We start from the raw sequence: 288358 nt of genomic DNA, 5'->3' as shown, positions 1-288358 counted from the left end.
CCCTGTCTCCTATAACTCGCTGACAACACGTCAGATTATCTGCTACACCCACAAGCTTCAAACTGAACTTGAAAAATCATCTGTTCATTAATTACTATAACCATTAAATGACACCACCACGGTGCGGAGCTTCTGCCCAACCTACACCCCACCTACTGTCTACTCCACAAAATACTTTACAATGTAATCCCACAAGGGCTGAGTCCTTTGCCCTCTGTACCAGTCTGTCTATTGTTACTTGTATATGTATCCTGTATGTAACCCCCTTGTCATGTACAGCACCATGTAATCAATGGTGCTCTATAAATAAATGTTAATAATAATAATGATAATACTAATAATAAGAACTTCTTTGTCTGTACTCACTGGAGCTTTAGAGCAGACCTCTGATTCCCAGGCTACAGTGTGACTGAACGGCTCTGCAGACTCAACCATCTCTGTTACCCCTTATTCAGCAGTGCTGGTAGAAACTTGAGAGCAGTTATGAAGCAAGTGCGATTGGGTTTACACCACTGTGGAATGTAGTATTTGTGATATTGAACTTGTGGTGGAGGAGAGCCCACTTTATTGCGCACTTCACATCCATTGAAGCAGCTGCTGTTTGGGTGCCTCCTCTACTTTTGTTAACGATGGTTGTGTCCGTGAAAAAAAGATCATATCAGATTATCTACGGGAAGAAGTACACCTGTTATTTTAGCTGTTATTTGTTGTTACGAATTGGTGCCGCCGTAAACGCAAGCAACCTGCTGCGGTTCCAGTTGCGCCCAGGCGTCAGCTGCCATTTAGGGCTGTGCCTCGGGTTGTCCAGCTGGCTGCTTTCTCAACCACGTGTAAGTGTGGAGAGGCGACCAGTGCGCATGCGTGTGCCGATTTACCCCAGCCGCAGCCTAACTCCAGTGTTTCGCCTACTGAGTATGCTCAGCCTGACTGTGTCATTCCTAATGCAAAGTCTTAATTTTGGGCTTTCTGCGGCTCAACACACTTACACAGGGCCCTGGGGCTTGACTCACTCTCGGGAGGCCACTAAAACTAACTGCACCCAACATCAGCCACAGGTGTCCCCTTACACTGCAGTGGCGTTCCCCACTAACTGCAATGCCGAGAGTGGCGTCACTAGAATACATGTAAAGAGTCAACCTAAGTGTGACAAGACTCTTCCTCCACGTGGAGTCCCTGAAGGTAATGCACCAACACAACACCTGTTGGGCTTCACACTTACTGAGAAAAGCCTCTTTGCACAGGTACTTGCACTCCGTGCCGGGTCTAAGTCCTCTGTTGTGCCTAGACAGCATGCTGAAGCGGATAGTCTTTTTTTCAGAAACTGTATTTCATGTTACTGAGCATGCTCAGGCACTTACTACATCAGAGGCTAGGTCCGGTAATGAACTCTTTGGCCCTGCCCCTGAAGAAGATTTAACCCCTTCATCGAAACGTACGTCGGGCAGCCTTGGGGGCCTTGCCTCTGGACCAACCCTGCACTTTGGCACATGCCTCTTTGACTCTCGTGCTGACATTAAGGGTATGACTTATGCTTTGATAGGATCCTTTATGCTATGGACTTTAAAAAATCCTGGACTTGCCGCGATTTGCGGTCCCATAGTACTATGTATCACATTATGAGTTAAGTGCATAATCTGCATCCAAGCAGACCAGCCCTGATACTTGTTGTTTACTCTAGTCAATCATGGTTCTCTCTGTTGCATTGAATTAGTGTATGCTCCACTGTATGTAAATGCTATTATTGCTATTGTATGCATGACAGAGATGCCTAGAGAGATTCATTGATTATGTACATATTGTACTTTTGTTCTGGGCTTAATGTCTCATGTGCATGTAACATCTTGATTGGTCTGGGGTTTCTTTTTAACCATTCACAGTAACTCTTACAAGTTTTGTGTCACTACATTTCTAATAAATTATGTACATTTTACACTTTAAAAACTCTTATGTCCTCCTTTCCCTGAGATTCAAATTCCTGCGTGTTGGAACATCGCATTTCAGGCGTTTAACCGCCAGACCTTAAGACTTCAGGAGCGATGAAAGTTGTTGAGCTACTGGGTGCGAACGATGGAAGTGAGCACATAGCTAGCGTGCCCGCTGTACAAGGCCATGTAGGCCGGGATGTTGTTTTAAAAATTGATGGAGAATCAGATTAAACACATGAGCCATACAAGGCACGTGTGTCACATTGCCCTGACGAAGGCACGCTGCCATGTTTACATCATTGCCGCACACGGCTGTTAAGTCACCACCGGAGTCCGCTAAGTCAATTTGTACTCCTGTCGCAAGGTGACAACGTGTTCCTTTCGTGCATAGTGCTGATGATGGGAGAGGAGTCGACGCCAGCGGCGCAGGTGGACGCAGGTTATGCTCACCCACTGGGCTGCTTTACCTTGACATATGCAGAACCAATGGCTGAATGCAGGTGGTGAGTATCTCACAGATGAAGTACCATCATTCAGCTACAACCAATGGGAAGACACAACACCCCTTTTTAGGCCCCTCCTGTCTGAAGACCACTGCCAGACATAGCTATGAACCTCTAGTTATTGTTACCCCCAGTTCAGTTTTATGAGTTTGTGTGCTTGTTACCTGACTACTTCCTGCTTGCTGTTTATGTACCTCGTTGGTCAATTCGCATTTCACCTTTGCTTGTTTTCTGATTAAGTCCTGTCCCTCCCATTCTGTTCCTCTTCCTCAATTAATGTTTTGACCCTGCATGACTACTATTCTCTGGAACTGCAGCCTTCCACAGGTATTGATCAACTTGGGCCCTGTGTCATGCAAAATTACTGTATAGGGGTTAAAGGGTTTCAGGGTTCAGGGGGTCCAGCTTGGTGAGTGGCTTCCTTCTAGCCTAGCCTTTACAGCCTGTCTGAGTGTGTCGATCCAGGCAGGCGTTACACCGTGCCCTCGACAGAAGGACATGTAGGCCGGGATAGTGTTTTAAAAATTGCTGGAGATTCAGATTCAACACGTGAGCCATACAAGGCACGTGTGTCACAATGCCCTGAAGAAGGGCCGCAGACTGTTTTGCATCATTGTCGCACCCGGTATTCCCTGGCTTCTGTTTGAGTGGATACAACCATTGATGAAACTCGATCTCACTCTACAGAGCTAACCGTCCACAACTCCTCAGCGGTGTCTCACATTTCCCCTACATTTCAAAGTAAACATTTGACCGCCTGATGGCCTTGAGCTCTGCTGCCAGCATAGTAAGGAGGTGTGTTGGATTCCTTGGGCGCAGTTACAAGGAAGGGTGGCCTGACCACACAGGGTTTGGGCTGAGGTGCAGGAACAACATGAGGTTGATGAGGCAGAAGCAGTGGAGGAACTTTTACATACAGAGGAAGGATTGAAACACACAACTCGTGGGGACGGAAAGACTTGTACAGCAGACCCTTCTCCATCTCTCACCATAGTTACCCAGTGCCCAGTCAGCGACATGTAACGCCCCTGTCCATGCTTACTGCTCCAAGTATCTGTGGTGAAATGCACCCTGTCACACACAGAGTTTCTCAAGGAAGCGGTGATGTTGTGTGCGACCTGCTGTGGTAGCGCGGGCACCCCTTTCTTGGAGAAGGAGTGGCGAATGGCCATCGACTCCAAACCACCAACCTGTTAAGGGGAAGCTGCAGCTGGTTGCGGGCATTGTTCATCATCTCGTTTGGTTTACCAGAGACTCCAGTGTGTGGTATCATAGTGAGTACACCAGTGCCTTCGGGCTGCGCACTGCGCCGCACCGCATCAGCACCCAGCACGCATCCATCCCCTCGCCTCAGCACCTCCCTCCGGCCCCCGTGACCATCATCCCCCTACCCACGGAGGGGGTCAACACCAAGCTGCGCAACACCGTCCCTGGGAGCCTAGTCAACGGCAGCGGTGGTGTCCATCCATTCACCACAACCCATGGGTGGCGTCACAAACTCAAATCCCCTTACAAACAACCGCGGCTCTGGCCAGGGACCTCCCCACCGAAGTCCTTACGTGTAGCGCCAACCCCCTTTCAGAGCGACGTGACCCCGGGTCCGTGGAAGAGCTCGAGCCACCCACCGACAAGCACGGATCCGAGCGGCTATGCAGCCGGCCGAGCCCCGGGGCGGTACATTAGCATCCTCGCTAGTTATGTATGGTGCTGTCCTTTATTATACAGTTAGGTCCAGAAATATTTGGACAGTGACACAAGTTTTGTTATTTTAGCTGTTTACAAAAACATGTTCAGAAATACAATTATATATATAATATGGGCTGAAAGTGTACACTCCCAGCTGCAATTTGAGAGTTTTCACATCCAAATCGGAGAAAGGGTTTAGGAATCATAGCTCTGTAATGCATAGCCTCCTCTTTTTCAAGGGACCAAAAGTAATTGGACAAGGGACTCTAAGGGCTGCAATTAACTTTGAAGGCGTCTCCCTCGTTAACCTGTAATCAATGAAGTAGTTAAAAGGTCTGGGGTTGATTACAGGTGTGTGGTTTTGCATTTGGAAGCTGTTGCTGTGACCAGACAACATGCGGTCTAAGGAACTCTCAATTGAGGTGAAGCAGAACATCCTGAGGCTGAAAAAAAAGAAAAAATCCATCAGAGAGATAGCAGACATGCTTGGAGTAGCAAAATCAACAGTCGGGTACATTCTGAGAAAAAAGGAATTGACTGGTGAGCTTGGGAACTCAAAAAGGCCTGGGCGTCCACGGATGACAACAGTGGTGGATGATCGCCGCATACTTTCTTTGGTGAAGAAGAACCCGTTCACAACATCAACTGAAGTCCAGAACACTCTCAGTGAGTAGGTGTATCTGTCTCTAAGTTAACAGTAAAGAGAAGACTCCATGAAAGTAAATACAAAGGGTTCACATCTAGATGCAAACCAGTCATCAATTCCAAAAATAGACAGGCCAGAGTTAAATTTGCTGAAAAACACCTCATAAAGCCAGCTCAGTTCTGGAAAAGTATTCTATGGACAGATGAGACAAAGATCAACCTGTACCAGAATGATGGGAAGAAAAAAGTTTGGAGAAGAAAGGGAACGGCACATGATCCAAGGCACACCACATCCTCTGTAAAACATGGTGGAGGCAACGTGATGGCATGGGCATGCATGGCTTTCAATGGCACTGGGTCACTTGTGTTTATTGATGACATAACAGCAGACAAGAGTAGCCGGATGAATTCTGAAGTGTACCGGGATATACTTTCAGCCCAGATTCAGCCAAATGCCGCAAAGTTGATCGGACGGCGCTTCATAGTACAGATGGACAATGACCCCAAGCATACAGCCAAAGCTACCCAGGAGTTCATGAGTGCAAAAAAGTGGAACATTCTGCAATGGCCAAGTCAATCACCAGATCTTAACCCAATTGAGCATGCATTTCACTTGCTCAAATCCAGACTTAAGACGGAAAGACCCACAAACAAGCAAGACCTGAAGGCTGCGGCTGTAAAGGCCTGGCAAAGCATTAAGAAGGAGTAAACCCAGCGTTTGGTGATGTCCATGGGTTCCAGACTTAAGGCAGTGATTGCCTCCAAAGGATTCGCAACAAAATATTGAAAATAAAAATATTTTGTTTGGGTTTGGTTTATTTGTCCAATTACTTTTAACCTCCTAAAATGTGGAGTGTTTGTAAAGAAATGTGTACAATTCCTACAATTTCTATCAGATATTTTTGGTCAAACCTTCAAATTAAACGTTACAATCTGCACTTGAATTCTGTTGTAGAGGTTTCATTTCAAAACCAATGTGGTGGCATGCAGAGCCCAACTCGCGAAAATTGTGTCACTGTCCAAATATTTCTGGACCTAACTGTATATTGTCCTCTCTTTTTCTGTATAGCACCATCTCCTATATAGCATATTCTCGTTATTTGTGTTATTCACAGCTCCCTCTCTTTATTATATAATCCTCTCTTGTTCGATATAAAATGACTGCTGTCCGACAGAAAAGAAGCTTACTATGTTCCATCAAGTCATGTCATTTTATATCTAACAAGAGAGGAAGCTATGAAATAAAGACAGAGCTCTATAAATAACAAAAATGACAAGAGAATCCAATATGTAAGGAATTGTGCTGTACATAACAAAAAAGGACACTGTATTATACAGTGCTGGCCAAAAGTATTGGCACCCCTGCAATTCTGTCAGAGAATACTCAGTTACTTATTGAAAATAATTGCAATCACAAATTCTTTGGTATTATTATCTTCATTTAATTTGTCTTCAATGAAAACAAAAAAAATTGTCATAAAGCCAAATTGTATATAATTCCACACCAAACATAAAAAAGGGGGTGGCAAAAGTATTGGTACTGTTTGAAAAATCATGTGATGCTTCTCTAATTTGTGTAATTAACAGCACCTGTAACTTACCTGTGGCACATAACAGGTGTTGGCAATAACTAAATCACACTTGCAGCCAGTTGACATGGATTAAAGTTGACTCAACCTCTGTCCTGTGTCCTTGGGTGTACCACATTGAGCATGGAGAAAAGAAAGAAGACCAAAGAACTGTTTGAGGACTTGAGAATCCAAATTGTGAGGAAGCATGAGTAATCTCAAGGCTACAAGTCCATCTCCAAAGACCTGAAAGTTCCTATGTCTACGGTGCGCAGTGTCATCAAGACGTTTAAAGCCCATGGCACTGTGGCTAACCTCCCTAGATGTGGAAGGAAAAGAAAAAGTGACGAGAGATTTCAACGCAAGATTGTGCGGATGGTGGATAAAGAACCTCGACTAACATCCAAACAAGTTCAAGCTGTCCTGCAGTCTGAGGGTACAACCGTGTCAACCCGTACTATCCGTCGGCGTCTGAATGAAAAGGGACTGTATGGTCCGATACCCAGGAAGACCCCTCTTCTTACCCCGAGACATAAAAAAGCCAGGCTGGAGTTTGCCAAAACTTACCTGATAAAACCTAAAACGTTTTGGAAGAATGTTCTCTGGTCAGATGAGACAAAAGTAGAGCTTTTTGGGAAAAGCCATCAACATAGACTTTACAGGAAAAAAAAAGAGGCATTCAAAGAAAAGAACACGGTCCCTACAGTCAAACATGGTGGAGGTTCCCTGATGTTTTGGGGTTGCTTTGCTGCCTCTGGCACTGGACTGCTTGACCGTGTGCATGGCATTATGAAGTCTAAAGACTACCAACAAATCTTTCAGCATAATGCAGGGTCCAGTGTGAGAAAGCTGGGTCTTCCTCAGAGGTCATGGGGCTTCCAGCAGGACAATGACCCAAAACACACTTCAAAAAGCACTAGAAAATGGTTTGATAGAAAGCACTGGAGACTACTAAAGTGGCCAGCAATGAGTCCAGACCTGAATCCCATAGAGCACTTGTGGAGAGATCTCAAAATGGCAGTTTGGAGAAGGCACCCTTCAAATCTCAGGGACCTGGAGCAGTTTGCCAAAGAAGAATGGTCTAAAATTCCAGCAGAGTATTGTAAGAAACTCATTGATGGTTACCGGAAGCGGTTGTTCAGTTATTTTGGCTAAAGGTTGTGCAACCAAGTATTAGGCTAAGGGTGCCAATACTTTTGTCTGGCCCAATTTTGGAGTTTTGTATGAAATGATCAATGATTTGATTTTTGTTTCATTCTCTTTTGTGTTTTTTCATTGCAAGCAAAATAAATGAAGATAATACCAAAGAATTTGTGATTGCAATCATTGTCAAGAAGAAACTGAGTATTATCTGACAGAATTGCAGGGGTGCCAATACTTTTGGCCAGCACTGTATATGTGTTTTATATACATATAAATCTGCAGCTTTGTCACCGTAAAAAAAAAGGGAGGCCCAGGCACAATTTCTTGCACAGCTTTCAGTGTCCGCTCCTGTGCTGGAGGCAGGGGCAGAGCAGGGCTTAGCGTGCAGCAGTGTGATGAGGTCATCACAGTGCTGCAGGAAAGCAGAGCCGTGGAGGTGGCAAGGACTCGGCAATTCGATCTGTGAGCCGAAGACAGGTGCAGGACAATCGCTGGGGGTGTTGGAGGGGCCCGCCGACCCTGGTCCCCGCCTTGCTCCAGCTGTATGTGTGTTGGAGGGTGCATATCCAGCTGAAATGCATCGTGGCTCAGAGAGGACGCCGCGCGACTTGGGAGCCGGGGAGGGTGAGTAAAATATATATTAAATAAAATATATATATATATATTTTATGTTTTTCAAAGGGTAGTGGCAGACTGTGGAAAGTTTGCGGGGTGGAGGCAGAGCAGGGGTGGAGCCTGGGCAGAGTCTCAAGGAGGCCCCATAATTTTGCCAGTATGAGGCCCTGAAATTTCCTAGTGGCGGCCGGCCCTGTATGTACCAGCCTGTTCATAAAGCCTGTTACCACTGCTGCTTTAATGCAGCGGCCAGAGATGAACAGTCCAATGGTGGGCTGCCGCAACTTGAGGGCCACTGCTTTGTGATTGCCCCCCAGGCTAAATTGTGCCAGCCAGCCCCTGTTAAAGGTCATGGGCAGCTTTGCGAGAGTATCCTTCTAAGGCTGGATTCACACGATGGGGCATGAGAAGGCATTGTTTAAATAGTGGACAACACCTTTAAATTAATGAACAATCCCTGTTAGCAATTAGCGCAGGGATTGCATGATTACATTGAACCCAGAAGTATAGGTAGATGTTGATCCCTGTGTGAGGAGTTGGGGGTTAATGCTGTTTTTCTGCCCAGCAACGCAAGTGAGCCTTGGTAACCAATGGCTTCACTGCGCGCCTATTTTGAATCATCTGGATTGGTAGTTCAGGTTACTGAGCAGAGTTTGTTGTGTATATATAGGGGTGTTTATCAGCTGTGAGTCAGTCAGAGCTGATGAAGAAGAATTTTCCTCATGGAAGGCATCATCCAGCGGATCCTGAGGAGAGCCAGGGAAGAGGACAGAGAGGCCTGGCTGAAGAAATGTCTGAAGAGCTCGACATCGGGAGCGGCGATACCTGGCCCGGGAGCGACGCCTGGGACGGAGGGTCGGTTGGCGGTTCCTGAGCCAGCGGCGACGTCGGGGCAAAAAAGAAGACGGAAGGGGAGAGAGGTGTACTCACCGCCGGCGTCATCGAGGAAGTTGTCGCGGGGTCGGAAGAAGATGTTGGCAGCCCATGGCAGCAGAGGAGCAGGTGTCAGCGCTGAGAACCATCGCGTGTGGAGGCGGTCGGCACAAGAGGATGCTCCAGGACTTCTCGCGTGGCTTCGGTGTCATCGCGAGAGCTGCTGACGTCATCGAGACCCAGGAAGCCGCGTCATCCGGAGGTGTGCAGCCCGGTCTCAGTCCGCCTGGTTCCCCCATGCGACCGCGAGCACGTCCCGAGTGCGGTGCCGTCGGTCAGCGGGGATATGGCGCTGGGCTGTTATAGTCCGCCGCCGCCTCTTTTGCAAAAGAGCTCGCATGAGGCGGCGGTGGTATCGCAGGCGTGGGCTTCCGGGTGGGCCATCCTCTGAGGATGAGGCTGCGGCAGGCACTGAGGAGATGGCGGCGCGGAGGCAGTATTCCAGGCGCAACCAGCAGGATCGTTGTCCGGAAAAACATGTGGGTATGCAGAGGCATGGTGAGTAATCCCATTTCCCCTATTTTGGTGGGCAGGACTTTAATTTAGGACTGGTTAAAGATATGATTTATAATGTATGTAGAGAAGAATTAAAAAAAGAATGCAGGGTTATGCCAGTCCAGAATGCCCAGGGGGAGGGTATCCCGGGTACATTATTTAAGGAAGCTATGACTTGTCAATCCTCTCCACTGGGTTTCCACTTGAACATGGGGGTCAAGGAAAAAATATGGCGGGGATATTTTTTCCTTGCTCCCGCCAGGAAAGGAGCAGCTGCGTTCGGTAGGGCCTGAGGCTAAAAGTGATAGTGACCCTAAAAAAAAAAAAAAAAAAAAAGACATTTTTTTAAATCTTTCCACAATTGGCTGCAAGGTTTCTTTATTTTTGGAGCTGTGTTGGGGAAAAAATTTAATGAACATTGTAGTGGTTTATTCCAGCACATGGAATCTATTTTGGAGGCTTACAGGAATTTTGGCGGAACGGCTTGGCTCATTTATGACGAGTCGTTCCGCCAAAAGATGGCGGTTCACCCTTCTACGAAGTGGGGTGAAAAGGACGTGGGCCTGTGGCTTAATTTGATGGTACCACAGCGTAGTTACACAAATAGGCAAAACTGAAATGTGTAGTCCAAAAGGGGGTTTTGCTTCTCATTGAATGAAGGAGGACATCCATTATTTAAATGTTTCAAGAAACAGTTATCACAGGGTCAGCAGCTTACCAACACCAGGGAACATTTTTTCAAAGGCTCAGACGCCAGTGAGCTTATAAAAAAAAAAAAAAATGCTTCCCTGGCTAGACCAGTTTCTTGACGGACAGAAGGCTAAGTTGTTATTAATGGGTTCCGTTATGGATTTTTTGTGCACACTTTTAGAGGTCAGGGTTGTTTTTGTAGTTAATAACCTGGCCTCAGTTAATACGCATGAGAGTTTTATTGCAAAACACATTAGGAAGGAATTGGAGTTGGGGAGAATAGAGGGACCATTCTCTTCCCCTCCTTTTCAGGACTTTAGGATTTCCGCTTTGGGAGCCGTTCCCAAGGAGGATCCTGGCACGTTCAGAGTTATCCACTATTTATCATATCCAATGGGTTCTTCATTGAATGATGAGGTGGATACTGATTTAGCATCAGTGTATTACGCCTCTTTTGACCTGGCGGTGGATTTGTTGTGGTCATTCGGCGTTAGGGCATTTTTGGCGAAGATGGATATTAAATCAGCATTTAGAATCTTGCCGATGCATCCGGAAGGTTTTAACTCTTTAGGTTTTTATTTTTAATAGGGAGTTTTATTTTGATAAATGTTTACCCATGGGTTTTTCTTTGTCGTGTTTTTTTATTTTTAATGTTTTTCATCCTTTTTAGAGTGGGTTGTTTAGGAGAAGGTCCCGGGGGTAGGGGTCCTACATTATTTGGACGATTTTTTATTTATTGGCGGGTCTTCCGACATGTGTGATAGATTAATGGATAATTTTTTAGTTTTAACGCAGCATTTTGGGGTTCCTATTGCAAGGGAGAAAACAGTTTTCCCTTGTAATAGGTTGGAGTTCGTGGGTATCACATTGGATTCCGTTAAAATGGAATGTAGCTTACCAGAAGAGAAGGTAGTTTCATTGCAAGCGGCAATTGCTGGGATGTTGTTGAAAGAGAAAGTGACTCTACGGGAGATGCAATCATTGGGTTCCTTGAATTTTGCCCTTAGAATTATCCCTATGGCTAGGGGTTTTTTTGTAGATGCCTTTATGATGGTACAAAGGGGTTGAAGTCGCCGAATGCCCATTTAAGGTTATCAAGAGAGATGAAGGAAGATTTAGCAATTTGGCAACAATTTTTACAGAGTTTTGATGGTGTGTCCTGGTTACAGCAAATATTTTGTTTCTCAGATGAATTGTCTTTGTTTGTTTTTTCTGATAAGAGCTGGGGTTTTCGGGTTATGTTGAATTCCGACTGGTCTGGCGGTGCTTGGCCTGACACATGGCACGCTATGGGAGTAGTAAAGAAGGATGTGGTTCTGGAGCTATTTGCTATTTTAGTAGCATTTTCGATTTGGGGCCCTCTCTTGTCAAACAGACATATTAAGCTACGGTCTGGGAACAGCGGGGTAACCTTTTGCATTAATACACTTTCTTCCAAGTGCTTATGGGGAAGTAGGATACTTAAGCGTCTGGTTTTACAGTGTCTGTCCTTTAATATTTGGTTAAAGTGTTCTTTGGTGTCGGAGACAGGTGGTAAGACAACACTGTCTTTTTTACTGCAAAGCCGGATGGACAGTTTGCCAAGAAAGGTGTCTTTTACAAATGCGCTATGGGAAATAATTTTGATCTGTTCCCTGGTTTTATTCAAGGTTCACTGGCTCCTAGTACATGGGCGGCTTATACCGCTGCATGGGAGGATTGGAAAGAATTTTGTGCATGAAATCACGCTGCTTATGATAGTTCTAATGTGGGATTAGTTCTTCAGTACATTAATCTTGCTTTATACACTGGTAGGAGCTATGCATCACTTCACAAAAGTTTATCAGGAATATAATTTTTTGGGAAATTACAAGGGGGTATCACTTTTTTTCTTTTTTCCCGGTAAAACAGGTATTAAAGGGGTTTAAAAAAGTGAACTGTCATCCTGATTCTAGGCGCCCCCTGTCTGTGGAGTTGCTAGAAAAACTATGGGAAGTGTAAGGCTTTATTTGTTATGACGTAGTGGAAACTGCTTTGTTTCGCTGTGCCTTTATCGCGTTTTTTGCAGCACTCAGGATCGTCGAACTGGTCGCTCCTAGCAAGTCGAAGGTAGGTGGCTTGATGCTCAGTGATGTGAATTTATTTGGGTCATATTGTTTAATTTTTGTTACTAGATCTAAAACAGATCAGTACGGTAAGGGTGTGACTATTAAAGAAAATGCAGTTGAGGACTCTCGTGTTTGCCCTGTCAATAATTTGAGAATTGGGTTGGGGATGCGCCCTGGTGCGCCTGGTAATTTATTTATACACTCTAATGGGGAGCCTGCTACGAGATTTCAGTTTTGCAAATTAATGAGGCGTTTTTTACAGGAGCTGGGTTTGGGGGACTTTAGGTTCTAGTCCCATTCTTTTCGGATCGGGGCAGCGACCTCTGCTGCATGTTATGGTATTCAAGAAAATAAAATTAAAAGGATTGGGAGGTGGGGCTCTAATTGTTATAGGCATTATGTTAGGCCGGATATGCTTTTATAATTAATTTTCTTTGTTTTTAGGACCTTTATCCGTTTGGATAATTGGTCACTCTTTTGTACACTGGGTTCAGAAGAGGGCTTCTTTGCGGAGTTTCTCCGAGAATCTATCTTTCCCCGCTGAAGTGCTTAATGTTTTTGGTTCAGCTTTAGGGGAATGAAGTGGAATCAGTTACTCTCTGAGTTGAAGAAGAACTCTTCATATGCTCCAGCCCCTGATTTATTAATTATACATTTATCTGGTAACAATATTGGCTCCTTGAAAACATTAGATCTATTATTTTTCATGCGTCCTGATCTAGTTTTCATTAAAAAAAAATAAAAATTTTTCCAGGTGTTTCGGTGGTGTTTTCGGAGGTGATCCCGAGGTTAGTGTGGTGCGACAATGGTCTTGATTTTTTGGAGAAAATTAGGAAGAGTATTAATAGGTTGATGGAGAAATTTTTGTTTTCATTGGGTTATTTTTCATATAGGCATGTTGAGCTGGAGGGTTTTGTCCACGGTTCATATAGAAGGGATGGGGTACATATCTCGGATATAGGGCTAGGCATATTCAACCTTGGATTACAAAATATTATGGAAAGATGGCTGGGTTGTATGGGGGGGGGGCTCTAATTGTCATTAGTGCCCCCTGGTGGAAGAATCGCCCAGCCATTTGGGTGGATTTTGGTGATATTATGGTGTTTGGTGTATACTGGTTTTAAATGGATTTTACGGTATTTACGGTTTAATTAAAAAATGGTTTCATTTATTTATATATGAACCCTTAATAAACAACACGGCCATTTCTTTCCATAATATCTGTCTCTGGCGTTAGTTATTTTAGCATGAAAGATAGTATGAGAGGAGTGTGGGTCATGTGTCATCATGAACAATCCCTGCTAGCAATTAGCGCAGGGATTGCATGATTACACTGAACCCAGAAGTATAGGTAGATGTTGATCCCTGTGTGAGGAGTTGGGGGTTAATGCTGTTTTTCTGCCCAGCAACGCAAGTGAGCCTTGGTAACCAATGGCTTCACTGCGCGCCTATTTTGAATCATCTGGATTGGTAGTTCAGGTTACTGAGCAGGGTTTGTTGTGTATATATAGGGGTGTTTTATCAGCTGTGAGTCAGTCAGAGCTGATGAAGAAGAATTTTCCCCCGCCCACCCGCCCCTTATTTTGGTATTTTTCAATTGTTATTAATATATTTTATGTATTTTTCTTCCTTGTCGTGTTGTTTTATTAGGGAGGAAGAATCGCCCAGCCATTTGGGTGGATTTTGGTGATATTATGGTGTTTGGTGTATACTGGTTTTAAATGGATTTTACGGTATTTACGGTTTAATTAAAAAATGGTTTCATTTATTTATATGTGAACTCTTAATAAACAACACGGCCATTTCTTTCCATAATATCTGTCTCTGGCGTCAGTTATTTTAGCATGAAAGATAGTATGAGAGGAGTGTGGGTCGTGTCATCATGTACAAGTACACAAATACACTATGTTGGCAATATACAGATATAGACATACAACATAGTGCATGTGTGTGTTTGTAGGCCACATAACGTATTTAAGCTCCAGTGCTTTCATTTAATACTAAAAGTAAGCAGTCTCTTTTTAATTTATGTTCTTCTGTAGTATACATTGGGGGTCATCTGCACCCTCATCTGCACCCTCATCTGCACCCTCATCTGCACCCTCATCTGCACCCTCATCTGCACACTTTCCCAGACAAGGTGTTAACTACGTGCTATATCTGGTTTTCCTTTCACTCCAACTCAGTTGAGGTCTGGAGAGAGCTAAGACACAAGTTGTAAAGAGTCCATCCATATAAAAATTACACCTTAATGTGGTGGGAAGACTTTTGTACTTTTTGATCAAAAAAATAATATCTAAATACCTTACATTTTTTTATGTGTTCACCGTAAGAGTGAATCTCCAAGACAGGCATGAAAGATCTTTGCTGGGTAAAATGTCCTGCCTGTTTATCGTGACTGTTCTTCAGGCTTTTGAGGGCAGAGGGCAGTGTGGTATGGATAACTGCAGTGATCGGCTTCATTGCCTCAGCAGCCAGGGAACTACAAACATGTTTACACTGTTGAGATATCCTGAGTGTTTCTGCTGCTAGCTAACTCCCCTCTAACCTCCACAAGGCAGGAGGTCTGTGTGTCAGGGAAAGTCGGCACCATCTTGGCAACACTGTCAGAGAAGTGGTGTGCTGCTGACGGTCTCAACCCAGTATGCATAAGATACACAGTCCATACATTGGCTCTGACTCATATTTTGAACAGTGCCACTAATAAGGTTGGACAATTGAATTAACTCTAAAATACAGATGGGAGTATGGGATGACTAACAGTTTATAATCTACATGGTCAGATCCAACCAGAAATCAGTTAATTTGAAATGGACAACATTGAGAACTGTAGATGCGTTGGTTGATCAAGGCAACTTACTTCATGAAAGATGAAACATCATGCTAACTTCCCTTCAATATCAAAACATGTCTACAACCAGCAGCAACCAGTTGTACCTAGTTACACTCATCTAATGTTGTGAGAAGCCTGTCCAGAAGTGGTCTTCAAGGAATAATTGCTGCCAAAATGCCATACCTTTACCGTGGAAACAAGACCAAGGAACTCAATGATGGTGTAGCGCCTGGTTCCGGTGCGGCACCCCTGCACACTCCTGCTCTTAGGCTGCGGCGAGGGTCCCGCTCTCCTCACCTGCCTGCTGACCCATGCACCCCGCTCCTGCCCCAGGGTCCACCGCGGCCTCCTCCTGCTTCCAGGCTACACGCAGGCCTTCTTGGAGTGCCCATCGGGTGCGAGTATCACGCACCCTTTCTTAAAAGGCTTGTGTTCCATTACCTGGAAGTGATCCTTGAGGTCACCTATCAGCCTGAAGGTATTTAAGACTGCTTCCCATTAAGGGGAGGCAACTGAGCAACATTACCTATCTTTAGTGCATTGCTAGTTCTCAGGTCCCGTACCTGTCACTGTCTAGTCCTGCGTCTTGTGTTTTAGTACCAGTTACCTGTACCCGCTATCTGTGTCTCTTCCTAGAGTCTGCTACCACCACCTCCATGCTGCCACGTCTGGGCTACCAACACCTCCGTTCTGCCACATCTGAGCTATGACCACTTTCGTGCTGCCACGTCTGAGCTACCAACACCTCCACGCTGCCACATCTGAGCTACCAACAGCTCAGCTGCCCTGTCTGAGCTGCCACCACCTCCATATTACCACGTCTGAGCTTCTACCACCTTCAAGCTGCCACATCTGAGCTTCTACCACCTTCAAGCAGCCACATCTGTGCCACCACATCCATACTGGACTTCAGAGTCTCTCCCGTCTGTAAGAGCTGACTCCCATCTGTAAGAGCTGACACCATCAGTGCATTATGACCCTCGGGGGCTGCGCTCGACAATCCCTGTATAGTGGTTGGCTCATGGTTAGCTCCTCCAGGGGTTGGCCGATATACGGCCCAGTAGGTCCACTCCCGGACATTTGCTGCTCCTTAGTGACCGTAACATATGGCAGCAGATGATCTAGAGTCAAAATGTTAAATATTTGGCTGTGACAGAAGACAGTTGTTTTTTGTTTTTTATTTGGCTGAAGGGCTGGAGAGCAGCACATTAATAAGTGTCTCCATGCAACAGTGAAGCATAGTGGATGTTCCATGCAAGTTTAGGGCTGCATTAAGTTGGGGATTGGTCAGTTATAACACTGTGCCTAAAGTGGTATTCCCATCTCCAAGATCCTATCCCAATATGTAGTGGGTGTAATAATAATATTAATAATAATAATAATAATAATAATAATAATAATATTACCAAATACCTCCAATTGGCAATGCAGTATAATTTTCCTGATATAGCCATGTCTCTTACCTCATGTGCAGAATATTGCAGCATAGGTATCCATGGCTAGAACCATTCATAGTGACAGTTAGTTGCTTGTGGTTGTAACCATTGATACATAAGCTGCAATGCCCTGCACATGAGGTAAAGACCTAGCTATTCAGGAGAAATATACTACATTTCAAATTGGAGGCACTTGTTAGTTTTATTATAATTACTATGCCTACTACATATTGTGATAGGATCTTTGAGATGGGAACAACTCTTTAATATGGAGAAATGCTGGCAAATACTCATGCAATATCATCAGAGGTGCCTGATTGCCTTCACATTTATCCTGCAGCAGGACAACCACCCCAAACATATAGCCAATGTCACTAAGAACCATCTTCACTATGAAGAATAATAAGTGGTCATGGAATTGAGGAAAAGGTCCCCACAGAAGATCTGTGGATAGTTCTCCAAGATGTTTGGAACAACCTCCCCACCAAATACCTTCAGAAACTCTCAAGTGTAACTAGAAGAATGCTTTGAAGGCAAAGAGTGGTCACACCAAAGTTTGATTTGATTTAGATTTCCCTATGATTCTTTCACTTTCCATTTTATTAATTGATAAAAAATAAACTGAACATTTCTATTTGTGAAACCATTCTTACTTTGCAACATTCTTTCCACACCTCTCTTAATCTTTTGAAAAGTACTGTAGCTGGCTTATACCTCAGATATTTCCCCACTGTACACCCAGACACTTGACCAAATGAAGACTGCAAGTGTTTTCTCCGTGTTTTTCACTGGCTAGAACACATCTCCTTTATAGTCTGAGGCCTTTCACCTTTTTTTTTTTTTTGCAGATAAAGTGCTCGATTCATCAAGGTGTTTTCGACAGAATTCTGGTGTAAAACAGCTTGAAATGTCAGAAAAGGTTTGCATAACTCGAAATTCCACAAAATATTCCCAACTTTTGGTGTTTTTAATGCCACTTCCAGCCAGCTATCAACTTTTAAAGTAAGATGAGCTGTGGCATAATGTGATATAACTAAGTACATCTGACTAATTCAAATAATTTTCTTAAACCACTAAAAAAAAAAAACAAAAAAAAAACAACATACTTTTGAATCAAACTTGGCCATGTAAGTTAATGGGCCTGTGAAAATAACGGACAGAACACGGAAGCCTTATCTATGTAATCCAAATTTGTTTTTTTTTTTACTGGTAAATTAATCTTTGAAATCTTTTTTTATTTTTTTTTTTGCATCTGAGAAAAATGAATGAAACACTAATGCTAAAAACACAAATGTAGACCAAATACTGACAAAAAATCTGATCATGATGTACGTAGAGGTTTATGTTCTGATTTTTCAGTACTGGGTTATATTGATTCCCAAAACCTATCTATCTCTACAACCATGACTTATATAGGCAGACTGGGGAGCTAAGGATCCACCAGTGAACTGAATATAAGGGAAACTATACCATCTCACTCATGTTTGTCAGTCCTGGAAAGCCTGAGAATTTGTTATTGCACAGCATTAGTCAATGCTGAAGGAAAATGATGTTTGTCCAGCTCAATCATCCTTTTTTTTTATTTTTTAAATCCTCTTCTTGATTGACAAATGTTAAAATCTACTTTAGTGTGGCAACAAAAGAAAGTATTTCATCAACGAGCTTCTAACATTACATCGATCCTTATTTCTTGAAATATTATCATCTAACACTTTAGGGGGCTTTACATGGTAGCGATATCGCTAGCAATTTGTAGCGATAGCGAGCGTGTAAGTACCCGCCCCCGTCGCGCATGTGATTGTTTGTGATCGCTGCCGTAGTGAACATTATCGCTACAGCAGCGTCACACATACTTACCTGGTTGGCGGCGTCGCTGTGACTGCCGAACAATCCCTCCTTCAAGGGGGAGGGACGTTCGGCATCACAGTGACGTCACCGCAACGTCACTAAGCGGCCGGCCAATCAAAGCGGAGGGGCGGAGATGAGCAGGACGTAACATCCCGCCCACCTCCTTCCTTCCGCATTGTGGCCGGCGGCAGGTAAGGAGACGTTCCTCGCTCCTGCGGTGTCACACATAGCGATGTGTGCTGCCGCATGAGCGATGAACCACCTGGATAAACAACCCTTACAAATTTTTGAGTTTGGGACGACCTCTCCATGGTGAACGATTTTCACCATTTTTTAGGTCGCTTAAGGTCGCTGGTCAGTGTCACACGCTGCAATATCGTTAATGACGCCGGATGTGCGTCACTAACAACTTGACCCCGACGACAAAACATTAACGATATCGTAGCGTGTAAAGCCCCCTTTAGGGTTTGAAAAAAAAGTTGGCTGTGTTTGTTTGCAGCGATTACTCCACTAAATTAAATAGAGGATGCAGTTGGGGAGAAATTGGTGGACCCCCATCTACCTGATATGTGAGGATCCCAGAGGTGGCATTTATGGCATATTTTATATAAGCTAGGGGCACAACTAGTGGCCAATATGTGGACAAATATTTTCTATTCATGCAGTTTTACACATTATTTTACAGTTTTGTTTACTATTGGCTTCATTTTTGCAGTTAAACATCAGTTTTACACAAAAAAACAATGTGACAATTAACAATGAATCTGAAGTAAATTTGGCTGCTACATGCTATATGTAACTGGTGTAAATACCATAGCTTTCCTAAATCCGACTATATTTGTCTTTTGTTCTTAAGTCTCACCATCTTGGAGATATGGTCACCTCTTCCATAGATGTTAATCTAGTCTGGTTAGTGAATGGGGCATGGCCTCAACTCTTCCCTCTGGGCTTCTTCATGAAAATCATGCCCACTTGGCTAACAAGATTATATTTTAATACAGATAAGAGGGGCCATATTTCAAGTATAGAGGGGCACAGGAACAAAAAAAGAAACAACTTCATATTCACGAGAATATTGCATCTTTATGGCAAGTGATAGGTTCTTTTTAATGTACATGTACAGACATGCTCAAGCATAGAGAGGTCTCAGTAGCAGAATGCTCTTCAGCCACACAGTATACGCAGGCTATATTACCTAGGCAGCACCTGTGTTTAACCCCTTCACGACCGCGGGCAGTAAAATTACGTCCTATTTTAACGTGACTTAACGACCAGGGACGTAATTTTACGGCCTAAACTTCATTTGATTGCCGTGGCCATAGCAACGGCTTTCAAATGATGTCCCCTGCTGTTTCTTACAGCAGGGGACCTTTGCTTGACCCCAGGGGGGGTGGCATCGCCAACCCCCATCGACGATCGATGTGATTGGCTGTTCAAAGCTGAACCGCCAACCACATCATTCGCACTGATTTCGGCAAAAATAATGCCCGAATTAGTGCAATACTGTGAGATCCAGCTATGACATGCCGTAGCAGCTACAGCAGATCATAGGTGGATCTCAAACATGCAGCCCCCAGCCCCTGCAGCACTGATTGGAGCGATCGTGCTATGACGCGCAATCGCTCCAATCAGTGTGCAGTGGGGCGGTCTGATCTGCAGGTGGCCGCCCTCCCCAGGCCTGTGCTGGTCTGGGGAGCCTCCCCCAACATGTCTGCAGCGTGGAGTGGCTGGTACTTGTGGTACCACGCCACCGCTGCCGCCGCTAATGTCACCGTCTTCTTGCCTGCTCCACGTGAGTATTGCACTCTTCTTCCAGCCCGTGCGCGCTCCCGTTATGGCCCCTGTGCGCTCCCGTTATGGCCCCTGCACGCTCCCGTTATGGCCCCTGCCCGTGCCCCCCATGGTCTTCCCCCCCCCACGCCCCGATCTGCCCCCCGACATCCCGATCTGATCCCCCTGCGATCTGCCTGCCTCCTCTGTCATCTCTATTCTGCTTCCTTCCTTCTTTCCTTCTTTGCTTCTCCGGTATCCCCCTCTGCTCTCCCGCCCCCCCTCTGCTCTCCCGCACCCACCTCTGCTCTCCCCCTCCCCTCTCCCTTTGACATCCTCTTACCTGCCTTCACTGGGTCGTCCGATTTCTTCACTGGCCCGATCACATCTGCCTCCATCTCTGGGTCCTTCCTGGGTCTTCTGCTGATCTGTCCAACGTCCTGCCTGCTGCTCCTGTACAGATGTCTATCTCGCTTGCCTTCTGTTCCTCCTGCTACTCCTCTGGGTACTGTGAGTATAACTTTTTTTTTTTCCCTGTATCCTGTCCATTTTTACACCTCATCTGTCCGTGCGTCCCGCCGAGCACTGATGACGGATGCAGATAACGGATCTGCATCCGTGATCAATTTTTGCCGTGACTTTTTTTTCCGTATTCCCAACGCGTTTTGTATCGCATCTGTCCGTGCGTCCCGCCAATCGCTGATCAGGGATGCAGATAACGGATCTGCATCCGTGGTCAATTTTTGGCGTGACTTTTTTCCGTATCCGCAACGCTTTTTGTATCGCATCCATCCGTGCATCTCGCCGAGCGCTGATCAGGGATGCAGATAACGGATCTGCATCCCTGCTCAATTTTTGGCGTGACTTTTTTCCGTATCCCCGACGCTTTTTGTATCGCATTCATCTGTGCGTCCCGCCGAGCACTGATGACGGATGCAGATAACGGATCTGCATCCGTGGTCAATTTTTGCCGTGACTTTTTTCCGTATCCGCGACGCTTTTTGTATCGCATCCATCCGTGCGTCTCACCGAGCGCTGATCAGGCATGCACATAACGGATCGGCATCCCTGCTCAATTTTTGGCGTGACTTTTTTCCGTATCCCCGACGCTTTTTGTATCGCATCTGTCCGTGCGTCCTGCAGAGCGCTGATCAGGGATGCACATAACCGATCGGCATCCCTGCTCAATTTTTGGCGTGACTTTTTTCCGTATCCCCGACGCTTTTTGTATCGCATCCATCCATGCGTCTCGCCGAGCGCTGATCAGGGATGCAGATAACGGATCTGCATCCCTGCTCAATTTTTGGCGTGACTTTTTTCCGTATCCCCGACGCTTTTTGTATCGCATCTGTCCGTGCGTCCCGCCGAGCGCTGATCAGGGATGCACATAACGGATCGGCATCCCTGGTCAATTTTTGGCGTGACTTTTTCTTTTTTTCCGTATCACCGACGCTTTTTGTATTTCATCCGAATGTGCGTCCTGCAGCGGTCGATCAGTGCACCGCGTTTGTGCGTTTGAAAAGTCAAATTGCGTTCGTTCTCTTCTGAGCCCCACCATGCGCCCAAACAATTTATTTCCACCACATATGAGGTATCTGCGTACTCAGGAAAAATTGCACAATACGTTTTATGGTGCAGTTTTTCCTGATACTGTTGTAAAAAAAAAAAAAAAAAAAAAAAAAGCTACCTGGTTGATGCAAAAATGTTGTGGTAAAAAAATAAAAATTTCACGGTTCAATGTTATCAACTTCTATGGAGCCCCTGGGGGTGCAAGGGGCTCACCAAACATCTAGATAATTTCCTTGAGGGGATGGGGTCACTTGTGAGGGAGCTCCACTGTTTAGGCACCATAGGGGGTCTCCAAACATGACATGGCGTCCGCTAATGATTCCAACCAATTTTGCTGTCAAATGGTGCGCTTTCTCTTCTGAGCCCTGCCATGCGCCCAAACAATTACTTTCCACCACATATGAGGTATCGTCGTACTCAGGAGAAATTGCACAATACGTTTTATGGTACATTTTTTCCTGATACCCTTGTGAAAAAAAAAGCTACGTGGTTCAAGTAACAGTTTTGTGGTGAAAAAAAAAATTGTATTCATGGCTCAACATTATCAACTTGTGTGGAGCCCCTTGGGGCTCGCGAAACATCTAGATAAATTCCTTGAGGCGTCTAGTTTCCAAAATGGGGTCACTTGTGGGGGAGCTCCATTGTTTAGGCACCTCAGGGGGTCTCCAAATGCAACATTACGTCAGCTAATGATTCCAACCAATTTTGCTGTCAAATGGTGCTCTTTCTCTTCTGAGCCCCGCCATGCGCACAAACAATTACTTTCCACCACATATGAGGTATCTGCGTACTCAGGAAAAAATGCACAATACATTTTATGGTGCATTTTTTCCTGATACCCTTGTGAAAAAAAAAGCTACCTAGTTGAAGCAACAGTTTTGTGGTAAAAAAAATTTTTTTCTTTTCACGGCTCAACGTTATAAACTTCTGTGAAGCCCCCAGGGGTTCAAAGTGCTCACCAAACATCTAGAAAAATTATTTGAGGGCTCTAGTTGTCACTTGTGGGGTAGCTCCATTGTTTTAGGCACCTCAGGGGGTCTTCAAACCCGACATGGCGTCCGCTAATGAGTGCAGCTAATTTTGCAGTCAAAAATTCAAATGGCCCTCCTTGCCTTCCGAGCCCTGCCGTGTGCCCAAACATTTGATTTCCACCACATATGGGGTATCTGCGTACTCAGGAGAAAATGCACAATACATTTTATGTTGCATTTTTTCCTGATACCCTTGTGAAAAAAGCTACCTTGTTGAAGCAACAGTTTTGTGGTAAATTTTTTTTTTTTCTTTTCACGGCTCAACGTTATAAACTTCTGTGAAGCCCTCAGAGGTTCAAAGTGCTCACCAAACATCTAGAAAAATTATTTGAGGGCTCTAGTTTCCAAAATGGCGTCACTTGTGGGGGAGCTCCATTGTTTAGGCACCTCAGGGGGTCTTCAAACCCGACATGGCGTCTGCTAATGAGTGCAGCTAATTTTGTGTTCAAAAATTCAAATGGCGCTCCTTCCCTTTCGAACTCTGCCGTGCGCCCAAACAATTGATTTTTACCACATATGGGGTATCAGCGTACTCAGGAGAAAATGCACAATAAATTGTAGAGTGCACTTTCTCTTTTCTCCCTTGTGAAAATTAAAATTTTATGGCTAAAGTAACATTTTTGTGTTAAAAAGTAAAATTTTCATTTTTTCCTTCCACATTGCTTTGGTTGCTGTGAAGCACCTAAAGGGTTAATAAACTTCTTGGATGTGGTTTTGAGCAGAGTGAGGGGTGCAGATTTTAGAATGGGGTCACTTTTGGGTATTTTCTGTCACCTCGGCCTCTCAAAGTCACCTCAAATGTGATGTGGTCCCTAAAAAAAATTCTTTTGTAAATTTTGTTGGAAAAATGAGAAATTGCTGATTAACTTTGACCCCTTCTAACTTTCTAACGAAAAAAAATGTTGTTTCGAAAATTACGATGATGTAAAGTAGACAAGTGGGAAATGTTATTTAGTAACTATTTTGTATGACATATTTCTCAGATTTATAGGCATAAATTTTCAAAGTTTGAAAATTGCGAAATTTTAAAAATTTTTTGCAAAATTTCCTAAATTTTCACAAATAAACGCAAAAAATATCGGCCTAAATTTACCACTGTCAGGAAGTACAATATGTCATGAAAAAACAATCTCAGAATCGCCAGGATCCGTTGAAGCGTTCCAGAGTTATAACCTGTCAAAGTGACACTGGTCAGAATTGCAAAAAATGTCCCGGTCATTAGGGTGTTTTAGTGGCCGGGGGTGAAGGGGTTAAAGGGATTGTCCACTTCTTGGACACTCCTTTCTCAATTAGTATATTTTCCCTTCCCCCATGACAGGACCACGAGGGATAGAGGTCCGCCTATCCAGGACAGGAAATCCGATAAAATAAAAAGGCAGCATCTCTTCTTCGCATGAGTTCAGTTTCCAGTCGTAGATGGAGGACCTCATAGGGTGGCTGCTTAGAATGTCCAAGGGCTGAACCAATGCTTACCTGCTGCCCTGGAAGCACCTCCCCAGTCAGTGTGCCTCTGTGGTCGTGCGCGCAGGCATGGCAGGGTCTTATGAGATCCTCTGCCTGTCGTCACACCAGGCCTGTGTGCACCCAATTTCTAGAGTAAGGTAATTTTTCTCTGATGAGTCTAATTTTCAGTTTTGCCCAACACCTGGTCATCTAATGATTAGACGGAGACCTGGAGAGGTGTACAAGCCACAGTGTCTTGCACCCACTGTGAAATCTGGTGGAGGATTGGTGATAATCTGGGGATGCTTCAGCAAGCTTTGCAAAGGACGTCTGAATCAAGCCACATACAAGGTTGTCCTGGAAAAATCGTTGCTTCCTTCTGCTCAGGCAATGTACCCCAACTCTGAGGACTGTTTTTTCCAGTAGGACAATGCGCCATGCCACACAGCTAGGTCAATCCATGTATGGATGAAGGACCACCACATCAAAACCCTGTAATGGCCAGCCCAATCTCCAGACCTGAACCCCATTGAAAACCTCTGCAATGTAATCAAGAGGAAGATGGATAGTCACAAGCCATTAAAAAATGAATAACTGCTTACATTTTTGCACCAGGAAGTGGCATAAGGTCACCCAAAAGCAGTGTGAAAGACTGGTGGAAAGCATGCCAAGACACATGAAAGCTGTGATTAAAAATCATGGTTATTCCACAAAATATTGATTTCTGAACTATTCCTGAGGTAAAACATTATAGTATTGTTGTTTCTAAATGATTATGAACTTGTTTTCTTTGCATTATTTCAGGTCTGAAAGCAATGCATTTTTTGGCTATTTAGACCATTTCTCATTTTCAGAAAATAAATACTAAATTTATTGCTTGGAAATTCCGAGACATGTTGTCAGTAGTTTATAGAATAAAAGATTAATTTACATTTTACTCAAAAATATACCTATAAAGAGAAAAATCAAAAAAACTGAAAATTTTGCAGTGGTCTCTTAAATTTTGCCAGAGCTGTATATATACTGCTCAACAAAATAAAGGAAACACTTAAACAGCACAATGGTATTTTAGTGTTCCCTTTATTTTTTTGAGCAGTATATATACTCCTCTTTGGTGCAGCAGCCCCTGTTCCAACTGTGTTAGCACTACTATGATTTTATGTCACACGATCCCTGTGGCCAATCAGCTCACTATTTATTATCTCCTCTTTCGGACAAATCAGACATCCGGAGAAATAAGACTACAGCTGCAGCTCTGACTGATGTCAATTATGTCTGATGGCGGGGTCAGTGAAATGGCTGCTTATTGGCCACAGTGATGCGGTGACATAACAATGTCATGTAAGCCCCCAGCGAGCAACTTACACGTATTGGAATATTTTGGCACTAACCAAAATTTTCTTTTTACAAACTTCTGAACCACGTAAGAAAAAAAAAATATGCAAGTTTGATATATTTGTAATTCTTGGCAAATCATGGTGTCAGGTAATTTTTACCATACAATGAATATCGTAAAAGAACACGCCCAAAAAATGTCTAAACTCTCAGTTTTATCCTATTTGGAACTTATTTCCCCTTTTTTACATTATATGTGAAAATGAATTGTTTCATTTGTAACTACAACTTTTCCTGCAAAAACTCAAGCCCTCATACAGCTATGTCAACGGAAAAATAAATAAGTTATTGTTCTTGGAAGAAGGAGAGGAAAAAAATGACAGTTGGCTACAGAGGCAAGGGGATAATGGATAAAAAAAGTTCAGAGAGTATACCTCCTTTCAGTTTTTTTAAAAAAAAGGATAAGAAAGAAAAACAATTTATAAAAATGGGTGTAGACCCGATGCAAACATAAAACACATGAAAGAAAGTCTTGTTTTGGATGGTTGTAAGTATGAATGTGTGAATGTATCGGGGCCGGATTTACACATTTCTACGAACTACGCCAAAGCAGATAATTCTGCGCCCCTTGATGCTGGTGTCACTCAATGCTACTAACTCTGCCCCCTCATCACGACTTTGCCACTCACCTCTCATACAGTGTCTATCACAAACTCCAGTAAGCAACTGCAGTGCTGCCCCCTGTGACAGAGCAAGATCGTGCAAGCTGTAGAGATGGGCAACCTAAATGTACCACTTAATTTATTTAATGTACACTGGAGTTCAAAATTAGAGAACAATGTATGATCACTTGCTTTTTTCAGAAATAATGTAATCTACATTGATCAACATTTGGAGGTTTTTTTGTAAGGGGTACACCATGCCACTAGAACAGTGTTTTACAAAAGATCCACAGTTTATTATCAAAACCTTTATTTTGCCCAAAATGTGATTATCATAATTAGAGAACAGCAATGACTGTAGCACAGAGAGATTATAACTAAATTTTCTGCAGATAACAACAGTCACCAATCAGTAGGAAGTGTACAGGTCTCTGCTTTGACTAACTTCAGCACATGTGCGGTCACAGGACATCACTAGTTCCACACTGCTCTGGTGTGATTTTGGTCTACTCTTCTTCCAGTCTCTTCCTCAGTTCTTTGACTGTTGTGGATTTCTTGGCCATAACTTTGTCACCAAGGATTTTTGAGATGTTCTCTATCGGGTTTAGATCAGGACTCTGGGCTGGTCATTTCATTGTTTCAATGCTTTCTGTTTCGAGGAACTGCTTTACCCATTTTGCTGTGTGACAAGTGGCATTGTCCTGCATGAAAATTGCTTACTGATTGAGTGAGGAATGCAAGTAATGAACCACATGTTGTTGAAGAAGGTTGTGATCCACACTTGCATTCACTCTGCCATGTAGGTGTATGAGAGGTTCAACTCCTGCTGCAGAAAACATTCCCCAAACCATGACACTTCCTCCACCAACTTTCACTGACTTCTTAACACACTTTGGGTTCAGTCTTTCCCCAGTTTGTCAACAAACATAATGTTTCCCATCTGACCCAAAGACATTAAACTTGTTTTTATCACTAAAATTAACTGTGGAGCACTTCTTTTCTGTCCGCACAACATGCTCCTCACAAAAGGTGAGTCTAGCTTTTTGATTCTTTCTGCTAATGAGAATTTTGGTCACTGCAGAGTGGGCTTTCAGTCTGAATGCTCTTAAATGTTGTGACACTGTATGACAATATAGTTCCTTACCCTGTTCAGTGTTGACCTGGCGAGCAATTTCAGCTGCAGTGTTGAAACGAGATTCTCCACATTATCCTGTTCTCTCTTCCATTTGTTTTTCGGGAGCGACCAGCTTTCTTGGGGGACTTGAAAGAGTTTATGATGTTGTAAAGATGCAATATTCTCGACATCACAGACTTGGAATGACCAACTTCTCTGGCTATGGTTGATAGGGTCACCCTTATGGCCTTCATCTGGACAACCTGCTGCCGGAGGGGTTCAGTCACTATGTAACGGCACACTATTTTTGCAAAGTCAGTGCAAATTGGAAAGTTAGGCTACCAGTTAAATATGGTTTGTCAGATAATTAAGCAAATTATTAGCAGTTGCTAGATTAACACCAATAACTTGTAGGTATCTGGAAGTGTTCTCTAATTTTGATCAGTATTCTTTTTCATTTATCTCATTTACATTTTATTATGTGCTTATGAAAAAATTAAATCTACGAAATAAGTTTAAAATACTGCGACTTTACTCATGTTAGGCTATAATCACATAGGATTACACAATGACCGCAACGTTTTTGGAAATTGTGTGTTCTCTAATTTTGATCTTCACTACATATCAATGTAAATATAAAACAAAAGCATTCATGTAGCCTTTTTCCAAATAATACTGAAAATGTATACATAGTTGTTTTTTTTATTTCTTCTGTATATACGCCCCTCTGGCTGCTGCGCCCTAGGCCATGGCCTCGGTTGGCTTTATGGGAAATCCAGCCATAGAATGTACCTCTACTTGTTGATGCATTGCCATTATTTGCTGCAATGCTATCTAAGTGTTGGACAATGCTTGATAAATGTAGCTAATTTTTCACTTTTTACTTTAACCCCTTCATGACTGCGGGCAGTAAAGTTACGTCCTATTTTTATGTGACTTAACGACCAGGGACGTAACTTAACTGCCTAAAATTCATTTGATTGCCATGGCCATAGCAACGGCTTTCAAATTATGTCCCCTGCTGTGTCTTACAGCAGGAGACCTTTGCTTGACCCCAGGGGGTGTGGCATCGCCACCCCCATTGACGATCGTTGTGATTGGCTGTTCAAATCTGAACCACCAAACACATCGTTCGCACTGGTTTCGGCCTCCTGCTGCGATCTGGCCCCTGCCGCAATCTTCCCCCTGCCAATGTGCCCCCCTGCCGAGATCTGCCCCCTCCCAATGTGCCCCCCTCCTGCGATGTGCTCCCCTGCCGCGATCTGCCCCCTGCTGAGATCTGCCCCCCGCCGTGATCTCTATTCTGCTCCCATTCTGCCTCTGCTTCTCCGGTCTCCCCCTCCCCCTCTCCATCTACTCTCCCTCCGACGTCCCCTACCTGCCTCCACCGGGTCGTCCGAGGTCTTCACTGGCCCGATCACATCTGCCTCCATTGCTGGGTCCTTCCTGGGTCCTTCCGATGAGCTGTCCAACTTCATGCCTGCTGCTCTCCTGTATGAAGCTGTCCACTTTCTGCCTTGTATTCTTCCTGCAGTTCCCCTGGTCAGTGATCCTCCTGCAAATCTTCTGGGTACTGTGAGTATAATTTTTTATTGTATTTTTTTTTCTTTTTTTTATCCCCTGTCCGTTTTTACACCGCATCCGTCCGTGCGTCCCGCTGAGTGCTGATCAGTGATGCAGATAATGTATCTTCATCCGTGGTCAATTTTCGGCGGGATTTTTTTTTTTTTTGTCCGTATCTTGCGTCGTTTTTTGCATCTCATCGGTGTGTGCGTCCTGCAGCGGCCGAGCGCTGATCAGGGATGCACATAATGGATCCGTGGTCAATTTTCATCGGGACATTTTTTTTTTGCGTATCCCCAGTCGCTTTTTGTATCTCATCCGACCGTGCGGCCTGCAGCGGCCGATCAGTGCACGGTGTCTGTGTGTTTGCAAAGTCAAATGGTGCTCCTTTTCTTCCAAGCCCTGCTGTGCGCCCAAACAATTACTTTCCACCACATATAAGGTATCTGCATACTCAGGAAAGATTGCACCATAAATTTTATGGTGCATTTTTTCGTGATACCGTTGTAAAATGAAAAGCTACCTGGTTGAAGCAAAAATTTTGTGGTAATAAAAAAAAAAATTTTCACGGTTCAACGTTATCAACTTTTGTGGAGCCCCTGGCTCAAGGGGCTCACCAAACATCTAGATAATTTCCTTGAGGGGTCTAGTTCCAAAATGGGGTCATTTGTGGGGGAGCTCCACTGTTTAGGCACTATAGGGGGTCTCCAAACGTAACATGGCGTCCGCTAATGATTCCAACTTTGCTGTCAAATGGTGCTCCTTCTCTTCTGAGCCTCTTCTGAGCCTCGCCATGCACCCAAACAATTACTTTCTACCACATGTGAGGTATCGTCGTACTCAGCAAAAAATGCACGATAAATTTTATGGTGCATTTTTTCCCTAATACCCTTGTGAAAAAAAAGGTACCTGGTTCAAGTAACAGTTTTGTGGTAAAAATAAAATTGTATTCATGGCTCAACATCATCAACTTCTGTGGAGCCCCTTGGGGCTCGCTAAACAGCTAGATAAATTCCTTGAAAGGTCTCGTTTCCAAAATGAGGTCACTTGTGGGGGAGCTCCATTGTTTAGGCACCTCAGGGGGTCTCCAAATGCAACATTACGTCAGCTAATGATTCCAACCAATTTTGCTGTCAAATGGCGCTCCTTCTCTTCTGATCCCCGCCATGCGCCCAAACAACTACTTTCCACCGCATATGAGGTATCGTCGTACTCAGCAAAAAATGCACAATAAATTTTATGGTGCATTTTTTTCCTGATACCCTTGTAAAAAAAGCTACCTAGTTGAAGCAACAGTTTTGTGGTAAAAAAAAATGTTTTTTCTTTTCACAGCTCAACATTATAAACTTCTGTGAAGCCCCCAGGGGTTCAAAGTGTTCACCAAACATCTAGAAAAATTATTTGAGGGCTCTAGTTTCCAAAATGGGGTCACTTGTGGAGGAGCTCCATTGTTTAGGCACCTCAAGGGGTCTCCAAACCTGACATGGCGTCCGCTAAAGAGTCCGGCTAGTTTTGCACTCAAAAATTCAAATGGCGCTTCTTCCCTTCCGAGCTCTGCCGTGCGTCCAAACAATTGATTTTTACCACATATGAGGTATCAGCGTACTCAGGAGAAATTGCGCAATAAATTATATGGTGCACTTTCTCTTGTCTCCCTTTTGAAAATGCAAAATTTTATGGCTAAAGTAAACTTTTTGTGTTAAAAAGTTAAATTTTCATTTTTTCCTTCCACGTTGCTTTGGTTCCTGGGAAACACCTGATGGGTTAATAAACTTCTTGGATGTGGTTTTGAGCAGTGTGAGGGGTGCAGTTTTTAGAATGTGGTCACTTTTGGGTATTTTGTGTCACCTAGGTCTCTCAAAGTCACCTCAAAGGTGATGTGGTCCCTGAAAAAATGATTTTCTAAATTTTGTTGGAAAAATGATAAATTGCTGATAAACTTTGACCCCTTATAAGTTCCTAACGAAAAATTTTGAAAATTGGGCTGATGTAAACTAGACAAGTGGGAAATGTTATTTAGTAACTATTTTGTGTGACATCTCTCAGATTTATAGGCATAAATTTGCAAAGTTTGAAAATTGTGAAATTTTTGCAAAATTTTCACAATTAAACGCAATAATATCAGCCTAAATTTACCACTGACATGAAGTACAATATGTCACGAAAAAAACAATGTCAGAATCGCCGGGATCCGTTTAAGTGTTCCAGAGTTATAACCTGTCTAAGTGACACTGGTCCGAATTGCAAAAAATGGTCTGGGTGTTTTAGTGGCCGGGGGTGAAGGGGTTATTCCAACACACACACACACACACACACACACACACACACACACAACTGTGCCTTTTTTAAAATGCCCAATTTCATGAATGTGGCTTTAACCTTATTTACAGCCGTTTTAAAAAGTGTAGATTGCTGTGTGAAATAGCAAGTGTAAAGAATATGCACAAATATAGTGTGTAATAAGTTTTCTAATGTTTTAAATAAAAAAAAAAAAAAACTGTTGAAAATGTCATTCATTTCCCTTTTCTAGCTGGCATCTTGCAGGAATGGGAGGTGCTGAGTAACAGTGCGTGCCCACGTAAACCGTGACTGACGTGCAGCCAAGTGTTACGGCGGTGAGGGCTATATCCCTGCCAGAGAGTCCAGCACTACTTCAGCATGACCATTCTGATAGTTAGCCTTAAAGCGAACGCTTGACTTCTCATCCATGAGGCATCTACAGTATAATGGGAAAATTGGGCAACTTAGCACATGAGCTTAGAGAGCTAATCCACTAGTTTTACATTGATAGGCTATTGTTAAGGGCACTTTGCACACTATGACATCGCACATGCGATGTCGGAGGGGTCAAATCGAAAGTGACGCACATCCGGCATCGCACTCGACATCATAGTGTGTAAATCCTAGATGATACGATTAACGAGCGCAAAATCGTCGTAATCGTATCATTGGTGTAGTGTCTGGGAAATCCATAATTACGTTGCAGCGACATGTGCGATGTTGTTCCTCGTTCTTGCGGTAGCACACATCGCTGTGTGTGAAGCCGCATGAGCGAGGAACATCACCTTACCTGCGTCCCGGCTGCAATGAGAAGGAAGGAGGTGGGCGGGATGTTTACGTCCCACTCATCTCCGCCCCTCCGCTCCTATTGGTCGCCTGCCATGTGACGTCACAGTGACGCCGCACGACCCGCCCCCTTATGAAGGATTCGGTTCGCCGGCCAGTGCGACGTCGCAGGGCGGGTGAGTGCATGTGAAGCTGCCGTAGCGATAATGTTCGCTATGGCAGCAATCACATGATATCGCACCTGCGTCGGGGGTGGGGACCATCGCGCTCGGCATCGCAAGCATCGGCTTGCGATGTCGTTGTATGCAAAGTGCCCCTTAGGATTGGTCATCAATGTCTGATCGGCCGGAATCTGATGCCCTGCACCCCCACCGATCAGCTGTTCTGGGTGTCGGCAGAGGCAGCCAGAAATGCTCAGTTCTGGAGCTGCCCCGTCTTCTGATACAGGTTGCAGCCGGGTATGGCACATCCGCCTCCCATTCAATATTAATAGGAAATGGATGTGCATTACCCGTTTGTGGTCGCTATCTGAAGACAGGGCAGCTACGGAACTGAGCATTTCTGGGTCCCTGCTTCCTCCGCTGGCACTGATAACACCTGATCAGTGGGAGGCTGGGTGCCGCACACCGGCCGATCAAATATTGATTGCCTAATCTATGGATAGCCATCAATGTAAAAGTAGTGTATAACCTCTGTAATTACAAATCTCCTCTGGTTTTCTGTCTACAGCACTTATACTATTTCCATTATAAGAGACTAGAAGCAAACGCTCATCCAACAGTTATTCTGTTTACTCTTTTTCCTTTATTTCTTTCTAACATATATTAAGTACGAGCTCAGCAATTTGTATGGCACAGATAAATGGCAATATGACTGCAGGAACGGAGACTTATCATGACCATTCATTCGTATAAAAACTTACTGTCTCCTACCTATCCTCTAGCACTTCCTATTAGACGATGATTAACTGGACAGATTTGCTCTTTGGCCAGGTGTGTCTGTAGCTGCTGTGTTAATACTTATAGGAGCGTGGGCCTTATATGACCGCTCTGCACTTCCCTGCATAATCATTCTGTGTAAAGAATCCTCTGTTTGTGCTTAGCTCCTGTTCCAGGCATGATGAGTGCACCTAAAACTCTACCAAGAGGTATGTAGCCACCCTTATACCGTGCTCTAGTAACTCTACACATGACCCAGAATTTCCGTAAAGTGTGTGCAAAATTTACAATATGAGATTTATTGATACAATTACAACAGCTTTCTGGCATAATTCCTTTAGAAAATAAGTCATGCTTTCTGGCTGAACATTGCTTCATATTCTTATAGGGTACATATCAGAGACTTCCAAACCCCCAAATTGGAAGTGAATGTTGGTTTTCTTGCACTCCCGGCAAACATTTTGTTTGGCGCCCCTTCCTGTACATTGATTAAACAGTTTGAATCATGGGACCGATCATATGCGATGTGCATACCTACAGTCCTGTGCCGACTAGCTTATCTTCCTGATTCTCTCAATGGTCAGTAAAAACTACAGTATCACAAACACACATTTACATCTAAGTAAAACATTTTCTCTGATTGGAGACCAGGGCCGGCTCCAGATTTTTGTGGGTCCCTGGCAAAAGAGTGTGTGCCCCATGCACACGCACATACACTGATCCATACATATATAAGAATACATACATATTTGAAGACACATTTATAAAAATACATGGAAACAGACATAAATCTATACATAGTCATATACACAGACATAGATAGAGATACACATACATGCACAGACACATTCGAGATATTTTTATTATGGGGAAATTGGCATCTCTGTTAGTCTGCTTGCTCATTTAATCACATGTTGTGGGGAGACTTCTCACATCTGCTCCCCTTTTATTTATACTGTTGGCATTTTTCTTCCCATGCCAGCTATAGTTTATTCTGTGTTGGTCAACGAGGTGTGGTGTCCCAGACTCTATCTCTGGTGAAAGTTGTGCTTAGTTGTGCTTTTTGATTGGTGCGATTGTTTTATACTACCTTCCAGCTCTTGTTTTCCTCCTTAATCTCCTATTGTCTTATCTTGCGTGTGTGTTGTGTCATATTGTCTTATCTTGAGTCTGTGCTGAGTGACAGAGTTTTGTTTTTTCTCTTGTCTGAAGTTATCTCTAGTTTCAATACACTCCTGTTGTGTCTGGAAGGAGGGGGAGTTAGATCAGGACTGGTCAGAAGCAGGGCCAGGAAGGGGACACAAGCCTCTCCACCATTAGGAGTATCCCTGAGGTTAGGGATAGCGTGGGGTCCCTTAGCTTGAGGGACAGCTTAGGAGCCCTGGTTCCCCCCTATCCTAAAGTCATTGTGACACAAAGATGCGAGCTGAGTATCTCAGCCCTCAAAGTCAGGGAGCAAGCATATGATGTAACTGTATGTCATATATTGGTAATGGGATAAAGGGAAACAAAGATAATATAAATGATTTGGGGTTGTCTTGACAATTTTGACAGGATCACTTTAAGATTTGGGGTCCATTCATCTGAAGCCTTGCACCAACATTTAGAGTATACTCTACTACTTCATCCCTTTTCGTATCAGTTTTAGTGTTTCTTATTTTTATGTCACTGCATTCCAACAGCAATACCTTTTTTATTTTTAATAAGTCATATTTTGTAATAAAAAAGATTTTTGGATGGGAGAGAGAGTGGGGGAGGTCATTCTCGGCTGAGGAGCGGACCAAAATCCTTCTCTTTATTGGTAAAACTTCGCTGAATGTGATATCACAGGAGAGGTGCTACAAGATCCTATCTAGGTGGTATGGGTGTCCTGTGAGTATCCATGCTGCCTTTCCATCAGCCTCTGATGTGTGCTGGAGATGCCAAAAGGAGAGGGGAACCCTCACTCATATCTGGTGGTCATGTCCCCCAGTGAGATCATTCTGGGAGAGCATTTTCCAGTTACTCAATAAACTCTCCTTGAGGCAGATCCGGCCCACAAAAGAGTTAGCTCTCCTGTCCCTCGGGAATGTTTCTGCTTCAGGGTTTAGGAAAGGTTTATTAAGACATTTTTTAACAGCTGCCAGAAACCTAATTCCAAGATATTGGAAGCAAACTAGAATCCCATCACGGGATGAATTCATAGCAGAGTGCAACGAGATCTTCAGGATGGAGACCTTGATAGGTCAGACACTCGGCAACAAGGACAAAGTTGATGCTACGTGGGCCCCGTGGATCAAGTTCAGGGACTCACCGGATATGGGTCTATGGATTCACGGGGGGGCAGGTATGTAGGTAATTTTCCATTCTCTTATTTCTGTACCTATAAGGTTAGCCTTGAAAATGTGGTTTTGATGTAGGAGGGCGCGTCCACTCGGGTGGGAACTCTTTGTACCCTTCCCCTTTCATCTTACTTTCCCACGTTTCTGTTGTCTTTACTGTCTCTAAATTCTTCTTCCACCTCCTCTTCTTTAGCTCTTTTTTTTCAACTTGTTCTTCCTATTTCAAACACATACGAATTGTACTTGTTATTTTTGGTCGCCAGTGGCGCAGGTGTAGTCAAAGAACTGTTGTGTTTTTAGCAGCTAGCTTGGATATATACCCTCAGCCTGCGCGCTGTGCAATTGTTTGATTATCTTCTTCTATTCTAATAAACTTTGATTTGAACAAAAAAAAGATTTTTGGGAAAATGGATATTTTTTATTACACGTTAGAATGAGAATTTATATTTTGTATATGGAATTATAAGAGAAAAGTTACCATTGTTTATTATATTTTAGTTACATCATTTACAAAAAAACGAAAACAAGATTTAAAAAAAAAAAATAAATAAATATGAGCTGGAGCACATGTTGGTATAAGTGCAATGCATAGTTATTATTGCTATTTAGTCATTTACTTGCTTCAGGGTATTTGTGTGTGTGTGTATATATATATATATATTTTTTTTTTTTTTTTTTGCACACTAGCCATACAGTCAAAGTAGACTTGAAGGCCATTGATGGGCTACTGGCTGTCATTGCCACCTAAAGGCATCAAATTATCATGTCTGGTAGCTGATGGATGATAGAGGGTACCACTGAGATGCATTGACGATAACATCTAAAGGGTTAAACGTATCAAATTATGTCTAAAAGCCATGAAGAATTAGTACAACCTCACTTATGCCAAAACGTCCACAAAAAATTGCATGTATGTACGTGCAGATTTGGTCACAACTGTAATGTGTGAATATACACACACATTTATAATACATTTGAAGAAAAGCTTCTTCAGTACTTATTGCTATGACTAGGATCTTTTTAGGTATTTCAGTATAATAGGGTTATTTGGGAAAACAATATGTTTATGGAATGTGGTATATTGGTACAGTATATAGCACCAGGTTTGGAACCAGATTCTTTGAGTCTTGTAAGTCCCAAGTTAGGACCTCTATGTATCTGCCTTGTTTTTCCAATGCATTGAGATCTAGGAAATTTAGAGGACAAGTTAACAGCTTGAACTGTCTGTCATATTCCTCACAGCATTCCTGAATAACATTTGTAGTTTGTTGGGTGAATTACACTGAAAGATGCTACTGTCTTCAGGACAGTGTTCCCCAACTTCAGTCCTCAAGAGCTACCAATAGATCCTCTTTTCTAGATTTCCTTAATATTGCACAGGTGATGGAATTACTAAGGAAATCCTGAAAACATGATCGATTGGTGGCTCTTGAGGATCAAAGCTCAGTGACACTACTTTAAGGAATAGTGTTACCAACAGCAGATTAAAAGTAGCTCGGACCTTAGGCAGTTTGGAAGACAATGGGCTCCGCAGCACTTGATGTATCATTTGACATGCACATCATCCCAATGGAAGATCATACAATAGGTCACGTAATTAACATAATTTTTTTCCCCTTATGTACAGATCTATGCATAACAGCACAATACATAATAAAGCATGGGTGAGAAATTAATTTTCCCAAGGAGCCACATGAGAGAAAATGACTGTTGTGGAGGGCCAAACCAATAGGCTGAAAATAATTCAACTCAATATTAATAGTAATATATTAATAATAATTTTATATTAATATTAATTGCATTACATAAAGGAAACCTGTCAACAAGGTTTTTGCAATATAAAGTGCAGCCACCACCAGTAAGACCTTATATACAATTATAGTGAAATTATGTATTTTCCACTTCCGGATTATAGCCCCAACAGTACTCACTGGAACTTTCAGTGGTTTAACAATTCTTCTGTAAATGTCATCAGTATGTATGTCAACAAAAATGTTGCAAAGGTCTTGAGACAGCTCATTGGTTTTATTCATCATGAGATGTTTCTTGTATGGCACCTTGGTAATGAGACACCTAATTATAGACCATCAGTTGAACCAGCTGATATTATTTTTCATTAAGTGGCTGGATTGATTTCAGCTGGTCTCATGACTTTCCTTGGCTTTTGCACCTCTCTTTAATCACATGTTCAATACTTTATTTCCCTGTCATTTCTTATTATTACTACACATAACTTAATTTATGGATATCTATGGTTTTGATTGCTTTGCCTGTGTGAATTGGATTGGCTGTCACCAGCATCTGGTGAGAAATTCATGTCAATAGCATCTTTAGAAATATATTTATTTAGAAAATTGGAGATGTGTTCAATACTTATTTCACCCACTGTATATGATAAACTATAAATGTTTAAATGAAGAAAAGAAAAAAAAAAGAAAAACAGTCCAATTTAAAATATACCGTATTTTTCTGATTATAAGACGAACTTTTCCTCACAAACATTTGGGAGGAAAATGAGGGGTGCATCTTAAAATTCGAATATAGCTGACCGGATAGTGGAGAATTGGCAGGGGGCTGTCTGGACGGCTCTCTAAGCGGGCGTCCGGGTGCCTGTTGGTGCGTGCGGGCAGCTGCTTCTCTGTGCCGGTGGCCGGCTGGCTGGTGCAGACTGTGGTGGCTGTGCGGGCAGTGGTGGTGTCCCAGATGGTCTGTCCGCGGTCCGGGCTTCAAATGATGGATGGAGTCAGCGCATGTGCAGATGGAGCTCTTAGATGAGAGCTTCATATGCGCACGCGCCGCTCTAGGTGCCATTTCTTTGAAGCCCAGACCGCCGACAGAGTATCTGAGATACTCATAGCACCGGCCTGCTCCACCACACAACCACCGCAGCTTCCGCTGCCAGCAATGACCCGCCGCCGTCGCTGCCAGCACTGACTTGCTGCCGCCAGCACTCACCTGCCACCGCCAGCACAGACCCACCATCGCTGCCAATACAGCCTCTGCCTCCTGTGACCCCATTCCACCACCGCAGCCACCCCCTCCAGTAAGACAACAACGAAGTATAAGACGGACCTCATTTTTTTTTATTGTTACATTTTTATCTTTAAATTTGGGGTGCGTTTTATAATCCGGTAAGTCTTATAAAAAGGAAAATACGGTAAGTTGTTTAAAATTAAGGTTAAATGGTAAAAAAAAAAATGAAACTTCAGAACTGCTGTTTTTTTGTTGCCACACTTTACGTCATACATAAACCTAGAGAAACTATCTTAAGGTTCATGATGAGCCATCTGTAAGCAGCATGATGTAGGGACAAAGACCATGATTCAGTGGACTTTCACTTACTGCATTTCTTCCTGTACACTATGTGCACAGTTATTAGGCAAGTGAGTATTTGGACCATCTAATATATAAAGCTCAGTGTATGTGTGTGTGTGTGTGTATGTGTGTATGTCCGCTAAAGGAATCCGCAACGTCGCATGTACAATCACGAAATTTTGCACAGACACTCCATGTGTCTCAGGGAACGTCATACACTATGTTTGGGCGGGAAAATTTAACCCCGTGCTTTCCAGTTACTCTACAAAAATCCTGCAGCCATTAAACTGAATTGAGCTGGGAGCTCCAGGCTATAAATAGCAACTGTCAGTGGTTGCTATAGGAACAAAATAAACTGTTAGTATAACAAGCTTATGTGTGAGGTAAAAAGATGTTGGTGGTGAGACGGATAGAGAGAGACAGAGACACAGACTGGGAAGAGACAGACGGGGAAAGAGACAGCCCTGGAAAGAGACTTCCAGGCAAAGAGACTTCCGGGCAAAGAGACATCCGGGTAAAGAGACATCCGGGCAAAGAGACAGCCGGGCAAAGAGACAGACTGGGAAAGAGACAGACCAGGCAAAGAAACAGACCGGGCAAAGAGACAGCCCTGGAGAGAGACAGCCCTGGAAAGAGACAGACGGGAAAGAGGCAGACCAGGAAAGAGACAGACTTAGAAACAGACAGCCGGGCAAAAAGACAGCCGGGCAAAGAGACAGCCAGGCAAAGAGACAGCCGGGCAAAGAGACAGAGAGAGACAGACCGATACAGAGATTGAGACAGATAGACTGATGCAAATACAGACAGAGAGATAGAAACAGACAGACAAGGAAAGAGACAGACAGCGAGACAGACAGACAGCGACACACAGACAGAGACTGGGAGAGAGACAGAGAGACAGTTACTATCCCGGGCAACGCCCGGGTACTACAGCTAGTCTAATATATAAAGCTGAATGTGTGTGTGTGTGTGTGTGTGTGTTTATATGTATGTATGTCCGGGATTGTCATCTGCATCGTCACAGCTACAGCCACAAAATTTTGCACACTCACACGTCTGGACCCAGAGAGCATCATAGGCTATGTTGTGAGGTGAAATTTTAACCCTGCACGTTCCAATTTACCAATCAATTTTGCCCCTATCTACATAATGTGGAAAAAGTGAAACGAAAAGTGTATTCGCACTGTTGCATTTACAATCACGAAATTTTGCACAGACACCTCATGTGACCCAGGGAACATCGTAGACTATGTTTTGACAGGTAAATTTAACCCCGCGTTTTACAGTTACGCTCCAAAAAACATGCATCCATTAAAGTAAATGGAGCCTGAAACTACAGGTTATTAGTAGAAGCTGTGATTGGTTGCTATAGGAACAAAAGACATTCATAGTATAAGAAGCTTATATGTGAGGTAATAAGATGTCAGTGGGGAGACGGATAGAGAGAGACAGAGAGACAGACAGGAAAGAGACAGAGAGAGACAAACGGTGAAAGAGACAGACAGAGACAGACGGTGAAAGAGACAGGCAGAGACAGACCTGGAAAGAGACATGCAGACAGGGACAGAGACAGGCAGAAAGGGAAGGAGGAGACAGCCAGAGAGACAGACAAAGATAGATGGGGAAAGACACAGACCTTGATAGAGAAAGACGGGGAAAGAGACAGATAAATAGAGACAGACAAGGAAAGAGACAGACAGAGACAGGCAGACAGGGAAAGACACAGACAAAGAGACGGGGAGACAGACGGGGAAAGAGACAGACCAGGAAAGCGACAGACTGGGAAAGCGACAGACTGGGAAAGCGACAGACGGAGAAAGCAGAAAAACTAAAATGGGGAGACAAAAGGGCGCAATAGGGTCTTACCCGATATAACAAGTGATGTTAGGGAAGGAACAGTAACACTCACCTGGTGGGGTTGTGCCAGTCACAACTCCTTCAAAAGCATGTGAGTGTCCGCGTAGTTCAAGCAGCGGCCCCGTAAGCACAATATAAATATAATGGTAGACAGAGGAAAAACTGGTATATGCCGCGCTTAAAAACCACTGAGTTGGAAGTAATATAATATTTCTCTTTTATTCACAGCATTCCTATGCGTTTCAGAGACAAAAGACCGTCTCCTTCTTCAGGGAAAAAAAGAAATCGATTTCTTTTTTTCCCTGAAGAAAGAGACGGTCTTTTGTCTCTGAAACGCGTAGGAATGCTGTGAATAAAAGAGAAATATTATATTACTTCCAACTCAGTGGTTTTTAAGCGCGGTATATACCCGTTTTTCCTCTGTCTACCATTATATTTATATTATAGACGGAGAAAGCGACAGACGGGGAAAGCGACAGACGGGGAAAGCGACAGACGGGGAAAGCGACAGACGGGGAAAGCGACAGACGGGGAAAGCGACAGACGGGGAAAGCGACAGACGGGGAAAGCGTCAGACGGGGAAAGCGACAGACGGGGAAAGCGACAGACGGGGAAAGCGACAGACGGGGAAAGCGACAGACGGGGAAAGCGACAGACGGGGAAAGCGACAGACGGGGAAAGAGACAGACTGGGAAAGAGACAGACAAAGACAGATGGGGAAAGAGACAGACGGAGAAAGAGACAGACAAGGAAAGAGGCAGACCTGGAAAGAGACACCTGTAAAGAGACAGACAGGGAAAGAGGCAGACCTGGAAAGAGACACCTGAAAAGAAACAGACGGGGAAAGAGGCAGACCTGGAAAGAGACACCTGAATAGAGACAGACGGGGAAAGAGACAGACCTGGAAAGAGACAGACGGAGCACATTACTTGGCCAATTTAGTTAAATCTGTGTGGAATATCTGTGGTGTTGAAATATATGTTGTGAAATGCTTCTATTAGCTTAGTTTTTGCCTTTTAATAATTGCATTTCTATTTGTTTTGTGGTTTTTGTGTCCAGAATAAATTTTTGTTAATACATTCTATTTTGTTAACAGCAGTTATTAACCCGGGCGAGGCTGGGTAGTACAGCTAGTATCATCATATTTATGCAGATTTTTCAACTCCTAACTGTATAAACTTGAATGCTTATTGGATGAAGCATATCAAGTGATGTGTATTTGAGTAATAAGGGAGGGTGTGGCCTAAGGATATTAATTCTCTTTCCCAAGGATTGCAGAATTATTAGGCAGCTTGTAATTCTCAGGGAAAATGGTCCAAAAAGAGATTTAACCTTTTCACGACACATGATGTACTGGGTACCTCATGGATAGTGTCAGTTTAATGCCTGCCAGCTGCCGCTGGCAGCCGGCAGCGATCACTGCACATATCAGCCTCTTATCACAGCGCGATGTTATAGCAGGCCTCAGTAAGCATTCACTTACCCGGCCCCATCAGAAGTCACGTGATGTGATCACGAGGATCCAATGGTTGTCAATTAATTACCAATTAATCCGATCGGTAAACGGCGTAGCGGAAAAAAAATCCAATTACGTTTTTTGGTTGCTGTGAATTTTGCGCAAAATGCGATAACATGTGATCAAAATATAGCATCTGCGCAAATTGATACTGTTAAAAAACGTCAGTTCAAGACGCAAAAAATAAAGCATCACTGACCCATATATCGCGAAAAATGATAACACTACGGCTCATGAAACATGGCGCAAAAAGTGTGCCTTTCTTTGGGACAAACCTCTGAATTTTTTTTAACCCCTTAGATAAAAGTAAACCTATACATGTTTGGTGTCTATGAATTCGTACCAACCTGATGCATCACACTGAGACATCAGATATACCATATAGTGAACTCTGTGAATAAACTATCCCAAAAACAATCACGCAATCACACTTTTATTGCAAATTTTTTTTTAACTTGGAATTTTTTTGCCGTTTTCCCCGTACACTATATGGTAAAACCCATGGTTTCATTTAAAAGTAGAACTCGTCCCGCAAAAAATAAGCCCTTATATATAACAGAAAAATAAAACCGTTACGGCTCTCGGAAGAAGGGGAGCGAACCCCCCTCCCGGAAAAACGGAAAATCGCCTGGGGGTGAAGGGGTTAACTGACTCTGATAAGTAAAAAATTGTTACATCTTACAGAGGGATGCAGGACTCTTAAAATTGCTAAGGTATTGGGATGTAATCACAATAGCTTCAAAACGTTTGTTGCATATAGTCAACTAGGTCCAAAAAAAGTTGCTGAGAAAAAGACACACATTAAATGGGCTTTCCCATAAACAAAGTTCAATTTAATCAATATGTGACGCCCTGACAAATTCAGGTTGTCACAGGAGACTGCATCCATCTTCCAGATGCAGGATTCTCTCCTCCTTGGCCTCCCAACACAACCCCACACAGGTACATACACCAGCCACAAAAGCCTAGTCAACCCCCCCCCCGGGACAATAGGGACACACCAGTGGGCGGGGGCCAGGCAGATGGTGACGCCCACCTAGGGGTCCTGAGGTGTCAAGGGGAGGGAACAAGAGAGTTGAGTCAAAGAGAAAGAGGACAGTTAAGGTTGAACAGTGGAAGTGAGAGGAGTGAAGTTGTAGTCAGGGGTTGTAGCTCCCAGACTACCGGGCTACCTGAGCTGACTAGATGGCAGACGGCAGAGCAGGGCCACAGGCGACGGAGATCCGGTCGTGGGAGACCTTAAGTGGACCGGGGAAGGGTTGTAGCCTGCCATTGCCGACAGCGAGAATCCGGTCCAGAGGTCGTGCACAGTCGGGGTACCTGGACCCTAGGGCGAGGACAGCTGTAAGCACCTTTCCAATTAACCAGCAGGGGACAAGATTCTAAAGGTCCAGTCACACTAAGCAACTTACCAGCGATCCCAACAACGATAGGGATCGCTGGTAAGTTGCTAGGAGGTTGCTGGTGAGATGTCACACTGCGACGCTCCAGCGATCCCACCAGCAACCTGACCTGGCAGGGATCGCTGGAGCGTCGCTACACGAGTTGCTGGTGAACTCACCAGCAACCAGTGACCAGCCCCCAGCGCCGCGTGGAAGATGCTGCGCTTGGTAACTAAGGTAAATATCGGGAAACCAACCCGATATTTACCTTGGTTACCAGCTCACGCAGCTATATGTGCAGAGAGCAGGGAGCAGCGCACACTGAGCGCTGGCTCCCTGCTCTCCTAGTACAGCACACATGGGTTTAATTACCCGATGTGTGCTGCAGCTAAATGTGCACAGAGCAGGGAGCAGCGCACACTGAGCGCTGGCTCCTTGCTCTCCTAGCTACAGCACACATCGGGTTAATTAACCCGATGTGTCCTGCAGCTACATGTGCACAGAGCAGGAGCCGGCACTGACAGTGAGAGCGGCGGAGGCTGGTAACAAAGGTAAATATCGGGTAACCAAGGACAGGGCTTCTTGGTTACCCGATGTTTACATTGGTTACCAGCGTCTGCAGAAGCCGGCTCCCTGCTCACTGCACATTCAGTTGTTGCTCTCTCGCTGTCACACACAGCGATGTGTGCTTCACAGCGGAAGAGCAACAACAAAAAATGGTCCAGGACATTCAGCAACAACCAGCGACCTCACAGCAGGGGCCAGGTTGTTGCTGGATGTCGCACACAGCAACATCGCTAGCAACATCGCTGTTGCGTCACAAAAGTCGTGCCTCAGCAGCGATGTTGTTAGCGATGTTGCTTAGTGAGACGTGGCCTTTAGAAACTCGACTATCACTGAACAAGAGATACAAACAACAAAAAGTTGAAACGTTAAGGCTATGTGCGCACTGGGAAATAGAATTTTCTTGAGAAAATTCCGCATGCTCTCAAAGATTACCGCACCCGCGGTAAAAAACCGCGGGAAACCGCACCCGAAAACCGCATGCGGTTTGCCGCGGTTTGCTGCGGTTTTACCGCGGTATTATTCGCGGTATTGCCGCGGTTTTGCCGCTTGCGGGTTGGGATGTGCTTTATTGCATTCAATGCAATAAAGCACATTGAAAAAAAAAAAAAAAAAGTCATTTAATTCTGAGATAGTAGATAGACAGAAGAATAGATAGAGGGATAGATAGATAGACAGACAGAGGGATAGATAGATATATAGAGGACAGATCGCTGCATTTCCCACGGTCGGCAGCAAGTTCACATTACCAGCCGTGGGAAATGACCGGTAATTACCTCTGCTGTCTGCTGCTTTCATTCAGCGCTGTGTCTGTGACAGTCGCGGCTTGATGGAAGCAGCGCAGGACCTGTGGATTACGCCGGAGCTTTGGTGCGGGAGGGGTTAATAAAATGGTGAACGAGGCTTGTTTGTTTTATTTAAAATAAAGGATTTTTCGGTGTCTGTGTTTTTTTCACTTTACTTACGGGTTGATCATGTCAGCTGTCACATAGACGCTGCCATGATCAAGCCTGGAGTTAATGGCGGTGGTCCCCCATCATTAACCCCTTGTATTACCTTGCTGCCACTGCTACACGGTGGCAAGAAGAGCCGAGGACACACCGGTTCTGCCGCATAATGCATGCGACAGTCCCGGGGCAGCTGCGGCTGATATTCTCGGCTGCGGGAGGGGGAGTGAGGCGGGGGACATTAACCCTGCCCCTCTCCCTCCCCAGTCTGAGAATACCGGGCCGCCGCTGTGTGCTTACCTCGGCTGGAAGGTAAATATGCAGCGGAGCCCACGTTCTTTGTTTTCTATATTTCCGTTTTCTTTCTATGTGTGTTCTATGTGTCTGTGTTCTATATGTCTGTGTTCTATGTGTCTGTGAGGTGTGTGTGTCTGTGATCTTTGTGTGTTTACTCTCTGCTTTGCTTCCTCTTCCTGTAATGACATCACTTCCCTGCAAACCGCAGACAAGCGATGTACATTACCGGAGGTAAACCGCGAAATACCGCAGGGAATAACGCAGGAAAACGCAGTGAACCGCACAGAATTTGCTGCCTGCGTTATTCCCTGCGGGATTTCATGATTAACATTGGAGTCAATGAAATCCCGCAGCGATGTGCGGAAAAGAAGTGACATGCAATTGTTTTTGCTGCGGGAATCCCGCAGCAAAACATGCAGCTGTCAAATTCCGCCCAGTGCGCACAGGATTTTTTTTCTCCATAGGATTTGCTGGTGATTCACTGCAGAGATGTTATGAACATTTTCTGCAGCGAAACATGCAGCAAATCCGCGGAAAATCCGCAGCAAAATCCGGTAAGTGCGCACATAGCCTAAGACTGGGCCAAGAAATATCTGAAGACAGATTTTTCAAAGGTTTTTTGGACTGATCAGATGATAGTCACAGTTAACGAACCAGATGGATGGGACTGTGCCTGGATCAGTAACATGTACAGAGCTCCCATTTGACTCAGACACCATCAAGGTGGAGGTGGCATACAGCAATGGACTTGGGTTTTTTTAAGCTAAGCTGGATAGACCATTTTATGTTGAAGACTTAAAGACCATTTACACGCTGCGACATCGCTAACGATATATCGTCGGGGTCACGGTGTTTGTGATGCACATCCGGCGTCGTTAGCGACATCGCAGCGTGTGACAAGCTGGAGCAACCTAAAACGATCGCAAAAAAGACAAAAATCGTTTGTCTTGGAGAAGTCGTTTAATTACCAAATATCGTTGTCTGGACAGTAGCGATGTTGTTCCTCGTTCCTGCAGCAGCACACATCGCTATGTGTGACACTGAAGGAGTGACGAACATCTCCTTACCTCTGTCCACTGGCAATGAGGAAGGAAGGAGGTGGGCGGCATATTCCAGCCGCTCATCTCCGCCCCTCCTCTGCTAGTGGATGGCTGCCGTGTGACATCGCTGTGACGCCGTATGAACTGCCCCCTTAGAAAGGAGGCGGTTCACCGGCAACAGCGATGTCACAGGGAAGGCAAGTATGTGTGATGGGTGTAAGCGATGTTGTGCGCCCCGGGCAGCGATTTGCCCGTGACGCACAACCGACGGGGGCGCGTACGCTCGCTAGTGATATCGGTACCGATATCGCAGTGTGTAAAGTACCCATTACTCAAAATCAACTTCCAAACCTATTGCCAGTTTTAGAAGACACTTTCTTCAAGCAGAGATATAGGACAAATTCTGCATTTTTTAAGGAAACCATGATTTTTATCCGACACAATACTCCATCACATTCATCAAAGTATTCCACTGCAAATTTTACATTTTTCATTTAGTTGTTTACTAAATCTGCACGCTATAAGTTGCCTAATAATTCTTCACACATACCTATTCTCCTAAGAAAGACTAATATCTCACTTTTACTTTCTTAAATATTCAGGTGTGTTAACCTTTAGGATTCATTGTACTTGTTCAATAATAAAAATTATCATCATTTGTACAAACTGCCTAATAATTGTTTACACAGTACAGTTTTGATAGATCACTTATCTGTAGTAGCACTCTCACATTTTGTGACCTAAATTATAAAATCTGTTAATTCAATATTCGTTGTGCTCTTCGTTGAGCACTTTGTCAAGGCTTACGTCTAAATCCTCGAAAAACGGGATTAAGGCAAATGTATGCAGTATATTGGGGCAAACAAAGAAATTTAAGACCATGTTTGAACTATATTTCAACAGTGTCCATATGTTTAGGTGGTCATAAAATTCTAGTCTATCATGCTATTGTGTCCACCTAAAAAAAAAAAAAAAAAAAAAAAGACACAACCGGATTGGAGGCCAAATGCAGAGCAAAGTGCCAAAACAACTCCACTAGCGGTTTCATCTGATCTGAATCCATTTTTTTCAGGGTTTTAGACAGAAACCTCGATGTAAGTGCTAAAAGTTAATGCGAACTAGGCTGTATTGCAAGAATATGCTAGAATTGTATTTCATTGCTTTTTCATGTATTTCATTGCTACAGTAAATACTGGATCTTTTAGCTTGGTGGGTGACAGTGTTTCAGCAGACGTTGTTAGGTTGTAATATAAATACTGTACAGTGGAGCCTTGGATTAAGAGTAACTTGGTTTGAGAGCGTTTTGCAAAACAAGCAAAGCTTTTTAAATTGTAACTTGGTTTAAGAGCAATGCTTTGCAATAAGAGCAAATCCTCACCGTGCACACTTCCAGTTCTGTACTTTCACCACGCTCTCACCTGCTCTGTACGTAATTTTCTGTACATATGTACTGTATACAGTATACCATTGTACAGTACAGTATATACTATATAGCATGTCTATCAATTTGCATTTGTGGATACAGTATTGTACTTTGTTTCTGCTAACCAGTACAGCACATTGCTTGTACTGTAATCTGCCTATGCAGTATTCCTACCTCACATTTGGCTTAGGGTACTTTCACACTTGCGTTGAACGGTATCTGTTGCATTGCGTTGTGTAACGGATGCAACGGATGTGTTGCATATAGTGGCACAACGGATGCTGCAAAACAACGCAATTCGTTTTGATTTTTTTTTTATTTTTTTTACAGTTTTACCAGCGGCAGACTATTGTAAACGATCAGATGATCGCTCCCAGTAGCCGGCCGCCGGGTGATCAGCTGATCGCTCCCAGTAGCCGGCCGCCGGGTGATCAGCTGATCGCTCCCTGCAGCCGGCCGCCGGGTGATCAGCTGATCGCTCCCTGCAGCCGGCCGCCGGGTGATCAGCTGAGCGCTGTCACTTGCCGGCGCCCGGGCATGCCGGCGGGCGGGCGCTCAGCTGAGCGCTGTAACCTGCCGGCGGCCGGGCATGCCGGTGGCCGGTCGCTCAGCTGAGCGCTGTCGCTTGCCGACGGCCGGGCGCTCAGCTGAACGTTCGGCCACCGCGAGCCAAAATAAAGTTTGATTTAAAAAAAAAAAAAAAAAAAAAAAGAGCATGCGCAGTGGAATCCAGAGGATTCCGCTGCTCAAAATAACGTTACATGCTGTGTTCCTCCCGCTGGGCGGAAGCAACGCAGGTCCTTTTGGTACAATCCGTCACCCATACAAGTCTATGGGAAACAGCGGAATCCGTTAACGGATTCCGCTGTTTTCCAAAAGGGCGGATTGTAACGGAAGGAAATAAACGCAAGTACCCTTAGTTGTGCCCTTATTTTGAGGAGAATAGACTTGAGGTGTGTCTTTTTGTGTATTTTATCAGAAAAAGGTTGTCATATTTATACATAATTTTTTTTCTCTATATAGTTTACCTCCGCACACCAACAATTTCATTGTAAGCTAAAGTGCAGTTTAATTTGTTTTGTTTTTTACTTTACAGTATTTTGTATTAGTGTACTGTAATAATTTTATATGAATACAGATAAAAAAATTGTTTAAAAGAACTGAGAGTCCTCAGTGGTTAATACCTTTTAATGGCTAACTGAAAAGATAGTAATAATAGCAAGCTTTCGAGACTATGCAGGTCTCTTTTTCAGGCTCAATATAACACAAAATCTGAAGCGTCACATATTTATACACAACAGGACATAGAATGGGGCAGTAAATAAAACAAGTTATGGGAAGCAGAACTATCACTATGGCAAGAGAACAAACTGTTGTGGCCATAAATATTGCTGCAGTTCATAGATCAGCAGTGTGAAAGTTTTATTGTCCTCTGATTAGGGTCTGGTCCAGAGCTGGTATGCCGGGTCAAGAGGGACCCGGTTGTTTTCTTCTTTGGTTTTATAATGTAGGAGATGGTTTCTTGATATTCTGGTGGCTCTTGAAATTTGGTTTTCAATTGTTCTTGGGTGGTAGCCTTGATTCAGAAAGGTCTTTCTGAGGCCCTCAAGGTGATTGTCTCTATCTGTATGAATACAGTACATTATTTTGTATTACTATAAAAATACATTAAATATTTTTGGGTTGTGGAATGAATTGTCTGCGTTTCAATTATTTCCCATCTGCAAATTTGCTTTGATGTAAGAGTAACTTGGTTTAAGAGCACACTCCCGGAACAAATTATGCTTGTAATCCAAGGTTCCACTGTGTACAGTATAGTAGAGCAAATAAATAATCTATTGATGTTTCTTCCAGGTTAATTATATGTTTTTCATTGTCAAGGGGCAGACCACCATCTATGAACAGCAGAAATACTAGATTAATATACATTTTACAACTTGTCAAATATGGAATGACAGTTATAACTAACTGCTAATTCATTGGTGGAAAACAATAAAAGCTAAAAGTCCTAATATTTGATGGTTATAAAGGTCAGATGTAACAGACACCATGAAATAGAATAAGGATTGCTACACTGCAGAGAGATCAGGAGTTTGACGCCTGAGAAAATAGACAGGGACTTCACAGTTAGGGAATCTCCACTTCAGGGAAATCACCTAAATTGTGTTGCAATACTATATATTGTAAAAAAAAATGTATTGACATATCTATTGTAAGTTCATGATTAGTGTAAATGCCTTTGTATTTCACATAAGCACGGATCTGGGAAAGGTGCATAACACAAAACTTCAACAGCTACATACAAGACAATAACAATAAGCAAATTATGGTCAGGTTCAATAAGTTTCATCTCGGCTCAGCTATTCTTTGTCTAGCCCTAACTTTTCTACCACTTGGTGCTTCATACATTCTTTTCGACGAAAATAAAACTTCAGACTGACCTAGGGCTTCATATGTTGTAATTAATTAGGAATGTGGTCCAGTGTCCATGTGTACCAGGATCCTTAACTGTGAAAGTGCAAATAGAGTGGAAGGACCACTAACAAACTTAACCTTTCCTAATACCTTTTGCCTGATTAGAAGCAGGTTTGATTCCAGCTTTTCTGCCCCAAGAGATGATCATTTCGACTGCGCACCTTCCCGAAGTGCAATATAAACCTGCAGTGAATAAATGCAGTCCAGTCATTGGTTTTCAGTTCTGATTTTAAGGTATTAGTTCTCAGGGAAAAGTCACCTTGATTCTCCAGATCAATGCGATGTAAAGTTTACAAAACCTTCATAAATGTTATTTTTTTTGTTAGGAAAAAACAAAAAAATTTGGTTTGTGATGCCATTTTTGAAGACCTCCAAGATATTCATTATTCTGTCCATTGAGGTACATGAGGGTTTATTTTTTTGTGTGGTGAGCTGGCATTTTTATTGATACTAATTTGGGGTATATGCAACATTTTGATCCCTTTTTGCTGCATTTTTTTAGGGAGGTAAGGTAACCAAAAAAAGTAGTTCTGAATTATTTTTTTTTTCTTCTCACCATCTGGATTAATTAATTTATAGAATTTTGATAGACCAAAAATGTATGGATGTGGCCATACCAAATGTTTTATATTTTTTAATTTCTATATTATTTACAATTGAATATATCACCACAACCACCATCACTACTTGAGCACATGACCAGAACTACCATATCAATTCATGAATAAATCTCCAGTCATGCCAAAAGTGATAGAACAATGATCTCTGTAGTGAACAGTGATCTCTGCAGACTACTATCTTCTTTGATCCCTTGCAGCTCATCCCAAAAGTGCCCTTAAAATTCCCAGTGTCATTCTAATGTTCCTAGATAAAAAAATATCTGCCCAATGCTGAATAGATAATTGCCCCTCACTATGCTCCCTTGCACAAAATTTGACATCCATAATGCCCCTATGGTACCTGGACCCCATACTGTTATCTCCTATAAACTATTGCCTTCATACTGTCCCCCTTATGAACTATAACCACTACACTGTCTTCTCATGAACTATGTCCTCTACACTGTCCTCCCTTAAAGGGAATCTGTCACCAGGTTTTTTGCTACCCCATCTGAGAGCAGCATAATGTAGAGATAGAGATCCTGATTCCAGCGGTGTCACTTACTGAACTGATAGCGGTCATTGTTAAAAAATCAATATTTTCTCTCCTGCAGATCTAGTGGTTATACAGAGAGCAGGGTAAAAATGGGGGTGCATCTTATAATCCGGATATAGTTTACCGAAGCGATGGTTGTGGAGCGGGGTCACAGGAGGCAGAGTCGGAGATACTGAGGGCTCGGAGGAGGGGGTGTCACTGCAGTGGAGTGGCTTAGGAGGGTCACGGGACAGAGGGTCGGCGATGCAGTGGGTGTCATTGATCTGACAGCGGGCTGCGAGCTCCATTGAATTGCCCGCAGTTCACGCGATGGACTTCAAGAAAATTCAATCTCGTCAACCGTGGGTGATTCAATGGAGCTCTCAGTCCACCAGCAGATCATGCTGCTGCAACACCTCCGAGCCCGCAGTATTGCTGACCCTCCATCCACTGACCCTCCTGAGCCATGCCACTTCCCCCTACGAGTCCGCACCCTGCCTCCTGTGACCTTCCTGAGCCACTCCACCACTGCCGCTCCCCCTGGTCAGATATTATAAGATGCACTAGGATTATAAGATGGACCCTCATTTTAACATTAAAACATTTTTTATCCTGTTTTCCTCCTCTAAATTTGGAGAGCGTCTTATAATCCAGCGCGTCTTATAAAATGAAAAATACCATAAGTTGTTGATGAATCCATTTTTGATTGGATAAGGGGTTTAATGTAAGCTCTCTGGAAAATTATCAAAGCCATATGTGTGTAAGTACTAGTAGGAATGAACTTCCTTTAAGTTAATGTAGCTTTCAATAAATCTTCAATTTCGTGTTCTGGCATGACCTCCTTCCACTTATAAGGACTCCGTGTCCTTCCCTCCCAAGACTAAAAATATCAGCCAGCAGCTGCCCGGAATTGCCACATTCATTAGATGCGACAGTCCCGGGACTCTACCCGGCTCATCCCGATTGCCGTGATGCGGTGGCAATCGGGGTAATAAGGAGTTAATGGCAGCAGCCCATAGCTGCCACTAAGTCCAAGATGAGTAATGGCAGCGTCTATGACACGCCATCACTAAACTGTAGTGACAGTAAATAAACACACACACTGAAAAATCCTTTATTTGATAAAAAAACACAAAAAATCCCCCTCTTTCACCACTTTATTAAAATCCCCAAATACCCCTCCAGGTCCGACATAATCCACACAAGGTCCCACGATGCTTGCACACTGATCCAGCAACGTCTGAGAGCTAGTACTTAATGCAGCCTCATTCCGTGAACGAGGCTGCAGGGGTAACTCCAGGACATTTCTCATGGTCAGTGATGTCAACACATTACAGCTCGCGAGAACTTCAGGGCCTCACAAGCGGTAATAGAGTGACATCACCGACCGGCAGCAGTGACCCTGCGAGAACTCAGACCCAAGGTCCCGCAGGGTCACTGCTGTATCATAAATACTGTTGCGGGGGGAAACACATACATCAGAAATAAAAGCTGTAATATCTATCAACTTATTCATCATCTATCTATCTATCTAACTATTCATCATCTATTTATCTATCTATCCATCATCTATCTATCCCTCTATCTATCTATTTATCCCTCTTTTTTCTTTCTATCTATCTATCCATTATCTATCTCACCATCCATCTATCCATCCATCCATCTACAGTCATATGAAAAAGTTTGGGCACCCCTATTAATGTTAACCTTTTTTCTTCATAACAATTTGGGTTTTTGCAACAGCTATTTCAGTTTCATATATCTAATAACTGATGGACTCCGTAATATTTCTGGATTGAAATGAGGTTTATTGTACTAACAGAAAATGTGCAATCCGCATGTAAACAAAATTTGACCGGTGCAAAAGTATGGGCACCTCAACATAAAAGTGACATTAATATTTTGTAGATCCTCCTTTTGCAAAAATAACAGCCTCTAGTCGCTTCCTGTAGCTTTTAATGAGTTCCTGGATCCTGGATGAAGGTATATTTGACCATTCCTGTTTACAAAACAATTCCAGTTAAGTTTGATGGTCGCCGAGCATGGACAGCACGCTTCAAATCATCCCACAGATTTTCAATGATATTCAGGTCTGGGGACTGGGATGGCCATTCCAGAACATTGTAATTGTTCCTCTGCATGAATGCCTAAGTAGATTTGGAGTGGTGTTTTGGATCATTGTTTTGCTGAAATATCCATCCCCTGCATAACTTCAACTTCGTCACTGATTCTTGCACATTATTGTCAAGAATCTGCTGATACTGAGTTGAAACCATGCGACCCTCAACTTTAACAAGATTCCCGGTGCCAGCATTGGCCACACAGCCCCAAAGCATGATGGAACCTCCACCAAATTTTACTGTGGGTAGCAAGTACTTTTCTTGGAATCCCGTGTTTTTTTGCCTCCATGCATTTGTTTCATCAGTCCACATGACCTTCTTCCAAAATGTAACTGGCTTGTCCAAATGTGCTTTTGCATACCTCAGGCGACTCTGTTTGTGGCATGCTTGCAGAAACGGCTTCTTTCGCATCACTCTCCCATACAGCTTCTCCTTGTGCAAAGTGCACTGTATTGTTGACCGATGCACATTGACACCATCTGCAGCAAGATGATGCTGCAGGTCTTTGGAGGTGGTCTGTGGATTGTCCTTGACTGTTCTCACCATTCTTCTTCTCTACCTTTCTGATATTTTTCTTGGCCTGCCACGTCTGGGCGTAACAAGAACTGTACCTGTGTTATTCCATTTCCTTACTATGTTCCTCACAGTGGAAACTGACAGTTTAAATCTCTGAGACAACTTTTTGTATCCTTCCCCTGAACAACTATGTTGAATAATCTTTGTTTTCAGATCATTTGAGAGTTGTTTTGAGGAGCCCACGATGCCACACTTCATAGACTTTAGTAAGTCAGTAAAAAGTAGTTAGGAGTGTTCAAATCAAGAAATTGATAAGGGTGCCCATACTTTTGCACCAGTCAAATTTTGTCAAATAACCTAATTTCAATCCAGAAATATTACTGAGTCCATCAGTTATTAGATATATGAACCTGAAATAGCTGTTGCAAAAACCCAAATTGTTATAAAGAAAAAAGGTTAACATTAATAGGGGTGCCCAAACTTTTTCATATGACTGTATCTATCCATTATCTATATATCCCTCTATCTATCTATTCCTCTATCTATCCATTATCTATATAGCTATCATCCATTATCTATCTATCTATCCATCCATTATCTATCCATTATCTAACTATCTATTAACCTATCTATCTATGTATCAACCTATCTATCTATCTATCTATCTATCTATCTATCTATCCATCCATCCATTATCTACCTATATATCAACCTATCTATCTATCTATCTCTCTATCCATCAATCAAATCAAATCAAATCAAATAGGCTTTATTGGCAGGACCAAAAAACTATTAGCATTGTCAAAGCAAAAAAAGAAGTGTGACAAGGGAGTGGGTTAGGGTTGTGGGGATGGGGTGTTGGGGCCACAATTTGGGGAATGATGGTCCATTTGGAGGTCTTTAGTACCCCTCATCTATGTGATGACATATTGGGCGGCGATCTCCATCATTGATTCTTCTTCCCCCAGTAGGATGCGGAGTTTCCTCTCCTCGTCCATGAATGGAAAGTCCGGGATATGAGCAGTAAGTATCTGGAAGTGGGAGACCCTCACTGCTGAGTATTTGTCACAGTGCAGCAGGAAGTGCGCCTCGTCCTCCAGGGCCACCTGCTGGCAGGGCTGGCACAGTCTGTTCTCCTGCAGCTTGTATGTCTGTCGGTGCCGCCCTGTTTCCACCTCTAAATCAAAAAGAAGCTCTGTTATGTTTCAATAAAACTATATTCAGCACCATCCAAGTTCTTTTTCTTGAATTCTTTTTATGGTGTGCCGGAGCTTCTTTTTGATTTATTGGACATATATCTCCAGAGCACCCGACTATATAATTCAGCCAGGCTTACTCTATTACTGTTTCCACCTCTAGGCTGTGGGCACTCAGTCTGTACAGGCTCAGGGTCTGCATGTCTTTGGGGTGGCGTAACCTTTCCAGATATGGGGCCAGAGTGCAGTCGCTCTGCAGTGACCGGTAGATGGTGAGTTTCTGGGAGTTCTCTAATTCACTCTTCCAATCCTCGATGTATTGCAGGGGTCTCAAACTCGTCAGAGTAAGTGGGCCGCACATAAAAAAAATTTAGGGCAGAGGGCCGCATTCCTTTCAAATTTAATACAATACAATATAATTGTTAATCAAATATTTCAACTATTATAACAATGCTACATTAGTATGCGCTGAGAATCAAAAATACCATGAAGCGAAACGTCATTCTTTTTAATATTATTTATTTGTCAAAGAGAGTGGGCATCGGTGACTGGCATCAGCATCAAAATGTGTAAGCAGATTCCAGGTTATTCCAACAGCCAAGCACAGACCCTCATTCTCTGTCACAGCATCCGTGAGTGGCTGTTGGGTCTGTCACACATAGTAGTGTAAAAAGAAATACATACAAAAAAATGACATAGCGCTCCGCAGTATTTTTGATTCTCAGCGCAGATAAAGCGGACAGCTACGGGCTGCCACCCCCAGCTGCCTGGCTTTACCCTAGCTGGCAATCAAAATACAGGGAAGCCCAATTGATTTTTAATTAAATAATGAAAAAAAAATGTGTGGGCTTCCAACATATTTTGATCACCAGCCAGGTAAAACCGGACAGCTGAGGGCTGGGATTCTCAGCGTGGTAAGGCCCAAACATTTTGGGCCCCCCACGCTGAAAATCGCAGCCCACAACCGCCCCTGGAAATGGCGCATTCATCACAGCACCATTTCCAGGTGCTTTACCTGGCTCTTCCAGCGTCCCTGTTGGCAGTGGCACGCTGGGTAATAATGGGGTTAATACCAGCTTTGTATTCTCAGCTGGTAGTAAACCCGAAATTCATGGCGTCATGTCAAATTAGATGTGACCACCATGAATTTCTAGTAAACAGTAAAAAAACACAACACAGAGAAAAATATTTTTATTAGAAATTAAACAAAAAACACCGGTGCATCATTATTCTCCCACCTGTGCCTGCGCGGTGACGTCACTCCCGTGCGACTGCTGTGCTGAGTGCACAGAGCGCAGGACGGGAGGACACCGACCGCAGCATCGGGAGAACGAGGAGAGGGGAGAATGAGCAGCGTTGGAAGAGGAAAGCGGTGAGGACAGCAGCGGCTGGGGCACGAGGAGAGAGGTGAGGACAGCAGCGGGGGAAGGAAGAGAGAGGGTGAGTACTTGTTTTGTTTGTTTTTTGTTTTAAAATAAATTAGTGAGTACACGGTGGCTAGAGGCTTGGGAAGGCTGCATTATACATGGAGGTCTGGGGAGGCTGCATTATTATACATGGAGGCCTGGAGAGGCTGCATTATACATGGAGGCCTGGAGAGGTTGCATTATACATGGAGGTCTTGGGAGGCTGCATTATTATACATAGAGGCCTGGAGAGGCTGCATTATACATGGACGTCTGGGGAGGCTGCATTATACATGGAGGCCTGGAGAGGCTGCATTATACGTGGAGGTCTGGGGAGGCTGCATTATTATACATGGAGGCCTGGAAAGGCTGCATTATACATGGAGGCCTAGGGAGGCTGCATTATTATACATAGAGGCTGCATTATACATGGAGATCTGGGAAGGCTGCATTATTATACATGGAGGCCTGGAGAGGCTGCATTATACATGGAGATCTGGGGAGGCTGCATCATTACACATGGAGGCCTGGAGAGGCTGCATTATACATGGAGGTCTGGGGAGGCTGCATTATTATACATGGAGGCCTGGAAAGGCTGCATTATAGATGGAGGTCTGGGGAGGCTGCATTATTATACATGGAGGCCTGGAGAGGCTGAATTATACATGGAGGTCTGGGGAGGCTGCATTATTATGCATGGAGGCCTGGAGAGGCTGCATTATACATGGAGGTCTGGGGAGGCTGCATTATTATACATGAAGGCCTGGAGAGGCTGCATTATACATGGAGGCCCGGGGAGGCTGGCTGCTATATTCTACATGGAGGCCTGGAGAGGCTGACTGCTGTATTAAACATGGAGGCCTGGTGAGGCTGGCTGCTATATTATACATAGAGGCCTGGAGAGGCTGCATTATACATGGAGGCCTAGAGAGGCTGGCTGCTATATTATACATGGAGTCCTGGAGAGACTGGCTGTATTATACATGGAGGCCTGGAGAGACGGCATTATACATGGAGGCCTGGGGAGGCTGGCTGCTATATTATACATGGAGGTCTGGGGAGGCTGGATGCTATATTGCACATGGAGGCCTGGAGAGGATGGCTGCTATATTAAACATAGAGGCCTGGAGAGGCTGGCTGCTATAGTATAAATGGAGGCCTGGAGAGGCTGCTATATACGTGGAGGCCTTGGGAGGCTGCATTATACATGGAGGCCTGGGGAGACTGGCTGCTATATTATACATGGAGGCCTAGACAGGCTGGCTGCTATATTATACATGGAGGCCTGGAGAGGCTGGCTGGTATATTATAAATGGAAGCCTGGGGAGGCTGCATTATACATGGAGGCCTGGGGAGGCTGGCTGCTATGTTATACATGGAGGCCTAGACAGGCTGGCTGCTATATTATACATGGAGGCCTGGAGAGGCTGGCTGCTATATTATAAATGGAGGCCTGGGGAGGCTGCATTATACATGGAGGCCTGGAGAGGCTGGCTGCTATGTTATACATGGAGGCCTGGAAAGGCTGGCTGCTATATTATACCTGGAGGCCTGGAGAGGCTGGCTGCTATATTATACATGGCATGGAGGCGGCTTGGAGAGGCTGGCTGCTACATTATACATGGGGGCCAGGAGAGGCTGGCTGCTATATTATACATGGAGGCCTGGGGAGGCTGGCTGTATTACTATACATGGAGGCCTGGGGAAGCTGGATGCATTATTATACATGAACAACTGGCGAGGCTGGCTGCATTAATATAGATGGAGGTCTGGGGAGGCTGGCTGTATTATTATACATGGAGGTCTAGGGAGGCTGGCTGCATTATTATACATTGAGGCCTGGGGAGGCGAGCTGCATTATTATACATGGAGGACTGGAGAGGCTGGCTGCATTATTATACAGGGAGGCCTGGAGAGGCTGGCTGCTATTTTATACATGGACGCCTGGGGAGGCTGGCTGTATTATTATACATGGAGGACTGGGGAGGCTGGCTGCATTATTATAGATGGAGCTCTGGAGAGGCTGGCTGCTACATTATACATGGAGGCCTGGAGAGGCTGGCTGCATTTTTATACATGGAGGACGGGGGAGGTTGGCTGCATTATTATATACGGAGATCTGGGGGGGCTGCATAATACAAAATGAAGGACACCTTATACATTGAATATAGGGGTGCATTATGCATGGAGGAGTATGGGGCTGCATAATACAATATGAAGTTTTATGGGGTTACGTTATAATACATATAGGACTATGGGGGCTACATTATAATATATGGAGGACTATGGAGGCTACCTTATACATGGACTATGGGGGTGCATTATAAAACATTGGGGACTATGTGGTGCAGTATAATATATGAAGTACTATGGGGTGAATTATAATATATGGAGAACTATGAGAAATTCATTATAATAATTGGAGGGCTATGAGGGCCACTTTATACATGGAGGACTATAGGGCTGCATTATAATATATGGAGGACTATGTGGTGAAGTATAATATATGGAGAACTATGGGGTGAATTATAATACATGGAGAACTATGAGAAATTCATGATAATAACTGAAGGGCTACTTTATACATGGAGGATTATGGGGGTGCATTATAATATATGGAGGACTATGTGGTGCAGTATTATATATTGAGTACTATGGGGTGAATTATAATGCACGGAGAACTATGGGAAATGCATTATAATACATGGAGGACTGTGGAAGTGTATTCTAATATATGAAGGGTTATGTGGGACTGTTTATACTATTTGGAAGGCAATTTTGGGGCCATTATTGTATTTGGAGAACTATATACAAGGGGGGACAAAGATACAAGCAGGGGATGGGAATGTTTTGTGCTGAGGGAAAAAGGCTTTTTCCCTCAGCACCCAGCTTTCCCATGCTCTGCTATACATCTTCTCTCAGCACTGTGAGACTGTGACCGGGGTTATCTATGACGGCCGGTATGTCTCGCCCCGGTTGTGCTCACTCCATGATAGAAAGTAGATCCACTCTAGGGTTAATGCTGTTTCCCTACAGGCTTAAGGAAGGGTTAAAAGGAAACAGTAACGAGGGCAGGTGTGCCGGGTGTGAGGGAGTGAACACAACTCCCTGAGTCTCTGCTGGAGAAGCACATGTATTTTTGTTATGGACTTTTGTTTGGACATTAAAACCGTGTGCTGTGAACCTTAATGCCTGGATCCCGTGTCTTCTGCTGCACAGCCGACCGTGCTACCTCACATATGGTGGAGAATGTGGGCATGACAGCCGGTGAGGTGTAGCATCCATCCCTGGTGACCCAGCTGCGCATGTCCTGGATTCGAGCGGCTATACTACAGCCCAAACCCGGCGACGCCATGGAGGACATACTAAAGCATTTGGCTCAGGCTAATGCACAGCAGCAACAGACCAATGCACACCTGCTCCAATCCTTGCAAGTGCAGGAAAAAAAACTCCAAGAACAGATGGATCAAGCCAATGCACGTCAGCAGCAAGCCTTGCAATTGCAGGAAAAAAGGCACCAAGAACAGATGGTTCTCCTGGCCAAGTCGATCCGTGCCGGACCGGCAGCAACAACTCCGGGACCGGGTGACGACGGCAGCGTCCGGAAAGCGGTGAGACAAGCGTTGCAAAAGATGACCCCGGGTGATGATGTGGAAGCGTTCCTGGCGGTGCTTGAGCGGGTGGCCGAGCGGGAAAAGTTGCCGACCCCGCAGTGGGCTGAGGTATTGTCGCCCTATCTGACGGGGGAACCCCAAAAAGCGTACCTGGACCTCTGTACCGAGGACGCCATTGACTATGTGACCCTGAAAGCCGAAATACTGGCTCGGTTGGGGTTGAATACCTATGTACGGGCTCAGCGGGTAAATCAGTGGTTCTATGAGGAAGCCAAACCCGTACGCTCCCAGGCCTATGACTTGTTGCATCTTGTAAAAAAGTGGTTGCAGCCTGACACTCTGAGCCCGGTGCAAATGGTGGAAAGGGTAGTAGTGGATCGTTTTGTGCGCACTTTACCCGTCACCGTTCAACGGTGGGTCGGACAGGGTGACCCGAGTACCCTGGACCAATTAGTGTCCCTGGTAGAGCGGCATGTGGCTACGCAGGACTTGATACGGGACACTGAGACTTTGCGTACCGCCCGTCGGTCCGGCCCCTCCAAGCCTAGGGCCAAGGACCCACCGCTGACAACGGTGCAGGAGTCCCCTACCGTCCCGTCTGAGGCCGCGGCCGCCATTCCTGAGGTCCGGAAGGTTCTGTACCCTAAACGACAACCCGTCAAGGGGGTTTCCGTCCCCATTAGATGTTGGCGGTGCCAGCGGGTGGGACATATGGAAGCCCAGTGTCCACTCACCACGGAGCCCATGGATTGTGGGGTTACCCGGCGGGGTTCAATGTATGCTCAGGTGGTGTGTACCGCTGACCTGGTCCCCCCAGAGACGGAGCCCCACTTGTGCCAAATACAGGTGAATGGATGTCCGGTTACAGGATTGTTGGATTCCGGAAGCTTAGTGACCCTTGTGCGATCCACCTTGAGGGCTAAAGTAAAGGCCACAGGACGCACTGTGGGGGTGGTTTGCATACATGGGGACCGCCGCGATTATCCCACGGGGATTGTCACCATCACAGCACCTTGCGGTCAGGTGCAACATCAGGTGGGACTTCTTAACACTCTTCCTTATGACGTGATCCTAGGAAGGGATCTGCCCTATTTTTGGACTTTATGGAGGGGACCCCCTAAGTCCCCTCAGATATTGGTCGGTCCGGGACCTGAGCCCTACAATCCTGAATCCGGGACACCTGCCGTAGGGGTCACCATGATAGGGACAGAGTGTGAACCCGATAGGTCGCCCCTAGAGGTATTGGCAGGAGAGGCTGAGACGGTCGAGCCCATCCCGGAGTTGGAGGCGTCCCCGGATACGTTTGGGACAGCCCAACTCCAGGACCCTACGTTAATACATGCCCGGAGTCGGGTGACAGTGGTTGACGGGGTGGCACAGCTGCCCGGTGCCCAGGTAAGGTACCCCCATTTCGCTCTTAAGCAGGATTTACTCTACCGGGTAGATGAAATACGGGGTGTGGGGGTAGAACAGTTGGTGGTGCCCCAGCCGCATCGCCGGCGGGTCCTCGACTTGGCTCATAAACACCTGATGAGTGGCCACCTAGGGGTCAAGAAAACGCAGGAGCGAATATTGCAAAGGTTCTATTGGCCCGGGGTCTTTGGGGAGGTAAAATGGTTCTGCGAAACCTGCCCGGAGTGTCAGCTTACCGCACCCCTGGCCCATTTTCGCAGTCCGTTGGTACCGTTACCCATTATAGAAGTCCCTTTTGAACGGATAGGGATGGATCTAGTGGGGCCCCTCGTAAAGTCCGCTCGAGGGCACCAACACATCCTAGTGATCGTTGACTATGCCACCCGGTATCCCGAGGCGATACCTCTCAGACATACTGCAGCAAAGCTTATAGCTCGGGAGTTGTTTGCTGTGTTCTGCCGGGTGGGATTGCCCAAGGAGATCCTTACGGATCAGGGGACCCCATTCATGTCTAAAGTGACCAAAGAGCTATGCCGGCTACTCCAGATCAAGCAGTTGCGTACGTCTGTGTATCATCCTCAAACGGACGGTTTAGTCGAGCGTTTCAATAAAACCCTGAAAACCATGCTAAGGAGGGTGATTTCAAAAGACGGGAAAGACTGGGATATGATGCTTCCCTATTTGATGTTTGCCATACGAGAGGTGCCACAGGCATCCACGGGGTTTTCGCCTTTTGAATTGTTATACGGGCGACATCCCCGGGGATTGTTGGACCTGGCAAAGGAAACATGGGAACAAGAGCCCACCCCCCATAAAAGTGTGATTGAACACATTTTGGGTATGCAGAACCGCATAAGCGCGGTCATGCCAATTGTGAAGGAGCATTTACAGGAGGCTCAGGCCGCGCAAAGCGGCCGCTACAATAGACAAGCCACCGTGCGGACCTTTAAACCCGGGGATCGGGTGTTGGTATTAATCCCCACGGCGGAGAGTAAATTCCTGGCTCAGTGGCAAGGCCCCTACGAGATAAAGGAAAGAGTCGGGGTGGTTAACTATAAAGTATTGCAGCCCGGTAGGCGGAAACCTGAACAAATATACCATGTCAACCTATTAAAACCTTGGCAGGAACGGGAAAGCCTGATGGCTGTTTTTTCCCCACCTCCCTCCTCTTCGGGTCATTCACATCCGGCTCCAGCGACCTCCGGAGAGGACGAACCGGAAGTAAGGATTGGAGAAGCCCTCACCAAGCAACAGAGGCGAGAGGCCAGACGGTTGGTTCAGCAGAACCCCGATGTCTTCTCCGAGCTGCCCGGTAGGACCAGTCTGATCCGACATGATATTGTCACCGAGCCCCACCTGAAGGTACGCCTGAAGTCATACCGGGTACCGGAGGCTCGACGACAAGCCATATCGGAGGAAGTAAAGACAATGTTACGCCTGGGGGTCATCGAAAAATCCCGGAGTGAATGGGTTAGTCCGATTGTCCTAATACCAAAACCCGATGGCTCCTTAAGGTTCTGCAATGACTTTAGGAGATTGAACGAAATATCCAAGTTCGATCTCGACCCCATGCCCCGGGTGGATGAGCTGATTGATAGGCTGGGACAGGCGCGATATTTCACCACGCTCGACCTGACCAAGGGGTACTGGCAGGTGCCACTAATAGAGTCCGCCAAGGAGAAAACCGCTTTTGTTACGCCGGAGGGTCTCTTCCACTATGTTGTCTTGCCTTTTGGGTTACATGGCGCTCCGGCCACGTTCCAGAGGTTGATGGACTTAGTGCTGGAACCCCACCAGGCGTATGCATCAGCGTACCTGGATGACATCATTATTTACAGCTCCGATTGGCAGACCCACTTGGAACAGGTACAAACGGTGGTAGACGCGCTTCGAACAGCCGGATTGACAGCCAATCCCAAGAAATGTGCATTGGGACTTACGGAAGCCCGCTACTTGGGCTACGTGATAGGCCAAGGAGTGATTAAGCCCCAAATTAACAAGGTTGAGGCGATCCAGAAGTGGCCTAGACCCCTGACCACGAAGCAGGTTAGGGCCTTCCTGGGTATCGTGGGGTACTACAGGAGGTTTGTAAAGGATTTTGCGGGACTATCGGCCCCCTTGACGGACCTTCTCAAAGGCAAGACGTCCGTCATGGTGCGCTGGACTCCGCAGGCCGAGGACTCCTTCCGGGCCCTGAAGGAGGTCCTGTGCGGACAGCCCGTTCTTGTACACCCTGATTTCCGGAAGGAGTTCATAGTACAGACTGACGCCTCAGAGGTCGGCCTGGGGGCAGTGCTGTCTCAGGTGGTTCAGGGGGAGGAACACCCCGTCACCTTCTTAAGTAGGAAGCTCACCCCTCCCGAGCGGAATTATAGCGTAGTGGAGAAGGAGTGCCTGGCGATCAAGTGGGCCTTGGAGTCCCTACGCTATTACCTGCTGGGACGGCAGTTTCGCTTGGTGACGGATCACTCTCCACTGGTCTGGATGAGGTCCGCCAAGGAACGGAATGCCCGGGTTACCTGGTGGTTCCTTTCTCTGCAGAACTTCCGGTTTACGGTTGAACACCGGGCCGGTGGGTTGCAGGGCAACGCCGATGCCTTGTCCCGCGGCCCGTGTTTGATGGCAGGAGTTCAACCCCGCACGCTTGAACTGAGGGGGGGGGTATGTGAGACTGTGACCGGGGTTATCTATGACGGCCGGTATGTCTCGCCCCGGTTGTGCTCACTCCATGATAGAAAGTAGATCCACTCTAGGGTTAATGCTGTTTCCCTACAGGCTTAAGGAAGGGTTAAAAGGAAACAGTAACGAGGGCAGGTGTGCCGGGTGTGAGGGAGTGAACACAACTCCCTGAGTCTCTGCTGGAGAAGCACATGTATTTTTGTTATGGACTTTTGTTTGGACATTAAAACCGTGTGCTGTGAACCTTAATGCCTGGATCCCGTGTCTTCTGCTGCGCAGCCGACCGTGCTACCTCACAGCACCCAGCTTTCCCATGCTCTGCTATACATCTTCTCTCAGCACCCAGCTTTCCCATGCTCTGCTATACATCTTCTCTCAGCCCCCAGCTTTATCCCATGCTCTGATACGGGAAAGCTGGGTGCTGAGGGAAAGATGTATAGCAAAGCATGGGGAAGCTGGGTGCCGAGGACAAGATGGATATCAGAACATAGGAAAGCTGAGTGCTGATAGAGGGATTTCAGAACATGGGAAATCTGGGTGCTGTGGGTAAGAGCCAAGTGTCAGCGTCATTATCCCGTACCCCGAGTGTCAGTGTCGTTATCCCGTACCCCAAGTGTCGGTATACGTGGAGGGGGGGCCCAGGTCTGAACATTGCACCGGGGCCCATCAAACTCAAGTTAGGCCACTGGGGGTCCCTATATTGTTCTTGCACAGGGGTCCCTATATTGTTCTTGCACAGGTGCCCCTATCTTGTTCTTGCACAGGGGTCCCTATATTGTTCTTGCACAGGTGCCCCTATATTTTTGCACAGGTGCCCCTATATTTTTGCACAGGTGCCCCTATATTGATCTTGCACAGGTGCCCCTATATTGTTCTTGCACAGGGCCCCTATATTGTTCTTGCACAGGGCCCCCTATATTGTTCTTGCACAGGGCCCCCTATATTGTTCTTGCACAGGGGTCCCTATATTGTTCTTGTTCAGGGCCCCCTATATTGTTTTTGCACAGGGCCCCCTATATTGTTCTTGCACAGGGCCCCCTATATTGTTCTTGTATAGGGCCCCCTATATTGTTCTTGCACAAGGCCCCCTATATTGTTCTTGTACAGCTACCCCTATATTGTTCTTGTACAGGGCCCCCTATATTCTTCTTGTACAGGGCCCCCTATATTGTTCTTGCACAGGGCCACTATATTGTTCTTGTTCAGGGCCCCCTATATTGTTCTTGCACAGGGGTTCCCTATATTGATCTTGCACATGGCCCCCTATATTGTTTTTGCACAGGTGCCCCTATATTGTTCTTGCACAGGGCCCCCTATATTGTTCTTGCACAGGGGTCCCTATATTGTTTTTGCACAGGGCCCCCTATATTGTTTTTGCACAGGGCCCCCTATATTGTTTTTGCACAGGGCCCCCTATATTGTTCTTGCACAGGGCCCCCTATATTGTTCTTGCACAGGGGTCCCTATATTTTTTTTGCACTGGGCCCCCTATATTGTTCTTGCACTGGGCCCCCTATATTGTTTTTGCACAGGGCCCCCTATATTGTTCTTGCACTGGGCCCCCTATATTGTTCTTGCACAGGGTCCCTATATTGTTCTTGCACAGGGGTCCCTATATTGTTTTTGCACAGGGCCCCCTATATTGTTTTTGCACAGGGCCCCCTATATTGTTTTTGCACAGGGCCCCCTATATTGTTCTTGCACAGGGCCCCCTATATTGTTCTTGCACAGGGCCCCTATATTGTTTTTGCACAAGAGCCGTGTTGCTGACGTATGTAAAGCGCTGCGGAATATATTGGCGCTATATAAAAATAAAGATTGTATAATAAACCAGCCATAGAACGTTTCCCCTCACGGATGTTGCCTCGGGATTACACAGCAGTTATTGGGAACGACTGTTGCTACGAAGCCTGGTCAATGGTCCCTGCAGGAAATGCTCCATTGCTTGTGGCAGTCAGACATTAGTGGCCATGGAGAGCAGCACTTCACTCTGCTGCAAATTCTATCAGACACTTTGTCAGGCCTTATCATGTCAGGAGGAAACAGCCATTTTTATTTGGTCTCACAATAGCTTGTGCAGAAAAAGCTCTCACAGAAAGCAATGCTGCGCTATGGCCATGCTATATAACGTCTTGGTGCCCATGGCTGCCTGCCCGGTGGCTACACATTCCCCACATGCTGAGCCTCACGACTCCATTCTGCGCGGCTCCCCTCACCACACTGTTGCTTGCAGAGGAGGCGGAGCCTGCGCTACCAACTGTGCCCGGCTCCAGCGCGCACCGCTCGGGCACTCCGCTATCGCCCACACACACAGAGACCGCTGTCGGGAGCACGGACTGCCAGGCACCATGGCCGCCAGCAAATCGCCATTCAAAAAGAGAGCCAGCCTTCAAGCCCCGAGCGCAGCAGGCGAGTATGGTGGTGCCATGGGCTGAGAGCGAGCGAGTGAGGCTGTCTGTAGGCAGCACAGGCACGTAGTACTACGGCGGCCGGTGCATCACCTGTAGCAACCTGCAGCCCTCAGGGGAATAGGAGCAGAAAATGGCGCGGGAGGGTCACTGAGTGCCCGGGTCTGCCACCTCAGGGTGTGGAAAGGGGACATGGCGCTGATAAGAGGGGACAAATGGCTGACAATTCCTGGGAGACATTTCCAGGCTGTGCAGCAGGGATGGCACACTGGAGCAGCCATACTCCTGATACAACATACTGTGATGACAGCCATCCCTGTGTGAGGCAATATGGCAGCGTTATGTTTAACTCCGGACAGTTTTTGTTTTTCGTTTTCATTTTTTCCTCCCCTTATTCCAAGAGCCATAACTTTTTTCTTTTTCCGTCCATATAGCCATATGATGCTTGTTTTTTGCAGGACGAGTTGTACTTTTGAATGACACCATTCATTCTGCCATATATTGTGCTGGAAAATGGGGAAAAAATTCAAGTGCGGTGATATTGCAAAAAAAAGTGCAATTCCATGAGTGTTTTTTTTTAGTTTTTTTATTTGCCATGTTCACTATATATATGACCAGGCATTATGATTCCCCAGGCCAGTACAAGTTCATAGATACCAAACGAGTATAGCTACATTTTTATATAAGTGGTAAAAAAAGAATATCTGAAATTTGTAAAATAAAAATATAGCGCTTTTGTCGCCATTTTCAAAGACCTGTAGGACTCACATTGTATGGGATCTGGGGCTCATTGTATGGGATCTGGGGCTCATTGTATGGGATCTGGGACTCATTGTATGGGATCTGGGGCTCATTGTATGGGATCTGGGGCTCATTGTATGGGATCTGGGGCTCATTGTATGGGATCTGAGTCTCATTGTATGGGATCTGGGACTCATTGTATGGGATCTGGGGCTCATTGTATGGGATCTGGGGCTCATTGTATGGGATCTGGGGCACATTGTATGGGATCTGGGGCACATTGTATGGGATCTGGGGCACATTGTATGGGATCTGGGGCACATTGTATGGGATCTGGGGCACATTGTATGGGATCTGGGTCACATTGTATGGGATCTGGGGCACATTGTATGGGATCTGGAACACGTATGGGATCGGGGCTCATTGTATGGGATCTGGGGCACATTGTATGGGATCTTGGCTCATTGTATGGGATCTGGGGCACATTGTATGGGATCTGGGGCTCATTGTATGGGATCTGGGGCTCATTGTATGGGATCTGGGTCACATTGTATGGGATCTGGGTCACATTGTATGGAATCTGGGGCACATTGTATGGGATTTGGGGCACATTGTATGGGATCTGGGGCACATTGTATGGGATCTGGGGCACATTGTATGGGATCTGGGGCACATTGTATGGGATCTGGGGCACATTGTATGGGATCTGGGGCACATTGTATGGGTTCTGGGTCACATTGTATGGGAACTGGGGCACATTGTATGGGATCTGGGGCTCATTGTATGGGATCTTGGCTCATTGTATGGGATCTGGGGCACATTGTATGGGATCTTGGCTCATTGTATGGGATCTGGGGCTCATTGTATGGGATCTGGGGCTCATTGTATGGGATCTGGGTCACATTGTATGGGATCTGGGTCACATTGTATGGGATCTGGGTCACATTGTATGGAATCTGGGGCACATTGTATGGGATCTGGGGCACATTGTATGGGATCTGGGGCACATTGTATGGGATCTGGGGCACATTGTATGGGTTCTGGGTCACATTGTATGGGATCTGGGGCTCATTGTATGGGATCTGGGGCTCATTGTATGGGATCTGGGGCACATTGTATGGGATCTGGGGCACATTGTATGGGATCTGGGGCACATTGTATGGGATCTGGGGCACATTGTATGGGATCTGGGGCACATTGTATGGGATCTGGGGCACATTGTATGGGATCTGGGGCACATTGTATGGGATCTGGGTCACATTGTATGGGATCTGGGTCACATTGTATGGGAACTGGGGCACATTGTATGGTATCTGGGGCACATTGTATGGTATCTGGGGCACATTGTATGGGATCTGGGGCACATTGTATGGGATCTGGGGCTAATTGACGACTTATTTTTTTGCGTTTTGAACTGGCGTTTTTAATTATACCATGCGATGTTTGGTCGCCTGTTATTGCAATGTTGTAACGACCAAAAAACCCCGTAACTCTGGCATTTTGATTTTTTTCTCACTACACCCTTTACGATCAGGTGATAGATCTTATATTGTGATAGATCGGTCATTACTGAACACGGCAATACCAAGTATATGTATTTTTTTAGTGTTTTATTTTCAATGGGGCAAAAGTGGGGTGATTTAAACTTTTAGTTTTGTTTTTTCTTTTATATTTTTTTTTTTTACATTTGTTATTGATTTTACTCTCCAATCACTTCTGGTGTTTAAAGCAAGGCTTCAGCATCCCTCAGAAAAGCAGAAATGCTGATCTTGTGAATGCCGGCGGATATGCAGTACCAGGCTGCGGCCACTTTCCAGAATTGAGCATATCTGGCCCTCTGCTGCCGCCGCCATCACCAAGCACAGCTAATCGGGTTGTCGGGTGTCAGACCCCGGATGATCAGACATTAACAACCTATCGTAAGGATAGCCCATCAATATAAAAGTAGTGGACAACCTCTTTAAGGGTACGTGCCCACGATCAGGACATGCTGCATGCTATATGTGGCGCGTCTTACTGGGCCATTAGTCTCCTCAGCAGGAGACCACAGCTGCTCGTGCCCATGATCCAGGCTCGGGCAGTTGTGGTCTCACTTCTGTTCTCTCTGCGGAGGACGCTTGCGACTCCCCAGCAAACAATTGACATACTTGGAAAGCCGCTCCACAGGTCAGTGTTTGCTGCGGAACAAACAAGCATAGTGGGCACAGGATTTCTAGAAATCCCATCCACTGTGCTTGTACTGTACATCACAGCATTTTGGACTCAGCTAAAGCATGCTGCGTCCATAATGCCGTGCACACTGATCGTGGGCACGCAGCCTTACCATATTCCACATTGGAGGTAAAGGGCTAGTCTAAACCCTAGCACAGCCCCATACCTTTATCCCTTCACCATATTTTACAGTAAGCACCATCCATTCTTGTGAACAACGCTTTCCTGGCATCTGCACACTCAACCATCAGCCTGCCAGACATTGAGCAGTGATTCATCAATCCAGAGAACACACTCAGCTGACACTTGGCATTGCGCTGGTGCTCCAAGGTTTGTGTGCAGCTGCTCGTCCATGGAAAAGTATTTAATGAGGCTCACGACACACATTTCTTCTGATGCTGTCACTTCCAGAAGCGTTTGCTGCTTTATAATGACTGATGCATAGGTGATTTTAATCTTACCCCTAGATGCTTTCACTTCACAGTAATTGAATTTATAATTGACTGGAGCAGATCTAGTACAGCAGAAATCTTACAAACTGATAAGTAGCAATGATATAGGGGTACAGATTCTCTTTTTGGAGTTTGGCCTAGGGTGACTTTTAGGTCATGCAATGCTCCCTGAGAATATAAGTATGCAAATAGCTTCTTCTCAGAAAAAAACAGCAGGGTTTCTATTGCCACCCCTTAACCCCTTAACACAAAATCAGTACAGGTTTGTGATTGCGGGGGTAATTGCACGTGGAGAGTGTTCAGGAGCTCACTGTGTACACCCAGTGTCGGTTCACATGTCCAAAGGAGCTGGATATCATTGTGTAGGTGTGGGATTTCCTTGGACATCAGCATGACGTACGGGCTATCCAGGTCATTAATTAAAGTGAAGAGAGTGTGAAATGTTTCTGGAGAATCGTCATCATCGGAGCTGTATCTAACCCAATCCATTCGACTAGAAGCTAGGGAAGGAAGTAAACATGTGTTTTTTTTTAGAATTGTAGACACTGACAGGCTTCGGAATGACAACGTTAGGGATACATGTCCCATAGCCTATACGGCTTATATGCCACTGAGGGCATTTTAGTAGGTAGGGATAAATTACACCACAGGTTCCCTTTTAAAAGCATAGTTAAAGGGAACCTGTCAGCTGATACATGCTGACCAAATCGCAGGCAGCATGTATCAGCCACCAGCTGTACGATCACAGCCATGTATGTTTAACTCTGAAACTCTGCACTTTTAATAGCTGCCTGGGACCGAGCTATTGACTATAGTCGTACAGGCGGGTCCCGGAATGATCTCCTCACCCATTGAAAGTGACTTATAAGTCTCTGCCTGTATGTGCGTAGAGGCATAGACTTGTCTGTGGCTGTCAGTGAGAAGCCGCAGGAAACCCACCTGTATGGCTAGTCAATAGTGTGGCTCAATCCCCAGCAGTTATTAAAAGTAACGTATGTTTTTCTCTGAAATGTTACAGGGTTTCAGAGTAAGGGCGGCGTTACACTGGACGATATATTGTGCGATTGCATGAGCGATCGCACCGGCCCCCGTCGTTTGTGCGTCATGGGCAATTTGTTGCCCGTGGCGCACAAAGTCGTTTACCCCCAACACACGCACTTACCTCCTGAACGACCTCGCTGTGGGCGGCGAACATCCTCTTCCTGAAGGGGGGGGACGTTCTGCGTCACAGTGATGTCACACAGCGGCCGCCCAATAGAAGCAAAGGGGCGGAGATGAGCGGGACGTAACATCCCGCCCACCTTCTTCCTTCCGCATTGCCGGCGGCCCCAGGTAAGCTGTGTTCGTCGTTCCCGGGGTGTCACACGGAGTGATGCGTGCTGCCTTGGGAACGACGAACAACCGGCGCGCAGAAGGAGGAACGACTTTATGAAAATGAACGACGTGTCAACGAGCAGCGATAAGGTGAGTATTTGTGCTTGTTCACAGTCGTTCGTAGCTGTCACATGCTACGATATCTCTAACGATGCCGGATGTGCGTCACGGAATCCAAGACCCCGACGACATGTGGCCCAATATATCGTAACGTGTGACGCCGACCTTAAACATACATGGCTGTGATCATGCAGCCAGTGGCTGATACATGCTGCCCATGGTTTGAGCAGCATTTATCAGCTGACAGGTTCCCTTTAAGGCTGAGGACACACGGCGAGTAAAGCGGAACGAGTGGAATGCGATAAAAAAAAAAAATGTTACTCTATGGGGCAGCTCCCATGAGCGATTTTTTTTCTCAGCCCTAATCGGACAGAGAAAACAATGGCAGCATGCTGCAGGTGGAATCCGATTCATTTTCACTCTCACCCATACAAGTCCATGGGTGCGAGAGAAACATCACGTTGCACTTGCATACACCAGTGTAATGCGAGTGCAGTGCGAGAATTGCATCAGCTGATAATGGAGGAGATAGGGAGATTAATCCCTCCCCCTCCTCCGCAGCGCCTGCCCTGTCCTCCGCGGCTGTGTTGCGATCGCAGGATTGCATCATAGTGCATGACAGTCGCATGACACTAGGCTTAGGGCGGCTTTGCACACTACGACATCGCAAGTGCGATGTCGGTGGGGTCAAATCGAAAGTGACGCACATCCGGCGTCACTTGCGATGTCGTAGTGTGTAAATCCTAGATGATACGATGAACGAGCGCAAAAGCGTCGTTATCGTATCATCGCTGCAGCCTCCGACATTTCCATAATGCCGGGGGAGCGACAGGTACGATGTAGTTCCTCGTTCCTGCGGCCGCACACATCGCTGTGTGTGAAGCCGCAGGAGCGAGGAACTTCACCTACCTGCCTCCCGGCTGCAATGAGAAGGACGGAGGTGGGCGGGATGTTTACATCCTGCTCATCTCCGCCCCTCCACTTCAATTGGCCGCCTGCCGTGTGACGTCGCTGTGACGCCGCACGACTCGCCCCCTTAGGAAGGAGGCGGGTCGCCGGCCAGAGCGACGTCGCACGGCAGGTATGTGCGTGTGAAACTGCCGTAGCGATAATAATCGCTACAGCAGCTTTCACTAGATATTGCACGTGCGACGGGGGCGGGACTATCGCTGCAGCATCGGTAACACATTGTTACCGATGTCGCAGCGTGCAAAGCCCGCCTTACACTCCAGCTGAGGGGGTGCCGAGTGTCATGCGATTCACTCGTATTAATGACTGTGGCTCCAGCCTAACAGAAAAAAACATGGCATGGTGCCATATCATTGCTATGGTCGATGACAAGATGAGTTCTGTAAAGGGTTGGTCATGTTTCAGTTTTGTCAGGTAGTCATTGGCTTGAAATTGTATATTTACAGTCATGGCCAAAAGTGTTGGCACCTTTGAAATTGTTCTTCTCCCATAAAATGATTGCAATTACACGTTTTGTCATACACGTTTATTTCCTTTTGTGTGCATATGAACATCATAAAAAAACAAAAAACATAAAAAGGCAAATTGGACATAATTTCACAGGAAACATCAAAAATGGGCCAGACAAAATTTTTGGCACCGACCCTCAACTTAATATTTGGTTGCACCTTTGGAATAAATAACTGCAATCAATCACTTCCCATAAGCATCAACAACCTTCTTCCACCTCTCACCTGGAATTTTGGACCACTCTTCTTTTGTAAACTTCTTCAGGTCTCTCATATTTGAAGGTGCCTTATCTCAACAGCAATTTTTGAATCTCTCCACAAGTGTTCAATGGGATTTAGAGTCTTACTCATTGCTGGCCACTTCAGAACTTTCCGGCACTTTGTTTCCAGCCATTTTTGGGTGTTTCTTGAAATTTGTTTAGGTCCATTATCCTGCTAGAAGACCCATGGCCTTGGACGCAAACCCAGCTTTCTGACACTGGGCCACTACATTGTGGCTCAAAATCCTTTAGTAGTCTTTAGATTTCTTGATGCCCTGCACACAGAACCAAGTGCCAGAGGCAGCACAACAACACAAAACATCTTTGAACCGCCACCATATTTGACTGTAGGTACTACCCTACTGTATTCTTTTCTTTGTAAGCCTCATTCTATTTTCGGTAATCAGTAGGATGGTGTGGTTTACCAAAAAGCTCTGTTTTGGTTTCATCGGTCCACAAGACCCTTTTCCAGAAGTCTTACTTTTTCTTAAAGGAAATCTGTCCACAGGATTTTGCTATATTATCTGTAGACAGCATGCTGTAAGGGTTAAAACATAAAATTCAAATATGTCTCTCTTGTCAAGGATGGGGCTGTTGTTTTCCTGCAATATTTATTTTAGCTTCAGGACCTTATCATTCCTGCACTACATTGCCTCTTGCATGGCAGTCCAGCATGCCCCCTTCTGTGACGTAGCAGATTACTGTCCATGGATATTGTATAGAGTGCCTGGTGTGGGCGGTGGAAGCTCTCTCAGCTCTGCTGCATTGCTAAATATAAAAATTCTGATGGTGTCAGAACTACTGCATCCAGTAAACTAAGTGATACATAGTTGGATTCAGGATATCTTTGTCTCATTATGCTGCTCTCAGATGAGGTAGCAAAAACCCGCTGACAGATTTCTTTAATGACATCTGCTATATATTTGGAGTCATTGTCCAGCTACAGAATACATTTGGAACCAATCAGATGCGTCCTTGATGGTATTACATAATGGTTTAGCATCTGCCTGTATTTCTCAGAGTCTCTGGGATTGCATGAACAGTCAGAAGAATATGTACAGGCCTACATCCACAGAAGTTAGTTCTCCAAGATGTTTAGGACACCCTCCCTGATGAGCTCCATCAAAAACTGTCTACAAATGAGCCAAGGATAATTGATGATGATTTTAATGCAGCAAGGGGATCACACCAAATATTGTTTTGATTTAGATTTATTATTTTATTCATTTTGCATTTTGTTAGTTGATAAAAAATAAACTAATAACACTTCAGCTTTTTAAATCATTCTATGCTAAATGTTTTCCACAGCTGTCTAGAATGTTTGCACTGTACTGTGTATATATATGTGTGTGTGCGTAAGTAAATACATTACTGTATGTACCTACAATCATGGCCTAAAATGTTGGCACCCTTGAAATTGTTCCAGAAAAAGAAGTATTTTTGCAAGAAAATTTATTGCAATTACATATATTTTTTTATTCACATGTTTATTCCCTTTGTCTTTATTAGAACAACACACAAAAAAAAGCTTATTCGACATAATTTAACACAAAACTATAAAAATGCGCCGGACTTAATTGTTTGAAACTTTCCAAAATTTGGGGGTAAACAACTTTGTTTTAACCCCTTCACGACCATGGACGGATATATCCGTCATGGAGCGTGTCCCGTTAAGCCCCGCCCCCTGCCGCGGGTAGGCGGCGGCGGTCGGCACACATCAGCTGTTTTCAACAGCTGACATGTGTGCCTGCTAGCCGCGGGTGGAATCGCTTCCACCCGCGGCCATTAACCCCTTAAAGTCCCCAGACCCCAAAGTCTGGCAGCAAGATCGAAATGCGCGCGGCCATGTTTTTTACTTACCGCCGCCCCCACCGGAAGTCACGTGCGTGATCACGTGACTATCGGTGGTTGCCATCGTAGCACAGGGTCATGTGATGACGCCTGCAGCTATGATGTTTCACTTTCGTTTTCCCTCGGCACGGAGCAGAGGGAAAAAGAAAGTGACTGTATCTGCTGTTTACAGCTGTACAGCTGTGATCAGCAGATAGATATTAGCGATCGGATTGCTGATCGCTATAGCCCCCTAGGGGGACTAGTAAAATAAAATAAAAAAAGTAATAAAAAAAAGTTTTAAAAAATAAAAAAAAAACAAAAAACTTAAAAGTTCAAATCACCCCCCTTTCCCCCCATTGAAAATTAAAGGGTTAAAAAATAAATCAATATACACATATTTGGTATTGCTGCGTTCAGAAATGCCCGATCTATCAAAATATAAAATCAATTAATCTGATTGGTAAACGACGTAGTGGCAAAAAAATTCCAAACGCCAAAATTACGTTTTTTGGTTGCCGCAAGTTTTACGCAAAATGCAATAACAGGCGATCAAAACGTAGCATCTGCGCAAAAATGGTACCATTGGAAACGTCAGCTTGAGACGCAAAAAATAAGCCATCACTGAGCCATAGATCCCAAAAAATAAGAAAGCTACGTGTTTCGGAAAATGGCGCAAAACGTGCGCCACTTTTATTGGACAAATTTGTGAATTTTTTTAACCCCTTAGATACAAGTAAACCTATACATGTTTGGTGTCTACACCGACCTCAGGCATCATACCCACACATCAGTTTTCCCATATAGTGAACACCGTGAATAAAACATCCCAAAAACTATTGTAAAAACACCAAAAAACAAAAACTCCTAAAAACAGTATTTATTATATCTTAATATTAAAAATGCTCCAAACAGAGCACAATAACTCCTATATTATCAAGTAAACTGGTCAAGTGTGGTGGAAGGAAGGACAAAAGAGGTAAGAGCCAAAGTGACAGGAGGAGCGCTGATTATCTCGACACTCAAAGTAGAGCTCTAGGTAGCATAACTCCAATAATTTAATTTTTCAGATTGAATACCCTATTATTCTAGGGGGTGTGAAGAAGGGGATAGTCTAACCCTCCCTTTTATCTACCTACCAACGGAGGTGCACCATAAAGTGTTGGGTACCCCCCGCTCCTCGTCGGCTTTCCCTATTCTGTCCCTTTGACCCGCAAGTCGCAGGAACAACCACCACCAAGAATAGAGAGTGCACAATAGTCATAAGGTCATTATCAAGACTGGTTACCTGGATTGGCAACCCTGATGCAACTTATCCTTTATAATAAAAAGGAGAAAAGGAGATGATGCTTATTAGTGTATTTGCATCAAACTTGGAAATCCATAAACAATGTTTACTAAAGTTTGGTCATCATGGATGTGATAGCCAAACTATAGCTGTACATATATATGTTCCTGCACAGCTATACAGATGGAATTTGGTAATAGTATACCGATGATGTTTAATAGTAACATGTAAACCCAACAGGGAACTTATCTGTTAGGGTCACTGATAACAAATCCCAATCCCGACGCGTTTCCCCCCTATTTATGTCTTTAGGGGTTCATCAGGGGAAGAACCAAGGATTTCATCATATCCAAATCATCAGTTTCATAAATTTTCTTTCTTAGTTGGTTTGGCTTTCCTGGTGGTATCAGGCCGACATCAGTAGCCTTTAGTAGTGGCAAAACGTCTGGCATGTATTACCCGCTAGTGCTCCAGGTATAATGACCCCAAACACACCGGGCAGAAAAACCCCCCTAAAGACATAAATAGGGGGGAAACACGTCGGGATTGGGATTTGTTATCAGTGACCCTAACAGATAAGTTCCCTGTTGGGTTTACATGTTACTATTAAACATCATCGGTATACTATTACCAAATTCCATCTGTATAGCTGTGCAGGAACATATATATGTACAGCTATAGTTTGGCTATCACATCCATGATGACCAAACTTTAGTAAACATTGTTTATGGATTTCCAAGTTTGATGCAAATACACTAATAAGCATCATCTCCTTTTCTCCTTTTTATTATAAAGGATAAGTTGCATCAGGGTTGCCAATCCAGGTAACCAGTCTTGATAATGACCTTATGACTATTGTGCACTCTCTATTCTTGGTGGTGGTTGTTCCTGCGACTTGCGGGTCAAAGGGACAGAATAGGGAAAGCCGACGAGGAGCGGGGGGTACCCAACACTTTATGGTGCACCTCCGTTGGTAGGTAGATAAAAGGGAGGGTTAGACTATCCCCTTCTTCACACCCCCTAGAATAATAGGGTATTCAATCTGAAAAATTAAAGGGAACCTGTCATCAGAAATTTAGCTATAAAGCTAAAAGTTCCCCCCTCTGCAGCTCCTGGGCTGCATTCTAGGAAGCTTCCTATAGATTTTGTGTCACCTTTTATCCCAAAATAAACACTTTATAAACTGGTACCTTTTCGTATGTAAATTTCTTAATTTTCCATGTGGGAGGGCTGTCTGATGTACGTTGCTGTTCCTCCATCATATTGACGCCGCCCCCGAACGCTGAATTTGAAAGTTCAGGACACCGCCCCTGGGTGCCCGTGGTCCAGCGCATGCGCTGTTCCACTGTAGCGGTGCCGTGCACTGTGTGCACGTGCGACCGCTGTGACGCTTTGCGCGGGCACGAGGTTATGGGCGGCGCTGTTAGTGTCATCAGTAAGTGCCGCCCATAACCTCGTGACCGCACTTTCCCCTATTCCTCCAGCGTTATGCGCAAGCGCTGGAGGAATGATGCCCGGACGTCCCCTCCTTCCCATCATGCTCAGCACGAGGTTATGGGCGGCACTTACTGATGACACTAACAGCGCCGCCCATAACCTCGTGCCCGCGCAAAGCGTCACAGCGGTCGCACGTGCACACAGTGCACGGCACCGCTACAGTGGAACAGCGCATGCGCTGGACCACGGGCACCCAGGGGCGGTGTCCTGAACTTTCAAATTCAGCGTTCGGGGGCGGCGTCAATATGATGGAGGAACAGCAACGTACATCAGGCAGCCCGCCCACATGGAAAATTAAGAAATTTACATACGAAAAGGTACCAGTTTATAAAGTGTTTATTTTGGGATAAAAGGTGACACAAAATCTATAGGAAGCTTCCTAGAATGCACCCCAGGAGCTGCAGAGGGGGGAACTTTTAGCTTTATAGCTAAATTTCTGATGACAGGTTCCCTTTAAATTATTGGAGTTATGCTACCTAGAGCTCTACTTTGAGTGTCGAGATAAACAGCGCTCCTCCTGTCACTTTGGCTCTTACCTCTTTTGTCCTTCCTTCCACCACACTTGACCAGTTTACTTGATAATATAAGAGTTATTGTGCTCTGTTTGGAGCATTTTTAATATTATGATATAATAAATACTGTTTTTAGGAGTTTTTGTTTTTTGCACTAGTACTCCTAGTTTTTCATTTGTTTTGGTTTCAAACCAAAAACTATTGTGCCATCACACTTTTTTTGCAATTTTTCCGCATTTGGAATTTTTTTGCTGTTTTTCAGTACACCATATGGTAAACTTATGGTTTCATTTAAAAGTACAACTTGTCCCGCAAAAAACAAGCCCTCATATGGCAAGATTGACGGAAAAATAAAAAAGTTACGGCTCTCGGAAGAAGGGGAGCAAACAACAAAAACGCAAAAACGGAAAGTGCCCCGGGGCTGAAGGGGTTAAGCATGTGATGCTCATTCTAACTCACCCGTGGCAAATAACAGTTGTGGGCAATATGAAAATCACACCTTAAACTAGATAAGTAGGGGAGAAGTTGATTCAGTCTTTACATCGTGTGTCTGTGTGTGCCACACTAAGGGGTACTTTACACGCTGCGACATCGCTGCCGATATATCGTCGGGGTCACGTCGTTAGTGACGCACATCTGGCGCCGGTCGCGACATCGCAGCGTGTAACACTAATGAGCGACGATCAACGAGCGCAAAAACGTGCAAAATCGTTGCTCGTTGACACGTCGTTCATTTCCATAATATCGGTACTGCTGCAGGTACGATGTTGTTTGTCGTTCCTGCAGCAGCACACATCGCTATGTGTGACGCCGCTGGAACGACAAACATCTCTTTACCTCTGGAAAAGGAGGAAGGAAAGAGGTGGGCGGCATGTTCCGGCCGCTCATCTCCTCCCCTCCTTTTCTATTGGGCGCCGGTTCAGTGACGCTGTTGTGACGTTGCTGTGATGCTGAACAAACCGCCCCCTTAGAAAGGAGGCGGTTCGCCGGTCACAGTGACGTCGGTGCATAGGTATATGCGTGTGACGCTGCCGTAGCGATAATGTTCGCTACGCCAGCGATCACCACATATTGTGCCACCGACGAGGGCGGGTGCTATCGAATGCGACATCGCTAACAATCGCTAGCGATGTCGCAACGTGTAAAGCCCGCCTTAGTTTGGAGAACAAAAAGTGAAAAAGAGAACTGTTTGAGGCAGGGCTATGGAGTCGGAGTCCATTTTGTGGTTTCGGAGTCAGAGTTGGAGTCAATATAAAGTGGACTGACTCCTTAAATATATAATAAATTGGGTACAGTAGTTCAATGCAGCATGTGCTGAATATTTTTTTCATAAAAATTTGCGAAAGTTTTGGAATGTCCTATAAATGTCTGTTCTATTCTTAATCAAAGGATCTCTGCTTTTAGTTGAGATGAATCTGTGCTGCACTTTATGTACATAAGTAGTGACGCTCCTCTACAGATGAGGGTAAAAACATACTGGGAAGGAAGGAACGCCTGCACTCATCTCAGAATTGCTAGAACAGGTTATTGCTATTGTAATTGCCAATGCTTCAAACATGATAAGTAGAATTAAACTGATGAATGAGAATAATGAAGGTGAACAACAGCTAGAAGAAAATTTAGATTCAGTATGTGTGAGCTGGAGCCACAGTCCTGTTCCCGTAACTGAGGAACAATCAGATATTACTACAGCAAAATGATCCTTTAGAATGAGACGTTCTTGTTGAAGCTGCTTCACAACTCTTTCCTATATCACATGTGCTGTGTTATGCACATGCTGCAGCCGGCAATAGGAGATATTCTGCAAAAGGGACATGCTGGAACTCTGATTGGCAAAGTAAGGAAATTGGTTATTGCCGCCAGAACAAGTGGATTCCAGTGCTGAAAGAACCTGACCAAATAGACGCATATCTTACACCATGTATAAGGCCTAGGCCGAAGCGAGTTGTTTTTTGTCCTCCCCTAATGATTTGATGTCCTCATGTTTAACTACCTGGTGATTTTAACAGAGTAAATTAACGTGGTTTTTACCTTTTATGTTTATTTGGCCCTGTTCAACTAAAGGGGGCTTTACACGCAACAACGTCGTTGCATGTGAAACGTACGAACGTCCGCTAACGATCAAAATTACTCACCTAATCGTTGATCGTTGACATGTTGTTCTAATCCCAAATATCGTTGCTGTTGCAGGACGCAGGTTGTTCGTCGTTCCTGAGGCAGCACACATCGCTACGTGTGACACCCCAGGAACGAGGAACAGCACCTTACCTGCGTCCTCCGGCAACGAAGTGGGCGTCACTTTCTTTCGGCTGCTCTCCACCCCTCCGCTTCTAATGGACAGCTGCCGTGTGACGGGCAGCCCGTGACGCACAACCGATGGGGGCGGGTGCTTTCACCAGCGAAATCACTAGCGATGTTGTTGCGTGTAAAGCAGCCTTTAGTGTAGAGAGGTTGTTCTCTAGCCTTAAAATAGTTGAGTCAGATTTGAGGTCATCTATGAAGGGGGATCTGATGGAGGCGATACTATTTCTCAGAAAAAATTAATAGACTGCACAAATGTTATTCAGTATGTTTTTGTTGACAGGGCCTCTACACCAGAGGTCCCCAACCTTTTTTGCACCAGGGACCGGCTTTAACCCCTTCAGCCCCCAGCCTGTTTTCACCTTAAAGACCTGGCCATTTTTTACATTTCTGACCAGTGTCACTTTGACAGGTTATAACTCTGGAACGCTTCAACGGATCCTGGCGATTCTGAGATTGTTTTTTCGTGACATATTGTACTTCATGTCAATGGTAAATTTAGGCCGATATTTTTTGCGTTTATTTGTGAATATTTTGGAAATTTGGCGAAAATTTGGAAAATTTCGCAATTTTCAAAATTTGAAATTTTATGCCCATAAATCTGTGAGATATGTCACACAAAATAGTTACTATATAACATTTCCCACTTGTCTACTTTACACCAGCGCAATTTTTGAAACAAATTTTTTTTACGTTAGGAAGTTAGAGGGGTTCAAAGTTCATCAGCAATTTTTCATTTTTCCAACAAAATTTACAAAAAAACTTTTTTAGGTACCACATCACATTTGGAGTGACTTTGAGAGACCTAGGTGACAGAAAATACCCAAAAGTGACCCCATTCTAAAATCTGCACCCCTCACACTGCTCAAAACTACATCCAAAAAGTTTATTAACCCTTTAGGAGCTTTACAGCAACCAAAGCAATGTGGAAGGAAAAAAATGAAAATTTTACTTTTTTACACAAAAATGTTACTTTAGCCATTAAATTTAGCATTTTCACAAGGGTATCAGGAAAAGTGCACCATAAAATTAATTGTGCAATTTCTCCTGAGTACACCGATATCTCATATGTGGGGGAAATCAATTGTTTCGGCGCACGGCAAGGCTCGGAAGAGAAGGAGCATCATTTGAATTTTTGAAAGCAAAATTGTCTGGAATAATTAGCAGATGCGATGTTGTGTTTGGAGACCCCCTGAGGTGCCTAAACAATGGAGCTCCCCCACAAGTGACCCCATTTTGGAAACTAGACCCCTCATGGAATTTATCTAGATGTTTATTGAGCACTTTGAACCTCTGGGGGCTTCACAAAAGTTATTAACTTTGAGCCGTGAAAATAAAAAAAAAAAAATTAACACGAAATTGTTACTTCAACCAGGTAGCTTTTTTTTCCACAAGCGTATCAGGAAAAATTGCAACATAAAATGTATTGTGCATTTTCTCCTGAGTACACAGATACCTCATATGTGGTGGAAAGTAATTGTCTGGGCACACGGCGGGGCTCAGAAGAGAAGGAGCGCCATTTCACATCAAAATTGGTTGGAATTATTAGCGTACGCCATGTTGCGTATGGAGACCCGCTGAGGTGCCTAAACAATGGAGCTCTCCCACAAGTGACCTCATTTTGGAAACTAGACCCCCATGGCATAAATCTACATGGGTAATGAGCACTTTGAACCCTCACGTGCTTCATACATTGAGGCATAAAAACAAAAAAGTACTTTTTTTTTTTTCCACAAAAATGTTATTTTAGGCTCAATTTTTTAATTTTTACAGGGGTATCAGGATAACATGGACCGCAAAATTTGTTGGGCAATTTGTTCTGAGTACGCTGATACCTCATATGTGGCAGAAAACCACTGTTTGGGCGCACGGCAGAGCTCCAGAGGGAAGGAGCGTCATTTGACTTTTTAAATGGAAAATTAGCTGGAATTGTTAGCTGCACCATGTTGCGTTTGGAGATCCCCCTGATGTGCCCAAACAGTGGAGCTCCCCCACATGTGACCCCATGTTGGAAACTAGATCCCCCCCCATACAAAGAAATATTAGTTTGGCAAAATAAAAAATACAGACGTCAGTAAAAAAAAATAAAAAAAAAAATATATAATATATATATATATATATATATATATATATATATATATATATATATATATAAAATGAGCGCCTGCAACTGACACTAAAGCAAGTGCCACACGTGAGAGCAATGCACAAATCTCGCATCGCATCACCCGACACAGCCGCACACTCCTGTCTGGAAGAGAGCGACCGTGCCGGATGATGCGGAGTGAGGCTTGTGCATCGCTCTCACATGTGGCACTGGGCTGACCCTTACAATATTCAGTAAAAAATACTGTAATTGACGATTACTACAGTATAATTTTGCTGGCCCTACACTAAGTTTATTTGTATTTCTTTCTTAGTTTACATAAAAAAAATTAGGACGAATGCACGGATGTGCTGCAAAAAGGGGGGGGACTAGGTGGGATGGAAAAAAGATGGATGGAGGATAGAAGAGGGAGCAACGGATGCAAGAGCAGCGGAGGATGGGATAGGGGGCGCGGCGGAGGATGGGAGAGGGGGCGCGGTGGAGGATGGGAGAGGGCGCAGCAGATGGAGGAGCGGCGGAGGAAGGGGGGGCGAGGGGAAGGGTGGAATGGGAGTGGGAGGTGAGATTGGGGATAGCTACCTTACAGAATGGATCTAGGCAGCAGGATTGCAGCAGATCCGGGAGGGGGGAGAGGGGGCAGAGGATTAAGGGGATGGGAGAGAGCAGGCAGCAGATCAGGGAGGGGGCAGAGGCTGATGGGGGAGTGAGGTGGCAGATGCAGGGGCGACGAGGCTGATGGGGGAGTGAGGTGGCAGATGCAGGGGCGAAGCGGCAGATGCAGGGGCGCAGCGGCAGATGGGGAGAGTGCGGCGGCTGATGGGGAGAGTGCGGCGGCTGATGGAGAGAGTGCGGCGGCTGATGCAGGGGCGGTGGAGCGGCTGATGGGGAGAGTGCGGCGGCTGATGGGGAGAGTGCGGCGGCTGATGGGGAGAGTGCGGCGGCTGATGGGGAGAGTGCGGCGGCTGATGAGGAGAGTGCGGCGGCTGATGCAGGGGCGGTGGAGCGGCTGATGGGGAGAGTGCAGTGGCTGATGGGGAGAGTGCAGCGGCAGATGCAGGGGCGGTGGAGCGGCTGATGGGGAGAGTGCAGTGGCTAATGGGGAGAGTGCAGCGGCAGATGCAGGGGCGGTGGAACGGCTGATGGGGAGAGGGCAGTGGCTGATGGGGAGAGTGCAGTGGCTAATGGGGAGAGTGCAGCGGTAGATGCAGGGGCGGTGGAGCGACTGATGGGGAGAGTGCAGTGGCTAATGGGAACAGTGCAGCGGCAGATGCAGGGGCGGTGGAGCGGCAGATGCAGGGGCGGTGGAGCGACTGATGGGGAGAGTGCAGTGGCTAATGGGAACAGTGCAGCGGCAGATGCAGGGGCGGTGGAGCGGCAGATGCAGGGGCGGTGGAGCGGCAGATACAAGCAGGCAGCAGAAAGAAAGCAGTGGCGTCAGATGCAGGGGGGGGGCGCAGCGTGAGAGCAGTGGCGTCAGATGCCTCCATGCATCTGACGCCGCTGCGCCCCCCCTGCATCTGACGCCACTGCTTTCTTACTGCTGAGTAGCGGCGTAACATGCAGGGGCGCAGCCGGAAAGTAGCGGCGTCACATGCAGGGGGAGAGTAGCGGCGTCAGATGCAGGGGCGCAGCGGGAGAGCAGGGGCGAAGCACATGGAGCAGGGCAGCGGTGGATCGGGGGCTGTGACTCACAGATGGGCGCCCGCAAGGATCGCTCTCCTCAGATTCCACGGAGGGAGAAGCTAAGGAGAGCGATCTCCTACAGCGAGCTCACCCGGTCCCAGATGCACGGTACTGCTTGGAGAGATGGGTCACAAGGCCGATCTCTCCAATCAGAGCTTGGGGCGGGTGCAGTAAAGCACACTGAGCTCCAGCCAATGGCCAGTGCTGCAGCTGCACTGACATAGCTGGATTTCAATGCTTCAGCCATTTTCAATGGCTGAAACATAACACTGGCTGTGATTGGCTGAGCGGCGTTCGTCAGCCAATCACAGCCTCCGTAGGTCCGGGAAGGAGACACCACCCCTCCTGAGGTCAGGTACAAGTCCTCTCCTTCCCGAATCTACAGTTTTTTAAAACCGATGGCGGTGCCCGGTGCTCTGGTGCCGCGATTCCGCCATGACGGATGTATCCGTCATGGGTCTTTAAGTACCAGGGCACCATGACGGCTAGATCCGTCAAAGGTCGTGAAGGGGTTAAGCAAGACCAGTTTTCCATGGCCCGGTGGGACATGGGCGGAGCTTTGGTCATATGGGGGCGGGGTTATGGAGGGGTGGAGCTTAGTGCATACTTATATAATTACTACAATTACTACATTATAGCACTGCTATACGCACCAGACAGCGCTGTATGGGGAGGATGCTGGCAAGACCTCGGTGTACAGCGCTGCTAAGTAGCAGCACTGTACATTGAGCGTCAGTGTATACAGCACTGCTGCTTAGCAGCGCTACACACTGAACACCGGTACCGGGAGCCGCATCAATGAGGCCAGTCTGCTGCCCCGCCCCGACACGCCCCACATAACATGTTCTGCCGGGGGCGAGTCAGTGAGGAGAGCCTGCCGCCCCACCCCGTCAAGTACATACCATGCTGTGCTGGAGGGCCGTGTCACTAAGACCTGCCCGATGCCCCGCCCCGTCCCGTGCAACAGGTACCATGCTGTGCTGTGGAGGGCTGCGTCACAAAGACCTGCCCGATGCCCCGCCTTATCCTGCATAATGTTCTCTGCCGGGGGCTGCGAGCTGTCACGGCTGCGGCAGAGAACATTATCAATCCACACAGAGCGTGCTCTGACCAGGCGCAGGGCCGCAGAGCTAGCTGTCAGTGGCGCCGCGGACCCCCAACGGCCCGGTCCTGGTCCGCAGACCGGCGGTTGGGGACCTCTGCTCTACACCATTCCAAAAGACTGGGTCAGTGTAGAGCCAGTGATTCTCATACAAAGAAAAGAAATGTGTCAGAAGACACTTTTTGTTCGACAATCCAGGGACACTTATGGTGTAGTTGTCAGTTGTGGACTGCCTTTGTCAGCGCGGGAGTCTTTTTGGGACGCCAGGGCCTGTGCAATATTGGGCAACAATAGGGCATCAAGATCTCACCATGACAGATCATCTGATTGAGTAGTTGCAGCTGGGCTGATGAACCGATTCCATATAATCCTGGATCAACACAACTGGTGTGACCATTCTCATTATACTCTCACTGTGATTGGCATATTGTTTAGTGTAGTTATATACCGTATGAGCTCAGTTCCCTCATATAATAAGTACTGATTCACCATTGTGGTTGGTGCTGTGTACAGCATATACAGTATCTTCTGGAAGGAAGAAGGTTTTCGACCACTGTCCGGCTTGAATTTACATGTGTTGTTCTTTTTTAAGTATATATTTTCATCTTAACATTAAAGGCTAGATTTTATCAGTAGGTTCACTTTTGGTTTATTATTAATATTGGTGAGCTAGTATTTTAGTATTTTTCCTCTCACTATTTTCTATAAGTTTTTGTTGAAAACTGTTTTTTCCCCACTTACTGCATAGTGCATTTAATCCCATCACGACCGGCCGATTTTGTGCTTTCCGATTTTTTTTCGCCATTCTTCCGAGAGACATAACTTTTTTATTTTTCAGTCAATATAATCATGTGAGAGCTTGTTTTTTTGTGGAACGAGCTGTACTTTTAAATAAACCATGAGTTTTACCATATAGTGTACTGTAAAACGGTAAAAAAACTTCCAAATGCGGGAAAAATTGCAAAAAAAAGTGCGATTGAATGATTGTGAACACTGTGAATAAAATATATAATATATATAAAATATTTTATTCACTGTATTCACTATATGGTAAAACTGATGTGTCTCTGTGATGCCTCAGGTCGGTGCGAGTTCGTAGACATCAAACATGAATAGGTTTACTTTTATCTAAGGCACGGGTGGGGAACCTCCGGCCTGCGGGGCCGTATGTGGCCCCCGATTAATTTTTTTGCGGCCCCTGGGTACATTCCAGGGGACCGCAGTACTCAGGCGGCAGGTGCGGTCTTGTCGGCTGCCGGACCTTTAAATCCCTGTGTGGCGCTCATACCATTAGTTTCTCAGCACGCTGGCCTGGTCTGTGCCAGCGTGCTGAGGACGTATTTTGTGGGCGGGGTAAGCGTGAGTGCACTGCTCTCCTGTCCCACAGAAGAAGAGGAAGCATCAGGTTTACCGGACTCCCTTTTGTAGATGCCTCCCGCTGCTGTGAGCCTCCCGCGGTGCTGTGTGACTCTTGCCTCCAGCGGTGCTGTGAGCCTCCTGCCACCCGCTGTGCTGTGAGACTTCTACCACTCACAGTGTTGAGAGCCACCACCGGTGCTGTGAGCCTCTTGCCTCCTGCGGTGCTGTGAGCCTCCTGCCTCCCGTGGTGCTGTGAGCCTCCTGCGGTGCTGTGAGACTCCTGCCTCCATTGGTGTTGTGAGCCTCCTGCCACCCGCGCTGCTGTGAACCTCCTGCCACCCGCACTGCTGTGAACCTCCTGCCACCCACGCTGCTGTGAGCCCCCTGCCACTCGCGCTGCTGTGAGTCCCCTGCCACCTGCGCTGCTGTGAACCTCCTGCCACCCACGCTGCCTGGAACCTCCTGCCACCCACGCTGCCTGGTACCTCCTGCCACCCGCACTGCTGTGAGCCCTCCTGCCTCCCGTGGTGGTGTGAGCCTCCTGCCTCCCGCGGTGCTGTGAGCCTCCTGCCTTCCGTGGTGGTGTAAGCCTCATGCCTCCCGCGGTGCTGTGAGCCTCCTGCCTCCCGCATTCTCTGTGTCTCCTGCCTCCGCTGCTGTGCGTCTCCTGCCTACTGCTGCTGTGGGCCTCCTGCTGCTGTGACACCCTCCACCCAGTGCTGTGTACTCCCCTAGTACTGTGAACACCCACCAGTTCTATGTGCCCCCCTCCCAGTGCTTTGTGCCACCCCCACCCAGTGCTTTGTGCCTCCCCCCAGTGCTGTCTGTGCCCCCTTAGTCCTGTCTGTGTCCCCCAGTTCTATTTGTGCCCCTCTAGTGCTGTCCGTGCCACCACCAGTGCTGTCCGTGCTGCCACCAGTGCTGTACGTGCCTTGCAGTACTGTCTGTGCCCCCCAGTGATGTCTGAGCCCCAACCCCTCCTGTGATGTGTATATGCCCTCAGCCCCTCCTGTGATGTGTATCTGTCCCTATTCAATCCTGTGATGTATATATGTCTATAATCCCTTCTATGATGTACAGTATATATGCCCCCAGTCCCTCCTGTGATGTATATATGCCCCCAGCCCCTCCTGTGATGTATATATGCCCTCAGCCCCTCCTGTGATGTATATATGCACTCAGCCCCTCCTGTGATTAATATATACCCCCAAGCCTTGCTGTGATGTACTATATATATGCCTCCAACCCATTTTGTGATATATATATATATATGCCCCTAACCCCTCTTGTGATGTATATATGCCCCCAGCCTCTCCTGTGATGTATGTGCCTCCAGTGTCTATGTGATGTGTATGATTTACAAATCTGTTGACTGCGCTCCAGACCGAGACAAACTTGGAAAAGCAGTTGTGAGAAGCAGCATGAACAATATCACCGAACATCACAGCCGCATAAAAGAGAAGCAGCTGCAGCCACCATAATAGGGGTGTAAGGGTGAGTTAATTAACTTGACAAAATATATTAGGGTAATTTTTAAGCAAATAATTTAGTGCGGCCCCCGAAGGTTGGTAGAAATTTCCAAATGGCCCCCGGCAGAAAAAAGGTTCCCCACCGCTGTTCTAAGGGGTTAAAAAAAAAATCAGAAGTTTGTCCAAAAAAGTGGGGTACGTTTTGCTCCATTTTCCGCGACTCGTATCGTTCTCATTTTTTAGGATCTATGGCTCAGTTACAGCTTTTTTTTGCATCTTGAGCTGACGGTTTTAACGGTACCATTTTTGCGCAGATACTACATTTTGATCGCCTGTTATTGCATTTAGCGCAAAATTTGTGGCGACCAAAAAGTTTAATTTTGGCGTTTGGAATTTTTTTGCCGCTATGCCATTTACAATAATAGCAAAGTGAATGATAGAAATTACGCCTAAAAAATAACCTTTAATATTTCCAAATAGTAAAAAGGTCAGAAAAGGACCTGTATTAAAATGGACAAGACAAAAAACAAATACAAAAAATATTGCCAGAAACCATTTATCATGATCCTGAAAACAGACCAACTGGATTTTCCTGGTCTGGATGGAATTATTGTGCCATGTTGTGTGGGTCATTATTGTGACCAGAAATTTGGAGTTCTCTCCCCTGATGATATAAGAAACGCGTTGGGAGAAATATGCACACCACTGGATGTATGTTTGGAACCTGTGGGGATCCTGAGTCATACAGTTTAGGACCAGGTTATCTTGCCTTGGTAGCCAGAACCATCCAGCACCAGTGCTTTACCAACTAGGGAATAGGTTACACGGCAGATGGGGTAAGACCGTTCCTTTTCCTATAATCTCGTCATTGCCGTTTTTTTGCGGCATTTGTCACTATTGGATACAGTATTTACATCAATAATTATAAGGTGATTCAAGAAAAGCCAGTTGGTCTGTTTTCAGGATCATGATAAATGGTTCCTGGCAATATTTTTTGTATTTGTTTTTTGTCTTGTCCATTTTAATACAGGTCCTTTTCTGACCTTTTTACTATTTGGAAATATTAAAGGTTATTTTTTAGGCGTAATTTCTATCATTCACTTTGCTATTATTGTCCATTTTCTCAGTGAATTGTTACCCAGTAGCTATCTACTACCCGCTATGCCATTTACCAATCAGATTAATTGATTTTATATTGTGATAGATCGGGCATTTATGAATGTGGCGATACTAAATGTGTGTATATTTTTTATTTTTTTAACCCTTTAATTTTCAATGGGGTGAAAAGGGGGTGATTTGAACTTTTAGGGTTTTTTTATTTTTTCAAAACTTTTTTTTTTTAAACTTTTACTAGTTCCCCTAGGGGGCTATATGGATCAGCAATCTGATCGCTTATTCATTTGTTCTGATCAGAACAGCATCGCTCAGACCAAGAGGAATGATCATCTCTTGTAACAGCCAGTACTCGGCTGTTTTTTTTACAGGACCTTAGTCATGTGAGCACAGGAGTCATCACATGACCCTGTGCTACCATGACAACCACCGGATCCACATGATCACGTCACGTGACGTCCGGTGGAGGCCTTGTGAGTTAAGTTATAGCACGATCACTATCATAAAGGCGCTGCCACATATTGACAGCACCATTTAAGGGGTTAAAAGACACGGGCGGAACGCGATTCCGCTGGTGCCTGGCAGGAACACATGTCAGTTGTAGAAATAAGCTGAGATGTGTCGCCGATCATTAACACTATGACCGCTAGGATGTAAGATTACTGCCCGCAGTCATTAAGTGGTTAATAAAGTTTTTTGTGTTCTGAATTTGTATTCCAATAAATATCCTTTATGTTCTATCTAAACAGCTTGATTGTTGTATCATAATAATGATTAAAAGCCTGATGTTACCATTTTACTACAGTAAATGTATTACTTAAAGATGAGTTATGTATGAGGGAGTCGGAGTTTGAGTCTAATGCCGGCGTCACACAGTACGATATACAGTCATATGAAAAACTTTGGGCACCCCTATTAATGTTAACCTTTTTTCTTTATAACAATTTGGGTTTTGGCAACAGCTATTTCAGTTTCATATATCTAATAACTGATGGACTGAGTAATATTTCTGGATTGAAATGAGGTTTATTGTACTAACAGAAAATGTGCAATCCACATTTAAACAAAATTTGACCGATGCAAAAGTATGGGCACCTCAACATAAAAGTGACATTAATATTTTGTAGATCCTCCTTTTGCAAAAATCACAGCCTCTAGTCGCTTGCTGTAGCTTTTAATGAGTTCCTGGATCCTGGATGAAGGTATATTTGACAATTCCTGTTTACAAAACAATTCCAGTTCAGTTAAGTGTGATGGTCGCTGAGCATGGACAGCACGCTTCAAATCATCCCACAGATGTTCAATGATATTCAGGTCTGGGGACTGGGATGGCCATTCCAGAACATTGTAATTGTTCCTCTGCATGAATGCCTGAGTAGATTTGGAGTGGTGTTTTGGATCATTGTCTTGCTGAAATATCCATCCCCTGCGTAACTTCAACTTCGTCACTGATTCTTGCACATTATTTTCAAGAATCTGCTGATACTGAGTTGAATCCATGTGACCCTCAACTTTAACAAGATTCCCGGTGCCGGCATTGGCCACACAGCCCCAAAGCATGATGGAACCTCCACCAAATTTTACTGTGGGTAGCAAGTGCTTTTCTTCGAATGCCGTGTTTTTTTGCCTCCATGCATAACGCCTTTTTGTATGACCAAACAACTCAATCTTTGTTTCATCAGTCCACAGGACCTTCTTCCAAAATGTAACTGGCTTGTCCAAATGTGCTTTTGCATACCTCAGGCGACTCTGTTTGTGGCGTGCTTGCAGAAACGGCTTCTTTCGCATCACTCTCTCATACAGCTTCTCCTTGTGCAACGTGCGCTGTATTGTTGACCGATGCACATTGACACCATCTGCAGCAAGATGATGCTGCAGGTCTTTGGAAGTGGTCTGTGGATTGTCCTTGACTGTTCTCACCATTCTTCTTCTCTGCCTTTCTGATATTTTTCTTGGCCTGCCACTTCTGGGCTTAACAAGAACTGTACCTGTGTTCTTCCATTTCCTTACTATGTTCCTCACCGTGGAAACTGACAGTTTAAATCTCTGAGACAACTTTTTGTATCCTTCCCCTGAACAACTATGTTGAATAATCTTTGTTTTCAGATAATTTGAGAGTTGTTTTGAGGAGCCCATGATGCCACTCTTCATAGGAGATTCAAATAGGAAAACAACTTGCAAGTGGCCACCTTAAATACCTTTTATCATGATTGGATACACCTGCCTATGAAGTTCAAAGCTCAATGAGGTTACAAAACCAATTTAGTGCTTTAGTAAGTCAGTAAAAAGTAGTTAGGAGTGTTCAAATCAAGAAATTGATAAGGGTACCCATACTTTTGCACCGGTCAAATTTTGTTTAAATGCGGATTGCACATTTTCTGTTAGTACAATAAACCTCATTTCAATCCAGAAATATTACTCAGTCCATCAGTTATTAGATATAAGAAACTGAAATAGCTGTTGCAAAAATCCAAATTGTTATAAAGAAAAAAGGTTAACTTAACATTAATAGGGGTGCCCAAACTTTTTCATATGCCTGTATCGGGCGATATGTCGTCGGGGTCACGTCGTTAGTGACGCACATCCGGCATCGTAAGACATATTGTACCGTGTGACACCTCGGAATGACTGTGAACGAGCAAAAATACTCACCTTATCGTTGCTTGTTGACACGTCGTTCATTTTCAAAAAGTTGGTCCTCCTTCTGTGCTCCGGTTGTTCATCGTTCCCGTGCCAGCACACATCGCTCTGTGTGACACTACGGGAACGACGAACACCGCTTTCCTGCATCCCGCCGGCAATGCGGAAGAAATGAGATGGGCGGGCTGTTACGTCCCGCTCATCTCCGCCCCTCCTCTTCTATTGGCCGGCCGCAGTGTGACGTCGCTGTGACGCCGAGCGTCCCTCCCCCTTCAGGAAGAGGATGTTCGCCGCCCACAGCGAGGTCATCCAGGAGGTAAGTACGTGTGACGGGGGTTCACGACTTTGTGCGCCACGGGCAACTAATTGTCCCTGACGCACAAACGACGGGGGCGGGTACGATCGCTCGTGCGATCGCACGATAGATCGTCCCGTGTGACGCCGGCATTAGTTAGGGAAATTGAGAAGTCGGAGTCAGAGGTTTGGCTTTCTGACCCCACAGCCCTGGTTTGAGACTTGGGAACCAAAGTTATTTAAAACTATCAACAACCTCAAGGTTACAATTCCATCTCCTGAGATCTTGATGTTCCTTTGTCCACAGTCTGTAACATAATCAAGAAGTTTACAACACATGTCACTGTAGCTAATCTATCTGGATGTGGATGGCAGAGAAAAATGGATGAAAGATTGCAATGCAGGATAGTTTGGATGGTGGATAAGCAGCTCCATCAAGTTGAAAAGAAATTCAAGCTGTCCTACAGGCTCATATTGCATCAGTGTCAGCGCGAATTATCCAGCAACATTTGAATGAAATTAAACTCTATGAACCGCTATGTCAACAGACCTAGGAGGATCCCACTGTTGACACAAACATAAAAAAGCTAGATTGCCATTTACCAAAATGTAAATGAGTAAGCCAAAATTCTTCTGGTCTTCTGGGAAAGTGTCTTCTGAAAAGATGAGACCAATTTAGAGCTCTTTGGTAAAGCACATCATTCTACTGTATACCGAAAACTGAATGTGGCCTACAAAGAAAAGGACACAGTACCTGCAGTGAAATATAGTGGAGGTGCAAAATGTTTTAGGGTTGCTTTGCTGCCTCTGGCACTGGGTGCGTTGACTGTGTACAAGGCATTATGAAATCTGAAGATTACCAAAGGATTTTTGGTCTCAAGGTAGTGCCCAATTTCAGAAAGCTGGGTTTGCATCCTAGATCATGGGTCTTTCAGCAGGACAATGACCCCAAACATACTTCAAGATGCACCCAGAAATGCATGCAAATAAAGAGCTGGAGAGTTGAGAAGTGGCCAGCAATGAGTTTTTATCTAAATACCATTGAACACTTGTGGAGAGATCTTAAAATTGCTGTTGTGAGAAGGCGCCTTCAAATATGTGAGACCTGGAGCAGTTGGCAAAAGAAGAGTGATCCAAACTTCCAGTTGAGAGGTGTGAGAAGCTTGTTGATGGTTATAGGAAGCAGTGTCTATTTGATATGTACTTACCTGTTTTTTTCTGCTTTGTGGGTGGAGTTTAGTGATTCCAGATGTTTTTGTTTAACTCAGAAATTTGCAAAATTTGCAACTCTACTCCAGTCCCCTCTCTAGTGTATTTTTTAGTATGCTAGTGCAAAAACAGTTCAAGGTATAAGAAAAATATAATTTTTCACTTTGCTCCAAATTCATGAATCAAGTGCACCATTTTGAAGACTTTGAAATAAAGAATGGCAATTAATAACTCAAGATAAAAATGCAAAGTCACTTAAAATATGCAAATGATGAATCAGTGCAATAGTCTTCACATGTTTTAATTGTCTTGGATAAGTCAGTCAACTCAAGGACAGGTTTACAGACTGGAGTGCATGACTCCTTAGGAAAACAGAACCGCCCAGATGACTTTTCAATGGTAATTAACATAACAGCGCATGCCGTTTTTGAACTTAACTTAAAACAAACAATTTATACACAGCATCTTCTAATCTTGTGATGTACATGTTTGACTTTTGTCAATTGTATTGCCCAGGCTCAGGAGCTCAACCCTCTCCATTCATTTTAGGTCCAAGCTGTGAAACACAGAAAGTATTATATACAGTGGATAAGGAAAGTATTCAGACCCCTTGAAATTTTTCACTTTTTGTTTCATTGCAGACATTTGGTAAATTCCAAAAATTTCATTTTGTTTTTCTCATTAATGTACACTCTGCACCACATCTTGACAGAAGAAAACAGAAATGTAGACATTTTTGCAAATTTATTAAAGAAAAACTGAAATTTTACATGGTCATAAGTATTCAGACCCTTTGCTCAATATTGAGTAGAAGCACCCTTTTGAGCTAGTACAACCATTAGTCTTCTTGGGAATGATGCAACAGGTTTTTCACACCTGGGTTTGGAGATCCTCTGCCATTCTTCCTTGCAGAGTCTCTCCAGTTCCATCAGGTTGGATGGTGGACAGCCATTTTCAGGTCTCTCCAGAGATGCTCAATTGGGTTTAGCTCAGGGCTCTGGCTGGGCCAGTCAAGAATGGTCACATAGTTGTTCTGAAGCTACTCCTTTGTTATTTTATCTGTGTGCTTAGGGTCATTATCTTGTTGGAAGGTGAACCTTCGGCCAAGTCTGAGGTCCAGAGCACTCTGGAAGAGGTTTTCTTCCAGGATATCTCTAAACTTGGCCGCATTCATCTTTTCTTCAATTGCAAGCACTCATCCTGCCCCTGCAGCTGAAAAACACTCCCATACCATGATGCTGCTACCACCATGTTTCACTGTTGGGATTGTATTGGGCAGGTGATGAGCAGTGCCTGTTTTTTTTCCACACATACTGCTTAGAATTATCATCAAAAAGTTTTATATTCGTCTCATCAGACCAGAGAATCTTATTTCTCATAATCTGGGAGTCCTTTATGTGTTTTTTTGCAAACTCTTTGCAGGCTTTCATATATCTTACACTGAGAAGATGCTGCCGTCGGGACACTCTGCCATACAGGTTCGACTGGTGGAGGGCTGCAGTGATAATTAACTTTGTGGAACTTTCTCCCATCTCTCTACTGCATCTCTGGAGCTCAGCCACAGTAATATTGGGGTTCTTTTTACCTCTCTTACCAAGGCTCTTCTCCCACGATTGCTCACTTTGGCTGGACGGTCAGGTCTAGGAAGAGTTCTGGTGGTCCCAAACTTCTTCCATTTAAGGATTATGGAGGCCACTGTGCTCTTAGGAACCTTGAGTACTGCAGAAATTATTTTGTAACCTTGGCCAGATCTGTGCCTTGCCACAATTCTGTCTCTGATCTCCTTGGGCAGTTCCTTTGACCTCATGATTTTCATTTGGTCTGACATGCACTGTGAGCTAAGAGGTCTTATATAGACAGATGTGTGCCTTTCCAAATCAAGTACAATCAGTATAATTAAACACAGCTGGCCTCCAATGAAGGAGTAGAATGGTCTCAAGTAGGATCAGAAGGAAATGGATAGCATGTGACTTAAATATGAATGTCGGAGCAAAGGGTCTGAATATTTATGACCATGTGATAATTCAGTTGGTCTTGTTTAATAAATTTCCAAAAAATTTTATGTTTCTGTTTTTTTCTGTCAAGATAGGGGCAGAGTGTACATTAATGAGGAAAAAAATGAACTTTTTTGAATTTACCAAATGTCTGCAATGAAACAAACAGTGAAAAATGTAAAGGGGTCTGAATACTTTCTGTTCTCACTGTAATTGGTTAAATCCAGGATGTGGGATAAGTCACCCATCAGTTGCCAAAGTGTCGTAATCACAAGGTGCTGATGGTTTTGCCATGGCAGTCAGGGTCCGCTGAAGGCCCCTGTTGTCGCTACGTTTGCATTTTTATGTGGCTAGGCTTCAGGAGATTGTTAGTTTTCCAATATACTGCATTTGCTTGTTCAAGTTCCCTTGGGGGGGAACAAAGTTCAGTGGGGAAAAAAAGTATTTAGTTAGCCACCAATTGTGCAAGTTCTCCCACTTAAAAAGATGAGAGGCCTGTAATTGACATCATAGGTAGACCACAACTATGAGAGTCAATGAGAAAAAAAAAATCCAGAAAATCACCTTGTCTGATTTGGCAAGATTTTTTTTGTAAATTATGGTAGAAAATAAGTTTTTGGTCAATAACAAAAGTTCATCTCAATATTTTGTTATATATCCTTTGCTGGCAATGACAGAGGTCAAACGTTTTCTGTAAGTCTTCAAACGGTTGGCACACACTGTTGGTGATATGTTGACCCATTCCTCCATGCAGATCTACTCTAGAGCAGTGATGTTTTGGCTTGTCGCTGGGCAACATGGACTTTCAGCTCCCTCCAAAGGATTTCTATGAGATTGAGATCTGGAGACTGGCTAAGCCACTTTCATATGCTTCTTACAAAGCTACTCCTTCGTTGCCCTGGTGGTGTCCTTGGAATCATTATCATGCTGAAGGACCCAGCCACGTTTCATCTTCAATGCCCTTGCTGATGGAAGGAGGTTTGCACTCAAAATCTCACGATACATGGCCCCATTCATTCTTTCATGTACACGGATCAGTTGTCCTAGTCCCTTTGCAGAGAAATAGCCCCAAAGCATGATGTTGCCACCCCCATGCTTCACAGTAGGTATGATGTTCTTTGAATGCAACTCAGCATTCTGTCTCCTCCAAACACGATGTTTCTACCAAACAGTTCTACTTTGGTTTCATCAGACCATTTGACATTCTACCATCACTCTTCTGGATAATCCAAATGCTCTCTAGCAAACTTCAGATGGGCCCGGACATGTACTGGCTTAAGCAGGGGAACACGTTTGGCACTACAGGATCTGAGTCCCTGGCGGCGTAGTGTGATACTGATGGTAGCCCTTGTTACGGTGGTCCCAGCTCTATGCAGGTCATTCACAAGGTCCTGCCGTGTGGTTCTGGGATTTTTGCTCACCATTCTTGTGATCATTTTGACCCCACGGGGTGAGATCTTGCATGGAGCCCCAGATCGAAGGAGATTATCAGTGGTCTTGTATGTCTTCCATTTTCTTATTATTACTCCAACAGTTGATTTCATCACACCAAGCTGCTTGCATGTTGCAAATTCAGTCTTTCCAGCCTGGTGCAGGGCTACAATTTTGATTCTGGTGTCCTTCGACAGCTCTTTAGTCTTCACCATAGTGGAGTTTGGAGTGTGACTGTTTGAGATTGTGGACAGGTATCTTTTACACTGATAACAAGTTCAAACAGGTGCCATTAATACAGCTAATGAATGGAGGACAGAGGAGCCTCTTAAAGAAGAAGTTACAGGTCTGTGAGAGCCAGAAATCTTGCATGTTTTTAGATGACTACTTATTTTCCACCATAATTTGCAAAAACAAATCTTGCCAAATCGGACAAGGTGATTTTCTGGATTTGTTTTCTCACTTTGTCTCTCATAGTTGTGGTGTATGATGTCAATTACAGGCCTCTCTCATCCTTATAAGTAGGAGAACTTGCATAATTGGTGGCTAACTTAATACTTTTTCCCCCCACTGTATTTGTAAAATATTGTTAACCCCTTCACCCCCCCCAGCTTGTTTTCACCTTCATGACCAGGCCAGTTTTTTCAATTCTGTGTCACTTTGACAGACTATAACTCTGGAGCACTTGAACAGATCCCAGTGATTCTGAGATTTGTTATTTTTGTGACACATTGTATTTCATGATAGTGGTAAATTTAGGACAATATTTTTTGCGTTTTATTGTGAAAATATTGGAAATTTGTAGAAAATGTTCACAATTTTCAAACTTTTTAATTTTTATGCCGTTAAAGGGACTCTGTCAACAGGTTTTTGCTACCCCATCTGAGAGAAGCATAGTGTAGAGACAGAGACTAGAACGATTCCAACGATATATCACTTCTTGGGGTTCTTGCTGTCATTTTGATAAAATCAATGTTTTCACTGTTGCAGATCTAGCAGCTATTTTACTGTAAAGCAGGGTTATAGCAAGCTCATGCAGCTGCTGGACTACCTGGCAGCATGCCAAGTAGTCCACTAATGGTAATCGTCTGCTGCTTAAAGAGAACCTGTCATCAGGTTTTCCCCTTATGAGCTGCGGCCACCACCAGTGAGCCCTCATACAGCATTCCAGAATGCTGTATATAAGAACCCAGGCCGCTCTGTAGAACGTAAAAAAACACCTTTATTATACTCGCCTAGGATGCGGTCTAGTCCGATGGGCATCACTGTTCTCGGTCCGGCACCTCCTCCATCTTGTGCAATCCCTGTCTATCTTCCTAGCCCCGTTAGCATGGAGCATCCTGTGTCTTTCACACAAAGGCCTCAATTGCGCTCTTGCGCATGCGTACTTTGATCTGCCCGGCTGGCAGATCAGACTGGTCTGGTCACACTGCGCTCTGAATGACTTGGATGTCTTCTTTAGGCCCCTTTCAGACGTCCGTGTTTCAGGTACGTGTGACATCCGTTTTAACATGGATGCCATACGTATCCATGGTCTCTGGAGTTACTCACACGGCCTTGTTTTCACATGGACCGGGTGACCCCGCGTGGTCCCGCACACACACACAGAGACGTGTCCGTTTTTCCTGCGGCATCACAGATGTCACATGAATCACACACTAATTTGATCCATGTGACATCAGTGTGACACGTACTGGAGAAAACATGGTTTTCTCCAGTACGTGTCACACTGATGTCACATGTGTGATACACATGTGACACATGTATGACACACGTATGACCATACCGATGCGTGTGGCTTGTACCTGATCAAACACTGACATCTGAACGGGGCCTTACAATGGAAGTGTATGGAGTGTCAGAACAAGGCAAATTGACTTGTGGCTTATGCAAAGCGCATACAAAGAAACTGCTACAGTAGTAAGAAATGCAGTGACGTTATTGAGAAGAAAAGTCTGGCGCTTCACATCGGAGACAACAGCGGTAGGTCAGTATGTAATAGGCTGCAAACACATTAGCGTATGGCATCCGATGCGAGACCAACAGATGCGATATGCTAATGACCCTCGGCTCAGGCTCTGCTGCGAGCGTGAGCTGAGTGTCATGCGACTGTGACTGGATCTTGCAATCGGGTCACAGCTGTGAAGCTAAGGGCGGGCGCTGCGGAGGACAGGGAGGAGTTAATCCCCTCATCTCCTTTATTGTCAGCCTGTGCGTATATCGCACTGCACTGGGATAATGTCCGAGTGCAGTCCGATGTTTCTCTCTCACCCATTCACTTGAATGGGTGCGAGTGATTCGGCTCTCGCAGAAAATTGCAGCATGCAGCGATTTTTTTCCTCAGTCCGTTTAGGGCTGAGAAAAAAATCGCTGATCTGAGCTGCAGCATTGTCTAACATGGAGCAGAGAGCAATGGCAGATTTTCTCGCATTGCACTCGTCCAATTTATACGCTCGTGTTATCGTGCCCTTACACTCACACTACTTTGCGTGCATATATACATACATTTAAAGAAAAGAAGTTTGTGGTAGTGCTTCTTTAAGCAGCTGGCAGGGGCTCCACTACTACTCCTCTACTCTCCACTGTATGTTGGTTTTATATCCTTTGAACAATAATAAATAACATGTTAATGTTATGGTATACTGTAGGTTATCATGGATGCAGTAATACCAATTATGTAGCTTTTATTTCTAGTAATAAAGCTTTTTATAATGGAAACTATTTAATATATATACTATATATTTTTAACTTCTTTTTTTTTTTTAATAACTGAGATTAAAGCTAACTCCAAACATAAGATGCACATTACAGCCAATATCCACTATATTACAGCCCCTAAGTCCCCACCATCCCAAACCGGTAACAGTACGACATGTTTTGGGAACTTCCTACCCCTCATGTCTTGTGGTGTGAGAAGAGATTCATTTGATATTGTGAGAATAACTTGTTTTGTTTCATTAGCATTTTATTAGTGTCTTGCATCATTTCGGGAACATTTTCTTTATCACATTGCTTTACTATAATGATGTTCAGAAGTTGTTCCTTTATGTACACTTTTCTCAAGGCCTCATTCAGACGTCAGTGTTTTTCACGTGTGCACAAAATGGTATAATCACAGTACACTCTCTTTCTGGGTTGTCAATTCTCATCAGAGTCAGGGAGAGAGCACATATCACAGTGCACTGAGAAGAACAAAGCACAGTAACAAGAATCCACTGAGCATCCGTCGGAATTGACAACTGACACATGCTAATTAGAGCAGGCACTAGCCCAGCCCCTGAAATGGAGGTCACTGATGATGCTTTGTTTCAGGGATTGGCAGAAGACTGGCCCCCTGAGGACGTCTTGATTATCCCAGCATGCTCTTAGGTTCTCTCACGAAGTGTCATCAGAAAAGAAATAATAGAAAAAGTAAAGCAGTTAGAGTAGTGTGAGAAGGATAGGGAATTTTTAATTGAAGTATATTAAAAAAAAGTTTAGATTATCACATTAAATAGGGATTTAATATTAAAATAAAATTTGGTTTTGGACCACCTGTTAACGTGTGCACCTACATTTTTGGAGCACTGTGTGGAGAAGCGTCTGTCAACTTCTCTCATACTTGTCTTCTGAGACAAAGTCCCCTGCCTACTTTTTAAAGTATATCATCCCTGAAAAGAAACAGGGTCTCTTAGGCCACATGCACACTTCGAGGGTTTGGTGAGTTTTTTACCTCAATTTTTTTTTCAGTCAAAACTGGAATTGGAACAATCAGAGGAAAAGTATAATAGAAACACGAGCTTCTGCATTTTTTTTACCCACTCCTGGTTATGGCTTTTAAATAGGTGAAAAACTGACCAAATACTGACCAAGTGCACATGGCCTTAGTAAACCCTTACATGACTTCTCTATCACAGCAAGGCTCTGATTCATGCTGCCTGTGGATTGGCTACGAAATATGTCAATTTACATCATAAGTGACAGATCTCTGATCCCTGTAGACTCAATCCCCCGTGTCTCCTTACTGTTGTCATGATTCAGGTAAGTGGGATCATCACTTGCAGTGCTTAGTTATCTCTGTAAGTCCCATTGATATACCGTATTCACTTTATAAGACGCACCTGATTATAAGATGCACCCCCAAATTTGGTGAAGGAAAAGAGAATTATTGTTTATTTAATGTTAAATGTGGTCCATCTTATAATGCCAGTGTCCATCTAACTATATAGGGTATATGTCCCTCATAGCCACCCCATCCTAAAATTAGCCCCCTTAATCTGGATATGGACCCCTTATATTAAATATAGCCCCCTTGTGCTGGCACACGTCCCCCAGTGATGCCACATGTCCCCTATTGATGGCACATGTCCCCTATTGATGGCACACATCCCCTATTGCTGGCACACGTCCCCTATTGCTGGCACATGTCTCCTATTGATGGCACACATCCCCTATTTATGGCACACGTCCCCCTGTGCTGGCACACGTCCTTTATTGCTGGCACAAGTCTCCTATTGCTGGCACACATCCCCTACAGCTGGCACAGGTCTCCTATAGATGGCACACGTCTCCTACAGCTGGCACAGGTCTGCTATGGATAGCACACGTCCTCTTGTGCTGCCCATGGCCCCCTATGGATGGCACACGTCCCCCTGTGCTGCCCATGGCCCCCTATGGATGGCACACATCCCCTTGTGCTGCCCATGGCCCCCTATGGATGGCAGACGTCCCCCTGTGCTGCCCATAGCCCCCTATGGATGGCACACCTCCCCCTGTGTTTGATATGGCCTCCTATGGATGGCACACGTCCCCCTGTGATGCCCATGGCCCCCTATGGATGGCACACGTCCCCCAGTGATGCCACATGTCCCCTATTGATGGCACATGTCCCCTATTGATGGCACACATCCCCTATTGCTTGCACATGTCTCCTATTGATGGCACACATCCCCTATTTATGGCACATGTCCCCCTGTGCTGGCACACGTCCCCTATTGCTGGCACAAGTCTCCTATTGCTGGCACACATCCCCTATTGCTGACACACATCCCCTACAGCTGGCACAGGTCTCCTATAGATGGCACACGTCTCCTAAAGCTGGCACAGGTCTCCTATGGATAGCACACGTCCTCTTGTGCTGCCCATGGCCCCCTATGGATGGCACACATCCCCCTGTGCTGCCCATTGCTCCCTATGGATGGCACACATCCCCTTGTGCTGCCCATGGCTCCCTATGGATGGCACACGTCCCTCTGTGCTGCCCATGGCCCCCTATGGATGGCACACGTCTCCCTGTGCTGCCCATAGCCTCCTATGGATGGCACACCTCCCCCTGTGTTTGATATGGCCTCCTATGGATGGCACACGTCCCCCTGTGATGCCCATGGCCCCCTATGGATGGCACACGTCCCCCTGTGTTTGATATGGCCCTCATATTGCTGCCCATAGTAAAATAAAAAACTCTTTACTTACCTTCTCCAGCGCTGTCCTCCCTCTTGTCTCCCTCCGTGCTGCTGAGCTCCTGCACTTCCTAGTTTTCGGTGCCGGTCATGTGATCGGCACAGCAGAGTGACATCATCTCTGCGTGCCTGATCACAGTGGCAGCAGGGAGACCGGGGAGATCAGCGCTGGAGGAAGTAAGTAAAGAGTTTATTATTTTACTATGGGCAGCAGCATGGAGGCCATATCTAACACGGGGGGGGGCACGTGCCATCAAAGGAGGGCGCAGGCACATATATGTGCCGCTCCCCCAGCCCATCACCGAGGTGCGGTTTTAGCACCACGGTGATGGACAGCGGCAGTGCATATTATATGAGCGGGAGCAGGAGATCTCCCGCTGCCTCCTGCAGCCTTCACCAGCCTCCCTCAGCCCCCAGCACCGCTCCAGAGCTGCCCCCACCTCCCCTGGGCCCTGCAGTATATAATCCGTATATTCGGATTATAAGACGCACCCCCTACTTTCCCCCAAAATTTGGGGGAACAAAAGTGCATCTTATAAAGCGAAAAATACGGTAAGTGGTACAGCAGCAGTCATCTAGCCATCAATATTAGATTAGTGGGCATCCGACTCTTGGCAGCTGTTGTACTGCCTTGCATGGTCCTTTCTCTGTTCACCAATTAGTGCATTATATCAGAAATTAAAGGGTGTTTTCCAAGAACAATGTGAAGTTTAATCATTAGATCTTGAAATAATAAGTTCCACAATTACATCGTGTTACTTTTTTTTTTTTTTTTTCCTGTGGAGACATAATCTTATAAATGTCTCCCTGCTATGTACTATGCAATGGCTGTGTCTGACCGTACAGGGACATGGTCTGATCATACCACAGCTCCTGGGCCGGGGAGGAAGCAAAAGAGTATACAGACATTACAGCACTGGATCACAAATTATTCTGAGGTAAAACATTTTTTTAAAAATGGTCAGGGAAATGTTTTACCTCACAACAAAAAATAAAAATCAGCTATGATCCCATGCTGTAATGTCTGTATAGTTTCCTTTCCTTCCTCCCCTGCCCAGGATATGTGGTATAATCAGACCACGTCAGATTCGGCCATTACACAGTATATAGCAGGGCACATATAAGATTATCTCAGCACAGGAACATTATGTTTAAACACATCCAATTGTGGAACTTATTATTATTCCAAGATCTATTGATTAAAATTAACTTTAAAATTAACTTTGAGGGAAAACACCTTTAAGTAAGCTTGTGTTCAAATCACCAAGGCTAGAGGGGTTATCCAGCTTATTTTTTTTTTTTTTCTTGTCATTTCACAATTGGACTACATTGGGGCAGGTAAGTAGATAGTAACTACCTACCTGTCCTACTGTCAGCCCCTCTCCCCCAGCTCAGAGCGATCATGTGACCACTCCTGCCGGGATTTTGCTGCTTCCTGTGATGTCATGTCGACAGGGGCGGGAGCTTATGCTCGCATTGTAGATGGGCATCACAGCCGACGTCATGTAGCCGCCCTGCTGGGCAGGTACAGAGCGTGGCATCCACGCACCCTCCCACACATCCCATAGTGCAGTGGTCTCTCTGCTTGTACTCTGCATGCAGCCTCCGATGCTGCTTGCAGGCCCGTGGCCCCCTTGCTGAACACTGCCTGTGCAGGGGGCCGTGCTGTCAGCACTTTATAGCAGATGACTGATTCCCGGGCACTCTGCAGAGCCAAGCTCTGTATACAGCTATGATCAGCGACGGCCAATAAGATGCCAGCAGCAGATCACTGGAGAAGCTGTATACAGAGCGTGTCCCTGCACAGCGCCTATAAATCAGTCATCTGATATAAAGTGCTGTCAGCAGTAACCCCTGCATCGTCAGCGATCAGCAAGGGGGCTGCGGCCGCAAGAGGCAGGACACAGAGGGAACGAAGACAGGTGAGAAGGATTTGTGTTTGTTTTTTTGCGTGTGTGAAGACTGGCAGACTAAGGGGCAATTCTACAAGACAGAGCACTGCTACAAGAAGAGGAGCCCAAGGAACATTACTACAGGATGGGGCACATTACTATAAGATGGGCACATTACTATAAGATGGGCACATTACTATATTATGGGGACAGGGATGGGCAAATTACTATATTATGGGTACATTACTATAAGATGGGCACATTACTATCACATTATTATATTATGGGCACAAAGATGGGTACATTACTATAAGATGGGCACAATACTATATTATGGGCACAAGGATGGGCACATTACTACATTATATGTGCAGTGGATGTGAGGTGATTGTGCTGTCACAGATGAGAGAAGCAGGATCACTGCTCTGTATTTCCAATCATTAGAAATACAGAGCAGTGACATCTCATCTGTGACCGCACCTATAATGTAGTAATGTGCCCATCCCTGTCCCCATAATATAGTAATGTGCTCATCTTTCCTGAACAGATTAGCTTTAAAAAATGTTTGCTGTTTATGTCGGACAACTCCTTTAAATAAAAACTACAAAATGTAACCACTCATCTCATTTATTATTATTATTATTTTTTTTTTTTTAAAGTATGTGATTCAAACCACGTTCACATGCTATTGGTGTATTATTTAGTAATGCTTCATGGCAATTAACAATTAAGTCAATGGTTTGTGATTTTCGGCTATAACTGTGGCACATGAATATGTGCTCTTTGGAAAAATGCCTGAATATTGAAAATTGCTGTGTTTTTTAATTTATAGAAGTTGGTGAGGGGCACATGACATTTTTTAGCACACATTAGTATTGTTTACAACCTCAGCCTTTCTGTGGCAAAATCTGCTTCCTGCCGGCGGTGCTAAGAGCCGACTTGCAGCAATGAATGTGTGCAGTTCTAATCTGAAAGAGGTGTCTGTGGTGTGACAAGCCATTGAATGTTCATTCTGGTATAAGATCCTTTTTTACTTAAAAACTATTATATATTATATATATTATATATATATACTTTTTTTTTTTTCAATAGCTGAAAACTATAAAGTATTAATGTTTTAATGTTCTGCTTAAATTAAATTACTTGTTTTTAATTGAGAAAAATATAAAACAAAATTTAAAGTTTGATATTTTCCACTCTTAAACACTATGGGGAGCAGTTGCTGAAATCCGACTGTAGAAGTACTGTAGATCTCACATTACAGCTGCAGTAAAGTGGGCAGAATCTGCTCTCCTGTGTGTGATGTCACCCCCCCCTCCCAATCTGGGTGTTTCCAAAAGGATAAGAAAGCATGAAGTTTAGGATCACAGTGCGGAGCCATTTTGTTGGTGGCCACAGAGTGATCCTAATATGTCTAAAGTGTCACTAAGGCCAGCTGCATAGTGCTGCACTGTATCCCGCACCGCACTGTATCCCAATGCCCCCACACTGCCTGCTGACTTTCCCAATGCCCCCACACTGCCTGCTGACTGTTTCCCAATGCCCCACACTGCCTACTGACTGTTTCCCAATGCCCCCACACTGCCTGCTGACTTTCCCAATGCCCCCACACTGCCTGCTGACTGTTTTCCAATGCCCCACACTGCCTACTGACTGTTTCCCAATGCCTTGCTGACTGTATCCCAATACCACATGCACTCACCTAAGACCTGCGTACTCTGCAGCCTGTCCTGTCAGCGATCACAGTACATAGCAGGGAGCAGCGGAAGCCTGAGGTGAGCATATGCAGGGAGGGGGGTCCACGGTAGAGTGGGGGGGTCCACGGCAGACTGCGGGGGGGGTGTCTGCGGTGAGGTGGGGGGGTTGAACGGCAGAGTGGGGAGCAGCGTGCCAGGATTCGTTACGGTGCAATCACCCCATCCATCCCGGCAGGTGTTAGGGGAAGTGGAGCACACATCATACGCTGTGAGCTCTACCAACATTGCACCGATTTCCTTCCTCTTCTGTGATCTGGACAGCTCAGGGGGCGCGTCCAGGTCACAGCAGGGAGCTGTCCTGTATTAAGTATAGGGTCGGAGCCCGACAACCAGACCCAATGCACAGGGGGCTGCCTTAAAGGAGGTGAGTAATTGTTGTTACACACAGCAAATCCAAGATGGCAGCCCCAAGTGTTTCAGTAAAACTAGAATTAAATTAATTTAATTTTGTATTAAAAATACTTGATTTCACAATCACTATTATTAATACAAAAATAAAAAAACGCGACACCTTACCTTTAAAGGGAATCTGTCACCAGGTTTTCCCTACCTCATCTGAGAGCAGCATGATGTAGGCAAAGAGACCCTGAATCCAACAATTTATCATTTGGTTTACTGGAGCGGTTCTGACACAAAGTTTCTAGATTTAGCAAGGCAGCAGACTGAGAAAGCTTTCCCCACCTACACCCGGTTCTATATTGTACATAGACAACAAGGAACTAATCACAGCAGGGGCGTGTCAGAGTACTGCAATGTAGTCCAGCAATGATAAGCTCCTGTCTGGCATATGGTACATATATTTGGTACATATATAGTACATGTGGTATATGGTGCATATGGTATACGGCACATATATATATATATATATATATATATATATATATATATATGTGTGTATATATATATATATACAGTACCGACCAAAAGTTTGGACACACCTCATTCAAACAGTTTGCTTTAATTTCATGACTCTGAAAATTGTAGATTCACATTGAAGGCATCAAAACTATGAATTAACACACGTGGAATGAAATACTTAACAAAAAAGTGTGAAACAACTGAAAATATGTCTTATATTCTAGGTTCTTCAAAGTAGCCACCTTTTGCTTTGATTACTGCTTTGCACACTCTTGGCATTCTTTTGATGAGCTTCAAGAGGTAGTCACTGGAAATGGTTTTCACTTCACAGGTGTGCCCTGTCAGGTTTAATAAGTGGGATTTCTTGCCTTATAAACGGGGTTGGGACCATCAGTTGTGTTGTGCAGAAGTCTGGTGGATATACAGCTGATAGTCCTACTGAATAGACTGTTAGAATTTGTATTATGGCAAGAAAAAAGCAGCTAAGTAAAGAAAAAAGAGTGTCCATCATTACTTTAAGAAATGAAAGTCAGTCAGTTTGAAAAATTGGGAAAACTTTAAAAGTGTCCCCAAGTAGTGCAGTGGCAAAAACCATCAAACGCTACAAAGAAACTGGCTCACATGATGACCGCCCCAGGAAAGGAAGACCAAGAGTCACCTCTGCTGCGGAGGATAAGTTTATCCGAGTCACCAGCCTCAGAAATCGCAGGTTAACAGCAGCTCAGATTAGAGACCAGGTCAATGCCACACAGAGTTCTAGCAGCAGACACATCTCTAGAACAACTGTTAAGAGGAGACTTTGTGCAGCAGGCCTTCATGGCAAAATAGCTGCTAGGAAACCACTGCTAAGGACAGATAACAGGCAGAAGAGACTTATTTGGGCTAAACAACGCAAGGAATGGACATTAGACCAGTGGAAATCTGTGCTTTGGTCTGATGAGTCCAAATTTGAGATCTTTGGATCCAACCACCCTGTCTTTGTCCGACGCAGAAAAGGTGAATGGATGGACTCTACATGCCTGGTTCCTACCGTGAAGCATGGAGGAGGAGGTGTGACTGTGTGGGGGTGCTTTGCTGGTGACACTGTTGGGGATTTATTCAAAATTGAAGGCATACTGAACCAGCATGGCTACCACAGCATCTTGCAGCGGCTTACTATTCCATCCGGTTTGCGTTTAGTTGGACCATCATTTATTTTTAAACAGGACAATGACCCCAAACACACCTCCAGGCTGTGTAAGGGCTATTTTACTAAAAAGGAGAGTGACGGGGTGCTACGCCAGATGAGCTGGCCTTCACAGTCACCAGACCTAAACCAAATGGAGATGGTTTGGGGTGAGCTGGACCGCAGAGTGAAGGCAAAAGGACAACAAGTGCTAAGCATCTCTGGGAACTCCTTCAAGACTGTTGGAAGACCATTTCCGGTGACTACCTCTTGAAGCTCATCAAGAGAATGCCAAGAGTATGCAAAGCAGTAATCAAAGCAAAAAGGTGGCTACTTTGAAGAACCTAGAATATAAGACATATTTTCAGTTATTCCACACTTTAAGTATTTCATTCCACATGTGTTAATTCATAGTTTTGATGCCTTCAATGTGAATCTACAATTTTCAGAGTCATGAAAATAAAGAAAACTCTTTGAATGAGAACGTGTGTCCAAACCTTTGGTCAGTACTGTATATGGTACATATATTTGGTGCATATGGCATTTAGTACATATATATGGTATATACGGTGCATAGTTACTTAGGTTGAAAAAAGACCTAGGTCCATCTAGTTCAACCTTCTTCCACCAATTCTACATTTGGTCACTAAGTCATTTATAACCAACAATGTTTTGTGTACTGAGGAAATCATCCAGCCCTTTTTTAAAAGCCGTTATAGTATCTGCCATTACTACCTCTTGTGGTAGGGCATTCCACAGTCTGACCGCTCTAACTATAAAGAACCCTTTTCTATTTAGCTGTCGGAATCGCTTTTCTTCCACTCGCAGTGAGTGCCCCCTGGTCCTCAGTACTGTCTTTGGAAGAAATAAGTCATGTGCCAGTCCTTTATATTGACCACACATGTGTTTATACATATAAATGAGATCTCCTCTGAGACGTCTTTTTTCTAAGCTAAACATATCTAACTTTTTCAATCTGCCATCATATGTGAGGCCTTCCATTCCTTGTAATAGTCTAGTTGCCCGCCTTTGAACTGACTCTAACTTCAAAATGTCCTTTTTAAAATGTGGAGCCCAAAACTGAATCCCATATTCCAGATGTTGCCTTACAAGTGATTTATAGAGGGTATACAATACGTTGGGATCACGGGATCTAATCTCTCTTTTTATACACCCTAGAATCTTGTTTGCTTTAGCAGCTGCTGCTTGACATTGAGTGCTGCTGCTCAGCTTATTTGTAATGAGAATACCCAAGTCCTTCTCCTGTTCTGTAGTCCCGAGTTTACTTCCATTTAATGTATACGCAGCTATAGGATTACTCCGTCCTAGGTGCATTACTTTACATTTATCAACATTACATCTCATTTGCCAAGTATCTGCCCAGTCTGACATCTTATCCAGATCGTTTTGTAATATTGTACTATCAAGGTCAGTTTTTAATATCTGACTGACATATATTTGGTACATATGGTATATGGTACATATATTTGGTTCATATGGTACATCTATATGGTATATAGCATTCATATATTTGGTATATACGGTACATAAATTGGTACATATAATATATGATACATATATTTGGTACATATGGTAAATGGTACATATATTTGTTACATATGATATATGGTACGTATATATGGTATATAGGGTACATATATTTGGCACACATGGTATATGGTACATATATATTTGGGATATATAGTATATGAATACATGGTACATATATTTGATACATAAATTATCTGGTACATATGGTATAGATGTTACATATATATGGTACAAATGGTATATATGGTACATATACTTGGTACATATGGTATATGATACACTATAGGGTACATATATTTGGAATCTATGGTGGAAATATTTGGCACACATGCTATATGGTACATATATGGCACATGGTAAATGGTACATATATATGGTACATATGATATACAGTACATATATTTGGTACGTTATCTGGTACATATGGAATATGTTACATATATATGGTACAAATGATATATATATGTAGTATATCTATATGGTACATCTATTTGGCACATACGGTATACGGCACTTGTATATGGCACATATATGTGGCACTGGTGCTGTACCGCCTGGTCAGGCTGCCTAGAAGTCATGCAGGACCTCCATTTGAGCCGCCGTCAGGTGCTGCCCTCACCCCGCAGCTGGCACGTCCCATCCTCCATTATTCATGGCCATCCTGACCTTGTGTCTTATATAACATCCTCCTCATTGCTTCTCACGTGTATGCACAATCAGCAGCTGTGTCTCCCCGGCCGCAGCGTCATCCCCGCACAGTGGCGGACACGTCTCCCCGGTAAGCTTCCCTTTCACGTCCCCCCTGGCACATGCCCGTCCTCATCTCTGTCCCTTTCTGTGTGACAACTCCCCCTTCCTCCGTCACACAGCAGCTCTGCAGCTGATCTTCGGGTATGTAGCGGCTCCCCCTCTGTCTCCCCACATGGTACAGTCCGAGCCGCTTCTTCCTCTTACTCCTTCGGGACTGCGGCTAGGACAGTTCCATAGACTTCTAGAGCAGAGGGGAAAACAGCCGGCTCAATGCAGCAGTTCTGGAACAGCTGTACGGTCAGTTCTAAGTACTGGGGAGAGATGGGATTACGGGGCACAGGGCAGATGAGGGGCCGGTTAGAAGGGGAGGAGGGCGGTGGAGGCAGAGGACGGGGTGCAGACGCCCGGCAGTGACACTGGAGGAGGGTGATGGGGACATAAAGTGACTGGACCAGGGTGCTCTGACCAGTGCGTGGGCCCGCACATCAGGGTGGCCGGATGATGGCAGGACACAGGGCTTCTGTCCTAGCACTGGCCAGTGCACTGCAGATCAGTCATCTGTGGCTCCTGTCCTAGGTGATGGAAGCCTCTCCATCCAGTTACAATATATGATATAGATGGCAGGCGACAGTCAATAGAAGCTATACAAAGTCGTCCTAAACATCAGCACAGTTGAAATTTGTCAAAAATTGTAGAAACGTATGTTAATGATGTTAATGGAAAATGTAGCTGTTTACAGTGGTTTCAGTCCCTTACTTTATGGGCCCGTGTATAGCTGTTGCTTTATGCAGGGGCAGACAAGCTGTTTTCGCCTTGAATACTAAAGGGATTCAATGAGCGTAAGTAAATTCCATTTGTTTAGCACACTTTGTTTCATGGCTGTTCTCAGGAGTTGTCCTTGGAGACGGTAAAAGCCCGGTAAGATCACAATCCATTTTTCAATTAGAGTTAATGTAATAAAATGCCTGTGTGTACTACTCTGGATATTGCTGTGACAGGCTTGTGTTGGCGCCCCCTGGTGTCCATACCATTCCTTCCCAGACCTTTCACTAATGTGATCAGTGCTGGGAGATTTCTTATTGACTGGCCTGCACAGTGGCATGAATAATTCTGCCTTTTTGTGTACAAGACAATCTGGGTGGTAAGAACTTGTGACTGGGCATGTGTGGCCACCAGTGAAGGGCACATGAAGAGCTTAATCATAGGGGATCGAAGAACACCAGGGGGACATGGAACGGATGTAACAGCAGTACCTATGGACAGGAGCATCCTTTCTAAAAATCATTCCATCTCCTATGTTTCCATTACTCTTAGGCTTACTACACACTTTTTTTGCCAGTATTCATAAGCTCCATTTACTAGACTGAGACCAAAAGCGTGTCTCTGCTTTCATCTGGCTGGTATACTTTTTTTTTTCTGTATGGAATATCACAGTATGCAGAGGAGTCCAGTAAAAACATATAGTATGTTGCTTAACACAGGTAACAAATACATCAACATAAAATAAATAGCTTTGGCTCCCAGAATGAACGAAGTAAAAAACAATAAAATCCCTAAATCCTCAAGACCCCAAACAGCCAAGTCAATTATGGTCCTAAATGATTGTCTAGGAACATTTATTCTTTTTATTGTGCATTTTGTTTCCTGTGTAAGTCAACATATAGTGCTGGAGAAAAAGAAAGGAGTGAAAAAGGGGAACATATAATGCACCCATGACGTTTCACCAGTTTCTTTTTAAATTTCTCTCTGTTTTGGAGATATTAGCTTGTAAAGTTTTAGCACAGATTTGTCTCTTGGGGCGTGTACTTCTTCCTCTTCACAAATTTGACCAATCATAAACAGGTAACAACGCACAGGGGGGAAAAAGAACACGCCTCCTCTCCACTGATCTCTGCACCTAATGTGTAGGGAGACAGCAGAGCTGAGATATGTATTATTACAAACATTGCAGATCTCATCTAACAATGCTGTAATATCTGACTGTCGTGATATTATACATAACTCATCTGAGTCCTTACACAATAGCTGAAATGCAGCAGAAATAATAGGCTACATTCGCACTTTAAGGGAACATGGCCTTAAACTGAACATTTATGGTGAGCTACCTTACATTTCTATGTTATGCAACTGGTGTGAATGGTGACAATCTCTACACATTGCTGGATCTATAAAAGTAACAGAAAAAGGATGAAAGCGCAGGCACTGACAACATCACACCATCAAGACCACTGCCATGTACTGTTTATATATTTGTAAGACTTTTTATTACTTCCTTGGTCCCTTATCATTGATCTTATACTGTAACCTTTTTAAGTTGTAATCACAATTCACACTGTATATAATATAGCAATCACATAAAGATGTTATTTGACGTTTTTATTAATATAAAAGCACTTGTCTTTCAGATTTTCGGGGGTCTCCACTCCATCTACTACAGTCAGCCAAATCCTTCTCTGGCACCCCTCATAGTCTAAAGCAGTTGAGTCGAGAATTAAGAACATCCATGGAGGGAAAATACAAAGAAATAGCAGAGGTATTAAAAATGTCCCATGTTGCCTTATCAGAAAAATCCCTCTTTTAATGCCCCCACACACCACCTCCCCACAATTGATCACTGCTGGAGATGCACCTGAAGTCCTCAACACATTTCTCTTTTTGTTCAGGGAAGCTGCAGCAAGACAACTCACTTAATAACCTCATTATTTATTGTGGGTTTTTTTATTAAACAATTTTGTCATCTATCCCTCAGGAACTGTTCAGTCGTTCCCTCGCTGACAGTGATATGCGTTCTGCTCCATATGAGTTTCCAGAGGAAAGTCCGATTGAGAAGCTTGAGGAAAGGAGACAGCGTCTAGAGCGACAAATAAGTCAAGATATCAAGTAAGGCAACACAAAGTGAAAAAATAGAAATCTTTAACCCCTTAACGACCCATGACGTACTGGGTACGTCATGGATCGTGTGCCGGTAAGCGCCGCCCCCTGCCACCGGCAGGCGGCGGCGACGATCTGCGCACATATCAGCTGTTATCAACAGCTGACATGTGTGCCTGCTAGCCGCGGGTGGAATCGCTTCCACCCGCGGCCATTAACCCCTTACTCTGTGGAAAGAGCTGAAAACTACTGTTCACAAACGCTCTCCATCCAACCTCACTGAGCTCGAGCTGTTTACAAAGGAAGAATGGGCAAGAATTTCAGTCTCTCGATGTGCAAAACTGATAGAGACATACCCCAAGCGACTGCAGCTGTTATCGCAGCAAAAGGTGGCGCTACAAAGTATTAACTTAAAGGGGACGAATAATATTGCATGCCCCACTTTTCAGTTTTTTATTTTTTACAAAAATTTAAAAGAAGCAATAAATATTGTTCAACTTCACAATTGTGTCCCACTTGTTGTTGATTCTTTACCATAAAATTTAAAATTTTTTATCTTTATGTTTGAAGCCTGAAATGTGGGAAAAGGTTGAAAAATTCAAGGGGGCCGAATACTTTCGCAAGGCACTGTACAGAACAGAGCAGCTGATCTCAGCACTTTAAGAGCTTGTGTTTTTTCTGCACATGTTTTAATTGTAAAAGACGCTGCTCTTAACTTGTTGATACTGTAAATTGAAATATCATTCTGCTCTTTTTTTTTTTATTTGCGGATTTGAGCCATCAAAGCATTTTTCCAAATTTGCAGCCTGTCACTCCAGTCAGCATTTTTGCAGCATTTTTCACTTATTCAAATCAATGGGGAAAAAATGCAAGTAGAACCACATCAAAAAACATGCATATTTTACATCTTCTTTTCACCTGCCAGCACTCTGGGATTTGGTGCAGAAAAATGTGCTGTAAATACTCAACATGTACATATACCCTAACCCCTCAGATGCCGCTGTCAGTTATGAATTCAGTACCTGAGGAGTTTGACAAAGTGTGATCGCTACTTTGTCAGTCCATTAGGACCCCCGCAACACGATCGCAGGGTGCTGATGGGTTGAGGACAGGCAATCATGAAGCTTGTGGTTCTCAGAATATGGCAACCCAAACGCAAATTGTTTTTTTTTTTTTGTTTTTTTTCAAATAGTGTATCAATTGTGCAAAACTAATAAAACATAAAATATACACATTGTTTATCGCCATATTCGTACTGACCCACAGAATGAAGATAGCGTTTTATCTATGCACGAAGACGAACAGCATAACATTTTAAATGCAAGAAAATAGGGCTAGAATTGCGGCTTTGTTTATATTATTTCCCATAAAGTGTTAAAAAAAAGTTTATTAATAAAGATATAAGTACTCAAAAATTATACCATAAAAAAAAACAAGCCTCATATATGCCAAAATCTTAAAATAGTTACATCTCCTGGAATGTGACAACAGAAAAGTGGAAAACTGAAATGGTTTGGTATAAAAGCCAAAACTGGCTGTAATGCCAAGGGCTTAAAGGGGTTGTCCACTACTTTAATGGACAACCCCTTTAAGGAAGCCAAATATATTTGGCTAGAAAATATTTTTTTTCATTTGTTTATTTAACAGCCAAAGTATAACAGTTGCAAGTTAGAAATATAACCAACACATAATGATACAATAAGGAGGAATCATAGCATAGTCATGAATAACAGTAGAATCCAATAGCTAATCAATGCAAAGTAGCAATGTTCTTACCCAACATAAGTAGGCTGTACAAATGAAGTACCTGAAATATATAAAACTAACTAAAAGGAGAACTAGAATAACAAAGTAACCACTTCTGCCATCGGGTGCCAATTTTAACATATTTTTAAAGTATCCCAGACCATAAATAACAGATTACATCTCGTAGGTAAAAACTCCTTATAAGCACTACATTCAGGTGGATATTGACAGGGAGGAGTTCCACATTTCCCAGACCGTAACCAACTTTTCAGGGTATCCTCTGTTTTGGTATAGAGTACGTTCGAATAGAATTATTGTAGTGACTAACTCTATCCAAGCTCATGTTGGGTGGGAGTTGGACAAAGGTGACGCCGAAACGTGCGCGTTGGGGCTGACGTCACATGTGAGCACAGGTCTCCCTCTGCACAGGTAAAAATCTTCTACTTTACATCCACCATGTCTCTAGTTAAGCGTTTTTTACATACATCTGCTTTAGATACTCTTGCATAACAGGCCATGTAAACTAAACTTAGTACTGCTAATGTACACCGTTCCATAACATTTTCTTACATTGTACATTACAGCCATTACTACTATATATACCCATGTGAGTGTTGATTATAGCGAATATGGTTCTGGCCCTTTAATATTACTGATGATCGATATTATATGTGTCCATTATCACATATATAAAATAGACACCACAGGGTTAGGCCCTTTGTTCTTGCATGCCTGTTATAGACATTATACTTGTGAATATATGTGTTAATGTGATATGGTACCGTATATTTAAAATTTTTTCATAACTTTGTAACACCTGTGCAGTGATACCTGTCCTTGACCTCTTTATAATATTTGTACATGTGATGCTCCTTTTCTAGGCTCTCTGCCTGTTGGTATTCATTTTAAATAATAAAACTTGTTATACTTTTGACCAAATCGGTTTCTCTTAGAATTTTTGTTCTAAATTTCGGTGCCTAAAAGGGGAACTAGAATAACAAAGTAACCACTTCTGCCATCGGGTGCCAATTTTAAAATATTTTTAAAGTATCCCAGACCATAAATAACATTACATCTCGTAGGTAAAAACTCCTTATAAGCACTACATTCAGGTGGATATTGTCAGGGAGGAGTTCCACATTTCCCAGACCGTAACCAACTTTTCAGGGTATCCTCTGTTTTGGTATAGAGTATGTTCGAATAGAATTATTGTAGTGATTAACTCTATCCAAGCTCATGTTGTGTGGGAGTTGCCCATCCAATGTAGGGCTATAAGTTTCCTAGCCATAAAGAGAGTCTCCCGTAGGAAAATTTTGATGTGATGGGTCCAAGACCCCTCGTCTAGAACTCTGAAAAGACAGAGCAATGGGTCAAGGGGTATGGGGGAGCAGGCCAGGGAAGATAGAATCGAGACAACCTCTTGCCAAAAAGAGGCGATCACTGAACAACTCCAAATCATGTGGATAAAGTCTGAATCTTCAATATGACATCTTAGACATTCTGAGGTTGTCAGGTGGCGCATCTGAAATAATCTCAGTGAGGCTAAATATGCTTGGTGTACTATGTATAGTTGAGTCATTTTGTTATTGATTGAGGGGAAACCTTGTGCTAGAAAATATTAACTTAAAGAGAACCTGACAGCTGAGCAGCATGTATCTGGCACTGGTTGTATGATTTCATCCATTTTTTACTCTGAAAGCTGCGTATTTCAGAGAAAAACCTAGTTTAATAATTGCTGGTGACTGAGCTGCATTGGACAGGTAGGTACCGAGACAGCTTCTTCTGCCCGCCTCCTGGAGGGAGAGACCTGTCACCCCATCGCAGCAGGCGGAAGAAGCCGCCCGAGACCCACCTGTCCAATATAGTCTCCAGTGCGGCAATTCAATTGTTTTTCTCTGAAACACCGCAGTGTTTGAGTCAAAAATACCTGGCTGAGATTGTACAGCCAGCGCCTGATACATACTGCGCATGTATAATCTGTCAGGTTCCCAATAAAATAAGGAATCAACAAAGGTATAAAGAATGTCTGCCAATGCTAAAAACCACCCAGAACAAAACTAAATGAGTAGGATGATAAAGAAGAAACTATAGGGTACATTTAAGGAATTAAGTGGAAGCAATTACGGTAGATAAAGGAAGACTTAAACAATAGCGTTGTCTACTAGTATTATTACTAAATGATAATTGTATTTCTTTCACCTTCTTTCCTTGCCCTAATATGTTTCACATTGCCTTTGAGTTCTTTCTCATCCGTATTTCCAATCTGCTGTTGATTCTCCCCAGACTCGAGCCTGACATTTTACTTAGAGCAAAACAGGACTTTATGAAAATCGACAGCAGCTCAGACTTACAGTGAGTCACTCCTTTTATCTTCCTGACATTGTATTGTCTGCTTGTACGTATCATTTACCCTCTCTTCTGTTCACCTTGTCACATCCTCCTCTTGTCTCCTTACATTCTCTTGTGCTCTGTTTTCCTATCCCTTTTGGTTTCCCAGGGTATACAAAGAAGAACATGAAGATTTGGTGGATCATTTCTCTAAAGAGGCTTTTCTTGAAAGAGAATATCTCAGAGTGTCCATTGCAGGTGATGAAAAGTGTGGGGTAAGTGCTTCATTATTTAGATATTAGATCTTTAGACATACATATATTTTCCCCGTAAATCATCTGCAACGTATCACATTATATAAGCATGCAGTGCGATACGGTGCTAATTGTCTTACATTATTGTATAAAAAAAATGCACACATTACGATCTTTTTTTTTTTTTTCAATACTGTATACCATTGCATAAAATACTGTTGTTTACTAAGCCATTCCATACCTCTAAAAAAGTACTGCTGACACATGCTGGCCACTCTTTAGGTTTATGTTGGGAAAATGGAGACCCCTGAATTCCATAAGCTTTTCTGATTTCAAAAATAGGGTTAAATGTGATGAGTGAGTGATGAGAGGGTCTTAGTACAGTATCAAAGTAAAACTCCACCTTTAATTAAATTTGGCTAAAAATATATCAGATGGAAAGTCTGGACATGGCAGCCTCTGAGTGAGGAGGAATGGAGGATTAGTGAGCTTACCTTTAACTTCAATTGTTTTTATATACTAGAAGGTGGCCCGATTCTACGCATCGGGTATTCTAGAATTTACGTATTGTGTAGTTCATGTATGATTTTTGTTATATATATATAGATGTTGTTGTGTGTAGTTACCAAGTGTTTGTGTAGGGGCTGTACATGTTCTGGGTGTTGTCTGGGTGTGACGGGGGGTGAGAGCGGTGTTGTATGTGTGTTGTGTGTGTTGCGTTGTTTGTGGAGCGCTGTGTGTCTGTAGCGTTGTGTGTGTGTGTTGCGCGGTTTGTGTGGGTGTGGTGTGTTTTGGGGGAAGGTATGTTTTGTGCAATGTGTGTGTTGTGCAGTATGTGCGTATATTTATGTATGCCGCGGTGTTTGTGTGTTGGGTGCTGTGTGTGTGCGGCGTTGTCTGTGTGTGTGTGGGTGTCTGTGTATGGCGGTGTTTGTGGTTCCCAGTGTGTGTGTGTTGGGGGGAGGTGTGCACCTCCCATCGTGCTTCATCCCCCATGCTGCGCACCCCCCATCGTGCCCATCCCCCATGCTGCGCATTCCCCATCGTGCGCCATCCCCGATGCTGCGCACCCCCCATCGTGCTCCATCCCCCATGCTGCACACTCCCTATCGTGCTCCATCCCCCATGCTGCGCACTCCCCATCGTGCTCCATCCCCCATGCTGCGCACTCCCCATCGTGCTACATCCCCCATGCTGCGCACTCCCCATCGTGCTACATCCCCCATGCTGCGCACCCCATCGTGCTCATCCCCCATGCTATAATAGTTCTCCTATTATACTCAGAGGAGTATAATAGGAGGACTATAATAGGAGGAGTAGTCCTGGGGGGAGAGGAGTATAATGCCGGCTCCCTGCACATGTGTACCGGGAGCCGGTGTACGCTGGTAACTATGATACACATCGGGTAACTAAGGGACCTTAGTTACCCGATGTGTATAATGGTTACCAGCGTTCACCTGCTCCGTCACGATCCCAGCATCGCAAGGGTATGTCTGGCGCTGCTGGGATCGTGACGGAGCCGGTGTACACTGGTAACTATGATACATATCGGGTAACTAAGGGACCTTAGTTACCCGATGTGTATAATGTTTACCAGCGTTCACGGGCTCCGTCAAGATCCCAGCATCGCAAGGTTATGTCTGGCGATGCGTGCGGAGGGCCGGGGCGAGCGGCCAATCCATGCGGAGGGCGGGGCCAGGCCGAGGAGAGCGACCAATCCGTGGGGGGGCGAAGCCGAGGCGAGGCGAGCAGCCAATCCGTGCGGGGGGGCGGGGCCATGGCGAGCCCAGCGGCCAATCAGCTTTGTGTCACCGTAAGGACACAATTTTGGAGCAAGACAGACAGACAGACAGAATTTTTATATATTCCTTGCATTATGCAGGTACATGTTTGCGCTAATCTAACACTAATATCTTTTTCCACTTAATAAGTCAATAAATATAAAAACAAACAAACAACTAAACAGATAAACAATTCAATGCAGAAAACATTTTAAGCTATATTGTGTTCATGGGTGTTTTGAAAACTATTCACATTTTACTTATGTGTTAACTTATTATGTAACAGTGATATCATGCGTGCCAGTTACAACCTTTGGTAATGGCTATGAGAGATAACTAGTACACCAGATACATGAGACATTGTTGAAGGATTAAGTGAGCCCCCAATATATAGTCTTGCACGGTTTGAAGCGTGTTGAGATCATGTTGGATCCTTCCTTTTCTCGTCATATGCTGTCATGGGAGATGCAGGTTTCCCCTATACACATTAGATTGACTACTGGTTGTGGCAAGATCCGTTGGTTTGGGGTAATATATATGAACAGTTTATCTGGAGACCAGGACCTACATTTTTTGGTATTTGGAAGATTACCTTACAAAAGGATTATCTTCACTGATACATTTTATTGGCTTCAGGTCAACCTCCTGAAACTCAGATTGTTGTTTCTATTTCCCACAAGTCCCTTCCACCTTGTTTGGGACTCTTATGTTTGAGTGCAGACAGAAAACTTGACAACGGTGGTGTACATGAACCACCAGAGGGGTATTAGGAGCACTTCAACCATGAGAGAATCTACCAGAATGGGCATCTAGAGCACAACATTTCTCAGCCGGGAAATTCTGAATTCAGGAGAGTTGGCTTTTTACAATTCTTCAGCCAGCTCAGTCCTTGTTGAGGCACTCCTGATGTGGACATCTTTGCATCCTATCTCAAGCACAAAAGGCTAGGTCTTAGGGTACCGTCTCACTAAATGACGTACCAGCGATTCCAACCACGATACGACCTGGTCAGGATCGCTGGTGCGTCGCTACATGGTCGCTGGTGAGCTGTCAATCAGGCAGATCTCACCAGTGACCAGCCACCAGCGACTCTGCACTTGGTAACCAGGGTAAATATTGGGTAACTAAGCAAAGCGCTTTGATTAGTTACCTGATATTTACCCTGGTTACCAGCGTATACCGCTTAGCGCTGGCTCCCTGCACACATAACCCGGGTAAATATCGGGTAACTAAGCAAAACGCTTTGCTTAGTAACCCGATGTGTACCCTGGCTACGTGTGCAGAGAGCCAGCGCTAAGCAGTGTACGCTGGTAACCAGGGTAAATATCGGGTAACCAAGCAAAGCGCTTTCCTTAGTTACCCGATATTTACCCTGGTTACCAGGGTACGCTGCTTACACAGAGTCGGTGCCCGTTGGTCTCCCGCCGTCAAACACGCCGATGTATGCTGCATAGCGGGAGACCAATGAGCAAAAAATGAACCAGAACAGTGTGTAACGATCAGCGATTTCACAGCAGGGGCCAGGTCGCTGCTTAGTGTCACACACAGCGAGAACGCTGATGAGGTCACTGGTACGTCACAAAACCTGTGACTCAGCAGTGATCTCGCTAGCGAGCTCGCTATGTGAGAAGTACCCCTTAGCCTGGCCACCATGAAGGGGCAGATTTTAGAACATCTCATTCTTTTTCAGCGCTTTCTGGTCTTCTACAAGTAGGTTAAGATTTTGATCCAGGGAGAGGCCCACTGCATCCCTCTTTAGAAGCATACAGTGGACCCTTTGGACCAGGGCTGTGGAGTCGGTAAGCCAAACCTTTGACTCCAACTCCTCAATTTCCCTTGCATCGACTCCGACTCCACGCCTCCGTCCCACATGTATTGCTTATATTTAAGTGTTTATTGTAGTACAATGTGAACATCAGACATTTAATCATTTTTATGATACAATAATCAAGATATTTAGAGCATAAAACATATTTATTGGAATACAACTTTAGAACACAAAAAACTGTAATAAATTGTAAATATGTAATACACTATGTAATATAGATTATACAGTGTGTATATATATGTATATATATATATATATATATATATATACACACACACACACACACCGTATTTTTCGCTTTATAAGACGCACCTGATTATAAGACGCACCCCCAAATTTGGTGAAGGAAAAGAGAATTTTTTTTTTAATGTTAAATTTAAATGGGGTCCATCTTATAATGCCAGTGTCCGTCTAACAAATCATATAGGGTATATGTCCCTCATAGCCCCCCATCCTAAAATTAGCCCCCCTTAATCTGGATATGGCCCCCTTATATTGAATATAGCCCCCTTGTGCTGGGACACGTCCCCCTGTGCTGCCCAGGGCCCCTATAGATGGTACACCTCCCCTGTGTTTGATATGGCCCCCATGTGTGCTGCCCATGGCCCCTATAGATGGCACACCTCCCCTGTGTTAGATATGGCCCCCATGTGTGCTGCCCATGGCCACTATAGATGGCACATCTTCCCTGTGTTTGATATGGCCCCCATGTGTGCTGCCCATGGCCCCTATAGATGGCACATCTCCCCTGTGTTAGATATGCCCCCCATGTGTGCTGCCCATGGCCACTATAGATGGCACATCTCCCCTGTGTTAGATATGCCCCCCATGTGTGCTGCCCATGGCCACTATAGATGGCACATCTCCCCTGTGTTAGATATGCCCCCCATGTGTGCTGCCCATGGCCACTATAGATGGCACATCTCCCCTGTGTTAGATATGCCCCCCATGTGTGCTGCCCATGGCCACTATAGATGGCACATCTCCCCTGTGTTAGATATGCCCCCATGCTGCTGCCCATAATAAAATAAAACACTCTTTCCTTCTCAGCGCTGTCCCTCCTCGTGTCTCCCACCTCGCAGTTGAGCTCCGGCTTCCTGCACTTCCTAGTTCTTGCTGCCGGTCATGTGATCGGCACGGCAGAGTGATATCATCTCTGTGTGCCTTATCACAGACAGCAGCAGCAGGAGACGGGAGATCAGCGCTGGAGGTAAGTAAAGCTTTTTTTATTTTACTATGGGCAGCAGCACAGGGGCCATATCTAACACAGGGGGGATCATGTGTGATCAAAGGAGGGCGCAGGCAGAAATAATATGCCCCGCTGCCCCAGCCCCTCAGCGTGATGCAGTTTCAGCACCACGTTGCTGATGGACAGCGGCTGTGCATATTATATGAGCGGGAGCAGGAGATCAAACGCTGCAGCTCGCAGCTGTCACCTGCCCCCAGCATGGCTCCAGAGCGGACCCTGCAGTATATATATACATATATATATATATATATGTATGTACACACACCCCTTCCCCCCCACCCCATCCCCGTATATTCGGTTTATGAGACCCACCCCCTACTTTCCCCCAAAATTTGGGGGAACAAAAGTGCGTCTTATAAAGCGAAAAATACGGTGTATATATAATAGTGTGTGTATGTATGTGTATATAAACACGATGTAATAAACTATGTAAGTGGCAAACACAGTTTTAAGCAAAAATATACTAAATAACATTTGTGCAGTCTATGAATTTGTTCTAAGAAATAGAATTGCTTCCATCAGATCCTCCTTCATAGGTGACCTCAAATCTGACCTAATAATTTTAAGGCTAGAGAACAACCGCTCTACACTAGCTTGGGTTGGAGGCAAAGCCGTAACCACAAAGGCAACATCTCTAACAATTTCCGGGTATAAAGGAATTGCCTCATGCACAGTCATTTTTGATGAATGGTTGAATTTTTTTATTTCTTTGAGAGCAAGTGAAACATTTTGCTGAAATATGGTCAATCTGCTTACAATAGGAGACAGAGTGAAATCTTTTTCCTAGCGGCAACGCTTTGCCTGCTCCATGTCATCCAAATTCTTGTCAAAGTTAAACTCCTCATCTGATGAAGATGAAGATATGGCAGCAGTAGCACTGTCAGGACCCAAGTCCTCTTGCGCCTGGCAGTCCTGTAGGCCACTCATCCTAACTGCTACCTCAGTCAGAGCTTCTATTCCTTTAGTAAGCTGTTGATCATCAAGCAGTATATGATGACTTGGGTCCACATAAACAGCTTCCAGAAGAATTGTATTTTCCAATAGCTGTGTCTCTCTCCATTTTATTGAAGCAGAAATGCCATCTGCGATTAAACCTACTCTTTGAGACAGGCAAAATAGCAAGTTCTTCCACTCCCTTATGAAAGTGCCAGAAGTTAAATCCTCAGCTTGTAATTTTTTAGTCACGGTAAATGGATGATTAAGCAATTCCTTCAATTCAGCCACCTGTGTCCATTAACCTTCATTTAGGGTTACTAGAGGGTACACCATATCTATATGAAATGGTTTTAGTTCAAGCAATCGCTCAATCATTATATAAGTGCAGCCCTACCGACTGGTTTGATCGACAATTGCCCCTTTCCCAGCACATCTCTTCAAGATGGAATCAATTTTGGGGGTTCTCGAGGCAATAACCAATTTCCTCACTTTTCCAATCAGATTTCCAGCATGTTCCTCTTGCAGACTATAGGGGGATGCAATATCGTTAATGAATTATCGTCGGGGTCACAGTGTTTGTGACACACATCCGGCGTCATTAACGATATTGCAGTGTGTGACAAGTACGAGCGACCTTAAACGAACGCAAAAGCGGTCAAAATCGTTTCCCTCGTTTGCCGCGGAGAGGTCGTCCTGAAACTAAAAATCGTTCTCTGCTTATTAGCGATGTTGTTCGTCATTCCTGCGGCAGCACACATCGCTGTGTGTGACACCGCAGGAGCGAGGAACATCTTACCTGCGTCCACCGGCAAAGCAGAAGAAAGGAGGTGGGTGGGATGTTACGTCCCGCTCATCTCCGCCCCTCCGCTTCTATTGGACGCCTGCCGTGTTACGTCGCTATGACGCCGCACGAACCGCCCCCGTAGAAAGGAGGCGGATCGCCGGCCAGAGCGACGTCGCAGGGCAGGTAAGTGCGTGTGACGGGGGTAAGCGAGGTTGTGCGGCACGGGCAGCGATTTGCCCGTGTCGCACAACCGACGGGGGCGGGTACTATCGCTTGGGATCTTGCTAGCGAGATCGGAGCGTGTAAAGTACCCTTATCTCTTATTGCCAGCTGTAGCGTGTGCACAACACAGCGCATGTGATGAATATAAAAGTGTTTTGAAGCAGCTTCAACAAGATCATCTAATTCTAAAGTATCATTTTGCTGTCCTTCTGTTGTAATATCTGTTTGTTCCTCAGTTACATGAACAGCACAGTGGCCTTCTAAGGCTAAGTTCACATTTCCGCTAAAATGTATCAGTCACAATCCGCTGCTCTTGTAAACAACGGAATCCGTTTAGCGGATTCCGTTGCTCCCTTAGACTTGTATGAGGATTGTGACTGATGATGCTGCGTTGCACCCTCCGCCCGACTGATCAGTCGTGGAACGACTGACCGCCGGGCGGGAGGAACGCAGCATGTAACGTTTTTTGAGCAGCGCGATCCGTCTGATTTCGCTGCGCATGCTCTCTGGCTCCCTGCACACGTCACCAGCTTTGGTTGGTTACCCGATATTTACCCTGGTTACGGTGCAAGGAGCCAGCGCTAAGCGGTGTAGGCCCGTAACCAAGGTAAATATCGGGTAACCAAGGTAAACATCTGGTGCTTTGTTACCCGATATTTAGTCTGGTTACGTGTGCAGGGAGGCCGACACTTCCCTGCTCGGCCCCGCCCCCTCCCGCACTCCGCACATGTGTGTACACACACACACACACACACACACACACACACACACCTGTCCCCAGCCATGCAGACCGCAGCACTGCCACTGACATCCTCAGCGCCTGGCCCCGCCCCCCGCTCGGCTCCGCCCCCTCCCGCATTCAGCATGTGTATACACACACACTCTCACACAAGCGACGCATGTGACTAATACAAAACAACGGAAATGTGAACTTAGCCTTAGGCTAGGTTCACACTTCCGTTGTTTTAAATCCGTCAGGTCCGTCAGCAACGGATCAGTCGTTTTTAAGTTGTCAACTGATGCAACGGATGTGTTTTTCACAGGATTTCTTTCACAGGAATCCTGTGAAAAAACTGATCCATTGCGTCCGTTGCATCCGCTATGCGTCCGTTTTTTGACGGATCAGTCATGATCCGTTTGTGTTTGGGACAGCCCAGTGGTCGTGCCAAACCTGCTGGGCATGCTCAGTAGAGCATGACGGAATCCAGCGCTGGATTCCGTCGTAAGACGGATTATGACGGAATCCAGCACCATAGACATACATTACAAGTGTGACGGACTGCGGCGGATTCCTGCGTGGTGCGTCAATTTTGACGGCCAGAAAAACGTTACATTGCTCCCCACCCAGCGGTCAGTCAAAAAACGACAGACCGCGACGCAGCGGACGCAACGCAGGGTCATCAGTCGCAATCCGCCACTAATGCAAGTCTATTGGACACAGCGGAATCCGCTAAACGGATAGCGTTGTTTACCATAGCAGCGGATTAAGACTGATACATTTTAGCGGAAATGTGAACTTAGCGTATCTCAAACATACTGAATCCTACATTTTCTTCTCGCTGTTGTTCATTGCTCTCATTCATCAGTTTAATTGTACTTATGTTTGAAGCATTGTTTTCTGAGGATCCGTTTTTTGGGCTAAAAAACGGATCCTCACAAAGAATGAGCATGTCAGTTTGTGGCGTTTTTCTGATCTGCTTTTGCTATTGCAAACATCTATAAGCGAAAAAAACAGGTGAAGCGGCTTTTTAAAAAGCTGATCTGCTTTTGCAGCTGACAAACTTATCCTCAACAAACGCAGCAAAGACACCGTGTGTGAATGTAGCCTTAGATCAAGAATAGAACAGCCATTTATAGTACACTTCATAACTTTCCCAAATTCCTATGAAAAAATATTCAGAACATTCTGCATTGCACTACTGTATCCAATTTATTACATATTTTAGGAGTCGGAGTCGGTCTATTTTATATCGACTCCAACTCCACCAAAATGAATACAGACTCCGACTCCACAGCCCTGCTTTGGACCTCAACTTGATTGTGTCTATGCTTCAAAACCATATGAGCCTCCCTCTGACCTCAAGCATTTCTGCAAAATTCTTCTACTTGAAATTGTCTTTTCTGATGGTGTTCTGCTCAAAAGGTGTCGCAAGGCTCCCTTCTTCATTCTCTATAACAAGGGTGCAAAATTTAATTTTCTTGGGGGATGCACATGAGAGATTGTGACTGTTGTGGAGGGCTGAATCAACAGGCTAAAATTAATTTTGCTCAATATTAATATAAACATATTAACCTCTTCACCTACTTTGTAAGTTTACATCATGGTTGGATAGAGGTTCATGACCTAACATCATAGTGATTGTGTAGGTACAAGAGCTGTGCCCACACAATCGGCGCCAGTAGCTTAGCGTAAGTGTTAGCCGAGCTCTGGCTTACACAGCCAGGGATGGTTCTCGCGCCCACCCCTGGCTGTCTAACTCCCTAAATGCTGCGATCAAAAGTGATTGCAGCAATTAGTGGGTTGGGAGAGGGAGTGTGCTTCCTCTCCCATGCGATCAGGACCCCCACAACGTGATCACGGGGGCGTGATCATTGCCACAGAAACCTGAGGTGGCCATGACGACTTCTGGGTCAGCCAGCTACAGCAAGCCAATTAGATCATGCCAGCAGCATTCTCTAAGAAGCCTCTGTCAGTGTCACACTGACAGGTGTAATGTATCGCAATACTTGTGCATTGCAGTATGTTACACTAGTGATCAGATTAATACAAGGTAAAGTTAAAAATAGTAAAAAAAAATTGTATTTTTAAAAATCACAAAATAAAGAACAAAAAGTGAATACAATATTATACCTATAAATACATATATTTATGTAAAAACAAAAATACACCTACTCCATGATCTTCCCAGCTCGTCTGGTTCATCAAGAGTGTTCCTTTTCTTCACCTCTCCTGCGGAAGCGGATGATTGGATCAACTCGCTGAAAAGGAAACGCTGATGCGCTGCTGATTCGGGCGTTACCCTGGTGATCATTGTTGTGTCTGCATCGCGGTTTCGACCCACCTCCCCTTTTCTCTTCCGGAGTGAGGACGGAATTGCGATTCCCGTTTCTGGGGCGTTGTGTTTGAAATCGCTGTTGCGATCGATTTTTGATCTTCCACTGTTGGAATCCTGCGTCCCTCGTTATTGAAGGCGCGAAATAATTTTTCCTCCTTTCCTCCTGTTTTGTAAGTGGAGAGGGGTTCGGGATCGCTGTTGCGCCCGCTCCCCGATCTCCTGGTTCCAGATTGCTGATGAGCTGGTGATTATGTGAAGATGCGCTGTTGCGATTGCGACCCTCCGGACGCTTGTGGGCCCCCAGATGCGACCAATATGGGTCCTCCACTGAGCCAGTTATCTAACCCCCCCCGCGTCTGGATAACTGGAGGCGGGCCGGGGCTGCGTTCTCGGATATGACATGGCCTGCGATCATTGCTGAGTTCAGTTTGTGTCCAAGAGTCCCGGATTACCGCCACTTCGGTCACAGTTGCGTCGCTTGTGGGGCCTGGACTGAGATGAGGTCCGACGGGACTTGGGCCGGACCGTTGCTGCGTCACCAAAAGCACCTTCAAGCGGACTCATGTTATCCTGTATTTCTCGGTCCGGTATGGGACTCCATTTTGGGATCGCACTATTCTGCAACACATCTAAGTTCACAATGTTGGTTTCTATTGTAGAGCTTTATGAAGTTTCTTAGGCTACCACGTATTATAGTATCTCATAACCTAATGCTACTTGCAACTATCCCTTTGGTTTCCTCCACACTCTCATTCTTCCCCCCCCTCTCCTGCTCAACCCCCTTATCCCTGCCCCCTCTTACTCCCCCCCCTTCCCACCCACACCAACCCTTCTGCCCTTCCTGTCCCCTCAATCTCTCTCCCCCACAGTCCTTTTCCCCTTGTTTTCAACCCCCAATTCCCCCCTCCCTCAACACCCCCCCGCTTCCCCCATGCTCCCTCCCCCTCCATACCTCTCCTTCTTCACACTTTTCCCCCTTCCTCCCCCCTCCATATCTCTCCCTCCTCCACACTCCCCCTCACCCCCCCTTTTTTTTTTTTTTTCTTCTTTCCCTCTCTCTCTCTCTCTCTCTCTCTCTCCCTCCTATCTCCTTACCCCCCTATTCTTTCCCTTAATTATGCATGTTATAGGTTATGTAGCAAGGTAATTGATAAATTTAAGCTGTTGGACTGCAGGAGCCGCTCAAGTCTTTGTTTGAGGACACCCCCGTACCAAGTACATTATCTAGCCACGTTGGTTCACCCTAGTCGTTGCTAGGGAATATCTCTCCTGGTCACACTATTGGACCAGTTCTTGTCGGCTGCGTAAGTGCAGCCGATTGTTCGCATTCAAGGGTACGTTCACCCAAGTTCTACTGTAGGTTAAGTTCTTGACATACTTCATTTAGTCTAGCAGGTGATATCTTTCAATGGCTTTAAACTTAATGACATGGAATGTTAGGGGACTGGGCACAGCCAGGAAAAGGGCGGCAGTATTTGCACATATCAAAATATCCAAAGCTCAGATCGTATGTTTACAAGAGACCCACTTATTGGTAGAGACCACTAGAGTGCTTCAGAAGCCTTGGGTTCAATGGTCAGCCCATTCTGTTCATTTCTCATATTCTAGGGGAGTATCAGTGCTAATCCACAAAACATTGCGCTGGGACCCAGGTAGGTTTATAAAGGATAATGATGGGAGTTATGTATTTATCCAAGCTCACATTGATGGGGTAATGATAGTGATCCTAGCCATATACATCCCCCCTGCGATGGGAATTTCGATACTGTATGAGGCGGCTAAGTTTGCCTCGCAATTCCCGCAAGCTCTGGTGCTCTGCATGGGGGACTTTAACTTGATCAATAACCCAGAACTGGATAGATTCAGCGCCCGACAGATCTCGATCTCTCATACAATACAAACCAGACTGAGCGCATTCCTACAGGAGGTGGGATGGCGTGACATGTGGCGGTTCTATAATCCAGTATTGAGAGAGTACACATGTTATATTCCGGGGAAAAATTCTTTATCTAGGATTGACTACATCTGTGGGAATGAGAGAGTCTGTGCTCATATACAAATGGTATGCCACTTGCCCAGATCAGTATCAGACCACTCCCCGGTATTTGTCGGCATTAAATGGGAGGGATGTAAGTCACACAGATTGTCACGGATAATTAACCCTTGGTGGCTTTCACTTTTCGGAACCAACGATAGGATTCCTGACCAAATTATGGCACATACTAAAGGCTACTTTACACTCTGCGATATCGGTCCCGATATCGCTAGCGTGGGTACCCGCCCCCATCTGCTGTGCGACACGGGCAAATCTCTGCCTGTGCCGCACAACATTGCGCAGACCCGTCACACATACTTACCTGCCCGGCGACGTCGCTGTGACCGGCGAACCGCCTCTTTTCTAAGGGGGCGGTCCGTGCGGCGTCACAGCGACGTCACTGAGCGGCCGCCCAATAGAAGCGGAGGGGCGGAGATGAGTGGCCGGAACATCCCGCCCACCTCCTTCCTTCCGCATAGCGGCCGGGAGGCAGGTAAGGAGAGGTTCCTCGTTCCTGCGGCGTCACACATAGCGATGTGTGCTGCCGCAGGAGCGACGAACTACATCATTACTGCTGCAGTAACGATAATCGAGAATGGACCCCCATGTCACCGATGAGCGATTTTGCACGTTTTTGCAACGATGCAAAATCGCTCTTCGGTGTCACACGCAGCAACATCGCTAATGCGGCCGGATGTGCGTCACAAATTCCGTGACCCCAACGACTCCGCATTAGCGATGTCGCAGCGTGTAAAGCCCCCTTTAGACGAATTCCATAGAGGTAAATCACTCGGCCTATTGGGACGCACTTATTTGAGGGGATGCTGTCACTCCTCCATCTCATATATTAAGAAACAGGCGGCCAGAGAGGAGGAGGAATTGGCCACTCAAAATAGACCACTAGAACATAGATTTACTTCGGACCCGTCTGAGGAAAACAGAACTTAATGGTTACAAGCTGGGAGGAAATATCTTTTATATTTACAGGATAAGGCCAAGAGACATGTCTTCTTCACGAACCAGTGGTATTTCGAGCAAGGGAACCAATCTAGTAGCCTACTAGCGTTCTTGGTGCACCAGTCCAATAGCTCACCTGCGGTCCTTAAGATTAGAGCCCCTAGTGGTGAACCAGTTACTTCCGTCAATGACATTCTGGAAGTGTTCTTGGAATTTTATAGGAACCTATATGAGTCCAGACTGACCATGTCGAGGGAGGAGATTGCTGATTACCTGCGAGGTCTGGAGTTTCCCAGATTGACTTCAGCTCAGAGATCGGCCTTGGATAAGCCCAATAATATGGAGGAGATGGTGGAAGCGATGGGGGCACTTAATAAAGGTAGGGCGTCTGGTCCTGACGGACTCCCGATTGAAATATTTAGCAAATATCAGGGGGGCCTCGCTCCAGCCCTCCTGGAAACGGTTGAGGCTTCGTTCCGTAAAGGACGGTTGCCTGACTCTTTCTATGAGGCAACCATCGTTCTGCTACTGAAACCAGACAAGGACCCATTGGATTGCGGCTCGTACAGACCGATCTCTTTGTTGAACTCTGACTATAAAATTCTTACCAAAATATTGGCAACTAGACTTAACAAAGTGATCTCCTCCATAATACATGAAGACCAGTCGGGATTCATTCCGGGTAGGAGTAGCTTGGATAACCTGAGGAGGGCGCAGGTGATCTTGCAGATGGGTACCAAGTTAGAGGAGGATTGGGCTCTGGTCTCATTGGATGCGGCCAAGGCCTTTGATTCTATAGAATGGCCATACCTGCTGGAGGTGCTGCTGGCATTTGGTGTCGGCAACAAATTCATCAGATGGATTGAGATTATATATAAAGCACCGTCTGCTAACATCCAGGTGGGTGGCGGGGTGTCGGAAGCTTTCTCCCTGGGGAGGGGAACCAGACAGGGATGCCCCCTATCCCCTCTCCTGTTTGCCCTGGCCATGGAGCCGTTGGCGGTGCGCATTTGGGCGGACCCAATTTACCAAGGAGTGAAGCACCGAAAGGGAGATGAACGCCTGTCTCTGTATGCAGAGGACTTATTGTTTGCATCTAATCCGGATTCCTCCATTCCTAGGGCTGTGGAACTTATTAACCGATTCGAGGAGTTCTCGGGCCTGGCAATAAACTGGTCAAAGTCGTACCTCCTCTTTTTGTCCCAGGACAGAGAGGAAACGGCGAATACTTACATATGTAGGATTCCGGTGGTTGATCACTTTAAATACCTGGGGATTATACTGACAAAAAGCCCTTCGGAGATGATAGCAAGAAATATCACCCCTCTTTTATCACACCTCGGGGAGAAATTTAATAGATGGAGCCAGCTCCCGCTTTCAGTGGCGGGAAGGATTAACCTTCTCAAAATGATAGTACAACCAAAGTGTCTCTACATTACCCAGCATGTATTTGTGCAGATCCCCCCCGCTCCTTCTTTCAGACCCTGGACTCCTTAATGATTACCTTTGTCTTAGGCGCTTCCGGATCGAAAGTCCAATTAGCCAAATTACAGAGGCCCAAAGACCTGGGGGGTATGGCCCTTCCTGATCTTTATATATACTACCTGGCCGGACAACTGAAATATCTGGGTCAATGGACACTACCTAGGGTGATGGGTTCTCTGGAGGGATTTTTGGCAGAGTTCACGGGTGTGGATCTCCTATGGCCCCTATTGACAGATTACAAGAGAGCCCCTGAGGGCCGTATCCTCCCGATACACAAACTGGGGGCCAGGATTTGGAAGGAGGCTAAAGCCATATTCGGATTCCATGATGTACCAATTGAGACCCCCTTATGGGGTAACCTGGACCTTCCACACTTTTGTGGGTTGCCCGGCTTTGGTGAATGGAGGAATCGCGGAATAGTCTCTCTGAGCTCAATTGTCCGTGATGGTGAACTCCGCCCTTTTGCGCAACTGCGAGCGGAATTCGAATTGCCGGAATCCCATGGGTTTCAGTACCTTCAGATCAGGCACGCCTTTCGGGCTCAGTTCTCTGGTCGTGGGGTTAGATTCTCTTCCTTCCCAATCATTGGAATTATTAGATCACAAGGCCCTAGCGGTCTTATCTCCAAACTATACTCCTCTCTCATTCGGGCCAAAGCCATGAATAACCCTCTGTCTGTCCGGGATAAGTGGAGAGCCAGGATTCCTGAAATAGATGATGTAGTTTGGGACGACATCGTTGAATCCCACACTTTGGTTTCTCCTGCAATTAATAACAGACTGATCCAATTATACATAATACACCAGAGTTATATCACTCCCCAGAGACTGAAAAAGATGAACAACTTGGTGGGGGAGGGTTGTCCGAGGTGTGGGAGAGACGGTGCAGATTTCTGGCACATGATATGGGAATGCCGGATCGTTCACTCTTATTGGGGTGAGGTGATAGCGGTTCTTTCCTCCATACTTGAAAAACTGGTCCCTATGAGCCCGATTCTGTGCCTATTTGGTGTGGTAGATGTACACTCTTGGTCCCAAGATGAGAATCTATTATTAAAAAAAGTCCTGTTTTTGGCCCGGAAGGGCATTATACTAAATTGGATGAGTACTCATCCCCCATCTAGGGCCTCTTGGATTGCACTGGTAAATGCTATAATTCCGCTAGAAAAATTTGTATTTAAGACGAGATGTTCTTTAAACAAATTTGACAAAATATGGGGCAGATGGTTGGGTTTGCCCTTGACTGGGGGCTCACCCGGTTCCCTGGCTAATAACCTACAGACACTGCTGTCATAGTAATAATTTGCTATCATACCAGTGATACGAAAGGGGAAATCTATAGATCATAAGGTTATGTATCAGCAGGGTGCCGTGGTCCCCGTCACCTAGTTTGCATATTCCTTGTCAATATGAGTTCTTTACCCCATGTTAGATGTAACTTGTGAGCAGACACATCTGCAGTATCTACTGTTTCAATACCATCCTAAGACTACAGGATGTTGACTTGATTATTGATGTATTATCACTCTAGATATTAACCAATATTTACCCATATCCTGACTGTACAAATTGTTGATTTGATTTCTGATGTAATGCCATACTTAACCTTCAATAAAACGAGTTTAAAAAAACCAAACAAAAATACACATATTTGGTATCACCGTGTCTTGAACAACCCAATCTATAAAACTGACACACTACTTAACCCCTTTAATGAACTCTGCAAAAATAAATAAATTAAAAACTTGCAAAAACTGTCTTTTCATCGTACACCTGACAAAAAGTGGAATAAAACAAGATCAAAAAGTCTTCTGTAAATGAAAATGGCATTGCTTAAGTCGCCATCTTGTCCCACAAAAGACAAGCCGCCATACAGTTCCGTCGGTGAAAAAAGCTATAAATGTCAGAAATTGTTTTTATGGTGTAAAAGCAGCAAAACCTAAAAAGCAATGTAAAAGTGGTATTGCTGTAATCGTTCATTTCTGCAAAGCTGCCACCTGGGCCTCTGTTCACACCTTCACCAAGTTCTACAAGATTCATACTATGGCTGATGCCAGCTCGATGGCATTAGGCTATGTGCGCAAGTTGCGTAATTGCATGCAGTTACGCTGCGATCTGCACCGCAGCGTAACTGCATGCGTCCCCTGCATAATTTATGGAGATTGTGCAGGAGACGTGCGCACGTGGCATATTAGAGCACAGCGCTTCGGCTGCTGCCCGAAGCGCGCGTTCTAAGAAGTGACATGTCCCTTATTGCGTGCGCTCTGCCTGCAGGTCCCGCTCTGTCTATGGGAGGGGCTGCAGTCAGAGCGCATGGAATCGGCTTTTTTTTTTTTTTTGCCATTACGGACTGTTTCTGCAGCGATTTGAAGTGCACGTGTGCTGTTCAAATCGCTGCAGAAATTTCTGCAGGGCAGAGTGCTACATGCGCACATAGCCTAAGGTGCTACAGGCTGCAGTGTGACCTACTTTACATCCAGCCCTTTTGCGACTGCTGTACAACATCTTGTGGAGCTGTATCACACCATATTTTAACAAGAAAATTAGATTTGCGTATGGTAGTTACTGTAAAATCCCTTTTTTTTCTGATTAAGGGGGGCACATATGTCACACTGTACTTCTTCCATAGGGTCAGTTCTGGTTGCTTTTGGGTAGTGTTCTCTCCCCTGGGTCATTTTCTCTTTTGGCAGGTACATTTGCTCTCCTACTGTTTTTGACCCAAAACCGTGCTGCCTATTGTCTGAGGAGAGGGTATGACTACCAGGCAGAACCATCCCTTCTTTTCACCTAGTATTAAGTCTACTAGTGGCAGGGTATATACTCATGGTACTGTGTCCTCCATTGTATTGAATGGAAAACAGATTTTACATTAAAAAGAAAAGAAGCAGTCATTTTCACATACATTGTCATTGTACCAGCCTCATCAGGTCCAAGAGAACAATTTAATAATGTATGCAGTTTATACTGTGTAATTTGGTCACATATCCAGTATAAAGACCCAGTCACACTAAACAACTTACCAGCGATCCCAACAATGATACAACCTGATAGGGATCGCTGGTAAGTTGCTAGGAGGTCACTGGTGAGATGTCACACTAAGCGACGCTCCAGCGATCCCACCAGCAACCTGACCTGGCAGGGATCGCTGGAGCGTCGCTACACGGGTTGCTGGTGAGCTGTCACACAGGCAGATCTCACCAGCAACCAGTGACCAGCCCCCAGCCAGCAGCGACGTGTGGAAGCGATGCTGCGCTTGGTAACTAAGGTAAATATCGGGTAACCAACCCGATATTTACCTTGGTTACCAGCACACACCGCTTAGCGCTGGCTCCCTGCACACCTAGCCACAGTACACATCGGGTTAATTACCCGTGTGCAGGGAGCTGGCACTGACAGCGTGAGAGCGGCGGACGCTGGTAACGAAGGTAAATATCGGGTAACCAAGGAAAGGGCTTCTTGGTTACCCGATGTTTACTGTGGTTACCAGCGTCCGCAGAAGCCGGCTCCTGCTGCCTGCACATTCAGTTGTTGCTCTGTCGCTGTCACACACAGCGATGTGTGCTTCACAGCGGGAGAGCAACAACTAAAAAATGGTCCAGGACATTCAGCAACAACCAGCGACCTCACAGCAGGGGCCAGGTTGTTGCTGGATGTCACACACAGCAACATCGCTAGCAATATTGCTGTTACGTCACAAAAGTTGTTCCTTAGCAGCGATGTTGCTAGCGATGTTGCTTAGTGAGACGTGGCCTTAAGTGTTTAGTCAGTGTTGCTTGAACTGATAAGATCGAATAAGTTGAAAAAATGTCTGAGTCATATTATGGTGCTAATATTTACCTTGCCTGCGGCTAAATGAATGCACAGTGAGTTGAGTTTGCATATACAAATGCTCTCTAGCAAGTCAATGGTGCAGGTGTGACCGCATACACAGCACCTTCTAAAGTGCTGTCAATAGAAAAGTAGTGAAAAAACAGCATTATTATTAGTATTATTATTATTATTGCTGATTGAGGTCTTTCACAGATGTTCATGTTGTAATCGGAAACAGAGTCAACTTCTCAAATTGTCGAAAATTGCATTTTGGTCAAAGGTCAGAAAACAATGTGACAGATACTCAGTAGTACGGAACATCCAGAAGGGGCAACATGTCTGCAGCATTAGGCAGAATTTCTGCAATGCGGCACACTCCGGCACTTTGCAGGAAAATCGCAACCGTTTTTTTTTTTGCTGCCGGTTGCGTTTTTTCTGCATAGACTTTAATTAGTGCCGGATTGTGCCGCAAAGCCTTGCGTTCCATCCGGTTTTTGCCGCATGCGGCAGATTTAGCCGATGCGGCGGCCGGATGGATTGTTGCCTGGCACGTTTTTTCGTGCGGCAAAAAAAACGCATCGCGCCACATTCGACAGATTTTTCAATGCATGCCTATGGCGGTCGGATGCGGCAAAAACCGTATCCGGCCGCCGCATGCGGTTTGTGCCACTGCGCGTGCTCAGTAGCATGCCGCAAGCGGCAAAAACCGGACGGGCCGCATGGGAAAAACGTATGCAAAGGATGCGGTGTTTTCACCGCATCCGTTGCATAGCTTGCACAGCCGGATTGAGCCGCAGAGCTCAAGCCGGATGTATGAAAGCAGCCTTAGGCTATGTGCGCACGTTGCGTACAGTTCACTGCAGAAATTTCTGCAGCGATCTGAAGAGCACATGTGCGCTTCTAATCGCTGCAGAAAATGTCCGTAGTGAAGCCGATTCCATGCGCTCTGCGCAGCGTAACTGCATGTATTTGCGCAACGTGCGCACATAGCCTTATACAGTTCAGCTTGCAATTATAGCTGTAGCAGTACTAAATCCCGTCATGCCTCGTCTTTCATGTTTAGCTTCTTTCAGCTCGACACTTTAAACAGTAGATTCCTCTTATGTAAAGATGCATTGTGAGGCAATAGTATTTTTTTTGTTTTACTTAAATGCATGTATTATGGACTAAAAATAATCTTTAACTCCTTCATAACCGAGCTACTTTCCGTATTTTCATTTTTTCCACCCATCTTCCATGAGCCATAACTGTTTAATTTTTCCATCCGCATTACTGTATGAGGGCTTGTTTTTTGTGGGATGAGTTGTACTTTTAAATTACACCATTCATTCAAAATTGCAAGTGCAGTGAAATTGCAGAAAAAAAGTCCACAATTGTTTTTTGGGGTTTTGTTTACCATGTTCACTATACAGTAAAACTGACCGGGAAGTATGGGGCTGTGTGGAGGCTTGTTGTTTGCATCCCGAGCTGACGTTTTACTCATACCATTTTCTGGTAGATGTGATGTTTTGATCGCTTTTTATTGTACTTTATTGCGGCCGACAAATAAAAGTAATTCTGGGATTTCAATCATTCTATTAAGCACCATTTTCACTGTCTCGCTCCCCCCTTTGGACAAATGTAACTTCAATGGGAAGTTAGATCTGCGGCTGGCTACTCAATTCCTCTTGATGTTTGATACGTTCGAAGGGGGGGGGACATTGAAGCCAGTGCTGATTTGGCCATAGGGCTTGCGTGACCTAAAACGTCATGGGAGCCCCGGGAGAGAGAGTGTCGAAAATGCTGGAATGGCGCCGGCATCCAAGGTGAGTTTAAGCGTTCTTATTTTAACGAAGGTCAAGCTTGCTGATTGAGAAGTTGTCCGAATGTGGACCAGGCCCTTTAAGTAAATAAATATATATTGTATCTATATTTTTAGAGGTTCTCTTCGACGGCTCCTTCATCTTTCTTTGTCGCTCCTAATTGGGAGACCCAGACAATTGGGTGTATAGCTATGCCTCCGGAGGCCACACAAAGTATTACACTAAAAGTGTAAAGCCCCTCCCCTTCAGCCTATACACCCCCCGTACTGCTACGGGCTCATCAGTTTTTATGCTTTGTGCGAAGGAGGTCAGACATCCACGCATAGCTCCACAGCTTAGTCAGCAGCAGCTGCTGACTATGTCGGATGGAAGAAAAGAGGGCCCATGACAGGGCCCCCAGCATGCTCCCTTCTCACCCCACTCTTGTCGGCGGTGTTGTTAAGGTTGAGGTATCCATTGCGGGTACGGAGGCTGGAGCCCACATGCTGCTTTCCTTCCCCATCCCTCAATTAGGGCTCTGGGTGAAGTGGGATCCCATCGGTCTCCAGGCACAGGAGACCGTGCTCCATCCACAGCTCCTGAGGACCCTGCTGGATAGGAGCCGAGTATCGTTCAGGGACATGGCCCTGCTACTTGGAGGTACTCTGTGTCCCCGTGGGGACCGCGCACAGCAACACTCCAGCATTGCTGGGTGTGCTAGTGCACCGGGGACAGCAGCGCTGGCTGCATTTGTGCCACTATACACTTCAGCGTCGCTGAGTGTGTTTGTGTCTTTCTTCCCGCCCCCAGCCCTGCCAGTCAGGGGAAGGGCGGGACGCTGTACAGGTCGGCAGCACTGAGGGCTGGAGCATGCTTTGCATACTCCACCCCCCTCACTCTGCACAGTGGGGCACCAGTTCCCGCACTTTTCTGGGTCACGCCCACGGCTCCCTCCTCTCCCCAGGACGCTGGCAGCCATTCCTCTCAGCTCTGCTAACGCTGGAGAGGAGAGACAAGCTCAAAGAGACCCAGGCAGGAATTCTGGTGCCCACACAACCGCTTTGCGCAGGCGGTAAGCAGCACCTGTGGTGCTGGCCCCACTAGTGCAGAAGTGTACTTATAGATTATATGATTATAGACTATACTTTACACTGTAGGGTGCACTGTTGATTTGTGGCTATATACCCTCCTGTATTGCTCAGAGGAGACAACAGCATGTCGTCCACAAATAGCAAGGGTGCCAAGGCACTGACTTACTATGCTGCCTGTGCAGCATGTACGGCTATACTGCCGGCAGGTTCCACTGACCCTCATTGTGTGCAATGCTCGGCCCCTGTGGCACTTTCTCAGCCGGAGCCTCTGCTAGGGGTGGCCCAGGGAGAACCACCTGTTAACACTGTCCAGGTGACAGGGACGGAGTTTGCAGTTTTTACTGAAAGACTTTCTGAGACTATGGCTAAGATATTAGAAGCCTTGCAGTCCAGGCCGGCATCTCAAGCCAGGGGCACTGTGGAATCATTGTCCCCTGGTTCCCCTCAGTTGGAACAGCAATGTCTTCCCGGGGTGTCTCATGGATCCCAGGGTGAGGTCTCTGACACGGACCGCAGCCCCAGACCGACTAAGCGAGCTCGCTATGAAATTCCCTCGACATCATCACAATGTTCAGGGTCTCAGCGAGAGGACTCTCTGTATGATGAAGCGGAGGTAGCTGATCAGGATTCTGATCCTGAAGCCGCTCTCAACCTTGATACTCCTGATGGGGACGCCATAGTGAATGATCTTATTGCGTCCATCAATGAAATGTTGAATATTTCTCCCTCAGCTCCTCCTGTGGAGGAGTCAGCTTCTCAGCAGGAGAAATTCCGTTTCAGGTTCCCCAAGCGTACAACGAGTATGTTTCTGGACCACTCTGACTTCAGAGAGGCAGTCCAGAAACACCGAGCTTATCCAGATAAGCGTTTTTCCAAGCGCCTTAAGGATACACGTTACCCTTTTCCCCCTGACGTGGTCAAGGGCTGGACTCAGTGTCCCAAGGTGGATCCTCCAATCTCCAGACTGGCGGCTAGATCCATAGTTGCAGTGGAAGATGGAGCTTCACTCAAGGATGCCACTGACAGACAGATGGAGCTCTGGTTGAAATCCATCTATGAAGCTATCGGCGCGTCTTTTGCTCCAGCATTCGCAGCCGTATGGGCACTCCAAGCTATCTCAGCTGGTCAGGCGCAAATTGACGCACTCACACGTACGTCTGCGCCGCAGGTGGCGTCCATAACCTCTCAAACGTCGGCATTTGCGTCCTACGCTATTAATGCTGTCCTGGACTCTGCGACCCGTACGGCGGTTGCAGCCGTCAATTCGGTGGCAATACGCAGGGCCTTGTGGCTGCGGGAATGGAAGGCAGATTCGGCTTCCAAAAAGTGCTTAACTGGATTGCCATTTTCTGGCGACCGTTTGTTTGGTGAGAGATTGGATGAAATCATCAAACAATCCAAGGGAAAGGAAACATCCTTACCCCAGGCCAAACCAAAAACACCCCAACAGAGGAGGGGACAGTCGAGGTTTCGGTCCTTTCGGGGTACGGGCAGGTCCCAATTCTCCTCGTCCAAAAGGCCTCAGAAGGATCAGAGGAACTCCGACGCATGGCGGTCTAAATCACGCCCTAAAAAGACCGCCGGAGGTGCCGCTACCAAGGCGGCTTCCTCATGACTTACGGCCTCCTCACACCGCATCCTCGGTCGGTGGCAGGCTCTCCCGCTTTTGCGACACCTGGCTGCCACAAGTAAAAGACCGTTGGGTGAGAGACATTTTGTCTCACGGTTACAGGATAGAGTTCAGCTCTCGTCCTCCGACTCGATTCTTCAGAACATCTCCGCCTCCCGAGCGAGCCGAGGCTCTTCTGCAGGCGGTGAGCATTCTGAAGGCAGAAGGAGTGGTGGTCCCGGTTCCTCTTCAGCAACAGGGTCACGGTTTCTACTCCAACCTGTTTGTGGTTCCAAGGAAGGACGGGTCCTTCCGTCCTGTTTTGGACCTAAAACTGCTCAACAAACACGTAAGGACCAGGCAGTTCCGGATGGAATCCCTCCGCTCCGTCATCGCCTCAATGTCCCAAGGAGATTTCCTAGCATCGATCGATATCAAGGATGCTTATCTCCACGTACCAATTGCTCCAGAGCATCAGCGCTTCTTGCGCTTCGCCATAGGAGACGAACACCTTCAGTTTGCGGCACTGCCGTTCGGCCTGGCGACAGCCCCAAGGGTTTTCACCAAGGTCATGGCTACAGTAGTTGCGGTCCTCCACTCTCAGGGTCACTCAGTGATACCTTACTTAGACGATCTGCTGGTCAAGGCACCCTCTCAAGAGGCATGCCAACACAGCCTCAACGTTACTCTGGAGATTCTCCAGAGTTTCGGGTGGATCATCAATTTTCCAAAGTCAAATCTGACACCGGTCCAATCACTGACATATCTTGGCATGGAGTTTCATACTCTTCCAGCGATAGTGAAGCTTCCGCTGGACAAACAGCGTTCACTACAGACAGGGGTACAATCTCTCCTTCAAGGTCGGTCACACCCCTTGAGGCGCCTCATGCACTTCCTGGGGAAGATGGTGGCAGCAATGGAAGCAGTCCCTTTCGCGCAGTTTCACCTGCGTCCTCTTCAATGGGACATCCTACGCAAGTGGGACAGGATGCCGACGTCCCTAGACAGGAACGTCTCCCTCTCTCAGGCAACCAAAGCTTCCCTTCGGTGGTGGCTTCTTCCCACCTCATTATCGAAGGGGAAATCCTTCCTACCCCCATCTTGGGCGGTGGTCACAACGGACGCGAGTCTGTCAGGGTGGGGAGCAGTTTTTCTCCACCACAGGGCTCAGGGTACGTGGACTCAGCAAGAGTCCTCACTTCAGATCAATGTTCTGGAGATCAGGGCAGTGTATCTTGCCCTAAAAGCAATCCAGCAGTGGCTGGAAGGCAAGCAGATCCGAATTCAGTCGGACAACTCCACAGCGGTGGCTTACATCAACCACCAAGGTGGGACACGCAGTCGGCAAGCCTTCCAGGAAGTCCGGAGGATTCTGCTGTGGGTGGAAGCCACAGCATCCACCATATCCGCAGTTCACATCCCGGGCGTAGAAAACTGGGAAGCAGACTTTCTCAGTCGCCAGGGCATGGACGCAGGGGAATGGTCCCTTCACCCGGACGTGTTTCAGGAGATCTGTTGCCGCTGGGGGATGCCGGACGTCGACCTAATGGCGTCACGGCACAACAACAAGGTCCCAACATTCATGGCTCGATCTCAAGATCACAGAGCTCTGGCGGCAGAAGCCTTAGTTCAGGATTGGTCGCAGTTTCAGCTTCCTTATGTGTTTCCTCCTCTGGCTCTGTTGCCCAGAGTGTTACGCAAGATAAGGGCCGACTGCCGCCGCGCCATCCTCGTCGCTCCAGACTGGCCGAGGAGGTCGTGGTACCCGGATCTGTGGCATCTCACGGTCGGCCAACCGTGGGCACTGCCAGACCGACCAGATTTGCTATCTCAAGGGCCGTTTTTCCATCTGAATTCTGCGGCCCTCAACCTGACTGTGTGGCCATTGAGTCCTGGATCCTAGCGTCTTCAGGATTATCTCAAGAGGTCATTGCCACTATGAGACAGGCTAGGAAACCAACGTCCGCCAAGATTTCCTCCTTAAGGTGGTATCCCCTTTTCATCTCAATCAGGACATCTCCTTACCCTCGTTTTGTCCTCATCCAGTTCACCAATGTGAAAAGGATTTGCACTTGTTAGATCTGGTGAGAGCACTCAGACTCTACATTTCTCGTACGGCGCCCCTGCGCCGCTCCGATGCACTCTTTGTCCTTGTCGCTGGCCAGCGTAAAGGGACACAAGCTTCCAAATCAACCCTGGCTCGGTGGATCAAGGAACCAATTCTCGAAGCTTACCGTTCCTCGGGGCTTCCGGTTCCCTCAGGACTGAAGGCCCATTCTACCAGGGCCGTGGGAGCGTCCTGGGCCTTGCGACACCAGGCTACGGCTCAGCAGGTGTGTCAGGCAGCTACCTGGTCGAGCCTGCACACTTTCACGAAACACTATCAGGTGCATACCTATGCTTCGGCAGATGCCAGCCTAGGTAGGCGAGTCCTTCAGGCGGTGGTTGCCCACCTGTAGGACGGAGCCGTTACGGCTCTATTACGAGGTATTATTTTACCCACCCAGGGACTGCTGTTGGACGTCCCAATTGTCTGGGTCTCCCAATTAGGAGCGACAAAGAAGAAGGGAATTTTGTTTACTTACCGTAAATTCCTTTTCTTCTAGCTCCAATTGGGAGACCCAGCACCCGCCCCTGTTTTTGTATACACATGTTGTTCATGTTAAATGGTTTCAGTTCTCCGATATTCCTTCGGATTGAATTTACTTTAAACCAGTTTATAATTTTTTCCTCCTTCTGGCTTTTGCACCAAAACTGATGAGCCCGTAGCAGTACGGTGGGTGTATAGGCTGAAGGGGAGGGGCTTTACACTTTTAGTGTAATACTTTGTGTGGCCTCCGGAGGCATAGCTATACACCCAATTGTCTGGGTCTCCCAATTGGAGCTAGAAGAAAAGGAATTTACGGTAAGTAAACAAAATTCCCTTCTTTTATGATAAGTCATGGAATTATTGAAGTCACAGGATGCATACACATAACTGATATGCAAATGCTGAAAAAATTGTATCAACATTTTCAAAACACCTTAATGTTTTCAGCATTGAGTAAAGGTGTGTGCCCACGATCAGGGTTTGCAGTGTTTTGGATGTAGCGTGTTTTCGCTGCATCCAAAATGTTGCATTGTACAGTACTAGCATAGTGGATGGATTTCTAGAAATCCCGTGCCCACTATGCTTGTTTTTTTCGCAGCAAACACTGACCTGCGGAGCGTTTTTCCAAGCAGCAGCATGTCAGATGTTTGCTGCGTATTCACATGTGTCACATGTGTCAGCTGCGTTTTCCTGCGGAGGAGACTCACATTCATTTCCCCCCCCCGGTCAGGACCTGCTGTATCCAGGACACAGTGAGTCCTGATCGTGGGCACATACCCTAAGAGCGCTATGTACAGAAATACACACTGTTACACGTCTTGGCTGCTATCAATTCGCTTATTGACTCTTTTCCATCATTGGACACACTGGTACGTCCTACTTTGCAGTGTGTTCCCACAAATGGACGTAGCGGTACATCCTGGCAATTGTGCGGGCAACTGTGTGGTCCTTTTGTTTTCCTAGCCATTATAAAAATGAAAAATTTGGGGCTAAACCAATAATTTAATTGTAAAAGCGTAATTATTCTTTTTCGCCACCCAATGGTGTAAAGTTATCTGATTGTTATCTGATGATTACAATGTTAATTCATTTAGGGGTGTAGCATATAAAATGGGGTCACTTATGGGGCTTTTCTACCATCTCAGGGACTCCGCCAATGTGAAATGGCATGCTCAAACCATTCCAGCAAAATCTGCACTGCAATATGGCGCTCCTTCTTTTCTGAGCTTTGCACTTTGCCTCACAAGTAGTCTTCAGCCACATATGAGGTATTGAGGAACTCAGGAGAAATTGTGTAACAAATTGTATCATTCGTTTTCTTCTACTACCCCATTCAAAAATTTAAACCTTGGAGCCAAAGCAAGATTGTATTGGAAAAATGGGAAATTTTAATTTACTCAGCTCAGTGTTATACATTTCTATGTATCGCATCAGGGTAAGAAATGTTCACTACACCCTTGATAGATGTAGTTTTCAAAATTGGTTTACTTTTGGGGATGTCTGCTGTTTTGGCATGTTATTGGCTCTTCAGCTCTGATATGGCGTCTGCCAAAATGGCACTGCAGATTTCAACTAGCGCTTTTTTCCTTCTGCACCATGCCGTGTGCCAATAAAGTAGTTTCCTACCACATATGTGGTATCTGTGTATGCCGAAGAAATTGCACAACAAATTGTACAGTTCATTTTCACCTGTTACCCTTAAGAAAATTAAAAATTTTAGGCAAAAGGAACGTTTGTGGGAAAATTGTATGTTTTCATTTTCACAGTTCAAGGTTATATAATTCTGTGAAGCACCTAAGGGTTGAAGGTGCTTATTACACCTCTAAATAAATTTCTTGAGTGGTGTAATTTTCATAATGGAGGTCACTTGGGGATTAAGGCTATGTGCGCACGTTGCGTACTGTCCCTGCAGAAATTTCTGCAGCGATTTGAACAGCACACGTGCGCTTCAAATCGTTGCAAAAAGAGTCCGTAATGAAAAAAAAAAAGCCGATTCCATGCGCTCTGACTGCAGCCCCTCCCATAGACAGAGCGGGACCTGCAGGCAAAGCGCAGGAAAGAAGTGACATGTTACTTCTTAGAACGCGCGCTTCAGGCAGCAGCCGAAGCGCTGCGCTCTAGTACGCCACGTGCGCACGTCTCCTGCACAATCTCCATAGATTATGCAGGGGACGCAGGACGCATGCAGTTACGCTGCGTTGCAGATCGCAGCGTAACTGCATGCAATTACGCAACGTGCGCACATAGCCTTAGGCACATCAGGGGCTCAGCAAACACGACATGGCATCTGCTGTCTATTCCAGCCAAAATGGCTCTCCAATATTAAATTAGCGTTCCTTCTCTTCCAAGCCCTGTCATACACCCAAACAGCAGTTTTCCACCAGATATAGGGTATCGGCATACTCAGGAGAAATTGTACAGCAAATTGTACAGTCCATTTTCTCCTGTTAACCTTATAAAAATACTAAATTTGAGGCTAAAGCTTTGTTTTTGTGGTAAAAAGTAAAATTGTTTCCTACAACATTGCTTTAGTTCCTGTGAAGCACCTACAGGGTTAATAAACTTCTTGGATGTGGTTTTGAGCAGTGTGAGGGGTGCAGTTTTAAAACGGTGTGACTTTTGGGTATTTTCTGTTATATAGCCCCTCAAATTCACGTCAAATGTGATGTGGTCCCTAAAAAATGTGGTTATGTAAATTTTGTTTTAAAAATGAGAAATTGCTGATGCTCTTTTAACCCTTCTAACTTCGTAACACAAAATATTATGTTTCTTAGTGGAAAATGTTATCTGTTAACTATTTTGTGTTCCATAACGCTTTGGTTTATGGGCAGAAAATTTGAAAGTTTGAGAATTGCGGAGTTTTCAAAATTTTCCCCAAAATTCCAATATTTTCACAAATAAATGTAAAAAATTTTAACCTAAATTTACTACGATCGTGAAGTACAATTTGTCACAAAACAATTCTCAGAATCACTGGGATCTGTTTAAACATTCTAGAGTTATTACCACATAAGTGACACTGGTCAGAATTGTAAAATTTGGCCTTGTCAGAAAGGTGAAAACAGGCTTCAGCAGTAAGGGGTTAATAGTTGTCTGAGGAATGTTGTCTAGATCAATCTCCGGCTATCATTGCATCTAAGGGTGGCTTTACACGCTGCGACATCGCTAGCCAATGCTAGCGATGGCGAGCGTGATAGCACCCGCCCCTATCGTTATGCCGAAATGTGACGATTGCTGCCGTAAAGAACATTATCGCTACGGCAGCGTCACACGGCGACGTCGCTGTGACCGGTGAACCACCTCCTTTCTAAGGGGGCGGTCCGCTCGGCGTCACAGCGACGTCACTAAGCGGCCGCCCAATCAAAGCGGAGGGGCGGAGATGAGCGGGACGAACATCCCACCCACCTTCTTCCTTCCTCATTACTGGCATGTGGCAGGTAAGGAGAGGTTCCTCGTTCCTGCGGCGTCACACGTAGCGATGTGTGCTGCCGCAGGGACGAGGATCAACTTCGCCCACGCGACAGCAGCGATAATTGGGAGAGGACCCCCATGTCAACGAGGAGCGATTTTGGACGTTTCTGCAACAATCCAAAATCATTCCTAGGAGTCACACACAACAAGATAGCTACAGCGGCGGATGTGCGTCACAAAATCCGTGACCCCAACAAGATCGCTGTAGCAATATCGTAGCTTGTAAAGCCCGCTTAAGACAACAGTGGAACTCCTTGCTGAAGAGTATTGACCTCTATTTCAGCCTCCAGTCTCTTTCTGGAGAACACATGCGTAACGCCATGAAGAGGCCTTCACAACGGAACATCACACCAACTCTACTCCTGGTTTTATGGTGTGTGGTGGCCTAATGTACAGTAGCTGGGCTAGTCTTCATTCCAGGTTCATTAATAGTGCATCGTTAGATAGATTTGGGCATGGAACCAGTGGTATAGCCATGTTTCCAAAGTATTACAACTCTAGGCCGCATGTTGTTCTTGATACTGTAAGCAGCTCACCTGCAATGTCTCTGGACTTTATTCCCATCAAGCACATCTAGGATGTCATTTGTCGGCAATTATAAAGGGAGCTGCCAACAGTAGAGCTTGATGATTTGCATGTTCAAGTGCATTCAGAGTGGCAGAACATTCATCCATTAACCCCTTCAGCCCCAAGCCTATTTTGACCCTAAAGACTTTATGAGGTTATAACTCTGGAACGCTTCAACGGATCCCGGTGATTCTGAGATTGTTTTCTTGTGTCATATTGGGCTTCATGTTAGTGGTAAATTTAGGCTGATATTTTTTATGTTTCTTTGTGGAAAAACGGAAATTTCGCGAAAATTTTGAAAATTTTCAAACTTTTAATTTTTATGCTCTAAAACCAACGAGACATGTGACACAAAATAATTAATAAATAACATTTCCCACATGTCTACTTTACATCAGAACAATTTTGGGAAAAAAATTTTTTAAGGAAGTTATAGGGGTTCAAAGTTTATGAGCAATTTCTCATTTTTGCAACAAAATTTACAAAGCTACTTTTTTTAGGGACCACATCACATTTGAAGCGATTTTGAAAGGTCTACATGACACAAAACACCCAAAAGGGACACCATTCCAAAAACGGCACCCCTCAGGCTACTCAAAACCACATTCAAGAAGGTTATTAACCCTTCAGGTGCTTCACAGTAACTTAAGCAATCTGGAAGGAAAAAATGAACATTTTACTTTTTGCAACAAAAATGTTAATTTAGCCTCAAATATTGCATATTCACAAGGGTAGCAGGATTAAATAAACCCCCAAAATTTGTTGGCCAATTTTTTCTGAGCATGCAGATACCTCATATGTGGCGGAAAACCACTGTTTGGGCGCACGGCAGGACTTGGAAGGGAAGGAGCGTCATTTGACTTTTTGAACAGAAAATTAGCTAGAATCGTTAGCCGCACCATGTTGCGTTTGGAGACCCCCTGAGGTGCCGAAACAGTGGAGCTCCCCAACATGTGACCCCATTTGGGAAACTAGACCCCTCATGGAATTTATCTAGATGTTTATTGAGCACTTTGAACCTCTGGGGGCTTCACAAAAGTTAATAAAGTTGAGCTGTGAAAATAAAAATATTTTTTTTTACCACAAAATTGTTACTTCAACCAGGTAGCTTTTTTTTCACAAGGGTATCAGGAAAAATTGCACCATAAAATGTATTGTGCAATTTCTCCTGAGTACAGACACCTCATATGTGGTGGAAATCAAATGTTTGGGTGCACAGCAGGGCTCAGAATGCAAGAAGCGTCATTTGACGTTTCAAACGCAAAATTGTCTGGGATAATTAGCGTATTCCATGTTGTGTTTGGAGACCCCCTGAGGTGCCGAAACAGTGGAGCTCCCCCCACATGTGACCCCATTTTGGAAACTAGACCCCCATGGCATAGAAAAAAAAATAGGGCGTACGCACAAATGTTCTGCAAAAAGGGGGGGGACTAGGTGGGATGGAAAAAAGAAGTCCTGTCCAAAGTCGAGTACGACTGCAGGACGATTGCTGATCAGGTACCTAATTGTTCAAGTTTTGTTTTGTTTTGTTTTTTATTTGGGGTGCACAAAAAAAGCAAAAACTAGAGCAACAATTACGTACCTGATCAGCCAATCACGTAGCTGATCAGCACTTGGCGGCAAGCAGGTGGGGGAGGAGGGGGGGAGAGAGAGGGAGTGGGAGATGTGATTGGGGATAGTTAGAAAAGAGCCACGAACAATACTTACAGGATGGATGAGAACTGCGGCAGATGGGGGGGCGACAGATGGGGGGGGGCGGCAGATGGTGGGGCGGCAGATGGGGGCAGCGGCATATAAAGGGAGCATCTGTGAATGTGAGACGGCGGCGGCTAGGATAGGGTGGGGGTAGATGGGAGAGGGCGCAGTGGATGCAGCAGAGGAAGGGGGGATGGAGGGGGATGGCAGGGAAGGGGAGTGGGAGGTGAGATTGGGGATAGTTACCCTACAGGATGGATCTAGGCAGCAGGATCACAGGAGATGAAGGAGGCAGCAGATCGGGGAGGGTGAGAGGTGGGAGAGGGAGCGCAGATCACGGGGGAGACAGGTGAGCGGAGAGCGGGCAGCAGATCACGGGGGTGACAGGGGAGGGAGCACAGATCATGGGGGTGACAAGGGAGAGGGCGGGTAGTCAATCACAGGGGTGAGAGGTGGGGGGAGCGTGCAGCACATCACGGAGGGGAGGGGACGAGCAGCACATAACGGAGGAGAGGGGGCGGGCAGCCGATCACGAGGGGGAGGGGCCGGGCAGCACATAACGGAGGAGAGGGAGCGCGCAGCACATAACGGAGGAGAGGGGGAGGGGCCAGGAAGCACATAACGGAGGAGAGGGAGCGCGCAGCACATAACGGAGGAGAGGGGGCGGGCACCGATCACGAGGGGGAGGGGCCGGGCAGCAGATCAGGGGGAGCGGTGGCACTGTGGCAGATGGAGGGCGGCGGATCGGGAGGCTTTTCGCCAGTTTCATACAGTGCAATGGCAGCGCGGCAACTTCCGGGTCCCATGCTCCGGTCACATAAGAGCATGGGACCGGAGCTTGTCGCCCTGCCATTGCACTGTATACACTCACTGTGCTGGCGTGCTGCAGGGACCGACAAGTGAAGCTGATGGGGGTGGTCACCGGCAACAGGTCCACTGTGATTTGAGAGATCGGTTACAAGGTCGATCTCTCCAATCAGAGCTACTGGAGCTGGGGGAGGGTGATCCAGTGAGGTCACCCAGCTCCAGCCAATGGCCAGTGCTACAGCTGCACTGACCATGGCTGGATGTCAATGTTTCTGTCACTTTAAATTGGTTGAGCGGCGTTCGTCAGCCAATCACAGCCTCCGTAGGTCCGGGGAGGAGGCACCACCCCTCTTGAGGTCAGGTACAGGTCCCCTTCTCCCCGAATCTGTGGTTTGTGTTAACCAATCGCAGTCTCCGGAGGCTCCGGTGCCGCGATTCCGCCATGACAGAAAGATCCGTCCTTGGTTTTTAAAGCCCAGGGCACCATGACGGATCTTTCCGTCCATGGTCGAGAAGGGGTTAAAGGGAATCTGTCAGCAAGTTTTTGCTATATAAGCTGAAGCCAGCATGCTATAAAGGTTAAGACAGAAAGATCAGGCATGCCTGTCTTGTCACAGACCGATCTTTTGTTTATTTGCTATGTTTGTGTTAGCACTGGCCAACTTGCTCCTGCTATGTTGTCCAGCATGTGCTCTGCTGTGTTTGACACCTCATAGTGAATGTGCAATCTCTATTTAGACCCTGGTGTGGGCAGGGTCAGCTCCGAGCTTCGTAACTCAATTCTTTGATAATGTCAGAATGACTGCACCCAATTAGTTTCAGAATATCTTTCCCTACATCATGCTGCTCTCAGATAAAGTAGCAAAAACCTGCTGACAGTCCCTTTAATACCCTCATCGATAGCTGCTAAGGCGTGTATATTTCTGCTCGTGGCACTCATATTTGGTACTGAAAAAATCAGTGTTTTAAAAATATTGTTTCTATTTTTCATATATACATATTATTAATGTCTATAAACTTGCGATTTCATTAATTTTTCTTTTCCTTCTTGCTTTACTTTTCGATGTTAAGGGTATTAAAGAGTCAATTTGGTGTTTTGTTTTTTTAGTCATTGCAGAGAATGATGGTCCCTCAGTCCCTGGTCTCTTTTACTTATTTCTTTCCCAAAGTCTCAATCCCACCTCTCTTCTTACTTGATAAATTATACTTTATCAATAGCGCTATTTTTGGAACAATAATCTATTTTGGTTATTTCAGTACTGATTTCCGTGCAATCTAACATTTACAGTGCCTTGCAAAAGTATTCGGCCCCTTTGAATTTTTCAACCTTTTCCCACATTTCAGGCTTCAAACATAAAGATAAAAAATTTAAATTTTATGGTGAAGAATCAACAACAAGTGGGACACAGTTGTGAAGTTGAACGAAATTTAATGTTTATTTTAAACTTTTATAAAAAATAAAAAAACTGAAGTGCGGCGTTCAATATTATTCGTCCCCTTTAAGTTAAAGTCGCTTGGGCTATGTCTCTATCAGTTTTGCACATTGAGAGACTAAAATTCTTGTCCATTCTTCCTTTGCAAATAGGTGGAGCTGAGTGAGGTTGGATGGAGAGCGTTTGTGAACAGCAGTTTTCAGCTCTTTCCACAGATTCTCGATTGGATTCAGGTCTGGATTGTGACTTGGCCATTCTAAAGGTACCGTCACACTAAGCAACTTACCAGCGAGCCCAACAACGATAGGGATCGCTGGTAAGTTGCTAGGAGGTTGCTGGTGAGATGTCACACTGCGACGCTGCAGCGATCCCACCAGCAACCTGACCTGGCAGGGATCGCTGGAGCGTCGCTACACAAGTTGCTGGTGAGCTCACCAGCAACCAGTGACAAGCCCCCAGCGCCGCGTGGAAGATGCTGCGCTTGGTAACTAAGGTAAATATCGGGTAACCAACCCGATATTTACCTTGGTTACCACCGCACGGAGCTACACGTGCAGAGAGCAGGGAGCAGCGCACACTGAGCGCTGGCTCCCTGCTCTCCTAGTTACAGCACACATCGGGTTAATTACCCGATGTGTACTGCAGCTAAATGTGCACAGAGCAGGGAGCAGCGCACAATGCTTAGCGCTGGCTCCTTGCTCTCCTAGTTACAGCACACATCGGGTTAATTAACCCGATGTGTGCTGCAGCTAAATGTGCACAGAGCAGGGAGCAGCGCACAATGCTTAGCGCTGGCTCCTTGCTCTCCTAGTTACAGCACACATCGGGTTAATTAACCCGATGTGTGCTGCAGCTAAATGTGCACAGAGCAGGGAGCAGCGCACAATGCTTAGCGCTGGCTCCTTGCTCTCCTAGTTACAGCACACATCGGGTTAATTAACCCGATGTGTGCTGCAGCTGAATGTGCACAGAGCAGGAGCCGGCACTGACAGTGAGAGCGGAGGAGGCTGATAACAAAGGTAAATATCGGGTAACCAAGGACAGAGCTTCTTGGTTACCCGATGTTTACATTGGTTACCAGCCTCCGCAGAAGCCGGCTCCTGCTGCCTGCACATTTAGTTGTTGCTGTCTCGCTGTCACACACAGCGATCTGTGCTTCACAGCGGGACAGCAACAACTAAAAAATGGCCCAGGACATTCAGCAACAACCAACGACCTCACAGCAGGGGCCAGGTTGTTGCTGGATGTCACACACAGCAACATCGCTAGCAACGTCACAAAAGTTGTTCGTTAGCAGCGATGTTGCTAGCGATGTTGCTTAGTGTGACGGGGCCTTTACACCTGGATACGTTTATTTGTAAACCATTCCATTGTAGATTTTGCTTTATGTTTTGGATCATTGTCTTGTTGGAAGACAAAGCTCTGTCCCAGTCTCAGGTCTTTTGCAGACTCCAAAAGGTTTTCTTCAAGAATGGTCCTGTATTTGGCTCCATCCATCTTTCCATCAATTTTAACCATCTTCCCTGTCCCTGCTGAAGAAAATCAGGCCCAAACCATGATGCTGCCATCACCATGTTTGACAGTGGGGAAGATGTGTTCAGGGTGATGAGCTGTGTTGCTTTTACGCCAAACATATCGTTTGGCATTGTGTCCAAATAGTTCAATTTTGTTTTCATCTGACCAGAGCACCTTCTTCCACATGTTTGGTGTGTCTCTCAGGTGGCTTGTGGCAAACTTTAAATGACACTTTTTATGGATATCTTTGAGAAATGGCTTTCTCCTTGCCACTCTTCCATAAAGGCCAGATTTGTGCCGTGTACGACTGATTGTTGTCCTATGGACAGACTCTCCCACCTCAGCTGTAGATCTCTGCAGTTCATCCAGAGTGATCATGGGCCTCTTGGTTGCATCTCTGATCAGTCTTCTCCTTGTTTGAGATGAAAGTTTGGATGGACGGCCGCATCTTGGTAGATATGCAGTGGTATGATACTCCTTCCATTTCAATGTGATCGCTTGCACAGTGCTTCTTGGGATATTTAAAGTTGTAGAAATCTTTTTGTAACCAAATCCGGCTTTAAACTTCTCCACAACAGTATCACGGACCTGCCTGTTGTGTTCCTTGGTCTTCATGATGCTCTCTGCGCTTTAAACAGAACACTGAGACTATCACAGAGCTGGTGCATTTATACGGAGACTTGATTACACATAGGTGGCTTATATTTATCATCATCAGTCATTTAAGACAACATTGGATCATTCAGAGATCCTTAATGAACTTCTGGAGTGAGTTTGCTGCACTGAAAGTAAAGGGGGCGAATAATATTGCACGCCCCAATTTTCAGTTTATTCTTTTTTTTTTTACAAAAGTTTAAAATAAGCAATAAATATCGTTCAACTTCACAATTGTGTCCCACTTGTTGTCGATTCTTCACCATAACATTAAAATTATCTTTTGTTTGCAGCCTGAAATGTGGGGAAAGATTGAAAAATTCAAGGGGGCCAAATACTTTCGCAAGGCACTGTACATAGTGTATTGTATATGTACCTTTTTATTAGTTTAACAATTTTTCTTTCTGTAGTCAAAGTCATGTTTTTGTTTTCTTTTAGGTACCTTTCACTGACCTTTTAGATGCAGCCAAGAGCGTGGTTCGGGCTTTATTTATTCGGCAAAAGTATATGAATATATCCATGCAAAACTTTTGTCGAACTACTGCTCAGCACCTGAAGAAGCTCAGTGATGAGGTTTTAGACAGTCCATTGCAGGAGGAGAGCGCTGATACCCCTGTCGCTGCAGGTAATACACATGGTGGGCTTTATGTGGGAGAAAAGTGATCTTGAAGGGAAGCAAGATACCTGAAGCTCATACAGTTTTTATCAAGATATATGGTGCAGTTTTCAGGACCTCAAAATCCTGCATCCCACGTGGCTGCAATGTACCGAGACTGGCCCAGACGAACAAGTATTATCCATAACACGCAGTTATTTCTTAGAATCTTGGTGCAGATTAGAAAATAAAAGACTTTATCTGGCTTCTATGAGCAACTACTATTGTTTTGTTTGCTATAACTTTTGTCATTGATATGCATAATGTTTGGAATGACATTCTCTAAACGTCACTTGTCACTTTTCCCCGCAGATGCTCCTGTGCACCCTCCCTTCTCTGACCAGCATCCATATGAAGTGTGCGACTCCAGTACTATGCCTCCTGACTTGGGTTTTGGGCTTAAAATGGTAGATGGTGTGATACATGTATTCACAAAGCGTGATATTATGGACATGTAAGTGTTTCGGTATACTTTTTGTATTATCAGTGACTTGTTATGTTAGTTTTATTCTCATTTTAAGCCTTGATACTTTTAAAAGGAATTTGTCAGCAGATTTTTGCTATTTAATCTGAGAGCAGCATAATATAAAGTACAAAAGCTTGAATCCAGCCATGTATCACTTATCAAGCTGTGTGTTGTAGTTTCAATGCTATCAGTATATTATAGTAATACAAATTGCCATTAATTCCACGGCGCTTTACATACAATGGCAAGCCTGTCCCCATTGGGGCTCACAATCTAAAATCCCTATCAGTATGTCTTTGGAGTGTGAGAGGAAACTCACGCGAACATGAGGAGAACATACAAGCTTCTTGCAGATGTTGTCCTTGGTGGGATTTGAAGCCAGGACCCCAGCGCTGCAAGACTGCAGTGCTAACCACTGAGCCACTACCATTCAGGTGGGGACGGTGTTATACCCATTTTAACTCTTAAGTCTGCTACATCCACATGAGAGAAAACAGGTATTCTATGAAAACTACACCAAGCAGCCCAGTTTTGACACTAGTCACTACTCCCAGGCTAGCTGTGAGGCTGGGCAGTTAAGAGGTCCGGCGTCAGACAAATTCAAGGAAGGTAGCAAATAAAGATAAAGGGGCTAGGCAAACATCATGAGAAGCAAGGTCAAAGGTTGGATAACAAAATATCAGAGACTGAGCACAGGAACACAAGGCGCGTGGTGTAGAAACCACCGAGCTAAAGCTAAGACTGGTAGTAATTGAAGGCAGAGATGCAGCTAAATAGCATGGTAATCCCTGCAAGCAGGAGACACATGGAGGAAAGCTTGCATGCCCCTGCCTCCGATTGGGCGGCTGAACTTTCCATCAACATATATCAGCACTCCCTTACCCAAGATTGGATGGCTGAACTGTCACTGTGTCCAGACACACTGATAGGAGGAATCGCGACACATCACTCGAATCAGGCTTTCTTGCTCTATGGTATGGTGCCATATCAGATTATATAGCAAAAAACCTACTGACAGTTTCCCTTTAAGCTGGAGACCACATAGCTGTCATTTGATAATTTTTGGGATTTACCTTGTCACTCTGTTTTAACTCTATTTTGCATGAAAATTAACCTGTCAGCAATTTAAATGCAATGTGCCATAATTTTTATTTTCATACTAATAATTATTAATTACATAATCACTTATTTTTAAAACAAAATAAAATGTACTGTTTTAACAATTATTTTGCTCATCTGCCACTGGAGGCTGCCATTTTATTTGCTTTTGTGAGCCCAATATGCTCAACCACATGATCAACCACATCTTCTATACTGTAGCTGACTCAGCTGTTAACTGTGCACCCCCTCTGGGCCGTCCAGTTCACATCTGTGATCGATCATTGAGCCATTTTATTGCAGCCCAACACTATGTGCAGAACTCTAATTAACAGCAGTGACAAGATGTGCGGGCAGCAATGGTGAAAATAGGTTGGCATTGTATTTCTAATGCCAGCCTACCGATCTATTCTCACCACTAGAAGGTACACCCGCAGACCTTCTCGTAGCAGTGAGAGAGCAGGACCGCAGCGCTGACTTCTTCCAGTGCGGAGAACAGCTTAGTAGCTTGGCATTAGAAGTACATTGTCAGGCTGCCCAACCTGTTTTCACTACTGCTGCCCGCACCTCCTGTCACTACTGCTGCCCGCACCTCCTGTCACTGCTGTAAGTGTTCTGAGCTCAGCAGTGACATCATCACACTTCTGTTCTCTAAACACTGACTAAGCAGAGGTAACTGAGTGTAAAGATAAATCAACACAGAAAAAAACAGACATCTGACCCAGTCCAAGTGGAAATTGCAGTGCACGGATGGTCCCTGGGCCGGGTCCCAAGCAGTAAGCAATGAAGGAAAGGAAAAGGGTGTATCCAGCTTTGGCCAGTGCTTCTGAATTTTTTCATGTAATTTTCAATGTACCTATAAAACATGTTTTTATAGACAACCCCTCAGTTTTTTTTTCTTTTTGCTGAAGCTGGATACTCCCTTTTCTTTTCCTTCATTGAGTGTAAGGAGGCCTAGGGAAAGATAAAGTCATAACCTACGACGTAATGAAGTGAACTCAAAATATTATTTTTGTTAGCTACAGTGCCTACAAGTAGTATTCAACCCCCTGCAGATTTAGCAGGTTTGATAAGATGCAAATAAGTTAGAGCCTGCAAACTTCAAACAAGAGCAGGATTTATTAACAGATGCATAAATCTTACAAACCAACAAGTTATGTTGCTCAGTTAAATTTTAATACATTTTCAACATAAAAGTGTGTGTCAATTATTATTCAACCCCTAGGTTTAATATTTTGTGGAATAACCCTTGTTTGCAATTACAGCTAATAATCGTCTTTTATAAGACCTGATCAGGCCGCCACAGGTCTCTGGAGTTATCTTGGCCCACTCCTCCATGCAAATCTTCTCCAAGTTATCTAGGTTCTTTGGGTGTCTCATGTGGACTTTAATCTTGAGCTCCTTCCACAAGTTTTCAATTGGATTAAGGTCAGGAGACTGACTAGGCCACTGCAACACCTTGATTTTTTCCCTCTTGAACCAGGCCTTGGTTTTCTTGGCTGTGTGCTTTGGGTCGTTGTCTTGTTGGAAGATGAAATGACGACCCATCTTAAGATCCTTGATGGAGGAGCGGAGGTTCTTGGCCAAAATCTCCAGGTAGGCCATGCTATCCATCTTCCCATGGATGCGGACCAGATGGCCAGGCCCCTTGGCTGAGAAACAGCCCCACAGCATGATGCTGCCACCAGCATGCTTGACTGTAGGGATGGTATTCTTGGGGTCGTATGCAGTGCCATCCAGTCTCCAGTCACGTGTGTGGTTGGCACCAAAGATCTCGATCTTGGTCTCATCAGACCAGAGAAACTTCAACCAGTCTGTCTCAGAGTCCTCCAAGTGATCATGAGCAAACTGTAGACGAGCCTTGACATGACGCTTTGAAAGTAAAGGTACCTTACGGGCTCGTCTGGAACGGAGACCATTGCGGTGGAGTACGTTACTTATGGTATTGACTGAAACCAATGTCCCCACTGCTATGAGTTCTTCCCGGAGCTCCTTCCTTGTTGTCCTTGGGTTAGCCTTGACTCTTCGGACAAGTCTGGCCTCGGCACGGGTGGAAACTTTCAAAGGCTGTCCAGGCCGTGGAAGGCTAACAGTAGTTCCATAAGCCTTCCACTTCCGGATGATGCTCCCAACAGTGGAGACAGGTAGGCCCAACTCCCTGGAAAGGGTTTTGTACCTTTTGCCAGCCTTGTGACCCTCCACGATCTTGTCTCTGATGGCCTTGGAATGCTTCTTTGTCTTTCCCATGTTGACCAAGTATGAGTGCTGTTCACAAGTTTGGGGAGGGTCTTAATTAGTCAGAAAAGGCTGGAAAAAGAGATAATTAATCCAAACATGTGAAGCTCATTGTACTTTGTGCCTGAAATACTTCTTAATACTTTAGGGGAACCAAACAGAATTCTGGTGGATTGAAGGGTTGAATCATAATAAATGACCCTCTGAATAAACTTTTCACAATTTAAAAAAAAAAAAATAAAAAAAGAAATAACATTCTTTTTTGCTGCAGTGCATTTCACACTTCCAGGCTGATCTACAGTCCAAATGTCACAATGCCAAGTTAATTCCGAATGTGTAAACCTGCTAAATCTGCAGGGGGTTGAATACTACTTGTAGGCACTGTATATAGTGCTTTGAAAAAGTATTTGTACCCCATGAAAATACCAACACAAAGTAGCAAATATGTGAAGTGTAAAGGAAATGTTGCATGATTTTCTAAATATTTTAAAAATATAAATGTGCAAATTGTGACGTGCATTTGTGTTTAGGCCCCTGCAGTCTGTTACCCCTCAATAAAATCCTGAGTGACCAACTGCCTACAGACGTCACCTAATTAGTAAATTGAGTCCAACTGTGTAAGTTATTCTCAGTATAATAACTACAGCTGTTCTGTGAAGGCCTCAAGAGGTTTATTTGAGAACATTAGGGATCAAACAGCATCATGAATAGCAAGGAACAAACCAAACAGGTCAGGGATGAAGTTTGTGGAGAAAAGTAAAGCAGGGTTAGGTTATAAAAAAAAAAAAAAAATAGCCCAAGTTCTGAACATCTCTCGGAGCACCATTCAATCCATCATCCAATAATGGAAGGAGTATGTCACAACTGCAAACCTACCAAGACATGACCATCCACCTAAACTAATATGCCAAGAACAGAGAATCTGTGGCAAGACTTGAAAATTGCTGTCCATCTAATCTCACTGAGCTAGAGCTAATTTGTAATGAATAATGGACAAAATTGTCAGCCTCCACATGTACAAAGCTGGTAGAGACATATCCCAAAAGACTTGCAGTAATTGCAGCGAAATGTGGTGAAACAGAGTAATGACTTGGGGGGACTAAAATACAAATGCACATCATAATTTTCACATTTTTATTTTTGAAATATTTAGTAAACCATGTATCATTTCCTTTACACTTCTCAAATACTTGCTGCTTTCTGTTGGTATATTACACAAAATCCCATGAAACTACATTTAAATTTGAGGGCGTAACTTGAAAAAATGGATAAAGGTTAATGATGATTGAATTCTTTTCAAGGCATTGTACATATACCGTATTTTTCGCTTTATAAGACGCACCTGATTATAAGACGCACCTAGGTTTTAGAGGAGGAAAATTAAAAAAAAAATTGAGCCAAATAGTGTGCTAAAACATTTTAATAAAATTAAAAAAACCATTATTTTAACAATTTAGACTCAACAGGAGGGTCTGTTATGGGGGGATCTGTGGATGATGCACTGCTGTGGGGGACCTGTGGATAACGCACTGCTATGGGGGACCTGTGGATGACACTGCTATGGGGGACCTGTGGATGACACTGCTATGGGGAACCTGTGGATGACACTGCTATGGGGAACCTGTGGATGGCGCACTGTTATGGGGGACCTGAGGATGATGCACTATTATTGGGGACCTGTGGATGACACTGCTGTGGGGGATCTGTGGATAACGCACTGCTATGGGGGACCTGTGGATGACGCACTGCTATGGGGGACCTGTGGATGACGCCCTATTATGGGGGAAATGTGGATGACGCAATTGCTATGGGGGACCTGTGGATGACGCACTATTATGGGGACCTTTGGATGACGCACTATTATGGGGGACCTTTGGATGACGCACTATTATGGGGACCTGTGGATGATGCACTGTTATGTGGGATCCGTGGATGACACGGCTATGGGGGACCTGCATGATGCACTTTTATGGGGATCTGGGACTACCACCCCCCTCATCCTTAGGAATACACCCATGTATACCATACATGGCTGTATTCTGAAAGATGAGGGGGGTGGTAGTCACATTTACACTTTGGCCACTACATTAGTCCCTCCCTGGAGTGTTTACACTAAAGGACTACAGCCCCCATCATCCTTCAGAATACACCGATTGATACAGTATATTCTGAAGGCTGATGATGGGGGTTGTGTTCCCCTTCAGTGTTTTTTGCTCACCTATTAGGACCCTTTGTTCAACTGATAACATTTGTCAGGCTCAGATCACTGATTGGTGGAGGCAGCTCTGCAGAAGTTGTCTCCACCAATCAGCATCCAGCCCTAGCGAGGAGAGGGAGAATAGTTCTTCTCTCTCTCCTCTTTCTTATGATAGTCTCCGTCTGCTGTGGAGATCTAACATGGAGCCTGCGCATGCGCAGATCGCGATCTTCGAGAGCCGCGATCTCTATCTGCGCGATGGACTTCAGGAAAATGGCTACGGAAGGCAGCGCATGCGCAGATGGAGATCTCGCTTCTCCGAGATCTCCATCTGCGCCTGCGTCACCTCCGCAACCATATTCCGGAAGTCACGTTGGAGGCAGCGCAGGCGCAGATAAAGGTTTGGGCTATGGTGACCGCCACCGCAGCCGATTGCCGGGGGATCCATGGCGGCCGCCACCGCAGCCGATTGCCGGGGGATCCATGGCGGCCGCCACCGCAGCCGATTGCCGGGGAATCCATGGCGACCGCCACCGCAGCCGATTGCCGGGGGATCCATGGCGGCCGCCACCGCAACCGATTGCCGGGGGATCCATGGCTGCCGCCACCGCAACCGATTGCCGCAGGGGGTCCATGGCGGCCGCCTCCGCAGCCGATTGCCGGGGGATCCATGGCGGCCGCACCAGCCTCCTGTGACTCACTCCACCGCCGCATTACTGCCCGGTAAGTTACATTCACTTTGTAAGACGCATCCCTATTTCCCCCACAATTTTGGGGGAAAAAAAGTGCGTCTTATAAAGCGAAAAATACGGTAATTATAATGTTAAAAACATTAGCTGTCTCACAGAAAGGGATACCAAGTAGGCCTGAAAAAGGAATATGTAGCATGCCAAGAAGGAAAGGGCAAGTAAAAATATTTTCTAATTTCCAAGTAGTCAAATGTTATTCCATCCATAATAATTTGACATGAAATACAGACATGTGTGGTTAGAATAATAACAATTGCAGGATAAAATAATACCTTATTATGAACAGCTGCTGTTATAACCAGAGGTGAGGCCCAGTGCTCCTCCACCCCAACGTGTGTTTCGCTGTGCTTCATCAGGGAGCATTTGAAAGCCGGTGTAAAACCTACGTCTGTGAGATCAGGAGAGCAGACTGTTAGTTATTACATGTTTCACACTGGTAACGCCGTTCTGGAGGCAGATTCTCCAGGAGATCAGTGCCTGGCCCGTAGATTTTTAAAAGCTCATTTACATATAAGAAAAATGTGCATTTCTCTGGAATAAGACACTGGATTGCTGATATCAAGGTATCATTTTATTTAACTTTCTTTGCCCGGCATGACCATATCGAAATATGCTCAGCAGGGTTGATCCTTATGACGGATTCTCTTTAACTAACTATCTTGGTCTCTCACATCATCATTGTGAATGCCATATTTATTGATGATGATTATGTATTTATTTTCTTTCAGGAACACAGAATTGGATCTTCCATATCTGGATCTTTCAGAATTTGTGGCTGACATGAATGTACTGATGGCCCTTATTATCAATGGCCCCATGTGAGTATGTTAAAAGGCAGCAGGCGGCACATGGCTGAGTGTTTATATAATGCTCTTTTGTACGGAGACTTTGTCACATGCTATTAGGAAACTCAATTATTCAGAAATTTGTTATTCTGTTCCAGCATGGTTTGTACTTTTTAAGAGGAACCACTTTTATGGCACAAATTTTGCTCCATATCATTTTGTGCAAATATGTTTACCTTATACGCTTCAGTGGCATCAAAAAGGGACTGGTGCAGATTTCTCGTAAATTACCTTACAAATTTACCTAAAATATGGCACAAATCTGTTATCTGTTCAGAACAGAGGTATATTGTAAGTTCTGGAGCACAGACAGACAAATGTGGGAAATTTAGTAACTAACTAAATTTGTCAGATCAGTTATATAACTGGTGTATAAAGTGCCAGTGTAAGTAAATCTCTCTTTAGCTATATTGCTGTGGCTATTTTCATGCTGTGTGCTTTGCCTTTTTCAGTCTTTACTTTATGGGGCTAGGCGATTTTGTAAAAAAAATAAAATCTTGACTTTTTTTTTTCTTCAAAATTAAGGATCATTTTTGACTCTAATGTGTATTATTTTTGGGATTGGTCAAACACAAGAGAAGAAATTCACTATTATTCTTGCCAGACAGTGGAATAAATTCTAGCATAAATAAGCTCTGTCATGCTGACATCATGCTACTTTTTATTTTAGGGTTGATATCACTGATCAGACACTGGGATAGAGGTTAGAGCAAGTGATCAGAATTAATCTTTGTTTCAATTTTAGGGCTCATGCAGACATCTGTGGATTTCAGATACAATGCCCCGCATTGCCAGATCAAAGCATAACACCCTCATAAGAAATATATAAAGCTGTTATTCTGGGGTCGGGAAAGCCACAGCCAGTATGTGCATTAGTGGTCCGTGCTTGGACCGAGTGGCATGGACATCTGCATGAACTCTAAAGGGTGCTTTACACGCTGCAACATCGCCAGCGATAGCACCCGCCCCCGTCGTTCATGCAACATTTGGTGATCGCTGCCGTAGCGAACATTATCGCTGCGGCAGCGTCACACGCACATACCTTGTCAGTGATGTCGCTGTAACCGCCGAACAATCCCTCCTTCAAGGAGGAGGTGCGTTCGGCGTCATAGCGAAGTCACTACGGCGCCACTAAGCGGCCGCCCAAATAACAGAGGAGGTGAGGAGATGAGTGGCCGGAACATGCCGCCCACCTCCTTCCTTCCGCATTGCCGGTAGACGGCAGGTAAGGAGATGTTCGTCGTTCCTGCGGTGTCACACGTAGCGATGTGTGATCCGCAGGAACGACAAACAACCTCGCTACTGACCAGACAACGATTTTTGGTAAATGAACGACGTGTTACAGACCAACGATTTTTAACTCTTTTGCGATCGTTTAAGGTCGCTCTTGGGTGTCACACGCTGCGATGTCGCTAACGACGCCGGATGTGCGTCAGAAACACCGTGACCCCGACGATATATCGTTAGCGATGTCGCAGCGTGTAAATGGCCCCTAAAGAGAGCAGAGTTGAGAAGCCACATGGGTCCAAATACAGAGAGGTGCACAGGTGATAAACGTTACCCTTGCCCCCCTTTCTGCACGATACAACACAGAAAATAAGCAAGGTACCATGTTTTGCTAAAAATAAAACAGGGTCTTATATTATTTTTTGCTCCGAAAGATGTGTTAGGGCTTTTTTTCAGGGGATGTCTTTTTTCTTTGTCGCTCCATTGGGAGACCCAGACAATTGGGTGTATAGCTATTGCCTCTGGAGGCCACACAAAGTATTACACTTAAAAGTGTAAGGCCCCTCCCCTTCTGGCTATACACCCCCAGTGGGATCACTGGCTCACCAGTTTTGTGCTTTGTGCGAAGGAGGCAACACATCCACGCATAGCTCCACTTTTTAGTCAGCAGCAGCTGCTGACTATGTCGGATGGAAGAAAAGAGGACACATATAGTGTCCCCAGCATGCTCCCTTCTCACCCCACTGTATGTCGGAGGTGTTTGTAAGGTTGAGGTACCCATTGCGGGTACGGCGGCAGGAGCCCACATGCTGATTCCTTCCCCATCCCTTTTTACAGGGCTCTGGGTGAAGTGGGATTTACCGGTCTCCAGGCACTGAGACCGTGCTCCATCTACAGCCCCTGGAGAAGATGCTGGATGGAGCGGAGTACATCAGGGACATGGCCCTGCTTCCTCAAGGTACTCTGTGTCCCCGTGCATTTGGCGCTCACACCGCAGCATGCTGGGTGTTGTAGTGCGCCGGGGGACATCAGCGCTGCGGCGCCTGTGCCATGGCCTCATTCAGCTTTGCTGAAGCAGGCTCACTTATGGGAATTGGTCGCGCCGGCCGCTGGGACTGCGGCGCGGCTGGCACTTGTAGTGCGCCGGGGACTTCAGCGCGGCCTGCGCTTTTACGGCGGCCGCGCTGATAACTAGAGTCCCCGGCTTTTGCGGCCTGCTTCCGTTCGTTCCCGCCCCCAGACCTGCCAGTCAGGAGAGGGGCGGGACGCTGGCCACTTCCAGGAATCGGTCGCGCCGGCCGCTGGCAGCGGCGCGGCTGGCACTTGTGGTGCGCCGGGGACTTCAGCGCGGCCCGCGCTTTTACGGCGGCCGCGCTGATAACTAAAGTCCCCGGCTTTTGCGGCCTGCTTCCGTTCGTTCCCGCCCCCAGACCTGCCAGTCAGGAGAGGGGCGGGACGCTGGCCACTTCTTTGAATCGGTCGCGCCGGCCGCTGGAACTGCGGCGCGGCTGGCACTTGTGGTGCGCCGGGGACTTCAGCGCGGCCCGCGCTTTTACGGCGGCCGCGCTGTTAACTCGAGTCCCCGGCTTCTGGGCCTGGTCTCCCTTCGTTACCGCCCACAGCCCTGACAGTCAGGGTAGGGGCGTGACGCTGCATAGAGCAGAGCTGAGAGCTGGAGTATGTTTTGCATACTCCACCCCTCTCACTGTGTGCACTGTGAATCCGGATTCCCGCACTTTCTCAGGCACGCCCACGGCTTCCTTCTCTACAAGGACACCGGCAGCCATTAGTGTCAGTTTCTGTACGATACAGAGACAAGTGTGGAAGACCCTGGCATTCTGATAGTCACACAATCGCTGTAACATGCGTTAAGCAGCACCTGTGGTGCTAACCCCACTAGTGCAGAAGTGCACTTATAGATATGCTTGTACTATATACATTGCACTGTTTGGCGCACGTTGTATATACCCTCCTGGATTATGCGGAGGAGTTATCAGCATATTCTCTGTGTAAAACAAAGGTGCAGAACCACATGTTTTTCTATACAGCTGGTACAGCATGTACGGCTATACGGCCGGCAGGTACATAGACTCCCATTGTATGCACTAATGGCCAGGGGATGAGGACGGTGTCTGCAGTATTTACTGACAGTTTTTCTGAGACTATGGCTATGATACTAGAAGCCTAGCAGTCCGGACATGTCTCTCACAATATGGGCACTGTTGAATCATTGATCCATGGCCCCCCTCAGTGTGAATAACTAACAGCTCCGGGAATGTCACACGCATCCCAGAGTCACGGCTCTGCACGGACGTCAGTCCCAGACAGCCTAAGTGGGCTCGCTATGAGCGGCCTCGGTTTCATCAGGGTCCTAACAGAAGGACTCGCTGTGTAATGAGACGGAAGTAGCGGCTCAGGATTCTGATCCTGAGACCGCTCTCAATCTGGATACACCTGATTGTGACGCCATAGTAAATAATCTTATAGCGTCCATCTATAGAATGTGGGTTATTTCTCACAGCTCCTCCAGTGGAGGAGTCAGCTTCACGTATTTTTCTGGACCACTCTGCCTTCAGAGAGGCAGTCCAGGAACACCACGCTTATCCAGATATGCGCTTCTCCAAACGGCTTAGGATACACGTTATCCCTGTCCCCTGACTTGGTCAAGGACTGGACCCAATGTCCCGAGCGGCATCCTCCAATCTCCAGGCTTGTAGCTAGATCCATAGTTGCAGTGGGAGATGGAACTGCAAACTCAAAGATGCCACTGACAGACAGATGGATCTCTGGTCGAAAGCCATCTATGAGGCTGTCGGCGCACCGTTGGCTCCGGCATTCTCTCCCTTGGGGCACTCCAAGCTATTTCAGCTTGTCTTACACAGATTGACACGGTTACACGTACATCTGTGCCGCAGGTGGCATCCTTAACCTCTCAAATGTCTGCATTTGTTTCTTACGCGAGACCGACTGTTTGGTGAGCGTTGGATGTAACCATCAAACAGTCCAGGGGTAAGGATTCATCCTTTCCTCAGCCCGGACACAACAAACCCCAACAGAGCAAGAGGCAGTCGGGGTTTTCGGCCTTTTCGAGGCTAGGGCAGGTCCCATTTTTCCTCGTCCAATGTGGACTCAAAAGGATCAGAGGAGCTAAGATTCTTAGCGGGCTCAGTCTCGCCCAAAAAAGCGACAGTCTGAAAACCCGCTTCCAAGGCGGCTTCCTCATGACTTGCGGCCTCGGTCGGTAGCAGGCTCTCCCGCCTTGGCGATATTTAGCTGCCATAGGTCAATGACCATTGAGTGTGAGACATTCTGTCTCACGGGTACAGGATAGAGCTCACTTCTCGTCCTCCAACTCGATTCTTCAGAATTTCTCCACCTCCCGGCCGGGCCGCTGCTCTTCTGCAAACAGGGTGCACTCTATAGGCAGAAAGAGTGATGACCCCCGTTCCTCTTCAGGAACAAGGTCACGGTTTTTACCCCAAATTCTTTGCGGTACCTATAACAACGGGCCGTTCCGTCCCGTTCTGGATCTAAGAATGCTCAGCAAGCTCGTGGACACCAGGCGGTTCCGGATGGAATCCCTCCGCCATGTCATCGCCTCAAGGTCCCAAGGATATTTCCTAGCATCATTAGGCATCAAGGATGCTTATCCACACGTGCCGATTGATCCAGAGCACTAGCGTTTCTACGCTTCGTTATAGGAGACGAACACCCTCTGTTCGTAGCTCTACCTTCCGGCTAGCGACAGTCCAACTGGTCTTCGCCAAGGTCAGGGCAGCAGTAGTCACAGTCCTGCACTCTCAGGGTCACTCTGTGGTCCCGTATTTAGACGATCTACTTGTCAAGGCACTCTCTTAGGAAACATGCCAACACTGCCCGAACGTTGCGCTGGAGACTCTCTAGAGTTTTGGGTGGATCATCAACTTTTTAAAGTCAGATCCGACCCCGACCCTATCGATAACATATCTAGGCATAGAGTTTCTTACTCTCTCAGCGATAGTGAAGCTGCCGCTAGACAAACAGCATTCACTACGGGCTGCAAGCTCTTCTTTAAGAACCAGTCGCACACATTGAGACGCCTCATGCACTTCCTACGTAAGATGGTAGCAATGGAGGCAGTTCCTTTCGCGCAGTTTTACTGCGTCCACTACAATGGGACATTCTCCGCCAATGGGACGAGGAGTCGACGTCCCTCAACAGAGTCGTCGTTCTTTCTCAGGCGGCCAAGGAATCTCTACGGTGGTGGCTTCTTCTCACCTCTTGGTCAAAAAGAAGGTCCTTCCTATCCCCGTCCTGGGCGATAGTTACGACAGACGCGAGTCTATCAGGGTGGGGAGCAGTTTTTCTCCACTACAGCGCTCAGGGTACGTGGACTCAGCAAGAGTCCACTCTTCAGATCATTGTTCTTGAACACAGAGCAGTGTATCTTGCCCTACAATCCTTCCAACAGCGGCTGGAAAGCAAGCATATCCGACTTCAGTCGGACAGCTCCACAGCGGTGGCATACATCAACCACCAAGGAAGAACGCGCAACCGGCAAGCCTTCCAGGAAGTCCGGCAGGTTCGGATGTGGGTGGAAGACACGGCATCCACCATATCCACAATTCACATCCCAAGTGTGGAAACCAGGAAGCTGACTTCCTAAGTCGCTGAGGTGTGGCCGAAAGAGTATGGTCTCCTCACCCGGACGGGTTTCAGGAGATCTGGCGCCGCTGACAGAGGCCGGACGTCGATCTAATGGCGTCACGGCACAACAACAATGTGCCAGCTTCATGGCACGGTTTCACAATCATCGAGCTCTGGCGGCAAACGCCTTAGTTCAGCATTGGTCGCAGTTCCAGCTACCTTAGGTGCCACCTCTGGCATTGTTGCCCAGAGTACTGCGCTAGATCAAGACCGACTGCGGCCGCGCCATCCTCGTCGCTACAAATTGGCCGAGGATGTTGTGGTACTCGGTTCTGTGGTGCCTCACGGTAGGCTAACCGGGGGCACTACCAGACCAATCAGACTGGCTGTCTCAAGGGCCATTCTTCCATTTGAATTCTACGGCCCTCAACCGGATGGTGTGGCATTGAGTCCTGGAACCTAGTGTCGTCAGGATTACCTCAGGACGTGGTTGCCACCATGAGACAGGCTAGCATACCAACGTCCGCCAAGATTGACCACAGGACGTGGAAGATGTTCTTATCTCGGTGCTCGGCGCAGGGTGTTTCTCCCTGGCCGGTTGCATCGTCTATGTTTCCTTCCTTCCTGCAATCTAGGTAGGAAAATGGGTTGTCGCTCAGTTCCCTTTAGGGACAAGTCTCAGCGCTATCTGTATTTTTTCAGAAACGACGACTTCCTCAGGTACGCACGTTCCTACGGGGAGTTTGTCTTCTCAGCACTCCGTACAAGCGGCCGTTAGAGCCCTGAGATCTGAACAAGGTTCTAATTGCTCTCCAGATGCCGCCTTTCGAGCCTTTGAAGGATGTCTCCCTTCCCGTTTTTCACGGGAAGTGGCCTTCTAGTAACGGTCTCGTCTCTTAGGAGAGTTTCCGAGCTAGCAACGCTCTCATACAAACTCCCTTCCTGGTCCTTCACCAGGACAGGGTAGTTCTGCGTCCGGTTCCGGAATTTCTCCCTAAGGTGGTATCCCATTTTCATATCAATCAGGATATCACCTCACCTTCTTTGTGTCCTCGTCCAGTCCATCAATTTCAGAAAGATTTGCATCTGTTGGTTCTGGTGAGAGCACTCAGGTTCTACTTCCCGCATGGCGCTCCTGCGCCACCCGGATGCACTCTTTGTCCTTGTCGCTGGTCGGCGTAAACAGTCGCAAGCTTCCAGATCCACCCTTGCTCGGGGGCTCGAGGAACCAATTCTTGAAACCTACAGTTCTACTGGGCTTCTGGTTCTCTCAAGGCCGAAGGCCCATTCTACCAGAGCCGTGGGTGCATCCTGGGCATTACGGCACCAGGCTACGGCTCAGCAGGTGTGTCAGGCACCCACCTGGTCGAGTCTACTTACTTTTACCAAGCATTATCAGATGCATACCTACGCTTCGGCAGACGCCAGCCTAGGTAGATAAGTCATTCAGGCGGCGGTTGGCCACCTGTAGGAGAGGGCCGTTTGACGGCCCTATCATGAGGTATTCTTTTACCCACCCAGGGATTGCTTTTGGACATCCCAATTGTCTGGGTCTCCCAATGGAGCGACAAAGAAGAAGGGAATTTTGTTTACTTACCGTAAATTCCTTTTCTTCTAGCTCCAATTGGGAGACCCAGCACCCGCCCTGTTTTCTCGGGGTTTTTCTGTTTTTTCGGGTACACATGTTGTTCATGTGGTATGGTTCAGTTCTCCGATGTTTCCTCGGATTGAATTGGTCTTTAAACCAGTTATTGGCTTTCCTCCTTCTTGCTTTGGCACTAAAACTGGTGAGCCAGTGATCCCACTGGGGGTGTATAGCCAGAAGGGGAGGGGCCTTACACTTTTAAGTGTAATACTTTGTGTGGCCTCCAGAGGCAATAGCTATACACCCAATTGTCTGGGTCTCCCAATTGGAGCTAGAAGAAAAGGAATTTACGGTAAGTAAACAAAATTCCCTTCTTTTTTTTCTCTCATGAAAAACAATCCATATTTATTCTTGAATATAGAATTACCATTTATTCAAATATAGTATTCAAAAATTGCTGTGCGCATACTGCGTTTTTTTCTCAAGAACAAGAACATTCTTTCTGCAGAATTTCTTGAGAAAAAGAATGTGCATGTCACTTCTTTTCTGCAGGTACCTGCGTTTTTTGCCATAGATAATGGTAAAAAAACCCGCAGGGACCAACCTGCGTAAAAACCGCACCAAAAATGCGGCAAATCGCGGTAATAGTGCATGTGTTTTTGGTGCGTTATTGGTGCGTTTTTTTAACGCAAGTTCGCTAATCTTTCAGACTCTCAAGAACTTTCTTGAAAAAACTTCATTTTCTAGTACGCACTGCCTTAAACTTGGAAAAGAAATGCTGGGGGTCCCTAAGAGAGTGAGGATCCTGGGCAATTGCCCAGTTTGATCTCCCCCTCCCTAACACCGTCCCTGAGTGTAAACTAAAGCTTACTTTTGGAGTAGGGTGTACATTTCAAGCATACTCCAAAAATCCTGTAAAGTCATACTAAGGCTAATTTTCAGGGTAGGTCAGTAGGTGCAGAAAGGGGGGAAGTAAGGGTTAACCCTTGTACATACTGAATCCTGAGAAGAAACAGATCACAAATCTATTCATTATTATAGAAGATGCATAGATACGGTAGATAAACCAGAGTTAAAGCATAACCCTTGGTTTAATTTTTATTTAATAAATCAATAGTACACATGAAAATAAGATATATTACACAGTTGCTTATCAGACAAATTTTCTTCTTTCTCTGCCAGAATTGATCAATCATTATCAAAATTCTCAATTCCAAGGTCAAATCTGTATTCAGCGAAGACTTTCCCATTACTGAGATAGGAGATGGCAGTTGTTATTGAGGAGATTCTGTGATGGAGGGAGGAGTTAGAGACAGAGGGAGGAGCTAGAGGCAGAGCTCCGCCCCCTCTTCTATCTACATAAAATCTCATCAGTAACAGCAGCCATCCCCTATCTCAGTATTGGGAAAGTATTCACTGAATACAGATTTTACCTCAGAAATTGAGAATTCTGATAATGACTGATCAATTCTGGCAGAGAAAGAAGCAGATTTCTCTGATAAGATATATTATAAAGTTGCTTATTTTCATATGTACTATTGATTTATAAAATAAAAATTAAAACAACGTTTACACTTTAGCATGGAAGAGTCAGGAGGCCGGAGCCAGAGCAAATTTTGTCTTGAAGGACTTCATGTAGTGCATAAGCAGGGTGCCTAACTGGCATAGTATTTGTCAGAAACACTTTTTCTGAGCTCTGTCTTGCTCTGTTTTACCTCCTTGATAAGAGAAGCTGCCAAGAAATGTGGCAACTACTTATTTGTTGCTCTCCCTGCATTTAAGCAGCTGTCTGAGCAGTGGTGTGGATGTTAGGTCAAAGTAGGCAGTGTCGGTGCAACCTGAGCAGCATTGCAGCTTCAGTACATCTCACCAGTTCTCTACTGTGTCCCTCACCCAGCCACTCTCCCTGCATTTCTCCCAGTATAGAGCTGCTCCACTCCATTACATAGCTCAGCAGCTCTCCTCTCCCTCCTACACTGCCCACTACACTGATGGCAGGAAACAGTGCTGCCGATATCCTTTGATTCTATCAATATCAGAAGTATGCTGACCACAAATCGAGAATGAAGCTCTCTTTCACATGTCCGTGTTACCGGTACATGTGCCATCCGTTTTCACATGTACCGGACACACGGTCAAATGTAGACCCATTAAAATCAGTGGGTCTGCGCACATCTCCGTGTTTTCCCATGGATCGTGTGTGTGTGGAGCACATGCGTGTCCGTGTGCTCAACATGGCGACATGTCCGTTTTTCTCTGGCAGCACAGGTGTAACATGGACCGCACACTGATGTGACACGTACCGGAGAAAGCATGTGTCTTTGAAATAAAATTATTTTCTATACTCGCCTGTCTCCAGTACTGCTGTCTTCGGCGCTGCTGTCACTTTCTACCAGGCCCATTCTATATGCTCATGCATATTCACTGCACTATGGACCCGGAAGCAATAGCAGCATGAGAGACAGCAGCGTTGGGGACAGGTGAGTATAGAAGTTCCTGCTGCTCGTGTGCTATCACAGATAGCACACGGAGTGCACACTGACAGCACATGCTGAGCAGACACATGCAGACACATAGGCACCCACACCACAGACCATGCAAAACGTGTGTGTTTTGCACGGATGTGTGAAAGAGGCCTCAAATAGATTTAGTTACTCGCCCAGCCCTACTTTCTTATGAGCTTATTGTTTACTCCATCTCATGTTTTTCACTTGTGTTCCTTTGTCCACAGTAAGTCATTCTGCTACCGGCGGCTGCAGTACCTCAGTTCACGATTCCAGATGCACGTTTTATTGAATGAAATGAAAGAGTTAGCGGCTCAAAAAAAGGTGCCACACAGAGACTTTTACAACATACGTAAGGTGCGTTCATTGCCAATCTAACACCCAGTGAAGATGACTATATCAAGACCACTGATTTTAAGCTCTACTTTTAAAGGTGGACACACATATCCATGCTGCGTCCTGCATGAATCAGAAGCATTTGCTCCGATTTATCAAACGAGCGATGAAAAAGAATTGGGAAGAGATAGTTCATGAAGAGAGAGGGAAGGAACAGACACTGCGTCAGGTCTTCGAGAACATGAACCTAACAGCATATGATCTCAGCGTGGACACTCTGGATGTGCATGCGGTGAGAATGATATTTATACATGGAAAGTTCTGCTGCAGTGAGGCAGGAAAACTCTTTATTCACGGTTCATATCCTGTGCAACTGTCTGAGGATACTTCCACTTTAGTTAGCATGTCCTCGTCACATGACAACCCCAATTTCATGATGGTGACAGTGATTGTGGGGTGTGGGTGTTCATGTTTTTTTGTGCAACGACCTGATGTTTGTATTTATACCACTTTGTGTACATACAAAGATTTTGATTGATTATTATTACATTTTTAGGAAGGTAAGGTGACCAAAAAAGTGCAATTCTGATGTTTTGATTTTCTTTCCCATAACAGCATTTACCAATCAGATTAAAATTCATTCCATAATTTCATAGATCGGACATTTACGAAAGCAGCAATATCAAATATGTTTATTTTGTTTTATTTACCCTTTTACACACATGGTCAAAATTGTTGTACCCCTCGTTTAATGACAGAAAAACCCACAATGGTCACAGCAATAACTTGAATCTGACAAAAGTAATAGCAAATTCAAGATCTATGAAAATGAACAAATGAAAGTCACACATCGCTTTTCAACCATGTTTCAACAGAATTTAAAAAAAAAAATAAAACTCATGAAATCGGCCTGGACACAAATAATGGTACCCTTAACTTAATATTTTGTTGCACAAAATTTTGAGGCAATCACTGCAATCAAACGATTCCTGTAACTGTCAATGAGACTTCTGCACCGGTATTTTGTCCCATTCATCAAAAGCAAACTGCTCCTGTTGTGTCATGTTTGAAGGTTGCCTTTTCCAGATGTTTCAGCTCTTTCCAAAAATGCTCAATAAGATTTAGGTCAGGCCTCATAGAAGGCCACTTCAGAATAGTCCAATGTTTACCTCTAATGCCTGCTTTACACGCTTCAATAAATCTTTCAATCCGTCGTCGGGGTCAAGTTGTAAGTGACGCACATCCTGCATCGTTCGTGACGTATTTGCGTGTGACACCTACGTGCAATCAAGATTGAACGAAAATATGGTGATCGCATACACGTCGTTTATTCCTCATACATTGGACGTTTTGTTGTATGAACCTAGTGAATTGTAACGTGTGACATCCCTCATACGATTTTGATGTCTGAGGCTATGTGCGCAGGTGTGCGCTCTGCACCGCAGCTTAAAAAAGGTCCGCTTCAGAGCGCAGCTGAAAAGCTGCGTTCTGAAGCGCCTCACAATGTCTGTCATGCACTAATCTCTGTCAGTCGGTCACTATCTCTGTCCCTCACTCTCTGTCCATGTCAGTCTATCCCCCTCTCTCATATACTCACTGATCCCCGGCTCTGCACGGCATTCACACTGCTCCGGCGGCTTTTACTGTTTTGAAAAAGCCGGCCGCCCATTAAACAATCTCGTATTCCCTGCTTTACCCGCCCACCGGCGCCTATGATTGGTTACAGTGAGACACGCCCCCACGCTGAGTGACAGGTGTCACACTGCACCCAATCACAGCAGCCGGTGGGCGTGTCTATACTGTGCAGTGAAATAAATAATTAAATCATTAAAAAAAACGGCGTGCGGTCCCCCCCAATTTTAAAACCAGCCAGATAAAGCCATACGGCTGAAGGCTGGTATTCTCAGGATGGGGAGCTCCACGTTATGGGGAGCCCCCCAGCCTAACAATATCAGCCAACAGCCGCCCAGAATTGCCGCATACATTATATGCGGCAGTTCTGGGACTGTACCCGGCTCTTCCCGATTTGCCCTGGTGCGTTGGCAAATCGGGGTAATAAGGAGTTATTGGCAGCCCATAGCTGCCAATAAGTCCTAGATTAATCATGTCAGGCGTCTATGAGACACCCTCCATGATTAATCTGTAAATTACAGTAAATAAACACACACACCCGAAAAAAATCCTTTATTAGAAATAAAAAACACAAACATATACCCTGGTTAACCACTTTAATCAGCCCCAAAAAGCCCTCCTTGTCCGGCGTACTCCAGGATGGTCCAGCGTCGCATCCAGTGCTGCTGCATGGAGGTGACCGGAGCTGCAGCAGACACAGCCGCTCCTATCAGCTCCACACAGCAAATGAAGACAGCCGGCGATAAGCTGAGCTGTCACTGAGGTTACCCGCTGTCACTGGATCCAGAGGTGGATGCAGCGGTGGCCGCGGGTAAGCTCAGTGACAGCTCAGCTGATCGCGCTACTCACCGCTGCTCCTCTCACCTCCACGCAGCAACTGAGGTGAGTAGCGCGATCAGCTGAGCTGTCACTGAGGTTACCCGCTGTCACTGGATCCAGAGGTGGATGCAGCGGTGGCCGCGGGTAACCTCAGTGACAGCTCAGCTGATCGCGCTACTCACCTCATTTGCTGCGTGGAGGTGAGAGGAGCAGCGGTGAGTAGCGCGATCAGCTGAGCTGTCACTGAGCTTACCCGCGGCCACCGCTGCATCCACCTCTGGATCCAGTGACAGCGGGTAACCTCAGTGACAGCTCAGCTGATCGCGCGGCTGTCTTCATTTGCTGTGTGGAGCTGATAGGAGCGGCGGTGTATTCTGCAGCTCCTGTCACCTTCATGCAGCACAGCTGGACGCGACGCTGGACCATCCTGGAGTACGCCGGACAAGGAGGGCTTTTTGGGGCTGATAAAGTGGTGAACCAGGGTATATGTTTGTGTTTTTTATTTCTAATAAAGGATTTTTCGGGTGTGTGTGTTTATTTACTGTAATTTACAGATTAATCATGGAGGGTGTCTCATAGACGCCTGACATGATTAATCTAGGACTTATTGGCAGCTATGGGCTGCCAATAACTCCTTATTACCCCGATTTGCCAACGCACCAGGGCAAATCGGGAAGAGCCGGGTACAGTCCCAGAACTGTCGCATATAATGTATGCGGCAATTCTGGGCGGCTGTTGGCTGATATTGTTAGGCTGGGGGGCTCCCCATAACGTGGAGCTCCCCATCCTGAGAATACCAGCCTTCAGCCGTATGGCTTTATCTGGCTGGTTTTAAAATTGGGGGGGACCGCACGCCGTTTTTTTTTAATTATTTAATTTATTTATTTCACTACACAGTATAGACACGCCCACCGGCTGCTGTGATTGGGTGCAGTGGGACACCTGTCACTCAGCGTGGGGGCGTGTCTCACTGTAACCAATCATAGGCGCCGGTGGGCGGGTAAAGCAGGGAATACGAGATTGTTTTTAATGGGCGGCCGGCTTTTTCAAAACAGTAAAAGCCGCCGGAGCAGTGTGAACGCCGTGCAGTGTCGGGGATCGGGGATTGGTGAGTATGAGAGAGGGCTGCTCAATTCACTTACTCAGGAGTTTAGCGGTCACCGGTGAGTCCTTCACAGGTGACCGCTAATCAGGGCGCGACACAGACAGAGCCGCAGCATGACAATGAAGTCGGGTGAGGTTCACCCAAGTTCATTCTGACAGTGCGGCTCTGTCTGTGTCTGCTGTCATCTGCCATTCAGCTCTGCTACATGGCTGTCTGTGTCTGCTGTTAGCGGCCATGTAGCAGAGCTGAATGGCAGATGACATAGTAAAACCGCATCCCTACACATTACACACGCTTGGCAAGTCAATAAATAAAAAAAAAAAAGGGTGTCCAATGCATACGTGACAGAACACATGATCTAAAGGATCGCACACAAAATTGATCAATTTAACATAGACTTCTAACGCACGTGTGACAGCAAATGAACGACCTATGTGCAATCTCATTCAATCGCATATGCGACCTGGGCGTGTCACATCGCATACGAGATCGCATACCTAATTGTAAGGTGTAAAGCTGGCTTTAGCCATTCTTGAGTGTTTTTAGCTGTGTGTTTTAGGTCATTATCATATTGCAAAACCCATGACCTGCAACTGAGACCAAGCTTTCTGACACTGGCAGCACATTTCTCCCTAGAATCCCTTGATAGTCTTGAGATTTCATTGTACCCTGTACAGATTCAAGAGACCCTGTGCCAGATGCAGCCAAGCAGCACAGAACATAACAGAGCCTCCTCCATGTTTCACAGTAGGGACAATGTTCTTTTCTTGATATGCTTCATTTTCCATCTCTGAACATAGAGCTGATGTGCCTTGCCAAAAAATTTCATTTTTGTCTCATCTGTCCATAGTCCATTCTCCCAGAAGCTTTGTGGCTTGTCAACATGTAGTTTGGCAAATTCCAGTCTGACTTTTTTATGATTTTTTTTCAACAATAGTGTCCTCTTTGGTCTTCTCACACGAAGTCCACTTTGGCTCAAACAATGACAGATGGTGCGATCTGACACTGATGTTCTTTGAACTTGAAGTTCACCTTTAATCTCTTTAGAAGTTTTTCTGGGCTCTTTTGTTACCATTCATATTATCCGTCTCTTTGATTTGTTATCAATTTTCCTCCTGCAGCCACGTCCAGGGAGGTTGGCTACAGTCCCATGGATCTTAAATTTCTGAATAATATGTGCAACTGTAGTCACAGGAACATCAAGCTGCTTGGAGATGGTCTTATAACCTTTACCTTTAACATGCTTGTCTATAATTTTCTTTCAAATTTCCTGAGACAACTCCTTCCTTTGCTTCCTCTGGTCCATATTGAGTGTGGTACACACCATGTCACCAACAGCACAGTGAGTATCTGTAGCCCTATATAGAGGCCCACTGACTGATTACAAGATTGAAGACACCTGTGATGTTAATTAGTGGACAAACCTTGATTTAACATGTCCATTTTGTCATATTATTTTCAGGGGTACCATCATTTCTGTCCAGGCCTATTTCATAAGTTTTATTTTTTTTTAAATTCTGTGGAAGCTGAAAAGCTGCAATGTCTGACTTTCATTTGTTCATTTTCATAGACTTTAAATTTATTATTACTCTTCTCAGAGTCAAGTTATTTCTGTGACCATTGTGGGTTTTTCTTACATTAAACAAGGGGTACCAACAATTTTGACCACGTGTGTATATCTATTTTCTTTTTATTATTTTTTTTTGTTTAGTTTTTACATAATTTTTTAGTTCCCTAATTGGATTTGAACCTGAAATGGCTTGATCGCTTATACTATATACTGCAATAGCACGGTAGGACAGAATGTATTGAAAACTCTTTCTCCTGTGTGGCGTAGCCAATGGTCGGGTTTCACAGGAAGAGTGAAATGACAGCGATGGGAGTCTTCAGCAGAAAAGCTGTCATAGTAGCCCACCATACTAAGGATAACTGAAGTGAGCACTAATATATATTATGAGTGCAAGCCAAAAAAATACATAGTACATAAGGATAAGGCTGCACATCAAAGTTAGATAATAGTATAATGCTATAAGCATACCGAAAAACATTGAAGCATACAATGAAAAATGCCACTTGCTAACTTGAAAGTGTGAATAATGAAATGCATACCTGCCATGAATATTAGGAAAAAGGAGATATTTAGCAATCGCATTGATCAATGTAACTGAGCCCCAAAACCTCGTCAAAGTATATCTCTATATTGGGGTCCCTAGCTCTATGACCCTATCTGTGTGTCATCTCATTGCAATTAAAAACTGCTGTGTGTGGAGAGGGGTAACCAAGGACTTTCTTATATAGGAGATGGAAAACATTTTGATGTGCAGCCTTATCCTTATGTACTATGTATTTTTTTGGGCTTGCACTCATAATATATATTAGTGCTCACTTCAGTTATCCTTAGTATTATGAAGTTTTTTTTCTGAATGTGAACACAACTCCGTCCCTTTCGGCCATGTTTTTTCCATCTCCTATATAAGAAAGTCCTTGGTTACCCCTCTCCACACACAGCAGTTTTTAATTGCAATGAGATGACACACAGTTAGGGTCATAGAGCTAGGAACCCCAATATAGAGATATACCTTGACGAGGTTTTGGGGCTCAGTTACATTGATCAATGTGATTGCTATATATCTCCTTTCTTTGTCGCTCCATTGGGAGACCCAGACAATTGGGTGTATAGCTTCTGCCTCCGGAGGCCACACAAAGTATTACACTTTAAAAAGTGTAACCCCTCCCATCTGCCTATACACCCTCCCGTGCATCACGGGCCCATCAGTTTTATGCTTTGTGTTGAAGGAGGCACACATTCACGCAAGCTCCACATTTAGTCAGCAGTAGCTGCTGATTTTATCGGATGGAAGAAAAGAGGGCCCCCCACAGGGCTCCCGGCATGCTCCCTTCTCACCCCACTAATGTCGGCGGTGCTGTTAAGGTTGAGGTACCCATTGCGGGTACAAAGGCTGGAGCCACATGCCGTTTTCCTTCCCCATCCCTTAGAGGCTCTGGGAGAAGTGGGATCCTAACCGGTCACCATGCACTGGGACCGGGCTCCCTCCGCAGCCCCTGGGGGAATCTGACGGACAGGAGACTGGGCATCATCAGGGACAGGCCCTGCTTCTAAGAGGTACTCTGTGTCCCCTTGGGGACGGCGCATGGAGCGCCTGTGTAACAGACGCTGCAGCGGCTGCTGTGTTTTTTGTGACGCCGGGACTACCGCGCCGACCGTGCCTGTTTGCCGGCCGCGCTATTAAATTTAGTCCCCGGCTTCTGCGGCCTAGTACCATAACTCCCGCCCCCGGGCCTGCCAGTCAGGGGTAAGGGCGGGACGCTCGACTAGACGTCGGAAGTGAGGGCTGGAGCATACTTAGGTATCCTCCTCCCCCCTCACTGAGCACTGAGGGGCACCAGATTCCCGCACTTTATTAATCACGCCCACGGCTCCCTCCTCCTCTGAGAACGCTGGCAGCCATTGTTTTAATCACTTCTGCCGGTGGAGGAATTCAGAACGAGCTCTACAGCTCTGGGAGGCCCAGGCAGGGAATCTGGTGGTCACACAACCGATTTGGGCGGTCGGTAAGCCGCACCAGTTATAGGTGCTGGCCCCCTTGGGTGCCGAAGTGTATATATATATTGATATATTGTATACATTTTCTCTGTTCGGCCGCATTATTTGCCTTTGGCTATATACCCTCACTGATTACTCTAAGAGGAGACAACAGCATGTCGTCCGCAAAGAGCAAGGGTGCCAAGGCACAGGCTTATTTTGCAACCTGTACCTCTTGTGCGGCTATGTTACCTGCAGGTTCCACCTACCCTCATTGTGTGCAATGCTCGGCCCCTGTGGCACTCACTCAGCCGGAGCCTCAGGCACTGGTGGGACCCTCGGCTCAGGTAGAACCACCGGCTTCCACTGTCCAGGTGGCAGGGACAGAGTTTGCAGTTTTGGCTGAAAAACTCTGAGTCGCTTTCACAGTCCATGGCTCAGTCTATGGACAGATGGTCTGCTAAGATACTAGAAGCCTTGCAGTCCAGACCGGTATCACAGGCACAGGGCAGGTCATCACCCCCAGGCCCCCCTCGGTCGGCGCAGCAAAGTGCTCCTGGGGTGACACCTAGGTCCCACGGGGAGGACTCCGACACGGACCGCAGTCCCAGACCGCCTAAGCGGGCTCGCTGAGAACCTTCCTCGCCTTCATCACGCTGCTCAGGGTCTCAGCATGAGGACTCTCTGGAGGATGAAGCGGAGGTCGCAGCTCAGGGCTCTGACCCTGACGTTGCTCTCAATCTTGATACACCTGAAGGGGACGCCATAGTAAATGACCTTATAGCGTCCATCAACCAGGTGCTAGAACTTTCTCCTCCAACTCCGCCTATAGAGGAGTCGGCTTCACAGCAGGAGAAACACCAGTTTAGGTTTCCCAAACGTACACGGAGTGCGTTTTTCGATCACTCCAACTTCAGAGATGCTGTCCAGAAGCACCGAGCATTTCCGGACAAGCGCTTTACTAAGCGCCTTAATGACACACGTTACCCCTTCCCCCCTGACGTAGTTAAGGGTTGGGCTCAGTGTCCCAAGGTGGATCCTCCAGTCTCTAGACTGGCGGCTAGATCCGTAGTATCAGTGGCAGATGGCTCATCGCTCAAGGATGCCACTGACAGGCAAATAGAGCTCCTGATGAAATCCATCTATGAAGCTATAGGCGCGTCTTTTGCTCCGGCATTCGCAGCCGTGTGGGCACTCCAAGCTATCTCAGCTTGTCTGTCTGAGATTAATGCGGTCACACGTACCTCTACTCCGCAGGTTGTGTCTTTGACTTCTCAGGCGTCGGCTTTTTCGTCCTACGCCATGAACGCCGTCCTGGACTCTGCGAGCCGTACAGCGGTAGCATCCGCCAATTCGGTGGCAGTCCGCAGGGCCATGTGGCTACGCGAATGGAAGGCAGACTCTGCTTCCAAGAAGTTCTTAACCGGTTTGCCTTTTTCTGGCGACCGTTTGTTTGGCGAGCAATTGGGCAAAATTATTAAACAATCCAAGGGAAAGGACTCGTCCTTACCCCAGTCCAAACCAAACAGACCTCAGCAGCGAAAGATACAACCCAGGTTTCGGTCCTTTCGGCCCTCAGCCAGGTCCCATTCCTCCACGTCCAACAGGTCAGAGAAGGGCCAGAGGAACTCTTCTGCATGGCGGTCTAAGTCACGTCCTAAAAAGACCGCCGGAGGAGCCGCCCCCAAGGCGGCCTCCTCATGACTTTCGGCCTCCCCAAACCGCATCCTCGGTCGGTGGCAGGCTCTCCCGCTTTTGCGACGCCTGGTGGCCACATGTCCAAGACCGATGGGTGAGAGACATTCTGTCTCACGGTTACAGGATAGAGCTCAGTTCTCGTCCTCAGACTCGTTTCTTCAGAACATCTCCGCCCCCCGAGCGAGCCGATGCACTTTTTCAAGCGGTGAACACTCTGAAGGCAGAAGGAGTTGTGATCCCCGTTCCCCTTCAAGAACGTGGTCGCGGTTTTTACTCCAACTTGTTCGTGGTGCCAAAAAAGGACGGATCATTCCGTCCCGTTCTGGACCTCAAACTGCTCAACAGACACGTGAGAACCAGACGGTTCCGGATGGAATCTCTCCGCTCTGTCATCGCCTCGATGTCCCAAGGAGACTTCCTAGCATCAATCGACATCAGGGATGCTTATCTCCATGTGCCGATTGCACCAGAGCATCAACGCTTCCTGCGTTTCGCCATCGGGGACGAACACCTTCAGTTCGTGGCACTGCCTTTCGGCCTGGCGACAGCCCCACGGGTCTTCACCAAGGTCATGGCAGCAGTGGTGGCGGTCCTAAACTCTCAGGGCCACTCGGTGATCCCTTACTTAGACGATCTTCTAGTCAAGGCACCCTCCCGGGTGGCATGTCAACACAGCCTGACCATTGCTCTGGAGACTCTCCAGAGGTTCGGGTGGATCATCAATTTCCCAAAGTCAAAATTGACACCGACCCAATCACTGACTTACCTCGGGATGGAGTTTCATACTCTCTCAGCGATAGTGAAGCTTCCGCTGGACAAACAGCGTTCGCTGCAGACAGGGGTGCACTCTCTCCTTCGGGCCCAGTCACACCCCTTGAGGCGCCTCATGCACTTCCTAGGGAAGATGGTGGCAGCAATGGAGGCAGTTCCCTTTGCGCAGTTTCATCTGCGTCCACTTCAATGGGACATTCTCCGCAAATGGGACAGGAGGTCGACGTCCCTAGACAGGAACGTCTCTCTTTCACTGGCAGCCAAAACCTCTCTTCAGTGGTGGCTTCTTCCCACTTCTTTGTCGAAGGGAAAATCCTTCCTGCCCCCATCCTGGGCTGTGGTCACGACGGACGCGAGTCTGTCAGGGTGGGGAGCGGTCTTCCTCCACCACAGGGCTCAGGGAACCTGGACTCCGACAGAGTCCTCCCTTCAGATCAATGTTCTGGAGATAAGGGCAGTGTATCTAGCCCTAAGGGCGTTCCAGCGGTGGCTGGAGGGCAGGCAGATCCGAATACAGTCGGACAATGCCACGGCGGTCGCGTACATCAACCACCAGGGCGGCACACGCAGTCGTCAAGCCTTCCAAGAAGTTCGGCGGATTCTGCTGTGGGCGGAAGCCACAGCCTCCACCATCTCCGCAGTTCACATCCCGGGCGTAGAAAACTGGGAAGCAGACTTTCTCAGTCACCAGGGCATGGACGCAGGGGAATGGTCTCTTCACCCGGACGTGTTTCAAGAGATCTGTTGCCGCTGGGGAATGCCGGACGTCGACCTCATGGCGTCTCGGCACAACAACAAAGTCCCGGCATTCATGGCACGGTCTCAAGATCACAGAGCTCTGGCGGCGGATGCATTAGTTCAGGATTGGTCGCAGTTTCGACTGCCTTATGTATTTCCTCCTCTGGCACTACTGCCCAGAGTGTTGCGCAAGATCAGGTCCGACTGCCGCCGCGCCATCCTCGTCGCTCCAGACTGGCCGAGGAGGTCGTGGTACCCGGATCTGTGGCACCTCACGGTGGGTCAACCGTGGGCACTCCCAGACCGACCAGACTTGCTGTCTCAAGGGCCATTTTTCCATCTGAATTCTGCGGCCCTCAACCTGACTGTGTGGCCATTGAGTCCTGGCTCCTAGCGTCCTCAGGGTTATCTCAAGATGTCATTGCCACCATGAGACAGGCCAGGAAACCAACATCCGCCAAGATCTATCACAGGGCTTGGAGGATCTTCTTATCCTGGTGCGCTGATCAGGGTTTTACCCCCTGGCCGTTTGCCTTACCCACTTTTCTTTCTTTCCTTCAATCAGGAATGGACAAGGGTTTGTCTCTCGGCTCTCTCAAGGGACAAGTATCGGCGCTTTCCGTGTTTTTTCAAAAGCGTCTAGCCAGGCTTCCGCAGGTCCGCACGTTCCTGCAGGGAGTTTGCCACATAGTCCCACCTTACAAGCGTCCGCTGGAACCCTGGGATCTTAACAGTGTGCTAACGGCTCTTCAGAAACCACCTTTCGAGCCGATGCGGGATGTCTCTCTATCTCGCCTTTCGCAGAAGGTGGCCTTCCTTGTGGCAGTCACATCACTTCGGAGAGTGTCTGAGCTAGCAGCGCTGTCATGCAAAGCCCCCTTCCTGGTGTTTCACCAGGATAAGGTGGTTCTGCGTCTGGTCCCGGAATTTCTCCCTAAGGTGGTATCCCCTTTTCATCTCAATCAGGATATCTCCTTACCTTCTTTTTGCCCTCATCCAGTTCACCAATGTGAAAAGGATCTGCACTTGTTAGATCTGGTGAGAGCACTCAGGCTCTACATTTCTCGCACGGCGCCCCTGCGCCGTTCTGATGCGCTCTTTGTCCTTGTCGCTGGCCAGCGTAAGGGGTCGCAGGCTTCCAAGTCAACCTTGGCTCGGTGGATCAAGGAACCGATTCTTGAAGCCTACCGTTCTTCTGGGCTTCCGATTCCTTCAGGGCTGAAAGCCCATTCTACCAGAGCCGTAGGTGCATCCTGGGCATTGCGGCACCAGGCTACGGCTCAGCAGGTGTGTCAGGCGGCTACCTGGTCGAGTCTGCACACTTTCACGAAACACTATCAGGTGCATGCCTATGCTTCGGCAGATGCCAACCTAGGTAGGCGAGTCCTTCAGGCGGCGGTTGCCCACCTGTAAGAGGGGGCCGTTTTCGGCTCTTTTTATCGAGGTATTCTTTTACCCACCCAGGGACTGCTTTTGGACGTCCCAATTGTCTGGGTCTCCCAATGGAGCGACAAAGAAGAAGGGAATTTTGTTTACTTACCGTAAATTCCTTTTCTTCTAGCTCCTATTGGGAGACCCAGCACCCGCCCCTGTTCCCTTCGGGCTGTTGTTCTTTTGTGTACACATGTTGTTCATGTTGAATTGTTCTTTTGGTTCATGGTTTCAGTTCTCCGAACATCCTTCGGATTGAATTTACCTTAGACCAATTTATAAGTTTCCTCCTTCCTGCTTTGGCACCAAAACTGATGGGCCCGTGATGCACGGGAGGGTGTATAGGCAGATGGGAGGGGTTACACTTTTTAAAGTGTAATACTTTGTGTGGCCTCCGGAGGCAGAAGCTATACACCCAATTGTCTGGGTCTCCCAATAGAAGCTAGAAGAAAAGGAATTTACGGTAAGTAAACAAAATTCCCTTCTTTTCCTAATATTCATGGCAGGTATGCATTTCATTATTCACACTTCAAGTTAGCAAGTGGTATTTTTCATTGTATGCTTCATAGTAGCCCACCAGTCCCCCATGATCATGGGGGGCAATGGGAGCTGGTGTGCACACACAACAGTGTGCGTTCCATTTAAATGGCACTATCAGAGATTGACACTGGCATTGAAATGGTTAACAGCCACTGACTGAATTTGGTGCTAGCTGCAGTTGTTAGGCTGCTTTCACACCTCCGGTTTCTGCAATGCGGCACAATCCGGCAGTTTGCAGGAAAATCGCAACCGTTTTTTTTTGCTGCCGGTTGCGTTTTTCCTGCATAGACTTTAATTTGTGCCGCATGGCCTTGCGTTCCATCCGGTTTTTGCCGCATGCGGCAGATTTAGCCGATGCGGCGGCTGGATGGAACGTTGTCCGGCACGTTTTTTCGTGCGGCAAAAAAACCCGCATCGCGCCGCATCCGGCTGATGCGGCGCATTTTTCAATGCATGCCTATGGCGGCCGGATGCGGCAAAAAACGCATCCGGCCGGCACATGCGGTTTTTGCCACTGCGCATGCTCAGTAGCATGCCACAAGCGGCAAAAACCGGACGGGCCGCATGGGAAAAACTTATGCAAAGGATGCGGTGTTTTCACCGCATCCGTTGCATAGCTTGCACAGCCGGATTGAGCCGCACAGCTCAAGCCGGATTGAGCCGCACAGCTCAAGCCGGATGTGTGAAAGCAGCCTTAGAGAGAGATGCTGGCTATGTTATATAGCCGTCATTTGCTATGCATGGAAGGAACTAAAGTCCTGATCCTTCTCCACACCCTAGTTCCCCTTTCTCAGGACGTAAATACAATGATCTTTTGTCGAGAGGGGTTAATACACCACACTTTTAACATGCCGTGGGGTAGCTACTTCTCCACTTTCAATGGTCGCATCACGGAGCCCCCACTTTTCATTAATTTTTTAGAAGGACTTTATCCACCTCTCTCTACAACTCCTTTACTGGGATGTGTACTTTTTCTCTCTCAACCTTTTCCATTGTCTGGTTCATTTATTCAGATAGGATTTGCTTACAGGTATCCTTGCTGCTATTATAGTGACAGATCTTTCAGGACCCTTTTTATTGCATGTTCAGGCAAAAATATATATTTTTTTCTTTTCAATGTGCGTCCCATTCTTAGGAGGTCACAGTGTAATTGATTGTAGTTAAAGGGAAATTTTGCACTAAACCTAAAAGATTCCCCTTCTGCAGCTCCTGGCTGCATTCTAGCAAGGTTCCTATAGTTATTGTGCCCCCTTTTAGACCAAAATAAATACTTTATAAAGTCGTACCTTCTTTCTATGCAAATCTTGTTAATCGTACACGGGGGTGGGTTGTCTGGTGTCCGTTATCCTGCCTCCTGCTGCTTTACGCCGTCCCCCATCGCTCAATTTCATACTTCAGGACGCCGCCCAGTGCGCCCGAGGTCTCGCGCATGTGCCGTGCTACTCTAGCGGGACTGCACAGTGACCGCTGGTGACGTGTTGCGCAGGCGTGAGATTATGGGCGGCGCTGTGATTTTCATCAGCAAGTACCCACCCATAATCTCATGCCCGCGATTTCTGCTCTGCCTCCACTGTTCTGCGCAAGCGCTGGCCTGATGACCCCACGTCATCTCTTTCCCATCTTGGAAAGAGGTGACGTGATTCATCTGGCCAGCGCTTGCGCAGAACGGTGGAGGCAGAGGGGAAAGCGCGGGCATGAGATTATGGGCGGGTACTTGCTGATGAAAATCACAGTGCCGCCCATAATCTCACGGCTGTGCAACACGTCACCAGCGGTAACACTGTGCACAGTGCAGTCCCGCTAGAGTGGCACGGCGCATGCGCGAGACCTCGGGGGCACTGGGCGGCGTCCTGAAGTATGAAATTGAGCAATGGGGGACGGCGTAAAGCAGCAGGAGGCAGGATAACGGACACCAGACAGCCCGCCCCCGTGTACGATTAACAAGATTTGCATAGAAAGAAGGTACGACTTTATAAAGTATTTATTTTGGTCTAAAGGGGGGCACAATAACAATAGGAACCTTGCTAGAATGCAGCCCAGGAGCTGCAGAATGGGAATCTTTTAGGTTTAGTGCAAAATTTCTGCTTACAGGTTCCCTTTAATTATATGTCATAAATGTGACCATATGGACATTGGAGGAGAGGTGTGAATCCTTACAAGGACACACCTGGTACATAATTTTTGTGTAACGTGTTACACTTTTAAATGTGTTTAAGGCCTCCTTCAGACATCTGTGTCTTCGGTACGTGTGACGTCCGATTTTACAGGTACTGAAGACACGGACTCGCGTAGATCCATTAAAATCAATGAGCTTGGTTACACATCCGTGTTTTCACACGGTCCGTGTGGAGCATGCGTGTGTCCGTGTGCGCCACATGGTGACATGTCCGTTTTCTGCCGACAGCACGGGTGTCATAAGGATGTGATCTGTATGACATCAGTGTGACACATCCCGTAGAAAATACAGGTATCATGAAAATTAAGAATTTTTATACTTGCTAGTCTCTGGCTTTGCTGCTGCTTCCGAGACCCACTCATTAAGCTCATGCATATTCACTGGACTCACCGCGGACCCGGAAGTAACAGTAGCACCAGAGACAGGTAAGTATACCAGCTCATGCTGTCCGTGCTCTATCCGGATGTCACACAGATAGCATAGGGACAGCACACTGAACACGCACACACATATGTACCTACACCATGGACCGTGCAAAACGTTCATGTTTTGCATGGATGTGTGAAGGAGGCCTAACTGCCTTTGTGTATTTTTTGGTAATGTTAATAAAGTGTTAAAATTTTTATATTTGGTGATCTCTGTTGGTTTTGCACACTTCTTTCCTATATAAGATTAAAGGGAACCAACCACCAGATTTTTGCTTTATAAACTAGAGGCAGTATTATAATGTCGCTAGTCTGTTGATTAAAATGATACCTTTTAGATAAGAAATCCGAAGCTTGATTGCAAAATAAGCCTTGTCCAAACCTTCAGAAATTACATCATTGGTGCTGTGGCTTGAGCATTGCAGTGGGACTATGTGAGTCAGGCTTTTTGTAATAATTACTCATCTTGCCTTGACTCCTTTTCTTCATTTAAATTTTCTGTCGGTGGTGCCATTAACACTGTTGGCGGCACGTGCACATTGCTATTGTGATGTTATCATCAATAAAATGGCGCCGGAATCTGCGCATGCCCGTACCGCAATCTCTGGCGCCACTTTACTGAGTACACTATTGAGCTGACTATGAGCGGCGGCAGCATGTGTGCTGATGAAAAAAAAAATTCAATCTGCTCATTCGCCGAAACACCGCTCATCTTTGCCTCCACAGTGTCCTCAGTAAAATGGTGCTGGAGATCGCTGTACACGCATGCGCAGATTCTGGCGCCATTTTATTGATTATAACGTAACAATAGCGATGTGCATGTGCTGCCAACAGCGCCAATGCCGCCCGTGGCGCGAAATTTAACTAGAGAAAAGGATGCAAGGCAGGAGGAGAAATTATTACAGATGACTAGAGATGAGCGAACCTGTGGAAGTTCATTTCGGCGGGTGCAGCTGAACCATACATCCACGGGTTCAGACTTGAATCGAACCTCAATGAAAGACATTGATTGGCAGTTCAGATCTCCGCCCACATACAGCCAGCTATAAGCAGCACACTTCGGGGGGGGGGGGGGTGTAAGCGGAGTTTTTACATTTTTATTTTTTTGGGGGGTTGCACAATACATCCGATCATGCTGTTGTTAATCCCAGTGCGAGCCGATCAAACACTGCAAGCGGCTCACACTAGGCAGAGCACTGAGCGTACCTGACCACAGCGATGCTCACGTGACTGGTCAGCATACATAAAGCACCCGAATTCTGTTGTTTTTTTTAAAAGTCGGTGCTAGGTCGAAGTTGGAGCACCAAACCTCAGGTTCGCTCATCTCTACAGATAACATGACCCACATAGTCCCTGATGCTCAAGCCACAGCATAAATGACGTAATTTCTGATAGTTTGAACAAGGATTATTCTGCAATCAAGCTTCAGATTTCTTATCTAAAGGTTTAATTGTAATCAGTCAAAAAAAAACCAACAAACTGGTGGTTGATTCCCTTTAAATGAATGGGAGCTGTCCCGCTGCCCTCAAGAACGGCCACTACACAGTATACAGAGCTCTGGTTACTTCTGGCCGCTGCTGGCTTTGTAAAAAACTGATCAATATGTAGGTGCCTGGTTTCCGACTTCCACCAGTGTGATATTTATGACTAACACTGACAGGTTATCAATATCTAAGTAGCAGACAATCCTTTTACTTTATACAAATCAATAGTAACGGCCTAAGTATAGTTCATCATTCTTTAAGTACTGGACATCCATTTTGAATCTTAGAAGTTATTGAATGTGACGGTAAATTGAGACTTACTCTACTGACGCTTGTTTATTTTTTCTCATTCCCATAGGACAGAAATACTTTCCATCGCTTTGATAAATTCAATGCCAAATACAATCCAATTGGTGAATCTGTTCTAAGGGAGATCTTCATCAAGACCGATAACAAGGTGTCCGGAAAATACTTTGCCCACATCATCAAGGTATTTTTCTACGAAGCCTGGGCCTTACCTCCATAAAATGTATTAGAAATCCCTATTATCCTAGCCATGTTTAGGAGTCAGTTAAGAGTATGGTCACTAGTAAATCTCCCCTGTCATATAACCTTCCTATAGAAAGGCTATGTACCTTTTTATTTATCAATCAAAAAATTCATTACATTTTCTTGGGTCCGTGTTTTAATTGACCAAAGTCTGTCATTATGTACACTGAAGATTTCCAGCTCCTGGCTCCTTACTGTCACATTCTGGTCTGACGGCTGTCATGAAGTTTAGATGACTGGGGAATACCATGGTTACGGTACATTCTATTGACATGGTATACTGCCGTAAAGTACCCTTATAAGTGGTAGGTTGCATAAACATAATCAAGATGGTGATACAGCCCAACGTCCAGAAATATTTGGACAGTGGCTAAATCTTCGTGATTTGTGCTCTGCGTTCCGCTGTTTTTTACTTAAAATAAAACCACTGAGATACCATGGAAGTATAGACTTTTAGGTTTATTTAAAGGGTTGAACAAAAATATCCTGTGAAACGATTTGGGATTGAAATGATTTTTAAAGTCTCCTCATTTCAGGGATTCAAAAGTAACTTGACAAATTACTGTAAATAAAATGTTCTTTCTTTGTCGCTCCATTGGGAGACCCAGACAATTGGGTGTATAGCTTCTGCCTCCGGAGGCCACACAAAGTATTACACTTTAAAAAGTGTAACCCCTCCCCTCTGCCTATACACCCTCCCGTGGATCACGGGCTCCTCAGTTTTATGCTTTGTGTGGAAGGAGGCACACATCCACTCATGCATTCTCATATTAGTTATGTCGGAAGAAAAGAGGGCCCCCACGGGGCCCCCGGCATGTTCCCTTCTCACCCCACTACGTCGGCGGTGTTGTTAAGGTTGAGGTACCCATTGCGGGTACAAAGTCCGGAGCCTCATGCCGTCTCCTTCACCATCCCTTAGCGGCTCTGGGAGAAGTGGGATCCTGAGCGGTCATCCATTTACTGGGACCATGCTCCCTCCGCAGCCCCTGTGGGAATCTGCCGGACCGGAGTCTATTCAACCTCAGGGACCGGGCCCTGCAACTCAAAGGTACTCTGTGTCCCCATTGGGGACTGTGCAGGGAGCGCACCTTTTTCCCGGACGCTGCGGCAGCTGCTGAATTGAGAAGGCCGGCGGACTTCCGCGCCGACCGTGCCTGCTTGTCGGGCGCGGTCTCAAATTTAGTCCCCGGCTTCATCGCGGCCTAGTCGCAAAAATCCCGCCCCCGGGCCTGCCTGTCAGGGGTAAGGGCGGGACTGCCGACCTGACGTCGGATGTGAGGGCTGGAGCATCCTGCATGTTTCCTCCCCCCTCACTGATCACTGTGGGGACCCCAGATTCCCGCACTTTCCTGGCACCGCCCACGGCTCCACTCCTCCCCTGAGAGCTCCGGCAGCCATTTTTTGGCATTCTGCCGGTGGAGGATTCTCAGTGAACAGCTCTGCAGCTCCGGGGGACCTAAGGCAGGGAATCTGGAGGACACACACTACGCTTGTTAGCGGTCGGTAAGCCACACCGGTCACCCGGTGCTGGTCCCCCTAGGGTGCCGGAATAGATACGTATTTATATATATATTTCTGTTCGGTCGGGCTGTATACCCTTTTTTGCCCATATACCCTCAGTGATCATTCTCCTAGGAGACAACAGCATGTCGTCCACAAGGAGCAAAGCTGTTAAGGCACGGGTTTTTTTGCGGCCTGTACCTCTTGTGGGGCTATGTTACCTGCGGGTTCCACCTACCCGCACTGTGAGCAATGCTCGACCCCTGTTTCGCTTGCTCAGCCGGAGCCTCGGTCACTAGTGGGTCCCTCGGCTCATGTAGACCCCCCTGCTCCCCCTGTCCAGGCGGCAGGGACAGAGTTCGCCTCTTTTGCTGAGAAACTCTTTGAGTCTCTTTCACAATCCATGGCTCAGTCTATGGACAAATGGTCTGCCAAGCTGCTAGAAGCTTTGCAGTCCAGACCGGTCCTTACACAGGCCCCGGCCCCTGTTGGATCGTCGCCTCCAGGCCCCTCTCGGTCCGCGCCGCAGCGCGCTCCCAGGTTGGGCCCTAGGTCTCACGTGGAGGACTCCTGCCCGGACCACAGTCCTGGAGCGGCTAAGCGGGCTCGCTGGGAATCTTCCCCGACTTCTTCACGCTGCTCGGGTTCCCAGCTTGAGGACTCTCTGGAGGACGAGGCGGACGTCGCAGCTCAGGGCTCTGACCCTGACGTCGCCCTTAACCTTGATACACCTGAAGGGGACGCCTTAGTGAATGATCTTATCTCGTCCATCAACCAGGTGTTGGATCTCTCTCCCCCGCCTCCTACTGTAGAGGAGTCGGCGTCTCAGCAGGAGAAACACCAGTTTCTGTTCCCCAAACGTACACGTAGTGCGTTTTTCGATCACTCTAACTTCAAAGACGCTGTCCAGAAGCCCAGAGCGGTTCCGGACAAGCGCTTTACTAAGCGCCTCACTGACACGCGTTACCCCTTCCCCTCTGAAGTCGTTAAGGGTTGGGCTCAATGTCCCAAGGTGGATCCTCCAGTCTCCAGATTGGTGGGTAGATCTGTGGTATCGGTTGCAGATGGCTCATCGCTAAAGGATGCCACTGACAGGCAGATAGAGCTCCTGGTGAAGTCCATCTATGAGGCCACGGGCGCGTCTTTTGCCCCGGCCTTTGCAGCCGTGTGGGCACTCCAAGCTATCTCAGCTTGTCTGGCTGAGATTAATGCTGTCACACGTAATTCTGCTCCGCAAGTTGCGTCTTTGACTTCTCAAGCGTCAGCTTTTTCTTCCTACGCCATGAACGCAGTCCTAGACTCTGCTAGCCGTACAGCTGTGGCATCCGCTAACTCTGTAGCAGTCCGCAGGGCCATGTGGCTGCGCGAATGGAAGGCAGACTCGGCCTCCAAGAGGTTCTTAACCGGTTTGCCGTTTTCTGGCGACCGATTGTTTGGCGAACGATTGGATGAGATTATTAAGGAATCCAAGGGAAAGGACTCCTCCTTACCCCAGTCCAAACCTAAGAGACCTCAGCAACGGAAAATACAATCGAGGTTTCGGTCCTTTCGTCCCTCCGCCAAGCCCCAATCCTCTTCGTCCAGCAGGCCGGAGAAAGGCCAGAGGAACTCCTATGCGTGGCGGTCCAAGTCATGCCCCCAGAAGGCCGCAGGAGGCACTGCCTCCAAGGCGGCCTCCTCATGACTCTCTATATAAGAATAAGGCTGCACATCAAACTTAGATAATGGTATAATGCCTCAAGCATATGGAAAAAAATTGGAATATACAATGAAAAATGCTACTTGCTAATTTGAACATGTGAATAATGAATTGCATACCTGCCATGAATATTAGGAAAAAGGAGATATTTAGCAATCGCATTGATCAATGTAACTGAGCCCCAAGGCCTCGTCAAGGCATATCTCTATATTGGGGTCCCTAGCTCTGTGACCCTAACTGTGTGTCATCTCATTGCAATTAAAAACTGCTATGGGTGGAGAGGGGTAACTAAGGACTTTCTTATATAGGAGATGGAAAAAACATGGCCGAAAGGGGCGGAGCTGTGTTCACATTCAGAAAAAAACTACATATAACTGAATAGGATAACTGAAGTGAGCACTAATATATATATATATATGAGTGCAAGCCAAAAATACATACTATATATAAGAATAAGGCTGCACATCAAACTTAGATAATGGTATAATGCCTCAAGCATATGGAAAAAAATTGGAATATACAATGAAAAATGCTACTTGCTAATTTGAACATGTGAATAATGAATTGCATACCTGCCATGAATATTAGGAAAAAGGAGATATTTAGCAATCGCATTGATCAATGTAACTGAGCCCCAAGGCCTCGTCAAGGCATATCTCTATATTGGGGTCCCTAGCTCTGTGACCCTAACTGTGTGTCATCTCATTGCAATTAAAAACTGCTATGGGTGGAGAGGGGTAACTAAGGACTTTCTTATATAGGAGATGGAAAAAACATGGCCGAAAGGGGCGGAGCTGTGTTCACATTCAGAAAAAAACTACATATAACTGAATAGGATAACTGAAGTGAGCACTAATATATATATATATGAGTGCAAGCCAAAAATACATACTATATATAAGAATAAGGCTGCACATCAAACTTAGATAATGGTATAATGCCTCAAGCATATGGAAAAAAATTGGAATATACAATGAAAAATGCTACTTGCTAATTTGACTAAGAAAGTCCTTAGTTACCCCTCTCCACCCATAGCAGTTTTTAATTGCAATGAGATGACACAGTTAGGGTCACAGAGCTAGGGACCCCAATATAGAGATATGCCTTGACGAGGCCTTGGGGCTCAGTTACATTGATCAATGCGATTGCTAAATATCTCCTTTTTCCTAATATTCATGGCAGGTATGCAATTCATTATTCACATGTTCAAATTAGCAAGTAGCATTTTTCATTGTATATTCCAATTTTTTTCCATATGCTTGAGGCATTATACCATTATCTAAGTTTGATGTGCAGCCTTATTCTTATATATAGTATGTATTTTTGGCTTGCACTCATATATATATATATATTAGTGCTCACTTCATTTATCCTATTCAGTTATTCCTCATGACTCTCGGCATCCCCTAGCCGCATCCTCGGTCGGTGGCAGGCTCTCCCGCTTTGGCGACGCCTGGTGGCCACATGTTCAAGACCGATGGGTGAGACATTCTGTCTCACGGTTACAGGATAGAGTTCAGCTCTCGTCCTGCGGCTCGTTTCTTCAGAACCTCTCCGCCCACCGCTCAGGCCGACGCACTTTTTCAGGCAGTGGACGCTCTGAAGACAGAAGGAGTTGTGATCCCTGTTCCCCTTCAGGAACGTGGTCGCGGCTTTTACTCCAACTTGTTCGTGGTGCCAAAAAAGGACGGATCATTCCGTCCCGTTCTGGACCTCAAGCTACTCAACAGACATGTGAGAACCAGACGGTTTCGGATGGAATCTCTCCGCTCGGTCATCGCCTCGATGTCACAAGGAGACTTCCTAGCATCGATCGACATCAAGGATGCTTATCTCCACGTGCCGATCGCACCCGAACATCAACGCTTCTTGCGTTTCGCCATCGGGGACGAACACCTTCAGTTTGTGGCATTGCCTTTCGGCATGGCGACAGCCCCACGGGTTTTCACCAAAGTCATGGCATCCGTCGTGGCGGTCCTACACTCTCAGGGCCACTCGGTGATTCCCTACTTAGACGATCTCCTAGTAAGGGCCCCTTCTCGGGTGGCGTGTCATCACAGCCTTACCGTCGCTCTGGCGACTCTCCAGCAGTTCGGGTGGATCATCAACTTCCCGAAATCCAAGTTGACACCGACCCAATCACTGACTTACCTCGGGATGGAGTTTCATACACAGTCAGCGGTAGTCAAGCTACCGCGGGACAAACAGCTTTCTCTGCAGGCAGGGATGCAATCACTTCTTCGGAGTCAGTCACACCCCTTAAGGCGCCTCATGCACTTCCTGGGGAAGATGGTGGCAGCGATGGAGGCTGTGCCGTTCGCGCAATTCCATCTACGGCCACTCCAATGGGACATTCTCCGCAAATGGGACAGGAGGTCGGCTTCCCTCGACAGGAACGTCTCTCTTTCCCTTGCAGCCAAGACGTCACTTCAGTGGTGGCTCCTTCCCAATTCTCTATCGCAGGGAAAATCCTTCCTACCCCCAACCTGGGCTGTGGTCACCACGGACGCGAGCCTGTCAGGGTGGGGAGCGGTTTTTCTCCACCACAGGGCTCAGGGAACCTGGACTCCGATAGAGTCTTCCCTTCAGATCAATGTTCTGGAGATAAGGGCAGTATATCTAGCCCTATTGGCTTTCCATTGGTGGCTGGAGGGCAGGCAGATCCGTATCCAGTCGGACAACGCCACTGCCGTTGCATACATCAACCACCAAGGCGGCACTCGCAGTCGTCAAGCCTTCCAGGAAGTTCGGCAGATTCTGCAGTGGGTGGAAGCCACAGCCTCCACCATCTCCGCAGTTCACATCCCGGGCATAGAAAACTGGGAAGCAGATTTTCTCAGTCGTCAGGGCATGGATGCTGGGGAATGGTCTCTGAACCCAGAAGTGTTTCGAGAGATCTGTCGCCGCTGGGGAACGCCGGACGTCGATCTCATGGCGTCACGGCACAACAACAAAGTCCCGGCATTCATGGCACGGTCTCAGGATCACAGAGCTCTGGCGGCGGACGCGTTAGTTCAGGATTGGTCGCAGTTTCGACTGCCTTATGTGTTTTCTCCTCTGGCGATGAGGAGTGTTACGCAAGATCAGGTCCGACTGCCGTCGCGCCATTCTCGTCGCTCCAGACTGGCCGAGGCGGTCGTGGTACCCGGATCTGTGGCATCTCACGGTGGGTCAACCGTGGGCGCTTCCAGACCGCCCAGACTTGCTGTCACAAGGCCCGTTTTTCCATCTGAATTCTGTGGCCCTCAACCTGACTGTGTGGCCATTGAGTCCTGGCTCCTAGCGTCTTCAGGGTTATCTCAGGATGTCATTGCCACCATGAGACAGGCCAGGAAGCCTACGTCCGCCAAGATCTATTATAGGTCTTGGCAAATCTTCCTATCCTGGTGCGCTAATAACGGTTTTACTCCATGGCCGTTTGCCTTACCCACTTTTCTTTCATTCCTTCAATCCGGAATGGACAAGGGTTTGTCACTTGGCTCTCTCAAGGGCCAAGTATCGGCGCTCTCCGTGTTTTTTTCAAAAGCGTCTAGCCAGGCTTCCGCAGGTCCGCACGTTCCTGCAGGGAGTTTGCCACATAGTCCCACCTTACAAGCGTCCGCTGGAACCCTGGGATCTTAACAGGGTGCTAACGGCTCTTCAGAAACCACCTTTCGAGCCGCTGCAGGATGTCTCTCTATCACGTCTTTCGCAGAAGGTGGCCTTCCTAGTGGCAGTCACATCACTTCGGAGAGTGTCTGAGCTAGCAGCGCTGTCATGCAAAGCCCCCTTCCTGGTGTTTCACCAGGATAAGGTGGTTCTGCGTCCGGTCCCGGAATTTCTCCCTAAGGTGGTATCCCCTTTTCATCTCAATCAGGATATCTCCTTGCCTTCATTTTGCCCTAATCCAATTCACCAGTGTGAAAAGGATTTGCACTCTTTGGATCTTGTGAGAGCACTCCGGCTCTACGTGTCTCGCACGGCGCCCCTGCGTCGTTCAGATGCGCTCTTTGTCCTTGTCGCTGGCCAGCGTAAGGGCTCGCAGGCTTCCAAGTCAACCTTGGCTCGGTGGATCAAGGAACCGATTCTCGAAGCCTACCGTTCTTCTGGGCTTCCGCTTCCTTCAGGGCTGAAAGCCCATTCTACCAGAGCCGTGGGTGCGTCCTGGGCATTGCGGCACCGGGCTACGGCTCAGCAGGTGTGTCAGGCAGCTACGTGGTCTAGTCTGCACACTTTCACGAAACACTATCAAGTGCATACCTATGCTTCTGCAGACGCCAGTCTAGGTAGGCGAGTCCTTCAGGCGGCGGTTGCCCACCTGTAAGAGGGGGCCGTTTTTTCGGCTCTTTTTATTGAGGTATTCTTTTACCCACCCAGGGACTGCTCTTGGACGTCCCAATTGTCTGGGTCTCCCAATGGAGCGACAAAGAAGAAGGGAATTTTGTTTACTTACCGTAAATTCCTGTACCCTTCGGGCTGGTTGTCTTTTTGTGTACACATGTTGTTCATGTTGAATTGTTCTTTTGGTTCATGGTTTTCAGTTCTCCGAACATCCTTCGGATTGCATTTACCCTAGACCAATTTATAAGTTTTCTCTTTCCTGCTTTTGCACCAAAACTGAGGAGCCCGTGATCCACGGGAGGGTGTATAGGCAGAGGGGAGGGGTTACACTTTTTAAAGTGTAATACTTTGTGTGGCCTCCGGAGGCAGAAGCTATACACCCAATTGTCTGGGTCTCCCAATAGGAGCTAGAAGAAAAGGAATTTACGGTAAGTAAACAAAATTCCCTTCTTTCTTAATACTTGTGGAGAATCCTTTTCAGGCACTAACTGCCTGAAGTCTGGAAGCCATGGATGTCACCATACACTAGGTTTCCTCCTTTGTGATGCTTTGCCAGGCCTTTACTGCAGCTGACTTCAGTTGTTGCTTGTTTGTGAGTCTTTCTGCCTTAGGTTTTGTCTACATGTGAAATGCAGCTTGAGGGAGTTGAGATCTGGTATTTGACTCTGCAATTGCAGAATATTCCACTTCTGTACTGTGAAACGCCATCCAATCAACCTTGCTGAATTTGGTTGAAGCAGAGCAGAAAGTATAGCCCTGCACACTTCAGAATTAATCCGGCTTCTTCAGTCTTCAGTTACATGATTAGTAAATATTAGTGACCTAGTGCCATAGGAAGCCATACATGCCCGGCCATCACACTGCCTCTACTATGTTTTACAGAGGTTTGGTATGGTTTAGATCTTAAGCTTTTCCAAGCCTTCTTCATACTTTCTTCTTCCCATCATTCTTCTACAGATTGATCTTTGTTTCATCTGTCCAAATAATACATTTCCAGAACTGTGCTGACTTGTTTGGCCTTTCTATTTTTAAGGGTTCTTTTCCACTTGCTTACCATTTCCGATGCGAGAGCATTGGAAGCGATATGCTAATGACCCTCTGCTGCGAGCGTCAGCCAAGGGTCATGTGACTGTGATGCGATCATATCGCAGCCTCGGAGAAGAGGGATGAGCACTTTCTCCCATCTCCTCCGCTGTCTGTCTCTGCATATATCGCACTGCAGTCGCATACCATGCGAATGCAGTGCGATGTTTCACATGCTCCCATAGACTTGTATGGGGGTGCGTGAGCCGAGACTCTCTGCCAAACACAGCGTGCTGCGATTGCACCGAGAGCACGATTCATGTCCAGAAATAAAAGGCAAGAGGACACTGCCTCATTGATTTACATTGGTGCGAGTGCAATTCAATGTTTTATCGGATCGCACTTACACATCAAAATCGCAAGTGGAAAATAGCCCTCAGGCTGATTAATAATAGTTTGCACCTTGTGGTGAACCCTGTGTATTTGCTCACATGAAGTCTTCTCTTTGTGGTAGACTTAAGGCTGCTTTACATGTTACAATGTATCGTGCGATCGCATTTGCGATCGCACCTGCCCCCATCGTTTGTGCAGCAAGGGCAATTTCTTGCCCGTGTCGCAAAATGCTGTAACCCCCCGTCACACGTACTTACCACCTGAACGACCTCGCTGTGGGCGGCGAACATCCCCTTCCTGAAGGGGGAGGGACGTTCGGCGTCACAGCGACGTCACACAGCGGCAGGCCAATAGAAGCGGAGGGGCGGAGATTAGCGGGACGTAAACATCCCGCCGACCTCCTTCCTTCAGCATTGCCGGCGGCCGCAGGTAAGCAGCAGTTCATCGTTCCCGGGGTGTCACACGGAGCGTTGTGTTCTGCCCCGGGTACGATGAACAACAGGACGTTCGATTTCTAGAAAATGAGCGATGTGTCAGCGATGAACGAGAAGGTGAGTCACACGCTACGATATTACTAACAAGGCCGGATGTGTGTCACTTACGACGTGACCCCGCCGACATCTCGTTAGATATATCGTAGCATGTAAAGCCCGCTTTAGATACCTACTTCCTAGAGAGTGTTCTTCACTTGGGTGGATTTCGTGAAGGGATTTTTAGTCTCAAAAAGGATTTTCCGCTGTTGTCTTCTGTTGATGTCCAGCCCTTTTTGAGTTCCCAAGTTCACCAGTGCACTTTTCTTTTTTTTTGCAGAATATACCAAACTGTTGATTTGGCCACTCCTAATAGTTCTGCAATCTCTCTGATGGATTTATTTTTTTCAGGTTGAGAGCAACAGCTTCCATATGCAAATTTCACACCTGGAGTCCGCTCCAGAATTTTGACCTGCTTAATTCATGATGTATTATTGAGGGAATAGCCCATGCAGCCCATTAAAGAGCTTTTAAGAATATTGTCCATTTACTTTTGGTCCCTTGAAAAAGCTTCACCTACATATTAAGGAACTGTAAGGCTCTGTGTGCACTGGGAAATGAAATTTCCTTGCGTAAATTCCGCATGCTCTCAAAGATTACCGCACCCGCGGTAAAAAACCGCGGGAAACCGCACCCGAAAACCGCATGCGGTTTGCCGCGGTTTGCTGCGGTTTTACCGCGGTATTGTTCGCGGTATTGCCGCGGTTTTGCCGCGTGCGGGTTGGGATGTGCTTTATTGCATTCAATGCAATAAAGCACATTGAAGAAAAAAAAATACATTTAATTCTGATAGTAGATAGACAGAAGAATAGATAGAGGGATAGATAGATAGATAGACAGACAGATAGATAGAGGGATAGATAGAGGACAGATCGCTGCATTTCCCACGGTCGGCAGTGAGTTCACATTACCGGCCGTGGGAAATGACCGGTAATTACCTCTGCTGTCTGCTGCTTTCATTCAGCGCTGTGTCTGTGACAGTCGCGGCTGGATGGAAGCAGCGCAGGACGTCGGACCTGTGGATTACGCCGGAGCTTTGTTTGGGGGGGGTTAATAAAATGGTGAACGAGGCTTGTTGGTTTTATATAAAATAAAGGATTTTTCGGTGTCTGTGTTTTTTTCACTTTACTTACGGGTTGATCATGTCAGCTGTCACATAGACGCTGCCATGATCAAGCCTGGAGTTAATGGCGGTGGTCCCCCACCACCATTAACCCCTTGTATTACCTTGCCACCACTGCTACACGGTGGCAAGAAGAGCCGAGGACACTCCGGTAGTGCCGCATATTGCATGCGACAGTGCCGGGGCAGCTGCGGCTGATATTCTCGACTGCCGGAGGGGGAGTGAGGCGGGGGACATTACCCCTGCCCCTCTCCCTCCCCAGCCTTAGAATACCGGGCCGCCGCTGAGGGCTTACCTCGGCTGGATGGTAAATATGCAGCGGAGCCCACGTTCTTTTTTTTCTATATTTCCGTTTTCTTTCTATGTGTGTTCTATATGTCTGTGTCTGTGTTCTATGTCTGTGATGTCTGTGTGTGTGTGTGATCTGTGTGTGTTTACTCTCTGCACGGCTTCCTCTTCCTGTAATGACATCACTTCCCTGCAAAACCGCAGACAAGCGATGCACATTACCGGAGGTAAACCGCGAAATACCGCAGGGAATAACGCAGGAAAACGCAGTGAACCGCACAGAATTTGCTGCCTGCGTTATTCCCTGCGGGATTTCATGATTAACATTGAGTCAATGGAGTGAAATCCCGCAGCGATGTGCGGAAAAGAAGTGACATGCACTTGTTTTTGCTGCGGGATTCCCGCAGCAAAACATGCAGCTGTCAAATTCCGCCCAGTGCGCACAGGATTTTTTTTCTCCATAGGATTTGCTGGTGATTCACTGCAGAGATGTTATGAACATTTTCTGCAGCGAAACATGCAGCAAATCCGCGGAAAATCCGCGGCAAAATCCGGTAAGTGCGCACATAGCCTAATTCCTAAACTCTTACTCCAAATTGTATGTAAATACCCTCAAATTAAAGATGAGTATACACTTTAAGCCCATATTGATTATATAACTGTATATTGAATATGTTTTGGTAAACGGCTAAAGTGCCAAAATTGGTGCCAACAGTGTCTAAATATTTCCTGGACCTATCTTTATGGTATAGTCAAGGTTCTTACAAGCTTTTTTTGTTCTCCTAACTCCGTTTCTGTACATAGGGCTTGCCCTGCTTGAAAATTTCACAGTTAAAAAGTGAAATATTGAAATTGTATGCTAGAATGGCCTTATCTGAATTTCATCTAAAATACTTGCCAGGTCAGCTCTTTAAAGGGGTTCTCTAAGAATGTAATAAAAAAAAAAGGCCCATACTGCAAAATTGAAACTGCGGTCAGTCCTACTCACTTATCAGGATAGGTTTTTAGTCTGAAGAAACACCGTGTCTGACCTGACAGAAGAGCAGTATCGTAAACACCCATACCTCAGCACTGCTGCCCAAGCAGGGCTGTTACAAGAAGAAATTAATCTTCTCGCTGACGGAGATCAAAGGATTTTGTTCTCTAACCTTGTCGTGCTGTACGGCTCCGCACACGAGGAGCACTACTACATCGTCGGTCTGTATTCACATTGCAGAGTCCGACATGCATCCTAGTCTCTCTTAAGTGCTCAGCTCAACTGGGCATCGGCTGAGTTGTTACACTGCTCCCAGCCGTGCAGAAGTTATTCTGTTTAGAGCAGTGTGCAACTTTTCTTTTTCGCTCCTAATTGGGAGACCCAGACAGTGGGTGTATAGCTACTGCCCTCTGGAGGCCGCACAAAGAACTACACTTAAAAGTGTAAGGCCCCTCCCCTTCTGGCTATACACCCTCCCGTAGGAGTACAGATTCCTCAGTTTTAGCTTTGTGCGCAAGGAGGTCAGACACGCACGCATAGCTCCATTGTTTTTAGTCAGCATCAGCTGCTGACTATGTCGGATGGAAGAAAAGAGGGCCCATAAACAGGGCTCCCAGCATGCTCCCTTCTCACCCCACTGTATGTCGGAGGTGTTTGTAAGGTTGAGGTACCCATTGCGGGTACGGCGGCAGGAGCCCACATGCTGATTCCTTCCCCATCCCTTTTTACAGGGCTCTGGGTGAAGTGGGATTTACTGGTCTCCAGGCACTGAGACCGGGCTCCATCTACAGCCCCTGGACAAGATGCTGGATGGAGCGGAGTACATCAGGGACATGGCCCTGCATCCTCAAGGTACTCTGTGTCCCCGTGCAGGCGCTCACACCGCAGCATGCTGGGTGTTGTAGTGCGCCGGGGGACATCAGCGCTACGGCGCTTGTGCCATGGCCTCATTCAGCTTAGCTGAAGCAGGCACACTTCCAGGAATCGGTCGCGCCGGCCGCTGGGACTGCGGCGCGGCTGGCACTTGTGGTGCGCCGGGGACTTCAGCGCGGCCCGCGCTTTTACGGCGGCCGCGCTGATAACTCGAGTCCCCGGCTTTTGCGGCCTGCTTCCGTTCGTTCCCGCCCCCGGACCTGCCAGTCAGGAGAGGGGCGGGACGCTGGCCACATCTAGAAATCGGTCATGCCGGCCGCTGGGACTGCGGCGCGGCTGGCACTTGTGGTGCGCCGGGGACTTCAGCGCGGCCCGCGCTTTTACGGCGGCCGCGCTGATAACTCGAGTCCCCGGCTTTTGCGGCCTGCTCCCGTTCGTTCCCGCCCCCAGACCTGCCAGTCAGGAGAGGGGCGGGACGCTGGCCAGTGCATCAGCGCTGAGGGCTGGAGTCGTTTTTACATACTCCAGCCCTCACAATCGGCACAGAGGGGACACTGTTTCCCGCACTTTTGTTTGGGAACTCCCACGGACCGCCCCTCTCCACAGACGCCGGCAGCCATTCCTGCTGACACGCTGAGCTGCAGAGGGGAGCCGGGGAGACCCAGACAAGGAATTCTAACGGACCCCCATTGTGTGCAGTGCTCGGCCCCTGCGGCGCTTGCACAGCCGGGGCCTCTGCTGGACGTGACCCAGGGTGTACCACCTGTGAATGCTGTCCAGGTGACAGGCACTGAGTTTGCAGCTTTTGCTGACAGAATGTCTCTCACTATGTCACAAATTCTTGACACATTGCGAGCTAGGCCTGTACTTCAGGCCACGGACACTGTGCAATCATTGCCCCCTGGTCCCCCTCAGCTCCAAGCTCCGGGACGGGCATATACACCTCAGGGTGAAGACTCTGACTCGGACGATGGCCCCGGGCAGCCTAAGCGGGCTCGCTATGACGGGCCTTCACATTCATCTCAATGGTCAGGATCCCAGCGAGATGAATCTATGGGTGATGAGGCGGACGTAACTGATCAGGATTCTGATCCTGGAACCGCTCTCAATCTAGATACACCAGATGGTGACGCCATAGTTAATGATCTTATATTTAACATCAATAAGATGTTAAATATTTCCCCACCAGCTCCTCTTGTGGAGGAGTCAGCTTCGCAGCACGAGAGAATCCATTTCAGATACCCTAAGCGTACTTTAAGCACTTTTCTGGACCACGCTGACTTTAGAGACGCAATCCAGAAACCCCACGCTTATCCTGAAAGGCGTTTTCCTAAACGGCTTAAAGATACACGCTATCCTTTTCCCCCTGAGGTGGTCAAGGGTTGGACCCAGTGTCCAAAAGTGGATCCTCCAATTTCCAGGCTTGCAGCTAGATCCTTGGTTGCAGTTGAAGATGGAGCGGCACTTAAAGATGCCACTGACAGGCAGATGGAGCTCTGGCTGAAATCCATCTATGAAGCGATTGGAGCGTCATTAGCGCCTTCTTTTGCAGCCGTATGGGCACTCCAAGCTATCTCAGCCGGGCTTGCGCGAGTTGACTCCGTCACACGTGCATTTGCCCCGCAGGTAGCACCATTGACCTCGCAAATGGCGGCATTCGCGTCGTACGCGATTAATGCTGTTCTTGACGCTACAAGCCGCACGGCAGTGGCGTCAGCCAACTCCGTTGTTTTGCGTAGGGCCCTGTGGTTGAGACATTGGAAAGCAGATTCTCATTCCAAGAAGTGCTTAACCAATTTGCCTTTTTCTCGTGACCGATTGTTTGGAGAGCGTTTGGATGAAATCATCAAACACTCCAAGGGTAAGGACTCATCCTTACCGCAACACAGACAAAACAGACCCCAACAGAGGAAGGGTCAGTCTGGTTATCGGTCCTTTCGAGGACCGGGCAGGTCCCAATTCGCATCGTCAAAAAAGACTCAAAAAGACCAGAGACGCTCAGATTCTTGGAGGTCTCAGTCACGCCCAAAAAGGGCAGCCGGAGGAACCGTTGCCAAAACGGCGTCCTCCTGACTTGAGGGCTCCGATTCCCACACCCGCGGTCGGTGGGAGGCTTTCCCACTTTGGCGACATCTGGCTGTCACACGTCAAAGACCGTTGGGTGAGGGATATTCTGTCTCACGGGTACAGGATAGAGTTCAGTTCTCGTCCGCCAACTCGTTTCTTCAGAACTTCTCCCCCACCAGACCGAGCCGATGCTCTGTTGCAGGCGGTGGCCGCTCTAAAAGCGGAAGGAGTGGTGACCTCCGTCCCTCTTCAGGAACAAGGTCACGGTTTTTACTCCAATCTGTTTGTGGTCCCAAAAAAGGACGGATCGTATCGGCCCGTCCTGGATCTAAAGTTGCTCAACAGACACGTAAAAGTCAGGAGGTTCCGGATGGAATCCCTACGCTCCGTCATAGCCTCAATGTCTCAAGGAGATTTTCTAGCATCAATAGATATCAAAGATGCGTATCTCCACGTGCCGATCGCACCAGAGCATCAGCGTTTCCTACGCTTCGTCATACACGACGAACACCTGCAGTTCGTAGCGTTACCTTTCGGTCTGGCAACAGCCCCCCGGGTCTTCACCAAGGTCATGGCAGCAGTAGTAGCTGTTCTGCACTCGCAGGGTCACTCGGTCATCCCGTATCTAGACGACCTGCTTATAAAGGCACCCTCTCAAGAGGCATGCCAACACAGTCTGAAAGTGGCACTAGACACTCTCCAGAGTTTCGGGTGGATTATCAACTTTCCAAAGTCTCATCTAACCCCGACCCAATCTCTGACTTATCTTGGCATGGAGTTTCATACTCTCTCAGCGATAGTGAAGCTTCCACTGGACAAGCAGTGCTCGCTACGGACGGGAGTGCAATCTCTCCTTCAGAGCCAGTCGCACTCACTGAGGCGCCTCATGCATTTCCTAGGAAAGATGGTAGCAGCAATGGAGGCAGTCCCGTTCGCGCAGTTTCATCTGCGCCCTCTACAATGGGACATTCTACGCCAATGGGACGGGAAATCGACGTCCCTCGACAGGACTGTCTCCCTCTCTCAGACTGCCAAGGACTCTCTGCGTTGGTGGCTTCTCCCCACCTCATTGTCACAGGGAAAGTCGTTCCTTCCCCCGTCCTGGGCAGTGGTTACGACGGATGCGAGCCTATCAGGGTGGGGAGCGGTGTATCTCCACCACAGGGCTCAGGGGATGTGGACTCTGGAAGAGTCCACCCTGCAGATCAATGTTCTGGAAATCAGAGCAATCTATCTTGCCCTGCGAGCCTTCCAACAATGGCTGGAAGGCAAACAGATTCGGATTCAGTCGGACAATTCCACGGCGGTGGCGTACATCAACCACCAAGGGGGAACACGCAGTCGCCAAGCCTTTCAAGAAGTCCAACGGATTTTGACGTGGGTGGAAAGCAGAGCGTCCACCATATCCGCAGTTCACATCCCAGGCGTGGAAAACTGGGAAGCAGACTTTCTCAGTCGCCAGGGCATGGACGCAGGAGAATGGTCCCTTCACCCGGACGTGTTTCAGCAGATCTGTTGCCGCTGGGGGACGCCGGACGTCGATCTGATGGCGTCACGACACAACAACAAGGTCCCAGTTTTCATGGCACGGTCTCACGATCACCGAGCACTGGCGGCAGACGCCTTGGTTCAGGATTGGTCGCAATTCCGACTCCCCTATGTGTTCCCACCTCTAGCATTGTTACCCAGAGTTCTCCGGAAAATCAGGTCCGACTGCCATCGAGCCATACTCGTCGCTCCAGATTGGCCAAGAAGGTCGTGGTACCTGGATCTGTGGCATCTCACGGTAGGCCAACCGTGGACACTACCAGACCGTCCAGATTTGCTGTCTCAAGGGCCGTTTTTCCATCTGAATTCTGCGGCCCTGAACCTGACTGTGTGGCCATTGAGTCCTGGATCCTAGCGGCCTCAGGTTTATCTCATGAAGTTGTTGCCACAATGAGACAGGCTAGAAAACCATCCTCAGCTAAGATCTATCACAGAACGTGGAAGATATTCTTAGCGTGGTGCGTGGCTCAAGGGTTTTCTCCCTGGCCATTTGCATTGCCAACTTTTCTTTCCTTCCTGCAGTCTGGGTTGGAAAAAGGCTTGTCGCTTAGCTCTCTTAAGGGTCAAGTCTCCGCGCTATCCGTATTCTTTCAGAAGCGCTTGGCACAGCTTTCTAAAGTACGCACTTTTCTCCAAGGAGTTTGTCATATCGTTCCTCCTTACAGACGGCCATTGGAACCCTGGGATCTGAACAAGGTTCTCATTGCTCTCCAGAAGCCGCCTTTCGAGCCTTTGAAAGAGGTTCCCCTTTCTCGGCTTTCACAAAAGGTAGTTTTTCTTGTGGCGGTCACGTCTCTTCGAAGAGTGTCCGAGCTAGCGGCGTTATCTTGCAAATCTCCCTTCCTGGTGTTTCACCAAGACAAGGTAGTACTGCGTCCAATTCCAGAGTTTTCTCCCAAGGTGGTTTCTTCCTTTCATCTCAATCAGGATATCACTTTACCATCTTTGTGTCCGCATCCAGTTCACCAATTTGAAAAGGGTTTACATCTGTTGGACCTGGTGAGAGCACTCAGGATTTACATTTCTCGCACGGCGGCTCTACGCCGTTCTGATGCGCTCTTTGTCCTAGTCGCTGGTCAGCATAAGGGATCGCAAGCTTCCAAATCCACCCTGGCGCGGTGGATCAAGGAACCAATTCTTCACACATACCGTTCTGCTGGGCTTCCGATTCCATCTGGACTGAAGGCCCATTCTACCAGAGCCGTGGGTGCGTCCTGGGCATTGCGGCATCAGGCTACGGCTCAGCAAGTGTGCCAGGCGGCTACCTGGTCGAGTCTGCACACGTTTACCAAACACTATCAAGTGCATACCTACGCTTCGGCAGATGCCAGCCTAGGTAGACAGGTCCTTCAGGCGGCGGTGGCCCACCTGTAGGAAGAGGCTGTCTGACAGCCCGTTCATGTGGTATCTTTTTACCCACCCAGGGACTGCTTTTGGACGTCCCACTGTCTGGGTCTCCCAATTAGGAGCGAAAAAGAAGAAGGGAATTTTGTTTACTTACCGTAAATTCCTTTTCTTCTAGCTCCAATTGGGAGACCCAGCACCCGCCCTATTTGTTCTTAGGGTTTCGTTTTTCGGGTGCACATGTTGTTCATGTTGTTTCTTAAGTTCTCCGATCATGTTATCGGATTGAATTTGTTTTTGAAACTGTTATTGGCTTTCCTCCTTCTTGCTTTGGTACTAAAACTGAGGAATCTGTACTCCTACGGGAGGGTGTATAGCCAGAAGGGGAGGGGCCTTACACTTTTAAGTGTAGTTCTTTGTGCGGCCTCCAGAGGGCAGTAGCTATACACCCACTGTCTGGGTCTCCCAATTGGAGCTAGAAGAAAAGGAATTTACGGTAAGTAAACAAAATTCCCTTCTTCTGAGAGCCAGGCTGCTAATTACCATCTCCAGCTTGTCTCTGCCTATTTAAGGCTGAGAAGTGTAGTAGGAGAATGCCGAAGATAGTTCCTGCTTTCAGTAACGAAATCCTGGCGTCTAAGGCAGTCCTTTTGTTGGTGACCAGCAAATTATTGTCTGCGCTGTTTGAGAGTGCCCTGGTGTGAATTTCTCCTACCCCTTTTGGTTTATTCCCTCCAGTGTCGTTTTGTCTCTCCTCTGTGGTTATTTGCAGTGTGAGTGTGTTTCAGTTTTATCCCCTTGTCTGTGTCTTTGGGAGGTAGTTACTTGGTATCCTGCCCATCATGGGGTTTGTGGTACAGGGGGTATTAGGATAGGGCCGGACATGAGACAGGGCCTAGGGTGGAGACATGGACCTCCCTACCATCAAGAGTACCTCCAGGGTCAGGGTAGAGCATAGGGCCTACAGCCTTAGGGCCAGCGTAGCACCCACGTGACAAACCTTCCTTCATGAGTCAGCAAAAAAATTTCTTTCTTTCCAAGGTCACAGCCCTGCTCTAAAGATGGTGTCACACACAGCGACGACGACAACGACGTCGCTGCTACGTCACCATTTTCTGTGATGTAGTAGCGACGTCCCGTCGCTGTCGCTATGTGTCACATCCAGCAACGACCTGGCCCCTGCTGTGAGGTCGCCGGTCGTTACTGAATGTCCTGCTTCATTTTTTGCTCGTTGCTCTCCCGCTGTCAAGCACACATCGCTGTGTGTGACAGCGAGAGAGCGACGAACTGAAGCGAGCAGGGAGCAGGAGCCGGCGTTTGGCAGCCTGCGGTAAGCTGTAACCACGGTAAACATCGGGTAACCAAGGGAAGACCTTTCCTTGGTTACCCAATATTTACATTCGTTACCAGCGTCCGCCGCTCTCACGCTGCCTGTGCTGCTGGCTCCCTGCACACGTAGCTGGAGTACACATTGGGTAATTAACCCGATGTGTACTCTGGCTAGGAGTGCAGGGAGCCAGCGCTAAGCGGTGTGCTCTCACGCTGCCAGTGCCGGCTCCCTGCTCCCTGCACACGTAACTGGAGTACACATCGGGTAATTAACCCGATGTTTACTCTGGCTAGGAGTGCAGGGAACAGGGAGCCGGCACTGGCAGCGTGAGAGCGGTGGACGCTAGTAACTAAGGTAAATATCGGGTAACCAAGAGAAGTGCTTTCCTTGGTTACCCGATATTTACCTTAGTTACCAAGCGCAGCATCGCTTCCACGCCTCGCTGCTGGCTGGGGGCTGGTCACTGGTTGCTGGTGAGATCTGCCTGTTTGACAGCTCTGACAGCTCACCAGCGGCCATGTAACGAGAGTGATGGGGTGCTACGCCAGATGACCTGGTCTCCACAGTCACCAGACCCGAACCCAATCGAGATGGTTTGGGGTGAGCTGGACCGCAGAGTGAAGGCAAAAGGGCCAACAAGTGCTAAGCATCTCTGGGAACTCCTTCAAGACTGTTGGAAAACCATTTCCGGTGACTACCTCTTGAAGCTCATCAAGAGAATGCCAAGAGTGTGCAAAGTAGTAATGAAAGCTAAAGGTGGCTACTTTGAAGAACCTAGAATATAAGACATATTTTCAGTTGTTTCACACTTTAAGTATTTCATTCCACATGTGTTAATTCATAGTTTTGATGCCTTCAATGTGAATCTACAATTTTTAGAGTCATGAAAATAAAGAAAACTCTTTGAATGTGGAGGTGTGTCCTAACGTTTAGTCTGTACCGTATATATATAATACACAGTCTGAGTGTATGTATATGTGCGTATATATATATATATATATATGGTACATTTTTTTATATATATATATATATATTGTAGATATATACAGTGTATATACATACATTTATTTATACAGTATGGATGTTGTTCTATGCTATTAACTCAGGGTATCACAAAACATGGATATCAGTTATCTAGATGGGATCATAAGCATGAAGCCTCTTCAGAAAAAAAAGAGGACTTGAACTCTAGTGCCACATATTGGATATAGCAGTGCTAAAAGTTGATATCAACCCTTTAGTGAAACTTGCCGCTAGTGATGAGTGAGCACTACCATGATCTCGTACTCGTAGTTGAACACTCAGATGGGCGTGACTCGTGTACTGAGTATAATGGAGGTCAATGAGGGGCTCAAGCATTTTTCCTGGAACTCTTTCAGAAAAAGTTTCCCTTTGACATGAGGGTGAATGCACACAATCAGTGTTAGCAGTGTTTTGTACGCAGCGTTTTTGCACTGCTTCCAATAAAATGTGTTGTACAGTACAAGCACAGTGGATGGGTTTTATAGAAATCCCATGCCCACGGTGATTGTTTTCTACGGAATATAAAGCAACATGCGGCGTGACTTTCCGAGCCATAGCATGTCAACTTATGCTTGCAGCGACGCGAGTGTTCTCACTGGTAGAACCCAGAGAAAATATGACGTGCCCAGAATCCTGATCGTGGGCACGGATACTGTATTCTCCTGTCGAGAACACTAGCATCTCCACAAGAGGAATGACACTGTCTAGTACACAGTGTCTCCTGATGATGTGCATATCCTCAGGTACTCCAAATCCGAGCATCCAACGGCTCGTTATGACTATCACGCACCCGAGTATCTTAGTGCTTTCTGATCACCACTTGGTTTAGGATAAGAAAAGAAACCAGGCTCTACATTTGCAAACAGTGCAAAGCAGGTGGTCTGATGATTTGATATGGCTGGATAAGAAGTTTTATAAAAATTTCAATGCATGAAGAGGAAAATTAGATTACTGCAATTATTTTCACTAAAGTGTTAAATGTTGATTTAGTTTCACATGTACTAAGCATACATATATATATTTTTTACTGCCTTGCAGGAAGTCATGTCAGATTTGGAGGAGAGTAAATATCAGAATGCTGAGCTACGTCTGTCAATATATGGCCGTTCTCGTAAGGAATGGGACACTTTGGCACATTGGGCTGTCAGCCATAAAGTCCATTCCAACAATGTCCGATGGCTGATCCAGATCCCCCGACTCTAGTAAATATTTTTTTATTTATTACATAATTTTTTATTTGTTTGTGTAATTGGGCTTTTCAAACATTTGCAATCTGTAATATTCTGATTCTACGGCGTTGTAAATGATCAAAGTCACTGACAAAATAATTCTTTAACAAGTCTTGGATATGTATTACATGTGACAACAATCTCCCATATTCTTCCTATATGTGACCTGTGGGGTAGGCTGGCAAGATGAACATTTTTTTTCCCACAAAGAACAACATTAAAGCCTGTTTTAAATTTATTTTATTTTTTTGCCAAAACCTACAGCAAATCTGCCAAAATCATGTAGTAAAATGTGTTACAGTCTCATGAGACCAAGGTTGATGTTTTTTGCCTTAATTCAAAAAGGTTTGTTTGGCGCAGTGCTGACAGTGTGCAACACCAAAAGAACACCATACCCACGGTGACTCATGGTGGATACAAAATTACGCTTCGGAACTGGTTTTCGGCAGTTGTACTTGGGGTTTTCAGTCAGGGTGGAGGGAATTATGAACAGTTCCAGATATCAGTAAGTTTTTCATAAAAGGAAGAATGGGAGAAGATTGACAATTCCAGATGTACCATGTTGATAGACTCCTACCCTAAAATACTGAATGCTGTCATAAATTCAAAGGGTACTTCAAAAAAGTATTAATTTAAGGGTGTGCATATTAATGCAACTACATTATTTTAGTTATATAACCTATACGTATGATGTACATCAACTTATCAGAAATAATTTAATTTACATATAAATACAATCAGGATAATTCAAATTTAATTCAAGGGCAAAGTATAGCACAGAAGGATGAAAAGTCCTAGGTATTTGGGGTGTACCAAAATATAGATATAGAAATTAGGAAAACATTCAATGTTAATACCTCCATGTCCTATGATATCTAATATATAAAGCTGTATGTATGTATGTGTGTATGTATGTCCGGAATTGGCATCTGCACCGTCGCAGCAACAGCCACAAAATTTTGCACACTCACACGTCTGGACCCCGAGAGCGTCATAGGCTAAGACCCCACTTTGCTTTTTACCTGTTTTTTACCTGCTTTTTCAACTGCAGCGTTTAATGCCAAAATCGATGTGTTCTGCTTTTCAAGCTTAGTCTATGAGAATTTGGGTTTCTAAACCCCACTATGCAGTTCAAACTGCAGCCTTTTTGTGGCAGAGATTTGGGCAAAAACTCAGCTTTGCAGTGCAAAACCCAAATGGCAAAAACAATTGACATGTCCTGGTATGATTATTTTACATGACAAAACCCTGGCATTGTAACAGGGTTGTGTAGACTTTTTATACATACTATATAAAATATCCAAAGTCGCAGTTTGGATTTATGAGAAATACCCACTGGAGTAAGATATGTGAAGTTTATTAAAATTGGTACATTTTTGGGCAGAGCCAAGACTAGCACGTAACTGAATAAGTAGTATAAATTTTGTGTACAAATACTATTTGAGGAAAAATTAGGACTTTTTTTTTTTACAACAGAAAACTTAAGTAGAGTGGAACCTTGCTTAACGAGAACAATCCGTTCTGGGACTGTGCTTGTTAATCAAGGTACTCGTTCAGCAGAGCAAGGTTTCCCATAGGAAATCATTGCAATGCTGACGATCCGTTCCACAATGTGTTAAATGTCCCATCCTGGTCCCCTATTCTATCATTCCACACATGTACAAACGCACACAAACATGTACAAACTCACACAAACTCACACAAACACACACAAACACACAAGCACACATGCACACGCACATATTATATGCTCACCTTACCTTCCGTTCCATCGCCGGTCTCTTGGGACTTGCTGTTCTCCGGTGCGGGCCGTGTATCAAGTGACCATAACAACGAGGGCGGAACTTCCTGCCAGAGCGCTGACGTCAAAGGCAGAGCCGCTTGCCTCTGATTGGCCAGTGCGCTGCCTTTGACAAGCGGTGACAGGAACCAGGAAGTTCCTGCTTCGTTGCTATGGATGCCGATGCCTGGAGCGGAGCAGAGCGGCGCGGCGCACTACAGGACCCAGGAGGCCGGCGATGAAACGGAAGGTACAGATATTATATGCTCACCTTACCTTCCGTTCCACTGCCGGCCTCATGGTACTTGTAGTTCGCCGCGATGTACCCGGGAACTACAAGAACTATGAGGCCGGCGGTGGTGAAGGTAAGGTGAGCATAGTACAGTACTGTATGTGTGTGTGTGTGTGTTTGTGCGTACATGTGTGTGTTTGTGTGGACAGTGCAAGTGCGGGTCAGAGTGTGGTAGATGGTCGAAACCGTAAGTGTATGAGGTGAGAATTTCGCTCGTCCAGCAAAGCTTTCTCGTAAAGCGGGTTACAAATTTACAGAAAGCTTTGCTTGTTAAGCGAAATTCTCGTTAAGAGAGTTACTCGTTAAGCGAGGTACCACTGTACAGGGAATTGCTGCCATTGGAAATCAGCTATTTGGTACCCACACTGTCTATAGTAGGAAAGTTGAGACTCTACAATGATCAGATTTGATGATTTACTGTATATTCCACTTTGTCCTATAGCATGTCCCTTTTCTCTTCTTCATCTGTGTACTTACTTTTCTTCTCATACTTTCTACTTTTCAGTGATGTGTTTCGCAGTAAGAAACAGGTTAATAATTTTCAAGAAATACTTGAGAACATTTTCTTGCCTCTATTTGAGGTCACTGTGAACCCGGCTAGTCACCCGGAGCTGTACCTCTTCTTGGAACATGTAAGTAGTCTTATAATCACACTGCTATGCATTGGGAGAGGATTTAATAAATCTTTGTCTCTAAAATGTAATGTCAGGTTGTGTGGCCCTAATGTTCTTTTTAACTGAAATACAGTCCCTGACAGAAGTTCTGTCGCTTATCCATGTTATGTAAATAAAAGCTTATAACCTGACTTTAAATTCATCCATTGGTTTCATAAATTACTCTTTTGAAAGCTGAAACCCTCCCAAATTTAGTTTAGGTTATGAAAATAAAGTTGCTGCACAGCTGAAATATTGATCATTTAATGAACACAGAAAGGTCAGATTTTGGCAAGACAAAAGTTTTGTCACCTTGTCATATAATGCACCCTATCCTAGTGTAGATCCTCACCTGTGCTCACTAAATGATCGGTTAATTAGTGGGTGTGTATAAAAAGAAACCCAGCACCCCAGACCTTCAGTGAACTGCAACTTGACCTCTGACAACATGACAAAACTCCACCCTGTGACCAAAGCCTTGATTATCAAAAGGTTGAAGAACAGATCCACTGCAGAGGTGGCTGGCACCTTTAATGTGTCTCAGCGTCAAGTACAAAGAATTATAAAAAATATTTGAAGAGACTGGAGATGTTTTTGACCAGCCCAGGTCTGGCAGACCCTGCAAAACTGCTCAGGAGGAACATTTGTTGGTTAGTCCAAGGCCCGCTCCTCTTCCACTGCAGCAGAGCTCCAACAGGCCTGGTCACCTCAAGTCCCTGTGTCAACTAGAACAGTTTGTAGCATTCTGTCTCGAAATGGCCTCCATGGTCGAATCAGTGCCCAAAAGCCAGCACTAAACAAAAGTCAATTAAAAAACTGTGTAGCATTTGCCAAGTCCCACAGCCTGCTAAACAGATGGACGCTGGAAAAGTGGCAGCAGATGGATTTCTCTGATGAATCTTCAGTTGAATTACACCACAGCCGCTGCAAATACTGCAGGAGACCTACTGGTGCCCGTATGGATCCAGAAAACAGTTAAGTTTGGTGGTGGAAAGATCATGGTCTGGGGTTACATTCAGTATGGGGGTGTGCAAAACATTTGCAAGGTGGAAGGCCATATCAATAGCCTAAAATATCAAGAAGTATTAGCTACCTCTTACATTCCCAATCATAAAAGGGGTCAAATTCTGCAGCAGGATGGTGCTCCATCTCATACATCCATCTTTACAACAAAGTTCCTCCTGACAAAGAAGATCAAGGTGCTCAAGGACTGGCCAGCCCAGTCACCAAACATGAACATCATTGAGCATGTTTGGGGTAGGATGAAAGAGGAAGCTAGGAAGACAAAACCAAAGAATCTAGATGAACTCTGGGAGGCATGTAGGACTGCATACTTTGCTATTCCTTATTACTTCATCAATAAATTGTATGAATCATTGTTGAACCACATGGATGCAGTCCTTCAACTTCATGGAAGTCACACAATATATTAAACATGGCTCTAATAGCACCAAAACTTCATTCACCAATGTTATGCAACATATCTTTGTATTAGAAGTTAATTATTTGTTTGAATTTCACATTACTTTCTGTGGGTGACAAAACTTTTGTCTTGCCAAAATCTGACCTTTCTGTGTTCTGTGATCAATATTTCAGCTTTGCAGCAACTTTATTTTCATAACCTAAACCAAATTTGGGAGGGTTTCAGCTTTCAAAAGAGTAATTTATGAAAGCAATGGATGAATTTAAAGTCAGGTTATAAGCTTTTATTTACATAACATGGATAAGCCACAGAACTTCTGTCAGGGACTGTACAGTCTGCAGAAATGAAGGAACACCTTGGGGGTCAACCATTTTATTGGAACATTTCCTGGCTCCATTTTACTGTAGGTTTGCAGGATAATTGAAGTGCCAAAAAGACCATGTTTTGGAAAGTACACCCTTAAGCCAGAAGTCAGTTAGCTTTGTTTGTAACCTATAGATCCTTTTTATGGTAATGTACGGTAACTTAAGCTGGGTTCACACATAGCGACAACGACGTCGCTGTAACGTCACCATTTTCTGTGACGCAACAGCGACCTTGTATGTCGCTGTTATGATCGCTGCTTAGCTGATAAACACAGCGACGCAGCAGCGATCATAACGGCGCTACATGTGCAGAGAGCAGGGAGCCGCGCACACTGCTTAGCGCTGGCTCCCTGCACTCCTAGCTACAGTACACATCGGGTTAATTAACCCGATGTGTAGTGCAGCTACATGTGCAGAGAGCAGGGAGCCGTGCACACTGCTTAGTGCTGGCTCCCTGCACTCCTAGCTACAGTACACATCGGCTTAATTAACCCGATGTGTACTGCAGCTACATGTGCAGAGAGCAGGAGCCGGCAGCACAGGCAGCGTGAGAGCGGCAGAGGCTGGTAACGAAGGTAAATATCTGGTAACCACCTTGGTTACCTGATGTTTACCCTGGTTACAGCTTACCGCAGCTGCCAGATGCCGGCTCCCTACTCGCTTCATTTCGTCGCTCTCTCACTGTCACACACAGCGATCTGTGCGTCACAGCGGGAGAGCAACAATAAAAACAAAGAACCAGGGCTGTGTGTAACGAGCAGCAATCTCACAGCAGGGGCCAGATCGCTGCTCAGTGTCACACACAGCGAGATCGCTAATGAGGTCACTGCTGCGTCACAAAAACCGTGACTCAGCAGCGATCTCAGCAGCGATCTCGCTGTGTGTGAAGTACCCCTTACTCTTCTGTGAAGACAATAAAATCCCAATTCATTTAAGGATGGGTCAGACAGATTTTGCACACAAACAGCCCCCTGTGTATTTTTTGTCTCTGATCGATCGCCGCCCTGAATTGGTCAACAATGACAATGTGTGATATCCCTTGTGTCTCCTGTAATGCTCTCTAAAGAGGGGTTTCCACAACTGAATGCATTGTTTATTATATTTGTCACTTTCACACCTTGGAGCAAATATTCACATAATGTGCACCACGAATGCTTAGGCCTATTTCACAGCAGTAGTTTGGTCAGTATTGTGCATTAATAAATTTAAAGGGAACCAATCATCAGGATTTTCGTGTATAAGCTGCAGCCAGTGCAGTACTGGCACTATCATGCACAGTGTGTACATACCATCAGGGAGCAGCTCGCGTGTTTAGGCAGTGAAATTCATCTTTATAAAGTTTGAAATTTCGTGCACTTTTTGATTGACGTGTGCACCTCTCTGTTAATGTCCGGGCGGGTTATGCAGGAGTTCCCCGCCCCCCCACCAGCCTGTTCCTCCCTCTCTCCTGATGTCCGGGCGGGTTATGCACGTGTTCCCCGCCCCCCCGCGCCGCCTGTTCCTCCCTCCCTCCCTCTGGCTGTATGTAAATATCTAATCTTCAGAAACATGGCGCCGGAGTGGGCCTCTGCGCACAGCGCTTATCTCCGGCGCCATGTCTCTGAAGCCCGCATCACACAGCTTGGTGTTAGAGGGCGGCGCATGCGCCCTCGCTCCTTCAGATCCCGTTGTGACTGCAGGAGCGAGCGCGATCACAACAGGACTGCAGAACAGCTGATCGGAGGACGCAATTACCTGCTGCTCCTGTATCGTGCCGCCCCAGGACACCGGGCCAACACACCAGCCGGTGTGACATCGCTGTGGCGCCGCCCTCTCAGACACCAAGTTGTGTAATGCGGGGGCTTCAGAAACATGGCGCCGGAGATAAGCGCTGTGCGCAGAGGCCCACTCCGGCGCCATGTTTCTGAAGATTAGATATTTACATACAGCCAGAGGGAGGGAGGGAGGAACAGGCGGCGCGGGGGGCGGGGAACACGTGCATAACCCGCCCGGACATTAGCAGAGAGGTGCACACGTCAATCAAAAAGTGCACGAAATTTCAAACTTTATAAAGTTGTATTTCACTGACTAAACACCCGAGCTGCACCCCAATGGTATGTACACACTGTGCCTGATAGTGCCAGTACTGCACTGGCTGCAGCTTATACACGAAAATCCTGATGATTGGTTCCCTTTAAAGCAAAACCATGAATGAAACATACAGAGAACAGAAGTAAAATAAAATCATTTGCACTTGTTTATCTGCCTTCTTTCATAAAACTGACTTTTATCTTTGTACAAGCAGAATAAACATGTTTGCAGGATGGGGATTTAGAGAAATTGTGTGCAAAAGGATAGTTTACTCATAATTATGGCAGCTTAATACCATCAATGTATTTTCTTTGCAGTTTTACGAGATGAGATTGTTCCCTCTGTTTAATAATTGTTTCCTTTTTTCGTCTGTAGGTGGATGGATTTGACAGTGTGGATGATGAGTCTAAGCCAGAACATCATATTTTTAATATGGAGAGCCCACTGCCAGAGAACTGGAAGGAGGATGAAAATCCCCCATATTCCTACTATTTGTACTATATGTTTGCCAATATGACTGTGCTCAATCACCTGCGCAGGTATATTAACATTTTTTAACTATTAGTGCAAGTATTAAATTGCAGTTAATTACCGTATTTTTTTGCTTTATAAGACGCACCTGATTATAAGACGCACCCCCAAATTTGGTGAAGGAAAAGAGATTTTTTTTTTTTTTTTTTTTTTTAATGTTAAATGGGGTCCATCTTATAATGCCAGTGTCCGTCCAACAAATCATATAGGGTATATGTCCCTCATAGCCCCCCATCCTAAAATTAGCCCCCCTTAATCTGGATATGGCCCCCTTATATTGAATATAGCCCCCTTGTGCTGGGACACGTCCTCCTGTGCTGCCCATGGCCCCTATAGATGGTACACCTCCCCTGTGTTTGATATGGCCCCCATGTGTGCTGCCCATGGCCCCTATAGATGGTACACCTCCCCTGTGTTTGATATGGACCCCATGTGTGCTGCCCATGGCCCCTATAGATGGTACACCTCCCCTGTGTTTGATATGGACCCCATGTGTGCTGCCCATGGCCCCTATAGATGGTACACCTCCCCTGTGTTAGATATGGCCTCCATGTGTGCTGCCCATGGCCACTATAGATGGCACATCTCCCCTGTGTTAGATATGCCCCCCATGTGGGCTGCCCATGGCCACTATAGATGGCACATCTCCCCTGTGTTAGATATGGCCCCCATGTGTGCTGCCCATGGCCACTATAGATGGCACATCTCCCCTGTGTTAGATATGCCCCCCATGTGTGCTGCTCATGGCCCCTATAGATGGCACATCTCCCCTGTGTTAGATATCTTTCCTTACCTTCTCAGCGCTGTCCCTCCTCGTGTCTCCCACCTCCCAGTTGAGCTCCGGCTTCCTGCACTTCCTGGTTCTTGCTGCCGGTCATGTGATCGGCACGGCAGAGTGATATCATCTCTGCGTACCTTATCACAGACAGCAGCAGCAGGAGACCGGAGATCAGCGCTGGAGGTAAGTAAAGCTTTTTTTATTTTACTATGGGCAGCAGCACGGGGGCCATATCTAATGCAGGGGGGATCATGTGTGATCAAAGGGAGCACTGGCAGATATAATATGCCCCGCTGCCCCAGCCCCTCAGCGTGATGCAGTTTCAGCACCACGCTGCTGATGGACAGCGGCTGTGCATAATATATGAGCGGGAGCAGGAGATCAAACGCTGCCGCCCGCAGCTGTCACCTGCCCCCAGCACCGGTCCAGAGCGGACCCTGCTGTATATATATATATATATGTACACCCCCCCTCCCCCCCGTATATTTGGTTTATAAGATGCACCCCCTACTTTCCCCCAAAATTTGGGGGAACAAAAGTGCGTCTTATAAAGCGAAAAATACGGTAAATGGTTACTCCTTTTGTTTCTGGAAAATAGAATCAATGTGATTGGCTAGTATGGGAAAGTCTCTTCTGTACTGATGAGATGCTTTTTCCTCTTGGCAAATACTGAATAACTTGTTATTTATAATAATAGCAATTATTTTTAATTATGGACAGCAATAGATTGTAAAATACGGTAATGTCTGTGTGCCATATTGCCAACTAATGCCTGTTTCTACTCAACAATAACATATTCCCTATTAAAATGCATGTTATGAATGTGATACTATACTGCGCACAGTGCCAGTGTGAGAGTTGCACTCCAGCAATTATGTCTACATAGTTCAGCATGGGGTATGATGAAAGAATAATATAGAGCAGGAGAAAATATAGACAGCAAAGATCCCATGTGTAAAAATAGAGCGTTGGCCCCTTTATACCTGCATATCTGACTCTTACACCTTCTCATAATTAAAATAATAATTATAAGAAATATTATTGCACAGCGCTCATCTCTCCCACTATAATTGGGCTGACAATATGTTAAATGACCACTCAGCACATTAGCTAGTTACAATCTATCAAGGATAGAGGGAAAGCGCCATATTTATTATTGTAACCGCTTATCTGTGCTACTATAAATTGTCCAGTCTCTCAAAATCTCCTACATCTATGATGCTTTGGGTTTTGCATATGTTGCAGAGTCCCATTATTGTCAGTGACTGTGCCAACACTCCTCAGAGCCTCAGCTTCAACCTCTGTCTCCTTTGCCTCCTATTTGTGATAAGTTTCTTCCTGTAACCTCTTTACAAGCAGGAGTCAGGAAGAGTAATGTGAGACTAAACTACTACTGTATATCAGTGGTTTTGAAGATTGGGCGTAAATAATAGCTTCAGAATAACTATATATGGGGGTTACATAGAGAAAAAGAAGTGAGTAAAGGTTGGTAAAAAGGGGATGTGTTTAAAAGCTGGCAGGAGGTGTTTGATAAGTAAGAAAGTCCATGATTGACCTTGTCTATATAGGAGAGCATGTAGCTAGATTGGAGATCACATGATACAGCTGATTATAATGAAAGAGTGGAGGGTTAAATAGTTGGAACGAAGTTGGAATGGAAGAAAGTACAATGCTTGAATATTGAAGCTAAGAAAAACATTTGACTTCCTTAAAGGGAATCAGGAGAAAAAAAAGGATTTTTGCATGCAGATAAGTGGTGCAGGTTATTAGCGTTCTGACCCTGCTCAGTTCCCACACTAAGGCTATGTGCGCACGTTGCGTAAATTCATGCAGTTACGCTGCGCTTTGCAGCGCAGCGTAACTGCATGCGTCCTGCGTCCCCTGCACAGTCTATGGAGATTGTGCAGGGGCCGTGCGCACGTGGCGTCTCAGAGCGCAGCGCTTCGGCTACTGCCGAAGCGCTGCGCAAAAAGAAGTGACATGTCACTTCTTCCGTGCGCTTTGCCGGCAGCTCCTGCTCTGTCTATGGCAGGAGCTGCAGGCAGAGCGCACGTTCTCGCCGGCACCATGCGCTTCAGAACGGAGCTTTTCAGCTGCGCTCTGAAGCTCACCTTTTACGGTGCTGGGCTAGTACGCAACGTGCGCACATACCCTTAGAGCCACAGAGCCCAGAGAAAATTAATTTTATTCCTCTCAGCAGCATTCGGCTTCCAGCCACAGGACTAGCGCCTGCACAGGTCCAGTCACTGCTCTGTGTATATGTCTAATACAGAGTGAGCTGCCAATCATTGCTGGGTGCGCAGTTGCAGCCGCTGCTCATTCCACACTGAGCGGTGACTGAACCTTCACAACCCCTATGATTGTAAACAGAACGCTGCTGAGGGGAATAGAGTTGATTTCCTCCCGGCACTGGGGCTCTCACTTCAGGCGCCAATTAGGTTCAGAATGCTATTAACCTGGAGATTAACCCCATATCTGCAGGCTAATACCAGTGTAATCAGACAAGGATACAGTCTACTTATTAGGAAGGATTTGGCTATTATATTAACATATTGTTCCTATAATGCTTTTGTTTTCTTTATATATAAATATATTTTCATACTTTTGCATTAAAACATAAAAGATATAATTCACCCCCACCCCCTAAACATTATATTTCGTTATGACAATTTTGTCAGCTGGGGGAAAAGTATTGGATTTTCATGTGTTCTAAGTGTAGTGTGGTCATAGTAGATTGGAAAACATGTATTAGTTGCCAATATGGCAAATTTATCAGGGATTTCATTTGTGGGCACAATACTGTTTTCTCTTCTGTCCTAGTGGTCGGTGGACATTACAGTCATTGTAGTTAGCATTGTGCCAGTTGACATTTAAAACTGGCCACACACGAGATAACTGTTGGCCAGACATTCATTGGCTGATGGCTCTCTCTTCTGACTCCACGAGCATACTTGGAACTTGCTTTGCATCCTATGTCCCATCAACAATTTTATCTATGAAAGAAATGTTATTAGTTTCTGCTTGGACTTTGCTAAATTATAGAGATGTGGTTGAATAAATTAAATAATTATTAAAAACTAACTTGAGATTTTTCCGGCTTCTGAGAATGAGGCCTTCTCAAACAATCCATTACGATAGATAATAACAGTATGAGAGGTAATGGACATCTGTGGTGTGCTCTTCAGTGCTTTCCTATGTCTGCTATTCTTCTCCTCTCAGGCAGCGTGGACTTCATACTTTTGTTTTGCGCCCTCATTGTGGAGAAGCCGGACCTATTCACCATCTTGTTTCTGGATTCATGCTATCACAGAACATCTCACATGGACTTCTGCTACGCAAGGTGATTTAAATAAAGTAGCTTATATGGTTTTTATAAACTGAATTCTGAAGTGTATAGCATCCCCAGCTTTTACTCATTCCAGTAGTCGTTGACACTTTTTTGTACTACACCCTAAGGGCTCATGTACACAATCGATTTTCTCATCTGAGTGCTAGCTGTGGTTTTCACAGATAGCATTTGGGCCTATCACTTTTATGGGGCTGTGCACATGTCCAATTTTTTCCCTCAAATTGAATGATCCAAGGAAAAAGAAAAACGGTGATATTTCCAATTTTAATTTGAGTGTCGGATCAAAATCAGCAATGCAAGTGTCAGTTCCGTGAAAAATTGGACCACACTTGGATTATAGGACAGAAAAGAGAAGGTTTAAAAACTTTTTTTTTCCTCTCCTGTCCGAGAAAAACGTATGTCACTCTGATCAAATTTTCATCAGAATAATTATGCCGTTTCTCTCAGATGTGGAGAAAACTGTCATGAGAACCTACCTTATGGCCAGAGTCACACTTGCGAGAGACTCGCGCGAGTCTTGCAGCGCATCACCCGGCATGGATGCACACTCTCCGGACAGGAATGTCTCAGCTGCATAAAAATACATACAGCCAATCCGCTCCTGTCAGGAGAGTGTGTGGCCATGCCGGGTGATGTGATACGAGACTCGCGCGAGTCTCTCGCAAGTGTGACTCCGGCCTAAAGGCTGCTTTACACCAGACAATCTATCGTGCGATAGATCGTCGGGGTCACGGTTTTTGTGACGCACATCCGGCATCGCTGGCGATGCCGGCCTATGTGACACCTCCTAGCGACGCAGTATCGCTCACAAATCGTGAGTCGTGTACTGCTCGCTAGGTTCCATAATATCGTTTAATTTAGTTGTTCATCGTTTCCGGGGTAGCACACGCCGCTCCGTGTGACACCACGGGAACGATGAACAGCAGCTCACCTGCGTCATGCGGCTGCCGCCGGCTATGTGAAGGAAGGAGGTGGGCGGGATGTTTACGTCCCGCTCATCTCCGCCCCTCCGCTTCCATTGGCCGGCGGCCGTGTGACGTCGCTGTGACGCCGAACGTCCCTCCCACTCCAGGAAGTGGACGTTCGCTGCCCACAGCGAGGTCGCACGAGAGGTAAGTATGTGTGACGGGGGTTACTGACTTTGTGCGACACGGGCAGCGATTTGCCCGTGATGCAAAAAGGACGGGGGCGGGTACGATCGATTGTGAAATTGCACAATCGGTCGTACCATGTAAAGCAGCCTTAAAAGTGAAACACTGCCAGCCTCTCAATTTCAGAATGCATTTTTGAAAGGTCCAGATAGCCGCCAAACCTGCCCAGCTCTCACATTTCCACTCAAAATCACCATGTCCTCCGTGGGTTGGCACACTTATTTTCAAATCAATCTTCTGCCATGGATCACTTTTTATGAATATACCACCCATCTTATACCCCTGTTTTTTTCATTCTCTTTCCCTTTGGGTCAGGGGTTTGCACACAAATATTCTGTTCTGATATTCAGAAACCTTGGCTTTCACCTGGATATGTTTCCAATCCCATTTGCCTGGTGGGTCAACAAAAGATCCTTGCGAATAGGTGATTTTATTAATTGGGGATGAGAACTCTGGAATTTCTTCATTCTATGCATAATTTATTGCATTCAGAAAACTTTCCATATCAACATATTTCACACTTTGTTAAAGCTGATCTGTAGATTACACAATATAAACTGCATACATTAAATAGATTTTTTTTAGCCCTGGTGTAGTTCTTTCGACATCCCATGTCAGAATGGCTGAATAATGTTTTATAAAAGTTTATCTCAATCTCTGCTTAGGCTGATTGACAGCTCCTCATGTCGCATCTCCCTGCTGCTGAGCTCTCACACTACACAGTACAAGCTGCAGCTGTCAGTTTGCTTGTCTGGAGAGTGCATGCATTTGGACTTCAGATATCTTTCACTCTAGATGAACTAAAATGTTCATCTTAATGAAAATATTATTCAGCCATTCTGACGTCACATCGACAGCACTGCAGACAACTGAGCTCAGCAACTGTGCCGATGTACATGACAGACACCGCTGAGGTCACTGATTGGCTGCTGTGATGGCACGGCAGCCAATGAGCGAGCTTACCGGCTTTGATCGGCTTGTGCCATCTACAATACATTGGCACAGCTGCTGCGGTAATTTCTCTGCAGTGTTGTTGACGTGACGTCAGCTCTGCAGACGAGAACAGAATATGGTAACAGCCTCAGAGACTGGATCTGGTCAGGATAAGTACATCACAATTTTTTTTGTTGTTTTTGTTTTATAACTAAGTAAACTTAAAGAGAAAAAGGAGTCAGCACAATCTGAAAATGGCATGCATCATATAAAAAGTGCAAATTCATGGATTTATTTCAACTGTACTAAAATAAAAATTAGATTTTTAGCAAACAATTGATCAATTTTTTGAGCCTCCCCTGCCAATGTCACGGCAAATCTCAATAGGGGGGTCCTCCTCTATATTATGTATTTTATGTGCCATGTGGCCTCCTAGATAAAATCAAAAGCAGAACCATAATGGAGCACACATACCTGTAACCTGTATATAGCCGCTTCCATGTTTCAAAAGAGGCAATTATGGTGGATCAAGGGTAGCCCAGGTCCCAGCATGTGACCTGCGGCTGCCGCTGCTGCTGCGGCCTGCTGCTGCTCGGTGGCTCGAGCGATGGGCCGGATCCCGGGGACTGGAGCGGCGCTCCTCGCCCGTGAGTGAAAAGGGGGGGGGGCTTTGGTTTTGGGGATTTATTGTCCGTGACGCCACCCACGGTTGTGGTGATTGTGTGGACACCACCGCTGCTCTGTATGGGGATCCCGGGAGTGATGGTATGGAGCAGCTAGATGTTGGCCCTCCCCTCCGTGGGTAGGGGGGTTGGTGGTCCCGGGGCCCGATGATGGAGAGTTAGAATGGTTGACAGGCGGGTTATGGGGCCTGTTGGGGTGCAGGGGCAGCGCTGTGCCGCACGGCACGGAGGTACTCACTCAGCCCAAGGATGATGACACAGTTCACGGTAAACAAGCGGCTGGTTGGACGGCTCCCTCGGACGGCTGCGGTGTTGATGTTCCCTGCAAGTTAGCGGTGACTGTCTCTTTCCTGCACCTAAATATGGTTGTTGGTAGCGATGGGTTCCCACCGGTAACCCGCTCTCCAGCTTGGATATGAGCCGGAGGAGCCCCTCTTCTTGCCCGCAGGCGCTGGCCCTGAGAAACTGGTGCCCTGGCGGTGGCGGTGTCTCTCCAATATGGTTGGACGGTTGCCTTCAATCGGGACTTAGTTGTTTGGAGACCCAGGAGGTCCCCTTCACTGACGGATTTGGCAAATTCACGGCGACTCCTAGCCTTGCCGGGATCCGAAAGGCCCCTGCCAATGGTGCTGGCTTCTCTTCATATACCGCTCCGGTACCGCCGGGCCACCACCCGTCCACGGTCCTTTCGGCAACCTCCGATCAGCCTCTCCTGCAAACGGTCACCGCCGTCTGCCAACCTTGCTGTCTCAGTCCGGGGCACACACCCGGACCAACTTCAGGCTCTTAACTGTCACTTTCTCTTCCACCTTAACTCCGCTCTCTTGCTCCTCTACCACCTCACTTCAACTCTAAACTTAATCTGTCTGGTTTTCCCGCCTCCAGGACTGTGAACTCCTCGGTGGGCGGAGCCAACCGCCTGGCCCACCCCCTGGTGTGGACATCAGCCCCTGGAGGAAGGCAACAAGGGTTTTGTGTTCTGACCTTGGTGTTCCTGCAGGGAATGTGGGGTGTGTGGTGATGTCATGACCTGTGACCCCTGGTTTGCCCAGGGCGTCACATTCCCCCTTAGCAAAACGCAGACCGTCTTCGGGCTGCTCGTCCAACACCGGTTTTATTTTTCTGAAAAAAGATAAAAACATAAACAAGTATAATAACTTCATCCCACAGCGGGAGGTACTTTGCTTAAACGTTACGGTAACATTTTAAACGGTTGCTGCTGCCGCTCTCTCCCACCCAAGTAACCTGGCCCTGATGCTGCCTCTAAGAAACAGGCAGCACCCCTTGACCCCAGTCCTGAACCAAATTACCCGAGCGGGATCTGTCCTTCCCCTCCAGAGGGTAGCCACCGGTGGTGGCTGGGCCCCAGCCTGCTCCACTGCGGGCCCTCCCTCCAACCTGCCTCTCCGGAGGCGGTAACGGTAGCTGCAACAAACATATTTTTATTTACATGCCACTAACGTTTGTGGTTGCCCTGCAAGTTCTCGGGCCTGTTCATAGAGAGTTCCCTATGCATATTTTGTGGATGGTCCCCACGGGAACAACGGTGCCGGCAACGGCCGGTTCAATCACGGTGCTGATAATCAGGTTTCTCCATCAGTTGATCACTTTCACTTTTCTCTTTCAAACGTAAAACTTTCAAACACACACTCCCCTTTAAAGAACAGTTTCCCTGTACCTAAGTGGGGGTCTACCTAGGTTGGGACGAGTGGACCTCCGGGGCCCGGCGTCAGTGGTGACAGGCAGCGGGGAAGAGAGAACAATCAGTTCCTCTTCTCTGCTAGTGTGTGGGGCAGGCGGGGGCATAGGGGAGTTGGGCACAGGTTCATCCCTGGGCATTGGCACTGGTTCTGGCTCACGGTTGACCACTTCCATCACTTCTTCATCCACGGGTTGTGGGAACAGTATCACTGGAAGAATTACCGCGCCGTTCTGTGTAGGCCAGTCCGCTGGGAAGTCACCCATCACGGTATGGATCACCTCTTTTGCCTTCTCTGCTGGTGGAGGAACCGGTACTTCAGCCATTGCCCTCAATGCTGGTGGGCACCTTTTCAGATGGTCCCGGGAAACCGTGGCTAAAGTGCCCCCTTGGTCACGACTGATTTGGTAAGCCTTCCCATCTTCCCATCCTGTAGGCTGTATGATGTATGGGGTTTGCTCCCATTGATCATCCAGCTTGTGGGTTCTTCTCTTCCGTTTCAGCACTACATCTCCAGGCTGGAAAGGGCCAGCAGACGCCTTCTGATTGAAGCGCCGCTCCTGTTGTTCTCGACTCCGACTTAAGTTCTTCTCCACATATTCTTGAATCTGTCGGTACTGAACCCTCCGCCGGGTGTCCCATTCAGCCGTCGAGGGGAGTGTCTCCGGAGCTTCCAGTCCCATTTCCAGATCCACCGGCAGTCGGCCGGGGCGAGCTCTCATCAGATATGCTGGGGTGCACTTCGTTGAGCTGCATGGGATATTGTTGTACATATCGACCAAGTCGGGCAGCTTCTCCGGCCACAGGTTCCCCTCTTCTAGCGGCAACGTCTTGAGGAGGCCAAGGACCAAAATGGTTCATCTTCTCACACATACCGTTGGTTTGGGCATGGTAAGGCGTGATCCGGATCTTCTTGCAGCCGTACAGCTGACAGAACTAATGGAACACCTCTGCTTCAAAGGCTGGGCCTTGGTCAGTGAGCACCCTCTCAGGGTATCCATGTGGTCGACAGAAGTAAGCTTGGAACGCTCTAGCGGTGGTACGGCCGGTTAGGTCCTTGACCGGGACAACCACTATGAATCTTGAATAATGATCCACTATGGTGAGAGCGTAAGTGTACCCACTTCGGCTGGGGGTGAGCTTCACATGGTCCAGGGCGACCAGCTCCAGCGGTTGATGTGTCACGATCGGATGCAGGGGTGCCTTCTGGCTGGTCTCGTCCTTCCTTCTCAGCGTACACGGGCCACACTCTCGGCACCAGGCCTCCACAGACTCCCGCATCCCACTCCAATAGAACCGCTCCCTCAGCAGCATTTCCAACTTCTTCCATCCAAAGTGTCCGGCACCATCTTGGTACGCTTGTAGAATGGTGGACACATTAGCTTGGGGAATCACCAACTGGCGGATTTTCTCATGGGTCTTTGGGTTAACCAGCTCGCGGTACAACTTCCCTTGGTGTAGATACAGCCGGGTCCGCTCTTTCCACAGGCGTTGAGCTTCAGCTGGGGCGGCAGGGTCTATTCCAACTGCGCCTTGCTCCACCAGAGTCTTGACTAGGCGGACAGCGAGCGCCTGGTTTTGAGCTTCCTGCCACTCCTGGCTAGGCAGTGGATCCAGGCTCACCCGTTGTTGGTGGACATGTACCTTCCCAGTTGGTGGCTGGTGAAATGCAGGCAACTCGATCTCTTCAAGGTCGTCATCCTCGTACCCTTCTTCTGACAAGTGGGGCATCCGAGAGAGTGCATCAGCATTAACGTTGGCACGACCAGCCCTGTATTTAATTGTGAAGTCGTAGTTGGCTAGCCTAGCCACCCACCGCTGTTCCAACGCGCCCAATTTGGCCGTGTCCAGATGGGTCAACGGGTTATTATCCGTGAAAGCGGTAAATTTTGCTGCGGCCAAGTAATGGCGGAACCGCTCGGTGATAGCCCACACCAGTGCCAGGAGCTCCAGCTTGAAAGAGCTGTAATTTTCAGGGTTCCTTTCAGTCGGTCGAAGTTTTCAGCTAGCATAGGCAATCACTTTTTCCTTCCCATCCTGGACCTGGGACAGGACTGCCCCCAAGCCCACATTGCTGGCATCGGTGTAGAGGATGAATGGGTGGCTGTAATCAGGATAAGCCAGGATCTCTTCCCCGGTCTAGGCTGCTTTCAGCTGACGGAAAGATTCCTCATGCCTCTCCTCCCACACCAGTGGGGCCCCGAGGGGTCTACCACCTTTGGTCTGTCCCACGAGGAGGTCTTGCATGGGGGCAGCCATCTTCGTGTATCCCTTGATGAAGTGACGGTAGTACCCCACCAGACCCAGGAACTGCCTTACTTCCCTCACGGTGGTTGGCCTCGCCTAGTCTTGGATGGCAGTGACCTTCTCGGGGTCGGGGGCGACACCTTCTGCTCCCACCACATGCCCCAGATACTGCACCCTGGGTTTCAGCAGATGACACTTGGAGGGTTTCAACTTCATCCCGTACTTGGCAAGGGACGCGAACACCTCGGCTAGGTGTTCCAGATGGGCTTCATATGTCTGTGAATACACAATTACATCATCCAGATACAACAGGACGGTTTCAAAATTCAAGTGCCCCAAACAGCACTCCATCAGTTGTTGGAAGGTACCCGGGGCATTGCACAGCCCAAACGGCATACTGTTGAATTCACAGAGTCCCATAGGGGTGGTGAAGGCAGTTTTCTCCCGGTCTTCGGGCGCCACGGCCACCTGCCAGTACCCACTGGTGAGGTCAAGGGTAGAGAAGTAGTTGGCGGTTCTCAGCGCGGACAAGGACTCCTCAATACAGGGCAGAGGGTAGGCATCCTTATGTGTTATCTGGTTAATCTTCCGGTAATCCACGCACATCCGCATGGTGCCGTCTTTCTTCTTAACCAGTACCAATGGGGCGGCCCAGGGACTACAGCTGTCCCTGATAACCCCTGCCTCCCTCATATTCCTCAACATGTCCTTGGCGCACTGATAGTGTGCAGGGGGAATGGGCCTGTACCTCTCCTTGATAGGGGGGTGTTCACCGGTAGGGATATGATGTTGGACCCCTTTAATCTGACCAAAGTCTAGGGGATGTTTGCTAAAAACTTGCTCATACTCCCGTACCACTCTGTATACCCCTTCTTTGTGATGTGTAAGGGTCTCGTCAGTGCCCACGTGTAGCTGTTGGTGCCACCCCTCTAACTCCCCTTGGGGCGGGTGAGGGTTGGCCGTGGGTAGTGAGACTGGAGGAGCTGCGTCATGGATGGTGTGGGGATCTAAGGTGAGCAACTTGGCAAGTGTAGCATACCGGGGAAGCCTGACTTCTTCCTCCCCACAGTTCAGCACCCTCACGGGCACTCTCCCCTTTTTTACATCTACCACCCCTCGGGCGGCCATTACTGTGGGCCAGTGTTCAGAGGGCATGGGCTCTATCCTGGCAGGGTAGTCACGCCCCTACGGCCCTACTGCTGCCCTACACCAAATCATCATCTCACTCCTAGGGGGCACAGTCAACGGGGCGGCATCCATCACCCTCACTCCACGAATCTCTCCTCCTGTTGAGTTTACATGCTGGCGGTACATCAGGGCTCGGATTTCACGCTGCACAGCTCTCTGTCGGCTCCCCACCGCCGTGGCGGCCAGCTGCTGCAGTAGTGCCAATACATCACTCATACAGTGCTCCATCACATTGGTTCCCAGCACTATCTTCGGGTTATGATCACTGGGTTCATTCATGATCACAATCATACCCTGGTGTTGCAGTTCAGCTTGCCCCACTGTCATGGCCACTTGTTTATACCCCACTTGGGTCAATGGGAGTCCATTAGCAGCAATTAGTGTTATACTAGTATCTGGGGGAGCCAGCTCGTCTGTCCCCCAATACCGTTGGTACAATGTGTATGGTATGGTGGTTACCTGTGATCCAGTGTCCAAGAGAGCCATCACCGGTACGCCGTCCACAGCCACGGGGATGATGGGCCGGGCCCCGATATACCGGTCCCGCCAGTCTGGGGGGTCACGGGGTTCTACTCCTGAGGATTGGCCCGTGGCCCCAGGGGTTGCTCGTTTAACGGGCACTGTCGGAAGTAATGGCCAGGCTTGCTGCACCGGTAGCAGGTTGGAGATCTGTTCCGCGAGTTGTTAGCACCTCTCCGCTGCATCCAGGGAACATCCTCAGGGCTGTCTGCGAGCTGTATCTTGGCTGGAGGCTGGGATCTGGTCAGGGGTTGGAGTGCGGCGAGAATCTTGGCGAGGTCTCCATCCATGCGGCGGACCTGGGCAGCCAATTCTTCCATTGTGCTGCTTGGAGCTGTAGGTACTGGAGAGGTGGGTAGGGCAGGGGCCACCACGACGGGGGCCGTCTCAACTGGCCACGGGGCTGGTTCCAAGACTTCCGAAGCTGGGGTTTGCAGAGCTTTAATGGCCCGCTCTTTTAACACAGCAAAGTCCACGTCAGGGTGTTCTAGGGCTCACAGACGGAGTTGTTTGCGGTCCTCAGAGGATCTCATCCCCTGCACAAATTGCTCTACTAACATTTTGTTGCTGTCTGCCTCGTTGATGGTGTCCACCCGCTTCAGGGTGCGGAGGGCGGTTTGCAGACGTAAAGCATAGTCCCGAATGCTGTCTACAGGCCGTTGCCAGCATTGGTAAAACTGCATCCTCAGCTCAGCTTCGGTACGGGTCTCAAAGGCAGTCTGTAGTTTCTCAAAGATGGTGGCTACAGAGAACCGGTCCCCCTCGGCCCAGGTCTCCGCCTCCTGCTCAGCCGCGCTGGTTAGCTGGCCCAGCACTACCGCTGCACGTTGCTTATCAGTCAGGGGGTACAATTCCAGGAGCGGGTTAAGCTTTTTCTGGAAAACCTGTAACGCATCAGGTTTCCCGTCGTACTGCGGTAGCCAGGTAGCTCCGGGCACATAGGGCAAGGAGAATGGCATTACCTGAGCGACCGCCGCTCCCCCAGCAGCTCCGTCGGGCGCAGACATCTTGTTTCCGTCCCCCTTAGCCTTTTTCCGGCTCCTCCTCTATCGGGGCGGGGTTTTGGCCTTCGCGCCTCCACTACTCGAGAAGACGCTCGAGCGGGTACTTTTCGCGCCAAAGATGGCGGCTTCTGAAATTTTGCGGCCGGACACCTCCGGCGGTAACAAGGCGCACCTCTACCAGACGGCAGAGCGGTAATATCCTGTTCGTGACGCCAAGTTGTCGCGGGCGGAGGAGGGGACGCCGCGCTCTCCCACTGCTCGGGTTCGGCTGCCGCTGCTGCTGCAGCCTGCTGCTGCTCGGTGGCTCGAGCGATGGGCCGGATCCCGGGGACTGGAGCGGCGCTCATCGCACGTGAGTGAAAAGGGGGGGGCTTTGGTTTTGGGGATTTATTGTCCGTGACGCCACCCACGGTTGTGGTGATTGTGTGGACACCACCGCTGCTCTGTATGGGGATCCCGGGAGTGATGGTATGGAGCAGCTAGATGTTGGCCCTCCCCTCCGTGGGTAGGGGGGTTGGTGGTCCCGGGGCCCGATGATGGAGAGTTAGAATGGTTGACAGGCGGGTTATGGGGCCTGTTGGGGTGCAGGGGCGCAGGGGCAGCGCTGTGCCGCACGGCACGGAGGTACTCACTCAGCCCAAGGATGATGACACAGTTCACGGTAAACAAGCGGCTGGTTGGACGGCTCCCTCGGACGGCTGCGGTGTTGATGTTCCCTGCAAGTTAGCGGTGACTGTCTCTTTCCTGCACCTAAATACGGTTGTTGGTAGCGATGGGTTCCCACCGGTAACCCGCTCCCCAGCTTGGATATGAGCCGGAGGAGCCCCTCTTCTTGCCCGCAGGCACTGGCCCTGAGAAACTGGTGCCCTGGCGGTGGCGGTGTCTCTCCAATATGGTTGGACGGTTGCCTTCAATCGGGACTTAGTTGTTTGGAGACCCAGGAGGTCCCCTTCACTGACGGATTTGGCAAATTCACGGCGACTCCTAGCCTTGCCGGGATCCGAAAGGCCCCTGCCAATGGTGCTGGCTTCTCTTCGTATACCGCTCCGGTACCGCCGGGCCACCACCCGTCCACGGTCCTTTCGGCAACCTCCGATCAGCCTCTCCTGCAAACGGTCACCGCCGTCTGCCAACCTTGCTGTCTCAGTCCGGGGCACACACCCGGACCAACTTCAGGCTCTTAACTGTCACTTTCTCTTCCACCTTAACTCCGCTCTCTTGCTCCTCTACCACCTCACTTCAACTCTAAACTTAATCTGTCTGGTTTTCCCGCCTCCAGGGCTGTGAACTCCTCGGTGGGCGGAGCCAACCGCCTGGCCCACCCCCTGGTGTGGACATCAGCCCCTGGAGGAAGGCAACAAGGGTTTTGTGTTCTGACCTTGGTGTTCCTGCAGGGAATGTGGGGTGTGTGGTGGTGTCATGACCTGTGACTTCTGGCTTGCCCAGGGCGTCACACAAGCTCTACACATACCAGGACTATATCATAACTGACCTTCCAAGTGCCAGACAGCAACCATTGATAAAGGCGGACCAGATCCAAGTATGGTGCTTAATTAGTAATGCCTGTGGATTTATATGATGCATGCCATTTTCAGATCGTGCTGGCTCCCCTCCCTCTCTGTTTAGTCGTAGTTATGCTACAATTGTCTGGTGGCTGGTCACCACCGTACCATGCACCTCTGATTTTGGTTTGCAATGTATTCCTCCTGTTGGTAGCTGTTCACATTCAGTTGCCTCACCCTTTTCCACAGGCATTGTTAATTAAGCACCATACTTGGATCTGGTCAGCCTTTTATGAATGGTTGCTGTCTGGCACTGGGAAGGTCAGTTCTAATATAGTCCTGGTATGTGTAGAGCTTGCTCCACATGCTGGGACCTGGACTGCTCTTTAACCACTATTGCCTCCATTGCAACATGGAAGCGGTTATATACAGGTTACAGGTATGTGTGCTCCATTATGGTTCTGCTTTTAATTTTATCTAGGAGGTCGCATGGCACATAAAATACATAATATAGAGTGGGACTCCATGACTCCACGGATTTTCATAAGCTACTGTGAGAGACCTTGAAATGGTGTGGCTGGGACACCCGCATATGCGGGGATATATAGACGTAGGACAAGGGTCTTCGGTTTGACCCATGGTCACGGGTCCCCCGGGTGACTTCTATCCCTTCCCCTTCCCCCCCCCCTCACCCCCACCCCCCCTGCTTTCTCTATTCTCTTATCTGTATTTTTCACGCTGTTCTTCTTTACTCAGTCTTATCTAATGTTGTGATAAAGTCTTAATCTCTCTGGAAGTGACGAACGGTATAATATTTCATAAGATATTCTGTCCCAGTGACCCATGGAATTCATATGTAGTTGTTTTTGGCTACATTCCTAGCACTGATTGAACTCATCTAAAGAAGGTCACAGGGACACGTTGGGGAGGTTCGGAATGGACAGAAGGATTTGTGTCTTAGGCTATGTGCCCACGCTAGAATGTCCCTGCGGATTTTTTTGCCTGAAAATCCGCGACTTTCGCGGCAAATCCGCACCCGCGGATTTGCCGCGGATTTACCGCGGATTTTGATGCGGATTTTTTTTTTTTCCCCATTCAAAGCCAAAAATCCGCACCAAATCTGCACCAAACAATTGACATGCTGCAGATTTTTCCGGATCAAAATCCGCGGCAAATCCGCCGCGGAAAAATCCGCAGCATGGGCACAGCATTTCCAAAATGCCATTGAAATGGCTTGGAAGTGCTGCTGCTGCAGATTTTCGGTAAATCCGCGGCAAAATCCGCGGTAAATCCGCGGTAAATCCTGTAGCGTGGGCACATAGCCTTAGGATACAAAAGGACATAACTAAACAGTTCGTTACATTTATGTGTTGAAAATTTGTAAATGTTTTCAATATAAGCTCATGATGATTTTTGTAATTCTGAAAAGATACCTAATAAAAATAGATTGAACATATAGAGTAGGACCCGTCTATTGAGATTTGCCGTGACGTTGGCAGGGGTGGCTCAAAAAATGGATCAATTATTTGCTAAAAATCTCATTTTTTATTATAGTACAGTTGGAATAGATCTGTGAATTTTCACTTTTTATATAATGCATGCCATTTTCAGATCATGCTGGCTCCCCTCTCTAAGAAAACTTAAAGGAGTTTTCCACTTACAGAAAAGTTATTCCTATAAGTGGGAGGCTAAGATGGGACAATCCCTCTCCTAATGTAGAGCTGGGCTTACATGGCTTACATCACAGCCAAAATATCCATCAATGTGTCACAGGTTAGGTGGAAAGCTTTTATTTAGGTGGTTTCTGGTTCCCACTAGATTCTCACTGACGTATTGAACAATCCTTAATGTGTTTTTGGGAGTGTGCACATAAGGGAACTTAAGGTGACCTGTGGAAATGAATGTATATTCTTAGATTTTCGCTCCATATTTACCATTTTTGGTTATGTTTATACATTGCATTTTACTGCAAAAAAAGCGCAGCTTTTTACTGTCTCAAGTGAATGAGAATTCTGCAATCTCACGCACACTTTGCTTATTATTATTATGATAGGTAAGCTATCCAAGAGCAGAGCTTTCACTTGAAGGCCCCTTAATCCCTCTAGGTGTGACAGCTACAGATGAGAGGACAGTTTGACGTTGTAATTCATATATATTTGGGTTGCTAATTAACAAATGGAAAAAGACTTAGGGGCAGCTTCAACAAACAGTTTCCCTTAATTATCTAGCAGAACACTTCTTAAGCTTCTTGAAATGTCTAACAGTCTTACACCTAGTCAAGAAAGTTGGCAGAAACCAACCAGGAGGGGGCATGACTGAGTGTGCCCAACAAATTAACCATACTTTAGGACATGAGTGTCTTAAATTACATCAGCAATATCTTTGACTGGCATACACTTTTTGTGATGACACAAAAGATGTACCAATTACATTAAGAGGAGCAGGTTTGCTCAGCTTAAGGAGTGTGGCACATCTTGCTCCAACACACTTCATCAAGACAGAAGGGCAAAATGCCAATCTTGACAATTCGAGGCTTTAGTCAATTATTCACTGAACGTGAGTGTGTTACAAACCAAAGGCTGTTAATAATATTGTTTTCTGTGTCTTGCTTCAATAATTGTTACCCCCTTTCCATGTTATTACAGGCTCCAGTGTTGCAGTATCTCTACTACCTGGCACAAATTTGCATCGCCATGTCTCCACTGAGCAATAATAGTCTCTTCCTAAGCTATCACCGGAATCCACTACCTGATTTTTTGTCGCGTGGCCTTATGGTATCACTGTCCACGGATGATCCTCTGCAATTTCATTTCACAAAGGTATGTGGTATCCTAGGGGGACTGTACAATGGTCTTATACCATTTTATTTCTGCCATTTTTCACTGCAGCCAGATGTCAGGTATAATTTAGTAGTGAAACACTAAAAGTACTAAGCAGTTGGACTCTTTGTGATGCTTTTTTCACAGCTGGGCTACATTCACACAATAGTATTTTTGATCTGAGTACTGTTCATGGAAAAAAATTCACATCACACCGACAGCTCTAGGACCAATGTTATTCATGAGTGCTCTTCAGATGACCATTTTTTGTTACATGGTCTAAATGCTCGCATGCAAAAAATTGCAGTATGGACTAGGCTTTTCCTTATTTCAGATGACTTGAGACTTCAAGTTTGAGTGAACAAAAATAAAAATTGATCCTATGTGGATCAACCATATAACAACCAATTTTTACTACTACAATTATTAACATATGAAAGGGCTTTTGATCTTGTAAGAAAACTAAAAGCCTTGTTTATATTTTTGGGAAAATAATTTTCAATTTTTTTAGGAGCCTTTAATGGAAGAATACAGCATTGCAACTCAAGTGTGGAAACTCAGCTCTTGTGACATGTGTGAGCTTGCTAGAAACAGTGTTCTGATGAGTGGCTTTCCCCACAAGGTAACAATACCAAGTATCTGCATTTAATAAGGACATGCTGAACTATAAATAGTAACTGATTGTGTAACTTTCACAATTTTCGATAAGGGTATGTGCACACGACAACTTAGAAGGCGGTGAAAACTCCAAATTTTTCAAACAGAAGACGCTTCGGCAAAACGCTGGCAGTATTTCTCCTGAAGTGTCTTTTTTTGGCATATTCTCCTTTTCTTTTTTTTTTCTCTGCGTTGACTTATTTCTTTCTTTTTTACTTCTATGTACAAAACTAGTGAGCGAAAGCCTCCTTAACAATGGGTATGTTACGTCTTTTTTCTTATGCTCACAATCCGTGCCGATGCCATTACAGCGGTGTCGGCGCTATCATTTCCTGGGCTCAAGTTAGGTTGTTACGTCACATGAGCCCTGTGCCCAATAATGGGCAGCTTCTCTCTCCCCGCCTTTGGAGGTATAAGCACCATAATTAACAGGAAGTGGGTGGCCAGCCACAGCTTCCCTCCTGTGGATTAGTTATACTTTTGACTGTGGGGACAGTGAAGTTGGTTGTGATTGGGCGCGTGTCTCTCATGACATAACAATCTCTTGTGAGCCCCAGGATCACGAGCGTCAACCGTTTGTAAGGCATTGGCATGGGAGGCGAGTAAAAGCTTTTTTTATTTTAATAGGGAAAAACATGGGGAATGAGAAGTGGTTGTCCAAGGTGTGGACGACCTGTTTAATTATTAACCTCTTAGCGACCCATGACGTACTGGGTACTTCATGGATCGTGTAAGGCTAATCCCTGCCCCTGCCGTGGGCAGGCCACGGCGATCCGCGCACATATCAGCTGATTTCAACAGCTGACATGTGTGCCTGCTAGTTGCGAGTGGACTCGCTTCCACCTGCGACTATTAACCCCATACATCTCACTGCGAAAATCTGGCAGCGAGATGTATATGCACGCAGCCATTATTATGACTTACCCTGCCCCATCGGAAGTCACGTGATCACAATGGTTGCCATGGTAGCACAGGGTCATGTGATGACGCCTGTAGCTAATATGAGTCACTTGCTCTCAATGCCAGAATAGTGCCAGCATTGAAAGTAAAGCAGCATATCTGCAGATCTCAGTTCTGTAGCTGTGATCTGGAGATATGGAAGAGCAATCAGATTGCTGATCGTTATAGTCTCCTAAGGGAACTAGTAAAATAAAAAAAAAGTTTTAAATTAAAAAAAAAAATAAAACCTAAAAGTTGAAATCACCCCCATTTCCCTGACGCCTCATTGGGGGACACAGGACCATGGGTGTTATGCTGCCTATCCATAGGAGGACACTAAGTAGATGCAAAAGCATAGCTCCTCCTCTGCAGTATACACCCTCTGGCCGGGCCAGGCAAGCTCAGTTTTAGCACTTCCTTTCAAGGTTTGTTATTTTTTGGAGGGCGACGGTTTCCTTTTGGGACCAATCTCCCACTACCATCAACGGGCGGGAACGTGGAGTGTCGCTTCCACGTACCCCCTCCTGTGACGCTGGATCCTGGGCTGGACGATGGGTTCCACAGACACCGATTTTCCAAAGCCCAGGGTAGAGGCCTGTGCCCCTATAGCCCAATTCCTCAGCCCCTCTTTGCAGGCTCTGAGTTGAATATGACACCGGCGTAACCAGACACAGCAAGCTGACTCTGCTATTTTCACTGCCTGGACGGAAGCAGTGTTTTAAGGTGAGATCCCCCTGACAGGTTTCCCAGACAAAGGGAGAAAAGACGCTGCAGGGAAGCCCAGGACATTTACAAGGATCCTGCACACACAGTGTTAACTTTTCTCTAGCTTGCTGGCTGGAGGAGGGGGAAGTCCCTCCTGTTTGCAGAAAGTCATGCAGATAATTTCCCAGTGGCAGGGGGGAGGGCTCAGGGACTCACACTGTTTATTTGCTCTGTTTATTTGCTTTAGTAGAAAAGCCGGCTGATAACCACCAGTGACAAGCTGTGTGCTGACTGGAGGAAAACTATCAGAAGCTCCCTTCCCGCTGTTTTTTTTACTACCCACAGCAGGGGGGGGCACACTGACTTCATCTTCCCGCTCATTTAGTGCTAAGCCCCGTCCCCCTGCGGCCGCAATAAGCCCCGCCCCCCCAGGAAAGCGTGTGAGATCTCCATAGAGCTTAATCCTTCCTGAGGACAGGGCCATCGGCTGATTCTGGTGAGGTGCTTGCTTCAATTGTAGCTCTGCTGAGCATTGCTCCCCCTCCTGGCATACTCCTATTAGGAACATGCAGAAATCTAAGGGCACTAAGAGTGCTAAGGCCCACATAGTCTATTATTCAGCCTGCACTGCCTCCCACGCTGAGCTACCATGTAAACACACCTCTTCTCTCTGTGAGTCCTGTGCCCCTATAGCCCCCCAAGACCCCCCTGACACCACCGCCGCAACCGGCAGCCCAGAGCCTAGGGCCCCCATCCCACCGGAATGGGCACAGTTTCTGTCCCAATCCATGGAAAAACTGTCACAGAACCTGGTTCTGGCTATGCAATGTCGTCCTCCACACCCTTCTGGGTCCCTGGACGGAACGCAGCCTGAGGATACCCCTATGGAGGATCCTTCTGAGGTAATCTGGGCACATGCTTCACCGGTTGCAGGGATCAGGAAAAGAGCACACGGCCGGGTGTCTCCAGCGGGCTCTCCCTCAGGATCACACAGGGCAGGCTCTCCCACACGCTCCACAGCTTCTGAAGAGCTGGAGGAGGGAGAATGCTGTTTGTACCAGGAGGATTCCTTGGTTTCAGCCTCCCCAGATGATCAAACTGCAATAGACTCCCTTATAACAGCAATCAACCAAACTCTGCATGTGGAGGATCCCCCATCCACTACCACTGACCATGCGGTCTCCTTTAAGAGGGCAAGGAAACCCCAAAAGGTTTTCGCTGATCACCCAGAGTTTCAGGATATCCTCACAAAGCAAAGGGAGAAGCCTGACAGGCGCTTCGGTAACCGAAAACTCATGGAGTCCCGGTACCCTTTTGCCTCACCTGCCCCTAAGGGCTGGGCCGATCCAACCTCGGTCGACCCCCCGGTCTCCCGCCTTACCACAAAGACTCTCCTGTCTTTACCCGATGGTTCCTCCATCAAGGACCCAACAGACAGACAGGTGGAGCACCTCGCCCGTTCTGCTTTTGAGGCTACGGGTTCCTCCCTCTCGCCTTCCTTTGCCTCTGTGTGGGTCGCAAAGGCGATCTCGGTCTGGGCAGACTCCCTTAACACTTCGCTTGAGGAATCCCAGTTCACTCATACCTTCACAGAGGTAACAGCTCAAATTGCCGCTGCGGCGGAGTACCTCATCCAGGCCTCCATGGACGCGGCTACCTGCGCAGCGTTTGCCGCCTCAAATACCATAGCCATCCGTAGAGCTCTCTGGCTCCGACAATGGCGAGCGGACTCTGCCTCCAAGAAATCTCTCATGGGCCTTCCCTTTTTTTCCAGACCGATTTTTTGGCGAACGTCTGGACAAGCTCATTTCTGACGCCACGGGAGGAAAGAGTACCTCCCTCCCCCATCTGAAGTCCAGGACGTCCTTCACCAGGCGTCCACAGTCCTCGTTCTGCTCCTTTCGGAATTCATTTGGTTGGTCGACATCCCGTGCTGTCCCCGCCACCAGCCGCGGACTACGCAGGGACCGACCTTCTCAGCTCTCCCCGAAACCCACTTCGTCATGGCAGCCTAGACCGAAACAGTCCAGGACTAGGGAGATTCGGCCACGACGTTTTCCCCCCTCATGACTCCTTCGGCGCCCCGGAAGGCACACTCATTGTAGGAGGTCAACTGCGGCTCTTTCAACACATCTGGGCTGCCACCTCAGACGACAAATGGGTGCGAGACCTTGTGTCTTCCGGTTACCACATAGAATTTCGGACCCGACCCCCGAGTCGGTTCTTTCTCTCAAACCCCCCAAAGACTCGAAAACGACGCAAAGCTTTTTTCTCAGCAATCTACTCGCTCCAAACAGCAGGAGTGATAATACCTGTCCCAGACGACGAGAAGTTCGGGGGTTTTTATTCCAACCTCTTTGTGGTCCCCAAAAAGGATGAGTCAGTTCGACCCATCCTGGACCTCAAACACCTAAACAAACATGTGCACGTACGGAGATTCAGAATGGAGTGCCTAAGGTCCATTATTGCATCCATGGTCGAAGGGGAATTCCTCGCCTCCATAGACATCAAGGACGCATACCTGCACATACCCATCGCCCCAGATCAACAAAAGTTCCTCCGCTTCGCAATTCAGGACTCCCACTTTCAATTCGTAGCTCTACCCTTCGGCCTTGCCACCGCACTAAGGGTCTTCACCAAAGTCATGGCGGCCGCCATGAGCGTCTTTCACGCCAGGGGAGTAGTCGTTCTCCCTTACTTGGACGACCACCTCATCAAGGCCCCCTCCTTCCGCGACTGCTCAACCAGCGTACAGATCACTGTGGACACCCTATCCCGCTTAGGATGGCTAGTGAATCTGGACAAATCATCCCCGATCCCATCACGATCCATCACCTTCCTGGGCATGTCCCTGGACACCCGTCGAGGCTTGATCCTTCTCCCTCAGGACAAGGCGATCGCTCTTCAACGAGCGGTGCGCTGCCTTCTACGTCCTCCGTCTCGCTCCATTCGATTCAGCATGAAAGTGTTCGGCAGGATGGTGGCGGCTATGGAAGCAGTACCCTTTGCTCAACTGCACCTCCGCCCACTGCAGCTAGCCTTTCTAGCGGCCTGGGACAAGAGCCCCTTCTCCCTGGACAGACATCTTCACCTGACGCTTTCAGTCAGGTACGCACTCAGCTGGTGGCTTCGGTCCTCATCCCTATCGAAGGAGAAATCTTTTCTCCCAGTGAACTGGCTGGTCCTGACCACGGACGCCAGCCTCCTAGGCTGGGGAGCAGTGTACCGGCACCACACTGCTCAAGGACGTTGGACGCCCCAGGAGTCTTTCCTACCCATAAACATCCTGGAACTCCGCGCGATCTTCATTGCGCTCAGAGCGTTCTACCCTCTGCTAGCGGGTCGTCAGATTCGAGTCCAATTGGACAATGCGACAGCTGTAGCCTATATCAATCGGCAGGGGGACACCCGCAGCAAAGCGGCTTATCTCGAGGCCCACAAGATCCTCAGCTGGGCCGAATCGACGGGATCAGTGATATCAGCGGTACACATACCGGGGGTAGAGAACTGGGCAGCAGACTTTCTGAGTCGCCAAGGCCTGGCCGCCGGAGAATGGTCTCTCCACCCAGATGTGTTTCTACACATCTGCACTCGCTGGGGCACACCAGACGTGGACCTAATGGCCTCAAGGTTGAATGCAAAGGTACCCGCGTTCATAGCCAGGTCACGCGACCCGCAGTCCATCGGCGCGGATGCTCTGGTCCGCTCCTGGCACCACTTCCGCCTGCCTTACATATTTCCATTTCTACCCCTGCTGCCGCGGGTAATCAGGAAGATCAAGGCAGAGGGAGTCCCGGTGATACTGATAAGCACCGGACTGGCCCAGGCGCGCCTGGTACGCAGAATTAGTACAAATGCTCACAGACGCACCGTGGCGCCTTCCAGACATCCCAGACTTGCTGACCCAAGGGCCCATTTCCCATCAGAACTCCAGAGTCCTGAAGCTGACGGCATGGCCATTGAGACCTGGGTATTAACAAGAGCGGGATTCTCCCCCGCGGTTATTTCCACCATGATCAGCGCCTGAAAGCCTGCTTCATCCCGCATTTACCACCGTACGTGGAAAATCTTCCTTTCATGGTGCAGGGAAACTAACGTCCAGCCTATGCCTTTGGCCATCCCCAGAATTCTCGACTTTCTACAGTCTGGCTTGCAGGGGTTGGCTCTCAGTTCCCTTAAAGGGCAGGTCTCAGCGCTCTCAATCTTCTACCAATGCCGCCTGGCTCAAAAACCGCAAGTCAAGACCTTCCTCCAGGGCGTTTCCCATCTAGTTCCCCCGTACAAACGGCCGCTGGAACCATGGGACCTCAACCTCGTTCTGGACGGTCTCCAGAGGTTTCCCTTTGAACCTCTCAAGGAATCCTCCCTTGCTCTTCTGTCCTGGAAGGTAACATTCCTGGTGGCAATTACGTCCATCAGACGGGTTTCGGAGCTAGCAGCACTCTCTTGCCGCGAGCCTTTTCTGATCTTTCACCAGGACAAGGTGGTTCTGCGCCCCCTTCCAAAGGTTCTTACCCCGTTTCATTTGAACGAGGACATTGTTCTGCCTTCCTTTTGTCCACACCCGGTTCATAGGGTGGATAGGTCTCTGCATTCGTTAGACCTCATCAGAGCTCTCAGATATTACATATCCAGGACAGCCCCCTTTAGGAAAACGGACTCTTTGTTCGTCATTCCTGAGGGGCCTAAGAAGGGACAGGCAGCTTCAAAGGCAACGCTGGCACGCTGGATTCGCTCTGCGATCCAGGAAGTCTACCGCTTGCAACTCAAGCCCATTCCTAGTGGGCTGCGGGCTCATTCCACGCGAGCAGTTGGCGCTTCGTGGGCCATTCGGCATCAGGCTTCAGTGGAACAGGTGTGTAAGGCTGCGACCTGGTCTAGCCTACATACGTTTTCAAAGCATTACAGAGTCCATACCCAGGTTTCAACTGAGGCAAATCTGGGTAGGAAAATTCTGCAAACGGCAGTAGAGCCCCTCTCTCAGTAGGAGCTCCAGGCTGTCTTGGACTGGTTCCTAGTCCTTGGGTTGTGTTGTCTTCTTTTATGTTTCCCACCCATGGACTGCTTTAGGACGTCCCATGGTCCTGTGTCCCCCAATGAGGCGTCAGAGAAAAACGGATTTTTGTGTACTCACCGTAAAATTGTTTTCTCTTAGCCATCATTGGGGGACACAGCACCCACCCTGTTGCCCTGTTGGGCCTTGGTTCTCTCAGTACCTTATTTGGTTATGACTCTTTTTTTCTCATGTTCCTCTGTTGAGGTAAGTTTTTACTGGCTTTTTCTCCTACTGCTTGTGTACTAAAACTGAGCTTGCCTGGCTCGGCCAGGGGGTGTATACTGCAGAGGAGGAGCTATGCTTTTGCATCTACTTAGTGTCCTCCTATGGATAGGCAGCATAACACCCATGGTCCTGTGTCCCCCAATGATGGCTACGAGAAAACGATTTTACAGTGAGTACACAAAAATCCGTTTTTTGCCGCATTGAAAATTAAAGGGTTAAAGAAAATAAAAAATATACACACATTCGGTATTGCCGCGTTCCGAAATGCCCAATCTATCAAAATATAAAATCAATTAATCTGATTGGTAAACTGCGTAGCAGCAAAGAAAATTCCAAACGCCAAAATTACGTTTTTTGGTCGCTGCAAATTTTGCGTAAAATGCAATATCAGGCGATCAAAACGTAGCATCTGCACAAAAATGATACCATTAAAAGATAAGCACAAGACTCAAAAAATAAGCCGTCACTGAGCCATAGATCCAGAAAAAAAAACATCTCAGAATCACTGGAATACATTAAAGCATCACAGAGTCATTACTACATAAAATGACAGTGGTCAGATTTAAAAAATTTGGCCTGGTCATGATGGTCAAAAATTGGCTATGTCACTACGGGGATAAACAGATATTACACAAGAACACCTCTTTATAGCATATCCCTAACTTTTTGTGAGTAGTGTATAAGTAAGAACCATATGGGAAAAGATAGTGTAGAGCTCTAATACATAGGCATAGTATGATGTTCTGAAAATGACCATAAGATGGCAGTAAAATATATCTTTGTACCGTGTTAGCCAGTAGAGATAAAAAAATTGTTTTACCATCTTTTCAGTTAGCCATTAAAAGGTATCAACCACTGAGGACTCTCTGTTCTTTTAAACAATTTTTTCATAAGATGGCAGTGTGTCTACTAAATATGCAAAAAATCATGGAAAAGCATGTAAAGCCACATGCACACATTGAGTATTTGGTGAGTTTTTTACCTCAGTATTTGTAGCCAAAACCAGGAGCGGGTAATAAATGCAGGAATGGTGCCCGTTTTTCTTTTCTTGTGATTGCTCCCCTTCTGGTTTTGTCTTACAAATATTGAGGTAAAATACTGACCAAATACTCAACGTCGCCTAAGGAATCCAAACAAACATATGTAATCAAAGATGTCTAAATAGAACAAATTGTAGAAGACAAGATAAACAACTGTAAATATATATACAGTCAGGGCCAGAAATATTTGGACAGTGACACAAGTTTTGTTATTTTAGCTGTTTACAAAAACATGTTCAGAAATACAATTATATATATAATATGGGCTGAAAGTGCACACTCCCAGCTGCAATATGAGAGTTGTCACATCCAAATCGGAGAAAGGGTTTAGGAATCATAGCTCTGTAATGCATAGCCTCCTCTTTTTCAAGGGACCAAAAGTAATTGGACAAGGGACTCTAAGGGCTGCAATTAACTCTGAAGGCGTCTCCCTCGTTAACCTGTAATCAATGAAGTAGTTAAAAGGTCTGGGGTTGATTACAGGTGTGTGGTTTTGCATTTGGAAGCTGTTGCTGGTGAAGCAGAACATCCTGAGGCTGAAAAAAAAGAAAAAATCCATCAGAGAGATAGCAGACATGCTTGGAGTAGCAAAATCAACAGTCGGGTACATTCTGAGAAAAAAGGAATTGACTGGTGATCTTGGGAACTCAAAAAGGCCTGGGCGTCCACGGATGACAACAGTGGTGGATGATCGCCGCATACTTTCTTTGGTGAAGAAGAACCCGTTCACAACATCAACTGAAGTCCAGAACACTCTCAGTGAAGTAGGTGTATCTGTCTCTAAGTCAACAGTAAAGAGAAGACTCCATGAAAGTAAATACAAAGGGTTCACATCTAGATGCAAACCATTCATCAATTCCAAAAATAGACAGGCCAGAGTTAAATTTGCTGAAAAACACCTCATGAAGCCAGCTCAGTTCTGGAAAAGTATTCTATGGACAGATGAGACAAAGATCAACCTGTACCAGAATGATGGGAAGAAAAAAGTTTGGAGAAGAAAGGGAACGGCACATGATCCAAGGCACACCACATCCTCTGTAAAACATGGTGGAGGCAACGTGATGGCATGGGCATGCATGGCTTTCAATGGCACTGGGTCACTTGTGTTTATTGATGACATAACAGCAGACAAGAGTAGCCGGATGAATTCTGAAGTGTACCGGGATATACTTTCAGCCCAGATTCACCAAATGCCGCAAAGTTGATCGGACGGCGCTTCATAGTACAGATGGACAATGACCCCAAGCATACAGCCAAAGCTACCCAGGAGTTCATGAGTGCAAAAAAGTGGAACATTCTGCAATGGCCAAGTCAATCACCAGATCTTAACCCAACTGAGCATGCATTTCACTTCCTCAAATCCAGACTAAGGCTATGTGCGCACTAGAGCTTTTTACCTGCGGATTTACCCGCGGATTTGCCCCGGAAATTTCTTGAGAAATGTCTGCAATCTTTGTGCAGACATTTCCCATGAAATTCAATGAGAAAAAAAAATAGCTGTGCGCACTGTGCGGATTTTTCTCAAGAAAATTTCTTGAGAAAATTTTCTCGAGAAACTTTCTTGAGAAAATGTGCATGTCCATTAATTTCCGCAGGTACCTGCGGTATTCCGGGGGTATTCCGCAGGTAGCAATGATGTGCGGTATACCACCGGAATAGCCGCGAATTACCTGCGGGAATGCTCATCGCTGCCTGCGGTTTTGCAGGAAGCGATGTCATTATGCCAGGAAGAGGAGGCGGAGCAGAGTAAACACGTCACACTCCCTGGACGCCGCACAGAAGCACTTCCGTGCGACCTCCAGGTGCCCGTGTAGTCTGTGTCCCGCTCCAGCCTCGCGGCTGCCTGCACTGCAGGGTGTCAGTGTCTGCCCGCAGTGTCAGCAGCTTGTCACGCTGCAGCGCAGGCAGACACTGACACAGGCAGACACTGACACTGCACTGCAGGGTGTCAGTGTCTGCCCGCAGTGTCAGCAGCTTGTCACGCTGCAGCGCAGGCAGACACTGACACAGGCAGACACTGACACTGCACTGCAGGGTGTCAGTGTCTGCCCGCAGTGTCAGCAGCCTGTCACGCGGCAGCGCAGGCAGACACTGACACCCTGCAGTGCTGGGAGCCGCGGGGATGACGATCGCTGCTGTCAGGAGGTGAGATCATTACCTGCTGTGACGATCTCCTGCCTCCTGACGTCACCGCGGTCACTGCTGTCTATGCCCGTCTCGCGAGCGGCCCGAGACTGTCACTAGCGGTGACGTCACGGGCTCTCGCGATACTTCTGACAACGCGGCGGGCATAGAAGTCAGTGACAGCGATGACATCAGCAGTACAGGAGATGATCACAGAAGGTAATGATCTCATCTATGCTCCTGATGGCAGCGCTCGGCATCCCCTGCAGTGACCTGGGCTGACCTATTGATGTTAGCTCAGGTCACTGCATTGCTCTCCCAGCCAATGGGGAACATTCTGTTCTTCATTGACTGGGACAGTGACTATGGTATGGATCGCCGTGGGACCCCCCCCCCCCCCTATTGGATTACGCCGGACGTGGATTGATTGTTCTTTTCAATAAATTGGTTAAAGAGGCTATGTGGGGAGTGTTTTTTCAAATAAAACTTTTTTTGTTGTCTATTTTTTAATTATTACTGACTGGGTTGGTGATGTCGGGTATCTGATAGACGCCTGACCTCACCAACCCCAGGGCTTGATGCCAGGTGACATTACACATCTGGCATCAACCCCATATATTACCCCGTTTGCCAACGCACCAGGGCGCGGGATGAGCTGGGGCAAAGCGCCAGGATTGGCACGTCTAATGGATGCGCCACTTCTGGGGTGGCTGCGGCCTGCTATTTTTAGGCTGGGGAGTGTCCAATAACAGTGGACCTCCCTAGTCTGAGAATATCAGACCCCAGCTGTCCGCTTTACCTTGGCTGGTGATCCAATATGGGGGGGACCGCACGTTTTTTGTTTTAAATTATTTATATAATTTAAAATAACAGCGTGGGGTGCCCACTGTTTTGGATTATCAGCCAAGGTGAAGCTGCCAGCGGTGGTCTGCAGGCTGCAGCCGTCTGCTTTACCCTAGCTGGCTACAAAAAATGGGGGGACCTCACGTCGTTTTTTTTTAATTATTTATTTATTTTATGGCTAAATACAAGGCTAAGCACCCTTTAGTGCCACATGAAAGTCACTAAAGGGTGCCAGCTTAGAAAATGCAGGGAGGTGGAACATTATATAGGTTTTTCTCATCTATCTATCTATCCCTCTATCTATCTATCTATCCCTCTATCTATCTATCCCTCTATCTATCTATCCATCTATCCCTCTATCTATCTATCTATTCATCTATCTATCTATCCCTCTATCTATTCATCTATCCATCTTTCCCTCTATCCATTATCTGTCTATCGATTATCTTTATTATTTATTGCAGGGACAAACCTGCGGTAAATCCGTGGCAAATCCGCGGCAAAACCGCATGCGGATTTGGTGCGGATTTTTTCCGCAGGTCCGGAAATCTTTCACTGGCAGAAGTTTCTCAAGAAATTTTCTTGAGAAACTTGACATTTCTAGTGCGCACATAGCCTTAAGACGGAAAGACCCACAAACAAGCAAGACCTGAAGGCTGCGGCTGTAAAGGCCTGGCAAAGCATTAAGAAGGAGGAAACCCAGCGTTTGGTGATGTCCATGGGTTCCAGACTTAGGGTATGTGCGCACGTTGCTTTTTACCTGCTTTTTTGCTGCTTTTTCTTCTGCGCTGTTTAATGCCAAAATGGATGTGTTCTTCTATTCAAGCAAAGTCTATGGGAATTTGGGTTTCTTGTTCACACTATGTTGTTCAAAATGCTGCCTTTTTGAGGCAGAACTTTGGTCAAAAACTCAGCTTTGCAGTGCAAAACCCAAATGGCAAAAACAATTGACATGTTGCTTCTTTGAAAAGCTGAGTTTTTGACCAAAGTTCTGCCTCAAAAAGGCAGCATTTTGAACAACATAGTGTGAACAAGAAACCCAAATTCCCATAGACTTTGCTTGAATAGAAGAACACATCCATTTTGGCATTAAACAGCGCAGAAGAAAAAGCAGCAAAAAAGCAGGTAAAAAGCAGGTAAAAAGCAACGTGCGCACATACCCTTAAGGCAGTGATTGCCTCCAAAGGATTCGCAACAAAATATTGAAAATAAAAACATTTTGTTTGGGTTTGGTTTATTTGTCCAATTACTTTTGACCTCCTAAAATGTGGAGTGTTTGTAAAGAAATGTGTACAATTCCTACAATTTCTATCAGATATTTTTGTTCAAACCTTCAAATTAAACGTTACAATCTGCACTTGAATTCTGTTGTAGAGGTTTCATTTCAAATCCAATGTGGTGGCATGCAGAGCCCAACTCGCGAAAATTGTGTCACTGTCCAAATATTTCTGGACCTAACTGTATATATATATATATACATACATATATATATATATATATATATATATATATATACACACCGTATTTTTCGCTTTATAAGACGCACCGGAATATAAGACGCACCCCAAACTTAGACATAAAAAAAGGTAAAAAAAAGAAAAATGGGGTCCGTCTTATACTCCGGTGTTCTCTTACCGGAGGGGGGCAGCAGTGGTGGTGAAGCGGGGTCACAGGAGGCACAGGTTGTGCTGACAGGCGCGGCGGGTCAGTGGCAGCGGGGTCCGTGGTTGCAGGTGCCGTGGCGTCCGTGGTTGCAGGCGCGGTGGCGTCCGCGGTGCCAGGAGCCGTGGGGTCCGTGGTGGCGGCAGCAGCCGTGGCGGGTGAGCCGTGCAGCAGGCCGGTGCAGTGAGTGTCCGCGGTCCCGGTTCAGTGGTGGCAGCGACGACGGCTCAGTGGTGGGAGCGGCGGCGGCGACTGCTCAGTGGTGGCAGCGGCGGGGACTGCTCAGTGGTGGCAGCGGCAGGGACTGCTCAGTGGTGGAGCAGACGGATGCGGTGTTTTCCCAGTGTGTCCGCGGTCCCGATTCAAGTAATGGCGCCCGGAGCGACGCATGCGCAGATGGAGCTCTCATCCAAGGGCTCCATCTGCGCACGCGCTGACTCCCGGAGCAGCGCGTGCGCAGATGGAGCTCTCATCCAAGAGCTCCACCGGCGCCATCATTTGAAAGTGGGACCGCGGACAACTGGTAACATGCTGCACAGCCGCCCGCCCCGCATGCACAGAGTGGCAGCCAGCAGGCTGCCCGCCCACCCTGCGTACAAGCCGCCGGGTACCTGTGCTTGCGTGCGGTGGCAGCCGGGTACCCATGGCTGTGTGCGGGCGGCAGCCGGGTGCTGTGTGCGGGCGGCACCTGGGTGCCTGTGTGAGGGCGGCAGCCGGCTGCCGCCCGCACGAGCACCCGACTGCCGCTCGCACACAGCACCCGGCTGCCGCCCGCACACAGCCATGGGTACCCGGCTGCCGACCCCACACAGCACCCGGCTGCCGCCCGCACACAGCCACGGGTACCCGGCTGCCACCGCACGCAAGCACAGGTACCCGGCCGCTTGCATGCAGCCACAGGCACCCGGCCGCCCGATCGCCTCAGACAGGACCCCCCCCAGGTACCGCTTTATAAGACGCACCCCCCATTTTCCTACCAAATTTTTGGGAGGAAAGGTGCGTCTTATAAAGCGAAAAATACAGTATATATATATATATAACAATTTATACACTTAAAGTGAACCTGTCAGGGGCCTAGCTGTCTCTGTATCTAGTAGCATACAGAAAGAGATCTTTAGAAAAACTATTGCTAAAGATTCTTTATAATATGCTAATGAGCACATGGACTAGTCGCAAGGGCGTTATTTCCCTCGACTAACTGCCCTCTTAGCATGTTAGCATGCCCACAGGACATGCTATTCAATGGCCATTGTCAGAGACGATGTTCATACCTGTGTCCGTTGTCACCACTTCACAGAATGCCAGGTTTAGGGTCAGTGCGCAAGATCAGTGTCAGCACTTCTAGTCATGCGCACTAGACCTCTCTGAAGCCAGGGCATGTACACCCAGCTTCATAGTGCGCATGACTGGAAGTGCAGGGACTTCTGAGCACGTGCAGTGACCCTAAACCCTGCGTTCTAAAGTGGACACAGGTACGAGCGTCATTGCTGATGATGCTGGACAATGGGCATTGAATAACATGTTAGCTAGTTGGGGGAATTTACGCCCTTGTGACATATTGCACCTGACAGGTTCACTTTAAGTACATCCCTCCAAATTGAAGTTGTAATACCAAGAAAGAAAAGTGGAAGTAGAAATAAATTGCGTATAGTTGTATTAATTTATGACCTCCGTTGAACTCCATGAAACACTAGAGCTGCTGGCAGCAGGAAGTTCCCGAGACCGACTGGAGCGATGCTGAAAGCAGATGAAGACAACGGAAGGTGAGTATAAGACAGGAGGCAAGGGACTTAGATTTAAAGCACAATTGTAATAAATAAGCTTTCAAAAGGCCATGTTGAATGGGGGGAAAGAGAGAAGGCTCTTGGAAGACTGGATGGAAAAAATTAAAGTGAAAAACTAAATTGGCTGCAACAGAAAGGGGTGGCTAGGCATCCTGTCAGTGTTAAGGGGGCTTTACACGCAGCGATGTCGCTGGTGAAAGCAACCGCCCCCGTTGTTTGGAGCCGTCACACGGACTTACATGCCTAGCGACGTCGCTGTCGCCGGAGAACCACCTCCTTTCTAAGGGGGCAGTTCGTGCGGCGCCACAGCGGCATCACAAAGCGGCCGCCCAATAGAAGCGGAGGGGCGGAGATGAGCGGCCGTAACATCCCGCCCACCTCCTTCCCTCCTCATTGCCGGCGGCCGCAGGTAAGCTGTAGTTCGTCGTTCCCACGGTGTCACACGTAGCGATGTGTGCTGCCTCGGGAACGACGAACAACCTCCGTCCTGCAACAATCAGCGATTTTTTGAAAATGAACGACATGTCAACGATCAGGGGAGTATTTTTGATCGTTAACGGACGTTCTTTGTGTCACACACAACGACATCGCTAACGATGCCGGATGTGCGTCACGGAATCCAAGACCCCGGCGATATATCATTAGATATGTCGTTGCGTGTAACGTGGCCTTAAGGCTATGTTCACATTTTCGTTTTTTTGCATCAGTCACCTGCGTTGCTTGATGCTTGTGACTGATGCGTTGACATTGTGAACGATCAGCTGGTCACTCTCATAAGCCGACCGCCAGGAGATCAGCTGATCGCTCTCAAAAGCCAGCCGCCGGGAGATCAGCTGATCGCTCTCAAAAGCCAGCCGCTGGGCGATCAGCTGATCGTCCAGCCGCCGAGAGAGAGACATTGATTTGAATGATTGAACACAAGATCTGAGCATACGTAGTGGAAACAAAAGGATTCCGCTGCTCAAAAAAGTTACATGCTGCATTCCTGCTGCCCGACGGTCAGTCGTTCTACGACTGATCATTTGGGCGTCGGATGCAACGCAAGGGCATCAGTCGCAATGTGCCGCTCATACAAGTCTATGGGAAACAACGGAATCCGCCAAATGGATTGCGTTGTTTATCAGAGCGGCGGATTGTGACTGATCCTAAACAACGGAAATGTGAACATAGCCTAAGGGCGGCTTTGCACGTTGCGACATTGCACGTGCGATGTCGATGGGGTCAAATCGAAAGTGACGCACATCCGGCGTCGCAGTCGATATCGCAACGTGTAAAACCTTTTTGATACGATGAACGAGCGCAAAAGCGTCGTTATCGTATCATCGCTGCAGCCTCCGACATTTCCATAATGCCGGTGCAGCGACAGGTGCGATGTTGTTCCTCGCTCCTGCAGCAGCACACATCGCTGTGTGTGAAGTCGCAGGAGCGAGGAACTTCACCTTACCTGCCGCCGGCTGCAATGAGAAGGACAGAGGTGGGCGGGATGTTTACATCCTGCTCATCTCCGCCCCTCCACTTCAATTGGCCGCCTGCCGTGTGACGTCGCTGTGACGCCGCATGACCCGCCCCCTTAGGAAGGAGGCGGGTCGCCAGCCAGAGGGACGTCGCACGGCAGGTATGTGCGTGTGAAACTGCCGTAGCGATAATAATCGCTGCGGCAGCTTTCACTAGATATTGCACGTGCGACGGGGGCGGGACTATCGCTGCAACATCGGTAACACATTGTTACCGATGTCGCAGCGTGCAAAGCCCGCCTAAGGCTATGTCCGCACTTTGCGTCGTCCTAGTTGCAGTTCTAAACGCACCCTCTGGCAGAAATTGCTTTTGTCAAAGTTGCTTTTGACCACAAAGTCGAGGTAAATGCGCATGCGTTTTTACCGCATTTTAGCCGCGTTTTTAGTTCTTTTTACATGCTTTTCCATTGCGTTTAGACAGATGCGTGTTGAACATTAAGACACTGCTAAATAAAGTTTAAACAGTCAAGCAGAATGAAAAAAAAGGGAAAAAAAGGAATACATATATAATTATTGAAATCATAACGAAAATAGTTATATTTCATATAATTATAGCGGTTTTATACTATTTATCGCTAAAATAGCAATAAATTAATATTTTTCATTAATTTAATTGTCGGAGTGTGTGTGTGTGTGTGTGTGTGTGTGTGTGTGTGTGTGTGTGTGTGTGTGTGTGTGTGTGTGTGTGTGTGTGTGTGTGTGTGTGTGTGTGTGTGTGTGTGTGTGTGTGTGTGTGTAAAGGGACATATCATTTCATTATTTTGATGTTAGAAAAGCATGCGTTTATGTAGTCCAAAACACATTCTTTCTGCAACTAAAAAGCATGTAAAATGCTGGAATTTTGATGTTGCTTGCTTTTTACAACTTCTCATTGACGTCAATGTTAGCAAAATGCAGCCCAAATGGCAAAAACAATTGACATGCTCCTTCTTTGGACGCTGAGTTTTTGCCCAAAATTATGCAAATTTGATGCAGCGTTTTGAAACGCAAAGTGCGGACAAGAATTCCACAAATCCTATTAACTTTGCTGGAAAATCAAAACGCATGCTTTTTGGCATGAAAACGCTGCAGTTCTAAACGCAGCAGAAAAGCAGGTGAAAACGCAAAGTGCGGACACAGCCTAATGCGGGCGTCACACGAGGCGATATGTCGTCGGGGTCACGGTTTTCGTGACGCACATCCGGCATCGTTTGCGACGTCGTCCTGTGTGACACCTCCGAGCGACGCTGAACGTTCGCAAAATGGTCACAAATTGTGAGTCGTGTACACGTCGCTTATTTTCAAAAAATCGTATATTTTTCATGGCGCCGGTTGTTTATCGTACCCGGGGCAGCACACATCGCTCCGTGTGACACCCCGGGAACGATGAACACAGCCTACCTGCGTCCCGCGGCACCCGCCGGCTATGCGGAAGGAAGGAGGTGGGCGGGATGTTTACGTCCCGCTCATCTCCGCCCCTCCGCTTCTATTGGCCGGCCGCTGTGTGACGTCGCTGTGACGCCGAACGTAACTCCCCCTTCAGGAAGAGGATGTTCGCCGCCCACAGCGAGGTCGCTCATCAGGTAAGTACGTGTGACGGCGGTTTAATAACTTTGTGCGACATGGGCAGCGATTTGCCCGTAACGCACAAACGACGGGGGCGGGTACGATCGCTCGTGCGATCGCACGATAGATCGTACCGTGTGACGCCCACATAAGGCTACATGGACACATTGAGTGTTTGATGATTTTTTTACCACATTATTTGTAGGCCAAAACTAGGAGTGGGTGGAAAATGCATTATACTTTTCTTTGATTGTTCCACTCCTGGTTTTGGCTTACAAATACTGAAGGAAAAATCTCCCCAAATATTCAACTTGTGCACATGGCCTAAAACTGACAAATATAATGCATTTGCTTACATAGTATAGTGCAACTTGATGGTAAACCTGTATAGCAATTTGCATGTTCACATTATGAGCTGAGTTCTGTTGGGACCAACGCTCAGTCACTGCAAGTTTTCTGAATAAGAATTCCCTGTTAATGAAAGAAGATCAATTTAAATAGCTGGCTAGTTTCTCAGGAAAGGCATTGCTAGCACTGTAGAGTAGACAAGTAGATTCCTTTGGCAAGGGAATAAGATAAGGGAAGATGACTAAATCTGGCCAGATCAGAGTGCCTACCAAACTGATATTGTGTTTTGCGGTTCACTCACATCTGTGTGTGAAATATGGCTCCGTTATTTCTCCTGAAACCATCTTTGAGTGAGATGCAAGTGTCATTCTGTATGTCATGCAAGTGCTACGCTAGTGTATTTTCCTCCCTTGCCTACCCTGCATGTGTCATCCGGGTTACGTCCGTTTTTAACATAATCTTTTACATAAGACAATACTCTATGAACATTTGAAATTTTGCACCAGTAACAAAGCAAGCAGATAAAGATCTAGATAGATAGATAAATAGAAGTCAAACACCTATATATTGTCCCACCCCCCTACATATAAGCTTGCACCTTTTTCTGCCTTTCATGTGGCACTAAAGGGTGTTTAGCCTTGTATTTAGTAACAAAATAAATTATTTAAAAAAAAACTACTGGGGTCCCCCATATTTTTCATAACCAGCCAAGGTACAGCAGACTGCTGTATTATTAGGATGGGAAGGCCAATGGTTATTTGGCCCTTCTCAGCTTAAATATAGCAGCCTGCAGCTGCCTCACAAGTAGTGCATCCATTAAAGGTGCCAATTCTAGCGCAGTTCTTCCCAATTGCTCTGGTGCAGTGGCAATCAAGGTAATGGTTTATGGAGTTAATGCCAGCTGTGAATTGACAGCTGGCCTCAAGTCCTGGTGTTAGTAATGGCTGTGCCTCTATCAGACACCCCCATTACTAACCCAGTAGATGTAATAGGAAAAAAAACACAAAAAATTGTTTTATTGAAAAAAAAAAAAAAAGATCGCCCGACACTAGCCCTTATTCACCAATTTATTAAAAAAAAATAAAAAGATTTGAAGTTTTGACGTAATCCAACAAATCCATTGTAGTCCACAAAAGAGAACCTGAAAGACCTAAAAGAGAGAAAAAGAGACACCCTCATTCACCATTTTATTCCCTATGAAAATCCAAAGAAGGTCTGACGTAGTCCCATGGAGGTCCCATGACGTTCCCCAACTCATTGTCCCAGCCTATGAAGAAAATTCAGAGAGTAAACCCCATGGGCTGGAACAGCGGTGTGTGAGAACTGCCGGTGGCAATGAAGCCCGGTGGCCTCATGAAGTTACTGCAGTTCACGGCCGCCGGGTCATATAGAACGTAGTGTGAGTAGTGCCAGCAGCAGTGATGAGCAATGACGTTATGCTGTCACTGCAGTTCATTGATGCCTGCTCTCGCACTACTTTCTGTGTGACTCGGCTGCTGTGACGAGCAATGACCTCATGACGTGATCCTCTAAACTGCGTGCCTTGGAATTTATCTGGATGATTTATATTATTGTATGCTCCCATAGGCCAGATCTTCTGTGAATTTTCCATATATTTCAACCCTTGTATGTGAAAGGGTATAATCCATAGCGACGTCCAAAATATAAATTTACATGCTTGGATATCAAATGCTCAAGATCAAAAGCTTATCATGGGGCTGTAGCCTTACACGGCTGCTATGGTAACGTCCAGCAGATTTTGGGTCTGGAAAATCTAGACAACTGATCTTCCTTTGTATACGCCCCGTGGGAACATGCCCATAGAGACACTTATGGTTGGCATCATGCAGGCCATACATAGAAAATTGCCCTTACTCCATTTAAACTGTTGGACATTTGTAAGAGTTTTTCTGCTACCATCCTTTTTGAACCCCTTCACATAGCCTATCTGTAGCAGAAATTCTATCTAGGCTTGCCCGACAGTCTCTTAGTCACACAATCTATGGATCTCTATTTCAGCCTCTGTCATTGCCAACAAAGGATATATAAAAAATATTGAGATGAATTTTTGTTTTTGACCAAATACTTATTTTCCACCATAATTTGCAAAAATAATTTTGCCAAATCAGACAAGGTGATTTTCTGGATTTGTTTTTTAATTTTGTCTCTTATAGTTGTGGTCTACCTATGACGTCAATTACAGGCCTCTCTCATCTTTTTAAGTGGGAGAACTTGCACATTTGGTGGCTGAGTAAATACTTTTTTTCCCCCACTGAATGTGATGAAAGTTAGGTATGTATATTTCATTACTCAAGGAAGGCCTATTTCTGTCTGTATTCATCATGATGAAGTAATTATTACAATTATGCCTAAAACATGAATTATTTGCTTTATATATCCTGAGTCATATTTCAAAGGATTGTTGAAAATCCACTTGTGACTTTTAGGATCGCTACTTCCAATAGGTGGCGCTGTGCTAGAGTTTGTCTCCTTTACTGGAGAGACAATTTGCTTTATAATGTTTTTTTTTCATGTCATGACAGGTAAAAAGTTATTGGCTGGGGCCTAATTATCTGCAAGAAGGTCCTGATGCAAATGATATTCGCAGAACGAATGTTCCTGACATACGGGTTGGATATCGATATGAGACGCTAAGTGAAGAGCTGATGCTAATCACACAGGCTCTTCAAAGTGAAGAGTTGGAGACCATCCCTGAAGAAATGCTTTGTATGGGAGATGGACAGAACAGGAATTCCAAAGACACTGGAAGCATGGGAGAGGAGAAGAAGAAACCCTAATAGGTTAAAGGAGACAGCAGGGGGAAGGGACAGAGTGTATTGGGTTCACCATATGAAAGAGATGACAGAATGCATGGGGTTCATTATATGACAGATCAATAACCTTCAACAACAAAAAAGCTTTAAATAACACCAAAAAAAGAAAAAGCCAGATCATTATTAGTAAAATATGTGAGAAAGCTCAGATTGTTGATAAGGGAAATCAGAGCGTTACATAAGTTGCCAGGACAAGGATGATACTGATACCACTCATGTTGCAATAAATATGTTATAAGGTGAAGGACTCAGCTGCTCTCATTTGAGTCTCATGACAGAACACTGGAACCCAAGATAGTGAGGGCGGGAAAGAACGAATACATTTCCTAAGGGGAAACGGCACGAGGTAAATGATGTACTCTGACGTGGAGAACATGCATGATAACCAGACTCAAGGCATGAAGATCACATGGATAAAATCTTAACGGGAAGGCAACTAAAGCATTTAAGATGTATGCCACATACCACAGTCACAAGGAATTGCCATACACATTTTATATACCGTGTGTCCACAATTTCAATAGCAGTACAGCCACTTTATACTAAAGGTATATTTTTCTTACAGGTGAGAGTGCATGCTGAGAGTTGCATTGATAGTGAAGTAAGATGTGTGGTCAGGCATTACATTGTTCTGTAACAGAAGCCATTGCTGTCTTTATTTTCTTACATTTTGGTAGTCTGCTGCCGTTTCAGAGACACTGGAGTTCGAATGGAACGTACATTAATGTTAAAATGACTGAGAAGAAATAGAAAACTGTCTCTCGTTAAGTTATTTCATATTAGTTTTCAGTTTTGATTCCATTAGATTAAGGTTAGAACAGCACACCAGCATTTTTAGGCTAAAATATCATCATATCCACCCTTGTATAGAGAGGTTTCTGCACTCTGCCTTTAGATTTGACATTTTGGGACCAATATCAAAACATTGATGCTAATAATTATAGAAATAAATGATAACGTTTGCCAACAGAACATAACTTGTGACCTTGTATGTGTTTGTGGTTGTATCACTGTATTATATTATTGTGCGTCCTGCATGCTCAGGAGCTGATGTTTGCCCATTGTTATCACCTATTACACTTACATTTCATTTCACGTTTGATTAGGTAAATATTGGAATATGCATGAAAATAAAAAAGTAACTTGTTCAGTCAGTGGATCTGATGTATTTATTTAATACCATAATTATGATTTGTATTTCTTCACAAAACAGCTGTGTCTCAACATAAATTACCTTAATAGGGTATTACTATATCATTGCCTCAAAATAAAGAGTAGTTTATCTATTCCATTAACATCTTCACACACCCTTATGTAAATGTACATCGTAGTTAATGTGGTTATCCGGCTTATTTTGCTTTTTTTTTTTTTTAATTCGCTATTGGGCTATATAGGGGCATGTAAGTAGATAGTAACTACCTACCTGCCCTGCTGTCAGGCCCTCTCCCCAGGCTCAGAGCGATCATGTGACTGCTCCTGCTGGGATTTTGCTACTTCCTGTGATGTCACGTCGGCAGGAGCCTATGCCCTCCCTTTGTTGACGGGCATCATAGCTGACGTCATATTGCCTCCCTGCTACTTAGTGGGGCAGGTACAGTGCGTCGGATTCCCTGCCCCCCATTCTTCCCACACATTCCGTAGTGCAGTGGGCTCAAAGATACGGCCCGCCCCCAAGCCCCTTGATGATCACTGCCAGTGCTTTATTTCAGATGACAGATTTCCGGGTGCTGCACAGATGTGGGCTCTCTATACAGCTACTCCAATGATCAGCCACTGGCCAATCAGAGGCCAGCAGCTGATCATTGCAGTAGCTGTATAGAGAGCTCGTCCCTGCGCAGCATCCGGAAATCAGTCATCTGATATAAAGTTCTGTCAGTGGCAGCCCCCTCCACAGGCAGCGTTCATCAAGGGGGCTGTGGGCCTCAAGAAGCAGGAAACAGGACACCGACAGAACGGAGGGCAGGTGAGAAGAATTTGTCTTTGTTTTTTTGTGTGTGTGAAGAATGGCTCAATAGGTGACAATTCTACCATGTGGAGCATTGCTACAAGAGGACCAGGAAAGGGGACTTTACTACAGGATGAGCAGAAGGATGGGCACAATACTACAGGATGGCCACATTGTTACAGGATAGGCACAAGGATGGGGCACATTACTATAGGATGGGCACATTAATACATTATATGTGCCCATATTGTCTTCTGTAGTAATGTGCTCATATTGCCCCCTGTAGTAATGTGCCCATCCTTTAGTAATGTCCTCATTCTGGTTTCCTTCTTGTCCCATATTATGCTGTTGTTGGACCGCAGGCACATAGAACCCTCAGTGATTGCAGCCGGTACACGGGGCCGCCGCTGTTGTCGTCAGCACTTTACTACAGTTAAATGCTTTTCTGCACAGCAAATCATTCAATTGAAGTAAAGCGCTGACGAAACAGCTGTGGCCCCAAGTACCGGCTGAGATCACCGAGGGGTCTATGTGTCTGTGGTCCGCAAGAAGCAGGTAAAAGGACACTGTGGGAATGGAGGACAGGTGAGAATAATTTTTTGTGCGAACCTCACTCGAATATAAGCCGAGGGGGCGTTTTCATCATAAACAAATGGGCTGAAAAACGTGGCTTTTCGTGTGTGGGTGTGTGTGTGTGTGTGTATGTATACAGTACAGATCAAAAGTTTGGACACACCTCATTCAAAGAGTTTTCTTTATTTTCAGGACTGAAAATTGTAGATTCACATTGAAGGCATCAAAACTATGAATTAACACATGTGGAATGAAATACTTAACAAAAAAGTGTGAAACAATTGAAAAAATGTCTTATATTCTAGGTTCTTCAAAGTAGCCACCTTTTGCTTTGATTACTGCTTTGCACACTCTTGGCATTCTCTTGATGAGCTTCAAGAGGTAGTCACCGGAAATGATTCTCACTTAACATGTGTGCCCTGTCAGGTTTAATAAGTGCGATTTCTTGCCTTATAATTGGGGTTGGGACCATCAGTTGTGTTGTGCAGAAGTCTGATGGCTATACAGCTGATAGTCCTACTGAATAGACTGTTAGCTGCTTTTTTCTTGCCATAATACAAATTCTAAGTAAAGAAAAACGAGTGGCCATCATTACTTTAAGAAATGAAGGTCAGTCAGTCCAAAAAAAATTGGGAAAACTTTGAAAATGTCCCCAAGTGCAGTGGCAAAAACCATCAAACGCTACAAAGAAACTGGCTCACATGAGGACCGCCCCAGGAACGGAAGACCAAGAGTCACCTCTGCTGTGGATGATAAGTTTAACCAACCTTAGAAATCGCAGGTTAACAGCAGCTCAGATTAGAGACCAGGTCAATTCCACACAGAGTTCTAGCAGCAGACACATCTCTAGAACAACTGTTAAGAGGAGACTTTGTGCAGCAGGCCTTCATGGTAAAATAGCTGCCAGGAAACCACTGCTAAGGACAGGCAACAAGCAGAAGAGACTTGTTTGGGCTAAAGAACACAAGGAATGGATATTAGACCAGTGGAAATCTGTGCTTTGGTCTGATTAGTACAAATTTGAGATCTTTGGATCCAACCACCATGTCTTTGTGCGATGCAGAAAAGCTGAATGGATGGATTCTACATCCCTGGTTCCCACCGTGAAGCATGGAGGAGGAGGTGTGACGGTGTGGGGGTGCTTTGCTGGTGACACTATTGGGGATTTATTCAAAATTGAAGGCATACTGAACCAGCATGGCTACCACAGCATCTTGCAGCGGCATGCTATTCCATCCGGTTTGTGTTTAGTTGCACCATCATTTATTTTTCAACAGGACAATAACCCCAAACACACCTCCAGGCTGTGTAAGGGCTATTTGACTAAGAAGGAGAGTGATGGGGTGCTACGCCAGATGACCTGGCCTCCACAGTCACCAGACCTGAACCCAATCGAGATGGTTTGGCGTGAGCTGGACCGCAGAGTGAAGGCAAAAGGGCCACCAAGTGCTAAGCATCTCTGGGAACTCCTTCAAGACTGTTGGAAGACCATTTCCGGTGACTACCTCTTGAAGCTCATCAAGAGAATGCCAAGAGTGTGCAAAGCAGTAATCAAAGCAAAAGGTGGCTACTTTGAAGAACCTAGAATATAAGACATATTTTCAGTTGTTTCACACTTTAAATATTTCATTCCACATGTTTTCATTCATAGTTTTGATGTCTTCAATGTGAATCTACAATTTTTAGAGTCATGAAAATAAAGAAAACTCTTTGAATGAGAAGGTGTGTCCAAACCTTTGGTCTGTACTGTACACACACACACACACACACACACACACACACACAGACAGTGGGTACGGAAAGGATTCAGACCCCTCAGAATTACAAAGTTGTAGGGCATCATCAATTCAATACGAATAGACACCTTGCATACAGAAATGCTTTGATATGAAACCCATGACTTCCCAAAACATTGAATGCTGATCACACATATGGCGCTCATTTAACTTTGATGCTCAAAGTGGCCACCGTCAGCTGCAATGCACATCTGGACTCTGGACAGCATACTGTATCTTGCTGCACGTTGTGCAATATGGTAGGTGACACGTTTGCACAAGCATCGGTGATACGTCCTGCAATGTTGGTGGAAGGGTCGCATACACCTGCTGTTTGATGTGACCTCACAGAAAGAAGTCCAACGGGGTCAGGTCAGGTGAGCGTGGAGGCCACTCCACGCAGCCACCATACCCAATGACTTGTAGGAAGGTCTCTGTGAGGTATCGCTTCACGTCCGCAGCCTTGTGAGTTTTACACGTTCTAGTCATAGCATTTCTGTATGCAAGGTGTCGATACATATTGAATTGATGATGCCCTACAACTTTTTAATTCACTTTTTTCCTCTATCTCGTTCCGTTTTTGAGATAAAAAATGCTAACTCCATTGTTTTCCACCAGGTGGCGCTATAGGTGGTTTCATTGCGTAGCGCATGGCTACTTTACTATATCGAGACACCACTTCTATGCCTATAGCTGCCGCCGTTCTCAAGTTAATGGCGGTGGACAGGATATGGGTGGACATACTGTATATATACATACATACATACATACATATACACACACACACACCATACACACATATCTACTATAGACTCACATTCGGTGCTATGTATAGTCATCATTACATAGTATTCATTTATCTAGAAGGCCTCTTTCACACATCAGTTTTTCGGATAAGTCACAATCCGTTTTATGACTGATGTGACGGATCCGTTGCAGATTGCGGTAAAACTGATGTGAAGGATCCTGTAAAAAAAAAAAGAAGGATTTTTGTGTACTCACCGTAAAATCTCTTTCTCTGAGTCTTCATTGGGGGACACAGGACCATGGGTTATGCTGCTGTCACTAGGAGGCTGACACTAAGTAGACAGAAAAAGTTAGCTCCTCCCCAGCAGTATACACCCTGAGCCGGAGGCGGACTCAAATCAGTTTAGTGCACAAGCAGTAGGAGGAGAACCAAACAATCCTAGATAAGACAAGGTAAAAACTATAACCAATTAGTCGTGCGACCAGTGGCCTGGGAATATGGCCACTGAGGCAACAGTCAGGTAATATGTAACAAAAAGACACAAATAGGGTGGGTGCTGTGTCCCCCAATGAAGACTCAGAGAAAGAGATTTTACGGTGAGTACACAAAAATCCTTCTTTCTCTATCGTTTCATTGGGGGACACAGGACCATGGGACGTCCAAAAGCAGTCCCTGGGTGGGAAGAGAACCATCACCGGAGATAGGTAGGAAACTGCTTCCTCCTGTCGGGCTTGACCCAGACCTACAAACCCTACAAACTGACTGTCGGTGTAAACCGAAAAGTGCGGTCCTGAAGACATAAACGACAGAGCTCGTACCAGCTCAGGAATAAACCAGGCTCCTTTCAGGCTGAGAGAAGGGACTAGGACCAAACCCGAAACCCAATCTCCTTATTTGGCAGGAACGGCGAGCTGCCTTGGACAGAAAAGGAGGGTTGTGGCCGGAGCACCCCCATGTCCTACTGGAGGACCCGGAAAAAAAGGGAAAAATGACAAGAGAGGGCTGTCCGCCCTGATGCCCCTTGTAAAAGAGAGAAGGCCACAAGGAGCCCACCTATCAAAACAGGTGGGAGCAGGAAGAACTTGGAAAGGTCCAAACTGGGTGCCTTGAAGCGAACCCATCGCTAGATTCAGGTCCCACGTTTCTAGTGGACGGCGATGCCGCCGAGCCAGATGGACGCTTCTCTGAGCGAAAGCCTTGATCGTGGGACGAGAAGTGAGAGAGTCGCATCCAGATCTGACTGCCAGCATGGTAGCAGTGAAGTAAGGGAGAGAGAAGAGAGGAGAAGATGTGCTCCTCACCCTACCGGAGGAGCTCTTCACGTGTGGTAATAAATCTTCAAGGGAACCGGTTTCCCGGCCTTCCTCATTGTGTGTATCCTTCTTGCCAACCGGCCTGTGTGAGCTAGTACCCGGGATCCACTAGTAAGGCCGTCAAACTTAGGACTTCTGAATCCTGGTGGAAGAGAGGGCCCCGACACGGGAGAACTGGACGGTCTGGAAGGCGCCACGGGGCATCTGCGAGGAGCTGAGTGGGCTTTGTGAACTATGCTCGCCTGGACCACTCCAGATCCATCTGCCTCGGTCCATCTTGAGAACCCTCGAGATCATGGGAAGCCGTGGGAAGATGCACGAGACCTTGAACTGGCTTCACGACCGGGCGAGGGCGTCGTCACCTAGTGCAGAGAAGGGGGCACCCTCGATGCATCGTTGACTTGAAAGCTGGATCGGGGGACCAATAGGTCCACGACTGGAGGTCTTCCTTCGCTAGAGATCTAGCTGGTAACCTCCCTGTTGAGGAACTATTTGCCCTAAAGCAAGGCCTTTCCTGCCGAGAAAATCGGCCGTCCAAACGTCCACGCTAGGGATGTGCACTGCCGAGATTAGAGAGTGAAGGGACCCGGCCCAGAGCAAGATCTTCTTGACCTCATCTCTTGCCATGACACTCCCTGCGCTTCCCTGGGGGATGATGCACGCCACCGCTGTGGCATGGTCCGACTGGGACCTGACTGGGCAACCCCGTCCCAGTGAGGAAATCGCAACCAGGCTAACCGGATGGCTCTGATTTCCGGAATGTTGAAAGGAAGACAACTCACTAGGGGTGTCCCTCGGGACCGTGCTGTGGGATGGTGGAATAGCATACCCTAGGATAGGAGACTGGTGACGGTTGATACTATCCTCCAGAGGAGAAGGAGAGGGGACCTTCCCAAGGGACGGTTGTGAAGACTGGTCCACTAGGAAGGGATTGGCGTGTCACCAGCGTAGACGGAACCTGCGGCCCATAGCGAGGAGAGACCTGTCTCCGTTCTTCAGTGGGGTCCGCTGGAAGGCCAGAGATGAAACCTGGTAAAGTGTACCGCCGCTATCACCGCCACCAACTGCCGAGGACTCACATACCAAACCCGATGGAACCGGGCGCGGATGGCAAGGAGTACGCGGGACTCTGTGCAGGGAGAAAAACTACTCCTGCATGGGGAGTCCGTCCCTTGGACGGTCTCGAATACCGTGACTAAAGGGATGATCCACCGGGCCGGGGTCCGCGAGGACTCCGGTAGCTCAGCTACCCTAGTAGCGAAAAAGTGACGATGACGGTCTAAACCTCAAGGCGAGGGTCCTTGAAGGAAGAACTCTGGACCACCGGGCCATTTTCGGGCGGAGCGAACCTAGCAGCTCTGTAGTGTAGTATGGGCAGAGACAGCCGCCATGATCCCCGCAAGCGCCCTTAACAAACTGGAATGGTCCACTACAACGCAAGGCGGAGGGACTGGTGGAGGGATAGAGGCGCCTGACGGTTGCGGCGCGAAGGGACTGGAACCGAGCGGCGAGGCGACGATCCTGATGCGCCTGGGCCGATGCTGGGAAAGAGATGTACTCTTCCTTCACGTAGCCTAAGGGAGAGATGTACTCTTCCCTCACGTAGCCTAGGGGATCAACTGGACTAGCCTATCTCCGAAGGGACGTTCACCTAAGGGCGGAAGGAAAGTCAGCGACTCCTTAGATGTCGCCTCCGCATTCCAGATCCTGAGTGAGAGGTCTCGACGGGTGGTCATACTGCTGCTAGAGGCTCAGGCCGTGCAGCTGGCATACGCCAGGGTTGGGAGAGAAGGTACTCACCGAAGATGTCAACCAGTTCTGGGTCGGCAGAGATGGAATGTAATCCGCTGCCTAGGGTGTCCTCGGAGTCCCTGAAGTGCGTCACGCTAGGGGAACACTGGCGGGTCGACTACCGGGTAGCGTGCCCCTTGCTTTCGGAGCCCTTTGGAGAAGGGGTAATGACAAATAAAGGGACCTACCGCTGGTAAACGTCGTGTCCGGGTATTGTCCGTGATCCGCAGTCACCCGGCGAACTCTGGATGTCCACTGAAAAACCGCAGGGGCCCGCCACATTCGCCACTCCAGGGCAGCATGCCCATTCTCTCCGGAGTCCTTTGGAGACGGGATAATGACAATGACAAGACTTACCGCTGGTAAACGTCGTGTCTGATTGTTGTCTGTGAGCACTCAGCGACTCCAGTGTAGCGCGCCCATTCTCTCCGGAGCCCTTTGGAGAGGGGATAATGACAATGACAAGACTTACCGCTGGTAAACGTCGTGTCTGGTTGTTGTCTGTGATCACGCAGTAACTCGGCGAACTCTGGCTGTCCCTTGAATACATCAAGGGTCCGCCCCGAACGTCTTAACGGAGACCTGTGTGCACGGAGAGAAGAGGGCTGTCCGTACCTTTACAGCTTGACTCACCATTCCTTCCAGGCTATTCGTCATGCGCCAAACATCCGGGTCCTGCTCGGAGTCCAGCAGAGGTGGAATGCCTGGGCCATCACCCGAGAGGTCGAAAGGCTACCGGAGGAAAGGCAGTCTGGACCTGGGGATTAAGGTGAAACCTGGGGGGCCGAAGAAGACGAGACCTGGCGGGTCCGCTTCGAGCAGAGGAAAAGGTCCCTGGTACGGGATTCACCTCCCCGAGGGAATCGCGCCAGTCCTGTGGATGATATGACAGAGCGTCAGCCGGGGATGCAGCGCATGCGCACCACCCCGAGGTACGTCAGCGAGGGGATCTATGGCCTGAGACAGGGCGCTAACCAGCCGGCAGGGACGGGATACAGGGGCGTGCAGTGCCAGGGGCTGCGGTAGCTGTAAACACTAATCTGACATCATTTGGGGGAATCACAATTTTTGGGAACCGCAAACTTGAGCTTACCGGTCCAAAATAACTAATATCTCAAGCTCTGAGAACTCTATATACTAACCCTATTGAGATGTGTATCTCTGATGCAGACCAAGTGCCCGAAAAAGAACCTGTAAGGGTTAAAAAATATCTGCATATACCTACATATAATGTAAAAAACTCAACCCATGATAAAAAAAAACCACTAACGTTAAATGATTGTGGCTGTTCTGGGACTATTTTCCCTGATATGAGGGTTGCTGCAGCGTCAGCAATCCGCAGACCAGGAGTCTGCATAAACATTTATTTATTTATTTTTTTATTTAAAATGGACGCTGAGGAGGCTGGAGGCGGGCCGAGGAGAGCGGGAAAAAACGTCCACCGCCCCCACTGTGATGCCTGGGGCTGAGCGGAGACGGAGCGGCCGGCGGCCAATAGCGCTGCGGCGGGGGCGGGCCTGGGACGCCGGAGACAGGGCCGAAGCCGGGGCCTAAATTTTGAAGCTGCCGGTGCAGGGGAAGGTAGAGACCGGCGGTCCTACCTGCGAAAGGCGGCGGCGCAGCAGCGATGACCTGGTGCCGGCAGGGAGCTCTGCGTACATGCCGGTGCACTCTGCCGCCCGATGTGGCCGGGGCGCCCGGTGACTAGGCCCAGACCGGAGCCTAAATTTTGCAGCCGCCCGAGGAGGAGGTAGGAGAGGGTGTCCTACCTGATCCGCGGCGTCGCCTCTGTCCGGTGTGCAGCCGTGGAGCTCTGCACATATGCCTGTGTGCTCCGCACCCTGGAGGAATGGCTGCGGCACCAGGGAGAAGAATGAGGAAGGCAGGGAGGGGGACGCCAGTGGGGGGAGGGAGCCCCTCTCTAAATGTAGCAGCGCTGCGGGCCCCATCATAAATCCAGACACGCTGCGGAGGTCCAGTCCCTATTGCCGAGCCCCTTACACCCTTTGGGGTGATACCGCAGGGTGAATAGGGGGTGCCCAGGAAGGTTCTGCCCCACATGCCGACCCGGGAGTGGTACCACGGAAATTGGACGGGGGAGAGGGCCCGACATCTCAAGCCTCTGCGACCCTGGGGAGTGGTACCCACATGGGCTGCGAAAGGATGAGTGAAGAAAAAATAACGATACCTGTAGAAACAGAAGTACAACAGGGATGAGAGCGACGAGCGTCGCCGAGAAAAAAATGAAAAAATACGCAAAAAATCAAGTGGCTGAAGGGGGCCCAGCCGGCCCACATCAGCCTCCTACGACACTAAGCAAAAACTGATTTGAGTCCGCCTCCGGCTCAGGGTGTATACTGCTGGGGAGGAGCTAACTTTTTCTGTCTACTTAGTGTCAGCCTCCTAGTGACAGCAGCATAACCCATGGTCCTGTGTCCCCCAATGAAACGATAGAGAAAACCTGATTCCTCGTGCCATTATTATTTTTCTGGCAAAGGGTATTTTCTATTGAAAACCCAGGAAGAACCCCCTCGCCAGAGGACTGGCGAATCCAATGTGGGTGGGAATGTAGGAAAGTGCACTGTATTGGACAAATTGTCTCTCCAGGAAAGGAGACAAACTCTAGCGCAGCGCCACCTATTGGAAGTAGCGATCCTAAAAGTCACAAGTGGATTTTTAACAATCCTTTGCATATCACTTAGGATATATATGCCAGATCAGAATCCCAATTTGCAGACACGGTGTTTCGAGGTGCTTTCCCCTCGTCAGTGCAAAGTATGGGGTGTCTGATCTGGCTCTGAGAAGCTATGTGGGGACCACTGTATTGGACAGTGATGGAACACTGCCCTCTGCTGGCCAAAGGAAGAACAACAGACCAGGAAACAGAAATCACTTATTTTGTTTCCGGCAGGAAGGATTTCAGAGAGGGACGAGCTTAGGAAGGGGGAGTGACAGAGGAAGAAAGAAGAGCCCAAGAACTGACCAGAAAGGGCGTTCTGGCGCAAAGTGGAGGCAACGCGCAGCGTACAGACAAAAGGGCAGAAGGAGGTCTCCTCTGCAGAAGATTTGAGCAGGAGGAAGATGACTCCGGAGGATACTGGAACAGGTAATCCACAAGTCCCGCACCCCCAAGACCGTCGCACCGTCCAGCACGACCCCTGCACCATCCAGTAAAACTCCCAAGACCACTGCACCATCCAGCAAGAACCCCAAGATCCCCGCACCATCCAGCAAGACCCCTGAGACCCCCGCTTCTCCGGTCGAGACCCCCGCTATGCCATTCAAGACCCCGCTACGCCGGTCAAGACCACCAGTTCAGACTACGTGGTCAAGCCTCAGACGTCACCAGGCAAGACAGTCAGCCGTAGATGACCTGAATATGTCTGGCTGTTGCCTTCTGCCCGGCCGTGCGGTACTTGATGTGGGGAACTGTGTTGTTAGTGATTTAAGCTCAATGTACGGTGAAATTCAGTGACTGTAGCCTATAGAGACATAGATTAGTAGCTTAGGGCTACGAACGTAGGCTCTGACTGGTCCATATCCCGTTTCCTACTAGTTAACATGGGCCACAAGTTAGTGGAAGGAGCGTTCCTTACTTTGAAGTTTGTTAGATCGAACCTTTATTGAAGGCTATGTTGTTGAGAACTAAAACTTGTTATTCTTCTCCTGTATTTCTCAACCCCCTGTGTTTGTATTAATAAATTTTGCTGCATTACCACTGTGTCTTCCTTCTCTGTGTGCTGCATCTGTATTTTGCTCTCATTACACTGGCATCGGGCCCATAGCTTCCATGTGGTCTGCCTCCATTGGCAGTGAGTTACTGTTTTTGATCAAAAATAAGCTGAGAGGAACTCAAAAAAAGACAGATGACAGAGTTACAAACTTTCTCTCAGACAGAATAGGCTGTTTAACACTAGACGTCCCAGAAATTTCGAGCTCCCCCCTGAAGTCCCCAAACTGAATAGAACTAACTAGAAACTAAATGGCTAAACTCAATGGAAAACAACAACCTCCTGTGGTGCGACAGTAATTGTCTTAATTATAGAACAAAAGACGGTGATTATAGGATGTTAGCTAAAATCCTTCAGGTCATTTGACCCGTATCTGGGTTCCAAAGGTAGAAATGTTAAATGACCCCTCTCTGGGACTTCTAGTGTTAACAGATTGTCATTCAGTAATTCAGCTGTAGCAAACAACTGACAATGTAACACGGAGGCCACAGAATGCAAACATTGCAAAATTTTAAATGAAACCCAACTGCAAAAATGATTTTTAGCCTCAATTACATGCATTTGATAAAAAAAATATTACGATATATTGTTACAGATAATTACCTAGGCTACCAGCCACTGCAGCAGTTTATCAGCAGTGGACAGCCACTCGAACAATGCATTACAGTGGAAATATGATTGTGTACGCATTACCGTACTCACTGTCATAATTCAGGGAGTCTGTAATCACATAGTGACTGCAAACTTTTCTTCTTTGACTGGACAACCCCTTTGCACACACAATAGAAATTACACACAAAACAATACCAGTGGAAATCTAAGCAGGCCAATTTGTGATATAAGAGCTGCCCAAAATGCTTCAAATATGTGGGTTGTGAATACTGATGACCTAACTGCAGTCTACACCTGGAGATTTCATTGTGAATTTTAGACAGAGGGTTTAAGCTTTTTCAAGGACCATGGAATAAAGTGTATAAAATCACGAAATTTGAGTTGTGTGAACAAGACATATATGTGTAATGTAATCTGCTTTTATGAGTAAAATAAATCCTGTTGGACAATTACAGTTAGCACATATGAACACCAGTGCACAAATAGCATAAAGGATTTAGAAATATGTAAATATTTCACAATACTTAACCACTGTGACCTTCTAGATGTTGCCAAGAAAAAACTGAAATTTCGTTGCATAACATTTTCACTTAGCTTTTTCCAAATAGCTCCATTGACAGCCTCTGCAGTTGCATGATGCTTTGCAAATCCACTCTGTGTAGTGTCATTAGTATATGGTGTGAATAGGTCTGGATATAATTCAGGTCTATGTGGTCCAATATATGGGATATCTGAATAAATTTAAGGAGTCTGCTCTGGGATCTGTTATAAAGCTGGACTAAACACCCACCGACCAGGGAAGTGTCGAGGCCCATAGCTTCTGGGGTCCCACTCTACCCAGGTTTCCATTTTGACATACAATTGCTTCTCAGTAAATTAGAATATCATCAAAAAGTTAATTTATTTAAGTTATTCAATACAAAAAGTGAAACGTATACTTTATATAGTCATTACAAACAAGTGTTTATTTCTGTTAATGTTGATGATTATGGCTTACAGCTAATGAAAACCCAAAAGTCATTATCTCAGAAAATTAGAATATTTTATTATACCAACTGAAAAAATGGTTTTTAATTCAGAAATGTTAGGCTAAGTTCACATTTCCGCTAAAATGTATCAGTCACAATCCGCTGCTCTTGTAAACAACGGAATCCGTTTAGCGGATTCCGTTGCTCCCATAGACTTGTATGAGCAGCGGATTGTGACTGATGATGCTGCGTTGCACCCTCCGCCCGACTGATCAGTCGTCGAACGACTGACCGCCGGGCGGGAGGAACGCAGCATGTAACGTTTTTTGAGCAGCGTGATCCGTCGGATTTCGCTGCGCATGCTCTCTGGCTCCCTGCACACGTCACCAGCTTTGGTTGGTTACCCGATATTTACCCTGGTTACGGTGCAAGGAGCCAGCGCTAAGCGGTGTAGGCCCGTAACCAAGGTAAATATCGGGTAACCAAGGTAAACATCGGGTGCTTTGCTGTTACCCGATATTTAGTCTGGTTACGTGTGCAGGGAGGCCGACACTTCCCCGCTCGGCCCCGCCCCCTCCCGCACTCCGCACATGTATGTACACACACACACACACCTGTCCCCAGCCATGCAGACAAGCACTGCCACTGACACCCTCGTCTGGCCCCGCCCCCCACTCGGCTCCGCCCCCTCCCACACTCCGCATGTACACACACACACTCACTCACACATACACTCACCTGTCCCCAGCCATGCAGACCGCAGCACTGCCACTGACATCCTCAGCGCCTGGCCCCGCCCCCCGCTCAGCTCCGCCCCCTCCCGCATTCATCATGTGTATACACACACACACTCACACACTCACCTGTCCTGCAGTCCCTGCGGCACTGACGTCCTCAGTGCCACGGCCCCGCTCGGCTCCCCCCCCGAACTCCGCCCCCCGCACACAACAGAATCCGACAAAGAATTCTGTTCTTTGTCATCCGTTGTACAGCGTTGTACAGCGCATCAGTCACATGCGTCAAGCGACGCATGTGACTGATACAAAACAACGGAAATGTGAACTTAGCCTTAGCCTACTGAAACGTATGTACGGTAAATGTTCTCAATACTTGGTCGGGGCTCCTTTTGCATGAATTAAAGCATCTATGCGGTGTGGCATGGAGCCGATCAGCCTGTGGCACTGCTGAGGTGGTATGGAAGCCCAGGTTGCTTTGATAGCAGCCTTCAGCTCGCCTGCATTGTTAGGTCTGATGTCTCTCATATTCCTCTTGACAATACCCCATAGATTTTCTATGGGGTTTAGGTCTGGCGAATTTGGTGGCCAATCAAGCACAGTGATACTATGGTTATTAAACCAGGTATTGGTACTTTTGGCAGTGTGGACAGGTGCCAAGTTCTGCTGGAAAATGAAATTTCCATCTCGAAAAAGTTTGTTAGTAGAAGGAAGCATGAAGTGCTCTAAATATTTCTGGTAGACGGCTGCGCTGACTTTGGTCTTGATAAAACAAAGTGGCCCTACACCAGCAGATGACATGGCTCCCCAAACCATCACTGATTGGGAAAACTTCACACTAGAGATCAAGAAGTTTGGATTGTGTGCCTCTCCACTCCAGACTGTAAAACCTTTATTTCCAAATGAAATGCAAAATTTACTCTAATCTGAAAACAACATCTTGGGCCACTGAGCAACAGTCCAGTTCTTTTTCTCCTTGCTTCTGGCGTTGTCTATTGGTCATGAGTGGCTTGACACAAGGAATGCGACAGTTGTAGCCCATGTCCTGGATACGTCTGTCTGTGGTGGCCCTTGAAGCACTGACTCCACCAGCAGTCCACGCTTTGTGAATCTCCCCCAAATTTTTGAAAGGCCTTTTCTTAACAATCCTTTCAAGGCTGCACCTTTTTTTTACCACACTTTTTCCTTCCACTCAACTTTCCATTAATATGCCTGGATACAGCACTCTGTGAACAGTCAGCCTCTTTAGCAATGACCTTTTGTGGCTTACACTTCTTGTGGAGTGTGTCAATGACTGCCTTCTGGACATCTGTCAAGTCAGCAGTCTTCCCCATGATTGTGAAGCATACTGAACCAGACTACTGGACGAATTTAAAAGCTTACAAAACCTTTGCAGGTGTTTTATGTTTATTATTCTAATTTTCTGAGATAATGACTTTTGCGTTTACATTGGCTGTGAGCCATAATCATCAACATTAACAGAAATAAACATTTGAAATAGGTTTGTAATGACTATGTAATATATGTGTTTCACTTTTGGATTGAATAACTGAAATAAACTTTTTGTTGATATTCTAATTTGAAAAGCATATGCATAAGCAAAAGCGGATGTGCATACTGCATGCATGGAGCCAACTCAATATTTGATCATAATTGTAGAAAAAGACATGGACCGCAAATCCAAAAATCATAAGGTTATCTAATGCTGCTAGACAAAAATGTATGTACCTGAACATGAAGTTCTTGGTTTAACATTCTGATCAGACTGTATGAAGCCTACTGCCATGTCAAGGCGAACTTCTGAGTGGATCCCTTCATTAATTAAGTCTTAAAAGTTGTGGTGCTGTGCGTCAACCACCGCTGCAGCATCAGTGCACAAGGCAAGACAGGTGACCTGGTGCCTCACAGCACCCATGCTGCAAGGCTGAGTCCCCAAGACTCCAGGCTACAGACACAAAACTACCACAACAATGGCCAACACACTGCACAAACACCCTGTGAAAGGAGCTGCCAGACTGTGAACTGAGAGCAGAAAAAGGCAGAATCCCTATTGCAGTCTCATGCTAATTAAAAACGCCTGTGCTAAATAGGAGGAGTGCTGGTCCAAGTAAATCAAAAAAGAGGGTACAGACCATGCCATGGCTGTATAAAAAGACACGGAATGCACATCCAAAAATCACAAATTGATCTAGTACCTCTAAGCAAAAATGTATGTAGCTGAATATGAGGTTCTTGGTTTAACATTCTGATCAGACTGTATGAAGCCCACGGCAAACCTCTGAGTGGGTCCCTACATTATTTAAGCCTTAACCCTTTTACCCCAACCATGGTTTTCACCTTCATTACCAGGCCATTTTTTTTTGCAATGCTGACCAGTGTCACTTTGTCAGGTTATAACGGGAATGCTTCAACATATCCCTGTGATTCTGAGAATGTTTTTTCATGACCTATTGTACTTCATGCAAATATTTCAAAAGACTGACCTGCACATCCTACAAGTGTGTATAGGTGCCAGCTGAAAAAACCTAGCAAATACAAAATGGATACAGCCGCACACTAAATGCCATCAATGTATAAGGGAACTCTGGTACTGCATTACTGCTATATGAAAAAATGAGATTTTTAGTTTATGAATTGGCCAATGCATGTAAGCCCGGAAACCAAATGGCAAGGTAAATCTCAATATTCCGGGTCCCTAACTAAAATGCCACTATCTAGGTTAAAAACATCCTTGTCGGGGCGGAGCCGGACATGACTGGGTAAAGACGCTTCCTCTCTGAGCTCCTCACTGCAATCTCCCATAAAACTGGTTTTTACTGCTAAAATGGGCAAATCCTCTAACAAAAAGGCTAAGCCCAGCACCATGAAGCGGCTACCTTCATCCCAGAGCAATATTGGATCCTATCTCACCCGCTCCCGGGAGCCTGGGACAGCATCACAGCCAGGACGGGAGCTGAGGCCTGCAGACCCTGATCCCTTACCAGGCCCGTTGCCTGCAATCACGGCACCTTCAGAAGCCCGGAAGATGGGAGCAGCGGCCGGGAGATCCCGTGCCATAGTAGAACCCACAGCGGGAGCAATAACTGCGGTGGTTAATAGGGGAAGCCCGACGCTGAGAGTGACAGCAAAGCCTGCGGCGCCATTTCAAGATGGCGGCCGCGCACAGAGGGAACAAACCGGCGGTTTAGTAGTGGAGGTCAGGACACCCACAGCCAGTGCCTTACCTGCTACGCGTCCCATCGCAAAGCTGCAGGATCCGGTGAGTCCACACAGTCCGCGTGCGGTCGGTGCACATGGGATGCTGGGAGCTGCGGCCGAGGAGAGCGGGGCGCACGTGCATCCAGGCATAAATGGTGACTCGCCACTGCAGGCCCGTGCACGGGAGAAGATGTCGCCACGCTGTGTAGCGGAGGAGGAGAAAACACCATCCTTGCCCGCAGGTGCTGTGGAGGGGGGGTTGAAAACGGCTGCAATTCATTCTGCTAACCCTGATAAGTTGCCTGCCTGCAGTTCACAGATGCTGGGTCTGCGTGAGGACCCAGCAAGGGGAGCTCTAACTAGAGACTGCGGTGTTATTACTTGCCCCTCTCCCCTATCAGAGTTCCAAGGGCCCGTGGAGAACATTGGGGAAGGAAAGGGTCCATATAATCCCCTGGTGGCTTCAAATGAATCCTGGGGAATTCCCCAGGGGGAGACATCCCCCACCCATTCAGAGAGCTGGTCCACTGGTTCCTCCTGGGCAGAAAGCCTAGCAAGCCCAGGTGAAGAATCAGGGAGGGGCACTCTGATGCCCGTGAATAGTGGGCCACGGGTGCTGGGATCTCCCCCACTCCAACATGCATTAATGCCACAAGCGTGGGGAGACATGTCTAACCCCCAGGGTACTCAGAAAGTGATATATGGTCCGGCGTTTCAGGACTCTTTTCGGGCATATGCCAACATGCCCCATTCTGAGGCCCCGATGGGTGAGGATCGCCCGGCATCCTTAGCAGACTTGCGCTTGCTGTTACAAGCGATGCCCACCAAGAATGATATTGCAGCATTAGCCAACCAAGTAGTGGCGGAATGTAAACAGGAATTCACTCAATTGCGGTCTGAACTCTCCTCACTCTCCCATAGGGTAGATACCCTTGATGAGCGGCAATCAAATTCCCAGGTCTCTATTCAATCTATCCAAGAGACAGTGAAGATCCAGTCCAAACAATTATTTGCCCTTCAACAGCATGTAGATGATCTGGAGAACAGAAACAGACGGAACAACCTACGGGTTAGGGGATGGCCTGAGTCCATTGCCGCCCCTGATATCCCTGTAGTTCTCTGTTCAATCTTTAATAGCTTACTAAAGAGACCACCAGGAGCTTCTCTTGAACTTGACAGAGCTCATCGGGCTCTTCGTCCCCCAGACCCAAAGGACCCTCGGCCAAGAGATGTTGTATGTAGGGTGCATTTTTTTGCAGCCAAGGAGGCCATCTTGCTTGCTGCTCGGAGGAAACAGAACTTATCATACAATGGTTCAGCCATCCGCATAATGCCTGACCTCTCGCGGCACACTCTGGCCCAGCGTGCTACCCTTAAGCCTCTTCTGGATGTCTTAAAAGAGAAGGGCCTGCCGTTCCGGTGGGGATTCCCCTTCTTATCGGTACAGAAGGACTCACGGTGGTGGATCTTACGTTCCCCAGAGGACTTTCCGGCATTCGTCGCGAACCTGGGCCTCCCTACCATTTCCATCTCAGAATGGCCTACAACGCTGCTACAGCCTTGGGTTCCTAGGGGAAAAGCCAGCACCACCATGCCGATCCTACATAGTGATTCCAGTAGAGGGCTGCCACCTAGAGGCGATAGGGGCCGCAGATCAGGCCGCCCTCGGCAGCAGTCATAGACAAGCTCAGAGGTCGTGCATGCCTCCAGGACCTGCATTACTTTCCGTTACCTAAGATAAAGGTCTTTTTCATTCTGACCTCAAGTCTAGTTATCGCCCGTATTGCACAAACATCTGATACTTTTGCCAGTGTTTATGGTTAACTTTATTGTTTCAAGTATATAGTGAGCTCTGTTCGGTTATGTCTGACAGCTTTTTTCCCCAAATAGGCTGGGATCCCCTGTCCTGCCGAGTAATGGCGGATATGTTCCCTAGGAACGTTTGTTCGGTCTTAGTTTATTGTGCAAGGTTTTTATGCCTGCTGTTATTATTTTTTTTCCTCTCCCTCCTACATTCTTCTTCTAATTTCAAGTCTTTTCTTCTTTCTGTCTTTGGCGGCCAGGCTGAGCACGTCCGATTTCTTTTTTCATATATTTCTAATGTCTCATTCCCCTATAGATGGCGGACCTCACCATAGCCTCTCTCAACGCCAAGGGCCTCAATGTCCCGGAGAAAAGGTCGCAGATACTTTACCACCTTCATAAACGAAAGGTGAGAATAGTATGTTTCCAGGAGACCCATTTCAAACAGGGACACTCCCCAACCCTCAAGAATAAATACTATCAGACATGGGTAACCTCAGATAATCCAGACTCCCGTTCTAAAGGTGTAGCGATAGCCATTCATAAATCCCTCCCTCATCAAATCTTAAAGTGCACGACGGATAGCCTTGGAAGATATATTATCCTATCACTGAAGGTGGGGGACCAAACACTTACAATAATCAATGCATATGCCCCAAATTTAAGGCAGGATAGCTTTGTTGCACGGCTGGTAGACGTTGCGATCCCTTTGATACAAGGTACCGTTATTTTATGCGGTGACCTTAATGTCACCCTTGACCCCACATTGGATAACTCCAGGGGGAAATCCAGCATTGCTTACTCTACCATTAAACGTATCAAAAAAGCTCTATTTCGTATCCAAATGTTCGATGCATGGAGACTACAACACCCATCGGACAGAGATTATAGTTTCTATTCCCACACGCAGGACTCATATAGCCGTATCGACTATATATTTCTGCAGCACAATGCCCTCCCTTGGATACGACACACCGGGATAGGTAACATACTATGGTCTGACCACGCGCCGGTCTATTGTACGATCGAAATTCCCTCTCTCTCGACCCCTAGAGGGTCATGGCGGCTGAACGAGTCGTTGCTGCTGGATGAGCTCTGTGTTTCGGATGTTCAAACCTCTATTACTAGGTTCATAGAGGACCACTCAGTGGACGACACTGCCCCCACCTATAAGTGGGAAGCATTGAAGTGCGTTCTACGAGGCATTTTTATTAAACATGGGTCCCGCATTAAAAAAGAAAGGGCCCAAGATATAGTAAAAGCTCTTCATAGGGTTTCTGAACTGGAGCTCATCCACAAACGTGCCTTATCGGCCCCTACTCTACAGGCCCTACTACACGCTAGGATTGAGGTTAAAAAGCTGCTGGACTCTTCTTATAAACGTCTATTACAGGTGGGTAAGGGGAGGTTTTATGAGTTTGGGGATAAGCCAGGCAGATTGCTGGCCAATGCGCTGAGAGAAAGGAGAGCTCATACTCTCATTCCATGCATCAAGAACTCACATGATGAACTACTTTATGCCACCCCCGACATCTCAAATACTTTCCACGACTTTTATTCTAAGCTATACAATTTACCTGTTGGACCTCCTGAGTTAGGTGAGGGGTGCCCTTCCATGCCCTCGCCATTTAGGCAACTCGACAGCTCTGTAGTTGAAGACCTGGAGAGTCCTTTTTCATTGGAGGATTTATTGGCGGTGATCCGCGACACACCTGGCAACAAGAGCCCCGGTCCTGATGGGTTTCCCGCCAAGTTTTACAAATCCTTTTCAGAGCAGCTAGCACCCTTAATGCTTCTCTCCTTTAACTCGATTTCAGATTTAGTCCCTTTCCCACCCCACTCCACCACGGCCCATATTTCGCTGCTCCTTAAGACTGGAAAAGACCCCACGGCGTGTAGTAGCTTTAGACCAATATCTCTCCTTAATGTAGATTTAAAACTTTATGCCAAGCTCTTGGCAAACAGACTTAGCCCTCTGCTGCCTGACCTGATTCATTTGGATCAGGTCGGTTTTGTCCCGGGTAGGGAGGCGAGGGATAACACCATAAAGACCCTGGACCTAATCCATCATGCACACACTAAAAAGCTTTCTCTGATGTTGTTGTCTCTGGATGCTGAGAAGGCTTTCGACAGAGTCTCCTGGCAGTCACTTTCTCAGACACTGGAGCATATAGGCTTGGGGCCGGTGTTCTCGTCCAGGATTATGGCCTTATACCATTCTCCGACGGCACACCTTAAGATCAATGGCACTCTGTCGAGACCCTTCTCCATCCATAACGGGACCCGACAGGGGTGTCCTCTGTCACCTTTGTTGTACATCCTGGTCATGGAACATTTGCTATCCGCCATTAGGAATAACCCGGATATACGGGGAATCAATATCGCCAATCGGGAGCATAAGTGTGCCGCTTTTGCCGACGATCTCCTCGTTTATCTGTGTAATCCCCTTAAATCTCTCCCGTCACTAATGTTGGAACTAAACCGCTTTAGCAGGTGGTCCAACTTCAAAATCAATTTGGAAAAATCAGAGGCCCTAAATATTTCCTTGCCTCAAACAACTATGGACGCTATAAAACAAAATTTTCCCTTTAGATGGCCACCCCACGGCAATATTGGTTACTTGGGCATTCATATCCCATCCGATCTGACCAGGCTCTTCGCACTGAATTATCAAAATTTTCTGTCAAAACTTGAGGGAGACTTAGTTTCCTGGCAAAGGGGTACTCTTTCTTGGTTCGGCAGGATCAGTGCTCTCCGGATGACGGCCCTGCCAAGACTGTTATATTTGATACAAACGGTCCCGGTTTACGTTCCGGCGGCATATTGGGCCAGGATACAGCGTTTATTCAATCAATTTGTTTGGTCGAAGAAACGCGCCCGTATAAGGAGTAGCGTCCTGACCAGGACCAAGAACGCGGGTGGGGCGGGGTTGCCCGACTGTAGGCGGTATTATCTGGCAACTGCTTACGCCAGAGTTTTGGACCTGGTACATAATTCTAGTTCCAAGCTTTGGGTTAGTCTGGCACAGGATTTATGCCCTTTATCAGTGCCGACCCTGCCGTGGACCTGGCCACTCCTTACTAAACATAAGATTAACATGTCTTATAGCACCAAACAAACACTGAAATCTATACATGCTACACCACTTCGCAATCGCCTGATCCAGCCCAGGGGTCCCCTCATGCCCCTAACGGATAACCCAGAGTTTATACCAGGGGCATCATCCAACAACTTTCTGGGCAGCTCAAAACAAAACCCTTTGAGACTGAACCAGGTAGCCCCGGAAGGTTCCCTCCTACCACTCTTGAAGATTGTAGAGAATCGTACTTTTAAATTGCGGTTCCATTTTGAATACGGCCAACTTAAACATTTTATAACCTCACAAGACAGTGTCATGGCCCATCCCTCGCTTCCGACATGTTTTGAAAACCTCTGCGCGGTTTCCTCCGATACACGCCATGCAATATCGAAAGTGTACAAACTCATGACAAGCGCGACAGAGGTATCTCTTCCCCGCTTTTGTGCGGCTTGGGAGGAGGAGCTCAATCAGACGTTCGGGGGGGATCAGTGGGAGCGATGTTTCCGCCTGACACACAGGTCCGTGGTTGCCACCAGGATGCAAGAAACTAGTTATAAAATACTTTCCAGGTGGTACAGGGTCCCAGCATTTTTGCATGCTTGGTGCCCTGAAGTACCTGATACCTGCTGGCGTTGTGGAGCGCAGGGGGGCACCATGTCCCACATCTGGTGGTCTTGCCCGAGCCTAGTGGTCTTTTGGAACAAAGTACTAACAGCCATACGGGAGGTCACCGGGATCACAGTGCCTGGTCGTCCAGAGGCAGTCTTATTGTACATCTTTAATGTGCCTGAAAAGGCCTACAAAAAATCCCTCTTGGGTCACCTCCTTCAGGCGGCCAAGACGGTGATCCCGCGGCGTTGGAAGGACCCTGCTCCCCCCACATTAGATGAGTGGGTATTGGAAGTGAATGTGATTCACCGCATGGAGATGGTGATGGCCCAGTCACGTGGACAGACAGAAGGGATGGCCACTAAATGGTTTCAGTGGGAATCATTCCTGTCTGGCGGAAAATTTCTTGACCTAATTTAATCTCCGGTGACTGGGTACTCTGGCCCTTTTCCCCCTGTTATCATACTCCACCCATCCGACAAGTTTTGGTCCAACGGACTATGTATCAGACCCGGCCGACACACTTTTTCTCCCTCTATTTCTTCCTCTTTTGCTGTTTTATCCCTCTTTCTCTAAATATCATGACTGCTGCTCTTCTTTACCTTCCCTTTCTGTTTCATCATTTCTTTTTCTTTCTCTCATGGTTTAAATTGAATACCCATGTACTATGTTATTCATTTACATTCTGCCTTCAGGTCTACGATGGTGTTGTGTCGTTTAGACCTTTGATCTATCTCATTTGTCAAAGCATGGATGTATATTTTCTTATTATTTTCTTATTATAAACTCAATAAAAATTTAAATTGGAAAAAAAAACAAAAACATCCTTGTCTGGGCAGCTAGACTAAAAATCTAACTTGAAATGCCACTATCTGGACTAACCTCCATGTCTGGGCAGCTAGGACTCCTGGTATAAGGATTGTGAACACAGCCTGGTTTTTAACCTAGATAGTGGCATTTTAGTTAGGGACCCGGAATATTGAGATTTACCTTGCCGTTTGGTGTCCGGGCTTACATGCATTGGCCAATTCATAAACTAAAAATCTCATTTTTTCATATAGCAGTAATGCAGTACCAGAGTTCCCTTATACATTGATGGCATTTAGTGTGCGGCTGTATCCATTTTGTATTTGCTAGGTTTTTTCAGCTGGCACCTATACACACTTGTAGGATGTGCAGGTCAGTCTTTTGAAATATTTGCAGTGAGTTTTTTTCTGACTGAGCACTCCGCCCTATAAACCAGGCTGTGTTCACAATCCTTATACCAGGAGTCCTAGCTGCCCAGACATGGAGGTTAGTCCAGATAGTGGCATTTCAAGTTAGATTTTTAGTCTAGCTGCCCAGACAAGGATGTTTTTAACCTAGATAGTGGCATTTTAGTTAGGGACCCGGAATATTGAGATTTACCTTGCCGTTTGGTTTCCGGGCTTACATGCATTGGCCAATTCATAAACTAAAAATCTCATTTTTTCATATAGCAGTAATGCAGTACCAGAGTTCCCTTATACATTGATGGCATTTAGTGTGCGGCTGTATCCATTTTATATTGTACTTCATGACAGTGGCAAATTTAAGACAATATTTTTTGCGTTTATTTGTGAAAATAATATTGGAAATGTAGCAAAAAATGTTTCAATTTCCAAACTTTTAATTTTTATGCCATTAAATCTGAGCATTATGTCACACAAAATAGTTAATAAATAACATTTCGCACATGTCTACTTTACATAAGCACAATTTTTGAAATATAATTTTTATTTTATTAGGAAGTTACAAGGGTTCAAAGTTTATCAGCAATCTCATTTTTCCAACAAAATTTACAAAACCAATTTTTTTAGGGATCACATTTGAAGTGACTTTGAGAAGCCTAGGTGACAGAAAATACCCAAAAGTGATTCTGAAAACTGCACTCCTCAAACTACTCAAAACCACGTTCAAGAAATGTATTAACCCTTTAGGTGCTTCACAGGAACTAAAGCAACATGGAAGGAAAGAAATAAAATTTTACTTTTTTCCACAAATGTTACTTTAGTCCCAAATTTTGCATTTTCACAAAGGTAAAGGCCCCGTTACACGCAACGACATCGCTAACGAGATGTCGTTGGGGTCACGGAATTCGTGGCGCACATCCAGCCTCGTTAGCGACATCGTTGCGTGTGATACGTATGAGCGACCGCTAACGTAACGATCTGAAATACTCACCTAATCTCTGGTCGTTGACACGTCGTTCATTTTCAAAATGTCGTTGCTTATTCAGGACACAGGTTGTTCGTCGTTCCTGAGGCAGCACACATCGTTACGTGTGACACCCCAGGAACGACAAACACAGCTTACCTGCGTCCTCCGGCAATGAGGTGGGCGTGACTTCCATGCGGCTGCTCTCCGCCCCTCCGCTTCTATTGGATGCCTGCCGTGTGACGTCGCTGTGATGCTGCACGAACCGCCTCCTTAGAAAAGAGGCTGTTCGCTGGCCACAGCGACGTCGCTAGGAAGGTAAGTATGTGTGACGGCTCCTAGTGATATTGTGCGCCACGGGCAGCAATTTGCCCGTGACGCACAAATGACGGGGGCAGGTACTTTCGCGAGCGACATCGCTAGCGATGTCGATGCATGTAAAGCCCCCTTAAGAGAAAATGCACCATACAATTTGTTGTGCAATTTCACCTGAGTACACATCTGCCCCACGTGGTGGAAATCTACTGGTTGGACGCTCGGAAGTGTTCAGAAGGGAAGGAATGCCATATGACTTTTTGAATGCAAAATTAGCTTGAATTTTTACTGGACGCCATGTTACATTTGGAGAGCCCCTGAGGTGCCTAAACAGTGGAACTCCCCCACAAGTGACCCTGTTTTGGACACTAGACCCCTCCAGAAATATATTATGGTTGGTGAGCACCAGGGCCGGACTGGGACTAAAATTCAGCCCTGGCATTTGGAGGTGCACAGGCCCACTTTTCACGTGGTGAATGTGTAGATTGTGTAACACGACAATATAACATGAAGTCATGGCTGCATCCAGTATTACAGCTCAGGCTTATTTATTGCTCTTAGTACCAGGACCTGGTGAAGCTGGTATTTTCCTACAGAGCTGGTTCTCACAGATAATGAAGAGGATGCTGCTCTCCACATAATGCTGCATCGTTGTCACATAGCTGATGGGCAGGAATACAAAATCAGATCCCTCTGAACTAATTTTGATTACCTATTCTACAGATAGGTGATCAGGGAAGCTGTTGTTTTCACTGGTGATAATTTTGGATACATACCACATAAGATATGTGCAATTACATTTTTTGGGGGCAGATCCACCATGGAAACTAAAACTACTATGAAAAGTACTCAAATGACCATATGCATTTACTCGCTGTGCACAGGTTCAGGCTTTTGAGCATCTTTTACCCACCAGATTTCTAAAACCACCAAGTGATTAAAAGAAGTGGCCGGTCCATTCGTCTGATGTTTTCCACTTGGAAAACGCTCTGTATTTTACAATGCAGATCAATGGGAAGGCTCGGAAGATGCCGGAATCTACAACTCCCAGCTTGTCCTTAACAATGGTGAGGAGATGCTGGGAGTTGTTGTTATCAGACTAATGTGCTCTCTTTATAATATACCCCCATACTGCCCCTCTCCATAATTTTCCCTTCATATTGCCCCTTTTTTATCATTATTATTATTATTCATATATTCCCCCCAAACTGCTCATTTGTAATACACACACACACACACACACACACATATACAATACAATGCACCCTCCATTACCCCTCCCCCCACACACAATACAATGCACCCCCATTACCCCTACACACACACACACACACACACAAACAAACAATGCACCCTCCATTACCCCTCCCCCCACACACAATACAATACACCCTCCATTACACCTCCCACACACACACAATACAATGCACCCTCCATTTCCCCTCCCCCCACACACATAATACAATGCACCCCCATTACCCCCACACACACACACACAATACAATGCACCCTCAATTACCCCTCCCCAGACACACAATACAATGCACCCCCATCACCCCTCCCCCCACACACAATACAATGCACCCCCATCATTAATCCCCCCCCAGACACACACACACAATACAATGCACCCCTCCCCCCACACACACAATGCAATGCACCCCTCATTACCCCCTCCCCCTGCACACACACACACACAAATTCAATGCACCCTCCATTACCCCTCCCCACACACAATACAATGCACCACCCATCACCCCCTCCCCACACACAATACAATGCACAACCCATCACCTCCTTCCTAAACACAATACAATGCACCACCCATCACCCCCTTCCATACTCACACACAATAAAATGCACCCCCATCACCCCCTACAGACACACTAATACAATACAATGCACCCACCATTACCCCCTCCCCAGGCATAATACAATGCATTCCTCCATCACCCCCTATACACACACACACACACACACACAAAATACACTACCCCATCACTACACACCCCTGCCTCCCCCACTCCCTCGGAATACAGTAACCACCCCTGCCTGTCACAAAGCTGTGTTCCTTCACAAATGTCCTCCCCTCCCCACTCATCCCCATTAATTAAAGCTTTCATCTTCAGCGCCTTCATGGAGCACTTACCGCTGCCTAATGTATCCTGTGTGGCACCCGCAGCACTGTGATGACGTCAGCAAGGTGCTGATCTCATCACGTTGCTGCACGTCGGGGGCGAGGTCCAGTCCCGGCGCACTGTTCAAATGTATTTACATATGAAAGACGCAAATATATTTGAGTAGGAAGGAGGAAGCTGCGGTCACTGGTACCGCCACTGCCGCGCTCCTCAGCAGTGTGTGCATGCCGGGCTCACTATCACACAGCAGGGCCGGCACAGTACAGTGTGCTGCCTCCTGGTCCTGCTGCAGCTAGTGTGCACATGGCAGATAATGCTGCCCGGCCTGCACACTGCTGAGCAGAGCAGTGGTGACTGCAGATAGAGCGGCCCGCTACAGGCACCAGCCTACTACAGGGACCGGCCCATCTGGCATTTGCCAGAATTGCCCTATGGTCAGTCCTGGCCTGCTGAGCACCTAGAACCCACTGGTGCGTCACATAATTTTATAATGTTGAGCTATGAAAATTAAGAAAAAAAATTTTTTAACCACAAAAATGTTACTTTAACCCCAACGGATCATAAAATTTGTTGTGCAATTTTTCCTGTGTACATCAATACCCCATATGTGGTCGAAAACTACTTTTGAGGCACAGCACAAAGTGAGAAAGGAAAGGAGCACTATATTTGAGTTCAGATTTAGTAGGAATTTAGTTAGAATAGTTTGTGGGTGCCATATCACATTGGCAGAGCCACAATAGCAGAAACTCTCCACAAGTGACACAATTTTACACACTGCACCCCTCAATTAATTCATCAATGGGTGCAGTGAGCATATTGACACTACAGGTATGTCACTAAATTTTATACTATTGGGCGGTGAACAAAAAAATGTATTACATTTTTACCTCTATAATGTTGTTCTAACCCCATATTTCTAATTTTCTCAAGGGGAATAGGTAAAAAAAAGGCCTATAATGTGTTACATAATTTCTCCTGAATGTGTCAATACCCTACATGTGACTGTACACTACTGTTTGGCTGCATCACAGGGCTCGGGAGGGAAGGAGCGCCATTTGATTTTTGGAGCACAGATTTTACAATAGTTTGCGGACTCCATTTGCAGAGCCCCAATGCCAGAACAACAGAAACCCTATCAAATGACCAAATGTTGGAAATTATGCCCCTCTGGGAATTCATCTGCAGGTGTAGTGACGATTTAGTCTCTGGAAAAACACTCAAGGTGTCAAACGTAGTGAATGTTGCAGAATTAAAAATTGCAAACAAGCCCTTTTCATGCCCAGTATATTGTTGTTCCCATTCATTGTGGCCAGCTCATGCTTCTGGAGACCGGCACCCTGTAAATTAAGCAGGCTCTCTTCACTACAATAATGCCAAACGTGTGGACGCTTGGTTTAGACACATTCTGGGGCTCAGAAGAGAGGGTGGCATTTGGATTTGGGAGCACAGATTTTGCTTGATTTCTTCTTTGAGAGGGGAGCAGTGGCGGTTTTCCAGAGCCTTGTGTTACCAATTAACAACAATATGGTCTGAATTAATAATTCACTGCACAACTGACTTATAACAACACTTGTTGGAGCAGAATATACTCCACCAAAAAACACAGTGCGTTCAATATTTTAAAATAAATTATTTATTTAATAAATGTAATAAAACATATAAAATCATGACAAGTATAATAAATAATGGTGCTTCAAACAAGAGGGACGATGTGTCAGCATAAATAGTAAACTTATAAAAGGCACAAGAGTAAACAACACCTACATTTTCAGTACGAAATGAATGGATTTTTGTCTGGAAATTTCAAGTACTTGATAAATATAACTGGTTAATATAAACCTAAAATGTGTAACATTCACAGACAAAAAATAAAATTCATTGGTATTATATTTTAAAAAAAAAAAAAAAAATCCATCTGAATACAAAGAGGTATGAGAATAAAGGATGGCATATAATATAAATTCATAAATAGTAAATTAGTATGTGTATTAAAAAAGAAAAAAAGGACGATAAATTACAATATGAATAGTTAGTATAGACCAGTCATGGCGAACCTTTCACAGGCCGAGTGCCCAAACTGTAGCCCTAAACCCATTTTTTTTTCCGAAGTGCCAACCAATCCTATTATGTAAATAATTGATTGTAACCTTACCTTTGCCTACTTCTCTTCTCTTCAGCAGGGGGCATCACGCTCATGCATGCTTACCACACATTGAAGCTGAGCCCTTTCCAGACACAGCAGTTGGATTGCTCTTTCTGTAAAAAATTGCAGCATATTAGACAAAGACTTTAGCATGGAATGCAATCAGATGTCACCCTGTAATCCACATCTACATTTCAAAGTCTGAACATCTTGAAATCCCATAAAGACATACGAGTTTCTCCCCTCCCCTTTCATTGTGTAGTTATGTCCCCCTTCCTGGCCACTTCCTGGTATACATGTCCCCCATCCTGATATATATTTCCTACATTCTGGTATATTTGTCCCCATCATGGCCCCATCCTGGTAAATGTACCCCATCCCAGCATATTCCCCATAATAGTAAATGTACCCCATTCCTGGTAAATGTCCTCCACTCTGGTAAATGTACCCCATCATTGTAAAGGTATCCCATCTTAGCATGTTCCGCCATGTTGTTAAATGACCCCGTCTTGCTAAATGTACCTCATCCAGGCATGTTCCCTTATCCTGGTAAATGTCCCCTTTACTGGTAAATGTACCCCTTCCTGGTAAATGTACCCCACCCTGATAAATGTTCCCCATCCTGGCATTTTCCCCCATCCTGGCATGTTCATGTAACCCCATCCTGGCATGTTTCCCCCCCATCCTTTCATGTTTCCCCCCATCCTGGTAAATGTACCCCTTCCTGGCATGTTCCCCTTCCTACTAAATGTACCCCATCCTGGCATGTTTCCCCTCATCCTTGCAGCCATTTTTCCCCCATCCTTGCAGCCATGTTTCCCCCCATCCTTGCAGCCATGTTTCCCCCATCCTTGCAGTCATGTTTCCCCCCATCCTTGCAGCCATGTTTCCCCCCCCATCCTTGCAGTCATGTTTCCCCCCATCCTTGCAGCCATGTTTCCCCCGATCCTTGCAGCCATGTTTCCCCCCATCCTTGCAGCCATGTTTCCCCCATCCATGTAGCCATGTTTCCCCCATCCATGCAGCCATGTTTCCCCCATCTTTGCATGTTTCTCTGCATCTTTGCACGTTTCCCCCATCTTATAATCTTATACACCCTCCGGTGTGGTCTGCCCGCTCCCCACTGCTGTCTAGTCCTCCACAGTGCTGTGTGCAGCCCCCCCCCACAGTGCTGTTTGCAGCCCCCCCCCCACAGTGCTGTGTGCAGCCCCCCCCACAGTGCTGTGTGCAGCCCCCCCCCACAGTGCTGTGTGCAGCCCCCCTCACAGTGCTGTGTGCAGCCCCCCTACAGTGCTGTGTGCAGCCCCCATACAGTGCTGTGTGCAGCCCCCCCACAGTGCTGTGTGTAGCCCCCCCCACAGTGACAGTGCTGTGTGCAGCCCCCTCCAGTGCTGTGTGCAGCCCCCTCCAGTGCTGTTAATCCCCCCCAGTGTTGTGTTCCCTCTAATGCGGTGTATCACACCCAGTGATGTTTGCCCCCTAGTGATGTCTGTGCTCCGCAATTGATGTCCGTGCCACCCAGTGCTGTCCGTGCCTCCCTAGTGATGTCTGTAATGTAGTTTTATGCGGGAAATACTTCATCTGGAACAACTGCAAGGGTGCTAACAATTTTGGCAGTCTGTTTGTGTGTGTGTGTATATATATATATATATATATATATATATATATATATATATATGTGTGTGTATGTGTGTGTGTGTATATAATGTGCAGCTTTTACATAGTGTAGATTAAGGTGTCAGATCTGCTTTAGAATATATTTTGCAGTTTTAAAATATTCGAATTTAAAATAAATAGTACCAAGTTTGCATTAAGAATATTTTATATTTTTTCTGTTTATAATTATTGTTTATAAAACAATATGATCGGCAAAGCTGAATGGGTGTGGATGGGGAGTGGTTATGGGTGTGACTAGTTGTAAAATGGGTGTGGTTAGGGGCAGGGCCTAAAATCGCCGTGGCGCGCATAGCACGCCGCACAGTTTGTCCCTCTTTCCTTTTTTTGAAAGTTGGGAGGTATGCCGATTGTACCCTTCTGATATTTGTGAAAGTGCTCTTGCCCGGCATAAACTCCATTGGGTCTGGATGAGTCTAGACTCACTTTATAGAGTCTCACAGTTAGGATTGTAGTGAAGATTTTATAATTGTTTACTAAAGAAATAGGTCGATAAGATCTGCAATCCATCCAAAATAGACCAGGATACTTCCCTTCTTTTAAAGTGAAACTGTCAGGTGCAATGTGCACCCAGAACTCCAAGCAGCTCTGGGTGCATATTGCTAATCCCTGCCTAACCATCCCTGTATCTAGTAGCATACATAAAGAGATCTTTAGAAAAAGTGTTTCTAAAGATCCTTTATAATATGCTAATGAGGCCAGGGACTAGTCGCAAGGGTGTTAGTTCCTGTGAGGCAAATCCCGGGATATGAAGATGAATTATGACTCCAGTCATAATCTCTCATCACTCCCTGGCAGTGCCCCCTCCCTTCTTGTTCTCAATGTCCAGCATCTGTGAAGGTGTTACACCTCCATGGCCATGTCCTGTGATATGGAAATTAGGTGATGTGGGAACAAAGGACACAGGATGACTCCCTGCCGTCACCCTGTAACAAGAGTTGTATCTCATTAGCAAGGCTATGGAAATAGCCAGACAGAACGACTCCAGTAAAAAATGGTTCATATCTCGCAAGCCATATTTCCGATAAATATGGCAACCATAAAAATGGTGTCTCCGCATGCGGACGATGCCGGCACACCCTTTTTATGGGAGCAGGACATTGGGAAATGCCCCAGGCGTGATATCAGCCAATGGGGAACTGGCAGACAGGTCATGAGTCCCCTCGTTCTGTAGCTAAAT

The 288358-nt window shown here is 46.5% G+C and overlaps 1 protein-coding gene across 4 annotated transcripts; it reads left to right on the top strand.

Moving 5' to 3' along the window:
• Nucleotides 1-66342: 66342 nt before the first annotated feature.
• On the top strand, nt 66343-257011 carry AMPD2 (adenosine monophosphate deaminase 2). Of its 4 annotated transcripts, none has more exons than XM_075335749.1 (18): nt 66343-66522; nt 112743-112870; nt 113087-113217; nt 117238-117306; nt 117452-117557; nt 153330-153516; nt 153859-154000; nt 161020-161109; nt 171306-171435; nt 171512-171706; nt 188136-188267; nt 209402-209565; nt 212170-212296; nt 216551-216714; nt 220704-220824; nt 234405-234578; nt 235090-235200; nt 255564-257011. In XM_075335749.1, the coding sequence occupies exons 1-18, from the start codon at nt 66462-66464 to the stop codon at nt 255816-255818; spliced, it is 2487 nt and encodes an 828-aa protein (XP_075191864.1). In that variant the 5' UTR covers nt 66343-66461; the 3' UTR covers nt 255819-257011. The 4 variants fall into 4 exon arrangements, with proteins under 4 accessions (XP_075191864.1, XP_075191865.1, XP_075191867.1 ...); XM_075335750.1 differs by lacking the exon at nt 66343-66522 and adding an exon at nt 110263-110365; XM_075335752.1 differs by lacking the exon at nt 66343-66522 and adding an exon at nt 110547-110634.
• The last annotated feature ends 31347 nt before the right edge of the window (nt 257012-288358 follow it).

This window comes from Anomaloglossus baeobatrachus, chromosome 2, assembly GCF_048569485.1.
Source record: "Anomaloglossus baeobatrachus isolate aAnoBae1 chromosome 2, aAnoBae1.hap1, whole genome shotgun sequence".
Lineage (NCBI taxonomy): Eukaryota > Metazoa > Chordata > Amphibia > Anura > Aromobatidae > Anomaloglossus > Anomaloglossus baeobatrachus.
This window is presented reverse-complemented; position numbering and strand designations above follow the sequence as displayed.

What these genes read in the sequence shown, in the direction of transcription:
- AMPD2 (XM_075335750.1), top strand. Translation starts at nt 110,296, where the DNA reads ATGCACAATCAGCAGCTGTGTCTCCCCGGCCGCAGCGTCATCCCCGCA. An exon ending in TGCAATTTCATTTCACAAAG is followed by an intron (nt 234,579 to 235,089) that starts GTATGTGGTATC and finishes CAATTTTTTTAG; the next exon opens with GAGCCTTTAATGGAAGAATA. An exon ending in TGAGTGGCTTTCCCCACAAG is followed by an intron (nt 235,201 to 255,563) that starts GTAACAATACCA and finishes ATGTCATGACAG; the next exon opens with GTAAAAAGTTATTGGCTGGG.